At 64.7% G+C, this 266416-nt stretch overlaps 11 protein-coding genes, 1 long non-coding RNA gene and 1 pseudogene across 43 annotated transcripts; 8 read left to right on the forward strand and 5 right to left on the reverse strand.

The window, feature by feature from the left end:
• Positions 1–9667: 9667 nt before the first annotated feature.
• On the reverse strand, positions 9668–15000 carry LOC130843878 (basic proline-rich protein-like). Its single transcript, XM_057719782.1, has 3 exons — positions 14823–15000; positions 12350–12423; positions 9668–10069 (listed from the first exon to the last, which is right to left on the reverse strand). The coding sequence occupies exons 1-3, from the start codon at positions 14998–15000 to the stop codon at positions 9668–9670; spliced, it is 654 nt and encodes a 217-aa protein (XP_057575765.1).
• Positions 15001–15656: 656 nt separating this feature from the next.
• On the reverse strand, positions 15657–24636 carry LOC130846080 (uncharacterized). Its single transcript, XR_009051507.1, has 3 exons — positions 24477–24636; positions 16954–17082; positions 15657–15714 (listed from the first exon to the last, which is right to left on the reverse strand). It is a non-coding gene; the product is annotated as an uncharacterized LOC130846080 (long non-coding RNA).
• On the forward strand, positions 22487–67412 carry NOTCH1 (notch receptor 1). 3 transcript variants are annotated; one of them, XM_057724049.1, is made up of 34 exons: positions 22487–22743; positions 24499–24580; positions 41314–41576; positions 42124–42462; positions 44525–44647; positions 45171–45404; positions 45643–45798; positions 45957–46142; positions 46410–46523; positions 47301–47414; positions 47697–47930; positions 48014–48124; positions 48653–48845; positions 50176–50321; positions 50517–50630; positions 52315–52434; positions 52776–52928; positions 53511–53739; positions 54440–54641; positions 55415–55568; positions 55718–55902; positions 56375–56507; positions 56641–56898; positions 56974–57086; positions 57749–58320; positions 58465–58857; positions 59377–59525; positions 60235–60451; positions 60605–60692; positions 60780–60945; positions 61486–61781; positions 62773–62920; positions 63011–63108; positions 64325–67412. In XM_057724049.1, the coding sequence occupies exons 1-34, from the start codon at positions 22683–22685 to the stop codon at positions 65774–65776; spliced, it is 7596 nt and encodes a 2531-aa protein (XP_057580032.1). In that variant the 5' UTR covers positions 22487–22682; the 3' UTR covers positions 65777–67412. The 3 variants fall into 3 exon arrangements, with proteins under 3 accessions (XP_057580032.1, XP_057580030.1, XP_057580029.1); XM_057724047.1 differs by lacking the exon at positions 22487–22743 and adding an exon at positions 23810–24191; XM_057724046.1 differs by lacking the exon at positions 22487–22743 and adding an exon at positions 23810–24191 and having other exon boundaries at positions 60605–60945.
• Positions 67413–77869: 10457 nt separating this feature from the next.
• On the forward strand, positions 77870–111063 carry SEC16A (SEC16 homolog A, endoplasmic reticulum export factor). 10 transcript variants are annotated; one of them, XM_057724051.1, is made up of 33 exons: positions 77870–78106; positions 79111–79233; positions 81276–81392; positions 81966–85640; positions 87332–87468; positions 89495–89592; positions 90782–90908; positions 91372–91543; positions 91637–91811; positions 94528–94670; positions 95169–95230; positions 95340–95478; positions 95885–96124; positions 97477–97574; positions 98092–98173; positions 98380–98497; positions 98660–98771; positions 98921–99026; positions 99667–99807; positions 100735–100848; positions 101030–101219; positions 101644–101889; positions 102578–102657; positions 103570–103722; positions 105354–105434; positions 105617–105673; positions 105796–105907; positions 106326–106463; positions 106687–106781; positions 107136–107210; positions 107669–107728; positions 108648–108725; positions 109610–111063. In XM_057724051.1, the coding sequence occupies exons 4-33, from the start codon at positions 82035–82037 to the stop codon at positions 109676–109678; spliced, it is 7104 nt and encodes a 2367-aa protein (XP_057580034.1). In that variant the 5' UTR covers positions 77870–78106; positions 79111–79233; positions 81276–81392; positions 81966–82034; the 3' UTR covers positions 109679–111063. The 10 variants fall into 10 exon arrangements, with proteins under 10 accessions (XP_057580034.1, XP_057580038.1, XP_057580033.1 ...); XM_057724050.1 differs by lacking the exon at positions 77870–78106 and adding an exon at positions 78301–78462; XM_057724057.1 differs by lacking the exon at positions 77870–78106 and adding an exon at positions 78301–78462 and having other exon boundaries at positions 109532–109668.
• Positions 93465–93802, reverse strand: LOC130846578 (cAMP-regulated phosphoprotein 19-like; annotated as a pseudogene).
• Positions 111064–111886: 823 nt separating the features above from the next.
• Positions 111887–121781, forward strand: INPP5E (inositol polyphosphate-5-phosphatase E). Of its 4 annotated transcripts, none has more exons than XM_057724071.1 (10): positions 111887–113166; positions 116645–116768; positions 118061–118158; positions 118872–118996; positions 119101–119220; positions 119366–119473; positions 119751–119912; positions 120013–120128; positions 120272–120408; positions 120831–121781. In XM_057724071.1, the coding sequence occupies exons 1-10, from the start codon at positions 112319–112321 to the stop codon at positions 120961–120963; spliced, it is 1971 nt and encodes a 656-aa protein (XP_057580054.1). In that variant the 5' UTR covers positions 111887–112318; the 3' UTR covers positions 120964–121781. The 4 variants fall into 4 exon arrangements, with proteins under 4 accessions (XP_057580054.1, XP_057580055.1, XP_057580056.1 ...); XM_057724072.1 differs by having other exon boundaries at positions 119142–119220; positions 119996–120128; XM_057724073.1 differs by having other exon boundaries at positions 119996–120128; positions 120831–120951.
• A 2-nt stretch (positions 121782–121783) lies between these two features.
• On the reverse strand, positions 121784–132989 carry PMPCA (peptidase, mitochondrial processing subunit alpha). Of its 4 annotated transcripts, XR_009051506.1 has the most exons (15): positions 132899–132989; positions 131703–131905; positions 130885–130964; positions 130568–130650; positions 128951–129045; positions 128166–128266; positions 127524–127787; positions 127142–127234; positions 126947–127065; positions 126750–126840; positions 126599–126661; positions 125054–125198; positions 123877–124042; positions 122248–122512; positions 121784–122115 (listed from the first exon to the last, which is right to left on the reverse strand). XR_009051506.1 is itself a non-coding variant. In XM_057724077.1 (14 exons), exons 1-14 carry the CDS (start codon positions 132967–132969, stop codon positions 122473–122475), a joined length of 1614 nt encoding a protein of 537 aa, XP_057580060.1. In that variant the 5' UTR covers positions 132970–132989; the 3' UTR covers positions 121784–122472. The 4 variants fall into 4 exon arrangements, 3 of the variants coding, with proteins under 3 accessions (XP_057580060.1, XP_057580062.1, XP_057580061.1); XM_057724077.1 differs by having other exon boundaries at positions 121784–122512; XM_057724079.1 differs by having other exon boundaries at positions 121786–122512; positions 123849–124042.
• A 62-nt stretch (positions 132990–133051) lies between these two features.
• Positions 133052–139529, forward strand: ENTR1 (endosome associated trafficking regulator 1). Of its 4 annotated transcripts, none has more exons than XM_057724080.1 (10): positions 133052–133262; positions 133359–133508; positions 134168–134236; positions 134985–135097; positions 135379–135786; positions 136477–136574; positions 136843–136954; positions 137254–137316; positions 137722–137861; positions 138527–139529. In XM_057724080.1, the coding sequence occupies exons 1-10, from the start codon at positions 133193–133195 to the stop codon at positions 138624–138626; spliced, it is 1323 nt and encodes a 440-aa protein (XP_057580063.1). In that variant the 5' UTR covers positions 133052–133192; the 3' UTR covers positions 138627–139529. The 4 variants fall into 4 exon arrangements, with proteins under 4 accessions (XP_057580063.1, XP_057580064.1, XP_057580066.1 ...); XM_057724081.1 differs by lacking the exon at positions 136477–136574 and adding an exon at positions 136351–136424 and having other exon boundaries at positions 133053–133262; XM_057724083.1 differs by lacking the exons at positions 134168–134236; positions 136477–136574 and adding an exon at positions 136351–136424 and having other exon boundaries at positions 133053–133262.
• A 1299-nt stretch (positions 139530–140828) lies between these two features.
• Positions 140829–163529, forward strand: SNAPC4 (small nuclear RNA activating complex polypeptide 4). 10 transcript variants are annotated; one of them, XM_057724063.1, is made up of 23 exons: positions 140835–140909; positions 141655–141797; positions 142652–142698; positions 143602–143769; positions 143894–144019; positions 144515–144593; positions 145000–145081; positions 145879–145983; positions 146065–146137; positions 146368–146532; positions 149519–149666; positions 149858–149964; positions 150087–150181; positions 151831–151925; positions 155079–155158; positions 155425–155901; positions 156945–157197; positions 157655–157725; positions 158270–158497; positions 159116–159143; positions 159723–161371; positions 162501–162624; positions 163144–163529. In XM_057724063.1, the coding sequence occupies exons 2-22, from the start codon at positions 141668–141670 to the stop codon at positions 162615–162617; spliced, it is 4323 nt and encodes a 1440-aa protein (XP_057580046.1). In that variant the 5' UTR covers positions 140835–140909; positions 141655–141667; the 3' UTR covers positions 162618–162624; positions 163144–163529. The 10 variants fall into 10 exon arrangements, with proteins under 10 accessions (XP_057580048.1, XP_057580046.1, XP_057580044.1 ...); XM_057724061.1 differs by lacking the exon at positions 163144–163529 and having other exon boundaries at positions 162501–162663; XM_057724067.1 differs by lacking the exon at positions 163144–163529 and having other exon boundaries at positions 158270–158371; positions 162501–162663.
• Positions 163530–164139: 610 nt separating this feature from the next.
• Positions 164140–173535, forward strand: CARD9 (caspase recruitment domain family member 9). 3 transcript variants are annotated; one of them, XR_009051504.1, is made up of 13 exons: positions 164140–165204; positions 166531–166727; positions 166936–167073; positions 167690–167994; positions 168070–168249; positions 168349–168492; positions 168705–168830; positions 170302–170493; positions 170946–170987; positions 171276–171332; positions 172594–172670; positions 172949–173031; positions 173152–173207. XR_009051504.1 is itself a non-coding variant. In XM_057724076.1 (13 exons), the coding sequence occupies exons 2-13, from the start codon at positions 166544–166546 to the stop codon at positions 173249–173251; spliced, it is 1620 nt and encodes a 539-aa protein (XP_057580059.1). In that variant the 5' UTR covers positions 164140–165204; positions 166531–166543; the 3' UTR covers positions 173252–173535. The 3 variants fall into 3 exon arrangements, 1 of the variants encoding a protein (XP_057580059.1); XM_057724076.1 differs by having other exon boundaries at positions 171276–171324; positions 173152–173535; XR_009051505.1 differs by lacking the exon at positions 171276–171332.
• A 19-nt stretch (positions 173536–173554) lies between these two features.
• Positions 173555–175301, forward strand: DNLZ (DNL-type zinc finger). The gene is made up of 3 exons (XM_057724085.1): positions 173555–173832; positions 174155–174294; positions 175039–175301. Exons 1-3 carry the CDS (start codon positions 173632–173634, stop codon positions 175205–175207), a joined length of 510 nt encoding a protein of 169 aa, XP_057580068.1. The 5' UTR covers positions 173555–173631; the 3' UTR covers positions 175208–175301.
• Positions 175302–180353: 5052 nt separating this feature from the next.
• GPSM1 (G protein signaling modulator 1) lies at positions 180354–207793 on the reverse strand. The gene is made up of 14 exons (XM_057723563.1): positions 207688–207793; positions 199921–200142; positions 199254–199389; positions 198388–198530; positions 197975–198098; positions 197629–197744; positions 197107–197262; positions 196075–196183; positions 194808–194931; positions 188856–188926; positions 187827–188006; positions 182270–182426; positions 181707–181915; positions 180354–180706 (listed from the first exon to the last, which is right to left on the reverse strand). Exons 1-14 carry the CDS (start codon positions 207750–207752, stop codon positions 180500–180502), a joined length of 2019 nt encoding a protein of 672 aa, XP_057579546.1. The 5' UTR covers positions 207753–207793; the 3' UTR covers positions 180354–180499.
• A 15170-nt stretch (positions 207794–222963) lies between these two features.
• Positions 222964–263795, forward strand: CCDC187 (coiled-coil domain containing 187). Its single transcript, XM_057719814.1, has 32 exons — positions 222964–223106; positions 223512–224008; positions 224513–224611; positions 226929–227029; positions 229907–229913; positions 230434–230565; positions 231104–232263; positions 232475–232551; positions 236130–236720; positions 236913–237077; positions 237658–237757; positions 237859–237942; positions 238636–238752; positions 240114–240185; positions 240278–240369; positions 241365–241477; positions 246161–246213; positions 246551–246664; positions 247718–247839; positions 247917–248011; positions 249838–249923; positions 250511–250698; positions 251589–251676; positions 252527–252670; positions 253612–253775; positions 256094–257070; positions 257433–257495; positions 258035–258391; positions 260244–260389; positions 260683–260801; positions 261332–261408; positions 261673–263795. Exons 1-32 carry the CDS (start codon positions 222964–222966, stop codon positions 263517–263519), a joined length of 8190 nt encoding a protein of 2729 aa, XP_057575797.1. The 3' UTR covers positions 263520–263795.
• Positions 263796–266416: the final 2621 nt, after the last annotated feature.

The following is a 266416-nucleotide window of genomic DNA, read 5'->3' on the forward strand; positions in this document are numbered from 1 at the left end:
GAGGTTGGGGTGGGCTTCTGCAATCTCTGCCAGTATAAGAAGAGGAAACTAGCCCTGCCAAGTATCAAAACTGTTACAAAGTTACAATAATTAAAACAGTGTGGGACTTCCTAGGTGGCACAGTGGTTAAGAATCTGCCTACCAATGTAGGGGACACAGGTTCGAGCCCTGCTCTAGGAAGATTCCACATGCCACGGAGCAACTAAGCCCATGCACCACAACTATTGAGCCTGTGCTCTAGAGCCTGTGAGCCACAACTGTTGAGCCCATGTGCTGCAACTACTGAAGCCCATGTGCCTAGAGCCCGTGCTCCACAACAAGAGAAGCCACTACAATGAGGAGCCCACGCACCACAATGAAGAGTAGCCCCCACTCGCAGTAAGTAGAGAAAGCTCGTGTGTAGCAATGAAGACCCAACACAGCCAATAAATAAAATAAATTAATAAAAAAAAATGGTGTGATACTAGTGCAAAAATAAACAGGTAGATTAATGGAACACAATAGAACCCCAAACAGATTCAAACACAGGAGAGAGTTTAGCATGTGACAAAGATAGAATTTCAAATCAGTGAGAAAAGATGGATCATTCAAGAACCCGCCCATACCTGGGAAGCCATCTGGAAAGAATAAAGAGAGAATAAGTTTGGAGCTGTATCTCATACCATGGACCAAGATAAATTCCAGATGAGTCAGCGATGTCAAGGTGAAACATAAAACCACAAAGTCCGAGAAAGAAACAGCAGAAATTTCTTTGTAAACTTGAGGTGAGAACTTCCGAAGCATAACACAAAATACAAAAACCAAATTCACACAACAAAGTGTTTTGATCAATTCAAATATATGAAATAAAATTTCTGAATAGCAAAAATCACACAGAGCACCATGGGGAAGATATTTGCAAACTGTATTACACAAAGGGTTCGTTTCTCTCACATGTAAAGAGCTCTGACAAATCAATAAAAAGATCGCCAATGCAGTAGGGGAAAGATGAAAGTGCAAAGGAGATGAACAGAGAGTTCACATGAAAGGAAAAGCAAAGGGCTCACGAACAGATGAAAGATGCTCGGCCTCACTCTTGGTGAGAGAAATGCACATTTCAGCTGCACCCACGGCAGGTGTACCTGTCAGTTTGGCAGAGCCTCTGATTAACACTGTTGGCAGCACTGTGAGGATACAGGGACTCACTCATGTTACTGTGAACTATCAGAAATGGGTACAATCTCAGCAGGGGGCCATTTGGCAAACTCTCTCAGAATTACGAACTCACATCGTTTGACCCAGTGGTCCCACCTCTAGGAAGGCATCCTGCCCACAGTGATCTCGGCACCAGGTCATGGTTCCTGAGCTGGCCAGAAAAAACCCTAAATGCCCATCAGTGCACTGTACAAGCCACACGGCAGGACATTTGACGCATGAAGAAAAAAGTAAGGAAGGAGGCCTCCAGGTTTTAACAAGGGGTTTCTGTGTGAAAAAAGTGATGCCCGCGGTGTGTGGAATGGGCTCCCGACTGTGTCAGGGAAGAGAGCAGGCTGGCAGAGAGATGTGCGCTCTACGTGCCTGCAGATCTGGTCTGGGGAAGCACCCACAGACACGGCAGCCGTGGCCCTCAGGACAGGCTGTGAGCCTGCACGGGTGTGGGAAGGCTTCCCCCGTATACTCTCTGAATCCTTGTGGATTTCGTAACTGCGGGAATGCATTCCCACTGGAAAGACCAGGGCAGTGGGAGGGTAGGCAACAGCAGGGAGGAGGCGTGAGTGAGGGGCTGGGGTCCTGCCAAAGCCTGGCCCCCTGTCCCAGGGCCGGGGCTCTGGGCAGGTTGCTTATTCATTCACCAAACTCAGCTGCCGCCCCTCCCTCTCCAACTCAGCCCTCAGCAGGGGTGACGCAGCACCACTGCGGGTGGGCAGGCAGGGGTGCCAGACAAAAGGGAGAGAATGCCTGAGGCCAAGGCGGGGGGGGGGGGGGGGGGGCCCCCGATGACCTGCCCTCTCCTCCCGTGGAGGGGCTGGAGGTTCAGCCCACAGACGGGGAAGGGGAGGGGGGAGCCCCTCCCTCACACTGGGGTGGGGCAGCTCCCAGGACCGCTTTCTGGGGAGTCCTGGACCAGGTCCATCAGCATCTCATTTGCATGGCCATTCATCCTCTCCCACATTCCCAGCCACCTCAGAAGCCCCTTCCAGCCCTGGAGAAAGGGACCGGGCCTGAGTCCCCCTCCCAGTGCCCCCCACAAGGCCCCTTTCCAGAGGGAAGCACAATGGGGTGGGGAGGAGGTGGAGGAGGGGGTCTGGCCGGCCAGCCTGGCTGGCGGGAACCATTGTGTGTGGGGCCCTGAGTGTTTGCATAGCAAGTGCCTTGGCTGCTGAATGGGGCACAAGCATCCCAGGAATGCTGCCTGAGCCACCGAGGGGCCACAGTCCCAGCACTGAGCCGGCCAGGCACATCCTTGCCAAGCTTCTGAGTCTTCCTGTCACTCACACCTGTCAGGCAGAGGGCAGACAGGGACACACTGGCCAGGTTTAGGCACCAAGTGGGAGTGACCATGGGCTGCCAAGCACAGTGGTTCAGGTTGTGCACTGCACTACACCAGGGTACACCATTCACCTGGGCAGCCGCAACTACCAGCAACCCTGCAGCCTTAGTGATCTCAGCAGTAAAATGGGACAGGACACCCCTGCTCAGAGAGGACATCTGCTCTCAGCCCAAGGTGGGAAGGGGGGATGGGCAGAAGGGGAGGGAGGAGGGAAGGAAGTCTGCTGAGTCTGTGAGAAGGAGAGGCCCCTTGTCCCACAGTCGGTGGGCCGCACGGCAGCGAGAGGAGCTGCTGTAGGCCATTCTGGGTGGGGTCCCGGACGCTGTGGTGGAGTCCCCCCCTGCATGTCCGGAGTGAGGGCCGGCAGATGAGAAGCTGCCCTGGCCCGCCGTCTGTGAAATGGGGGAGGGGGTAAGGGAAGGTGCCTGCCTCCCAGGGAGCGGGAAGTGGGGGGTTGGTAGATATCAGAGAGGCCGACCGGAGTCAGGGCTCCAGAAATCACGGCTTGGTTGGCATTTTTCCCAGAGACAGTGCTTTCCAGAGGCTGTGCTTTCTGGAGAAGCAAGGGCGGGGGAGGGTGCACCTGGCAGAGAGGAGGGCAAAGGCCAGGAGGTGGGAAGAGGCCTGGGGTGTGACCAGGCGCGGGGAGGGCTGTCAACATCGGTGATCTGGTGATCGCCTGGGTTGGGGGGGGGGGGCGCTGAGGAGGACGAGGGAAGGGGCTGCCTTGACGGGAAATGAGGCCTGAGAGGTGGCCGGGAGGCCCAGGGTGCGGTGGTCTGTCCCCTCTCTGCCCCAGCTGAGGGACGAGCTCTCCCGGAAGTGGGTGGTCAGTGGACACCATAGAGAGCCTGGGGCCTGACCAGCCCTCTTCTGGCATCCACGGCCCTGGCAAGGGCACACGGACAGGCAGCACGCCAGCTGGGGCCAGGAGGCAGATTGGGCCGGGCTCCTGGGAGGCCCTAACTTGGGTGAGGGCAGCCCCTCCGTCCCCTGTCAGTGGGAGGTGCTGCTGCCCGCGGGCTCCCCTGGTGACTCGACAGGGAGGGACGGACATTCTCACCTGCTCCAAGGGGATGTGGCCCCACTCGGCCACACGTCCGCTGTGTCATCTTTAGCCAGCAGGTCTCTGCTCCCAGCCTCAGTTTCCCATCTGTCAAATGGGGATGGACACTGACCTCACTGGCCAGGGCTGACAGAGGCTCTGACTGGCTCCCCAGCGTTGGCCAAGCAGGTTCCTGTCGGCATCAGAACGAGCCAGGAGGACTCCCTGGTGGAGGCGGCCCTGGGAGTGGGAACGTGGCCAAAGGCAAGTGGGCCGGGGTCCCCAGTGCAGGGAGGGCCAAGTTCTCACCGTGAGAATGAGGAGAAGGCTCTGGGAGCGGCAGGGGTGCGGCAGGGACATGGGTGGCGGGAGGGAGCGATGGGCAGGGTGGGCCAGGAGCCCTCGAGGGGAGGACGGAGGACAGAGAAGAGGAGGGACAGTGAGGCCAGGAATGGAAATGGGGGCCCTGGAGGTCTGGGCAGTCTGGGGGTATCTGGGGGGCTTGCGGTGATGGTGGGCGGCCAGGAGCCTGTCCACCTGCAGACCCGAGAAGCCGCATCTTCAGAAGAGCCTCTCCGCGACCGCAGAGCGGGCGTGACGGCACTGAGCCTGCGCTCCCTCTGCTAACGCTCGGGAAGCCGGGCGTGGCCGGGGGAGAAGGGCCTCTCTCCCCTCCTTCCCAGGCCAGGGCTCACCCCCGCCGCAGACGTCAGCCCCCCGCCCCCAGCAGTGCACACACACGCACACACGCAGAGCTCGGCACGGCCGCGGCCACTGGCTGGGTGTGCGAGTGGAAGTCAGCGCCTCGCTGCTCTAGGAACCCCCGCCTCTCTGGGGGCTCCGTCTTCCCACCTGTGACGTGACGTGAGGGCCCCGAGGACACAGGGGCGGTGGGGCAGCCTGACAGGTGGGAGGCGGAAGGTTCAGCTCGCAGGGGAGGAAGGGCCGGGGGTGCGGAGGGTCCCTCGAAGAGGTGGCCCAGAGCTTGAGCAGGGGCCTTGAGGACGAGCTCTGAGATGCAGCGTTGGGGTGGGGGGGTGCACGGGAGGAGGGAAGGGAGCCCCTGCATCTCAGGGGTTGTTAGCAACTGGACTGGCTCCCAGCCTCAGATCTTCCCAGGCCTCCAGCAAGTGGCCGGGACACCCAGGGGTCAGGGCAGAGAGAGGGCACTGCGCCCTCCCGGGTGCTCAGGTGGGCCACACCCAGGGCAGTCGTGCTGGGGTCTGTCCCCCCGCTTCAGGTAGGGTCTGAGTGCCAGGCAGGCCTGCCAGGCAGCGATCCCAGCCCAGCTTTGGCTCCTGGCATGGGGCCCTGGCTCAGCCCCCGGGCTTCGGCTGAAGCAGAGGCCTGACCTGGGGCGAGGGGCCGAAGGGACGGGAAGGGCAGGGGCGGGAGCTGTTTACATGCAGGGTCAGGCCCGGGCTCCGGCCGTCCGTGGCCCCGGATGTGGGCGGGAGGGCAGCCCAGACAGAGTGGAGGGTGTGGCCCCACACGAGGGCCCCCCGCCTCCCCCCAGGGCCTGGCCCAGCCTTTTCCTGCCTCCAAGGGTGTCCTCAGGGAATACAGACCCTCGGCCCGCAGAACAGGACCTCGCCTCGCCGCACGCCCGAGGCCTGCCCTTCCAACGGGGAGACCGGGTCCGGGCGCCTCCTGTGTGCGTCCGCTTTGCAGCCTGGGACCAGGGTTCAACCCCACCCCCCACGTGTGTCCTTGACCACGTCCCCTCCCTCCTTGGGCTGGGCTTCCTCATCTGGGAGGGGCAGGGCCGGCACTCACCTCGGGGGCCGGAGTCGTGCTGGGGGGGGCGGCCACCTGGAGAGGGCAGCCCCGCCCCCATTCACGCGCTGGGTTTTTCAATTGCAGTGAAATTCATATGACATGGACGTAGCCACGCGCACATGAACCGTCCGGTGGCATTCCACACAGTCTCCGTGGTGAGCAGCCGCCACTGTCCAGGGGCAGAGCCTCCTGGGCACCCCCAGAGGAGCCCCTGCCCCGGCGGCAGCACTCCCATCCCCACCCCAGCCCTGGCGGCTCTGCTCTGCCCCCCGGGTTGAGCTCCGTGGGCACTGCGCATCGGCGGGGGCACGCGCCCTGCCTGTCCTGGTCCCTTCACTGAGCGCATCACATCGTGTGAGACGTGTCAGGGCTGCATTCTCTTCATTCCTTCCGTGCTTCATTCATTCGCACGGAGGGCAGAGCTCAGCCTGTCCCCGCGAGGTCCCCGGAAAGCCCACGTAGCCGCCCGTCCCCTCCCGGCCCACGAGGAAGGTCGCGCTGCCCCTGTTTCCAGGTGAGAGTGCTGAGGCCTGGGGAGGTCAGCGGGCGGGCATCGCTCCCGGAGACCAGGCCCTCGGCCGCGCTTTCAGGAACAGGGAGGGCCAAGGGAGGGCGCGCCTGGCAGAGGGGGCCCAGGGCAAAGGCCAGGAGGCGAGAGCAGGACAGTCTGAAGTCAGCCCGGGGCTGCCGCGCACTCCCTGGGGGTAGGTCCATCGGGGGGGTGGAGGGAAGGAGGGCGCCCCGGGCGCGCACGGGAGGCCAGCGGGGCCCCGCCCGGACCCGCGCTCCCAGCGGCAGCGGCGGGAGATCAACGCCCCCACCCAGCCTGGTCACTGCTGGCGTCGCGTGTGAGCCGCGAGATGATTAATGGTGAGAAAGCTGCCGGGCCGCGCAGGGGCGCGTCGGTCACCGTGGGTGCGTGGCCTTTCCCAGCCGGCTGGCCTCCCCGCCTGCTCCTGGGTCTCCCCTGAAGCTGGGTCTTCACCGGAAGGAATGGAAAGGGGAGCTGTGTGCGGCCCAGCGCCAGCCAGATGGCGGGAGGCGGCGGGAGGCTCCTCCCCGCTGGCCCGCTCGCTGGCTCTTCCCCTCTGCCTGGCCCGGGGGGCCTGGGGGGGCCTGGGGAAGCCTCAGACCCTCTCCCCAGGAAAACCAGAAGCTCAGAGTCATGCCGCAGACTCCGGGTTGTCCTGGGAACCGTGGAGAAATGCTGCGGCCGCTGCCAGGGTGACCAGACCCCATCCTGCCCTGCCTCCCCCTCACCACGGGACTGTCTCCCCACTTTCACATGGGCCCTCCTCACAGGATGGCCGTGGTGACACATCTGAAAGAGTGGTTCCCGATGGGACGAACGTGGGCCGTGCAAGAGCCCCCAGCCTAACGCCGGCCGGCCCCACAGCCCAGCCCCTGGGACCCCGTCTGCTGCCTGCGGGAGGAAGGCCCGGCCGCACTCGCCTGGACGCCAGAAGGTTAGGAGGAGAGCAGCCACGGAGAGGCGGCTACCCTGCCGGGCCCGGCGCCTGGCATCTCTGCCCCAGGGCCCTGTGTCCCCGCGACCCCGAGCCCTCGGGGCCCCAGGTCCTTGCTGCCCCACGCTCCCCGCCCAGGAGGCCTGCACCTCGCCCCAGGGTCAGCGTGTGTTCCCCCTTCCCCCGTCGGACACCTGACCACGCACCCACCTCCTCCATGCATGGGCGCCCTCTGTGCCCTGTGCCTGGCCGGGCTCCCTGCCCGCCAGGAGCTGCCACTGCCTGGACCTAGAATTCACGCCCCGCTAGACCTCCAGGCGGTCCCAGCCCCTTCCCCACGCCCCGAGCCCAGGCCCTTCCCAGGGCAGGGACACCGACCCCAGTCCACGTCCTCATTAAGACCCCAACAGGCTCCGGGGTCGGGGGTAAATGCAGCTGGTAGAGGGTTAAACTGTGTAGGTCCCACAGCCATTCTCGCTAGGAGACGACCCCCGACTCCATACATCCCAGAGGCTTGGGTCTCAGACACCACCCCCAGGGGCGCAGGGTCAGGTCCCTGCTGTGAGAATGGGCCCCTCCCCTGCTGCCCACTCCCCCCCCAGCCCACACCATAGCTACCCTCCGCTCCCACTCCCCTCCGGAGAACCCCTGCAGCTGCTGACCTGGAAGCAGACCCTGAAATCCCAGCCCCTGGGGGCCCGGGGGGAGGGTCTCCGAGTCCAGGGTTTTGTAAGGAGTTCCCCGCCATGGACCACAGACCAGAGCAGAACATGGCAGGAACCCAAATCACTGTTTCCTACCACCCAGAACCGGGGTGGATGGGGAGGACACGAGAAACTCGAGGGTCCGGTCCGCGTGGCCCGGGGATGCGGTCTGCCGCCTCCTCGGCCTCCCATTGCACAGGAACCATTTCCCATGTTGCTGGAACTTTCCACAGGCGTGACTTCGAACAGTTGCACGTTATTCAGCCAGACGGATGCGATGGTTTTCTTCTCGGGCCTCCCCGCACACCTGGGCTGCTTCCTGGTCCCCCCGGCTGTACATAATGCAGCCAGAGGGGTCTCTGAGCAGCCCATTTTCTGGGTTTCACATTATTTCCTAAGGTTAAATTCCCAGAAGTAGCATCCCTGGGTCAAAAACAGGAACATTTTATGCGTGTCGCTACACACGGACGTCAGGAGAAATCTGGGGCTCTGTCTGGCACCAGACAGGACGCTGTGCTGAGCTGTCCCCTGGGGCCGGGCCGCCTGTGGAACTACCCGCTCGGCTGCGCGTCCCGGAGGGTCGGGGGAGAAGCCTGGGTTTCATCCGGGGCGTCGGGTGGGCACCAAGCCGAAATTCCCGCGTGGGACCCGGTGGCCTCAGAGCTGGCTCGGCAGCTGGGGGCGGGGGATGGGGCGGGAGTGGACATTAAGAAGTCATCCCTTCCTGCCCATTTCAAACATTTTGTGAAGCCCTGTGACCCAGCCCTTCCCCTTCTCGCTGGGCCTCCTGCCCCCCTGGGTTTTCCTGTTTACGCCTCTCCTCTCTTCTGGGGCTGGTTCCCAAACGGACAGTTTGCGTCCACGGTCGGCCTCAGGCCCCCGGGTCCCCGGCGGCTGGGCTGGTCCGGGGGTCGGCACCCCACCGCTGGGCCGGCGCCAGCCCACACAGCCCCCCACCCGCACGGCCCTGCCGTGGGCTCGGGGCCCTGGAGCTGGGACGGGCTGTCTGGCTGCCCATGGCCGCGGGGCTGTGACCCCTGAGGGCCCGGACCCGGCGCCGGGGCCGTGCGGGGCTCGGCCCTGCGTGTCCGGCGAGGCTCCTCAAGTGTGACTCCAACCCGGGGCCTCAGGGCCTCAGCCCACCCCGTCCCAGCAAACACAGTTCCAAGGGGTCGGTCTGGTTGGGAGCACAGGGGTGAAGCCCACCTTCCAAACTCCAGGAAGAGCCCAGCCTGGGGGACCGGGTTGGGGGGGCACTAGTGCCCCAGAGACCAGGGTGCCGCGGGGAAGGGTTCTGTTCAGCCGTGTAGACACACTGTCCAGTGTCAGCCTTGTTTGCGGATGGTCACAGGCCCAACGTCCCTCCTAAGGTGGCCTGCGGTCCAGGGCGGGCAGGTGGCCTGGCTGCGAGAGTCTGAACGCTTCCTGCTTCCCCCGACACTTTCAACCCACGTTACCTTTTCCAATAGTCGGCCAATCCCATGGGGTGAACAGGGTAGGAAGAAACATTCCCATTTTCCAGAGGAGAAAAGTGAGGCTCAGAAAAGTGAGATGACTCGTCCGTGGTCACAAAGCTGGTGAGAATGGGCAGGATGAGGCCTTGAACCCAGGCCTTCTCCTGTCAGGGGTGGGGGGGACCGTCTCCAGGGGAACATTTCCGCCCCCGGAGGTCTGGTCTTCCTGCGGCAGGCCACGACTCTGGGGTCAGGGGCCCAAAAGACCCCATGTGGACAGCTGGCTGAAGAGCCCGGTGCCAGGCTTCTCCTGGGGCCCAGGAGCCGGGCACCCCTCCCGGTGAGGCCCAGAGGACGCCCCACTTGGTCCTGGTCCAGCATCAGCTGTGGCACCTCCTGCTGTAACCTGAGTCTGCTGCCCTTCAGGGCTGCATCGAAGCCTCTGGTGCCCCCCCCCCGGCCCCCCAACCCATGTGGCTCTCTCTCGGGGCAGGGGGTTGTTGGCCCCGCTTTACAGACAGGCAGGTCGACGCGGGAGAGCTGGACCTGCCTGAGGAGGCGTGAGGGCCCACGGAGCCCGGGGAGAGCCCAGCGCCACAGCTCCCATCTGGACGCGAGCCCCTTGTGATCCTAGGAGAAATGAGGCTCGCCCAGCGAGGGCCAGGCTGGTCCGGCTGGTTCTGGGGGGATCACGCCAAAGCCCAGCTCCTGCCGAGGTGGGTGGGAACTTCTCTGAGAGTCGACAGACAGAAACTGTGGCCGCGCTGTGGGGCCTCCGGGGGCCTCCGATTCCCGCTGCGAGGCTCCAAGGTCCCCTGAGGGTGCGGAAACACCTGCTCGCCCTGGGATGAAGGCGGCGGCGGCGGGCACCGCTCAGGGCGCGGGAAAACATCAGGCTCAGGACGCTTCCTGAGTGGAGCCAACACCCACCCCTCGACCAGCTGCCCGGCCAGGGTTGAGGAAGGAAGTGGGTACAGAGGCGGGTGAGGGGTCTGCGGCTGGAGGAAGGATGCCCACGGCTGGGCCCGGGTGGGAAGGGGGCCCTGGCACCCAGGGGGCCTGTGGTGCCACCCCTGGCTGGGCCGGGAGACCTGGGGAGGAAGCGGGTGCACTCAGCCTCTGCTGTGACAGGCGTTGCGCCAAGGGGTCTGCGCTGAGCCCTGAGGTCGCTGACCACAGGGGCTTCTCAGGCCGGCTTGGCAGCAGCACAGAGAACACAGAGGGTGCGGGGGAGGAGCTCCGGGCGGGCCACGGGAAGCTTCTGGCTGCTGTTTGGTAGCTGGGCCTCCCAGCTCTGGCCGAGCACCAGGCAGCTCAGGAAGCCCTGAGCGCTCATTCTCACAGCAGCCCGCCAGGCAGGCAGCACTTACCCAGCCAGGGGGCTTCTGGAGGGGTCTGAGCAGGGAGACAGGCTTGGACTCCCGTCCTGGCCCTGCTTCCAAGCCCTTGAGCCAACCCGAATGCTGTCCCTTTTCTCTCAGACCTCCGTGTCCCCATGGTCTTGCAAGCAGCATAGCCTTGCCCAGCATCCACCTGAGTTGCTGTAGGTAAAAGGCAAAGGCGACTATTTCGTTGCTTTGTAGACAGTAAAGCCCTGGAAGGATAAATGGGGTTGTTAAGAACAGCTTCAGATACGGAATTCCCCGGTAGCCTGGAGGTTAGGACTCTCTGCGCTTTCATTGCCGTGGGCCCAGTTTCAACCCCTCGTCTGGGGTTCTGCTCCCCACAGGGTGGCAGAGATGGCTCAGGTGCCCCCTGCTCAGCAACTCCTGTATGTGCCCACCCACGGACCCCGAAGCCCAAACACACAGGCAGACGATTAGGGGAGCAGTAGGTTTCCAAACCACAGCACTGAGGGTCCACTTAGCCCACGTCATGTCCTCACAAGCCTGGAAGTGAGCCCATCCTGCAGATGGGGAGCCTGAGGCTCAGAGCAGGAGAGCCACCTGCGTAAGCCCAGCCTGCCAGCCCATCACCAAGAGATGTGGATGAGGGGGTCCTGACCCCAAAGTCTAAGAGACAAACCCCAGGCCCTCCCTCAGGCTTTAGGAGCGATTCTGGCAACTCTTGGCAGTACCGAAGTCAGTCGTCACCCCAGTGCCAGGGCCTGCCCGCCCAGCTGGGGCTTGTGTGGGGCGCGAGAAGAGCCGAAACCCATGGGACAAAACACAGCCTGTTTATTCTGAGCTGGGTCTGTCTTAGGGGCAAATGGCGGATGTGGGGATGCTGTGAGTTCCAGACCCGACCATGGGGCAAGTATCACAGGAAAGCCGGTCACACGGACCTTTTGGTCCCAGTGCATCTAAAAGTCACGCGTACACTATAACGTAGTCTATTAAGTGTGTCATGATAGCATTACGCCTAAAAATAAACCATGCACAGAACTTAAAAAAATACTTTATTGCTAAAAAAGGCAGGAGTTGTAGTAGTCACACCAAAGATCCCTGACCACAGTCACCATAACAAATGCAAAAATGATGAAAAAGTTCGAAATATTCCAAGAATTACCCAAATGTGACACAGAGACAGGAAGTGAGCAAATACTGTCGGAAAAATGGCTCCTACGGACCCGCTCGATGCAAGGCTGCCACAAATCTTCGATGTGTAAAAAATGCTGTATCTGAGACGTGCAATAAAGCGAGGTGTGCCTGAACTCTAAAACAAATGGGAGCTCCGTTTTCAAACGTGAGCACACCCTCTCGTGCAACGGGACAGCCGCGGTGGGCTTTGGCCTGGGGGCGCCGCACCGCCCTGCCCGTGCCGCTCCAGGGCACCTCAGGGCAGGCTCTCGGGAGTCTTCCCTCCGCTCCCAAGGCCCAGGGAGGGGCTTGGGGAACGTGAGCCTTGGGGGCCCCCCCAGCCCACGCCAGCCCCCACCGAGGGCGTGGCATCTCAGAGGAGCTCCGCCGTCCAAGGGAAACAGCACTGCTGCCCAACACGTGCCCTCACTCACCCTGGCCACGGGGACTCTGACCACGGCCACCGCCAGGCCACAGGGGCCTCCCCCACAGTCGGGTCAAAGGATGTCCCCGAGAGAGTCAAGGACTTTGGGACACAGCTCATTGCGGTTTAGTCCCCTGTTCCATCCGGCCCGCCCAGAACTCAGAGCTTTCCTGACCTCAAGATGCAGAGGACCTGGTCTGCAGGGGTGGGAGGTGCCAGAGCGCAGACCACGGGAGGGGACCTGAGGGCCACCGTGTGCCGGCTCAGAAAGTCCCCAGCTTGTGCTCCCTAATCAGGCCCCTGACGGGGCGTCTGCACTGTGTCAGGCTCAGCAGACCCTCGGCAGACCGTCCCCCCCAAGCCCTATCCCCAGGAGCGAGTCCCGACTCAGCGGGCGAAGACTCACAAGAGGAACTATAGCACCTCACCCCTGGGGCGGGCCCAGAGGTCGGGGTGCCCAGAGGTCGGGGTGTGGGCTGCGGAGGTTCCCAGGCGGGGAACCCTGCAAGGAGAAGAGCCCCCACCCCTGAAACAGTCCACCCTGTGGATTCTAACAGAGGCGGAGAGAAGCCCCCAGTTGCATTTAAAACACGGCATCCAACATCGTAAATCAACGACACTTCAATAAAAGTGACACAGACAAAACAAAACAAAAACAAAAAAACCACGGCCTCTGCTAGGATTGCCCTCCCTAGGCTTGTTGGTTTTGTCTGAGTGTTTGTAATGGGGGTGAGGCATTTTCATTTGTGTGAAAAAATGTAACCAGTAAACACATACACTTTTGTTTTTCCTCAGTTGGCCTTGAAGGGAAAAGAAAATGCTTCCCCCGGAGGGAGCGGAGGGAGCGAGGCCCAGGCCTCCCCCGACCTGCCCACAGAGTGGCCCCAGCCCCCAGCTTCTCTGCCCTGGTTTCCCCTCTTGGGAAGCTCAGAGACCGCGCAGCTCGGCCGTGACCAGGAGGAGGATGCCGGGTGGGAAGGCCTGGGGCTCCCTGGGCTCCCCCCCCACACACACCCACTCTGGGTCCCCGGTCCCCGGCCTGCACGGCTCTTAGGGTCACTGCCCTCCTGCTGCTGCCGTGACTGGACGAGGGTCCCCAGTGGGTTGGGTCCATGCCATTGGGAGGGGTTAGGGGATGGGGCCCCCGCTGGTGTGGGGTGGGAAAGCTGCACCCCTCCCACCCCCCATGCCGCACCAACCTAGGTGGCCTCCCCGAGACGCACAGCGCCTCCCTTCTGCGGGGGCCTCTCGGGACACAGGCCAGGGGTGTCCGTCACCCCAGGGCCCAGCTCGGGACTGAGCAGCACGTGGCGGGTGGGGGTGTAAATCAGTGGCGTGGGGGTTGACAAGGGCCTCTGGGAGACAGGCGCTGGTCCCCCCCACCTCCCAGTGGGAAGCTGGTCCAAACCTCAGGCCTGTCCCTCTGTCTCCCGGGGTCTCCTGCATGTCCTTGGAGCTGGTGCCTTTCTGGACCATGGTTGGAGAGAAGGGCCCCCGTGGAAGGGGAGGAGGGCCCCTTCTTCCAGAGCCTCCCAGAAGGGCCAGGCCTGCCACCTGCGGGGTCTGTGAGCAGGAGCTGGGCCACTCCACGGGGGGGCTGCCTCCTTGTGGTCCAGAGTCTCCTTTGGAATCAAAATTCCACACTTTTGCACGAGAAGATGAGCCAGCTGGGAAGAGGCCAAGACGTGGTCTCAGTTCCCTCGCGCTGGTGCCCCGCGCACCTGGCTCCCTTACTGCACCGGCGACGAAACAGAGAAGGTGAGAGGAAGGACAGATGCTGGCCGTGTGCGGACCCGGGCAAGGCCCAGAAGATTCAAGAAGCAACCATTTTCCTCATTCTGCAGACACGGGAAGCGTCTCCCTCGGGAAGAAACGCCCAGAAGAAAGGACTCAGAGGAGCCCGGAAAAATGCCCCGTCCTCACTTTTTACCTGAGTCACAGGGAACTTGAACCCAGCTCGGAATGTTCATTACCCACGCTGATCTCTCCGGGTTGTTCTGTCTTTCTTCGGAAGCGCTGAGCCCTCGGGCTTGGCCGAGACGGCTGGACGTCCCCAGTGGTGCAAACAGCACACAGTTGGCCAGCTGGAGTCTGTGTTTTGGGGACGGAGCAGGTTCAAGTCTCAGCACCGTGGCTGCATTTCAGCCTAGTGTTCGCCCTGTGGAGGTGGCAGGTCATCTCCCGGCCTGAAGAGGGATCAGTCTGGCGCCATGGACCAGCGCGCAGGGCAGAGTCCCCTAGACACCAGAGAGCGGGGACCAGAGCCGCGCTCTCCCCGGCAGCGGTGACGGGCGAGTCCCACTTCACAGTCTAACAGACATCGAGGCATCTCATTATGTTGTCTCACCTCAGAGGGACCTGCTGCGGCCACGTGCCTGCCAGCGGGCGTGGACGCAGGTGCCGCAAACCTCCTTGCTCCTCCCCGAGTGAGTGGGACCCCGAGACACCCCCACGCACCCTCGCCACCCCCCTTGCCAACCCCTCACAGCCTTGTGCAAAGCTTGTGAAGTTCAAAAACCAGCTTTCTCTGCGTTAAAACCCCTTGTGTTAGTCTCCAGGCCAGAAGTCCGAGGTCAAGGGGTCGGAGGCTCTAGAAGAGGGTCTTCCCGCCTCTCCCAGCTCCTGCCGGTGGCTGGCAGACCTCGGTGTTCCTGGGCTGTGGCCGCATCACCCCGCTCTCCATGTCTGTCTTCCCACGGGGCCTGCTCCTGGGTCTCAGGACACCCGTCACCGGATGGGAGCCCACTGTGTTCCAGCCCGACCTCATTTTAACTTGATCACGTCTGCAAAAACCCTATTCCCAAATAAGGTCACATTGATGAGTTCCAGGAGGAAACTACCCGGTGCATCTTTGGGGGACGCAGTTCAGCTCACAACACCCAGGAGCGGTGAGTGACCGACGAGGGGCAGCTCCGGACCCGGCGGGGGAGGCGGCCCGCAGGCAGGGCTGAGCGCATCCGAACTTGTTCCAAGGGCCCAGCGCGGGCCGCCAGGCTGAGGCCACGAGCAAACCCTGGGCACCGTGACCACTCCCCATGGAAGCAGAGGAGGCCGTGCTAGGGCTGCTCTGCCCGGACATCGCCCGCCAGGTGCCTGCACGCCCTCCCCTCACTTCCCGGGGTCTCTGCCCCCTGTCGTCTCCTCACAGAAGCCTCTAGAGCTGACCTCACCCAAGGCCACCCAGCGCGCGGCCTTCGGCCTACCCTGTCGCACAGCTGGGAAGGAGCGATGTCCTCTGAGTCCAAGAAAGGCTCTCTCCCCTCCCCGACCAGGGAGCCCATCCTGCTCGATGCGGAGCTTGAGATCATCTCAAACCCCTGCATAATCCCCTGCCGTGGCCTCCCTGCACTCCGGGTATCCGTCCATCTCTCAGCTGGGGGTCAGCTGGGCCGGGCCGGGCCAGGCTCAGCCAATGGAAGAGGTCAGGGCTCAGGTGGCCTCCCAGCACAGATACCAGGTGTGTAACTGCTGCCTGGGGGTGGCAGCCCCAGCCAGTGAGGGGCCCAGGCCCATGGACAGACAGGTGGACGGACGGACAGATGGATGGTTGGATGGACGGTCGGATGGACGGCAGGCCGCGGTGACCCGTGACTCGGCACACCACCTCAGGTTCTCTGGGACCCGCTGGCCCCTTGCAGCCGCTGGGCTCAAGCATCAGAGGGACAAGGCCTCTCCCTGCCCCCAGCTCTGCGGAGCTCCCGGGCCGTGGAGGGCAGAGCATGGGGTCTCCACGCAGGCAGCATCTGCTTTGCTTCACGTTTCTTCCTTTGAATTAACTCCAGGCCTCGCTGTTCTAAGTGAGGAGCAGATGTCGGTACAAGCACATTCAGGACCCCCAGCTTTGGGGAAGGGAGGGCAGACACCCCCATGAGTCAGGGCCCCGCGGGAGGTGGTGAGGGGCCCACCTCCCCCAGCAGCCTGCACGGGGTTGGGGAGGGCGGTGGTGGCCGAGGGAGAACCCCCCTGATACTCCCCCAGCCCCAGCAGAACGCCGGGCCCCTGTCGCCCCTTCCTGGCCCTGCCCGCAGGCACGGGAACCAGCTTTCCTCCAGGAGATGTGTGGGAACCAGAGGGAGAAAACTCACGAGGCCCTTCACCCCTAGCCTCACGGGAGCCCACGCGGCCGCTCAGTACACAGTAGTCACCCCTGCGGGTTCCACGTGCGGCTGAGGCGACGAGGAGGGGCCCCCTGGGTTCCCAGGTCCCACCCCCCCAAGGCCGCGCCCCTGGGAACGGGCAAACTAATCCCATCACGGCCCGCTGGCTCCCACAGCACGGAAGTATTTTTATCCTCCCTCTGCCCGAGTGACCGTCGGTCTGATTTATGTTGTGTAAAGACCCTGCAGCGGCTGCAGGCCCTCGCGCGGGCCCGGACGGCGGCGGCGCTGCGCGGTCCTCTCTCCAGCTGCGGCCACATGAAAGACGGCGTTCCTTGCTGATTTTTGAGAATGATTGCACCGTCTGTTTCCCCGCGAGATGCTGATTGTGATGATAAGGAGGCTGGGAGAGGCCGAGGAGAAAGGGGGAGACAGGCGCTTGCAAAACCCCCTCTGGCTTGCAGACACCATGCGGCCCACTGGCATTTGCCACAAAAGTGCCTGTTTTTATTTAAAACGGCCCAAGAGCAAGTCTCTGACTAAACTAACATTCCCACGCCAACACTCAGCAGAGCCTCTGGTTTTTGGCAAATTTTTTCCTTAGCTGTCAAGGCAGAAATATAGAAGAATTCTGGTCTTACTTAAGGATTGTTGGGGTTTTTCCCTTCCCCCTGGAGACATGAAAATAACTCACAGATGTGCGGTACCTGCTAATGTCTCTGCTCCGTTTTACTTTGGGAACATAATTCCCTGCGCTCTCTGTAACCCAAACCCTGATTTCCAGGCCCATTTTCTTTTTAACAGGGGGCCTTGGGGGGAGTGTGGGGGAGGGCGGAAGTCCTAGACATGTTTAAATGTGTCTCGAGCAAACGGGAAGAAACCCAGGCAGCCCTGAGGAACTTGCTGAGGGGCTGAGATTCCCCGCGAAGGCCCACCTGGGGGATGGGGCCGCCGGCTGGGTGGGGGTGGGGTTGCAGAGCTGCGGGGGGTGCAACTCCTGGCTCCTCTTCAGCAATTCCTGCTGCGGCAGAACGATTTCGCTGTGAGAAGCCTATATCTTCCTTCTAAAAATGAAAATGGACTTTTTTTAGAAGGCAATTTCTAACTATTTTTAACCCCAGAAAGGAAGAAAGGGAAGGAGGGAGGGAGGGAAGGAAGGAGGGAAGGAAGGAAGGAGGGAGGGAGGGAGGGAGGAAGAAGGGGAGAGGGAGGAGATGGGGAGGAGGGAGCCTGGCCGGCTCTTCCCTGAGTGAGTGACTCAGGCCTGCAGAGGCTCCTAGCAAAGCCAGAGGGGTGGGGCCAAGCAGTTTCGTCCCCTGGGGCCCTTTCTTTTTGGAGAAAGTTCTCCGCTGCAGCCAGCAGGGCCCGGCCAGGTGGAAGCTCCCCAGAGCCGGCCCTCCTTCCGGCAGGCTCTGCAGGGGTCCCAGGATCCACGGGGGTGGGGGTCTGGGATGGGAGGACTCGCAGACCCGGGCTGGGCTCCACAGAGCATCGCTGCCCTGAAGCGGGCATGGGAACAGGGCCCCCCGCCGCAGCCCCTCTGCCGGCCCCCGCCGGGAGAGCTTAGCTCTGCGCAGCCTTCTCCGCGCCGCCCCCGCCCCCACGTCCCTCCTCCCTGATTTTAGCAGGCCTAGCCTGCTCCTCTGAGGCTGGCTGTCTCCCGGGACACCCAGAGGGCCCCTGAACCCTGAGTGACCCAACCCCAGGCCCAGCTCTGCCCAGGCTCTGTGGGCAGCGGAGGGGGTCAAGGGCCTAGAGAGGTCCAGGCAGGACCCCTCCTTCTCAGAGCTTGAGAGACTAGGTCCAGGGCCCCCTGCCACTGGGGTCTGTGCTCTGAGCAGTCCAGGGGCTCCTGGGGAGAAGCAGGTGGTCTCTGTCAGGGCCTGTGCTCCTCTGGCTGCCCCCCAGCCCATTTCTCAGATGACAAGGACCAGGGCCAGTCCTGCGGCCCTCGGAGCCCACACCAGCCAGGCCGCATCAGCTCACCCGCTCAGGGAGGCAGCCACCTGTCAGGGGACTTGCCCGGGCAGCACACGGCCCAGGCTCTGTGCCCGCCCCTGGGAGGCTGACCCTGCTTCCCGGGCTTCATGGGCAGCAGGGGGGCGCACAGCCCACAGGCTTCCCGGCCCTGAGCTGCCAAGAGGCCTTGGGGCCCCCAGGGAGTGACCACTGTGGGTGACAGGTGGACAGGACCCTCTGCAGGGCGGGGCCTGGTGCAGGGTCCGGCACCATGGCGCTGTCTGTCAGCCACAGGTCAGTCTGCACCTGTTGAGGGGGAGCTGGACCCACAGTGACGGGCCCCTGTGTCCAAAGCTGCGCCCCCAAGGAACGCCATGTGGTGGCGCAGGAGCCGGAGGCCTGGGGCTCTGGGACAGCTTCCTGGAGGAGGGGAAGGCTGATGAGGGAGGGGTCCCTTCAGCAGAAAACACGACACACAGACAGCGGAGCAGGTGTCTGGCCCACGGCAGCTGGCCTGGGGTGCAGGACTCGAGGGAGCCTCCCCCATCAGGCCTGGCGAAGCCGGCCCAGGAGAGAGGTCAGCACCTGCCGGTGGCCCCAGCCAGCCCCCTCCCAGCCCAGACAGGCGGGTGCACACCTGGGCCTGGGTGCCCGTGGATCTCTGCGCGGGGGGTGAGGGCGGGCAGAGAAGCAAACTCTAGACTCAAGGCTACCCCTCCCCTTCTCAGGATGAGGGGGAGCCCTCCGACATGGGCCCACATCCAGCCTCGGGAAAGAACATCGAGGAGCGGGCGGAGCACTCCCGCCCCCGCGCACACGCACGGGGACGCACAGCCCGGGATGTGGCGCAGGGGCCAGGGAGCCAGCACTGGCCCGTCCACCCGAAGCCACCTCCGGGAGAAACGCTCAGACCTCCGGAGATGTTCTGGGTGGGTTTCAAGTAGAAAAAGCTAGACAGGACTTTGGAAATCTCTTGATAGAGGAGGAGACTGAGCCCAGGGAGCAGTGATGGTCTCTCGGTGGACCTGCCGGTCAGAGTCCGGCGCCGGGCCTGGGCCTGGCTGTGGTGGGGTAGGAGGCTGGACACACCTCAGGTCCCTGGGTGCTCTCTTTGCACGCAGGTCAGGTATGTTTGACAATTAACTTCCAAAGGTGGCCGAGCCGCACCCGTGGTGTTCTGGAGTCGCCCCACAGCTGCCCTGCCTGGTACCCACCCAGGTCAGGCTGGTGCGCCCATCACAGCCCCTCCCCCACGCTCAGGCTGGCCTCTGAGCCCTCACCCCTGCTCCCGGCACCCTGTCTGCCTTAGGGCCCCCGTCACCCGCACCAAGCTGACCTGCTGCCTTCATGCTGTGACCAGCACACGAGGGCGGGGCGGGCAGCAGCCGGGTCGTGGTCACAGACCGCCTGGCATAGGCTTCCGGACCCCATCTGCCCCCCGAAAAGCAAGGCTGGGACCTGGCCTGACGCCGTACCAGTCCTGTCACAAGTCTCAGAAAAATCATGAGCGTCCCGCTGCCCCGTCCCCGGCCTCGGGGTCAAAGGGGCGCACCCGAAGAGCCAAAATCAAAACCACTGCAGGACGGAGAGGGGCTGCGGCCCCAGGACCAGGAGTCTCAGCCTGGCTGCACCTTAGAATCGGGGTGGGCGGGGGAGCTTTAAACATGCTCCACGTCATGCTGGACCCCCTGCAGGAGGGGGCTGGGGTGGGTTTTCTTCGGAGGGCAGGAATGGGCCAGTGTCAGCATGGCACCCCCAGCCCATCCTGAAGATGGCATCCCTGTGTCTCTGTAGGCAAGAGACAGGGAACTGACCCAGCTCAGCCTGGGGTGTGGAGAATGAGGGCCTTCTCCCCCTCGGGGCCCTGCAAGCTGGACCCTGGAGTGGAAAGTGGCCCCTGGACACTCACCCCTCCCCTCTGGGAGCCGGGCCTGCAGCCTCACCCCCACGGGTCCCAGCTTCCCCAGACAGCTTGGGGGCTCTTCTTTTAGGGGACTGTGCAGGGTACTGCCCTGCCAACCTGGCCCCGGTGCCCACCATACGCCGGGCAGGAAGACCAAAGTGGCATCCCATTGCTGTACCCCAATTCAGCTTCGGGCTGTCCCAGGTCCCATCTTCCCATTAGATTCTGAAAGCAGTCAGCACCCCAAATTCCCACCCCCCCTTCCTGCTTCTCCTTAGCTTCCCTGACATCCCCTGACCAGGGCTGCCCCTAGGCTGCCCATCCTATAAGAGAAGGTCTCCGGGGTCTAGGCCATCGGGTCCCCCAGTCCTCCCCTCCCTCAAACCCCCTGGCCTGGGAAGGTTGATAGAGACAAGAAGGAGAGGCCAGAGACCTCCGCCCTAATTTGTGAATCTGTGAATGAAAAATCTTCATACCCACTTGCCAGGGCCTGGCCCCCCCCCCCCCCCCCCAGGCCTGGAGGGGAGGAAGGCCCAGCCCAGCCCCTGTCCTTGGCCTCACACCAGCCCCTCCCCAGCCGCAGGCACTTATGGCCTTCCCGGGGTGGGGGGCCCAGTTGCCATGGGATATCCCAGGAAGCAGGTGGCATGGGAGTTAGAAGCTTGGGAGGCCTGGTTGCCCTGTCTGTACCCCAGGCTAACGAGAGCACCCAGCTCCTGGCCAGGGGCCCAGAGTACTGGGCACAGCCAGGCAGACCCAGGTAAGACGCCCCTCCTCCTGGACTCCCTCCTGCAGGGCTGCTCTTTGGCAGAGGGTGAGAACTTGCTCCCAAGCCAGGGCTGGACAGGCCTTCACTTTTGGCCTGGGGCCTATTGGCAGAGATGGAGGGCACACAGGCATCGCCCCGGAGGAGTGCCCAGCCTAAGGCCCTCAGTCCATCCCCGGGAGAAGAGGGGGCTGTGGTGTGCAGAGCTCTGAGACTGTGAGCAGGGGAGGGACCTCACAGCCCCCCTCTTCCTTCTACGGAAAATCTTTTCCTCCAAGCTGCCTGGCTGCTGTTATATAAACATCTCTGCTGCCTCCAGGCGCCTCCTCTCCCGGGCACTGACCCAGAGAGAAGTTACCCCAGGCTCTGAAAAGTGCCACCAGCTTCTGGGAGGAGGCAGGCCAGGGAGGACCCAGCAGCAGCTGCCAGGGGGCCTGGACTGGCTGTCCCTCCTGTGTTCACAGCAGCAGCCCAGCTGCCACCAGTGCCCCACGACAGGTGTGCCAAGAAGGGCAGGCTGGGGTCAGGTGTGCGATCTGCCCACCACCAGGCAGCCCCACTCTGCCCACATCTCTGGGCTTCCCTGGCAAGGGCCGCTTCTCAGCCAGCCAGTCTCTAGGATTTCTGCCTTCCCGAGGGGTCTCCCGCCCCAGACCCTTTAGCCTGCTAGGTCCCTCTCAGCCCTGAAGGCTCCCCTCCGGCATCCCCTGCTCCAGGAGGGCCCCGGATACGGGGCTTGCTCACTACCCTGTGTTGGGGTGGGGGTAGGGGGGCGCTGTCTGTCTGTACCCAGGGCGAGGCTGGAAACTGCTTTAGTAGGGACGATGGAAGGCATCTTGGAAGCCCAGCGCGCAACCCGGCCGGCACGGGATGCCCAAATCTGGCATCGTGGTAGAGACGTCAGTCATCCGGAAGGGGCACGTGGGAGGAGCCCAGGTCTGCGCGAGCGCCAGCACCAGGTCGGCTCGACCCAGGCGTGCTTTGCGGGGCATCTTGGGCTGCAGGCGCCTAAGGGGTAGGAGAGTGAGCAAGGAGCGTCTAGAGGCGGGTCCCTCCTGGCGGGGCCGGTGTGCAATTGTGTGGCCAGGCATTGGGCCCAGGCTGTTTCCTTGGGGCACCCAGAGCCCCCTCTGCAGAGGCTTTGGCCACGGTGCCACCATCCCTCCGGGTCAAGGGCCCCGGCCTTCACAGCCACGGGTGTCTGGGCTCGATCTCTCGGCGACTTAAAGTCGCGACCACGCGCTCCTGAGACTGGAGCCCCGGGCCAGGGGTGCACGCAGGGCTGCCGAGGGCGCGACTCCTCCCAGAGCCCGCGTCCAGGGTCCTCCCCACCTGCCGGGTCCCAGCGCCTCGCGGGGCACGGCCTCCCGCCGGCGCCCCGCTCCCCCCTCGGCCCGCGCCTCCTCCGCTATTGGGATGCAGATCGTTGCCAACTGTCGCCGAGCGCGGCGGCGGCCGGAGCCGGATCCTTCCGCAGCCGCGGACCAAACTTTCGGCCTCCGAAAACTTTCCGGCGAGAAGTAATCGCTAGGGCCGGGCGCCAGCCCCGCGGCGCCCCGCGGCGGCCCGCCGCCCGGAGGACCGGGCTCGGCACGCGCGCCCCAGCCCGCGGAGGCGCGGGGCCGGGCAGCGCGCGCGCAGGGGCGCGGCCAGAGAGGGGGCGCGGGGCGCGGCGGGGCCGGCGGGGCGGGGGCGGGGCCGGCGGGGCCGGGCGGGGCGGGGGCGGGGCCGGCGGGGCCGGCGGGGCGGGGCGGGGCGGGGCCGGCGGGGCGGGGCCGGCGGGGCGGGGCGGGGCGCGGGGCCGCCCGGCGCCTCACTAGCGCCTCGGCCGCGGGCGGGAGCGCAGGGGCGCGGGGCGCGGGGCGCTGGGGGCGCGAGGGCGCGGAGCCGGGCCGCGGAGGCCGCGAGAGCCCAGCGTCGCCCTCCGGCCGCGGAGGAGCGGGCAGTCCCGGGCCGCCGCCCGCGTGGGACAGGCCAGCGCGCGCGTGTGCGCCCGGTCCCCGCCGGCGGGCGCGGCGGGCAGCCGGCGGGCAGGCATGCCGCCGCTCCCGGCGCCCCTGCTCTGCCTGGCGCTGCTGCCCGCGCTCGCCGCACGAGGTAGGCGACCGCCCGCCGCGAGCCCGCAACTTTCCGCCCCTTCGGAAACTTCTAGCGGCGCCCCGGGCGGCTGGGAGCGGGAGGCCAGGGTGGCGAGGGGGGCCCCGGACGCCCCGGGGCGGGGTAGGGGCCCGAGTGCCGGACTCGGGGCGCAGGGCTGAGCCTCCCCCGCGCCTCCTGCCCCATCGCGGCGGACTCGCGCCGCCCGCCCCTGGAGGCGAGTTTGGGGCCGTGTCTGAAGCCAGGCTGGAAGCCGGGCGTGGGCCTCTGGGGGCCCGGGAGACCCTGCCCTGGGCTCGCCCTTCGCCCGCCGCGCGTGGGGCTCGTCGCCGGGGCGGGCGGACGCGCTGCCTACTGCTTTTCGATTTGAATCGAGTCGGTTTTGGTTTCCTGTTGCTTTGGGGCCATTTGTCTCTTTCTCTTCGTCTCTTGCCCGCGCCGGGGGCGGATGTTGGGGCGCGGAGCGTGGGCTCCGGGGCTCCGCGTTCGTGTTTACGGAGCCGTACGGCCGGACCCGGCCGCCGGGCGTGGTGGGCAGAGGGGCGTGGGGCGGGCCCGCCGGGCCCGGCCTCCTCCCCGGGTAGGAGGGTCCGCGCGGGGCCGGGGCGAGGGGAGCGGACCCAGGTGTCCCCGGGCCCCTGGCCGCCCCGCGCGCAGTGTCCCCTCCCCACGCCGGATCGCTGCCCCCATCCCGGCTCACGGTTCGTCGCGGGAGGGGGGAGGGGGAAGCGTGTGTGCGGAAGACTCAGCTGCTACGGGTGGGACTTTCACTTTGTGGAGTTCAAGTTTGGGAACCTTGCGGGGGGTGGGGGGGTGGGGGGGAGATCACGCCTCTCTCCGCTTCACCTCGAGAGGAACTGGGAGGAATCGGATGGTGATTAATTCTTCTCTTCCCCTGAAAGTCGGAGGGAGAATGAGGTCCGCTTCCTGAAGATAGGGTTCCGTGTCACACCCCGTCGCCGCCCCCGTGGGGACTTAATTCACACAGCCCTGGAAAGATGGCGAGGGAGGGGCTTCCCGGGGGCGGAGTCGGACCCCTTCCACTTGGAGCATCTTCATTCCTCTCGTCGGGGGGTGCGGGGAGGGGGCCGCCCCTGAAGATGCCGCCCTGGGGAGCCGGTGGCGGCGGGGCGTCCCGGGGTGCAGTCCCGGTGCCCCAGGAGGCGGCCCTGGCGCGACAATGGGCCGCTCTGATTCCAACGCCGCCCGCTTTGTTGGCGGGCGGGGCAGCGGGCCTTGCAGCTGTCGCATTTTCCCACGAGCGGGGGTGGGGGGGGGTGGGGTGGGGGTGGGAGCTGAGTGTGGCCAGCGCCGGCCCCCCCCCCCCCCCCCCCCCCCCCCCCCCCCCCCCCCCAGCGCCGTCCTCTTGAAGACCTTGTTTGAACAGCAAGACAACCCTGGTGGTTGGATAGGGGCCCCGGCCCAGCCAGGGGCCCGGCGAAGACGGGGTGGGCAGTGAGAAGTTTGGGACAGTGGCCCAGGGTCGTCCCAGCTTTTCTCCACTGCTGTCCACGGGGCACTTCGGGCCACCCCCCTGCACTCTGAGCGTGACCTATCCACCTGCCACCCAGCTGACGTGTTCCTCCTCCCCCCATTGCTGAGCCCAGAACTCCGGGCAGAATGTGGACTCCCCTTGGGGCTCGCGCTGGGTTTCCTGGGCCCCCTGCCCCCCGCGTCCCCATGACAGGAGGTGAGGGGTGGGCCGTGCCCCCCGGGGTGCTGGCTGGGCTGACCTCTGCTCGTGCCCCTCCGCAGGCCTGCGATGTTCCCAGCCCAGCGAGAGCTGCTTGAATGGCGGGAAGTGCCGCGTGTTCCTCAACGGCTCGGAGGCCTGTGTGTGAGTATGCGCCCCGCGCCCCTGCGGGGACCTGTTGCTTTCTCGGGAGCGGAGCCCCTGCCTTCTGCAGCGGGCCGGCAGGGACAGAACACTAGGCCATTGTCTTCTGGAGATGGCCTGGAAGGCTGGGCGCGGTCACGTGCTAGTTTTATTGGACAAAGTCTGGCAATTACTTAATCACCAGCAATTATGCTGCGTGTGGAGCGGGCCTGGCCGGTGGAGGTCGGAGCGCTCCTTTGCGGGCCACCTCAGGCTCCTGGGGTGCTAGGTGGGCATCTCTGGTACCCCCTTTCTTCCCGAAGTCTCTAAGAAACAATTGGACCTGCCAGAGAGGCTCTGGTGCATCTGTAGAGAGGCCCGGCCCTCGCTGCCCTGCTACCCGGGAGTACCTCTTCTGGGCAGGTGACGCCTCCTGGGCAGGCAGTGTCTCTCAGCAGGACACTGACGGCTTCAAAGCGGAACCCACCCTCCCCAGCCCTCTGCCTTCCCTGCCCGCTCCTCTCTGGCCTCAGGTGAGGCTGGGGAAGCGAAGGTGGAAGGCGTCTTGCTGGCTGTGCCCGTCTCTGTGGCGGTGGTGGTCGGGGGTACCCGCCAGAGCTTGGTTTCTGTCCTGGCGTCTGCGGCTCTGGCCTCCTAACCGGCTGGCCCTTCACCTTCCCGGCTTCGGGTCCTCCGCTGTGAGCCGCGCGGGGTGGTGTGTGTCTGTGGTCGGGGAACCCGGGGAGCGTCCGCCTGCGTGCAGGTGCCCGTCAGGCTTCGGGACGTTTTTCTGCGGTGGCCGCTGCCCTTCAACTTGAGCTCGTCCCTGACGGGAATGATGAAGAGGTGCTTGGTGGCGGGAGAGACCCCCCCCCCCCGCCCCAGGCTGCCCAAGTGGCCGCCGCGCTGGCGCGCCCTCATTCCGACTGCCGAGGGCCCATTCCCTTGACAACGCCGGCACGGCTCACCGCCTGCGCGGCCAGTGGGTGAGCCCCCCCCCCCAGACCGGAGCCAATTAAGCAGGTCTGCGAGTGGTCTCATGCACAAGGCGCGCTGTGTCTTTGTGAGATGCTAATGAATGCACACTATTTTTTTTTTTTTGCTTTTTTGGGGGCCCTTTTCTCCTCCTGCAGAAGCCTCACCGACGCTTGATGCCCTAAATCTTGTTTCTTTTCATTCAGAGACCGACAGCTGGGATTCAGTGGAAGTGCAGTGCCTATTGTTGGGGAGGCGGATTAATGCTGGGTGATTAATTATGCGTGGCTTCCCAGAATGCAGACGCCCTTCCCACCGCCCGCGCGCGCTCCTGCTCACTAGGGGGGGGGGTCCTCCGTGTTTCTGCAGAGGGCTTTGGGAGGGCGGGGGCAGTGCCGTCTGTGCTGCGGAAAGTGGAAGCAGTCTCTTGTGCCACCGGAGAGCCGGGACGGCCTGGGGTCTCCCAGGGCTGAAGCTCCAGCCCAGTGCTGCCCAGGCAGGGAGGGGGTGCCCTGGGGCTCCGGCTGCTGCAGCTTGCCACCTCAAGGGGACTGGGGAGTGTCTCCCACCCCCCAAACCTGGGCGCTTTGGGAGTCCTGCCCCTCAAGACGGCCAGGGAGCCGGGCTGGGGTGCCAGCCTTTCTCCTCCCTGGGGCCTGGCGCCCCCCCCCCACGCCGCCCCTTGGCGGGAAGCCTGCCTGTCTGGCCTGGCACCCGGCCACGCTCGGCCCACAGAGACCCCATTGTGCACGCCCCGCAGATCCACTTGGGAGACGAACGGAAGCGCCGTGCTCGGAGGCCGCACCTCTGGGCGCCCCGGGCGGGAGGCGGGGGATCAAAGTGGGCCAGGCCACAGAAAGGCACGGGTCCAGGCTCACGGGGCAGTTTGGGGGCGCTGCGGCCCCCCGGGGCCTGTGCCCTCCCGCCCTCTCCCACCACCCGCCACGGTGCGGAGGCCCGGCTCTCCCGGCTGCGGGGAGCCACTTTCTTCCCCCACGGGAGGAGGGTGCGGGCTTCCGGGGCCCTGGCCACCCGGGTGTGGATCCCACTTGGCGGCACCGCCAGGACCCCTAGAAAAAAAGCTCCTTGACTTTCGTGCTGACTTGCTGGCTGCCCCGCGGCCAGGGCGTGGGAAACGCGGGTGTCGTCGTGCCAGGCACGTTAATACCAGGTGACTCATCTGTTTCCACCCAAAGAGAAGGAACCTTCCCCAGAAGCTGCTAGTCAGGTGTCTGCAGGGCTCAGGATCGGAAAAAGAGGTTTGTGTTGGTGAGAAGGCCCTCCAGGAAGTCACAGAGAGCCGCGGCCTGGCCGGCCAGGGCCGCCGAGGGCAGGCCGTGTGCCCCCGTGGGCGGAGCGCCGTCTCTGGACCGTGGCTGTGTGCGGTGGCCCTCTGCCCATCCCCAGCCTCCCTGCCGCCCCATCAGTGCTGAGGAGATGCTGACGTGGGCGCCCCCTCTTTTCTTTAGATTCGGGTCGGGGGGAAGCCCTGTGGGGGCTGCCGTCTGTTGGGGTGACTGTGCATTTTTCGTCTGAAAGGCTTATGGGGGTGGTGCTGCCTGGTTCTAGGCTGGGAACTGAGGCCCTAGGATGACTCAGACACTCCCCCGCCTGCGAGAAAGTCAGAATTTCACTGGGGCGTCTCTTCCAGGTGATGGCAGAAGTGGGGTGCACCGTCGTGGCGCCCAGAGTACCCGGGAGGGCAGTCCTGCCGGCTGGCGCGTGGTGGGCCGCAGCTTTGGCCCATCCTGTGTCTGAGGCCCGGCTCTGCTGCTCAGTGGCTTCGTGAGCTCAGGTCCTCGGGTCACCTGGACGCAGGTCCCCCGTCTGCGATTCGGGGCTAATTCACGACTGATCTCTGGGTGGTGCGTGGGTTGCACAAGGGGCACGCAGCAGGCACAGGGCGCGTGTCTGGTTCCTCCCTGCCTTCTCCTTCTGCGCTGACGGTGCTGGTTTCAGGATCCTCATTTGCGAGGGGTGAGTTGAGTTAACTCAGAGAACCCGAAAGGTGCGGCCTGCTGGGCCCGAGCCAGGCGCCGCCTGGCAGGGGCTGGTCGATTTGGAGGATTTTGTCACCCGAGCTGGCTCCCACCAGCGCCCGCCTTGTTTCCTTCCACGGTTCTGTGCGCCTGTCATGTGCTGGGTTCTGCTCTGGGCGTGGGGACCCTGGGCTCAGGGCAGACACAGCCCCTGCCCTCATGGGGTCAACCTTCCAGTGTGGGGGCAGGAGAGGCGGCATGAGCACGTGGCGTGTCAGGTGGAGGTGAGCGCAGTGGGCGGGGCAGCCCGGCCCCACGTGGCTCAGGGCAGGCATGTAATGGAGCACAGAGAAGTCGGCGCTTGGCCCCAGCATCACACAGCGCAGCGGAGAGCTCAGCCCTGCCTCATTGTCCAGAGTGTGTGTTCCTAACCACTGCCCGCATCCTGCCTGCACCGCCCGGCCCTCGCGGGCCATTCTGTGAGGAAGCAGGGCGGGGACAGCAACTTCCCTTTAAAAGAGCAGGTTCAGAGGGTCGGGTGGGAAGTGACTCGGCCTCCCGCTGCAGAGGGATGGAACGTTTGTGTCTCTGTCACCTGGTCCGTCTCTTTCCACTGAGTCACCTGTGAGCCTTGGGCGAGGTGGGGGGAGGAACAGGTTAATTCTCATCCTCACCCCCTAGGCTGAGAGCAAGCGAGGTCTGTACAGGACTTCCTCTGTTTATGCAGGGCCCGGGCTCCAAGGACGCAGGGTTAGAAAAACACGGTAAATGCACAGCGTCAGCTAGAAAGCCTCACCTACTGCCTCTGACTGCAGAGGGAGGTCAGGCAGCACGCGATCTTCTACAGGAAGGTGCCTTCTCGGGCCCGGCCCTGCCTCTCTACAGCAGCCAACGTTTTTTCCATTGAGAAAATAACAGTGACATTTTTCAAAGAAGAGCAAAAAAGAAAGAAAACTGTGCCCTTAGCTGGAAGAGGGTGGGGCAGGGCAACCAGCTGATGGAAGAGAAGCTCCTCATCAGGACAGCTGAGCTGGGTCTGGGTGGCCAGGGGCACAGGCTGGGTGCTGGACCCCAGGAGCTGGTGTGGCGGGGTGGTGGGGAGGCAGGTCCGGAGGGCGTCACGGCTCCGTCCCCAGTGCTGGGTGGCAGCCTGAGGGTCCCTCGAGAGCTGGGCCTGGCTCTGTTCCTCACTGACTGACTGATGGGTGGGTGTGGCTGTTGCTGGCAGAGGGGGCCCTCTGGGCAGTGCTGGGTTGGGCTGAGGGGTTGCGCCCTGCTGGGGCGGGGAGGGCACCTTTCCTGTCTCATGTCTCGTCTATAAATAGTGAAAGGATGTGGCTTTGCAGAGCTGGTTGAGTGTCCTGATTCCTTTCCTCAATAATGTAGCAGCGATGACTCCACGCACAGACCGCGGCTTTCATCCAGCCTCATAAAACCCCCAGCAGACGTTGTCTTCAGCGGGTTCACACCCCCTCCAGGTGGTGCCCAGCTCTGCTTTTTTTTTTAAATCCCTAGTTTACCGGTGAGAAAACTGAGGCTGAGAGATGAAGAGGCTGGGAAGCGGGTAGGGACCTGAGGCCAGCTTGCGTCCGCTTCGGCCTTCCTGTACGGGCATATCCAGACCTTTTCAGACTCTTCCCAGAGGCTTTAACGAGCGACTGGCTTTGGGGCGTCGCCACTGTGGGTCAGGATGTGTTTGGTGGTCAGCGGGGCTGTCTCTGGTGGGCCCCACCCCGTGCCCCGCCGTGGACAATCTAGCAGATACAGAGAAGCAGGCTCTGCTTTGCTGTGTGCCCTCCAACTCACGTCTTCGTTCTGGGCCTCAGTTTCCTCCTCTGTGCCTGGGGGTGTGGGGTTAGGTGGCCCCTGGAGCTCCCTGCCAGCTGTATCCCAGCAGGACCCTGGGATGGGCCTCCAGATGCCTGGGTGCTGGCCGTGGGCAGCATTGTGGTGGGGGGGCAGTGCCCAGGAGACAGGCCTGGTCGTGCAGCAGGGCAGCTTCTGCCCATCCGGGGCCAGCTCTGGGCGCTGGCGTCCTTACTGCCTGGCCCGCTGGGCTGGGGACACACCTGCCAGTGACTGACAGGGGCTGCCGAGGAGGGGCCGACAGGCCCAGGAGAGCCCTTGGCCGGAGTGGCCTCTGTTGGCTTCTCCCCCAGCATCTCCTTTCCTGAGGCCTCAGCCCCCTCGCTCTGCTCTCTGAGATACGGGGGGCTGATGACTGGACTGGGGGGATGGATATTTGTATTTTGGTGGTAAATAGCACATATCCTAAGTCTTATTATTTTAGCCATTTAAAGTGCACACTTCAGTGGCATTCAGCACATTTGCAAGGCTATGGAGGCATCGCCTCTGTCCAGCTCCAGCACCTTTTCATCACCCCAGACAGAACCCCGTGCCCATGAACCAGGCTCTCCGCCTTCCCCTCCGCCCGCCCCTGGCAAGCACTCCTCTGCTTTCCGTCTCTGGCTTTACCTGTTCTGGACACTGCACACGAGCAGCACCGTGCCCAGCTTCTCTCGCTCAGCGTGTGTGTCCGAGCTTCGCTGCTCTGGGCGCTGGACTTGACCTGCCTGAGGCTGTCAGGGACCAGCTGGTGGTGGCACCGGCGTCTGAGCCCCGGTGTGGTCTTGGGCAGGAGTCCAGACAGGGTGGGTGTTGGGGGTGGTGCGTGTCTGGAAGGCTTCCTGGAAGAGTTGGTGCTCATTTCTGCGCCCGTGAGGCCGCCACGGAGCCCCCCTGAGGCGGGCCGGGCATTTGTTAGGTGTGCCCGGTGTGCCCGGCGTGCCTGCGGCCCCAGCCTGCTCAGGGCGCCACGTCCGCTCGCGGCCTCAGCTCCTGCCCCTGGGCTCGGCTGGCCCGGCCGAGCACCAACGGGCCCTGAGGAGGAGTGCACAGGGCGCCAGGGCCAGGGCCGCGCCTGCCCGGCGTCAGGAACACGAGGCGAAGCGGGCTTTGGTTGAGCACCTGCTAGGTGCTGGGGCTGGACCTGGGCAGGAGAGGAGGCGCGTTTCAGAGCCAGCCTTCAGGGCAGACGCCTTCACCTGGCTCAGGGTGCGCCCCCCGGGGAGACCCCGGGCAGGCGGGCAGGGACAGCTCAGCAGGCAGCGCGGCCCCGGCAGGAGCGGCCGCAGTGGGCAGTAAGGCTTCGGACGTGCGGGGGGAGCAAGGCTGAGACCCTCGGCCCGCTGCCCGGCCCTTTCCCGCGGTGGGAGCCATCTTGCCCTGGACCCTCAGCGTCCGCTCGGAGTTGCTGGGTGTATCCCGGGGGGGAGGCGCTCAGCCTCGCGCGAGAGGGGAGGGCCCGGGGCCTGGCCCCGGCTCTTCGCCGCAGACGGGTCCCCTCCGGGTGGCCCTCGGGGCTCTGGGAGGCTCCGTGTCTCCTGCAGGGCGGCAGGGGGGCCCACGGGCCGTTGACGGAGCTGCCCTCCCGCGGTGTTAGGGTCTGGACACCGGCTCGGCCCTGGTGGGGAGGGTCGAGCTGGTCCTCGCGTCCCAGGTGGGGTGGCTCTCTGTGCACCTCTGAGACGCGTGGAACTCTGGGAGCAGAACCGCTCTCGGGGGTTCCCCGCTGCTGAGGGTCTCCTCCCCACCCGCACCCTCTGCCCCTGGGGTGGAAGCATGCTGGGAAAGGGGGCCCTCGACCTCACCGTGCACGCCCCCCGGCTTGGGGGCGGGGCCCGTTGTGCCGTCATCCCCGCGCTAGAGGAATGAGGTGAAGCACTGGCTGCTGCTCTCTCCCCTCCTGGCGCCAGGCTGCTGCTCTGAGTGGGCGTCCGCCGGGTGGGGTGTGCACCCTCGGAGGCCCCGGCCTCTGCCGCCGGGCAGCCCGCCCCGCTCTGTGGCGCAGGCCTCCCGGGGCCCCTGCCGCTTGCTGCACCGTGGGTTGCGGGCTCTCCTGGGCTGGGGCTGGGCTGGGGCTGTCTCCAGGGGTCTGACCTGGAGCGGTGGAGACAGCCCTCCGGGGCTCTCACGGTTTCCTGGAAGGAGCGTCTGAGGGCCTGGTTCCCAGCGGCCCTGGTGGGGGCGGGGGGTGCCCTGGGGAGGCCGCGCCTCCAACGCCCACGCGGCACTTCCGAAACCTCGCGTCTCTCAGACAGGCCGCAGCCCCCCCAGCCTCGATCCGGGAGCCCTCGTGGCGCACGCGCCAGGCCCAGGTGCCGCTCCAGAACCCGCCCCCGCCCCCACCCAGGTGCCCGGGGCCGGGTGGGCGCCGGGCGCGAGCCGCTCTCACCAGCGGGGGGGGGGACCTCAGGCCCAGGCCCACTCAGTCGTCGGGATTTTCACCGGAGAGGCGGCCGCGCTGTGAGCCTGCCGTGCGCGGGCGCCCTGTCTGCGCGTGGCCCGCCCGCGCCGTCTGCCCCCAGGCCGGGCGTCAGCCGTGTGTCTCTGAAGGCCTGAGCCGGTCGCTCCTCTCAGCTGGGTAAACGGTCCCTTGTGCCTCTGTTGACACGGTGATCTGCCGGACAGACTCTTGCCCCACAGGAGGCGGGAAAGGCCAGCCTCTCCCGGCCCAGCCTGGGGCAGGCGGGTCCTGCACGGTCGCGGTCAGCTTAGCGTGAGGGCGGGGGGCCCGGGAGAGGGCCCGGGGGTCCTGAGACACGCCGGGTGGGCGACGTGGGGCCGGAGGCTGGGAAGAACCCCGGCTCTGGTCCTGGTGCCGAGGTGTTGCTCGGGCCCTGGGCCCGTCCCCTTCTCCGGGGACCCCTCCCGGCCTCCCGCCTCCTCCGCCCCGCGATCGTGGGCCGGCACCCGTCACGGTCGAGCCGCAGCCCCTCTGCCGGGCCCCGGGAGGCAGGCTGCCCCGTGTCCACGTCGGACAGGCGGCTGGGCCCTGGAAGCTACCGGGAGGGAGTGGCGCCAGCCTGGACCCTGGCCGCCCCGGCGGGTGGTCGTGGGCCCACGGGGGCACGTGTGTGCGAGGAGGCGGGCGGCAGCCTCGGGGAGCTGTCGGCGCCCCAGCAGCAGGGCCCGGGGCGCGGGGACCTGCCTCCCACCATTTCCTCTCGGTTTCGGTTGTTGATGAGCAGAAACTACACAGTTACTGGAAATGAGAGGTTCGGGGGAGAAGCCGGAGTCGTGTGTCTGTGTGTTTCCCTGAGAGCTTCTCAGTAAGAGGGATGCTGAGCGGAGGCCGGGCTAAGGTGAGGACAGGCGGGGCCCCGGCCACACTTCCGCCCCTTGGGGCCCCCACCTCCCCTCCAGAGGGCTGGCGGAGGTGACTACCTGTGGGTCTCCCAGGCCAGCCTGAGGGTCTCGTCCCCCTGCTCCCCAGCCTGGCGCCGGCTCCCACAGGGCGGGGCTCCCCTCACCTCCCCTCCAGGGGTGAGGATGAGCGTGGCCTTGGGCCTGTCTAGTTGAGAGCTGGATGGGGGGGGCCAGGCAGGCCTGAGTGTCCCGGCGTCCACCGTGGCAGGTGCTCAGGCTGGTGGCATCCCCCCGGGGGGTCCAGGGTCCAGGGCTGCCGCAGCGTAGGTGCTCAGCAGGTATCTGGTGTGCACACCTGGTGGGGGGCTGGAGCCAGGTGGGCACGGAGCTGGACGGGGAGGCAGGTGGGCAGGTCCAGGTTTCTGGGAGGCCCGACCTCCAGGCCATAGGGAGGCACCGTCCAACCCTGACACCGGGCTTTCCCCCGCTCCAGCCCGCTGCTCCCGCCTGGCCGGGCTGGGATGGTGCCGCCGCGGTCAAGGCGCGGGCCATGGCAGCCTGCGCGAGCTCTCTGAGCTCCTCTAGTAGCGCAGAGGGGTCCCGTGGGTGGTGCCATGGGACGGATCCCGGCGGGACGTGTAGCTTGGCTCTTCCTCACTGGAGTCTGCCTCGCGCTCCCAGGCCTCATGCAGGAAGCTCTCCCAGAGACCCACCCAGCCCAGGACTCGGGCCAGGCCACGCCAGGGCACAAGGGCGTGCCCAGCCCCAGAACCTCCCGCATTCCCCACAAGCAGGAGCCCCCCCGACAGCCCTAGACCCACGCCAACCGGCCCGGGATGGCCGGGTGGCCCCAGGGTGTGCCAGTGCAGGCCTGCGCCTCATCAGGCGCACTTGGGCCTGGGCGCAGCTGGCAGAATTCTGTCTCCTGGTGTTTGCTGTGTCGCCCGGTGCCTCGGGGACTGTGCTGGGCCCTGGGGAGAGCAAGGGCTACGCATGGACAGGCCAGGGGTGCCGTGAGCCCGTGCGCAAGCCTCGGGGGCACGGGAGCCTGGTGGTCTGCCTTGGACGGGGTGGGTGGGGGGTGGGTAGGTGGCCTGCCTGAGCTGGGAGAAGAGTCCAGAGAGAAGGGTGCTGGGGATGGCGGCTGGGATCCCACAGAAGCCTGTGTCCTGTGCTACGGCTTCGTCAGGGGCTGGCTCTCTTTGGCTGGCCCAGCGGCCGGCCGGACAGGAAGGAAGGCCAGCAGGCGCTGTGGGTGAGGGTGGTGACAGGTGTCCGGCGCTGGGGGGACCCCCCTGCTGCATGGAAGGGGTGCGGGGGAGCCGGGGCACAGAGCAGTCTCACCTGCTGTCTGGGAGCTCCCCGATTCCCAGGCTTCTCACCCAGACACCTCTCCCTCCAATCTGAGGTTTTGAGTTTCAGCTGATCTCGTGGGGTTGTAAGAACGCATTGTCTGCTCCGGGCACTCCCCCGCCCCCCTCCCCCACCGGTCTGGGGAGATTAGGCGGTCAGGCAAGAAATCCAGGCCGCGGGGGGCAGGGGCAGGGGCAGGGGCAGGTGGGGTGCAGGGGACCCACACCTGCCTCCTCTACACAGGGGGCTCCTGCTGGCCCTTTCACTGCCTCTAGGGGGCGGCTGTGCTCCCACTGCCCCGGGGGGGCTGAGGTCTGGCCACCACTGGGGGCAGGAGAGGTTAAGAGCAGCTTTCAAATCCAGGGGGTGCTGGGGGCATAGCCTGGCTGAACACTGGTTTTTTCCATCTGTAAAATGGGCCCACTGTGTCCCTGCAAGGCCGTTTCGGTACAGCTAGCTGAGTGGGGAGGGGCGTCCACAGTTTCTTCACTCTGGGACCCACGCCAGGGGGTCCTTGGTGTCCTCCCCCTGCGTTCTCAGCCAGACGCCGGACACAAGCAGGGCTGGCCCAGAGTCCGCCCCGGTGAGCGGGAGAGGACAGGAGTGCCGCCGGGCCGCCCTCCCCTCTCCCCGCACCCCCGGACGCATCTGTCCTGTGAGCAGAGGCGGGAGGTTGCAGAATCATTTCTGGCTTTGGCGGGGAGCTCGGTCTGCAGTTGCTGACTTAATCGAGGTTTGGGTTAAGCCCTCCCTGTGGCGCCGGGCTGCACGCACATCGATCCCTTCATCGCGTCCGAGTGTCTGGGGGCGTGGGTCCCGCTCCGTCCTACTTGGGAGCAGAGGCCCTGGCCGTGGGGGCCGCAGGCTCGTCCACGTGGGTCTTGGGGGGCCTTTGGGGTGAGCCCAGGGAAGGACGCCCGTTCCAACCTTTCTCCAGCTTCAGGCTCCATCTTTTGGGGGGTGGTTGGGACGTTCCCCCAGCAGGGCAGGGGCATGGGGAGGCAGCAGGCTCCTCTCACACACCCAACAGCCCCCCCGGGCTCCCTCGGGACAGCCCGTTCCTGGGAGACCCTGACCCACGGCTGCGCCTTTTGCCGTGTCTGGAGGGGCTGCCTGCTGCAGCTGGGCCATCTCCGGGAAACCACTTGACCTCTGCACTGGCCCTTCCGTCCCTTCAGACAGGCAGGCCACGTCCCACGTCGAGGGTGGGGCACTCTGAGCGCCGCGGGGGGGCGGGGGGTAGCCAGCCTCGGGCATTGTTTTGCCTGCAGTGGGAAAGGTGGTTTCCGTCCACACACAAAGGGCTTCCCGGGCTCCGGCACTTCCTCTTCCTAGCGGGCTTTAAACCGTCCAAAGATGCGGCTTGGGAGAGAGAGTCAAGACAGAGAGCGGAGACGGCTGGGAGCAGCTGCCCTTGCTCGGCCACCCCGCCCCGCCCGGGCCACCGCCGCTGCCGCGCTTCTCTGCTGAGGACCAGCTGTTGTTCGGGGCTGGGGTCTGACTGCAGCAGACCCGGCTTGTCCCTTTCCGGGGTCCCGCGTCCCTCTGCAGCCCTGACGGCTCCCTCCTCTTTCCTGAGGCCCCAGGAGCCAGGGCAGGGCCCCCCTTGCGGCTCTGAGCCGCCCAAGCCCAGCAGCTGTACGGGCTGGAGGGAGACCACAGCTCAGCCAGGTGCGGCCTGGCCCCCCTGCAGCCACTTCCTGGGGCGATGGGGCCGCAGGCGGGAGGGCAGCAGTCCCACACCGTGGCCCCCAAACCCGTGCGGGGCCGGCCAGGCTCCGGCTGCCCCAGGCACACCCCGCTGACCCTTGACACGGAAGGGGGCAAAGGTGGGGGGCGTGCAGAGGGCCGCCCTCCAGGTGCCCCTTGGGCACAGCAGTCACGGGCTGGGTGGAGCCCTTCCCTCAGACAGGTGTCTGGACAAAGGATCCTGCAGTTTCGAAAGAAACCTGGGGGCTCTGCCTGCCGTGACTCTTCGTCCCGGGGCTTCGGGAAGGGGAGGGCACCGGGCCGAGTGGGGTCACCGGGCGCCCGCTCACCCTGGCTCTCGTGTCTCCCCGGGGGCTCTGTTCCCCGGAGCTGAGCTGTCCTGGCTGTTCCCAGTGGGGAAGGACCCCAGGACCTCGGATGGGCGTGGTGGGCGGAGGCCAGCAGACGTCACAGAGCACCTGCCCCCCCCCCACCTGCCGTGAGCACATCATCCATTAGCAGCTGGTGTCTCCTGGAAGGTGTGACCCACCCCCGCCCCCCTGCGCTGGGCTGTGGGGGGGCCTTGGACTGGCCTCTGCCCAAAGGAGCTCAGGACGCCCCCCACCCCCACCCCCCAAGCCCTGGCCAGGAGCACAGTTGGGCTCCTTGACCCCGCCTCCTGGAGGAAGAGCTGGGGACCCAGAGTTGGGTGCCCACGTCCTGCTCTCCCCCGGCCTCCGTCTCCCCATCCAGCAAGGGGAGGCTTCCTCGCCCAGCCCGCAGGTGGCCCCAATCACCTGGGCTGGGACAGGGGTTTCAGAACCTCCCGGCCAGGCTGCCCTGGGGTGGGTGGGCCTGCCTGCCTGGACGTGGGCCTCAGTGGTCTTTGTTTAGCACCACGGACCCCCTCTGGGGGTTGGGGTACCACATCGAGCCCTTGTGTCTCCCACAGCTTTCCTTAAACAGGCGCACCTCCCCAGTGCAGCAGACGTGTTCCCAGGGAGGTCGGTGAATCGCGTGCAAATCAAATCCAGCATGCAGAGGCCAGGCTGCCTCTGCACGGGGCCTCCTGGGAGCCCGTGCAGTCCCCTCGACCACCCACGGGACTCACAGGAAACCGAGGCGCGGGCAGGCAGTGTCCGTCGGTACCCCAGAGGCCGTGGCGGCAGAGTGGGGGGAGGTCCCTCTCGGCCCCAAAAGTTCCTTTGATTGAACTGTGTCTCACCCGTGCGTCGTGGAGCCCGCGGGACGCCCCTCCCTGGGGCACCTCTGTCCCTCCCACGGAAGGAAGGAGGGGCTGCACGTCAGTGACCCCCGCCCCCTGGCCAGGGTGCGGAGCCTGTGCTCGCCCCTGACGGCTCCCCTCGACCGTAAACTCCTTGAGGGCAGAACTGAGTAAATCCTTCCTCAGTACTGAGTCCCTCCCTCTTGGAACTGAGAGGAGGGCCTGTCATCTGTCCCCTGGGGGTGGCAGATGGCCCGCTTAACTTAGAAAGGAAAACAGCACGATTTAGAATTAGTCCCGGGTGAAAGGGTGAAAGGTCGAGGCAACATCTGCCTCCGGATGCTTTCTGGGGTTGCATTTCTGTGGAAGGGGGGGTAGGAGCTGGCACCGTGGAAACACTGAGGCGGGAACAAAGCCGGAGGCCGGTCGGGGCTGACGGCAGGCACGGGGGGCTCCTCCTCCGGGGCTGGAGGCCCGGCCCCACCTGTCACTCACCTGCCGCCTGGGTGGGCCAGCACAGGTGTGCGTGAGAGAAGGCAAGTGGAGGAGCAGGTGCTGGGGTGACCTCCTTCAGGAGGGGAGCAAGGAAGGGGGAGCCACTGTGGGCCCTGGGTGCCGGGGGCTGGGCCGTGCGGTGGGCAGGGCGGTTCTTGTCCTGTCTGTAGGAGGCTCGCGCCTCCTGTCCTGGGGTCTCCACACAGCCCCCCGACAGCCCCTGGCCTGGAATTTTTTTTTTTTTTTTTTTTGTTTATTTACTTATTGGCTGCGTTGGGTCGTCGTTGCTGCACACGGGCTTTCTCTGGTTGTGGGGGGGGGAGGCCACTCTTCGTTGTGGTGCGCAGGCCTCTCATTGCAGTGGCCTCTCTTGTTGCAGAGCACGGGCTCTAGGCGCATGGGCTTCAGTAGCTGCGGCACACGGGCTCAATTGTTGTGGCGCACGGGCTTAGCGGCTCTGCGGCATGTGGGAATCTTCCTGGAGCAGGGATCGAACCTGCGTCCCCTGCATTGACAGGCAGATTCTTAACCACTGCGCCACCTAGGAAGTCCCCCTGGCCTGGAAGTTTGAGGCAGGTGTTGGGTGCAACTTTCCTCTCCAAGCCTAGTCACCTGTCCCCGCCGGGTACTTAAACCGACCCACCAAGACAGGTGTGGAGGACAGAATGGCCGTGAGGGGCTTGGTCATTGGTGCTGGTGGCCCTGGCCATGTCTGAGCCGCCTCTCAGGCCCGCCACCTCCTCAGGGACGTGCAGGCGCCAGCAGTGCCTCCCCAGGAAGCCCCAGCACGGTGGCCGGGGTGGCGGAGACGTGCAGACAGGTCCAGGGGGCGGGGAGCACGGCCGGAGGCTGCCCAGAGCAGGACGGAGCTCAGGGGTGGGGGGCACAGTGGCCTCCAGGACTGGCTGAAAGCCACGGCGCCCCACCCCCACCCCCACCCAGACCCTGCCCGCCTGGCGTGGGGCTTCCTCCCTCCCAGCGGAGGCTGCTGCCAGGCTCGTACCTCACACGCCCACAGAGCACCTGCCTCAGCTGTCTCCCCCCCCCCCCCCGGAGGCCGCCCCTCCCTCTCGGCCCTGCCCGTCCCCCGGCTGGGGTGCCGGTGGTGGACGGCGGCCAGGCCCGGGCCCAGCCCCGGCCCCGGAGCCAGCCGGATGGGCAGCGTGCCTTCACGGCAGCGCCCGCCAGGCCTGGGCAGACGCGGGGAGGACAATGGGCCCCCTCCGCTGCCGCCTCGCCTTCCCCCGTGAAGGGGCCTCCCAGGCCCCTGCCCCGCCCGCCGGGGTTGGCCGCCGCAGGCGCACCTGCTCCCCGGCCGCCCTTTGTCCGCGCTGCCGAGGCCTGCCTTACTGGGTGCGTTTTCCCTCTCGCTGGCCCAGCGGCATGCAGCCTCCCTGGCCAGGATGCTCCCAGTCCAGGCCGACCCTCCCACAGGGGTGGGAGGTTCAGGGCCACGGTGCCCCGTGGCTGGAGGGTTTGGGCTTGTGCATCTGGGCAGGCCCTCTGGTCCACTCGGGAGCACGGCTGAGCCTGGGACTGCTCTGGTGGTGGTGGGCCCCGGGGTGCCCCTGGGTCCAGGGACGGAGGCCTAGCCCGCACGGACGATGGTGCTGGGCGGCCTTGGGTGGCCCCCCCCCCCCCCCCCGCCGAAGCCGTGGGGCGGGCCCGCCTCATCTTTCCCACGTGGGTGGGCCTCCCTTTCCTTGGAGCTGGCAGGCAGGGCAGGGCCAGGAGGCGAGAGGGAGGCGTGGAGAGCGCGGCGTGGACAGGGCGGCGCGGACGTGGCAGGCTCCCACCCGCCGTGATGACCAGACGCCCTCTGCACAGCACCCACCGCTTCCCTGTTCCGTCAGTAGCCGCGAAAGAATAAAGGGCCTTTTCTCCAAGCGGGAGCGGCGGCCAGCTCGGGCCTGACAATGGAGGGCATTGAGGGCTGGGGGAGGTGCTGCCTCGCGGGTCCCCCCCTCCCCCCAGGGCGCTGGGCTCCCGGTGCCGCTCCGGCCGGGACCAGGCAGCCTGCAACCGGATCCACACACAGTGGGGCCGCACCGCCACCTTCCCCGGCTCCAGGGCGTGGGGTGTGGGGGGGGGTGTGGCCCTGCCGGAGCCTGGGTGCCGGGGGCGCGTCCTGGGGTCTGTGCCCTCACGGGGCGCTGCCCCTCCCCCTCCGCCTCCCCGTCCTGGAGCGGCGGCTCTGGCCTGAATTTCCTCCGCGGACCCCTCCCAGAGGGGCAGCTGGTTTTCTTTAAGCCAGTTGGTTTGGGACTTTTGGCTTCTGGCAACAGATGGTGGGCCGGAGTGGCCATTTTGTGTCCTCCCCGCCCGCCCTACCCAAGCCGCAGCCGCAGATAAAAGCCTTCAGGGAGACAGATGCCTCCCAGGCCACGGGGACAGGACAGCAGCCCCGCTGCTGGGAAACGTGCAGACCCAGGCCCCCCAAGTGGCCCCGCCCACGCTGGGGAAGGGCCTCTCCTGGGGCTGCCCCTCCCCCTCTTCTCTGCCCAGCTTTGATTTTAGCCCCGGGGGTCCTCAAGTGAAGGCCGTGACTCTGCGGGGCACCCCTTCTGGTGGGCCCTGGAAGGTGGGGCGGTGGAGGCTCAGGAGGGCCCTGTCTTCATCCAGGGGACCCGGGGCTCCTGGCAGCCCCCCGCCCCCCACTCCCCCTCCCCCGCCCCCGGCTCCCCCGCCAGGTGGTAGGAGGTCCCCCCGTGCCCCCCCCCGCCCCCGGTGCCCGGGGCTGTGAGCTGAGCGTCAGGGCCGCCTTCCCAGGCGCTGCAGGCTGGGGGCCGGGCCGGGCATGTTCCACCTCAGAGGCTTTGCCGCTGGGAAGAGGGATGCCTGGCTGGTCCCAGGCCTTTCCCGAGCCTTCCCTCGAGTGCGAGGCCGAGAGGTGACCTCGGCGGGCAGTGTACAGCTCAGCCCCTAGAAGCCGAGGCAACAGGTGGCCAAGGGGGGCCCTGGGGTGGGGGTGGCAGGTGCTGAGCCCTTCCCTGCAGGGAACACGTGGGACCAGGCCTGGGGGCGGGGGAGGTAGGACCCCCCCCCCCCCCCCCCGGCTCACCTGCAGCTGTCACGGCCTGCGCAGCGTGCACTGGGGAACGGCCCCGACCTGCCGGAGCGGTGGTCCTCCTGGACCTTGGTTTCTCCAGCTGGGCAGCAGGTGCCTGTGCTCCCGGCTGAGGTTGTGTGGACATCTGCTGTGACGCCTTGACCCCAAAAGGGAGAAGCTGTGCCTGGGCGCTGTGTGGGTGGGGACGGGGTCCCCGATGAGTCAGACCCCTATGAAGAATTCCACGTCTCAGGGAAAACGGGAAGCCAGGCCACGTGGTGTCTGCAGTCTTTTCCATATGTGCTGTCGTTTTGGTATATTGAGAGAAAAAAACCTGTGAACTCTTGTATTACCCCAATACTGGACGTTCATTACAGAAAAGCTGAAGAGGAAGAGACATGCAGGCAAGCCCCCCAACCTAAAGATTTTACAGAGGACCCGTTCCCCTCGGAGGGAAGGGCTGTGTCTGGCCCGCGTGGTCTCTTCCTGGTGGCTCGCCAGGGTGCAGACAGACGCCTCCGTGGATTCGGACACCCGCGCCGGGGCCCACCGGGCACTCCGGTCTCTCATTTCTCCAGTGAACGTAATCACTTTTTTTTATGGAGGTGAAATTCACTGAAAATAAAATGAACCACTTACACGTGTACCGTTCGGTGGCATTTGGCACATTTGTGATACGGGACAACCACCACCCCCTCTGGCCCCAGAACCTCCCCTCGCCCCTTGAGGGGCCGCGCCCGGCTGTGCCTGCTGCCCGGGCTGGGGCCCCACCGACGCCAGGGCTGGGGGTGGGCGGCTGGCTGGGGAGCGGGCACTCACCACCCTGGCACGTCTGTCACAGCTGCGGCGGGGCCTTCACGGGCCAGCGATGCCAGGCACCCAGCCCCTGCCTTAGCGCCCCCTGCAAGAACGGCGGGACGTGCCACACGGTGGAGCGCGACGGCCTGGTGGACTACACCTGCAGCTGCCGCCTGGGCTTCTCGGGGCCCCTGTGCCTGACGCCCCGCGACCACGCCTGCCTCGCAAGCCCCTGCCTCAACGGCGGCACCTGTGACCTGCTCACGCTCACCGAGTACAAGTGCCTCTGCCCTCCGGGCTGGTCAGGTGAGGATGCCGGCTGGCAGTGGGGGCTGGGCAGGCCCCAGCGCTCCCCCACGGCCACATCGCAGGTGCCAGGCGCCTGTCCGTCCGTGTGGCTGCGTGGGGTGCAGGGCTTCGCTCGGCTGCTGGGCGCTGTGACCCAGAAATCGCCCAGAGCCCCCATCGGAAGGTGCCTGTGCCCCTTTCCAGCCCTGGAGGTGTCCATTTTCTGCTCGAGGGCCCCACCCCTCCCTGCCTCTGTGAGAAACGGGGAGACTCCCGCCTCTCCCCTGCCAGGACGGCAGGCCCCCGTGCAGGAGCCGTGGTGTCACGGCGGGCGCCGGAGTTGAAGAGCTCAGGCTCTGGCGGGAGACAGCCTGGGTCAGCTCTCGAGGGCCCCCGGCCGTGCGTCCTGCAGTGGCCACGCGGCCCCTAAGGTGTGAGGAGCCAGCACCGGGGGGTCCTTGCCCGCTGGCGCCTCCTCCGTGGTGCCTGGGTGCTGCCCCCGCCTCTCGGGGAGGCCCGGCGCGGGGAGCAGGGAGGCCGGCTGACCCCTTGCCCCTTCCCCCAGGGAAGACATGCCAGCAGGCCGACCCTTGCGCCTCCAACCCCTGTGCCAACGGCGGCCAGTGCCTGCCCTTCGAGGCCTCGTACATCTGCGGCTGCCTGCCGGGCTTCCACGGCCCCACCTGCAGGCAGGACGTCAACGAGTGCAGCCAGAACCCCGGGCTGTGCCAGCACGGCGGCACCTGCCACAACGAGGTCGGCTCCTACCGCTGTGCCTGCCGCGCCACCCACACCGGCCCCCACTGCGAGCTGCCCTACGTGCCCTGCAGCCCCTCCCCCTGCCAGAACGGGGGCACCTGCCGCCCCACGGGGGACACCGCTCACGAGTGCGCCTGCCTGCCAGGTACCGCCCGCCGGCCCCGCAGGGGTGGGCTGCTCCCCTGCGCGGCGGGAGGGCCGGGGTACCCAGCGTGGAGGGGGCACGGGGCTGCTGGGAGAGTGCCGGGCGGGCCGGGCCTGGGGCGGGGGTCCCCGAGCTCGGGTGAGCGGAAGGCAGCCTTGGGCGTGGCGCAGGGACGGGTCTGGTGCGAGCGGACAGCGGACCCCTGACCCCCAGGCTCCTCCCCGGCACAAGCCTCCTTCCAGCCGCTCGAGAGGCCCTCACCTTGAGTCGCTGGGGACCACGTGCAGGTTTCGAAACCCTCCACAGCCGCGGGGAGCACGCGCTCCTGCAGCCCCCGGGGCGTCCCCTGTTTCCCCAAGGTGGGGGCCGGGGGGCTGGGGCTTGCACGTCGCTTGTCCCCAGGGGTGGCCCTTCCTCTGGGCCCTGCTGGCTGCCCACCCACAGGTGGGGCAGGAGTGACAGACAGGCACAGCTACCCCCCCCCACAAGCAGCTTCACGGTCCCCGTGGTGCATCCCAAGTTTCCGCTGTCGTTTTCATTTGAGTGAAGGTTGCTGCCGCTGAGCTAAAAATACGAATAATGACGAAGGGGACCGAAAACCTCTCGTCTGTCAGCTGCACGCCGGCCGCTAGGCAGGAACCGGGAAGGGGAGGGTGTTTCGGGGGGCGGGGGGGGACAAGGAGGGGGGGTTGGGTGCTGGAGGGGGGCCCAGGGTCCGGGTGACCCAGGGGTGACCCGAGGGTCGCCGCAGCCCCGGCCCCGCCCCGGTCCCTGCAAAGAGGAAGTGCTCTGCCGCCCGCCATCCGCGAGCCCCGGGCCTCGTCACTGCAGCGGCCACCTCTGCGTGCAGACGCCGGGCGCTTGCACTTCCTGCGTGTCACTGGCGCTCCCCTCGCCACCTGCCTGCCCCAGCGCTGCGGGCTGCCCGGCTGGGCCGCTCCGCTGTCTGCAGGGGGCTGGGCCAGGCACGGCCCCCACGTCTGGGTTCACATGCTTGCTCGGTGACTGTGGGACCCCAGGTCTGGGACCTCGTGTCGGGCCGTGTGGATCAAGAGGGGCCGCGGTGAGGGCTGGGGGAGGTGGGCGCGGGGGGGGCCCACCGGGAGATGCTGCACACGTGGAGCGGGGGGGGGAGGGGCAGCCCAGCTGGGCAGGTGAGGTGAGACCCACCCTGCTTTAGAACGGACCCTCCAAGGCCGGGGAGAAGCAGCGCTTTCGGCCCACGGCACACCGGTGGACTGGAGTGTGGGCCCCAGGCTCCCGTGGGGGGGCCTCAGAGGGAGGGGCGGGGGGGTCCAAGGGCACCCCGGGAGGGGCACTAATTAGTAACTGGCTGCAGGTTTGGCTATTGCCAGACGCACCTTTCTGGGTTGATTATTGAACCAGCGGGAGTTGAATGGATGAATAGCTAACCAGCCAGCCACAAGGGCAGTGCTCCGGAGGGGGGCCCGGGCTGGGGGAGGAGGTGGGACCCCCCCGCGCCTCGGTTCCTGGGAAGCCCAGGGCCGCACCCGCGCCCCCCTTAGCACTGTCCACCTGGTCCCACCGTCTCCTCGCACCTCGCTCCAGTTGCCTGCCTGGGGGGATCCCGGGCCCAGGGCAGCCCCTGCAAGATAGGGTATCGCGGCTGCACATGGGGGTGTCGCAGACACCGCCCAGCACAGGGCCGGGCCCGCAGGCAGTGCCCAGTTAGCGGAGCCACTACACAGAACGGCTTTTACAGCAGAATCTCTAGAACCCTGTCGTGCTAAGTCCTTGTCTGTTCAGCTGGCTCTTTACCAAATGATTCGTTGGAGAGGAATGTGGGCTCTGGGCTGTAAGGCCTGGTCACAGGAGTGGAAAAGGCAGGGCATGGGGCACGGACCCTGGGGGCTTCAAGTCAGTGGGCATCACAGGGCAGGCCACACAGGGGCAGCTCTCCTTCCAGGGCAGGGCTGTCATGGGTCCAGCCAGGCACGTGTCAGAGCCCAGCGTGAGTGTGGCAGGGCAGTTGAGGGCCGTGGCCCACGCTGCCCAGCCCCGTGGGGAGGCCTGACGGGGCTCCTGGCTCCCCCTGCCGCAGGCTTCACCGGCCAGAACTGCGAGGAAAACGTTGACGACTGTCCGGGAAACAACTGCAAGAATGGAGGCGCCTGTGTGGACGGCGTGAACACTTATAACTGCCGCTGCCCCCCGGAGTGGACAGGTGCACGCGTGGGGAGGCCTGGGTGGGCACCTCCGCCGCTGGAGTGCACGCACATGGGGGGCTGGAGGGGGGCCGAGACCCTGGGCCAGTCCAGGAAGGGTGCTGTGACCCGGGGCTGCCCCTCCGCTGAGGCCTGAGGCCTCTGCCCCAGCCGTCAGCACAGGTGTGGCATCCGCGGGTCTGTGCAGGCCGTTTGCAGCCCTGAGCCAGAATTAGGTCCCCAGTTTGAGCCCAGCTGCTGGGCAGGACGCAGAGACGCCGGCCGGCAGGACACGGGCCCTGCCCGCAGGCGCGCGTGGACCCCGGCGTACCTGTGCCTGCACAGCAGCCAGAGGAGAGGAGAGCACCCCCCCACCCCCCGTGCCGGGGGTGCAGGAGGAGTGATGCAGGCTGGCGGCCCGGGGAGGGGTCCTGAGGGAAGGCTTCCTGGTGGAGGCAGGCCCTGCACCCCGAGGGGGAGGGTCTCGGCCGCGGTCGAGGGGTCTGGAGATGCGGCCCGGCCCGACAGTCCCGGCCCCCGCAGGTCAGTACTGCACCGAGGACGTGGACGAGTGCCAACTCATGCCCAACGCCTGCCAGAACGGCGGCACCTGTCACAACACCCACGGCGGCTACAACTGCGTGTGTGTCAACGGCTGGACGGGCGAGGACTGCAGCGAGAACATCGACGACTGCGCCAGCGCCTCCTGCTTCCACGGTGCCACCTGCCACGACCGCGTGGCCTCCTTCTACTGCGAGTGTCCCCACGGCCGCACGGGTGAGCGCCGGGGCCCGGGAGGAGGTGGCGGGCCGGGGCGCGGGAACCCCGGCCTCGCGCGGACGCAGCCTCGAGGGGCCTGGAAGGCGGACCCCAGAGGGACCCTTGTCGTGGGGGGGGGCTGCCGGCTCCCCGAGTGGCTGGTGTCGGGAGACGCTCCACGGGGTCGCGAGCGGGGTTGCCGGGGGAGCGGGCGGGGGGCCGTGCCCCGCTGAGCGTCCCGCCCCGCGCCTCCCAGGTCTGCTGTGCCACCTCAACGACGCCTGCATCAGCAACCCCTGCAACGAGGGTTCCAACTGCGACACCAACCCCGTCAACGGCAAGGCCATCTGCACCTGCCCCTCGGGGTACACGGGCCCCGCCTGCAGCCAGGACGTGGACGAGTGCTCGCTGGGTACGGGGGCCGGGGCCGGGGGGCGGGGGTGTCGCGGGGGGCAGCCAGGACGCCTGGGACCGGCTGCAAATCGTCTGACGGGGGAGGCGGGCGGGCCTCGGGGCGTCCCAGAGGCCAAGGTTCCCGCAGCAGCCCCTCAGGGTGCCACGTTCCCCCAGGCGCCAACCCCTGCGAGCACGCGGGCAAGTGCATCAACACGCTGGGCTCCTTCGAGTGCCAGTGCCTGCAGGGCTACACCGGCCCGCGCTGCGAGATCGACGTCAACGAGTGTGTGTCGAACCCGTGTCAGAACGACGCCACCTGCCTGGACCAGATCGGGGAGTTCCAGTGCATCTGCATGCCCGGTACGTGGCCAGCCTCCCGCCTGCCAGTCGGGGGGACCGCCTGACGAGGGCACGGGGGACCCCAGATCAAGGCCGACGGGCCCTGGGAGCACCCCGGCTGCGTCTCCTCTGCCCCCAGCCTCCGTGCCCACCCAGGCCCGTGGGGCACAGCAGAGAGCAGGCCAGAGCTGGGCAGCTGGGTCAGCCCCGGGAGCGGGTGTGGCGGGAGCAGGGCGCTGCCTTCCGTGTCCCGCGCCCCCTGCACCCCTTGACTGCCCTCTCCGCCAGGCTACGAGGGCGTGCACTGCGAGGTGAACACGGACGAGTGCGCCAGCGGCCCCTGCCTCCAGAACGGCCGCTGCCTGGACAAGATCAACGAGTTCGTGTGCGAGTGTCCCACGGGTGAGGCCGGGCCCCCGTCGCCCGCCTGCCGAGCCCCTGCGCCCAGCCCCGGCGCGTCCCCCGGGAGCACCCGCTGTCCCTGCGGGCTGCGGGTCGGTCCCCCGGGGGCTGGGTGGGCGAGGGAGGAAGTCACCTCGGGGCGGGGGGTGTTTTCAGGCTTCCCCCCGACAGGCAAGGCTGGGTTGGGCAGGGGGTCCCGGCTGCCACCTTGCTGGGGAGCCCGGGGCCCAGAGACCCTCTCTTCTGCTGGCGTGTCCCTGGGAGCAGCAGCGTGCTGGCCAACCCCGGCGGGGCCTCGATGGGGGGAGGGCTCGCGTGCCCCACCCGCCCTTGCCAGCCCGCAGTGGACGTGATGCCCAGGAGAGCCTGGGGAGCCTGTGGGGGCCCGCGTCTGTCCCAGTGGGGGCTGGGGGACACCGAGCCCAGGGAGGTGTCGTGGGGCAGAGCCTTGGTCCTCCTGAGATGCAAATCGGCCGTCCCAGACACCACGCGGGGAGCCCCATTCTCAGCCCTGCGTGGCTGTAGCCATAGCAACCAGAGTCAGTCTGGGGCAGAGGCCCCCGTGTGAGGGCGCGGGAGGGGTGTGACCCGAAGGGCGGGGGCTGGAAGGGGCCGAGAAGAGGATGGGTCCTCTGCCCAGCCCCACCGAAGCACTCTTGGGGGGCTGAGAAGGGGGCTGTGACTCCCAGGAGCGCCCCCTGGGCGCTCCCTGCCCTTGGCCAGCTGCGGGGCCCCTGTGCCCATCGCGTCTGACCGACACCGCGTCCCCGGCCGCAGGCTTCACCGGGCACCTGTGCCAGTATGACGTGGATGAGTGTGCGAGCACGCCCTGCAAGAACGGCGCCAAGTGTCTGGACGGGCCCAACACCTACACCTGCGTGTGCACAGAAGGTGCGGGGCCGCCCGCCTGCCGGGCCGAGCAGAGGGAGGAGAAGCAGGCGTGCAGGGTCCAGGGAAGGGGGGACGGCGGGAGCTGGGGCTGGGAAGGTGACCCCTCATTCTGGGGTCTCTGGTCCGGGGGCCGAGAGCAAGGCGGTGGGGGCGTCCCCAGGTATCCCCAGTCTCCCCCGGCGGGAGCGCCGGTGGCCTTGGGTCTAGCTGGTGGTGTCCTGGGATGGGAAGGCCGTGCGCCCGAGGAGCAGCCCCCCTGAGCCCCCGGCCCCCGCCCTGCAGGCTACACGGGGCCCCACTGCGAGGTGGACATCGACGAGTGCGACCCCGACCCCTGCCACTACGGGTCCTGCAAGGACGGTGTCGCCACCTTCACCTGCCTGTGCCGGCCGGGCTACACGGGCCACCACTGCGAGACCAACATCAACGAGTGCCACAGCCAGCCCTGCCGCCACGGGGGCACCTGCCAGGATCGCGACAACGCCTACCTCTGCTTCTGCCTCAAGGGGACCACAGGTGCCTGGCCGGGGCTGGGTGGGGGGTGATGTGGGGAAGGGGGGTGGGAGCCGACCGCCTCTCGTCCCTACCTCCACCCCCAGGGCCCAACTGTGAGATCAACCTGGACGATTGTGCCAGCAATCCCTGTGACTCGGGCACGTGTCTGGACAAGATTGACGGCTACGAGTGTGCGTGTGAGCCCGGCTACACAGGTGAGCTGCCCAGGCTCGGGGACCCGCGGGGCCCTGCGCCCCCGCCCTCGTCGCCGCCTTGCCTCAGGGGCCCTGGCTGTGCCCACAGGTCCGGGTCTCCGGGGCGGGCCAGGTCTGGGGACTGTGGGGGCAGCATGATGTAGGCCACCCGGCACCCAGGGCCCAGCTATCAGGCCAGCAGCCTTGGCCGACGGCGGCAGAGACCGCGGAAGGATCGGGGCTCTGGCCAGTGCTGGACGGGCATCCTTGAGCCTCTCATTTCTGGTTGGAGCCGGCCCAGCGGGCCCAGAGCAGCGCCGGGCCCCCGGCGCGCGTGCTGCTCTCGGCGGCCCTCTGCCCTGAGCACATCCGTGGCCTCGGGGCCTCGCCAGCCGGCGCTGCCCCTGTGCCCTGGGAGGAGAGCTCGTGGGGGTGGGGGTCTGGCACGCCGGGAGACCTGGGGAGGGGGGTTGCCGGAGGGGGAGCCTGAGGCCCCGAGGGCTCGGAACCGCCCACCGAGCGCCCCCTCCTCCCGCGCCGCCCCCGCAGGGAGCATGTGTCACATCAACATCGACGAGTGCGCGGCCAGCCCCTGCCACAACGGCGGCACCTGCCAGGACGGCGTCAACGGCTTCACCTGCCGCTGCCCCGAGGGCTACCACGACCCCACCTGCCTGTCCGAGGTCAACGAGTGCAGCAGCAACCCCTGCATCCACGGGGCCTGCCGCGACAGCCTCAACGGGTATGGGGCCGCCCCACGCCCCACGGGAGGCGCCTGCCCTGGGCCGGCGGGGCCAGGGAGGGGCTGGCGCAGAGCCCCGGCCTGGCCACGCTGGGCCCCGGGCTGAGTGGGTGGAGGGAGCCGCTGCCGGGGCCCGCAGCGTGCTGCCGGGGGCTCGCTCAGCTCCTGGCCTGTGCCCAGCGCGGCCCTGGGCTCCGTGTGGTCACGGGCCACCGTGCACGCTCCGAAATATGTCTGTGCCGTGGCCGCAGCCGGGGTTTCTGTGACAGCGTGTTGTGATAGGAGATGATTATTTTGGTCTTTGTCCTGGTTGCTGAAATCACTCAGATCCAAAAAAGTGGGAGGAGTGTCTTCTGTTATTTGCCAAAGCCCCTTTCAGCTGCCCCAGAGGATGAGGCTGGGTGCCGGGTCCTGTGGGATGGGGGCGTGGATCTCTGAGTCCCACCCTGACCTCCAGGGCCGGGAGAGAGGCTGCAGGGTGAGTTAATTACCAACAGCCAGTGATTTAATGAGTCAGCCTGCGTGCGGAAGCTTGCACAAGCGCGGAGTGCGGGACTTCACAGAGCTTCCGGGTCGGTGAACAGGTGCTGGGGTGGGGGTGGGGAAGCAGCGCTGAGCCCTTCCCGGTGCCGGGCCCCAGGCGTCTCTTCCTTTGGGCTGTTTCTGAGTTTCACCTTTTATGATAAATCACCGATCTAGTAAGTAAACTTTTCCTGAGGTTTGTGAGCCATTCTAGTAAATTGCAAGGGAAGAGGTCTGATTTATAGCTGCTCGGGCAGAAGTACGGGTGATTTCGGGTCCGTGTCTGACGTGGGGCCGGTCTTGTGGGACTGAGCCCTGCCTGTGGGATCTGTGCCGACTCCAGGTAGTTAGTGCCAGAACTGAGTCTTGGGATACCCAGCTGGTGTCCCCGGAGTTGGAGGACTGCTTGATGTGGGACACCCCCACATACGTGGTGTGAGAACATTAGAGTGTAGACACGCTTCCTCTTAGTTTCCGACCCCCGTTACGTGCCCGGCACTGCTTTGTCTAGATGGGGGCGTTGACGCGGGCAGGGACCCCATGCCCTTGTTTTGCACAGAGAGGGTAAGCGCTCTGTTCAGGGCCACACAGCAAGTGAATGGTGGAGGGCTTTCTGACCACTGCCCTGGACTGGGCACTGTCCCAAATCTAGTTTAAGAAACCCTCTCTACCATCTTGGGCAAGGTGGGCTATTTAAAGGAGCCTTCCATCCAATCAGATCATAGGACGGTGGCAGAGCTGGGAGGGCCCCCAGCCTAGGCCCTCCCCCTTGCACCACACCTGAGCTGCCGTGTGGTCGCCTCCGCAGATACAAGTGTGACTGTGACCCCGGGTGGAGTGGGGCAAACTGTGACATCAACAATGACGAGTGTGAGTCGAACCCCTGCGTTAACGGGGGCACCTGCAAGGACATGACCGGCGGCTACGTGTGCGCGTGCCGGGAAGGCTTCAGTGGTGAGTGGGCGGGCCCCCCGGGGCAGCGCTGCGGAGCCGGGGTGCAGGTCCGCCCACGGCGGCTCCCTCCCTGCCGGGGGTGCGGGCCGCCGGGGTTGGCTCCAGGCCCCAGGCTCCGCACAGGGCTCTTCCTCCGCACCAGGCGGGACCCAGCCACAGCGTCAGGGCCACACTGACCTGCCCCGCTCTCTCCAGGCCCCAACTGCCAGACCAACATCAACGAGTGTGCGTCCAACCCGTGTCTGAACCAGGGCACGTGTATCGATGACGTGGCCGGGTACACGTGCAACTGCCTCCTGCCCTACACAGGTGAGGGTGGGGCCTGGAGGCGGGGGCGGGGCTCGGGCTGCCCTCCGGGAGGGTGGCTGAGGGCTGCGCGGTGGCTTTGCTGGGCCGGCCTTGTCTGCATTGCTTGATGGGCGCTCCAAAGGCCCTGCCCTGTGCTCCGAGCCTCAGGCCTGGCCCAGCAGGTGTCATTGCCAGAAGGGCCCACAAGATACCAGGCACCTGGGAGAAAGCTTTGGCATCATAGGTCCCGAGTATTTTATCTGGTGAGCTGCCTGGGGGGTGAGAAGGCGGCCCCCGCGGCGGCAGAGCTGGGAGCTGGGCCTGGGCGGTCAGCCTCCACGGCCCGACGTCCACGCTGTCCTGGGTCCTGGGGCCAGCCGCCCTCCTGTCTGCTGGCCAGGCCTGAGGGACGCCTTTGATGGCGGGCCCTCTTTGTGTGGGGAACAAGGAGCTCTCTGTCTCATCCGCGGGCGTTTCAGCCGCTGCCATCAGCCTGTCCAGGGGACTGCGGGGTGTGGTCCCCTCTTTAGGAGAGATTCACCAAGTGTTAAAACTGAACGTCCGCAGCCGCCAGAGCCACCAGGCCCCGCGGGGAGGGGGTAGAGGGTGCTGCCGCCGGGGTCGGTCGTGGGCCCTGGCGGGCAGGGCTGGGGCCCGGGGCTGTGGTTCTCATGACAGCGGGCTGCCCGTGGCCAGAGCAGTGTTTTCTTTGACCAAAGCTGGGGACCTGGACTTTCTCTCCTGCGTCGGTGGGGAAACTGCCCCCGGTGGCCGCCCAGGGGCCTCCGCGCCCAGGGCATAGCCGAGTCCCTTTTGGACACATGGACGTGGGCCGGAGGGCTGCGGGGAGGAGCCGGCCTGTGCTGACCGGCTTCCCGTCTGCCCGCTTCCTGCTTCCCTCTGCACAATTGTCGGAAGCTCCAGCAAATTTCCTGCCTGCCTGGGTCGCCGTGGAAACCGATAGAAAGAAAGGCCCTGGACAATCACACCCTCGGCCAGGGAGATAATGGACCTGGGGGAAGATAAAGCTTCCTCGCTGCCTGGCCTGCCCAGGACTCAGCCCCGCAGGCCGTAAACAGGAAGCCCCGCATCACCCAGTGTGCACGGGGGTCTCCCAGACTCCCGTCCCTCTCCCGGGGGTCCCAAGGCCGCGCCCGGGGCTCCCCAGATAAGTAGGCTGTGTTTGGGGCTAAGGCGGGCACGTCCCCAGCAGTGAGGGCGCATCCCCGGTTGTCACAGTCTTTGTTCGGGGGCCTCCCGCGATGGGCGCCTGCTGCCTGTGACACAGAGCCCCTGCAATCAGCTGCCAGGCCGCCAGTTCAGTGCAGGGTCCTTTGCTGCCAGGAGGCGAGGAGGGGCCGTGAGGCTGGGAGCGGGTCCAAGGCCCCTGTGACATTGTGGGGGGCGTCCGTCCCTGCCCAGCCCTACTGCTGGCGCTTTTGGTGGGGTGGGGCCCAGGCTGTGTCTGGCAGCCGGGGGGGCGGGGGCAGGAGATCCTCTGGTTCGTGTTGGGGTTCTGGCTCAGCCGGGCACTCACGGGGTCCCGGGGCCGCGCCGCATGCCCCCCTGCAGGGCCACCATGTGTACTTTGACGGAAGGAGCCCCGCAGGCGGTGGCCGCAGTGGCCTCTGTCGTGGGGTACCACGGGGCGTTGACCCTCCGGCCGGGGCCCCCTGGGCTCACTGCCTGTGCCTCTCCCCCTCAGGAGCCACGTGCGAGGTGGTGCTGGCCCCGTGTGCCCCCGGGCCCTGCAGAAATGGCGGCGCGTGCAAGGAGTCCGAGGACTACGAGAGCTTCTCCTGCGCCTGTCCCGCAGGCTGGCAGGGTGAGCCGGCTGCTCCCCGCAAGCCTGGCCTGGGTCACGCCCAGGAGGCCCTGGGACGGGGAGGGTGGGAGTTCCAGGGGGCTCAGGTGTCTCTAGAGCTAGAGGTCTTTGGAGATGAGCAAGAGGGCTGCAAAGCCACCTGCCGGGGGCTTCAGAAATTGGCCTTGCAGGGACCTCCCAGCCTTGACTGTCTGTGTCCTGCTGGGCCTCAAATTGGGGGACAGCAAGTCAAAGAGCCCTTCCTTCCCGGATGTGCCCCAGAGGACCGTCCTGCAGCGGCGGAGGTCCCTCTCCTGGGCGGGGGGATGCTGAGCGGATGGTCCCTCTCCCCCCCGCACCAGGGCAGACCTGCGAGATCGACATCAACGAGTGTGTGAAGAGCCCGTGCCGCGTGGGCGCCTCCTGCCAGAACACCAACGGCAGCTACCGCTGCCACTGCCAGGCCGGCTACACAGGGCGCAACTGCGAGACGGACGTCGACGACTGCCGGCCCAGTGAGTGGCCGCCCAGCTGTGTCCACCTCGGAGATGCTCGGATCTGTGTTTCCCCGGGTGGGCTTAGGGCAGGGAGCTCGTCGGGGTCGGAAGGCAGAGTGGGCAGGGCAGCGCCTGGGTGCAGGGTTGGTGCTGGCAGCCCTCTCGGTCCAGCGGGACCTGTCTGGAGGGCGCCCGGTCAGGGGCTGGAGGAAGTGCTGGGGGTGGGGGGTGGCTGCGGTTGACGGAGTGCTGTTGACCAGCGAGGTGGTCCCAGGTGGCTCCAGGGGCTCAGGAGCCGGGCTGCGGGCTCCAAGCCCTTCCTGGTGTCTCCCGGCGGCTCCCAGGGACCTCCCCCAGGGCTGGGCCTGCCCCGCGCAGCCCGGCTCGCGTCACATCTTGCCTTGAGCCCCCGAGGAGCGGGGCTGTGACCGCAGCCTTGCTCCCTCTCACTGTTAAGCCCGTGTGGGGACCAGGAGCACGTGGAGGGGTGTAGACACCAAGCCCGGACGCCGGGGGCAGTGCAGGGGGCCCCCAGCTTCCGTCGCCCTGGCCGTGGGGGTGGTGCCCGGCCCTCAGGCCTGCCCTCCTGTCCCCTCTCAGACCCGTGCCACAACGGGGGCTCCTGCACAGATGGCATCAACACAGCCTTTTGCGACTGCCTGCCCGGCTTCCAGGGCGCCTTCTGTGAGGAGGACATCAACGAGTGCGCCAGCAGCCCCTGCCGAAACGGTGCCAACTGCACCGACTGCGTGGACAGCTACACCTGCACCTGCCCCGCGGGCTTCAGTGGCATCCACTGTGAGAACAACACGCCCGACTGCACAGAAAGGTGTGTGGGGGCTGTGGCCACCGGCTCGGGCGCCGCGCTCAGGCGGACGTGGGGGGGCAGACAGGCCTCGGGGCCACGCACGGTGTCTGGCAGCCTGCGCACCGCGTAGGTGTCTGCCTGGTGGGCATGCGGTGCTAGTCAGGTTGAGTCGGACGTGGTTCCTCCTAAAAGGGCCATTGTCCGTTGACCCCTGTGACTTAGAAGCAGGAACCCTGGTGGTTTATCCTGAAGAATGTGTGTCCCTCCTTCTGTCAGCCCGCGGACTTTGTCACCCACCTCTTTTCCTTGTTTGCCTTGGCTGCCGGGAAGCTCGGCGTTGACTGTCATTCTTATCCCTGGTTTCTGACGTAAACATCTTCCATGTCGTCTGTGCAGTTCTGGTCTCTGCTTCATTCTTAGCTTAACCGCTGTACCTGTGTGTGTTATAAAGCTCCTCTCAGCGCGAGGTATAAAGAAGGCAGAGGAAGGGGGTGTGACATGGTGTGAGAGTCTGAGGTCCCTGGCCCTGCGTTGGGGACCTCCTGGGCCTCTTCTTGGCCTCCCTGAGGTCAGCCGGGCTGTTCCCGGCCCGTCCTAGCACTCAGACCCCTTTGGCCACACGGATTCAAGGGGGAGATGCCGGCATGGTGGTACCTCTTGGGCAGGGTCCTGCCCCCCTCCCCCCACTCACCACCTCCCCCTGCCACCTGCCCACCTCCAGCTCCTGCTTCAACGGTGGTACCTGCGTGGATGGCATCGACTCCTTTACCTGCCTGTGTCCGCCCGGGTTCACAGGCAGCTACTGCCAGCATGACGTCAATGAGTGCGACTCTCGACCCTGCCTGCACGGCGGCACCTGCCACGACAGCTACGGTACCTACAAGTGCACCTGCCCCCAGGGCTACACGGGCCTCAACTGCCAGGTGAGCCAGGGGGCCGCGGGGGTGCCCACCGCTCAGCCTTGCGGCCACGCCGCCGGGCCGCCCCTCCTTGACTCCAGCAGGCCTCACCACCCTGGGGTACGGGTGGCAGGGCCAGGCTCGGGGTGGGGCGGGGCGGCTCCTGGGGACCTGGGCTGCCGGCGTGGGCCCAGCCGTGGGCCAGGCTGCTGGATGAGGAGTCGGGTGGTGAATGGGGGCCTGCCAGCTCAGGTAGCGGAGGTTTATGGAGCAGAACAAGGTGACTTGGGGGAAGACAGCTAAAAGCCAGTGTTTTATAGGAAATATGTAACAGTATTGCGGGTGTATCTTCACTGAAGATTTTCATGTAAAACATCAGTTACAAAAGAGCTGTTTACTTAAGAAAAATCTTTCTTCAAGGAAAGGTAGCTGGGAGATCCCTGAAGGTCCAGTGGTTAGGACTCTGCAGGTTCACTGGCAAGGGTGCGGGTTCAGTCCCTGGTCAGGGAACTCAGATCCCGCACGCTGTGTGGTGCAGCCAAAATAAAAGGAAAGGCAGCTGGTGGTTGGGATTCACTGAGGACCCAGAGCAAGAGAGAGACCCCCGCCCCAGCCCCCAGCTGCCCCCGAGCAGGGGGACCGTGGGCCTCGGGCCCACGTCTGGAGGACGGGGTCACAGGCCACCTTGGGCGTGAGGTTCTCTGGCAGATGTGCGCTCCCCCGCCAGGTGGGACGGGCCCCTTGGGAGCCGGCGGGTGGGGGCAATGCGAGCCAGGCTGCCCCCCTGCCGTCCCCAGAACCTTGTGCGCTGGTGCGACTCCTCACCCTGCAAGAACGGTGGCAGGTGCTGGCAGACCAACGCCCTGTACCGCTGCGAGTGCCACAGCGGCTGGACCGGCCTCTACTGCGACGTGCCCAGCGTGTCCTGCGAGGTGGCCGCGTGGCAGCAAGGTACCCGGCCGTGTTCCGACCTGGCCCAGGCTTCCTCACCACCACCGGGTGTCTGTCCTCTGCGGTCAGGGGATTCGCTGCCTGAGGCCTGAGGCGGCTCCCAGGAGGGAACCCCGGGCCTCACACTCCGCCCGCCGCATCCCTTGCAGGCGTCAACGTCACCCACCTCTGCCGCAATGGAGGGCTCTGCGTGAACGCGGGCAACACGCACCATTGCCACTGCCAGGCGGGCTACACGGGCAGCTACTGCGAGGACCAGGTGGACGAGTGCTCGCCCAGCCCCTGCCAGAACGGGGCCACCTGCACCGACTACCCTGGCGGCTACTCCTGCGAGGTGGGGGCCCGTCCCTGGGGAGGGTGCGCGTCTCTGGGGTGCGTGCTGTCGAGGGCCGGGCCCTGGGCTGGGAGCCAGGGCCGCAGGGAGGACTGACCCCCGGGTGTGTGCCCCGTCCGGTCTCGTCGGGGAGGGCTGGGGCATCAGGACACGCCGGGAGGACGTGCCCTCTGGGGGCACCTGGAACAGGAGGAAGACACGGAGAAGTGGGGCAGGGTTTCCCCTCTCCCGGGTTTGCCCAGAGGCCCCTACCTCTCTCCCAGGGGACAGGGCCTAACCCCCACCTCGGGCAGTGAACGGCAGCTCACCAGGGCCCCTTCTGGGGCCTCCGTCCGGGTCTGTCCGGTGGGAGGAACCCCCAGCCTCTCTAGGCCGCAGGGCAGCTCACGGGGCCCCGCCAGCCTGCACAGGGGCGGGGCCCGCACGCCGGCTGCCCACTGAGCCGCAGGCCCGCGCCCCCCGCCCCTTGCAGTGTGTGGCTGGCTACCACGGGGTGAACTGCTCCGAGGAGGTCAACGAGTGCCTGTCGCAGCCTTGCCGGCACGGGGGCACCTGCATCGACCTCACCAACACCTACAAGTGCTCCTGCCCCCGGGGCACACAGGGTAGGCGCGGCCAGGCGCGGGGAGGGCGCCCGTGGGACCATCGCCCGCGGGGAGCCGGCCGAGGGGCGCGCCTGTGGCGGGGGGAGGCGGCCCACGGGCGGCTGCGCGGGGTCTCAGTGCGCCGGGCCTGCAGGTGTGCACTGCGAGATCAACGTGGATGACTGCAACCCCCCCGTCGACCCCGTGTCCCGGGGCCCCCGGTGCTTTAACAACGGCACGTGCGTGGACCAGGTGGGCGGCTACAGCTGCGCCTGCCCCCCCGGCTTCGTGGGCGAGCGCTGCCAGGGGGACGTCAACGAGTGCCTGTCCAACCCCTGCGACGCCCGTGGCACCCAGAACTGCGTGCAGCGCGTCAACGCCTTCCACTGCGAGTGCCGAGCTGGCCACACCGGTGGGTGCCGCCTGCCGGGGGTGGGCAGCGCTGCTGGGGTGGCGGGCAGCCCCTCACGCCCGCTCTCCCCCCCAGGGCGACGCTGCGAGTCGGTCGTCAACGGCTGCAAAGACAGGCCCTGCAAGAACGGGGGCTCCTGTGCCGTGGCCTCCAACACCGCCCGGGGGTTCATCTGCAAATGCCCAGCGGTGGGTGCAGCGGGTCAGGTGGCGGGGGGGACCCTGCGCAGCCGGGAGGGCTCCCTGGTCCGAGGGTGGCAGCAGGATGCCCCCGCTTGGCGCACCTGGCGGGCTAAGGTGGCCAGAGAGCCCCCTCCCCCCAGCCGGCACAGGTGCTGCAGGGCGGGGGGCGGCTTGAGTGTCTGCACTCCCCCTCCTCGTTCCCCTCGAGGCCGTGTATCTCGTGTCAGTAAACTTTATGTTTAGAGCAGTTGCATAGAAAACTCGGGCAGAAGCAGGGCTCCCGTGCACCCCTCCCTCTACACGCCCAGTTTCCCGGTGTTGGCACCGCACTGGAATCCCCGAGCAGCGTTTGTACACTGTGAAGGGGTCGACACGGATACACTGTTAAGTCCGCTCCCTTGTTCTGTTTGGGTCTGCTGCCGGTAGTGTCCACCGCTGCAGGGCCACGTCGGGCTGGCAGTACCCTCCAAATGCCCCGCGCTCCCCCGCGCTCCCAGCCCCTGGGAACCCCCGAGCGTTTTGTGTCGACTTTCTTCAGAGCGTCGGGCTGCCGGGAAACGGCTGCTGGCCCTTCTCCTGGGTGGGGGGTGCGGCGGCACAGCCGGGCCCGAGGTTGGAGGGCATCTGAGGAGCCGGCCCCCCGACACCCTGTGCGGCCCCTCCGGCAGGGCTTCGAGGGTGCCACGTGTGAGAACGACGCCCGCAGCTGCGGCGGCCTGCGATGCCTCAACGGCGGCACCTGCATCTCGGGCCCGCGCGGCCCCACCTGCCTGTGCCTGGGCCCCTTCACCGGCCCCGAGTGCCAGTTCCCGGTCAGCAGCCCCTGCCTGGGCGCCAGCCCCTGCTACAACCAGGGCAGCTGCGAGCCCACGTCCGAGAGCCCCTTCTACCGCTGCCTGTGCCCCGCCAAGTTCAACGGGCTCCTGTGCCACATCCTGGACTACAGCTTCGGGGGCGGCGTGGGCCTCGACATCCCCCCGCCGCAGATCGAGGAGGCCTGCGAGCTCCCCGGCTGCCACGAGGAGGCCGGCAACAAGGTGTGCAGCCTCGCTTGCAACAACCACGCCTGCGGCTGGGACGGTGGCGACTGCTCCCTCAACTTCAACGACCCCTGGCAGAACTGCACGCAGTCGCTGCAGTGCTGGAAGTACTTCAGCAACGGCCGCTGCGACAGCCAGTGCAACTCGGCCGGCTGCCTCTTCGACGGCTTCGACTGCCAGCGCGCGGAAGGCCAGTGCAAGTAAGGCCCGTGGGGACGGCCGCTCCGCAGCGCGGGCCCCCCAGGCGGGGCGTGGGGCGGGCTGCGGCCGGCTGGCGGCGGGGGGCGGGGGTGGTGTCCGGTGGACGGGGCGGAGGGAGCCCTGAGCGTGCCCTGCACCCGCAGCCCCCTGTACGACCAGTACTGCAAGGACCACTTCCGGGACGGGCACTGCGACCAGGGCTGCAACAGTGCGGAGTGCGAGTGGGACGGGCTGGACTGCGCAGAGCACGTGCCCGAGCGGCTGGCGGCCGGCACGCTGGTGCTGGTGGTGCTGATGCCGCCCGAGCAGCTGCGCAACCGCTCCCTGCACTTCCTGCGTGAGCTCAGCCGCCTGCTGCACACGAACGTGGTCTTCAAGCGCGACGCCAGCGGCCGGCAGCTCATCTTCCCCTACTATGGCCGCGAGGAGGAGCTGCGCAAGCACCCCGTCCGGCGCTCTGTGCACGGCGGGGCCTCGCTGCTGCCGGGCGGGGGCGGGCGCCGGCGCCGCGAGCTGGACCCCATGGACATCCGCGGGTGAGAGCTCCCTCGGGCCCCCTCCCACCTCCGCGGGCCGGACCCTCCCTGACCCCCAGAGGAGGCAGCGCGCTCCTCACTAGACGGAGAAAGAGACCAGGGACCTCCGGGCCCTGTGCCGGGCGAGGGGCGGAGACAGCATCCCCGCCCTGGGCTCCTGACCCCACGGCCCACGCCCTGGAGCCCCGGGGTCAGCTCCCGGGGGAGGATCAGGCTGTCGACATCTCTGTCCTTCGAGGTGAGGCACAGGGACGCTCGTGGTCCTCAAGGGGGCCGCAGGACGGGGGCGGGAGGCCCTCTGAGGCAGGTCTGTGGTGGGCACCACGCGTGCCCCCCTGCTGCTGCCGTGCTGGGCCGGCCCGGGCACTGTCCGCCTCCAGGGTTCTTCCCATCCAGACCCAGCTTGCCACCCACCGGGGTGATGCCGCGGGGGCCAGAGCCGGTCCCTGGAGGCAGCGGGCTGGGCGGGCACAGGGCGGAGGCCGGGGTCCGAGCCGCCTGACCCGGGCACGCCCCCAGGTCCATCGTCTACCTGGAGATCGACAACCGGCAGTGCGTCCAGGCGTCCTCCCAGTGCTTCCAGAGCGCCACGGACGTGGCCGCCTTCCTGGGCGCGCTGGCCTCGCTGGGCAGCCTGAACATCCCCTACAAGATCGAGGCCGTGCAGAGTGAGTCCCCGCCTGCGCCCCCCGCCGCCGTCCGCGGGCGCTTTGGCGCGTGTGGGGAGGGGCCGTCTCGCAGCCGCCCCCCTAGACGCTCCCGTTTGTCATGTCATTTGCCACCCACGGGGGTGTGTCACGCCATCCGGAGTTTGGGGGGCGCTTCTCTGGTGCCTTGCGCCCGGCAGGCTCTCTCCCCCCCGAGGTGACAGCCGTCAGCGAGGCCGGCCCCGGGGAACCGGCGCGTCTGACACGGAGGGGGAGCCTTTTCCCGCCCCACCCCTTCCTCCTGATTTTTCTTTGTTGGGTATTATTTCAAAATCATTACAGCTTTTTTTTTAAAAAAAAAGAGAGAGAGAGAAAAATTGATCGGTGTCATGTGAAGTGTTGAAGTTTGTATCTCGAAAATCCCCCTAAATCCTTTGTCTTAACAGCTCAGTGCAAGTGCAGTGATTTGAAGTTGGCTAATCCTTCTCCCTTAAAGGAGAAAAGAAGTGAAAGACGTCTCCAGATAGCCGGCTGGTGCAGGAGAGAATTTAGCGATAGTTTGCAATTCTGATTAATCGCGTAGAAAATGACCTTATTTTGGGGGGCGGGATGGAGGAGAGGGGGCGAGGAGGCGCCCGGCCGCAGAGCCCGTGCGCTGCCCCCGGCCGCCAGCCTGCCTGCTAGCGCGGCCTGATGTCCGGGCGCCCGCCCGCGGCCCCTGTGCCCGCAGGTGAGACGGTGGAGCCGCCCCCGCCCCCGCCGCTGCACTTCATGTACGTGGCCGTGGTGGCCTTCGTGCTGCTGTTCTTCGTGGGCTGCGGGGTGCTGCTGTCGCGGAAGCGCCGGCGGCAGCATGGCCAGCTCTGGTTCCCCGAGGGCTTCAAGGTGTCGGAGGCCAGCAAGAAGAAGCGGCGGGAGCCCCTCGGCGAGGACTCCGTGGGCCTCGAGTGAGTGGACGCGGCCGCCGCCTCGGGGGGCTCGCGGGAGGCGAGGCTGCCCCCCGCGGACGCACGGGCCCCCCCTCCGACGCGGGCGCGCGCGGGGCCCCGGGGGTGTCCCGGGAGCCCTGCTCAGCCCCGCCCCCCGCGCCTCCTCCGCAGGCCCCTGAAGAACGCCTCTGACGGCGCCCTCGTGGACCACCCGCAGAACGCGTGGGGCGACGAGGGCCTGGAGGCCAAGAGGTTCCGGGTGAGTCGGGGCCCCCGCCCCCGCCCCCGCCCCCCCCCGGCCCGCCCGGCCTCTCGGGACGTGGCCCCCTGCTCGCCCCTTGCTCAGGTCGAGGAGCCCGTGGTCCTTCCCGACCTGGACGACCAGACGGACCACCGGCAGTGGACCCAGCAGCACCTGGACGCGGCCGACCTGCGGGCATCCGCCATGGCCCCCACGCCGCCCCAGGGTGAGGCCGACGCCGACTGCATGGACGTCAACGTCCGGGGGCCGGGTAGGCACGGCGGGCCCCGCGCCACCCCCAGGGCACCTGGCCGGCGGGCGGCCTGCGCTCCCCAGCCCTCCTCGCACGCCGGCCCCCTCGCCTGGGCCCTTGGGGTCAGCGCCTGAAAGCTCAGTGTTGGGGGGGGATGAGGCCTCGGAGGGGGTGGGGCCCCCTGGGAGTGCCCCGGGCTCCTCGGGGTGACGGTCTCAAAGCTCACACTCCTTCCGGGGTAATTTTTCCCTCCAGAATGCCGCTTTTGAGACATCCAGGGCGTTGCTTCCTAACTGTCCATTTTCACCTGGTCTGTCGCGGGTGGGCTGTTGGTGGAGGTCTCGGGCAGGTCAGGAAGCAGAGCGGGGGCTGGGCAGTTGGCAGCTGGACTCGGCTCTGCCCTTGGGGAGCTCGGATGCACTGCGGTGGCCCCCGACCACGTGGCCCCCATCGGCCGCGTGTCCACAGGGCCGCCCGCCCACGGAGGACGGCTGTCCCAGCCCCTGCGCAGCTCCGGGGCTGGCCTTCCTGACCGGCCCCCCCCCGCCGCCCCTGCAGATGGCTTCACACCCCTCATGATCGCATCCTGCAGCGGAGGGGGCCTTGAGACAGGCAACAGCGAGGAGGAGGAGGACGCGCCCGCAGTCATCTCGGACTTCATCTACCAGGGTGCCAGCCTACACAACCAGACAGACCGCACCGGCGAGACTGCCCTGCACCTGGCGGCCCGCTACTCGCGCTCCGATGCAGCCAAGCGCCTGCTGGAGGCCAGCGCGGATGCCAACATCCAGGACAACATGGGGCGCACCCCGCTGCACGCGGCCGTGTCTGCCGACGCGCAGGGCGTCTTCCAGGTGGGCGGCCGCGCACGCGCCCCTCTGCCAGCCCGCACCCGCCTTCCCCTCCCCTGGTCAGCCCCGGAGCCCTGATTCCAAGTGTGGCCAGAGCAGGGGCAGCTGGCCTCCCCCACTCCCCACCCCCGAGCCTTTGCACCCTGAAGGGGGTGTGCGGCCGGGGAGGGCGTTGTCCTTGCGGGGAAGCCAGGCTGGGGTGGTCCAGCAGGAGGCCGCGGGGACCTGCGGGGGCAGGGCCTCCTCGCCCTCACCCGAGACAGGCTCCGTCCCTGCACCTGCCCCTCCCGCATGGCCCATCTCAACCGGCTCTGGCCAGGGGCGGGTCCCCTGGCGGTGGGGAGAAGGGCTCGTGGCTGCGGCTTGCACCCCGCAGGCCTGGGGCTCCGGCCTTGCTGGGGGTCCCAGGGTGAGGGTGGGTCAGGGGCTTGGGTGCCTGGGTCTCCAGGGGGGTCTCTGGCAGAGGCTGCTTTTGAAAGCCACCAGCCGGTCCCCCTGTCACAGGCCCCCAGGCTCTGGGCAGCGCTGCTCTGCACGGGCGGGCAGGTGAAGGGGGCACACATGGGGGAGTTGTCACAACGTTTTCATTGAATTATTTTTGACCTGCTGTTTTTCTGTGGAAATAAGAGATTGAGGGAAAGTTAAACGAGCCCCTGGAGGCAGGCCCTGGCCACGGTCTGCTCTGGCGGCCCCTCTGGTGCGTAGAGACGTAAATTCCCGCGGGTGTTTGCTTCCCAGGAGTAAGGCCAGGCCTGCACGTGGCTTGGCCCCCGACTCCTTTCACCCACCGGCAAAGAGTGACTGTCCTTCTCACGTGTGCCCTGGCCCCGGCCCTTCTAGCGGTAGCCCCCCCCCCACCCCCAAGGTGCTCCCATTCCACGGCTGTCCAGTTTCCCTGGGGCTGCTTCCACGTCAGGAATTGGATCCCAAGCGTCGGTCCGGGCAGGGCCCGGCGCTCACACTTGCCGAGCCTGAGACCGTCCCCGTCGCCTAGATCCTGATCCGGAACCGAGCCACGGACCTGGACGCCCGCATGCACGATGGCACCACCCCACTGATCCTGGCCGCCCGCCTGGCCGTCGAGGGCATGCTGGAGGACCTCATCAACTCCCATGCAGACGTCAACGCCGTGGACGACCTGGGTGAGCCAGGCTGGGCCGGCCCGCGGGGGGCCGGGTGGGTTGCCCGCGTCCAGGCTGCTCCCTCACCCGCCCCGTGCTCCCCCCACGCAGGCAAGTCTGCCCTGCACTGGGCCGCCGCAGTGAACAACGTGGAGGCCGCCGTCGTGCTCCTGAAGAACGGGGCCAACAAGGACATGCAGAACAACAAGGTGGGCCGGGCTGGCGAGTCGCGTCCCTGCGCGCCACGGCTTCCAGCCTGGGGACCCCGAGCCAGTGGCTCCCACTCCTAGGCCGCCGGTCCTTAACCTGTGATGTCCCAGGAGGACCCCGGGCGCGCAGACCTGGACCCCTCGGTGGGTGCCTGGTGTCACTGGCTCTCCCTGCCCTCCTGCTGTTTTGCAGGGCACACATCCCAGCACAGCAAGGGGGCTGCTGCAGCTGTCCTCCCCGTGTCACTGTCACCTAGACCTCACCTGTGTCCTTGGCTGTCGCTGGGCAGGGTGGGGTGACCGGGTGCTGCAGATTGAGCCCAGAGGCTTGTGGGCGTGGGGGGCTCCGCACTGTGAGGCCCCCAGATGTAACTGTGAGGGGCCGCCTTCTACACGTGGGCCACCCCCGGTCTCCCTTGGCGACTCCATGGTCTGTCCCCCGAGGCCAAGGAAGTGCTTTCCTTCCTTCCCTGCCCCAGTCTGACCCTATGGCTCCTGAACCTATCGTTGGGCGCCGCCCCCTACTCCACTGACCCCCGGTTGCATTTCAGACTGGGGTCTCCCGTCCTGGGAAGGGGCACGGGGGGTGCTGTTGGACGCAGACGCTCCTGAGTCCGAGGCGGGGCCGAGGCGTGATCCCACCTCCCGCTGGGGAGAGTCAGCCTCGGAGACGGAGGGACTGGCCGAGGGGACTGCCGTGGCGTGGCCACGGCCGTGGCCTTGTGTGTACCAGGCAGAGACCCTCAGGCCTCAGCCCGCACACAGCAGCCTCGGGGGCATAGGTGGCACACCTGCTGTACAGATGAGAAAACCAAGACCCAGGGACGGAGCTAAGACGTCAGGGTGCCCCAGGGAGCGTCTGGTGCCCACGGATGCACTTTAGGGACCCCAAGCCCCTGAAATTGCAGTAGCGTTTGCGTCTGCACCGTTGTGGAAGGAGGGAGGGGGGCCACCGTCTGTTAGATTTCCTGTGGGGTCTGTGACCCCTACAAAGGAAAAGCCCTCCTGATTGAGGGTACAAGATCCCACGAGCACCTCGGGGTGGGTCCTAGAAGACGTACTTGAGGCCTTTTTTGTTAAGACTTAGCAGGCCAGGTAAAGGGAGCACGCTGGGGAGGGTCCAGACGAGCTCCTCCCCTGCAGCGGGGAGGAGGGGGTGGACCGCCGGTTCCTCTGGTGACAGGGGACCCCCACCTGCCCCCGTCCGCTCCCCCAGGAGGAGACGCCCTTGTTTCTGGCCGCCCGGGAGGGCAGCTACGAGACCGCCAAGGTGCTGCTGGACCATTTCGCCAACCGGGACATCACCGACCACATGGACCGGCTGCCCCGCGACATCGCGCAGGAGCGCATGCACCACGACATCGTGCGGCTGCTGGACGAGTACAGCCTGGTGCGCAGCCCCCCCCTGCACGGCGCCTCCCTGGGCGGCGCGCCCACCCTGTCGCCCCCGCTCTGCTCGCCCAACGGCTACCTGGGCAACCTCAAGGCCACCGTGCAGGGCAAGAAGGCCCGCAAGCCCAGCACCAAGGGCCTGGCCTGTGGCAGCAAGGAGCCCAAGGACCTCAAGGCCCGGAGGAAGAAGTCCCAGGACGGCAAGGGCTGCCTGCTGGACAGCTCAAGCGTGCTGTCGCCCGTGGACTCCCTGGAGTCCCCCCACGGCTACCTTTCGGACGTGGCCTCCCCGCCCCTCCTGCCCTCCCCTTTCCAGCAGTCTCCCTCTCTGCCCCTCAGCCACCTGCCCGGGATGCCCGATGCCCACCTGGGCGCCGGCCACCTGAGCGTGGCGGCCAAGCCCGAGATGGCGGTGCTGAGCGGGGTCGGCCGGCTGGCCTTCGAGGCGGGGCCGCCACGCCTCTCCCACCTGCCGGTGGCCTCCAGCACCAGCACGGTCCTGGGTGCCGGCGGCGGCGGCGGTGGCGGGGCCGTGAATTTCACCGTGGGTGGGGCCGCAGGCTTGAACGGTCAGTGCGAGTGGCTGTCCCGGCTGCAGAACGGCCTGGTGCCGAACCAGTACAACCCGCTGCGAGGGAGCGTGGCGCCGGGCACCCTGAGCGCGCAGGCCCCCACCCTGCAGCACGGCCTGGTGGGCCCGCTGCACGGCGGCCTGTCTGCCACGGCCCTGTCCCAGATGATGAGCTACCAGGCCCTGCCCAACACGCGGCTGGCCGCCCAGCCTCACCTGGTGCAGCCGCAGCAGCAGCAGCAGAACTTACCGATGCAGCCGCCGGCGCCGAACATCCCGCCGCAGCCACACCTCGGCGTGAGCTCGGCCGCCGCCGGCCACATGGGCAGGAGCTTCCTGGGTGGGGAGCTGAGCCAGGCGGACGTGCAGCCCCTGGGCCCCAGCGGCCTGGCGGCACACACCGTCCTGCCGCAGGACAGCCAGGTCCTGCCGTCGCTGCCGGCCGCGCTGGCCCCGCCCATGACCGCCGCCCAGTTCCTGACGCCCCCCTCCCAGCACAGCTACTCCTCCTCCCCCGTGGACAACACCCCCAGCCACCAGCTGCAGGTGCCCGAGCACCCCTTCCTCACCCCGTCCCCCGAGTCCCCCGACCAGTGGTCCAGCTCCTCGCCGCACTCCAACATCTCCGACTGGTCCGAGGGCATCTCCAGCCCGCCCACCAGCGTGCCGTCCCAGGTCGCCCACATCCCAGAGGCCTTCAAGTAAACAGCCGGCTGCCCCCGGGACCCCGTGCTTCCTTTCCCAAGCCCTGCTGGGCGATCGTGTGCGCTCCTTGGGTGCTGGGCTGACCGAAGGAGCTTTTTTCCAAGACCTGTGTTTTTATACAAAATAAGAAGATAAGGATTTTAATTTTTTTTTTAGTATTTATTTATGTACTTTTATTTTACATGAAAACACTCTTTTTTTATTTATATGTACTGTTTTGTATGTTACCAGGTAGCAACTTCGATCTGCTCCAAGAAAAAAAACTAGTTCTCAATCATGATTTCCCTGCTTAGGATAAAAATTCCTAGGTATTTGTAAAAAATAAACAAAGATTCATGATTTACAAATGCCATTTATTTATTGATTTCCCGTTTTTTTTAAGTATCAAAAGACATGATGTCGGAGAAGGGAGGTTCGAGCCAGTGTTGTTCAAAAAGCTCCCGGGGTGCCCGGGCCTGCTGCGATTTCCGCAGACACCCCTCACCCCCTGCTCCAAACCCAGACCCCCTCCTCCCAGGCCCACCTGCATTTTATGAGAAGGTTCGTCTGCTAGAGACAGAAACACAAACCCTTCACGCCTGTGGCACAGGGGTCATTTGCATGTAAAATAGGAAAGGAGAGTGTCCAATGATGTGATTTATGCATTTTGGTGTTCTTTGAAATGACTTTTTTAAACATGCTTTTATAAATGTGTCCTTGGGGTCTGCCAAGGGTACGTTTCATGGTACCAATCATGAATCTTTGTTTCAGGTTCAGTATTACGTAGTCGTTGGTTGGTCGTGTGAGTTCTTGTTCTTTCTGGAGGCTCCCCGCCCCCGCCCCCGCTGATATATGAGCATCAAGTGGAGAGAGAAGTGGCAGGCGCGGCCACGTGGTACCCACCCCGGACCCCGCGCCAGGGAGGCCCGCCTCTTTCTGGGGAAAGACACTGCCTGGGCCACCCCCGTTGGAGGCGTCTCCGCCTGAGCTGCGTCTCCCGGGTTCAGCGGAAGATGAACTGGTGCTCCGGGGGCCCAGCGCTCATGGGCCTTGTCTTTACAGGAGACTTGGGAAAACGTGGTCGTGTCCAGCCTCAGTGCTCAGAGACCCTCGTGCCAGGGCCCGGCACGGCTCAGCGGGGCACTCGGGGCGCCGGGAGCCTGCTCGCGGGCCACCCCTCCCGGATCGGGGGGGCGCGTGCCCAGGGGAGGAGCAGATTCTTACAGTATCAAGTATAAGCCTGTGGCAGAGTAACTGTCTGTAAATAACGTTTTTAAAGGGAGATTTTAAGAAATTTGGTTGAACAGAGCTGTCAGGGGTCATGCAGATAAGGGATGTCAGACCCAGGCCCCGCGCCCTGCAGCTGCCGAACCACAGCTCCTGAGAGCAAAACCAGGGAGGGTCCTGCCGCCTGCCGAGCGCGGGCAGCTGCCCCGGACGGGCCGGGTGCCATGTTGGGCCACCCCTAGTGGCATGACCAGACACTTCCTAAGATGTTGCTTCTTATTGTGTTTTATAAAATAGAGTGTAGTTTACATGGAAAGGAAGCTTTTAAAAAAAATTATCGACATGCAAAACTGTGATGAAAATGCTGTATTTTTTTTTTCATCTTTTTTGTTAACCGATTTGCAATAAAAATGATTCTAATGGTTGTCCAGATTTTGCTAAACTCGGTTGTGGTGCTGGCTGGCTTTCTGAGAAGGAGGGAGAGCAGGCCGACCTGCTCTCAAGTATCTTCTGACGGGAGAGCAGTGGCGAGACGGCCCAGCCCTGGCCCGTGGGTGCTGTGTGTCCTATCCAGGGTCCCTATCTGTCCGGCCAGGCCCCATGCAGGAAGGCAGAGACCCCGCAGGAGTAGGGCGCACACAGCCCCGACACCAGGCTCCGGGCTCTCCCATCTGTCTGGTCCATGGAGGACAAGGCACCGCTTACCAGCCTGGGGACCACAACCCAGAGGCCACTGCAGGCAAGAGGGGCACAGGGCGGGGCCTGGAGGCCACAGAGAGGAGTCCAGACCCTAGCCTGAGGGCAGAGGGAGCCAGAGGCACATCTGAGCGGGGCACCGTGGGGGTGACCCCAAGGGGTGCAGGCTGGGCAGAACCATTCACTTGGGAATCCTGAGTTGGGCCATCAGAGCCAGGTGCCCATGTGGGTCTCCCCTCCTCCCCACCTGGCCCTGCCCCCAGGGCAGCAGCTTCAAACCAGATGAACAGAATCCGGCGGCCCCTTTCCACTGTGAAGTGCTGCTTGCCCTGGGGCCTGGCCTCTCCGGTCCCGAGGGTGAACCCAAGCCTTCCTCCCTGAGTTCAGATACTTTGTCCCTGGGACAAGAGGTTCTGGGGAGTGGGATATGGCAAATGGCTGAACGTTCGTCCTCGGCCGGGGGGTTGGGGGGGTGGCGTGTAACAGCCTGAATTCTGCCCCAAGAACTCCCAGCACCCCGAGATCACACTCCTAGGTGTGCCCCGAGAGACGCGAAGACAGCCTCACACGCGTCCATCTACACACGTGCTCGCGGCAGCCGAGAGGTGAGGACGACCCAGCGCCCGTCTGCAACGCGTGGCCGAATGAAACGTGGTGCCTACGGGTGTCGGCCTGGCTGGGGCACCCGGCCAGGCGTGAGGGTGCTTCTTGGTGACATGGGCTTGGACTCTGCGGGCTGAGTAAAACAGATGCCCCACCCACGCGGGTGGGCCTCACCCAATCAGGGGACGACGGGACGAGAACAAAAGGGCCGCGCGAGAGGGGCGTCCTCCTGCCCGACCACGTGAGCTGGGGTGTCGGTCTTTTCCCGCCTCCGGGTCTGGACTGACGCGGCGGCTCCCCCGGTCTCAGCTGCTGAGCCTGGGTCTGGGGACCCTGGGGCCCCCATAGTCGTCTGTGCCGGCTCCGCGTGTACGGACATCCTGTCGGCTCTGTTCTTCTGGAGACCCCATGCTGAGTACACACGTGACGGAATATCGCGCAGCCGCAGAGATGAATGAAGTCACCGACACCTGCTACAGCACAGTCAAACCTCAGAAACACCACACTGAGGGAAAGAAGCCAGACGCCAAAGGCCACACACGGCCTGGCTCCACGTCCATGAGACGTGCAGAGCAGGGAAACCCACGAGACAGCAAGCGGGTGAGTGGGGGCGGGGCGGGGGAAATGGAAGAGGCTGCCTCGTGGATCTGGGTGTTACTTTGGGCGGTGGAATGTTTTGGAACTTGATAGAGGCGGTGGCTGCACATTTTTAATGTATTAAAGGCCATTGAATTTGCTGTAAAATTGTTCATTTTGTGTTCTATTAATTTTACCGCAATGAATTATTTTTTTAAAGGAAAGAACCCCCAGCAGTGTTTGAACTCCCAAGAAGGTCACTGGGTTGTGGGATTCCCACAGACACTCCAGACAGGCCTCGGGACACCCATGGGTCTTGCGGAGCAACCCCTCTGCTCCCCGAATTCTTGGGGCCCCCAGCAGCAAGGAGAAGGAGGCCACCTCATGCTTAAACTGCGTGTGCCGGGAAGCTGGCTCTGCCCGTCGCCCCGCTGGCCTCCCCTGCCCGAACCTCCCCTGACCCTCAGGGCCTCGGCCCCCAGCCGCCCCCGGACTCAGAAGCGCCAGCAGATTCCGCAGACCCCGGGGTGCCCACCACAGGCTGAAAAGGGGTCAGAGACCCACCCATTTGTCCCACTGGGTCCTGACCCTGCTCCCACCGCCCCGGCTCCACTGTGGACCGGCCTCCTTCCAACGCGCCGTTCTCATCCTGGACGTACAGCCTGCGTCAGGCTGCCCGGCCAGCCCCCCGGGGAAGGACCCCTGCCCGGCCACCGTGCGTCTCCCAGGGAGGACACAGCCCCTCCCTCGGGGCTCAGCTCAGCCAAGACCCCCCTGGCTTGGGGGTCTGTTCTGGGCTGAAGGGTGTCCTCCCAAAATCCGTATGTGGGAGCCCCAGCTCCAGGGCCTCAGATGGGCTGTGTTTGGGGACAGGGTCTTTAAAGAGGTCATTCAGGTAACGTGAGGTTGTTAGGGTGGCCCTAAAGCCAATGTGACTGCTGTCCTTGCAAGAAGGGGTGATGGAGACACAGACACGCACGGAGGGAGGAGTGGGGACCCAGGGAGCGCGCAGCCACCTCCCGGCCCAGGGCACCGCGCCAGCACCTTGGTCTCGGCCCTCAGCCCCCAGAACGGTGAGAGATGCATTTGCGTTAAGCCACCCAGCCTGCGGTGCTTTTTTTTTTATCCACGCCGCGTGCCTGTGGGATCTTTGTTCCCCAGCCAGGGATCAAACGTGGGCCCCCTGCAGGGGAAGCGCAGAGTCCTAACCACTGGGCATCCAGGGAAGTCCCTGTGGTACTTGTTCTGGCAGCCCCAGCCGTCCGGCCCCGCGTCTGCCCTGCTCCCTCCCCTCCTCAGGGTGTCGCTCCCCAGGGATCTGGACCCTCGCAGATTTCAACGCGCAAAACACGTGAGCTGCCATCCCACCCTCCTGACGGCTCGCGGGCGGGGGCAGGCGTGGGGGACCTTCCTGGAGGCCTCCAGGGTGGTTTAGAGCAGCACCGTCCAACAGAAAGGTAACGCAAGCCATGCGTGCAAGTTCAACTATTCTAGCAGCCACGTTAAAAAGTAAGAAGAAACAGGGGACGTTTATTTTAATAATACATCTTAGTTAATCCAATAGATCCAAAATATTATCACCTCAGCACGTCGTCGACCTAAACAGTTAATGGATATGTGACGTGCGTCTTTTGGGGGAGGGGGGACGGCGGCTTTGAGAACCCGTGTGTATTGCAGGCTTACAGCACACCTCGGTTAGGAGCAGCCCCAGCCCAGGTGCTTGAGCGCTATGAGAGGGCACGGCCACCATGTCGGACGGCACAGATTTAGACAGTCGAGGTGGCCTCGCGGCACCTCGCAGCCCCGCAGGAAAACCCGAGGCCCATCACTGGCATTGGGTCAGCTCCACCTCGTCCCCGAGTGAGCCCCGAACGCGGCTCTGCACCCCTCTGGCCAGGGCAGAGAGGGGACCCGTGAGCCGAGAGGGACGGCAGTGGTGCCCACAGAGAAACAGGCTGGCAGACTGCCCCACACTGAGAAGCGAGCAGAGCGTCTCAGGCCTCGGCGCCGCGTGGGGGCCTCGGCAGCGCCAGCTCACCTCGCTGAGAAAGGCTCGCTAGCAGAGAACGTCCACGGTGAGACTGCTGAGCCGCGAAGCGGATCTCCACGCTGCTGCGGCTTCGTATCCCATCACGGGCCAACGACGAATCCTTTGTGGGTCAACCCGGTCCAGAAAACACACCCAGGAGCCCTGCTTCAGGGGGCAGAGCTGCCAGTAGACAGATGATGGAGAGCGTCACAGGGTCACTTCTTGTAATGGGCCCCGGGCATAACAGCAAAGGATTATTCTCTCAAAGTGTTTCAATTGGAAACCTAAACGATGTGGTCCAGCTTGACTCCAGGGCAAATGGAGACCCAGACACACTGTGTCCCGAAGGGTGTTTGACGGTTTTGGGAAGCAGCCCTGGGTCAGAGGATCCTTCCCTGCAGGACCTCTTAGGTTTTGAAATGATGGTGTGAACCGTGTGACTCCAGGGTGAGCGTGTGCACACGGGTTCCCAAACGGACGCGCCATTATCGCAGGCGGAGGCGCGCCCTCGGCTGGACACGGGTCGGGAGGCACTGCTCCGAGCGACTCCGTCTTAAAGATGATGAAGGAGCCACACCCATCGCTGCTGTGCTTCTTGATCTGTGCCTGTGGTTCCAGCTTCCAGGTTGCAGCTGTCACACCGCAGGCAGGAGACTCGGTGTCTCAGAGACTCAGTGTTTCGAGGGTAAAGTGGGATCTGCTCTGGCCCAAACTCCTGGGCTTGCGGTGCGGCCGGACCCGTCAGGTCGCTGACACAAAGCTCCTGCCACGAGGTAAGGACTCAGGAATGACACCAAGTCCTGCAACTGCGTTCTCTGTGCTGCCCCCGGGGACCCGTGTGTTCCGCTCAAGCCAGGCAGCAGCCTGTTTCGGTAGACATGCCACCATCCCCCTTCAGGATGGAGAAACCCAGCCCGGCGAGGTGACAGCTCCTGAAGCGTCACTTCTGTGTATCACAGGAGGTGCTGCGTGCAAAGGGCCTCAGAGTTACACTTTTTACTTTTTTCACACACCCTTCAACGTGTGGCCCCTTCCTGAATCCCGCAGCGCGTGACGCGTTACCAGTACTTATTATGAATAAGCTGTGTACAGAGTCACGATATCTCCTACACATCTCTGCACAGGTACAGATACTGCGGGTTCGGTTCCAGACCCCGTGGTAAAATGAACATCAGGCTAAAGGAAGTCACGTGAATATCTTGGTTTCCCAGCGCAGGTCAAAGGTCTGTTTACACCAGCCATAGTCTATTAGGTGTGCGATAGCATTACGTCTAAAAACACAATGTATCAGCGAGTCATAGTAATAACATCAAAGATAACTGGCCACAGTCGCCATAACAAATATAACAATAAAGGAAAAGTTTGAAATATTGTGAGAATTACCAAAATGTGACACAGAGACAGGAAGGGAGCAAACGCTGTTGGAAAAATGGCTCCGATAGACCCGCTCAGCAAGGGCTGCCACAGCCCTTCGATTGGTAACCGTGTAGGACCTGTGAAGTGCAACAAAATGAGGTGTGCCTGCACTGGGGCCTTTGTCCCCCTGTTTCGGCATCTCTTCGTTTTAAAAAACGAGCCTTGGGGATTCCCTGGCGGTCCGGTGGTTAGGACGCCACACGGCTGCGGGCCTGGGTTCCGTTCCTGGTTGGGGAGCTAGCGTTCTGTGCAAGCCACCCCAAGAGGAAAACAAACCAATGAAACCCCCACAATGAGCCTTAGAAAAGTGTGCGACCTTACGTAGGCGAGTCATTCTCCACCACCCATTCCCTTCCCTGTGAAAGGAGAGGAAGAGATGGACCCTGCCTGCTGTGAGGCAACACGCCTCCCCCACCCCGCCCCTGCCACACCGGGCTCCGGGCCTCCTGGCCACCAGCGGCCAAGTCGAGAGGGGTGGTGCCCGGCCGAGATCCAGCCCCCACAGCTCTGAGGACTTAATCACTGAGCAGAGAGCCTGGAAAACACACGTTCTCTGTTGTTCGGCTCAGCTCGACTCCGGGAGGATTCACGGAGCACCTCCTGTGTTCCGCGGACCCCAACCGCCCGCAGGGCATCCAGAGATTAACAGTCCCCCAGAGAGGGCTGCAGTCTGGGCATGATGCCGGGGGCAGATGCTCTCCGCCGGCTGCACTGATGCCCAGAGCCCCAGCGATCCTGGGAGTAGCCGCCCGCAGGGCAGAGGCCAGCTGGGCCCAGCCCACCTACTCGGAGGTGGCTCTCTGCCGCCTCCTGCTGGTAGCGCCCCGCCAGTGTCCCCTTTGGTAAGCGGGTGGTCCCTCCCTGGGACTTGCAGTGGGCCGGGTGAGGCCGGGTGAGGTTCTGCTGTTTACAGTTTATGTCTGCACCAAATCTAAGCTTGGGGCCATTACCTGCAACGGGGCTGTTGTCCCATTTTAAAGATGAGGGAGCTGAGGCTCAAAGAGGCAGATGACTTCCCCACTTAAGCCAGAGCCATGCAACTGCCCAGTGTCCTCACAGCCACCCTAGGGGTCACTGCCCTTGGAAGACTCGGAGGGCCTGGAGAGCTTACCTTGCTTAGCCTGTCCCTGTTCAGACAGGGAAGCCCGTGCTCAGGGAGGGACGTGCCAAGGTCACCTTGCCAGGAGTTAACGCTGCAGCCAGCCTGGCACTTGGCAACCCGCAGGGGTAGGAGTCCTTCCAGGCCCCACCCTAGGCCCTTTCCAATTCCCGGTCCATGGTCCCTGCAGGCCTCCAAGCCCACACCCGTAACTCAAGTCACCACCGATGCTCAGGACTCTTGCCCTTCTGTCCTGTTCGTTCCCTTGGCTGACGGGCATGGAACATGTGCTGTGTGGTGGCCGCGGATGCAGCTGGCAGCCAGGGAGCCCTGTCCTGTCCTCAGGGCTCCTCCAGGCTTCGACCCTCCCCCCCAGTCTGGCCCCAGCAGCCTTGCTCCTCCCCTAGGGGACCCAGGGCCACCTCCTGGGCTCTGGCTAGTGCCCTGCCAGACAGCCATTGGGAGGCTAAACCAACGATGTCATCCCTGGCTGCTGAAAAGCCCCCAAAAGCTTCCCCTGCTTCCAGAAGTCAAGTGTAAATCCCCTCTCGGGGCCCGCAGAGCCCTGTGCAATGCACACCCGCTGGCCTCATGCCATCACCTGCTTTGTGGTGTCTGCCCCTTGTGGCTCCAGAAGCTTCTCTTTGCTTCAGCTACAGATGCTCCTCCTTTCCCATCCCTGCCTCCCCCCGCCCCCAGCAGGTGGGATCCAGGCCTTGCCAGGTGCCCCCACCCACCCTGGGCACATCCACAGCTGCCCAGCCCCCAGCTCCCCCAGGGGTGGAAGCTGGGCCTGTCTGCCCCACGGCCGCAGCCTTAACTCCTCCTGGTGCCTGGCGCAGGGTGGGGGCCCAGTGAACAGCTGTGTGTGGCTCTGGGGAGGGGGGGTCCCAGGTTTTGCAGGGCCCCGCCGCAGCTCAGCAGGACACGACACAGCTTTTCCTGGGGTTCCCGTGGAATCCGTGTCTTCCTGTGTTTTCTACTTCACCCCTATGGCTTATGGCCTTATGAGCTTAGTACTTGGCTTAGTGAGTAAAAAAAGAGAGTTCTCTTAAGACCTCCTAGGTGCCAGCCATGTTTCCAGATGCGGGAGACAGGAGACAGTGCCGTGCTGAGGCTGCAGTGACACTGACGGTGGTGACGTTTACCAAGCCCGGCCAGGTCAGGGCCTGGCCTGGATGTGGACGTCCTCCCACAAGGCCCTCCAGGGGGCCGGGATGGTGCTCACACTGCTGGCCTCATGCCTCATGGAGGTGCCTCCCTCTCCCCACCCTCGGCCTGGCCACACACCAGCAGCCGAACGACGCACGTGGACAGGTGCTCCCACACGCAGGGCCCGATGCCCAGGGGCCTCAGAACAAACCCTAAGGCACAGCTATCTGCACCTCCGGACCTGCTTCCTCTCAAAGGAACTGACTTCCACCCCCCCCCCCCACCTCTTCCTTCACGCAGTCCTCCTCAGCACTATCGCCTGTTCTAGAAGTCCTCCCTGCCAGCTCTTCCCAACGCCGAGGCCCTCCCATGCTTTTTTACCTGGACCGCTCAGGCAGCCCCGTTTCACGGAGGCTGCCCCTTCTCTCCAGGCTGAGCTGGGCAGGCCGCCTTTCCACGCCCCCAGCCTCAGCGCCCGCACTGAGGGTGTGTGTCAGGGCCTGAGCACAGCACCCGGTCCGGAGCAGGCCTGCCCTGCAAACACGCACCGACCACACTTAACGCCCCGGGGGGAGAGAGGGGCACAGGCTGGTGGCCATGGGCCACCCAGCCTTCACCTACACACACAGCTGCCCCACCCCCAAGGGCCCCGGTGAGGACTGCCTGGCTAGCCGCTCATCAGGGGGTGCGGAGCCAAGGCCCCGATCCCCCCACAACGTGCTCACATCTAGACGAGCACCATCCAATGGGATACAATGCCGGCCACATATGGAATTTTAAACTTCCTGGCAGCTACATTAAAAAAAGGAAATGGATGGAAAAAAAATTAAGAGTATATTTTATTTAACCCAAACACATCCACAATATTATTTCAACAGGTAAGGCTATCACTGAGCTGTTTCAGTACCGTGGCGTGGACCCTGCACGTACAGCCCATCTTGGTTGAGACCAGCCTCCCTGGAAGGCACAGGCTAGTGGGAGAGGCCAACTGTCACAACACTGCACACAATGTGACAAAGTGCCAGAAATGACAGGACAGCCGGGTTCTGGCACCGCCTCTGCCCACTGTCCCTCTGCCTACAGCAGTTCTGTGTCCCATGTGTTCTGGGTAACGTGACTACAGCTCAGGTCGCAGAGCTTGGCGGGAGGAGCTACAGCTATTCTCCCAGGGAAGAGCGGCGGATTCTAGCCCACCTAGGGGGGCTTCAGGGAGGTGGTGACATTTGCATCCGGCCTGCGAGTATGAGCCAGGGGAGGGACTGGGAGAAAGGAGAGAGGAGTGGACATCGCAGGCAGAAGGAAGGGCACCTAATCAAGAAGAGCGATGGCTCTCGCGACAGCACACCGCCTTGGCACAGCCCCCGTGCCCCGCTTCGCCCTGATCGCCCCAGTTCACGCCTGTGGCCCCAGCACACGTGTCAACAGCACCCTCTTTCAGTCCCCAAACTGTCCAGGTGCTCACCATGCTTAAACCCCAGGTTGATGAAGTTAAAGAAAGTGGCAGAGGGCACACAGCATCTAGGCAGCAGGCTGGCTCTTAAAGCAGATGCTCTTTGACTCAGAGCCCCGTCAAAGAGGGCCCAGAGGCTCCACGGCCCAGAGGCTCCACGGCTCAGCTGTGGGCCGAGGAACCCTCTCCTGCACACCAGGCTGCAGGCAGAACCGGAGAGGGTCTCCACCCAGAGCTTAGCGGGAGGGAGGAGGGGAGGTGGAAAAAAAGCCCCAAGGCCCTTGCAGGTCACCTTTGCTGATCACGGCTTTCCTTAAAGTCACCCTGTGGGAGTCAATACCGTGCTGCCTCTTTAACACCCCACCCAGGGCCTGGAGGTTTCGAATTTGCCGTGGGCAGGTTGCTTTCTGCTGTTTCTGGGGTCTTCAGGTTAGAGCCCACTGGGGCTGACCACAGGGCTCTTCGGGCCACCAGAGGGGAAAGTCTGTGCTCCAGCTCTTGAGCTCTTTGAAGTCAACTTGACAAGCCTGGGAGCGTCAGTGCTTTCCCCTCTGGGGGTGGGGGTTTACCAGCAACATCTTTCTCTGCAGGGTGATCTGTTGGGACAAAGTGATTGCAGAACACAGTGACCACCGCGAAGAGGTGGATTGAGTGGTGGGGCCCAGGGCTGCGTTCGACCGCGTGTTCCCTAACTCTGTCGAAACAGGCTGGGAACTAGATTTCTGCAAGGCAAATGTTAGCTTAGCAGAGTGGCCACGTCAGATGGGCTGCAACTCTCCCTGCACCCGCCCGGGGCTCTGACAGCGTGGCTGCTCCCTTGCCAGCGTCACGGCAGACAAATAGAGGAACCTCACTCCTTCCTTCTTCTCAAGCTCCTGGGTCCCACCAGTGACTGGGGGGCCCTCCCACCCCTGCCAGGCCAAAGCACAGCAGCAGCTGCTGCTGGGAGCTCAGGAGCTGGGCAATGTGCAATCGGACAGACACACTTGCCACCTTCCTGCCCCCGGAAGGCGCTGGGGCAAGTGGGGCAGGCTGCTCTTCCCCCCTAGCGTTGCCAGGCAGGTGGCAGGTGAGTGGGCCAGGTCACGCCGGCTGCTCCTTCACCTGCCTCTTCTCACCGAGAGAACGAGGGTCCACACGGCAGCACTCCCTCTTCCCTAAGACCCCCTAGGAGTGGGCTCAGATGGTGCCTCCGGGTGGGCGCCAGGATGGGGGAGCCACCACGGGGAGGAACAGGAGGCTGAGGCCCGGCAGCCTAGCCCGTCACTCGGTTCCTCGGGGGTCGCCCTCATTCAACACAAATATCCACTCAACGAGGGTTAGGGAAAACCACGTAGCGGTCCCGGCTTCTGTCCCCGGGACATCCCTGGGCACACAGGGAACCGCTGCTCCCTGGGAGAAGAGTCAGGGGCTTTGCGGGGGCTTAGGGCAGACAAAAGAGGGGCCGGGGACTGCACGGCCAGCGCCGGGGGCGGGGGGCGGGGAAAGGACGGGACGGAGTGTGTGCCTGGGGAAGGCGACGGCCGACCCGGGGAGGAGGGCGGGCCGGGGCGGGGCGGCTGGGCGCTGCCGGCGGGCAGGACGACCCCCTCAGCGGGAGCCTGGGCGGCAGTGGGGCTTCGACGGGGGCCTGCGAACCGGGAGCCGGCGGCGCCCGCCCCCTCCAGGGTTCTGTGCCGAGCAGACGGGCACTGCTTCCCGAGGGCTAGACGTGGACGCCGACGAACTTCCCGGGCAGCGCTGGAACCCGCGGCCGCGAGTGGCCGTAGCTAGGCAACCCGAGGGCCGCCGCGAGGCGCGCACGCGCAGGCCGCAGGGCCGACTGGCGCATGCGCGGTCGCCTCCCGCCCGCGTCCCAGGCTCCGGAGGCCAACGGCGGGATGGGAGCGACGCGCCTGCGCCGGGGCGCCGCTTGGGCCCTCGGCTCGGCAGGGTAGCCGTCCTCGGTCGGTGCGCCTGCCGGCGTCGGTCGCTCGAGACTGATTCTTCCCTTGGGAAGAACCCCGACTCTTCTCACCCCCTAAGACCAGAACAGACTGGGACAAAGAGCCGCCACGACCCGGGCGACGTCCCAGGGCGGTCCTCGCGCGCCCGGCCGGGCAGGTGGGCGAAGGGCGGGGCCGCGGGGTGGGCGGAGGGCGGGGCCGCGGGGTGGGCGGTGGCGGACGGGAGGCGAGCGGGGCGGGGCGGGGCGGGGCCGGGCCGGGCGGGGCGGGGCGTCACAAGAGCGCTTGCGGGGGGCGTGGCGCGCGCTGACGTCGCTGTCGGACACGTCGGCGGCGCGGCGGCCGCGGCGCCCGGAGCCGGATGTGCCAAGATGGCCGCCGTGGCTGCCGTGGCTGCGCCGGGCGCGACCGCCGAGCCTTCTTCCGCCCGCGGCGCCTGAGGGGCGGGAGCCGGGGGCCGCGGAGGGGCCGGGCGGGAGCCCGCGCGGGTCTCGGCCGCCTTGCGGCGCGCGGGTGAGGGCCGGGGTCGGGCCGGAGGGAGGCGGCTGGGCCGCGCCGGGCCCGGCCCCGAGCGGACGGCGCGCGTCCGGGGAGCCGCGGGCGGGCCGGGCGCGGGGCGCGGGGCGCGGGCCGGGCGGGCCGGGGAGCCCCCGTGCCGCCTGCCCGCGGGGCTGACGTGGCCGTCGCCCGCGCGGGCCCGCTGTGTGGCCGCTGCCCGTGGTGGCCTCGCTGTGGGCTTGCTCTGGGAAGGCTGGAAGAGCAGCCGGAGCCGCACCTTCTTAGAGAGTAGGGGCCTTCGGGGGGTTCCTTAGCCGTGCGGCCTGCCCTTTGCTTCGAAGGTTCCGAAGCTTCGCGCCCGTGAGCCGTGCGGGCGGTGAGGCGGACGACGCTTGAGGCGGGGAGCAGCCTAGCTGCGCCTCTCGGGGATCTCGCGGCGAGGTGACCGCGGTGTTGCCACCGAGGCCGGGCGCTGTGCTGTGTGTCCAGGGGCAGAGGCGGGGGTACACCAGCCTGCCCATTTTGTGGTGAAAGTACTGCGGTAGAGCGTCTGGACGTGGCACAGCCGTTTAAAAGGAGTTTTTGCTGCTGTGCCTGAAAAGTTTTAAACGGTGTGCAGATGGGGTGCGAGTGGCTTACGAAGGTTTTGTTTTAAACACGTAGGGTGCAGATGTGGACTGGAGAGGAGTCCCCATCCCCGGGTATGGCAAGAAGCGAACCGGGCCACCGGCCGTTGTTCCTAGGGTGGCACTTTCGCAGGCATCAGCACAGCCAGCCTCCTTGCAGGTTGTTGTTTTTTTTTTTTTTCCATGTCCTTTTTTAGGTTCCAGGTGCTGTTATCTTACAAAGATACAGCAAGAGGCAGAAAAATCAATTCGTTCTTGTTCTGTGTGACTCATACACCCTTAATAGCAGTTACTGCAGTATGTCTCACAGTTGTACGCAAAGTTTTCTTTTGGGTAGTGCGTACATTTTACTGTGGTTCCTTCTTGGTTCCGTAAACATCTTTCCTGAGTGTCCTTTTGGTTTTTTGTCATTTTTTTGCAGTGTTTTAGACACCCCCTTCTTTTTCTTCAACATCTCAGTGGGTTTGATGCTGTACCTAGAAAAGTCGGAGTCTGTGCTGTCTTTGTGTCTGGTGTCCCCTAGTCTGATAGGTATGTCACTTAACAGTTGCCAGGACAGAGATTGTGGGCAGAACAGAGACTCCCAGGTGCTTCTTGGCGCTGCGGTTGGTTTACACACTTACGCTTGAGGTGGCGGCCCTGGGAGGAGAGCAGTGTGCTTTCAGCATCTCAGTTCAGTAGCCAGGAGTTTATATTGAGACAAGTTGGGCTTATTTCACATAAATCCAAGGCAGCTTAATTGAAGACCTAGGGCTATGAATGTTGCATCTTTAGGAAGATAGCTGGCTCCTTTGAAGCAGTCTGTCTTTTTTTAAAGTTAGATGACCTGAGACTACAGATTGGCTTACTGGGCAGAATAAAATTCTCTAGTCAAAAGATAAGTGATACACACTTGCATTGTTTTTCTTCTGGTGAATGGAAAAAAAGATCAAAAGAATAATGTTGACAGCAGAAGGTTGTTCCAAATGAAATTGGTATACTGCTGAAAAGCTCTCAGTTGTCAGGGGGAGAGAAAGTGAAGCTGCTTTGTAGGGAAGCGGTAGTGTTTGCTTATAAAATAGTTCTTAGTCCAGGAGTTGAGAAAATAATTTTAAGAACGTTTCTGCAAGGAAAACATTTAAATATAAATGTTTTGTGAAATTTGGATTCTGATACGATTTCCCTATTAAACAACTGTAGGGGTTAGGGCCTCCCAGAATCCACTGTGAATAGAATTTCATAAGATTAAACCCAGAAGGGACTTTGAAACCATCATTTCAGTTCTCTCACTTTATAGATGAAGAAATTGGGTCACAGAGGGAGCAGTGGTGGGGCTGAGCCTCTCAGCTGGCGCCCTGCCTGGCTCTCACAGTGACACCTGAGGAATATATCCTCTGGGCCTGTGCTCTGTATTTATTTATTTTTTTAATATGTGCCGCTTAGCGTGGTTGAAGGTCTCCTGCTGAAGCCTTACAAGGAGGACGTGATGTCCTGTAAGATGTCTCTGTTTCACAGATAAGAGGCTCTGCTTGTCCTCCCCTTGGTCCGTATAAAGCTGAGCTGTAAATATTCTTTATTTTAAGATGACAGCTTAGAACCAAATGAAGTCTCTGATGCTGTTCCTCATGTATGTAATCCCATTAAATTTGAGTGAGCTTCAAAGTGCTTGTCTGTCAGAAAGGGTTCCCTGTTGGTATGCAGCAAGAGTGTGTACAGGCAGTAGTGGTAATGGGTTCATAGGACTGGTTTTCAGATGGGAACAGGAACTTTCATTTGTAAATAGCTTTACTTAATTTATGCACTTTTTTTGTCTAAGTATCGGAAAGATTTCCAAGGACAGAAACGTCGTACAGCTGTGTGCGTGAAACTCTGGAGTCCTTTTATCATTTCTTCCTTTAGTGTTGACTCTTTCCTGTGATGGGCTGCACTTAATCTGTTTGTGAGGGTGGTGCTGGGGAGGAGGGCTGACACACAGAGGACGACTTCGTAAAGAGACCATACTTGGATTTTTGTCTCAGAAGTGCAGGTTAACTATTCAAGATTATACTTAGTGTGTTTTATTAAAAAACAAACCCGACAGCAAAAGGCGCTGTAAAGAGGATTTCTGCCCCTTTGTTTTCTGTAAAGGGTTTATGGGCACTTTGCCTATGACTGACAAGATCTGAATCGAGTCAGTCCTCAGTTTTAAAGCTGCTTTATGATTACTTGGGATTTTCATTGCAGGCATAGTTGTTACAACTGCAGTCGGTTGTCAGAGGCAGCTTGCTCTGCTAGCAGTGTGCCGCCAGACACGGTGCAGAAAACAAGGCATTTTTCGGGGGGGCGTGAAAGGCATTTTAGGTGAGTGTGTTTCAGGTGTTTGTATAATGCTCTTTAATTACAGAAAATGGAGGAGCAAGGTTTTGACTTTTGTTTTCCTTTGAGGTTTAGAATTAACCTGTATGAAAAGTATGATATGCAGCCTTAATAGAGGAGTTGTCCCTCTCTCTGGGTCTGGTGATAACGTATGGGAAAATGTGGAGGGACTCCGACCCTGGTGACGGGCGTCAGCTTCTGCTTGGTCCCTGCCAGCTCGCTGAGGGCATCACGGAGGCGGGGGGCATTCCGCGTGGGTCCGTAGCTGGGTTACAGAACTGAATTTCAGGGAGGGGCAGTGACTTGTCTGCAGTCACTCGGCTGGCTCAGGCACAGCCAGCCTCTGCGTCCTGGCCAGTGTCACCGCCCCAGGCCCTCTCTCCCCAGCTCCCTGGGACAGCAGTCCTCACGGGCGTGGGGGCGGGAGCGGTGTATCCCTCAGGACTACGTGGTGCAAAATCATTTGTAGTTTTTTTCTTCTTTCTTAGTTTTCCTAATGGCAGCCAGGACTTTGAGTATATGGATTTTATGCTAATTTTTTCTCTTTTTCTTTTTCAGTTCAAATTAAGGCACACCTCTCCCCTGCTCCTCTCTGTGAGCAGCGTCTCATTGTGCAGGAGTGCAGCCATGCAGCCGCCGCCCCAGGCCGTCCCCCCGGGCATGGCCGCGCCGCCTCCATCCGGGAGCCCTCAGAGCATGTTCTGGTCTAACAGCCCGTACAGAAGACAGGCCGGTAGTCACGCACACGTGGCCCCGTCAACCTGCCCGCTGCAGCCAGTGACGGACCCTTTTGCTTTTAGTAGACAGGCGCTCCAAAATACGTCGTTGGGCAGCTCCTCTAAAAGCAGCGCCCCCGTTTTGCAAGGCCCGGCCCCACCATCGTCTCTTCAGGGTGCAGGTCTGCCTGGGCCTCACACACACGCTGGAGATAGCGCCCAAGGACCCTGCGAACCTCTGCCGGGCCCTCCGTTGCAGCCCAGGGCAGATGCCAGCCTGTTTCCCGGCCTGCTGACCCCTTCGGCGCCACCCGGGCCCGCGATGACCACTCCCTGCCTGGAGCCTGACGTTCAGACCCTGCCGTATCCTCCTCAGTACGTTCCAGGAGTGGGTCCGGACGGCTCTCGTGGGGGCCACCCGCAGGGGAGCGTGCCTCGGCCTGACAGGCCCCTGAGCAGGCCGAGCCCGCACGACGGTGCCGTGGCACCGGCAGCGTCCCCTTTCCTCCCTCCGCCTCGGCGGCAGATGCCCGGGCTGTGGGCGCCGGTGCAGGGAGGCCCTCAGCCCTTGGGGCTGCATCACAGGCCCTGTCCAGAGGGACCCGTTGCGCACCCAGTGCCCCACGCCTCCAGCGTCGCCCATGTCCCCTCCCCGTCCATCCCGCATCAGGGTCCTGGCCATGAGCAGCACGGCCCCTTGGTATCCTTACCGGGACCCTCGGCCAGTGACGGGAGAAATGAGGCAGTCTACCTGCAGAGCGGAAACCACTCGGCAAATAGCTTTGATCCAGGAAACGCGTTCAGGCAGAACTCCGGAGCCGGCGACACTCGGGCTGGCCAGGAGCTGAGGTCGAGTCCGGGCGCGAATAGAGAGCAGCTGTCAGACCCAGCTCCCGTCCCCCTCCTCGCTCAGGGAAGCAGCCCAGGAAGCCACGGGCACCGCCCGCTGGGGGCCGGGAGTAGCTGGGCCCTGCCGGAGGCGGGCTCGGGGGCGCTCTCCGCGTTCTTCACAGGAGGAGAGGCCGAGAACGAGGAGACCCTGCCATCGGAAAAGGCGGGCTCTGCCGGCCAGCCTGCCTGGGACGGTTTCTCCCCCGGCCCGGGCCTTGGCCAGCCTCCTGCACACGCGGGAGCAGGCGGCATCCATCAGGCCTTTCCCAGAGCTTCCAGCGGCGAGCCCACGCAGCCGGGAGGAGACCCGCAGCCTTATTTTCCTCAGTGTGCAGGCCTCGGGCACGACCCAGCAGCCGCTGGCGCCCCCGCTGCGGACATGTGGGGGGGCGCGGGGCGGGCGGGTGCTCACGGCGCCGGCGGCTCACAGTGTGAGAACGTGGAGAACTTGGAATTCATTCAGAACCAGGAAGTTCTGCCCAGTGAGCCCCTAAGCGTGGACCCTTCCTCCCCGAGCGATCAGCTCAGGTGCGGGCCCCTCAGCGGGCCGGCCGTGCCCAGGCCCAGTGCCGCAGGCCACGCGGGAGGCGGGGGCCCGAATCTCGAGGCCCCGGATGCGATGGCGCGGCCCGCGCGGTCTGACAGCGTGTCCTCCAGTTACAGCAGCCAGAGTCACCGGGGTCCTCCCAGTGCAGCCAGGCCCCACGACTCGGGGGGCACCTTCATTCAGCAAGAAGTTGGAAAACCTGAAGACGAGGTTCCGGGGAGGTTTTTTAAGCAGATCGATTCTTCTCCTGTCGGAGGTGAGACAGACGAGACCACCGTGAGCCAGAACTACCACAGCGGCCTGTCCCAGCCCTCGGCCCCAAGCCCCCCCAAACCTACGGGAATATTTCAGACGAGCGCCAACAGTTCTTTTGAACCAGTGAAATCGCACTTCGTTGGAGTAAAGCTGGTTGAGGTAGATCGCGCCAATGTGGTGGGCGAGGTGAGGGCGCCCGGCGCCCACCTGAAGCAGCGCAGAGCAGCCGCGGCCGCGCCTGATGCCTCCCCTGGCAACTTGGAGCAGCCCCCCGACAACATGGAGACCCTCTTCTTGCCCCGGGTCTGTGCCCCGCCTCTCACCACGCCCGCGGAGGCTGGTCACGGGCTTCTGCATGCTGCGGGGCCGCCTTTGGAGACTGTGCCCCCGGCACCTGAGAGGAGGCCCTCGACCAGGGCGCAGGGGGCTGTGAAGTGTGAGAGCCCAGCAACAACTTTGTGGGCGCAGAACGAGCTGCCGGATTTTGGAGGCAATGTCCTTCTAGCCCCAGCTGCTCCCGCACTTCACGTGCCTGCGAAACCCCAGCCATCTGAAGTGATCCAGCCTCCAGATGAGGGGGTATCTGGTCCGCCGTCCCGGCAGCCGGGCCCCGGCCCCGGCCCCGCCGTGCAGAGTGGGGACAGCACTGGTGCTTCTGAGAATCTTGAAAATCCTCCCCAAATGGGCGAAGAGGAGGCCCTCCCGCCCCAAACGGGTCCCGGTTATGCCAGTCTGCTGTCCTCCCCACCCACCGAGTCTTTGCAGAATCAGCCGGTCTTGATCGCGCAGCCTGATCAGAGCTATAATTTGGCTCAGCCTGTTCATTTCCCTGCGTCCTTGTTGAGTCCTAATGAGAAGAGTCCGTCCTGGAGAGAGTCTCTGGTGGGAGAGAAGCCTGCGATAAGCAGCCGGGCTGCTGGGGGTGATCCTGGAGAAGACGCTGCCTTGTCTGGGATGCCAGCTGGTGCTCTCATCTGCTCACCTCTGCCTAACCGTCCTGCCCAGAGTAATTTTCCACAGGTTCCTGGTGCCTCTGAAGTGGTTTCTAATCCACCTGCTAATTTGCTGGTTCAGCCGCCGTCTCATCCAGTCCCGAAGAGCCTGCTTCCAGAAAGTCAGAGCAGTCGCAGCGCAGAGCGCGTCCTCCCCGAGTCTGTTTCCGGCCCTGCTGGAAGCACGGGCGTGGTCTTAGTCCCTCCTGCAGAGAGTACTTCGGTGCCTGATAGTAGTAAGGCCGATCGCTCCGGCGGTCGGGGGGAAGCGTCGGGGGCCCTGGACTTCACCTTCACTAGGATTTTGGAAAACCCAGTGGGAGTGTACAGCCCGGTCCATGCTGATGGCCCAGCGTCGTGTCAGCAGACCACCCCCAGCCACAGGCTGCCTGGGCCTGGGGCGCACACCCCAGACCGTTTCTACCAGCAGGTGACGAAAGATGCTCAGGATCAGCACGGCCCAGAGAGAGCCCAGCAGGAGCCGGCGCCACCGCCTCCCCCTCCACGGGGGCCCACAGCAGCATTCCCAGAGCCTTCAAGCCCAGGAAGTCCACCCGCGCAAGGACAGCCCCTAAACCCAGCCCATCCACCTGCAGGTCCAGCTCCAGCTGACGGTCAGCCGCTGCTGCCTCGGCCGCCTCGGTCCTCCAGCGCATCCGTCGTGTCCAGCAGCTCGAGCCAGGCGGCCGCGCGGTCTGACCAGCAGTGGCTGCAGCCGCCGCCTCCAGACGTGGCGTCCTACTACTATTACAGGTCCCTGTATGACGGCTACCAGCCCCCGTACCCCTCAGCGTACCCGCCGGATCCTGGCATGGCCCCCCACTATTACCAGGTAGGGGCCAGTGCTTGGACTCTTGAGCCCTCTGACCAGTGGTTTCTTTCTCGCGCCGTCTCCTCAGCAGGGCTCTGTTGGTCAGTTCTGAGGTAACCCGTGGTCGTGCTGCTTCACGAGACGCGTGCTCCCCGTCACAGCTTGTTCTGCTGAGCACGGCCCTTGTCTTGCAGTTCCACACTGCGCATAGCACGTGGAGTTGGGTAGAACACCTGCTTCATTTTTGTTTAACACAGCGTATCCCACCTTATGTGACAGAAAGGACCCTCGTTTCCTGTTCCTCCTGTTGGCTGTTCACAGATCCAGAGTTCTGGGTGGCACATTTGGGGAAACTGGAATAGCGTTTTGAAGCTTCTTTGTGGTTTTGACATCAAAAACCTGCCTAAAAGGCAACAGGAAAACTCTGTAGTCTTTCAGATCCCTCTTTCAGGATAAAATCATTTAAGGAAAAACGTAAGCTTTGGAATGTAATCCAAACGGAACAGCTGAGCATGGTGGGATTCCACGCACTTCCAGGTGCGTGCTGACAGCCGCAGCAGAGCAAGGGGCCCCACTGTGTGACCCAGAAGATTCCCTCTGTCTCTTTTCACAGTGATGCAGCCCCGCGAATGCTGTGTAAGTTGTGTTTAATCCTGTGTTAGTGTGGACAGGTGGCCCAGGTGTCTGCTCTCACTGTCTCTCGTCCAGGCCAGCCTCACCCGTGGGCAGTGCAGGCAGAGGGCTGTGGACCGGAAGCCTGGAGTCCGCTGCCTGACATGGGGCGGCCGCTGCGCTGGAGGCCCTGCTGTTAGAAGAGGCTGAGGGCACAGGGCTGTCTCGGGTGGGGCTGGGGGCTGCCCTGGTGATGGGCCTGCCTCGCGGGCTTTGGGCATCTTCGTGTATGTGGGAACAGTTATGCATCTAACCACCGAGACCTGGGAATCCTAGATCCAGAAGGAACCCTACAGAAGGAAATTGTGCTCTGCCCAGAGCCCAGGGAGGGCTGGCAGAGCACGGAGGGGCCGTGTACCTGCTCTGGGCCCTTGTCCAGCAGCTGTGTCTGCGTCTGGAGTCCCGGCCAGCACCCAGCATCGCTTCTGTGGGAGCCCACCTCCTTTTGCCTGTCTCTGTTGCTGCAGATTCCAGCAGTGCTTAAGAATAAGTCCATGTCACATGATTTCTCGTCCTCTGCCAGGTGGTGGCGGAGGGTCTGGCCCTGAGACAGGAGGGACTGGTTCAGGCTCCTGCCCGGGACACTGCGTCTCTGCTTCAGGTCCTGATGTGGCCTTAGAGCCGTGGGGTTCATCGGTCTCTAACGGGGCCAAAGGCCTCATAAGGGTCGAGTGTGATCCTTTTGCTGAGGCTGCCTGTAGGTACAGGACCCGTCCCAATGGAACCCTTGTTCTCCTGCTTACCTGAGATGGTGTCTGGAACGGGACCTGTGCTTGTGGGGTCATGTCACCTGCGCAGGCGAGACCTTGGGAAGCAGATAACAGAGCCCTCGCGAGTCGCCGCAGCCCCTGGGCGTGGCCGCTGACGTGCGGGCTGTTTCCTGAGCTGGGCCAGGGCCATCCGTCTTAGGACTGTGGCCGTGGACTTCACTTGTCTGTTGTTTTGCGTGAAGGAAGCCCTGCGTCCAGGGCTCCTGCACCGGGAGACCTCGTGCTGGTTGCTTGGTGAGGCGTTTATTGAAAGCATCCTTCCTTCAACAGGACGTCTACGGCCCCTGCGAGCTCAGGTACAGGCCCTACGACGGTGCAGCCGCCACCTATGCAGAGAGCTACCACTGCCCCGAGCCTGAGCGGCCCAGCTCCCGGGCGAGCCGCTGCTCGGACCGGCCAGCTGCCAGGTGAGTGACGTTTGTGTTGCCGGCTGTGGTGCTAACTTAGTGAGTTGAAAAAGACTGCATTTGTAAAGAATTATACAAACCTATTTAACGTGTTTACACTTTGTGTGGACTGATCGGTCGTAGAACATGTCTTTCAGCCCAGCACGCTGCCACATGGTCATAGGCGTGCCGTCAGATGGCCTTTAGTCAGGCCAGACCCTGTGCAGGGCCACCAGGATGCCACCCCTGCCCTCGTGCGGGCTTCCTCCTGGGGCCTCTGGTTATAGGGGGGCCCGAGTCCTGGGCCAGGCCGGCGCCAGCCCAGGCTCCCTCCCCCGCACTGCCCCCGGGCCTCGAGGCCCCCAGCCGCTCCCTCCCGCTTCTCTCTCCCCGACAGGGTTTTGCGATCGCAGACGAGGCATTTTGAAAGAGCCTTGGTGTCCTGTCTTCAGCCGAGTAAAGGTTTAAGCTGGTCACAGTACTCCCACGCAGAGGTGCCAGTGGGGTTGGAAGGAGGCGCGCAGCCTGGCTGCCCGCTGTGGCTCGCTCCCGCACCCGGGCCCTCGGCTCGCTGGGCCGGGGTCGCAGTGAGGGTGCGAGGCTCCTTCCGCTCATGACTGAGTCCGGGCGCGGGTGGAGGCCCCGTCCACCCACTGGCTTTCAGAATCGGGGCTGCTTCTGCTGCCTCGCAGGTCTTCAGTAGCTCATCTGGAGAGGAGGCCCTGCCTCTGGGAGCTGGGCCTGTCCAGTCGGCTCCCCGCTGGGAGGGATGTGTTGAGCGGCTGGGCCTGGTGCCCTGGGCGCTCTGTTCCCTGGGAGGCGAGGTTGGAGTCACAGTGGGCGTTGTGATTTGGGGTGGGCAGCACCTGGTATTTTCTAGAAGCCCTGAGAGGTGAGGGAGGGCAGAAGGAGGAGCCAGGGTGCACCTCGCCCTTCCAGTTTCCTCCTCTTCCTGCCTGGGTGACGTGGCGCCTGCAGGTCATGTGGCGGTTCATCTGCGGGGCCCAGGACTGCTCTGGGCTGTTGCAGGTGCTTGAGAGGCTGGGTCGGGTTACCTGGCAGGGTTTGTCACCTGGCCTACAGCATCTCGGTCCTCTGCGCGTCCTCACCGCTCACTCTCCTCCCCTGCCCTGTGCGTGTGCGCACACGTGTGTGCAGGCCTGAGTGGTCGTGTGGAGTGTCAGCGTGTCGTGTGCCCGGTGCGATCCCGTGCCCACAGGAGGGGAGAACGTGCCTTGGGTTTCCGTGGTGGAGCCTTTCCTGATGGGTGGCAAGGGCAGCAGGCCGCGTGTTCTCTGGCTCTGCCCTCGGTCAGATCGCTTTCCCGGAGCCCCAGTGGTGGGTGCAGGTGGTGCACCCTGAGTGCTCCCCCCAGGACCCCCGGCCAGCAGGTGCTGTCCCTGCAGCGGGCGGGGGGCTGGATGCCCTGCAGGGGCAGCCGCACCCCCAGGAGTGAGCCACTCCCCAGAGGTGTGTGGCGTCACAGTTTAAAAATGGGAAGTGTTAAGTCCGTGCAAGACTCTGCTGCAGAAGGCCTGATGCCTGCCGGTCGTGCTCAGGTCTGCTTTCCCTTGGTGAGAGTCAGCAGCATGGCTGGGCCTGTGAAGCCAGCCTTGCTCAGGCCCGGGACCTGAGGGCCCTTTCCTCCTGCTCAGAGGACACACGGGCCGCTGTCTGTGTAGAGGGTGTAACAGTCGGCGCTGGCTTGATTTTGATAGCTCAGTGCTATTTGCTTCTGCCAAGCACGGTGTCAGACACCTGAGACCCTGCATTGGCGTTGGCTTTTGTCGGACGTAGCACTGAGCGCTCGAAACAGGGTGGGTCTCTTATGCTGAACAGCGCTTAAGTAGTTATTCCGCAGGTAAACTAACTTGCCGTGTGTAGGGATCCCGTAGTCTTACTGTTTTCACCGGTTCAGATCTCCTGAGTAGAGTTTTTCACAACCAAGGTGCTGTGATGAATGCCTGTTGCTCTGGGTGTAATTTGTATTGACTGGAATCTTGCCGCACTTTAAGAAACAGGTAACAGCCCTGTGTGTTTTTTTCAGGCAAGGGTATCCTGAAGGTTACTATGATTCCAAAAGTGGGTGGAGCAGTCAGAGTGACTACTATGGAACTTATTATTCCAGCCAGTACGACTATGGAGGTATGTTCAGGAATTCTCTTTGGTCGACTGCCAGCAGATGCGTGTTCAAACAGTTCGTGCAGCCAGGTGCAGAGCGGCACTGTGTGGGAATTCTTAGGAAGCTTTCCGTTTTATTAGTCTTATGATTTTATCTAAGAGCCAAAGTAATTGAAAGTAATCTGCATTTAGAAATAATTACATTGCTATTTTTCATGAAGAAAGTATATCTTAATCATAGCATTGTGCTTTTATTCTGTGAATGGTTTTCTCAGATTTTCTAGCAGAGCGTAATGATCAGTAGTTCTAGAGTTTGTGGCTTGTCCGTATGTGGCCGTTTAAATCGATTAAAATAAATCAAAATGAGGGGTCAGCTGCTCACTGCACCAGCCACATATGATGTGCTCCGGAGCCCCCGCGTCGCGCAGGGCAGACCCGAGACGTTCTGGGTGCCATCGCTGCTGACCCGCGTGTGCGTCTTGGTGCGCGTCCCCGAGCAGCCCTGCGGGTCCCCCGCCTGGCTGTGGCCAGAGGCAGGGTCCGGCCTGTAGCCCTCGCTGTCCCCACACGGCCACCGCTTCTGCATCCCCCAGGGCTCTGCCTCCCCTTTTGTATTCTGCACGCGCTTGCCCAAATGGTGTATCTGGTTTTTTATAACGTTAATATGCTTTTTTAAAGTAATCTTTTAGTTTTGAGAGTATTTTTTAAACTTTGTTTTTTGTTGAAGTGTATTTGATTTACAGTGTTTTGCTAATCTCTGCGATACAGCAAAGTGACTCAGTTATGCATATATATACATTCTTTTTTAATATTCTTTTCCATTGTGGTTTATCCCAGAAGATTAAATGTAGTTCCCTGTGCTATACAGTAGGACCTTGTCTGTCCATTGAGAATGTTACTTAAAGCTCTTTGGACTCTTTGGACTACATTAGAGAAAAGATATGAATTAAAAACTTTTTTTCTTTTTAATCACGTGTTGAGGGAAGACCAGCCAATGACCATTAGGCATCACAGTACAGGCCGGACACGGCTGGGCCCTCTGGTGTCTCACAGTTAACGTTCCCTGGGGTCATGCTGATTTCCGGGAGGAAAGTTTGGTTCCTCTCCGGAGGCTGAAAGCATTCTTCAGTCCTGGGGTGGCCTGGTTTCTCCAGTGATGTCCAAAGGAGTGTGTTCTGCACGTTGTGCTGACCCATTCATGTCTCGCCTGCAGATCCAGGTCGCTGGGATCGGTACCACTATGGTTCTCAGTTCAGGGACCCCCGCGCCTACGACCGGAGTTACTGGTATGATGCTGAGTACGACCCGTACAGGAAGGAAAACTATGCTTTTACTGACAGGTTGGTAGAACAGCTTTTGAAAGGGAGGGGTCGTGAGCCGGCTGTGCTTCGGCGTCTCTGGCGCCCTTGGGTCTTTGTCATTCACTCAGGAGCTGCAGTTGTGACTGGCTTCCCGGGGAGTGGTCACCGGAGGAGGAGGATGAACTGACCCTCCTGGCGGTTCCTTCTTCGGGCTCTGGGAGGACTGGCCTCAGAACCAGCGCCGGGAGTCAGTTCATCCTCCTCTTCTCGGGTCCGTGCGAGGCTTAACCGCCTTGGGACAGACACCACCCACCCGCCTCTCTAAGTCTAGGGCGGGGTCTGAACCTGGCCTTGGGATGCGGCTCCACTCAAGGGTGGGCTCTGACCAACGCTGTCCTGAGGATGGAGACACAGGGCAGAGGTGGGGGGGGGGGCCCTTGTCGTGTAGCACGAGAACGTCTCCCTCCCCGAGCCCCCGCCTCCGCCCCGCTGCTTCCCCCAGGCCCGAGAAGTACGACGACCGTTGGAGGTACGACCCCCGCTTCACCGGGAGCTTTGACGACGAGCCCGAGCCGCGTAGGGACGCCTACGGGGAGGAGGTGGACAGGCGCAGCGAGCACTCGGCGCGGAGCCTGCGCAGCCGCCGCAGCAGCTTCAGCGCCCACTCCCAGCAGGTGGCGGCGGGTGGGCGGGCGCTGGCGGCCGCGGGAGGGTCCCGCTGCAGGCGTGGCGAAGTGACGTCACCTGTGTGCTTTGTGCTTTCTAAGAGTCAGGTGTACAGAGGACACCATGTGACAGCTGGGTCCTACGAGGTGCCCCCTCCCTCGGGCTCCTTCCACGGCGATTACAGCTACGGCCCCTATGGTGACGACTTCCACAGCGCCCCGGGCTTCCCGGAGTATGGCTTCCCTGCTGAGGCCGGCTGGCCCTCCGTGGAGCAAGGTGTGTGTGCAGGGCCCTGCGTGCTCGCAGGTGCAGAGGGAGGCAGAGGCATGCCTTGGGGCGGTGTCCCAAGCCCGTGATGAGGAAGAGGGACTGAGTTATAACCAGGATGGCATTGGCGACGGCCTGGCCTGGGCTTCCCTGCCGAGCATGGGCCTGCCCGTCCCGTGGGGCAGCGCTTGCCACACTGGGCTGCTGGTGTCCCTTGGGCTGCAGTATGGCTCACAGGCCTGGGAGAGTGGCCTGGCCTGTCCGTCGTGTCCATTTTTTTTTTTCATTATAAATTTCCTTTTATGTAAACAATTGTCAATTCGTAATAATACAAGATTGAGTGGTTAATTAACAACTGAGAGATTATGAGGAAAATCTCATTGTGTTAGGAAATACAGAATTCAGCAGAGCAAATTTCAAGAGTAAAGAGATAGACACCTGTGTTTCTGAATAGACTGAACAGCACAGCCCAACACAATTTGAGTCAAAGAAGCAAGAAAAAAAGAAGGGAGGGGCCGCAGGAGGCAAAGTATTGTATTCTAGTGTCCTCAGAATTGACTGTGGAAGTAAAAAGTTTCTACATTAAAAAAGTTTATATAAATTACATGAATTGTAATTTTCATAAAAGTCAAAATGAAATGTTCTGCATAGGACAGAAGATATGCCTAAGCAACATATCACATTTGCACAAGGCCACTGAATGTCATGGATATTAGTAACAAATGAAAAAGCTTAAGTCTACGGCAGACTGAGCAAGGATTTCAGTTTGGTATTCTATAACCCCAGGACTGTAGACTACTCTTACTATACAAAAGCTCTAACGACAGAGTTTTGTGTAGGAACTCCTGTGCTTCTGGTTGGCACATCATCTACTCTTTAATATGTGAAATTAATACAGACAGTTGTGAGAGGTTGTGCAAAACTATTGCATTTACAAAATGGCACAAAAGTGAATTCAACAGGCGATGCACACGCACACTTCATTCACATCTTCAACAACAAAAGAGATTCTAACACTACAGCACTGAATAAGAACACCAGCTTCAACAGCAGCAGTTAAGCAGTAGAGTCACATAAGTTACACCAGAATGGGCAAATAGTGCCCAAGTAAAATTCTGTTGTTAAAGCTGAAACAGATTTAAGGCCATTCAAGTTCAAGCACAGGATACAAATCTTTTGAAGCCCCATCTATTTGTGTTTGAAATATGTGACCTTTCTTCTAACTTGTGGTCTTAAACTTCTGTTTTTACAAAATCCAAAAGGAAAACACAGAAGAAATCAATACAACAGAGGTTATATTAAATACGAGTAACACACAAAGCTATAATTAAGATGAATTAAAGAAAGCCAAAACATTAAAACTGTAAAACTTGCTTGTTACTTGTTGGAACCAGCCCTACACTAGGAGTTAGGTAATATATACAGTTATTTTCAAGTAGATTACTTTACGTTGCTCTAACATGTTCTCTTCATCAGTGCACTGTTAAACTAATCAAAACTCTACACTTGTATGTTCCCTTACAATAGCAGCACACACTACCCGCTACCTGCAAAGCCACCGCTCTCAGATGAGGTAGTGAGTGAAAGGAAATAAAAAGTGGAGATGTGACATGTTAATGAGAAATAATGGGAATTAGAAGATTCATGCAGTTCCGCTCTTAATCAGTCAGCCAGCTTGCTAGTGACAGGAGACGGTTTCCGTTGAGGGAGGTCCTGTGGAGGGGGAATGTGGTCACCAGTGACCTCTGTCTTATCCGGGGCTGCGGTAGGAAGTTGCTTGTTCTTCATTTTTGCTTTAGCCATGTTGTAATCCCCAGAATCAAAATATTTTTGCCCTTTCTGTAATCGTTTCCTTAAAAAGCTGAACCTCCAGGCTTTTGTCCCAGATGAGGATACCTTGCTTTTAATTTTGCTTCTTCAGCTTTCTCTGGGCTAGGCACGTTGTCTTCCATTTCCTTCTGCTCCTCTGCGGAGGCTGCCTCGGGGACTTCCGCGGACATCCTGCTCCCTCTTACCCCACTTTTTCGGCTCTGCCCGTCATGTCCATTTGAGGGTGGCTCTGGCCAGGCTTCTCGCCAGGTTCTTGGGCAGGGCCTCAGTATAGCCCACGCTGGCCACACGGGGACGTGGATCTCGGAGGAAACCTGATTCCCTTCGAAAAACTCCTGTTCGTACACTTACCACGCGGGCCACATCCTCAGTTCGCCTTTGAGATTTTTGATCAAATGCTGTTCCTTGGGAAACTGTACAAGTATGTGAAGCTCTAGGGCATACCAGTGTAAAATGTGGATACAATGGACTCTCTCTTCAAGTGTTTTGTAACTGAACACCTCGCTTGCCGTCTGGCTGGAGGCGTTTCACTCGGGGTCGCTGTCCTTGCTGCTCCCGTGCCCGCACCCTGAGGCTGAGGCGTGAGGAGCGCTGGGGCCCTGAGTGGCGGCAGGAGCGGCTTTCTGTAAACAGTGCATCCTGGTGGTTCTTAAAGGACCATTTTCATTTTAGAGGAGAATATCTCACTTTTAGTGATTTGAATGTTTTTCTGACATATGATTAACTTCTGCTTTTTAATAGGATATTTAAGCATTACTAATTGCAGTTGAAAGTCAGTTTATCTTGACAGTCTGTGATTCCAGCTGCATAAGTGTCTTGAAAAGCTAAGCTGTTCATCTAGTTCAGAAGCATTAAAAACTGACAAACTGTTTATCTTTGCCTTATCTAAACGTAGCTCCATCAAGACCAACTTCTCCAGAGAAATTCTCCGTGCCTCATGTCTGTGCCAGGTTTGGTCCTGGCGGTCAGCTCATCAAAGTGATTCCAAATCTGCCTTCAGAAGGACAGCCCGCCTTAGTTGAAATTCACAGCATGGAGGTAGTTCCACGGGGAGAGTGCAGCCTCGCCGTTCAGCGCCCCCCCCCCCGCCGCAACATGCTTCGCACTTTCTCATCACCAGCTTTCAGTTTCTTTATTGGAATTTCTAGTTCTGGAGGGAGGACCCTGTTCATGCTCATTTTACTGGTGATTCTGGAGCGTGGGCAGAGGTGCCTCTTGATCTCGGGGGGCTGGTGTGGGCGCCCTGCTCCGCACCCTGGCAGGCCTCTCCCATCACATGTATCCAAGCTCTGCCTGAGTTTGGGCGGGAGGAGTGGGTCTCCCTGTGTAAATAAAGTTTTTGAAAGTCTCTGTTGTGGAGCAAGCGTCCCATGCTCTGTGTTGGAGGCTTTGCCTCCCCCGTGGAGGGACAGGCCATCCTGAGGGCGGTGTCTGTAATTCTACCCGCTGACGTAGCCAGCAGATGTGGGCCGGGCCAGGTGTGATGTGCCCGCCCTGTGAACTGCTCTCTGTGTCCCCCCTCTGTCCCCACCTCAGACCTTGCTGCAGCACACGCCAGAGCAGGAGGAGATGCGGGCCTTCCCGGGACCTCTCGGCAAGTACGTGCCCCACCGAGGCGTCCACGGCATGTGTCCCTAGCGGTGCCAAGCGAGCACGGCCTCGCACACGCAGTGGCAGCTGCTCACAGGGCGTGTGTTCTTTTTGCAGAGACGACACCCATAAAGTGGATGTTATTAATTTTGCACAGAACAGAGCTACAAAATGTTTGCAGAATGAGAATTTAATTGACAAAGAGTCCGCAAGTCTTCTGTGGAGCTTTATCGTTCTGTTGTGCAGGCAGAACGGGGTATGTGCCTCATCCGGTTGGAACCACTCTTCCTGTCGGCCTCTGGTCACGGGAGTGCTCAGCCCCGAGGACGATTAGGCAGGATTTCTGAGCCAGGCCGTACTGTCCAGGGGCTCCCCCAGGACGAGTGTCTAGGCGGGGATTTGGGGACGCGGGAGCCAAGCAGGGCGTGTGGCTTGGGGTTGTGGAGAGGTTTGAGCTCCCCGTCGTCGGCCTGTCCGGCGTGCGCGGTCTGCCCGTCTGGCTGCTGGCCGCGTGGGGAGCGCCTCTGTGCCCAAGGCGGTCTGGCGTGCTCACCTGAGGAGGGCCCTCCCCGACCAGGGCTGGGGACTGCCTTGTGGCTCCCACGGGGGGTTCTGTTTGTGGGTAACCGTGTCCTCCTTCCTGTCCCTGCTGCCCCCCGCAGACCGTGGTGGGCACAGACATCGCTGAACTCTTGCTGCGAGACCACCGAACCGTGTGGCTTCCTGGAAAGTCACCCAATGAGGCCAACCTGATTGATTTCACTAACGAGGCCGTGGAGCAAGTGGAGGAGGAGGAGTCCGGGGAGGCCCAGCTCTCGTTTCTCACGGACAGCCAGGCCGCCCCCACCCTTGAGAAAGACACAGAGAGGTTCCGAGAGCTGCTGCTCTACGGCCGGAAGAAGGTGAGCAGCAGGGCGTGCTCTCGGGGGGGCGCCCGCTGCTAGGGCGGAACGCGCTGCTGGGTCTTGTTCTGCAAAGACTGGTGCCTCGCGTGTCCTCTCTGAAGGTGCGAGTGGTGGTTCCTCCTAAGTGTTGCTGGTGTGGGAGACGCGCAGCTTCCTTTCTTAGTCCTACAGCAAACACGCTGATTGAGCTCGGGCTGGGTCCCTGCTGTGTGTCGGGGGAAACATGCTGGAGACAAAGCCCGCGTGTCCTCACACAGTTAGGGCAAGCTCACCATCGCCACCACGACCGGGCGCTGGGCAGAGCCGGTGCGGGGGCCGCACTGGTCAGGGGCACAGCGTGGGCCCTGGTGGGGAACTCCTCAGGGACACGCTCAGTGTTGGCACCGTGGGGCACCTAGTGGTGCAGGACGTGGACCCAGTGGGGCACAGGGAGGGGTGGGGGGCACAGTCTGGGTGTGTGCTGGGCTCTGGCGGACCCAGAGTTCTTGGCACTTTTATGTCATGGCAGACTCAGAAAACTCGTATTTGACTTTTTTTTTTTTTTTTTTTGGCTGTGTTGGGTTGCTGTCCGGGCTTTCTCTAGTTGCGGTGAGCAGGGGCTACTCTTAGTTGCGGTGCATGGGCTTCTCATTCTGGTGGCTTCTTGTTGTGGAGCGTGGGCTCTAGGCTCGTGGGCTTCAGTAGTCGTGGCATGTGGGCTCAGTAGTTGTGGTGCACATGGGCTTAGTTGCTCCACAGCATGTGGGATCTTCCTGGAACCCATGTTCCCTGCATTGGCAGGTGGAATCTTAACCACTGCGCCACTGGGGAGGTCCCCGTAAATGATCTTAAGGTGGACTTTTACAGCTGATTGAAATCCCATGATCTGCTACATTTAATTACCGCTTATCCCTATTGCAACATTTTGCCTCCTGGTTGGAAGTTTCTAAACTGTGGCCCAGGTTGTTTTGGGTGAAGGGAGGCTGCAGTGATCGGGGCCCTGTCAGTGCTGAGCACGTGCCAGGGGCCCGGGGCGTTAGTGTCCCCGCCTCTCTCACGGCGGAGAGGGTGGTTGGGGACGGTGCGGCTGCTCCTCGGTGGCCCTGGTTCTGACGTGTGCTCACCTCTGTGCCGGTGATGAGGGCAGGCGCCGACACAGGACCTCCTCCCGTGAGGACTCCGTGACTAGCGAAGATGGTGAGGCTCGCCTTCTCTTCCACTTCTGCACCGGGAGCGTGTGTGTCGGAGCTTGGATTCGCTTGCTTTTTCTTCTACAGTCCAGGCTTTTCTCCTTTCTTACGCGCGTGATGACACGTGTCCCGTTGCTCCTGTTGTTCTCAGAGCTGAGAGAACTTCTGAATGCTTTGCAGGATGCATTAGAGTCCGCGATGAAGAATGGGTTGTGGGGTCACGCCCTGTTACTTGCCAGTAAGATGGACAGCCGGACGCACGCCAGAGTGATGACCAGGTGAGGAGGCCTGCCGTGGGGGCTGTCCTCGGGCACCTGCAGGCCGGGCTTCGTCAGCTCTGGGAAACCCACCATCCCTGTACCCTCAGAGAAGCTGGGGCGTCTGGTCTGCCACGCACGGCCGCAAGCTTGCGGGGCCCTCCTCCTTGGGTTGTGTTGCTGAGGGATTTTAATTTTTTTGTGGACTGTAGGGTTGTTAATTCTTTAAAATTTCAGTGGGGACTTCCTTGGCGATCCAGTGGTGAGGACTCCGCGCTTCCTGTGCCAGGGGCCCGGGTTTAGTCCCTGGTTGGGGAGCTAAGATCCACAAGCCATGCGGTGTGACCAAAAAATTTAAAAAATCTCAGTGAATTCCGTAGTCTTCGTCTCTCACAGCCTTTTAAAACCGTCGCGGTGTGCGCGCCTGGCCCAGGTCCAGGCCAGGCTGGTGACCAGCGTGGCTGGATGAGCCCAGATGTGCCCTTGGTGTCCTGGGCTCTGCCCGGCTGAGCCAGGCTCTCCTGTCCTGTCTCCCCAGGTTCGCCAATAGCCTTCCCATCAATGACCCTCTGCAGACGGTCTACCAGCTGATGTCGGGGCGGATGCCGGCCGCATCCACGGTCAGTGTGGGGGTTCTTTGCAGCAGCCTCCGCGGCGCGGCCCTCTACTCAGAGCCCACTGCCGGGAAGCCTTGCCTCCCAGGAAACGGGCCTGTGTGGCAGTCCTGCACCTACTTCCTCATTCTGCTTGTGGGCGCTCGCAAGCCACAGAGTTATGATGACTGTGTTCCAAGGATACGGATCTTCTGCTTTTTTTCTGGCTTCAGTGTTGCGGAGATGAGAAGTGGGGAGACTGGAGGCCGCATCTGGCCATGGTTCTGTCCAACCTGAACAACAACGTGGATGTGGAATCCCGGGCGATGGCCACGATGGGGGACACTCTGGGTAGGTCAGGCACCAGCACGGGGGGCGGGCCTGGGCAGCTGCTGTCAGATGCTCGGGGCCCCGAGGCTGTCCCTCCGTGGGGGTGTCTCCAGGTGTCTCTGTGAATGCCGTGCTCTCCAGAGACCCCGGTGACCGAGGCCCACCTGCTGTGTGTCCCTGCAGCCTCGAGAGGCCTCCTCGACGCTGCGCACTTTTGCTACCTCATGGCCCGGGTTGGATTTGGGGTTTATACCAGGAAAACCACGAAACTTGTCTTAATTGGATCAAACCACAGGTGAGGAGTCGTAGTGTAGCGGCATCCGAAAAGAAAGAGCCCTCTGGAGGCTGACCCAGAGCGGTGCGCGGGCGCTGGGGTCACGTGGGTGCGGCACGTCCGCTTCTGGGTGACCAGCTCACAGTGACCATGACTCACTTCCTCCACAGTTTGCCATTTTTAAAGTTTGCGACCAATGAAGCTATTCAGAGGACAGAAGCCTATGAGTACGCGCAGTCCCTGGGAGCGCAGACCTGCTCTTTACCCAGCTTCCAGGTGGGGGGCCCGGGGCTCCTGCTCGAGGGCGGGGGCGAGGCCGGGGCCGGGGCGTGCTCACAAGGCTGCAGTCATTTGGAGGTTTTATTCAAGAAACATAGAAAATGATCGAGCTTTTTTAGAAATCTTGAAATGTTTGATCTGTAACACTCAAGAACTAAAGCCTGTTTAGAACTTTATTTGAAATTTGGTTCTTAATTTTTAAGTGTTAAAAACTTTTAGCGTTAGTTTTCAAGTACTTTCACATCAGCTGGGGACGGTGTTTTCAGGAGGTGGTGTGTGATCAGGGCTGTGTGTGTGGGTCTGAAACGGCGCAGAGCAGGGTGACTGCCACTGGTGGCTCCCGAGAGGCGGTCATTGCGGGACGCATGTGCTGGTGGCGCCTCGCGGTCCTTCCGTGGTCGAGAACCCTTATGGCTCTGTTAAGGGTGTTGAAGAGAAGATGTTTCTTAGAAGCTTCGTTGTTTACTCTGATCTAAACCATCTCAAGGAACGGGACTAGCTCTGCTGTGGGCAGACATGGGGGGACCCCCGGGGGAGGACAACGTCCAGGGTAGAGGCAGCCTGCGGGATGGACACAGTGCTGCTAGGGACTGGGAGGGGTGCAGCCCTGTGTGGCTCTTCCGTCTGTCTACCTTAGGTGTTCAAGTTCATCTACTGCTGCCGCCTGGCTGAGATGGGGCTCGCTACTCAGGCCTTCCTCTACTGCGAGGTGATTGCCAAGAGCATCTTGGCGCAGCCCCAGCGACACTCCCCCGTGCTGCTCAGCCAGCTGGTTCAGGTAACATCTTCTGGGCGTCACTGCCCCGCATGGCACATGGGGTCACGTGGGGCCAGTGGTCACGGGGTGCTCGTGACGAGCGGGCACTCAGGGCTGACTTCTCAGTCGCATTAAGATCCTGCATGTTCTCAAGCAGGTAGGTGATGCTTTGCACCTCAGTACAGGAGCCCTTGGGGTGTCTCCTGCAGAGACGGCACTGCGCCTCAGCGTGATAAGGGCCCACCTGCAGGAGGCTCGTGTCTTGAGGTGCCCTGGCCTCGCACTTGGCACTGTGAGCTTCCAGAGGCTGCAGCCTGGGCTGGGTTCCTGGCTGCGACCCCACGGCCCCAGGTTCTTGCTCCGTAAGATGGAGACCGCGTGGCTAGCCTCCCACCAGCGTCGGGCACCAGGGTGGCCGCGTCAGTATGTTCCTCTCTCCCTGTGGCTTCGCTTTGGAAAATGTGCTCACGTGATAGCAAAAAAGTGTTTACAATAGAACTTCTAAACGTATAAGAAAATAGGGTAATTCGTGAACCCTGGTCTCTGTCCTGCAGCTTCAGCAGGTAATGCAAGGCCAGGCTCGTTTGGTCTGTGCCCCCCACCGACCCTCAGCGTGTGAGCATCTCTAGGGCAGTTGGCATCGTGGCGAGTAAAGTCGAGGGGAGGCAGGCTCAGCTCCCCGCGGGTCCAGAGGCCGCGGGCTCCGTGCTGCTGGCTCAGCGGGCCAGGCAGCGGGTGCTCGCGTTCTGGGTCCTTCCTGAGCATCACACGGACGCGGTCAAGGACGAGTCACATGAGCACACCTCAGGAAAGCTCCTGTAGCGGGGGATGCCGTGTCTCCAGGCTGACGTTGCAGACGCACTTGCTGCAGGTCACAGCAGTGTGTGAAGACATGGTTGTCTGGCCGTCCCCTGCGGGCACAGGGCCTTTATCTGCGTGTGTTTCCAGGTCGCCTCCCAGTTGCGCCTCTTCGACCCTCAGCTGAAGGAGAAGCCGGAGGAGGAGGCCTCTGCGGAGCCGGCCTGGCTGGCCCAGCTGCAGCTCCTGGAGAAGCAGGTCAAGGTGCGCTGGGCTCTGGCAGTGGGGCTGGAGGAGACCCCGCGTTCACGCTGGAGGCGTGGGGTGTGGGCGGCTCAGCTCTAGAGGCACCTCTGCCGGGCGCCCGTTTCTGGGGGGAGGGTACTTCTGAAGCTCTGCAGGGTGGCGGGCCGGCGTGGGGATGCCTGAGGCCCTTCTCCCTCAGGAGGGCGCCGTGGCATGGAGTCAGGACGGAGCCTTCCCCCCACGCTGCCCCAGCTCGCCCAGCTCCGAGGCGGGGCTGTGTGATGTGGGACCCGCGCAGCCGGCGGGCCTGGGCACAGACAACGCGCTGCTGGCACCGCCCCTGCCCAGCACGGAGCACTTCAGCCCGGACGTGCGGCTGCTGCCCTCAGGTGAGCCCGGCGCCTGGCGGCCCCTGCTTCTGCACGCAGGGTGCTCCTGCCCGGTGCTGGGCGAGACGGGCTGTCTGTCCCGCCCCCACTCCTCTGGCTCCTCTCTCTGCCTGCTCCCTTGGTGAGCCTGTTGGGTCTCGCAGCTTGAAAGGTCTGGCTGAGTGGGTGGGCAGTCTCTCTGCCCCGGAGGTGCAGGAGGTGGGGAGGACTCAGTGAAGGACTGGGCGGCCACTCGCCGGGTCGTGTGGGGGCCAAGCTGTGGCTGAGAGCCATGCCCTGCGTTGTGCTGAGTGAGGTCCCTGTGGCGTCAGCCTTTGTGCCTGGGTGGTTGGTTCCCTGTCCTCGAATGAAGGAAGCGTGCGTGCATTAGGCACCAGAGTGAGCCCGTGACCTCAGGCTTTCTCCTCTCGCCGTCTCCCTGCAGCCTCGCTGACGCTCCCTGATGGTCAGCTGGCCGTCCCCGCCAGGGTGCCAATGTTTCTGGTGCCACCACCTCCGGGCCCTGTCGAGCTGGGGCCTGGCTGTGGACCCCCAGGGGCTGCACTTGGCTTTCCAGAGCCCTCTGGGCCTGATCCTGCGGCCCTGTACCTGGGGCCTGGCCTGCCCCCCGGTGCACCATCTCTCCAGGAGGTCGAACGCCTGCCCCCGGAGCCCAGGAGTCAGGACACAGGTGGGTCTGCCAGGTGCCGTCCTGAGAGCAGAGCTGAGGTGGGTTTGGGGTTCAGGGAGGTAACTGGGAGGAGGGCCTTACGTCACTGAGACCTGGAACAAAGTGCGTGACTCAGTGTGTACCAGGGGGCCTGGAAGTCACCTGAAGGTCAGTGACTTGGCCTTGTTGGCTCTTGAAGTGGGAGTGGGTGTCCAGGTCGTGGCCTGGGGGTGCCAGCCTGCAGCCCTTGCGAACGCACAGGGGAGGCCATAACCCTCCTTCTGGAGGGCAGTGTTGTCCCTGACTGTCTGTCTACTTCACAGTCTGGCTTTTTTTTAAATTAATTAATTAACTTGGTTGTGCCAGGTGTTAGTTGAGGGAGCCCGGCTCTTTAGTTGCAGCATGTGAACTCTTAGTTGTGGCCTGCATGTGGGATCTAGTTCCCTGACCAGGATGGAACCCGGGCCCCCTGCATTGGGAGTGCAGAGTCTTACCCACTGCCCACCAGGAAAGCCCCCTGCCTGGCTTTAAAAGAGAAACTGTTTTCACATGTTTAGGAACGTTTCGGTCTTGGTTTCTGAAGACCGAGTTGGGAGGCGTGGCGGGGAGGAGCTGTGTGTTCCTCCGTCAGGGTCTCCCGTTGTGCCCGCTCCCTCTGCTCTGGGCTCAGCGATGCTGAGGTCATAGGAGTACTCATTTCCCTTGACAGAAATGATGCTCCCAGAGGCACCCGGCAGAAACTCGCTTTCGGAGCTAGAAGAGGATTTTGGTGGAAAATTTACTAATATGGTACTTTCCCTCTTCTTTTTTGTTTTTTAAGCTACTTGTTTTCCATAAATTCCATTGAATAAGTACCCAGATTCTTTGCTCTTAAATTGTAAGTAGAAAGATAACACGTAAGATTATGAAATTACCTTTTGAATTATTTCTTAAAGAGAAAATGTGAGTCCTTAAAGTACGAAGAGCTGGGGAAACCATTAATAAGGAGAAAGATCATTTAATAGTGTGAAAGTAGGTACTTTAAGGAGAAGAAATGCTCACGTATGACAAAACTGCTTTGCCAGTTTTAACTTTTCTAAAATGGAAACCTTCCTCGATTTTTGCAACTGTTTCTACAGTAGGATCTGTGGAACTTTCACTGGTTTTCTTAAAATTGAGATTCATTTTATCAGCCGTGTTTGATGTAAACGCTACCTCTGTGTGCTCTGATCCCAGTGGGAGGTGGGGACGGGGGCGGGGGTGGATAAACCCTTCTGTGGAAACTGCATTCTGGAAGCTTCCTTGCAGATACTCCGCTCTTTGGTGGTGTCCCACGCGTCGGCAACTGCTGTTGTTTAAACTTTCCTACGTGTTCTGCCATTAAAATACCCTGTCCCTGAGAACAGGAGTAGAAATGAGAGTTTAACTGTATTGAAAACAGTATCTCAACCCAGGGACGAGTATTTTTTAAAAATGATTCTACCTTTAAACACACCCACTGCCCTGCTCTGGCCAGTCTCACCCTCGGCGCACGTGCGTGTCCTGTCTCCCCCCGCCCAGCAGCCTGTAGCGCCCCCGCGTCCACCTGTGAACACCACAGGCCACTCTCACCAGCCCTCCTCGCCTGGCTCTGCTCCCTGCGGTGACATCGCTTCTCAGGAAGGCCTTAAGGGCTCCTGGGGAGGTGCCCCCGCGAGCCTGCTCCGTGTTACCTTGGGACAGGGCTCCTCTAGGATGTCACAGGACTCCGAGTCTTCTCCGGGCTGGGAGAGCACCGGCTCCGGGGCCCTGCAGCCGCCTCCACCTCTGACGTCTGCGCCTGAAGCGAAGAGACCTGTCCACGCAGCCAAGAAAGAGACCAAGGAGCCCAAGAAGGTGACTCACCATCCCCAGCTGGGTGGGGCCGGGGCGGGGCAGGGCTTGGCTCCCCCTTCCTCACGCCAAGGCCAGGGGACGGCGTGTGTTTCTGTGTCCGTCAAGCCAGGCGTGTTCCTGAGGGGCAGTCAGCGTGCGCACAGTGCCGCGTGAATGTTCCTGTGTCTGTGTTCCCGTGTGACCCGCCTCCCAGATGCCCACGGGTCCAGGGCCCGTCCACACCCGCCCCGGAGGGTGGTCCTGCGCTGGCCTCCGTCACTACCCCGGAGGCGCGGCTGTTCCTGTAGGTCCCACGAAGCGGTGCCTTGTCGTCATCGTTGTGCAGTGGCAGTAGTGTTGTCACAGGCCACAGTCGCTTTACCGTCTCCCAGCAGTGGGCGGTGGTGTCCCTTTAGTTTGGGGCTATTAGGAGTAAAGCCACATGGGTGTCCTTATGTCTCTGGGTGGTACATGCACTTGTTTCTCTTGGGCGTATCCCAGGGTCACAGGACAGCCGGGTGTCCAGCTTAGGAACGTCCTGCCAGCCGTCCTCCTCAGTGGTTTACCAGGCGACCCTCCCAGCAGCCGCACAGGAGAGGCTGCAGCGCGCGTGTCCCGTGTCTCCCACCCCCCACCCCGGGCTGCCTTGACAGCCCTGCTCCTCTTGGCCGCTCTGCCGGGCTTCGCTGTGGTTTCGCTCACGTCTCCCTGAGCCGTGATGCGGCGGGCGCCCCCAGGGCTCACTCCCTCTCTGTGCTCGTCTGTGCGGGGCCGGCAGAGGTTGGCAGGGGTTGCTGTCGCCGTGCGGGTTTGCTGGGCGTGCGAGCAGTGAGTGTCTCCTCTAGCCTGCAGGGGCCTGGCGCCCCGGCGGGGCCCTGTGAAGAGCATGGTTTTCCTTGCGGAGTCAGCGGAGTTGGCAGACGTGTCTTTACTGGCTGCTGCCTCCAGGAGACACGTGTCTAATTCAGAACATGCACGCGTCAAAGTGAGGTAGTGCAGGACTTTCAGGTGGGGCGTGGGCGCAGGTGACTGGACCCCTGCCCCAGCCCGGGGTCGTCTGCTCTGCTGGAGACTCAGAGAAGGGTGGGGGGTGGAGGGCGGAGGCGGGGCTTGGAGTTGCTGCTGCTACTTTCCGTGGCCGACCTGAAGTGCGGTGTGAAGAATACAGTAAATTTCCCTGAAGCCTAACCTCTCCAGCCTGGGAGCGCGAGAGGCTGTCCCTGGGAGCCCACACGGACCTCCCAGCTGCCCCCACTCCTGGGGGGAGAATGTCCCAGGCTGCTCATTTGTTGGCACTTAGACATGTAAACCTCTAAGAGGCAAATTACTGTTCTGATTTTTTTAACTGTGGTACAGTAGACGTAAAACTTAGCACTTTCACTGTTTCCAAGTGCACACAGTTCTGTGGCAGCTAGCACACTGCTGTGCAGCCGCCGCCACCTTCCCCAGGACTGGCTCATCTCCCCAGACTGGAGCCCTGCCCCCGCCTGAGCCTCGCTGCCACCCCAGCCCGCCTGACATCTGCTGCCTGTCTCTGTGGCTTTGACGCCTGCAGGCCCCACGTGCAGGGCACGCACCTGGGCTCGTCTGCGCTGGGCTCACTGCACTCAGGGCCGTGAACTCAGGGTTGTCCTGGTGGGTTTTATATTTAGAGCAGTGAATCCTGGTTCTCTCGTTGGCTGCCTGTGAAGAAAAGGACAGAAGCTTACTTACCAGACGACAAGAACAAATCGGTGAGTGCCGCCGGGCGGGCCCGGGGGAGTGGTGGACCTCGCCGCGGTGCGTCGGTCTGGCTGGCTGCACGGGGTGACTCAGCTCCGGAGCGGATCTGAGCGGGCACCTCTGAAGCAACAGATTCTAACTCTGTGCGGCTTTTGCTGCTCAGTTTTCTTCTTTCTTTTCGCAATTGTGGCAGATCGTCTGGGATGAAAAGAAGAACCGGTGGGTGGATGTGAACGAGCCGGAGGAGGAGGTGAGCCCGGGTGCCAGGGGCTCGCTCTGCCGGGAGGCACGCTCCCTCCCCGTGGGCGGGGCCTCCGTCTGCCGGTGTCGGTGTCGGCGAGTGGCCTTCCCTCCTGGTCTTTCCCTCCACAGAAGAAGGCTCCGCCCCCACCTCCAACATCCCTTCCCACGGCTCTGCAGGGTGCCCACCCTGGTCCCGGAGGGCCCCCCAGGCCCGCGGTGAACATGTATTCTAGGAAAGCAGGTAACAGAGTCCAACCAGAAATTAGAGTTCGTTTGGGTCATTTGTTTGTCCTACAGGTAGGCCAGAGTGTAGCGATGGTGATGTGTTCGGTGGTGGTCTGTCTCCTACCAGGAGGAGGGCTGGTTTTCTGAGGATGAGTCAGGGCGGGGGTGGTGCCAGCTCTGTAGGGAGCTCATCGTTCCTGGGCGGAGCGGATCCCATCAGGCCAGTGAGAAAGGCAGCCCTGGTAGCGGCGTGGCGTGAAGTGGACCCCTCACCTGGGCAGAAGCCAAATAAGTGTGCCCCCAGGAGAGGCCACCTTTCAGCATCCGGCCGCCCGCGGGACAGGAAGCGTGGCCCCCGTGCTCTCCTGAGCCAAGGAGGATGGAGCCCAGGGGGCGTGGGGCAGCGGTGACCTTGCTCCCTGTCCCCGTCGCAGCCGGAACCAGAGCGCGCTACGTGGACGTCTTGAACCCGGGGGGCCCCCAGCGGAGCGAGCCGGCCCTGGCTCCCGCGGACTTCTTTGCACCGCTGGCCCCGCTCCCGATTCCCGCTCACCTGTTTGGACCAAACGCAGGTAGGCAGCACGGGAGCAGCTGTCTGTGTGCGGCTCCTGACCTGCGACCTCTTCCTGGGAGCCTCTGGCCTCAACCCCCTTGTGAGAAGAACGGCCGGGCCCGCGCGGACCCCCGAGGTGGCCCGTTTCCTTCGCCTGCGCGGGCCGGCGCAGCTGTCCTCGGGGCCTTCCTGCGGGCCCCGAGACGTGAGACGAGCGCCGGCCTGCCCCGTCTCCCTCACAGGCACAGAGGAGGCAGCGGCCGCCGAGGGGGCCGGCGGGGAAGGGCAGGTGCCGGCGGGGGGACCAGCCGAGCCAGCAGCTGCCGCGGTGCCCAAGGTAAGCGGGGCCACGGGCCGGGCGGCGCGGACCCCTGCGTGCCCAGGCTGCCGGGCCGGCCTCGCGGTGTTGCACGCCCGCACCGCCTTGCTGACAGCTAACTGAAGGCTGTGGGGGTGAGACACAGCCCTTCAGAGTTTGCTCTCTGAAGTTGAACGGATGGTATTTGAAGCTGGGGGCAGGGGTCGCCCGGCTCCCCTGTGCCGCGTCCTGCGCTGGGGACGGGTGACAAGAGCGCGCGTCGCAGGGCGGGGGCACCGCAGGCGCCCGGGAGGCTGCGCTGCGGGCACGGCTCCTGGGAAGGTGTGGGGTGGGGCGGGTGTCCGGCAGCTGCCTTCCCCACTGTCCCGGCAGGTGCTCAGTCCCATGGCGCCGCGCCCTGGACCCGAACTCCCGCCCCCCGGAGCCGACGGCGCCCAGGGAGGAGAGGTAAAGCGCCGCATGGCGCGTCTGCCGGAAACCGGGCTGAGGAAGCTCTTGTCATTGTCTTCTTCCCTTAGGGCGACGTTCAGGCATAGGAAGCAGGTGGTTTGGGAGCTTTTTAGAAGTTTGAGAGGTGCTGTATCCCTTAAGAAAGCCGGGCTCGTTCCCGCAGCATCGTCGGGCAGCTCCAGAGGGACTGAGGGCTGCTGCACGGGCCTCGGCCCGCCATCCTGCCCTCAGTCCCTCGGGTGGCGCGAGGCCAGGTCGCCTTAGGCCGGGGCTGGGCAGGCCTCCCTCCCCCCAGCCAAGGGTCATCAAAACTGTACACGAAAGAGGAGTTTCAGGCTGACCCTGGCTTTTCCCCGTGGAGCCGTGTTGACCGTGACGGCGCCATCAGCGCCAGCTGGGAGCAGGCCGTGCTGCTGACCGTGTGTCTGTCTGTCTGTGTTCTTGCTGTTTTGTAGCTTTCGCGCTGTAGTTCACTGAGCTCCTTATCACGCGAAGTGAGCCAGCATTTTAACCAGGTACCCGTGGCCGGCCGTGTGTGCTGGACGTGGACTTGGATGGGGTGTCTGTCTTTCCTTGGGGATCTCTGTGCCGGTCGGTCATTGTGCCCCCGGCCACTGACATGACCTCTCAGCCACCACACGCCTGAGGATGCAGTGTTCCTTTCTGTAGAAGTTCTTAACGGGCAGTGTCAACATCCCGACGCAGCGACAGTCGAGTTGACCCCAAGATGCTCCAAGTGCACGAACAAGTCCTGTGCTCTTTCTGAATTGGTTTCTTCGATGACTAGCTGTAGATGTAGCCTCACTCTGTGTGTGTCTGTATCTGTCTGTGTGTGTGTGTGGCTGTGTGTGAGTGTGTGTGTCTGTGTGTGAGTGTGTGTGTGTGTCGGAAGCTCACCTAGGTCAGGATGCTCTCATCTGAAAGGGAGGATTTCTGTTTTCTCATCAAGTTGGAGAAGGTTTATTTTCGGCCAGGCAGAGTGAGGCAGTGACAGCTGTCCTGGGGTCAGTCTGTGTGGGGAGTAAAGGAATACTTCATCTTCTCTGTGTTGTGGAACTAAGCTTTTCCCATGGCTTGGCAGAAAGGCTTCATGTGACATTTTTATTTGTGAGTTAAAACACTGGATTTTGTAGCTGGACACCTGAGGGCTGATGTAATCAGAAGGACCTACTAACGGCTCACGCTGACGCTGTGTGCCTCACCTGCACGCTCTGGTTCTAAAGCTTCGTGCTCTGCATGTTGCTTTGGTTTTTACCATTTGCTTTTGAACCATTAAATAGTTAAATACAGTGTTGTAATAAGTATCTTCAGCCTGCTTCTGTGGCAGATTTAAAAGTATTATGAATCCTTTCTCAGAAATAGTATCTGTGTTTGCAAATGAAACAAGCTGCCGTGCACTGTGAGTTGTGGAGATGAACTCTCTGTGCTTCGCAGGTTCCCGGTGCTCACGCCCCTGCGGGGGGCCCTCCCCGGGCAGCGGTGCCCTTCTACAACCCTGCTCAGTTTGCACAAGTAAGTGCCCACTCACCCCCTCCCAGCTCTGCCGCTGCCCTGGGCGGGGATGCCCCCGCCGCGCTCAGGGTCCTGCCGTCTCCTGCTGACAGAGCCGGAGGGTGGGTCTGTGCTGTAGGGTGACTCTCTCCCCGGTGCTGGCCTTGGCTCTCTTCACCTGGTAGCTCATGACTTTCAGGCGGGGAAGGTCAGGAACGCTTCCTTTAATTTCTCTCCCTCCCAGGCTCTGGCCTGTAGAGGATGGACTGGCTGCCCGTCTCGGGGGAGCACAGAGGGGCAGAGGTCTGTGCGGTTTCCTGGCTTTTGTCACACCTGAGCCCGGGCTGTCCCGAGGCGGCCCTGCCCTGCACCCTGCTGTCCCGGCCTCTGCTTCCTCGGGGGAGCCTCCCCAAGCCCGCACCCTCCCCTCGCCCCACCTGCGGTCTGCTCCTCACTGCATGGTTTGGTACTCGTGTTCTCTCCGGTAATCTTCCTCTTGTAGTTTACCCCTGACTCTCCTTTCGGTTAGGAGTTTCGAGGGAGCAAGAGTAGGCACCTGTGTTCTGTCCCCGGCCTGTCCCCGGGCGTCCCGGCCTCCCTCCTGGTAGCAGGCCAGGCCCGGTCATGTCCCCCCAGGCGCTTAGACACCCAGCTGTTGGAGTCGGCCTCGCTCCCACCACCCTAACCAGCTGCAGGCCCCTCTGAAGGGAAGGCCAGGGTGTGCTGCTGACTCGGTCAGTTACCGTGGGCTTGCAAACAGAAGGGAAGAGAACACACAGGACATGCCTGTTTGTTGGGATGACAGTCTGTTCTGGCTTGTTCCACAGACCCGCTGATCCTTGCCCAAGGGGGGCCCACTGCCGGGGGCGGGCGTGCAGAGCTCAGCGCTGTCCCTGTCATTTCAGACCTCTGCTGCCTCGGGAAGTTCAAGGACGGGGAGGATTGGCCAGAGGAAGTACCCAGCATTGAGCTAGAGTGGCCCCTGTCCTGGACTGGCATTTGGAAGCCTGAAACAATTATTCCACCAAGAGCTCAGACAGATTGCCTGCGATTCCCCTGTTCCCAAATGGACACGGAAGCAGTGATTCAGAAATGATGTAGGAAATGTCGCCAGCGTCATTCCACAGCTTCAGGATGCTGGACGGACGGAGGGAATCTGCGACTTACTAGAACCTTTCACCTGAAGGAGTGATTCAAGGATCCAGCATTGAAGTCCTTTGAGGATGTTACACTAAGTGGAGCTGGAAACATCTTGGCTCCAGGAGGACTTTGCTTTTCAGTAACTAAGGCATCTCTCAAAACCTAGCTGTGAATCATTGCCAGACAAATCCCAGGGGTCCTTTAAGACGCGGGAAGGAGACAGTGCCCCTCTGCTCAGAGAGGTGGTCGGCCCCGCGCCTCGCGTTGTTGCACGTGAGGAGTCCTTCATCTCAAAGGAAACGTGGCCTTGCTGAGCAGCAGTTCCCTTAGGTCTTGAGAGCGGCCCTCGCTACTGACGTGTGTTTGTCTCCTGTAGCGAAGACGTGTCCAGCTCTGCCTAATTTCCCGTGGCCTTGCTGGGACCACGCCGCTTCCACGCAGCCACAGGGACTGGCTCTGCCGTCAGGGGGCCGGCTCCGTGGCTGGGACAGAGCCGTGGACGGGGACCTCGTGCTCTGCCGTGACTGGTGGAGCCGGCCAGCCGCTGTTTTGCCCTGGGGACCAGCGGGGGCCGTGCGTCCCCGCTGCTCTCCACGCGCGGGCTGTGGCTTGCGCCCGCCGCTGCGCCGCTGAGGCAGTTGGCAACAACTGGAAGGAAGCGGCCTGAGACAGTGTCCTGCCCGGAGCCCCGGGCCTGCCCTTCCTGCCCCTGGGCTGCCCGCGCCCAGACCTTCCGGGGCCTGGGAAGACCTCCTGGGGGACTCCGCTCTGAGGCGTCACTGACTGTTCTTAAAACTGTTCACATTCTTGTTCCGTATGAAGGGACTAAAGAAAAGATTTAAATATTTATAAAAATCATTAGGGAATAATTTCCGTAGAACGCTGGCGGCACGTGGTTTGTTGGGGTTTAATCCAGATGCAGGGCTTGTGTGAGGGCGGGGTCCGCGCAGGCCCCTCTGGTCCACCTGCCGTCGAGGAAAGACCGCAGAACGGTTTCCAGGACGGTTCACCGACCCGTCGCTTTGGGAGAGGCCGGCCCTGCCGACGCGCAGGCCCTCCACCCAGGGTCCACGGGGCAGGGGTCCTCGGCCGCCTCCGCAGCCCTGCCCACTGTTCTCTGTCGGCTGCCAGCGACTTTTGATTCAGGAAGCTTCCTCTGAGGCGGGAGCTGCTATTTTTCCTAAATGCAAATTGTTAAATAAAACATTTTGCGCTCTCAGGTCCTTTCACCTTGTCTCCTTTTGTTTATGGGAAGCCCGTGGGGAGCGCCGGGGCCCCTGCTCCCCGTCTTCCGCCAGACCCGCCGTCAGGGGCCGCGGGGAAGGAGGGGGCCTCCCTGGTGGGCGGCGGGCGGGCGGGGCTGGTGGGGAAACCCGTCCTGTCCTGATGGCTGTGGCCACGAAGGACCTGGGCGCGCGCCAGGGCCGCTCCCACAGGGACGGTCCCCATTAGCCGCGGAGGGGAGGGGAGGGGAGGGGAGAGGAAGAGGGGAGGGGAGGGGAGCAGGAGCGGCGGGGCGGGGCGGGGCGGGTGGGGGGCGTCGAGGCGGAGGCGGGGAAGGCAGCCGCCGGTGCCCCGGGCGCCCGCCAGAGGGCGCCCCCCGTCCTCGCTCTGCGCCGCCGGGTCCTCCGGCCGCCAGGGGCCGCTGCGGGCGCCGGGGTCCGGGCCGTCCTGCGCGCCGGTTGCCGGGGAGCGGCCGCCGAAGCCCGCGGGGCCTGGGAGCGGGCGGCGCCTGGAGGTGGGCGCGCGGGGCGCGCGGGGCGCGGCGTGACCCCGGGGTGGGGGCGGGGCGCAGGCCCCTGCGCTCGTTGCCCCGGGCGCGGCGCCGGCGGCCGGGCCCGCAGCTCGGAGTCGGGGCGCTCGTTCCCGGGCCGCGGGGCTGCTCAGGGCCGCCGCTCTCGGGCGGGCTGCGGGCCGGGCGTGGCGGGGGGCGCGCAGGTGAGCGCGGCCGGCCGCCCGGCTCCGGGGGCCGCCTTGGGGGCGGGAGGGCTGGCGGGGTCGCGCCCCCGGCTCCCCACGCGAGCAGCAGCCCTGTGAGGGGGGCGGCTTCTCTCCGGCCCAAGATGCTGGGCTTCCACCCGCCTCCCAGGAGGAGGCCGCGGGCCGGACGCCCAGATGCTTTCTCTTGCTGGACCACTCCTGACCTGCCTGCTCCGTCACCCTGCACCGCAGCGGCCCTTCAGGACCGTTAAATGCCGTCCGGGCCCCGATGCTGGAGGGCTGATCGCACGGTTTTGCCTTAGGTACTTGCCGGGGACGCCGGACCGTCAGGGCTCCCAGCCATGCCGCAGCTGGCCCTGCTCCAGCTGGACCGCCCCAGACCCGAGGGGGAGCCGCTGCCGTTTCTGTCCTCCGTGCCCCCCCAGCGACGGCTGACCCCGCATCCCTGACACTGGACGTCTCCCGCAGCCCCAGAAGGAGCTGTGTCCTGGGTCGGCCAGGCTGCCGCTGGCCGTGAGGGCTGGCCCTGGACTATGCCGTCCAAGCTGGCCAGCCTGGGGCACTCAGAGGCCGCCGCCCAGCAGCCCACCAGCCAGGGGCGTCTGCAGCCTGAGGGCAGAATGCTGAAGGGGCAGCTTCCAAACACTGATGAAGACCTTGCCGCCCGCCCGGGTTCCCCGGCTGCCGACGACCGTCGGGGACCCGAGAAGAGTCCGGCGCTCCCTCTGGACACCCCAGCACAGGTCGGCACCGAGGATGCACAGGTCAGGGCAAGACCCTTCACCCCGAAGCCACCGCCGCAGAGGCCCAGGCTGGAGCGAGCACTGTCCCTGGATGAGAAGGGCTGGAGGAAGAGGCGTTTTCGAACCAGCCGCGAGGACCTGGCCGTGCAGAATGGGGCCAGCCCCTCCGGGGGCTCCCTGCAGGATGAGGCCCCCGGGACCCCCGCCCGCACTGGCTCCCCACCCTGCCTGAGCACCTCCCTGCAGGAGATCCCCACGACCCGCAGGGCCCCGGGCAGCGGGGGCCCCTCCTCGTGGGGTAACTGTCTTTCCGGAATGATCAGCACTTCCCTGGACCTCCTGCACCGAGATGGGGCCTCGGCCGGGAGCCCCCCCAGGCTGGCCGGCCTGCGCCCCCCGCGCCCGCTGCCCGCCGTGGACAAGAACGTGGCCTCCGACGCGCTGCGGACGGCCAGCAAGGTGGACTCGGACCACGTGGACTACAGGCTCCGCCTGCAGGCCAGGTTGTTCCGGGCCCACAGCAGCCTGGGCCCCGGCCGGCCCCCGAGCCCCCTGGCCTGCGACGACTGCTCCCTTCACTCGGCCAGGTCCACCTTCAGCCTCCTGGCGCCTATCCGCGCCAAGGACGTCCGGAGCAGGTAGGGCCTCCGGGGGGGGGGGGGGGGGGGCGGGGGAGGCGGCCTCGTGGCCTTTGTTAACCTCAGAAGCCCTGTGGGAACCACGGGAAGGTTCTCCTGAAAGGGGGTGAGGTGCGGCAGCGGGTCTCCCTCCTCGGACCCCCACCTCCCAGCTCCTCCCCAGCTTTTCCTTTGCGTCCCAGCCCCGCAGGCTCCTACGAGGCAGGTCGTTGGGTACACAGACCCCTTTGCACGCTGGGCGGGCCCGCGTTCCTTCCCGGGTCTTGCTCTGTCGGGGCCGCCTTTGTCCACATGGGCAGGTTGGCCTAGGAGTCCCGGTGGGTCCTAGAACCGCGTGCACACAGCCCCTTTGCTCAGGACCAGCGTTTAGGTGGCCGTGCCCGGCGCACGTGCTGTCACTTTCCCAGGATGGAGAGCTGGACAGTGGCGGGCCCCCAGGGACTGCAGCCCGGCTGCCCGAGGAGGGCCTCAGGGTCCGCCTCTGGCAGGGAGGGGTGCGGGCAGAGCCTGGCTTGTGCACCCCAGGACTTCTCAATGTTCGGGGCTCCGTCTGCCAAGGTCCCCAACAGCATTGGCCCTCCCAGCCCGTGGGCGAGCGGGGGGCTCTTGCATCCTGGGGGACACCGGGCTTCCAGGCCTCATGGGGCGTGAATAATTAGTCCCGTCTGGACTTCTTTACAGCTTGAAGGGGAGGCGGCCGCCGCCCTTCTGCCCAGCTCCCAGCTCCCAACTTCCCGCTCCCCGGAGCAGGGCCTCAGGGCTTCACCAGGACCCAGGACCCGGGTCCCGGGCGCTTCTGAGCCCAGCCTGTCCACACCCACCAGCTCCCTCCCGCCCTGTCGTCTCGGGAGCTTGGTCTCTGGGCCACACTGCGGCACCCCCGCTGACTCGGAACGTCATCCGGTGCTCCCCCTCCACAGTCCTGTCTGTGCTGGGCCTGGCCGCTGGCTCTCTCTCACAGCTCCTGCCTCGTCGGCCAGGGCTGGGCGGGTTGTTTGACGTGCACTTCGGGCCGCGGCCCTGACTTGGGGGCCCCACGCCGCCCACTCCCTGACCTGGTGCCCAAGGCCCCAGGGGGTTGGGGGAACTCCGTCACCCGTGCCCCCACCGCGCCGTCCAGTCCAGACCAGGCCTGTGCCAACCCCTCTGGACCTGGACCTGGGCCTGGGCCTGGGGAGGGGAGGAGTGAGGTGGTCCCTGTGCCTGTGTCCTGGGGCAGCCGCAGCCAAGTGCCACAAACTGAGAGCCTTACAACCACAGGAGTTACTCTCCCAGTTCTGAGGCCAGAATTCAGAAACCCAGGCATGGGCAGGGCCGTGCTCCCTCCAGAGGCTCCGGGGAAGGGCCTTCCCACCTCCTCCAGGTCCTGGCGGCTCCAGGCATCCCTGGCCTGTGGCCGTGTCACCCAAGTCTCTCCTCCGTCTTTACGCGGCTTCTCCTCTGTATCTGTGTCTCTCCTATAAGGACACAGGTCACTGCATTTAGGGCCACCCTCATCCAGGAGGACCTCATCTCAAGATCCTTAACTAGTTACATCTGCCTGCAAAGACCCTTTCTCTGAATAAGGTCACGTTCACAGGTTCTGGGGGTCAGAGAGCGGATGGAAGGTTATCCTTACCTCCCCTCCCCTCCTTGGGGGTGGTCCCTCTGCAGCCCTGGCCTGAGGGCTGCAGCCTCCATCAGCACTGGACATTGTTTTAGAACAAAACGGGTTCCTTTGTTGAAGTAGTTCAGCATGTTTCTTGCATAAAAAGCGAGATCTCTTAGTGCATTTCAAGTATGATTTCACAGGGGATCCCCTGGTGGTCCAGGGGTTCGGACTTGGCGCTTTCACTGCCGTGGCCCCAAAAACTAAGATTCCTCAGGCTGCGCGGCCAGAAAGGAAGAGTACAACGTCACTAAATGTTACGCAATTTGTGTAGACTTGCCTGTTGCGTAAAATGAGAAGCGCGTCTCAGCACCAGCCTCAGCTTTGCTCTCAGAGCTCCCGTGTGTCCTAGGACGGGGGGCAGCAGGCTGGCTGGTGCCTGTTTCGATTTTGTGAGCCACGTGGTCTCTGTGGCAGGTGCGCGCCTCTGCTGCGGGGGTGGGCAGCCCCAGGCCACGCACACCGACAGCGCGGCTGTGTCAGGAGCGCTTTGTTCAGGGAGGCCGAAGGGTGAATTTCAGGTCATTTTCCCATGTCACAAAATACTGGTTTTGTCCCAGCCATTGAGAAGCGTAGGAGCGCGTCTTAGCTCGTGGGCTGCACGCAGACAGTCTGGATGTGGCCGGGGTTGAGGCCGAGGGCCGAGGAAAAAGACGCAGACTGTGCCCTTGGAGGGGCTGCTCTCTGGTCGTGCTGCGGATGGGGCAGGTTTGGAAAAGACAGCCGTGCAGGGTGCGGTCAGCACAGTGGGCTGACCTCAGAGAGGTGTCTCCCTCCCGACAGGATTGAATCCGTGTCCTGCAAAGCTTGGTCAGGATTTAAGAATTTCTCATGCGAGTTTGTGAGACTGGATCCTGATTGCATCTTCTTCAAAGGAACTGGTGCCTGTTTGCAAGCTCAGGGTTAGCTTTTCTTAGCGAGTTGGAACAAAAAGAGCAAGTGAGATGTTTGAACTGGAGTGGCGCCCGTGGCTTCCCCTCCCTCCTCGGGAACTGGATCAGACACGGTCTTATCACGGGTCCGCGGGAAACGGTTTTCATGCAGTTGAAAAAAAAAACCCAAGGCAGTACCAATAGTCTTTCATGACGTGTGGAAATTACATGAAATGCAGGTTTCGGTATCCCAGAAAGAAGTCTCGTTGGCACACGGGCAGCGGCTCAGGCTGCTTCTGGGGGTTAAGTGGTGACAGACCGATGGTCAGAAAGCCAAAGTCCTGCGCGGTGCCCTCGAGAGGAAGGAGCGGGTGTCGGGCACGGCACCCTGTGCAAGGCAGGGCCAGAGCTGGGGCTTTGCTGTGCTGTGTTAGGGCCTCTGCGACGCTATTCAGCCCTTTGCACCACTTGCCTGCGTTATTCCATGAGAATCTTACTGTGGGTTGAACTGTCAGGTCCCGTGAAGACGGGTGTGTCACGGGCAGCCTTTACGAGCTCCCAGCGCTGGATGGCAAGGTGAGGCCGGAGCCCCAGACAAGGGCCAGGGCCCCCCACGTCTGCTTACCGTCCAGGAGCCCACCTCGACCTCTGCGGCCCTTCCAGGGCCTTGCCCTTAGTGGTTCCACAAAAAAGCCCGAAATGTCACCTTCACGTCCCTTCCTCTCGGGAGGCAACAGAGAAAAGCCAGACGCCTAGGGGTGTCTGTAGAGCTGTAAGCACGGCGGGCTTCCCTGGAGAGCAGGGGACCTCGGCGCTGTGCTCCGTGCCAACCACGGGGTCCCGAGGAAACCCCCGCTCCGGGAGAGAGGCTGCGACCCCCGACAGGTGTGTCCTGCTCCGGGCCCCTCCCTGGGCCCATCTGCTGCGCCCCCCCAGTTCCGTCTGTTCGTGTCCACAGGAGCTACCTGGAGGGGAGTCTCCTGGCGAGTGGGGCCCTGATGGGGGCAGACGAGCTGGCCCGCTACTTCCCTGACCGGAACCTGGGCCTCTTCGTGGCCACGTGGAACATGCAGGGCCAGAAGGTAAGCGGGCCACCCCCCCATCCCCCCAGGACGGGGCTGGGTTCCTGCCAGATCCTTCCTGGCCCCCCCCGCCCCCGGCCCCCAGAGGAGTCCTGCCTGTCACACCCTCCCTCGCCGGCCTCCCCACCACCTGACGGCACGTCAGTGCTTCTTTTTGCAGAAACACTATTTTTTAGAGCAGTTCTAGGTTCACAGCAAGTTGGGAAGAAGGGGCAGAGGGTTTCCTAGAGCCCCCCTCCCCCCACACACATCCTCCCCGCGTGACGCCCGTCCCACGGCCCGGCCGTGACGGTCGCCTGGGCCACTCCTGTGCGCTCCCTGTGGTTCCCAGCACACGTGGGGGGACACGCTGCGCACCGTGGCCTGGCGTCCACACCAGCACCCGTGTCTGTTTCCCACTGTGTGTCCCACGCCGCACCACCCGGGAGTCCCGCCTGCAAGCTGGGGTGCGCGGGGCTCAGGACGTCTGCGCCGACGGACGCGCGTCTGCCCACCGGGCAGGCTGGGGGTCCGCACGCTGATTCCTGGGGAGCCCCACTGGACGCCATCCCGGTGGCTTTCTCTCCCGCCACCCCTTGTCTCCTGAGGTCCCTTCCCACAGGAGGGGGCTCTGCCCCCACGTGCGGGGTGCTCGGATTCTGGGGCGGGCCGTGGGCTTCTAGACTGTGGGCGACCTAACGCCTGGCGGGGGAAGGAAACCACTGCTGCCGCCAGTGGGGTCTCACCCGTTTCCCAGCCTCCTCCTGTCGCCCACGTGTCCCGAGGTGGTTCCTGTCCAGAGAACCCAAGTGGCCGTGTCCTGGGCGGACAAGGGGGTGATGGGCGTGGGGAGAAACCAGGGCAGGGCTGCATCAGGACGAGCCCCCACAAAGCAGCGACCTGAGCAGAAGGGAAGGCCGGTGCCCGGGCCAGTGGCTGTGCTGTCCTCAGGGAGCTGCCCCGCCTGTCCGTGGCGTGGCCCGCACCCGGGGCTCAGGGGCCCAGGGCTGGCAGCGGTTGGGGGAGTGAAGACCACTGCCTGGGCGCCCACTTCCCTCCGCGGGGCTTCAGTGAGGGCGGAGGTGCACAGGAGGGGCGCGTGTCCCCACCACGTGCACCTCGGGGTGCACTCGGACGGCCAAGCGCGTGGGCACCCAGCGAGGGAGGGTGCCGCTCAGCGAGGTCCGGCTGTGGGGAGGAGCAGGCGGCCTGTCCAGGCCAGGGGCTCTGTGTGCGGCCTCGGGCCCCCAGGCAGCAGCGGGAGCCCCCACGCTGGGCCCCTCCGGCCCCTGCCAGGCACTGCTTTTCCACAGGAGCTGCCCCCGAACCTGGACGAGCTGCTGCTGCCGGCCGAGGCCGACCTCGCCCAGGACCTGTACGTCGTGGGGGTCCAGGAGGGCTGCTCCGACAGGTAGGGCCGCGCCTCCCCCGCCACGGCCACCGCCCTGCGGGTCCGCCGGGGCCCTGTGAACAGCAGTGCCAGGCGGGCCTTGGGGCTGCAGCTGCTGTGGCCCGAGACCCCCGTGTGGGGTAAGACGCAGGCTGGGGCCAAGCCTGGGCTGAACCGGGATCCCCTTCTTCTCACACAGGGACTCGCAGCTTTCAAAATAAATGAGATCCACCTTCTCGTAAATACGTAGCTGCTCCACGAGACCGTGTGGGGGCCACAGCGCAGTGCGGTCCTCCAGGCTCCCAGCCCAGGCCCTGACAGGCGGCGCTGCCCTGGCCCGGGTCCGGCAGCGGCCCCGGGGTGTTTACCAGTTTACCTGGGGGGGGGGGGGGGCGTCCCGGCGGCGCGCGGGCGGCAGCACCAGGCCTGGCCGGAGTGGAGGTGCCCGACGGCACCGGACCCTCGGCAGGGTCTTCTCAAGTCTTCGCACGGGTTGGGGGCCCGGCCCCGTCACCGGAGCCTTCGGGAGGCAGCGAAGAACGGGGATCTGTGGCCGTCGCTGGCGTCGCGGGTCCCCTGGGAGGCCTGGGCCCCCCTCAGGTGCTGCGCCCACCGTGCTCCCTGGGGGCGCCGCGGCTCCCTCCCGGCGGCTCTGGGGGTCGCTGGGCCCCGGGAGCGGAGGCAAAGCCGAGAGGCTCCCTTCCCCGGCCGACCACCCCCCTTCCCCCCTGCAGGCGGGAGTGGGAGACACGGCTGCAGGAGACGCTGGGCCCCCACTACGTCATGCTGTACTCCGCGGCCCACGGCGCGCTCTACATGTCCGTGCTCATCCGCAGGGACCTCATCTGGTTCTGCTCAGGTGGGCGGCCCGGGGCGGACGTGCGCGGTGCGGTGGGCAGCGCGGGCCCACGTGGGGCCCCGGGGCTGCGTCCGGCCCGGGTCAGCCCTGCTCCCTCCGCGCAGAGGTGGAGAGCTCCACGGTGACCACGCGCATCGTGTCGCAGATCAAAACCAAGGGGGCCCTGGGCGTCAGCTTCACCTTCTTCGGCACCTCCCTCCTCTTCATCACGTCCCACTTCACCTGTAAGTCCCTCGGCCCTGAGAGCCCGGAGCCCCGGCGGGGAGGGTTGGGTGCGGACGCTGCGTGATTAGAGCTTGGGGCGGGGGCGGGGCGGGGTTCTGCCCCGGACAGACCCCCAGGAGAGGCCCCCCCGCGCTGTCCTTGCAGCTGGAGATGGGAAGGTGGGCGAGCGGCTGGTGGACTACAGCAAGACTGTCCAGGGCCTGGCCCTGCCCAAGAACGTGCCGGACACCAGCCCCTACCGCTCCGACGCCGGTGAGCGGCTCTACCTTCCCCCGAAGACGTGGTAGCCTCTGCCTTGTTCTCCGGGTGGTTTAGAGCAAACAGAATGTTGAGAGCTTTTGAGAGTCAAGGTCAGAAAAGTCTGCGATGTCACTTGTCCACTGAGACGAGGCCTGCTGCCCGGCTCCGCGTCGTGACCCCAGAAAGCTGCAGACAGGCTTCCCGGGGAGTCCCAGCCCCGCGGTGGGGGTGGGGAAACGCGGCAAGGGAGGGGGGGCTGGGCTCACGCGCCTTCCCACTCGCGCCCCAGCGGATGTCACCACCCGCTTCGACGGGGTCTTCTGGTTCGGAGACTTCAACTTCCGCCTGAGCGGCGGGCGGGCAGCCGTGGAGGCCATCCTGAAGCAGGACCTGGGCGCCAGCGTGCAGGCCCTGCTGCAGCGCGACCAGCTCACCCGGGAGATGAAGAGAGGTGAGGTGGGGAGGGCACCCGCCCGGGAGGAGGGGCCCTGGGGCCGGGGTGACCCTGGGCCCCGAGCTGCAACTCTGAGGCAGGGCTGTGCCCGTCCCAGGGTCCATCTTCAAGGGCTTCCAGGAGCCGGACATCCGCTTCCTGCCGTCATACAAGTTCGATGTCGGGAAGGACTCGTATGACAGCACCTCTAAGCAGAGGACCCCGTCCTACACGGTGAGCTGCCCCGCAGGGCTGGGGGAGCGGCGCGGGCCGGGCCTGCTGGGGGCTTCGGCACAGGGACGGGCTCAAGGGCAGCCCACGGGAGAGGCAAGCCCGTCTGGCCCCACAGCCAGACAGCCCGTGCGCCCCTCTCGCAGGACCGCGTCGTGTACAGGAGCCGTCACAAGGATGACATCTGCCCCGTCAAGTACTCCTCCTGCCCGGGGATCAGGACCTCTGACCACCGCCCCGTGTATGGCCTGTTTCGGGTCAGAGTGAGGCCGGGCAGAGACAAGTCAGTATCCCCTTGGGCCCCCCACTCCCGGCCCCGGGTTGGGTGGGGGCAGCCTGGGAGCACGGCCTGGTCTCCTGTGTCCCGATGCCCCGCGTAGAGGTGGCTGGCTAGGTTGTCTGAAGCAGGTGTCGGGCGGGCCGTGTGCCAGAGCGGGGGGACCCCGCCCAGACCCCGCACCTGCCAGGCCGCCCAGACCCCCGAAACAGCCAGCGGGCAGCCGCGAGGCAGGCCTGGTCCCGGCCGGAGAGAGCGTCCCGCTGGCTCATGGCGCTGTGCTGCGGCTGTGCGGCCGGTCGGGGCACCGCGGGGGCCCGGGCTGCCGCCACCCCATCCTCCACGTGCCGCCCGCAGCAAACGCCCAAGTACAGCCACGTACAGAGGCCGGGCGGATGGCGCCCTCCTGATGGCCCTTTCCTCCCCAGCATCCCGCTAGCCGCCGGCAAGTTTGACCGAGAACTGTACCTGATAGGGATAAAGAGACGGATTTCCAGAGAGATCCAGAGACAGCAGGCGCTGAAGAGCCAGCACTCCAGCGCCATCTGTACCATCTCTTGAGGGTCTGCCCGAGGAGGACGGGCCACCTGCAGCCCGGGGCGGGGTATTGACCCGGGACCCCGGGAAGATGGAGGCGGCTGCTGGCTGGGCCGCGATGCACCGCCGCTGGGGGCGGCCCCCTCCTCCACAAGAGCCTGACGGGAGGCCCCAGGTACGGCGCCCGCTCCCGGGGACAGAACCCCACATCCCCAGCTGTCGCCACGGAGCTGTCCTCTCTCTGGGCGGACCGAGAAGGGCCGACACTGGCCTCTGCACACCGCGTTCGCTGTGGGTGGCACACCTGCGAGCAGGGCTGGCCGTGAGCAGCAAGCGCCCTGAAGCCAGCAGCAGAGCGCGCCCCCCCAAGGCCCAGCACCCTGACCTCCTTTATGGTTTGCACGTCCAGATCCACCCATCCCAGCAGCCCCTCAGACCCAAACCAAGAGCTGCCCTTCCTCTGTCTGAGCGCCGGGAGCCCAGCAGGGGGGTGGGGCCTCTGTCCCCACGGCAGGCGCGAGGACCAAGCTGAGGCTGGGACCAGGAGGGCCAGCCAGCAGTTCAGGCCCACAAAACCGCCTCCCTCTCCTTTCCCCGTCCATTTGGGTCCATTTGCTTAGGTAACACCAAACAGCATTAATGTAAGTGGTGAGTATCCTGGTCTGAGAAGCCGCTGGAAGCCTGGAATGTCACCTCCTTGCCAGCCTCAGCCGGCCCCCAGCAGCCTGGATGTCTTTTATCTTAAAGGGTTTAGAGCCCATCGTTGCTTTGTCTTAACCCATCTCTTAAAAAAAATGGTAGGACATCTAGGGGCATCCAGTCTATCTTTTAAATTATTTATTTTTCCATATTTATATTTTTTAATAAATGCATATATTGAATCTTAAACTCTTCCTGGCCAAAGACTGAGCCCTCGAAAGAACCCGCCTGCTGCCAGCCTGTCCTTACAGTGCTCTTGTAAGAAGAGGCTGTCACACCCCAAGGCAGGAGGCTCAGTCTCACCTGCTTCCCACATGGTCTGCTCACACCGCCCCCAGGTAAGTGTTCACTGGAAGGGGGCTATTAGGGAAAAGTGAATACTTCAGACTTGAGTGAAGCACAATGAAGGATGTGACAGTTCCAGCGAGTACCGTGTCCAACGTGTATCAGCCTCGGCTTCCAAACTACGCGCCCGCCCTTTGATACAAAAGGGAGAAACTCCATTAACGGGAAGGCACAGCCCATCGCATCCATTCCAGGAAACTCTTTAAGATTGTACGTATAAAATCTTGCTCAAAGAACGTGCCGTTGAGCTTTGAATCAACTCACAAAAAATCTCATTACAAAGATTTCTGTCGTGACGGGGCTCGAAATGAGTAGGGTTTTACGGATTCTTTCTAGACTTTTTTTCTGACCCAGGTCACAGAGCAGAGGGGGTTCACGTCATGCTGCAGTGCGTTCGTGTGGCTTGAGACGGAGCTTCCTGTCCTTGAAGGGGGGCCGCTGCGTGCATCTCGAAGGTCCTAAGGGAAGCCGTTGGCTTCATATGGGCCATCAGGCTTTCGATGAGCGGGATCTCACGTGGAACATTAGGCTGAAATTCAAATGAATGCACGTGAAGTGGACCAGGAGTGGAAAAGGAGCTCCGTGAGGAGTTGTGAAGTTGCCACCACGTGTGCGGGTGGTTTCTAAACCCTGGCTGCCCTCCTCTCCAGGGCGGCACCTGGCAGCTGCCAGACCCTCCCCAGTCCCCAAGGGGCGGACGACCGAGGGGATGACAAAGGCGCACACGTGTGGAGTGGGTGGGGCGTACGTGGTGGCGGGAAGGCCCCCGAGGAAAGGAGGGGTGAGGGGAGGAGAGAAGGACGGGTGGGCGTCCAGGGAGCAGCAGACCCAGGTGAGCACCAGCTCCCACAACACACCTGGGTCAGGCCGGGACGCCTTGTGCTCCCTCCCCCCGCGGGAGCCCCGGAAAGTTCCTAACTGGAGTCCACGCTGCTGGCCCTCTTGTCACATGCCTGGGGCTCCACCCAGTGGACTGGAGTGGGGCAGCAATGCAGGGCAGGGGTCCGGACGCCCCCCCACCCGCCAGGGTACGTGCGCGGCAAAGGGATGGAGATAAAGGGATGGCGGCTCCGGGGAGAGGAGGAGACGTGATGGTGGTGACAGACATTTACTGACAGCATCAGATCAGCCCTGCCTCTCCCAGCTGGACGGCGGGGGCTGCTGGAGACGACCCTTCCCCACAGAGCTGTGCTGCCGGGTCTGTGCAGCCACTGACCCCGCGGATGGCCAGGACGCCGCCCTCTGAGCCACAGCAGCGTCCCCGCTGAAGCACGGCAGCGTCGGAAGGACCTGAGACAGCCCGTGTGGGTGCCCAGGCCTGCAGCGCCCTGTCACCAAGGCCACCTGACCCTACAGGGCGCCCCACGCAGCCTCAGTCCCCCAACACCTTCACAACGCACCCCACCCGTCCAGTCTAAGGAAGCCCAGCGCCCCGCGCCGAGCGCCAAGCGTGAGGCCCCCCCCCGCAGGCGACGCTGGGTGATGTGCTGCTCCAGGACCCTCGAGGTGCTGGCGTGGGCGGCCCGGGGCCCCTGCAAGCAGGCGGGCTGCGGCCCACCAGCCTCTGAAGAGAGGTCAGGCCTCACCGCTCAACAACTGCCAGGCTCAGGGACCGCACGGCGCCCCCACCTGCCAAAGCTCCCTGAGGAGCAGGAAGACCAGCCGGGCTGGAGCCCAGTGGCTGCCCCATCCTCCCTGCGCCCCCGTCTCTGCCGCAGCGGTGCAGAGCAATCTTTATTCCACTGGCCTGCACGTCCAGTTCTGAAGGAGCTGTGCTCTGGTAACCGTCCACTCATGTCTAGAAAAGTCCCACCGTCTACACTGTCTACAAACATTTGCTCTAAAGTCACCCCAAAGAAACGCACACAGAAGGTGCTGCCGCGGCGCCTCTACCGGAAGAGCCGGTACGTCCGGGGCAGGCGCCCGTCCTTGCTGGCCAGCGCCGCCTGGATATGCTCGTAGGTGGGCAGGTCACTCAGGTCCCCCAGGGCGGCCACTGCGGGCTTCCTGCGGAGCATCCCAGAAGCCACTCTCCTGACGTCCTCTGGCTTCACGTCGCCTGGCATGGGGAGAGAGGTGTCAAGGGACTCCCGACCCTGCACAGATCCCACCTCTCTCCACGCGGGGCCGTGACCCTCGGCAGACCAAGGGGTCCCCACCTGCCACCACCCCCCACCTGCGGGGAAGGGGTGCCGAGGACCCCGGAGGGTCCGAGCACAGCCGGGCGGGGGCTGCACGGTGCATCAGGGTGAAGCTCCTGGGTAAATGGGCGAGTGTCCATTTCAAACGCACAAGGGCGTGCCCATCCCAGCAGGCGTGAGCGGAACTGACCCCTCTGCCCATCGCCCACGTGGCGCGCCTGCCGGGAGGGGAAACCAGACCCTCGGGGCTGCGGGGACAGAGGGGACAGAGGGGGAGGCTGGAACGGGGGGCCCGAGAGGCTGCACGCGCGGCCTGGCCTTCAGAGGAGGGAAACACACCCCCAGGAGCTTATTTTCCACAGGAGACGAGGCCTCAGGGAGAGCAGGTGCTGTCGTACTCGAGGGTCTGAGGGGCCCCTCCAAAGGAGGACAAGGGTCCACGAGTGGGCAGGGCAAGCGCTGTCCCAGCAGGACTCCAAACCCAGGAGACGCCCGCAGGCGGTGTCCGCTTCACGGCAGGGGACTTGCCTCCGCAGGGCAGGAGGCGGACCCTTTGGGAATCTGAGGAAGCTAAGGTTAACCTGTCCCCCAAAGAAGCACAAGCGAGTAAAGCTTGCCAGCCAACCGGAAGAAGTTCAGGACCTCCTGAAGGTCACTCGTGGGTGGTCACGGAGAACTGGGCCCACACCCCTGCCACAGAGCCCCCACGGCCCCGCCGCTGGAGCTGGTGCCTGTCCACGTGCCACACGCTCTCCACCCACTTTCCCACTGAACCTGCACTAAAACCTGGAGGGGTCGTGAGAGACCCTCTCATGAGGGGGAAAGAAGCTGGGGGCGCACGGCGGAGGCACTCAGCGGGCGCTGCAGGGCCAGACGGGGCTTGGGGTGCGGGCCCACCGTGCCCTCCCGGCCCCAGGCCCAGGACTCACGGATGAGGGCGCACAGCTCGTGGGGCAGCTTCCTGGAGCGGGTGGCCAGCACCTGCCTCCCCACATCCTCGAAGACGACGGGCCTGGCCTCCAGGTTCATCATGAGCATGGACGTGAGCTGCGTCTTGGCCCGCTCCAGCTCCACCTGCGGGGCCACACGGCTCAGCCCCAGGGCTCACGGCCCACTCCCCGGCCCCTCGCGGACGGCCCGGCCAGCAGCGGGGCTGAGGGGCGTGTGCTGGCGGAGGGCCTCCCGCTCACCCCAGGCTGCCTAAGGGAAGATGGCGCCCCGTGCAAACCCTGCCGCGCGTCGTCCTGTACGCTGCTGCGGTCCGGGCGGGAACTACCCTAACGCGGTCTCTAGCGCACTCGGAACCAGGGACAAGCACGTGCTTCCCTGGACTTCTTGTGTTCAGTCTGCCACACAGCATGAGCAGGGAAAAAAGTCAAACACCCACACTCCAGGACCCCAAAACTGGTCACACGTCAAAATCACAAGGAAAACAAATTCAACGCAGGCTCTGGGGCTCCCCCCGAACCCCGGAGCAGGGCCAGGCAGCTGTGTTCACCGCGCTCCCTGGGAAGTCGGCCGAAACCAGCTCCAGCTACCAGCTCTGCATCCACGGCCTCTCTGGCCACGTAAGAAGTTTAGGACTGTGCAGTCCAGCGGGTTCCGGCCCCGAAGCCCAGCCTGGAGCGTGAGGGCCCGGAGGAGCAGGTGCTGGAAAACCCCTCAGCTCTCAAGAGTCTGTCTTTTAAGTGAAACAACAGGTCGTGTTCACTTTTGCAACTTCAGGCAAATCGTTTCCATCTCAAATTGCCTTCACGTTAGAGAAAAAAATACTGTTCTAGCAGGATACTAATGGAACCACCAAGTATACATCTTTAAACATGTCTGTTTTTTAAGGAATGCTTCTTTTTCTAATTAAAGAGGGAACATGTGGTTATTTCAAAAAACACAGAACGTGCAGAAAAGAAGCTCTACAGGTGAAGCGCACGCACTGAGCCCAGAAGCAGATGGCTCGCACTCTGGGCTTCTCTGCTGCTGCATGTGCCTGTGTGCACGCGTGTGTGCACGTGTATGCGCTCGCTCCCGCGTGTGGGGTGGACATAAAACCTGCGGACTTGTGCCAGTTCTGGTTCAGGGAGAAAACAAGACTTCTAAAGACACATGGCATAAAAAACTAAATTAAAAAAAAGGGAAAACAAAAACTCAGCTCAAAACATAAACCAGAGCCAGGAAAGAGCTAGGAAACCACCCCGGTGGCTGGCGCTGTGCAGCGCTGCGCCGATTCAGCCGCGTACAGGACACAGGGCAGGCACGGCTCGGTCAGAGCAAGCAGAGCTGGCGCCAGGGGTTCACGGCATTGAGACCAGGGAGGATGGGCCCCCGGGGCAGGTCTGGGCCACTTGTGGGCTGCACCGTCCTGGCTAGGATGCTGGTGGGGTGGGCACAAAGCACAGCTTGCCGCCGGCCTCCCCTCCACCGCGCGCTCTACCCGCCACACCGTGGGGATGAGGGAGATGGCTCCAAGCCGTACTCACCACGTCCACACTGCCGGCCATTAACACAAACTCCCGCGTGACGATCTCCACCATCTCTCGCACCTGTAAGAGCGCAGGGCACGGGAGAGCATGACCCCGGCCCGGCCGCCCGCGGCCCCCGGTCCCGCAGAGATGCAGACCCCGCGCTCACCTGTCTGGGGTCGGCGCTGGCGTGGATGCACAGCAGGCCCGTGTCCTCGTAGCTGTGGTGGTAGGAGGTCGCGTTGTACATCCAGTGGTGCCTGCGAGGGACGCGGAGGGAGGGACAGCAGGAAGGCGTCACAGCCCCGAAGCCCACTCGGCTGGGCCGCTGGCCCCAACGCAACCGGGGGAGGGGCGCCGACGCACCTGTTGAGCACGTTGAGGTAGAGCCTGGTGAACATGCCCTTGCCGGGCCCGCCGGCCGAGAAGGAGCCGCCGCCGCCCATCATCATGTTCAGCACTGCGAAAGCGATGAAGTCCGCCTCCTGCCGGACACCAGCACAGAGCTCAGCCGGGGGGCGCCACCCGCTGCGGGAAGCCGCGCCCGGGCCCCGGACTCACCAGGAAGGAGCAGCTCTCCAGGCCGATCATGACGTGCGCGAGCTCGGGGAACGGGGCGGGGCCCAGGCTGACGCTGGACATGTCTCTCTCCAGCTGCAACCAAGAAGGGACGCGTGTGCTCCGTGAGAGACCGGCAGCCTCGCCTGCGTCTCAGGTCAGCTGGTCTACGATCGGGCCTACAGAAACCCTACACGACCGTCAGGAAACGCCCTCGAAGGCGAGAGCCGGCCGAGCCTCCGGCCCAGATTGAACTCGGTTCTGACGAGAACGTGGGCTAAGCGGAAGCCAGGTTAGGGTTCACTGACACCTTCAGGATAAACACGAGATCGATCACACCGAAAAAAGCCGTCAAAGTGCGCGCAACCCCAGGTCACGGCTGTACCTTGACGATGCCCCCGGTGTACTGTGCCACCGATCTGTCCACGTGCGCGGCCGCCCCACTGCCCCAGGCGGGCCGGGTTCCCAGGAGGTGCTTTCGGGCACATTCCACCAGCTGCTCATGCTCCACCCCCACCCCGGCCAGCACCATGCGGTCGGGGGTGTAGTAGCTTCTCAGGTAGGAATGGAGCACGTCTCGATCAATCTTTGCTATGTTCTCTGTGGGGCAGAAACGGTGGAGGCCAACTGTGTTTTCCCTGTAAGCAGCCTTGGTAAGGAAGCAAGAGAAACACGAGTGACAAAGAGAACACAGCCAGGCCCCCCCGGTGAGCTGGGCCCGCGGCCATCCGCAGCCAGACGGGAAAGCCCACCCGCTGCTCCTTTCAGCTACCATCTGGCAGGAGCAGCTTTGTGTGTTTACAAAAATAGTAAAACCTGTCTCTCCAGAACGAAGATTCATAAGAAGTGTAAATTAAAAGGCTCACTGCCCAGATCTCATCACTGTAAGAACCGGGAAGTTGAAAACCTGCACAACTAGCAAATACAGAGATCACGAACGTTCTGCAAGGTGGCACCGGGCAGGCGCGCAACCCCCCAGCGCCTGGCTCCGGGGGCGAGGCTGCGGCGTGGCCCGCGTCCGCCTCACCTCATGGATCATCTCGGTGAGAAGCGGCTCCGGGTCGGGCCGCATGCTGAGGTCCTCCAGCTCAAACCGCACAGCCATGCGCGCCATCTCCATTTCCTCAGCTGCAAAGAACCACAGACGAGGCTTGGACAGACGCCGGGCCAGGCCCAGCGGGGCGGGGCGGCGGGCGTGGGCGCAGTCTCCTCTGCACTTCTCTGGGGCAGGCCTGGGGGACGCCTGTGCGAGCGAGGGGGAGAGCGCCTCGCAGGCCAGGACCGGAGGAACTGGGCCTCCTCTGGCTCTGCCGTGAAGCAACCACCCGGACCTGCTCCGAGCCGCGGCCTCCTCCCCGTAAGAAGCACTCGGGTCCCGGGACACGCGCGCAAAGGTCGGAAGGCGGACTCGCAGCCTGGGAGCCCAAGCCAGGCTGTGTGAAACAGAGGGCAGCTGCCCCGGCCTGCCCCGCCCCTGGAGAGAGCTCCAAGTCCCGCCATCTGCAAGGCAGAGGAAAGCGACAGGGACACGGAAACTTCCGGTAGCATGTCAGTCAGGGTTTTTAAACATCGTCTGAGTGCCTTTCTGAAATGAAAGTACCCAGTTCACGACAGACGTCAAAGGGCACAGAGAGATGTGCCCAAGTTTCAGCATCGAGAACGTTTCTAACTCTGAGCGTCGCCTCCAGGGACCCCGTGCTGGGGGGTGGGCCCAAAGCTCCAGTAACAGGGCCCCGGGGGAGGGCGCGCTGTGTGTCAACATACCGCCCAGCACCCCACCCCAGGGAGCCCTCAAGCAGCCCAGATGCACACCTGTTAGCCTGGGGTGCAGGACCACGTCCGCCAGCAAGCCAACCACCGTGTCCAGGCCTTTAGCATCAGCAGACACAGCATACATGGTGGTGTCTCTGGAAAAACCAACAAAACCAACACTGGGGGCACAGAGGTCACGACAGGTGTATGTTTACGCCATCCTGCACTGCGGGTCCGCACACTCCTGGGGCTTTTCCCCTCTCCTGTCTCACGGCGTACACTCTCAGCAGGCAGGAGCCACAGCTGCGCACAGGCTAAGCGCACAGCCAAACTGGAGAGGCAGCTCGGAGCCACTTTCACCAGCACAGGCCCCTCGGGGGCTACTCGTCATCCTGTGCCGACTGTCCGCTATGCGAACTGTCCAGTGGGCGCATGCCTGCCTCAGACAGCTGGGGCACAGAGCCCGGCTGTAACAGTAGCTCACAGCACAAGATGCTGTCATCAGACAGGCGCACTAGGGCAGTCGGGGCAGGCGCAAGCGTGACAACCACAGAGCCACGAGGAGGGCACAGTCAGGCGGGAGACCCCGCAGAGCAGACACGGCTGCCACGTGGAGAGGAGCACGCCCTGGAGGGGAGACACGGCCATTCTCACCAGGGAAGTGCTGTGGGGCAGAACACAGGCCTGCCTGACCAGAAGAAGAGGCTCCCCACAGAGACGGAAGAAGTGATTTTACACAAGAACACAGGCAGTGAGTCTGGACTTCATTCACAGGCAGCCAGGGGCCACACGTTTTTGAAGAGATTCTTTTTTGAGTGTGTGAATACGTTGCCGCCATGCTAACTCTAACTCTTAGCATTTAACATATGTTTCCTCCGTAACTTTTCAGCATTCAGGTTGAAATAACCAACCGCTTAAAAAGGTGTATCCTGGGACTTCCCTGGCGGTCCAGTGGTTCGGACTCTGTGCTTCCACTGCACGGGGTGCGGGTTCGATCCCTGGTCGGGGAATTAAGATCCCGCAAGCCACCCAGCGTGGCAGAAAAAAAAAAAAAAAAAAAAAAGGAAAGAGGTGTGACCTTTGACAGCTCATCTCACACGGCCCTGAACAGAGCTTCCTGAACACGCCCCACATCGGGCAGACACCACCACCGGCCTTTGTCCACAGCACCCCTACCCATCTGTGCCCCAGCAGCCTACTGAACTTTCTCCACCCCAAACAGACCGCTGCCTCTTCCAAGCTGAGCCTTCGCACCTGCCACTCCCTGGGTCTGAGCCACGGTCTCCCCTCCTCCTATCTTGCAAACTCCTTCAAGCAGTCCCAATGTCAAGCTGCCTACCATTCCTTTCCTGACTCATCCCCCCTGCCCCCGCCACCCTTGGTCCGTGGCTCCCTGGTCCACCACCTGTGGTGCAGCCCTCTGCCTGATCTGTAAGCATCTCAGGGACAGGCCTGCTCTGTGTCCCCAGTGCCCAGCCAGCAGCCTGGCTCAAGTGACAGGGGAGGCAGCCCTCTGTGTAAGTGCTGCCACCCATCCAAGTCTCTGCCTGGACCAGGGCTCACGTCTCACCATTCACCTCCACAGCCTCTCTGATGGGAGGGCTCAAGGCGGACTCTGACCAAGGACGAGAACAACAGTTCCACGTGATGTGAGTCTGTACGTGAAAGCTGACGTACCTCGATGCCTGGCAGTCACAAATACCCCCCTGCTTCTCCAAAGTAAGCAGAATTTCATCTTTGCTGTCAAATCGGTCAGTAGACTAGGAAAAATAAATGAGAAGACCTATATCATCAATCCAAAACAACCTCCAAAAACACAGTTTTTAAGAAAAAGATTTCCTTTTGCTTTCAAAACACATTAAGTCATCTTTTAACTTAGAAAGCTTTAATTAGTATTAACTTGGCAACTTAATCATTTATTCAATAACCATTCTAAAAAAACAAAACTTGATAGATTCTTCCCTAGTCTCCAAAATTACAAACTGGACACTGACCGAAAATGCCAATTTTTCCAAAAAGTGAGCAATTCCACTGAGATATTTCGCTTCGTATCTTGATCCAGAATTAATAAGAACTAGCGATAAAAAGAAAATTGACAAATTAACTAAGATGTTCAAAGGGGAAGATTTAATCAAAACAAACCATGACTAAACAGCCAGATTTAAACATATGAGGATAACGGGTACATACATTACCTTGATTTTGAAAGTTCCACAGCTACATAGGTCAGTAATTATAGAATTATGGGCTTTACACTCATGGTAGAAAACTTTTTGGAGGTCTTCCCTGGTGGCACAAGGGTTAAGAATGCGACTGCCAATGCAGGGGACACGGGTTCAATCTCTGGGCCAGAAAGATCTCATGTGCTAAAGAGCAACTAAGCCCGTGCGCCACAACTGCTGAGCCCACATGCTGCAACGACTGAAGCCCACGCGCCTAGAGCCTGTGCTCCGCAACAAGAGAAGCCACTGCACTGAGAAGCCCTCGCACCACAACAAAGAGTAGCCCCTGCTCTCCACAGCTAGAGGAAGCCCGCGAGCAGCAACGAAGACCCAACGCAGCCAAGAACAAATAAATAAATAGATAGGTTAATAAACTTAAAAAAAAAACTTTTAGAATAACAGAAAGCTGGAAAGAAGGGGAAAAAACCCACCATCGGGAGAGCCACCATTCACACTCTGGGAGCTAAACTTTCAGACTCCACGCCACACTTTTTCACTCAGGTTACACTCCATGAACAATGCCCTAATTTCAATGAAGCGTCCCCTTAAGTGTTTGCGGGGCCACCCACCACACTACCAGCAGTACTCACTTCCTACTGTACAAAACTGTCCAAATTTATTTTGGGATGCCACACGAAGCCCATTATCCAGCGTGGTAACTTTGGTTTCAAACTTTTCTTGTCCATCAACTGTAGCAAAAACAGGCTTGGGGACTCCAGGCAAGGGTGAAGAGAGGGGAACGCTGGGGTAGGCGCTGCCACTACTGAACTGTCGGTGTGTGCGGGCTCCAAACCTGAAACACAGAAGGCGGCCCAGGTACAATACAGCTGAGACGACGTGACCTGCGGTGACCCCCCCCCACCCTGTGCAGTTGTATCTCGTGTGCATTCACACATCAGCATCTCCTCATCTAGAGGACTGATTTCCCCACGTCCCCAGAAAACAACGCAGAGGAGTGACCAAGAGCGCCACTGAGCCCACGGACCTGCGGCAAGTTGGTTCAGGTCTTTGGGCCTCCAAGGCCTCCTCTGTGAAACAGACAGGAACGACAGCCCCCCCCCCCCCCCCCCCCCGCCCCGGGGGGTTGCCGTGCGGGTTAAGCCCGAGTCTACATACGGAGCACCTGGCCAAGCCCCGCACTGCAACAGCCCGGCCGGCGGCTACAGGGAAGCCACGCCTCTTCACCTGGTCCCCACGGGGAGTCTGGCCTCCGACGCCCCCACCCCCAGGCCCGTTCCCGGGACACATCAGCCCCTGGCTGCGGTTCTCACGGCCCCCGCCTGCCCGGCCCACACTGTCCTCGGAGGCTGCCCCTCCCTCATCCTTCTACCTGAAGCTTCCTGCCGCTCAACGCAGCTCCCTCCCTTCGGAGCGTCCGCTGCCCCGGTTCGGGTCCCCGTCCGGCCCCGCTGCCCGGCTTCCGTCCCATCGCACCCGGGCCCCACGGCGCCCTGCCGCGCGGACGAGAGCGCCGGGGCGGGCGGGGCGCAGCGCGGCGGCCGCGGCTCCGGCGACCGCAGAACCCGCGCTCCGCGCCCGGTCGGCGCGGCCGCACAAGGGGGCACGCGGCCGGAAGGGGCCGGGCGGAGACGCCGCGTGGCCGCGGACCCGCCGCCGCCCGCCCGGGGGGAGAGGGCGGGAGGAGAGGCGGATGAGGCTGGGCCCCGGAGCCGCGGGGACCCGGCTGGGGTCTCGCCCTTCCAGCCCGCTCGCCGCGCGCCGCGCCGCGGAGGGCGGAAGCCAAAGGCGGAGCGTCCCGAGGGGCCCGGGCCCGCCCCCGGCTCACCTCAGCCGCGAGCAGCCCCCGGAGCCGCAGCCTCGCAGCAGGCGCGTCGCCGCCCGCACCACGGCCGCCATCTTGGGTCCCGCCCCCCGGTTCTGCCGTCACTTCCCGTTCCGCCCCCGGCGCCCCGCCCCCCCCGGCGCCGGCCCGCGGGCTGCGGGCTCGCGCTTCCGGTGCGCGCAGCGGAAGCAGCGGCCGGAGGCTTCGAGCGGCGGCCGAGCGGCGGGCGACGCGGGCGGGCGCCGCGGGGGCCATGGCGCCGTGGCTGCCGGGCTAGGGAGGGCCGGCGCCGCGGCGATGACGGGCTACGCGGGCCGCCCGGGCGTCCCCCCGCTGTCCCGGGCACGGAGCCTCGTCATTGCGGATGGTGAGCGGGCGGGGGGCGGGCGTCCGCGGCCCGGCGGCCGCGCCGAGGTCCGGGGGGGGCGGCCGCGCGGTGAAGTCGCTCGTGTCGTTATTGCAGCTCCCGCGTTCTGTGAGCGCCGGTCTTGCCTCCCCCAGCTAGACTGCGAGCGCCCGCAGGCCGGGGACCTGGAGTCCCGCTTCCTCGGCATTCGGCCGACGTTTACGTGCTGTGTGCCCAGCCCGGTGCTGGCTTCCGTGGGAGACGCAGGTGAGAGGCCGGGCGCCGGGAGTGCGGCCGAGAGTAGCTAGCAGTCCCGCCCCCCGGAGCCCACAGCCTGCTGGCGGAGAAGCCCCCGCCCCCCAGCCAGACCGCCCCGAGCCGCCGTGGTAAATGCCGGCGTCGAGGCGGGCCCGGGGCGTCGAGGCAGGCCCGGCGGGAGCGCAGGAAACCATCTCGCTCTGCGGTCGGAGGGTGAGGGCGCCTTCATCCCGTCGGCCAGGCTGGGAAATCAGGTGTGGCTATTCTCTGGTCGCCGCAGCCGGGCAGAGGCCGGCGTTGCTTCGTCCTAACTCTCCCCAAGCAGCTACCCCAACCGCCTGGGGTCCAGGGCGTTCAGGGAGCGTTTAGGTGGTACTGTCAGGGTCTCAGAGCCAGTGACAATCCCCAAGGGCGTCGGGGAGGCACCACGAGGCAGAGCAGGACGTGTGTCTGCCCCACTGGGCGTCAGACCCGTCAGGAGCTTTTTCAGAATCACAGGTGCCAGGGCCCGTGGAAGTCAGAGCATCTCCAGGGGCAGGAGCCCAGGGGCTTGTGCTTTGGAAGTTTCCTAGGCGGTGAAAACCACTGCATTAGAGACCCCACGTCAGAAAAGCAGTGGTCATAAAGGCTTCCCGTGGTCATGGTGGGGTGACGATGTTTCTTTGCAGATTTTGGCTATGGAAAGGGGAAAGGCACTAAGCAAGGTCCAACAGGAGCCCAGAACACATACTTTGGAGGTAGAGTGGTTTGGTAATCCTTTTTTTTTCTCTCCGCCCATGTTTCCACGTGCCAGGCACGTGCCCAGTGGCGGGGCTGTCAATCTGACAGCGTATAACTAGTTTACCTCGAGCCCCAAAGAGCAGGCAGGGGTGGAGCCCTACAGATTCAATCTTGACGCTCGGGGAGGGAAAGCGGGCACAGGGGCAAGAGAACCTGGGCATGAAGGATGGCAGGGGTGGGAGGTCACACCTAAGGGGTCAGAGGAGATCGTGGAGTTGGGGTGACAGGACCCAGCTTCATACAGGGTTGGCACCTGGGCTTGGGTCACTGGTGGGCCTGTGGGGCCGCGGTGTGGCTGGTTGGGTACTGGGCGAGTAGGAAAGCAAAGGGAAAGCTGGAGAGTGAGTAGGGAAAAGGCTGGAGGCAATGCAGTGATTCCCAGCACGGCTGCTGTGCCAGCCTCCAGTGTAGGCTGTGCCCCGAGCTTCTTGCATGGGAGTCTCAGAGGTCCCCAGGTGGACCCCGTGGGCAGCAGGGTGTGGGGACTGAGGGGCTGGGAACAGGAAGGAGAATTTAGAATGCCCAAGCTGGTCTGTTTTAACGGCCAGCTTTCTCATTTCCCAGTGTCACTGAGGCCTGGTGGGAGGATGAGGGCAGGGTTCCTGATCTCAGGTGGGGTCACATTCAGGAAAGAGCACCGAACACGGACGTTCCCTTTAAGGGTCTTCAGGAGATGTTTCGCATTTGTGATGTCTGTTGTTTCAGATGAGAAACTTGGAGATCTTGAAGAGGCAAATCCATTCTCCTTTAAAGAGTTTCTGAAAACCAAACACCTTGGCCTGTCGAAAGAGGACACCAGCAGCAGAATTTATCCAAAGGTAAATCCAAGGCGTTGTTCACAGCCATCTTAGGCAGAAAACCCTGCTGGAGGACGTCTCTCCTCTGACGTATAGCATTCTTCCCGAGGAGATGGTGCAGGAGTCGTGGGGCAAAGCCAAGCAACCGCTGCCCCCAGTGGAGAAGCCACGTGGGGTCCTTCCTGCCTCTCACCTTCCCGGTAGCCGAGACAGGCCTTTCTTTTTGTTCCAACGTCGGACATCTGGGAGGAACGGCCTGTGGTGGCTCCTGAGTCCGAGCGTTGCTCCCCTGTCTTGTTTAGGACGCCACGAGGCACTCACTGGGACTTGACTGCGACACCCTGCCCTCCCAAACCGTGGGCTATGGCCTGGAGTATCAGCAGCCATTTTTCGAAGACCCAACGGGGGCTGGCGACCTTCTGGACGAGGACGAGGACGAGGACGACGGGTGGAATGGGGCCTACCTGCCGTCCGCCATGGAGCAGACGCACTCCTCCCAGGTCGCCGCCAGCATGTCGCCCTGCAGCACGTACATCTCCTTTTTCTCCAACCCGTCCGAGCTGGTGGGGCCCGAGTCTCTGCCCCCCTGGACGCTGAGTGACTCCGACTCCCACGTCTCCCCGGCGGGGAGCCCCAGCACCGACTTTGCAGCCCACGGAGAGTCTCTGGGGGACAGGCACCTTCGGACCCTGCAGATAAGTTACGAAGCAGTAAGTGAGGGGGGCTGTGCGTTGGCGCCCTGGTTACAGCTCGTGTCTGAGCAGCATTTGGGGAGAAAACCTGCAGCCCTCCGGTGTCCTCGATGGCCTGGGGTTTGGGCTCCAAGGACAAGATGGTCTGTGGTGTCGCAGCTGCGCCAGAGTCGTCCGTGCTGACCAGAGTGAGCCTAACTGTCTGAGAAGTCCCGCAGAGGGCTGTGAGGGGGGCCGTCTTGGGCGTGAACTGGGGCAGAGAGAGACCCTCAAAGTGCTGCCCCTCAGGAAAGGGTCCACCCCAGCCGGTGGCTCGGGCACAGCTTGCCCAATGTCGTGAGGGCATTTGAAAAGTTATAATCACCTAAGAAAGAATTACAAGATCTGAGTAAAATGGGAGTCTGTGACTGTAGGTCTTTAAGAAAGCAGAGCGCTCTGTTCTTGGTTTGTCTCTGCACGTGGACTGTAGGGTGACTCTCTGTTAGATCTTTGTTTATCAAGAAGTTTCAGAGCCAAGCTGCAGAAGTAGATTCCTTTTGAGTGAGACACTGAGTTTCTAATAAGGATTTTCTTTTTCTACAGCTGAAAGATGAAAATTCTAAGCTAAGAAGAAAGCTGACTGAGGTTCAGAGCTTCTCTGAAACTCAAACAGAAATGTATGTAAGCTTTTAGTTAGGCTTGAAATTCACATCATTTTCTGACCCTCAGAGACCCCCGTGTGAAACCAATGATGAGGGTCGGAGCGGGACTGAGCCTGGGTCTCATTGCATCACATCCTCAGCCTCAGATACACCTCTTAGTTCTGTGTAAGAGTTTCTTTGAAACACTGGAGCAAAATCAGCCGCTCGTGATGACGGGGCAGCGCTGCCAGTCGGCCCCCAGGCGCCCGACTGCGAGCTGACTCGTGTCCAGCGCTGAGGGTGCAGCCTCACAGCTGTGCCTCCCGAGGCGCATTCTGAAACTTCGGGTTCCTGTGGGTTTTATCTGATCGCTCCCGTTACGACGCCTTGTAGTCTGACGTTATTAGAATTAGTCACAGGAGGTACTAATAACCTGGGGTTTTTCCTTAATGAGGGTGAGGACGCTTGAGCGCAAGTTAGAAGCCAAAATGATCAAGGAGGAGAGTGACTACCATGACCTGGAGTCGGTGGTGCAGCAGGTGGAGCAGAACCTGGAGCTCATGACCGTGAGCACTCGGGCTCCTGGGGGGGCGGGGCCGGCCCGGCTGGACATTGTGATGTGTCGGGGGTGTCCCTCCCTGCCGGGCACCCGCGTCCTGCCGCCTGGGCACGAGCGTCTGGGTGGGCCCAGGCAGCCCACAGCGAGCAGGGGTCCCCACAGTGGGCTGCCCAGCCATGGGATGGGCCCCCCGGCTGGGGCTGCCCGTTGAGGAAGAGGGACTGGGAGGGAGGGGAGGCGTTCTGTGTCCACGTTCGCATATCAGTGACGCTTTTTTTTTTTCCTTTCTTGGTGGGGGAATAACAGAAACGGGCAGTAAAGGCAGAAAATCACGTCCTGAAGCTGAAGCAGGAAGTCAGCTTGCTCCAGGTAACTAGAGGGTCTCCAACGGTTTGCGTGCGGGTGAGTCCCAAACGTGAGGCCAGAGCGCCTGTGCTGGCTCCCCCCGCCCCTCCCCTGACAGGTGAAGCACCCAGGTCAGGACAGTGTGAGCTTTCCTCTCGGGCCTCCAGGTTGTGCCCAGCGAGAGGGTGGAGGGCGTCACTGTATGGGGGGGTGGGGCACACATGCTGGAGGACGGGTGAGGTGCGGGGATGGCATTAGGCCTGTGTGCCGGAGGAGGCCCCGCCCCTCAGTTAGGAAAGGGGGGCGGGGCGGGGCGGGGCAGCCCCTTATTGCCTCTAGGTAGGGTGCAGTGTTTGGTTTCAGTCCGATGGCCTTTTAGCTGCCGTCCCGTTTAGCCAAGAAGGTCCTAACGTGCCTCCCCGCCCCCAGGCGCAGGTCTCTAACTTCAAGCGTGAGAACGACGCCCTGCGGTCAGGCCAGGGCGCGAGCCTGACGGTGGTGAAGCAGAACACCGACGTGGCCTTGCAGAACCTCCGCGTCGTCATGAACAACGCACACGCCTCCATCAAGTGAGGGGGGAGAGGGGGAGGATCCCGTTCACCCCACGGTCACACGGCCCGTCCTCGGCCGGCAGGCCCTCGGCCGGCAGGCCCTCGACGGTCCGCGTGGGTAACTGTTCTCACCTGGGGAGCTTGAGGGTTAACGTCAGGCAGGTCTGAACCACCTACAGGACACCAAGATTTTGAGTGAAAAAGAATGATAGTACTTTCCCTCTTGTAAAAACACAAACTTGGAGGAGGCCCAGGACGGTGCTGGGCTCAGTGAGGCTCCTGGGAGGGGTTGGTTGCCCATCGTCCTGACCTGTCTCCTGCTGGGCAGAGCCCGGCGGACAGCAGGGTCCAGCCACAGCCGAGGGTAGGGAAGCCCATCTCGTTTAAGTTGAGTACGAAGTCTCTTGAGACTACATCTGAGGTGTAAAAACTGCATGTTTCATTCTGGAACTTCTTTGCTTTAATGCTTCTGGGGTTCTTTGCAGGGGGTGGGGGGGAGCTGGCATGTTGGGTGGCTTGTGGGATCTGAGTTCCTCAGCCAGGGATGGAACCTGTGTCCTGTGCCCCCTGCAGTGGAAGTGCAGAGCCCTAGCCACTGGACCGCGGGGGGAGCCCTGTAGCTTCTGTTACTGCCCTGAAGCAGCTGTAGAAGCCATCGTAACATCTGCTCTCTTTCATTTCAGGCAGCTGGTTTCTGGAGCTGAAACGTTGAATCTCGTTGCTGAGATCCTTAAATCTATAGACAGGATTTCTGAAATTAAAGAGCAGGGGGAGGAGTCTTGAGAACCACGGAGGTGCTTACAGCTCACAGCTCTGTTTATATCTTGAAACCACTACCCAGTCGATTCCAAGATGCCCACCGTGTCTCTGAATGTGCAGTCTTCCCCCATAGTAAAGATATTTATCATGAGACACTAACTTCCTGATCTGTAACCGTGTTACTGGCTGCGTGCAGGGAGGGGCAGCCCTTCTTGGTGAGCTCCCTGCTGTTTTATGGACGCTGATCATCTATGGGAAGATGTTTCTATAAAAGCCACTGTTTTTTTTATGTTTACTAAACGAAAACCACGGTTTTGTAATAAGTGTTTTCCGTTGTCATTCCAGAACGTTAACTAAGATAAGTTCAGTTGGATGCCTTTGCTCTCACAAGGAGAGAAACACTAAATGAGCCATAATATAAGCGCTTGCCTCGGACAGGGACGTGTGCCTTACTGCCGTCGCCCAGTGGCCCCTCTGCTCCCAATCCACTCCTTGAGCTTCGGGGGGGGGGGGGGGGGCGGGGCTGGTCCCTGCAGTTGGTGACCTGAGCGTGGACGCCCCACGAGGTGGTCACTGATGTCCTCCCGCAGGGGCCAAGGTCAGCACAGGCATTCCATGGTGGGATGCCGGCTAAGTGCATCTCGTTATGGGCTTTCAGGTTTGGAAAACTGTTTTTGGCTGGAGGGTTTTGATACGCATTCTAAGTGCCATCTTGTACACCGACGTTCAGGGACTTGGAGCCTAGGCAGGGCCTTCCCGGTCAGCAGCACCGGGCCTCCCAGGTGCCTTTCCAACCCCCGCCTGTCAGAGGGGAGGTGTAACATGCACTAGAGGCCTTTCTGGCTGTTTTCCTGTGGGTTTTTTTTTAATGAATGTCCTTTTCCCCTCCTGTTCAAATTGACAGTTTTCTAATTCAATAAATTCTAAAGTTCATATGCAGTGTCCATTTTTTTGCTAATTTAGCCCGTTCTTTCTGCGCGTGAATCACACTGCTGTCCTGGTCCTGACGGGTGGTCTGTGCTGTGAACGAAGCACTGGGCCTGGCCCGCGGTGTTGTGGGCACCCACAGTGGCTGCCGCGATGGCGCACTCTGCACCCGCCCAGAGTAGCTGTGTGTCTCGGGCGGGACAGACTGGAGGCTAGCATGGGAGCATCTGAGGCCACGTGGTTGGCTTTTCCAGAGGTTTGTACTGCTAGGCCCTCTGATCTCGGCCACAGGTGAGAGCCTGGTCTTACCCCCAGCCACCACCTCGTGCTCCTGCCTGTTGCTGAAAAGTGGGTCCTGGGATCCGTTTTCAGAGCAGACTTAAGACGGGGGCGTCTAGTGGGAGAGTTGAGTGAGGTTCTCTTCCGGATGTACACGCAAAGGGCGGCAGCTGCAGGGGAGGACGCGTGCGCCCACAGCCCTGCTGTGTGTGGAGAGCCCAGCATTTCACAGGGACTCGGTCAGCAGCCGCACGTGCCCTTCACCCGCCTGCCCACAGGCGAGGCTGGACGCGAGGCAGGGTGGCTCCCAGGGCAGCCCCGGGGGGTGTCCGCACCCCGCACCTTGCAGGGCTCCCTCCCCCGTCGCTGCAAGCAGAGGGGCTGGTGGGGCGGGGCGGGCAGGGGGTTCTGCAGGCAGCAAGGAGGGGTGCGCGCGCGGCGTCGGCGGCGCTGTGCTCCGCGCCCGTGGCGTGTTCCACAGGAAGAGGCTCCGCGCGAGAGCCCACGGCGGCTGGCCTTTGTTGAGCACGCATCTCCGCCTGCGGACCTGGGCCCCGCGGGGGCGGCGGGTAGGCGCGGGAGGGCCGGCGGCCCCGGCCGCATCGCTGCGGGTCCCGCGCGGGGCGCCAACGCCCTTCCCCGCCGCCCGCTCGCCCGCTGCAGGGGCGCCCGCTCCCGTCTCCCGCGACCCTCGCTCGCCTCCCACCGGCCCGGGAGGACGCCCGCCTGCCCGCCCCGCGGGGGCGCGTCGCGGGTGGGGAGGCGGCGGGCTCGGCGCGCGGGCCCCGCACGGCCCGGCCCGGACGGTCCCGAGCGCTCGGCAGGCCTCTCCCGGGCTCAGCCGAAGCCCCGGAGAGACAGACAGACCGGCACGGCGGCGGCGGCGGCGGCGGCGGGGGCCCACCGCGGGGGAGGGGACCGCGCGCGGCAGTCCCGAGGGCGGCCGCGCGGGGGCAGCCCCGCGCCGCCCGAAAGCTCCGTCCCGGCGTGCCCCGCGCCTCCGCCGCGGCCGGGCAGGCGGGACTTCCGGTCCGCGGCGCCGCCGCAGTGCCGCTGCCGGAAGCGTGGGGAGCGGAGGCCCGGGGCCGGCTCCGCGCGCGGGTGAGGAGCGGGGGAGGCCGGGCCCGGGGGCGGGGGGCGGTGGGGGCACAGGGGTGCGCCGAGGGGCGGGCGAGCGCGGTGACGCTGCGCGAGCCGGGGCGCCGGGGTTGGCGGAGACCCCGCCGCGGGGGAGGCGCCTGAGGCGCGGTTGTCGCCGCTGGGCCGGCGCAGTGCTCCTCGCGTCGCCCCGGCCGCCCGCTGCTTCTCTCGCCGTCGGCCCCCGCCTAGGCCGCCGCGCCTTTGCTCCTGAGAGAAGGGGTCCCGGCGTCTCCGGCCAGGGTCTGCCCAGGATCGGACGGCGCCGAAGGCCAGGTGCCGCTGGAGGCCGGGGCCGCGGCCGGCCCTGCTCCCGGGGCTCCGGGCCCTGCCGCCTGGGCGCGTGTCAGGGCCCCGCCCAGAGCGTGGGCGCTCTGTGTGGGGCCGGGGGCCTCATCCTTGTACTCTAGTGGCTTTACCGCCATGTCTCCTTGTAACGCTCTGGATCACCAGCTCAGTCGTCGCTTGGTTGTGGGAAGACAGAGCAGGCAGCTGGAGTGTTTTGGCGTCCATCACTCCCCCGTCTTGGTCGCAGCAGGGTTCACAGGGCACAGGAGGGAGTCGGGTCGGCCTCAGGGCTCCCCAGGCCTGGCCTCTTGGAGCTTAGTGCCTGCTTTGCTCAGGCTGCTGCCCTCTCTTGCAGGCCCCCACGTCTGATGGCCAGGGGCATTCCTGCATGCCCTTGGTTGTAACGTGATGTGTTTTGCAGGCAGGCAGAAATCATGGATATAGATGCTGAAAGAGACAGGATATCGAAGGAGATCAAGGAGCTGGAGAGGATTTTGGATCCCGGCTCCTCAGGTATCAACACGGACGTCTCGGAGTCAAGTCTTGATTCAGGTTCTGACGCAGGTCAGTGTCCACGCTCCTCGGTCAGAGCAGCTGTGTCTGCTCTCGGGCTCCCGTCAGCCAGTGTGCAGCCGTGCTGCTGGCGGCGCCTGAGCACCTTGCCCCGTGGTGCAGCAGGCTGTCTGGAATCGGAAGGTTCCCCGGTCAGCTTGCCCCGTGCTTGAACAGTCACCACAGCCAAGACCCCGCAGATCTCGTCCTGAGCTCAGGCAGCTGCCCTCTGGCCGAGGCCCCTGCTGCCAGGGCTCCCGTTCTGCCCAGCCCAGGTGCTCCCTGGGCCCTGAGGGTCCCTCCCTGCAGCTCTGGCCAGAGGCCTGCCTGCAGTGGCCGAGCTGTCCAGGGCCCCGGCCTGCTCACCCCATTCAGGCCCAGGTGCAGCTCTGAGGCCAAGCCTCTCACACTTCCCAGCTACGCCAGGGCCTCTCCTCTCCTGGTGTCGGGTCTTTGTGCCTGTCCTGTCTGCCCCTCTGGCTGGCGCCAGTCCCCCCGGGACAGAGTTGTCTCCTGTGCAGTCTGCTTGGTTGTCCCCGCAGCCGTTGCTTCTGTGTGCCTGTGGCGCCCTGTGCTAGGCTGGCACCTTCTCTTTCTGGCTGAGGCTGCCCTCGGCCCCATGCCTATGCCACACTGTCAGTGGGCAGTGCTCAGCCGCTGGGCACGGGCAGGGAGGGAGAGGCCCACGCAGCACACGTCCCACCCTGTCCCCCACGGATCCCCTGGCCTCGGCCCTTCTCTCACCTGCCGGGAGATGGGCCGTGTGCTGCAGTGGCCAGCCGGTGCCCTTGGCAAGCCCGTGGAGTCCCACCAGCAGCCGCGTCTCCACCGCTGGTTACTGACTCGGTGCGCTTGCGTCCCTGCAGGTTCGCTGCCCGATGAGGACTCGGATGCTGCTGGTCCACCGCTCTCGGTAACTGTGGCCTGAGGCGGCCGTGCCCGCTGAGGCAGACACCACCCTTCCAGTGGGTCCGGGAAGGGGGTGCTTTGAATTCACCGTGGTTTTCTTGCATTATTAAAGGAGCGCGTATTCGTTAGTAAAGAGAAAACATTCTGAAGTGTTGTCAGAAGTGAGGTTGTCGCTGGAAACACTGCTGTGAACAGCTTGGTGTTCACACTGAGCTCCTGCTGGCCGCCCTGACCTCCCGGGACATGACACGTGGGAGGCTGAGCGGGCTGCCTGGGTCCTGCCCCGTATTCACTCCTCTGTGCCTTAGTTTCCCAGTCTGTGCCGGGGGCGGGCAGTTATAGCATCGGTCAGTGCACATGGACCAGGGCCTGGAACAGCGCCTGGCAAGTGACCGCTAGGTGGTGCTGCTTATTGAGTATTTTTGTTTACGTCGTAATTTTAAGTTAGCTTGAAGATATCTACTGTTGGCTTTTCGTTTTTTCTGTCGAGTTGCTAAACACAGAATCGCCCCCTGTTTTCACTAGCTGAGTGGTGTCTCTGGTGTGGATTTACTGTCGCTCTTGGTCTTAGGCTCCTCGCCTTGAGCTGGACGTTTGGGTCAGCTCTGCTCTCGGTCTCGCCGTTGCTGCAGGGACCACGTCCCACTTACGCGTTTGCAAGCGAACCTGTTGCAGACTTCAGGTTTTGCAGGAGTCTTTGTTGTGGGAAGCGGGAGTTGCTTTTCGTTACATGTCTCCACCTGAAACATACTCTCAGAAGTCTTGTTTAAGTTGACTCTTCCTGACCTAAGGAATGTGTCTGTGCACCATGGGGTCCCGTGTCAGCCCAGCGGCCAGAATGGAGCCCCACCTGGGGCCCCTAGGGTGCGGAGTGTCCTCTTGCCTGCAGCTGTCCACTTCTCACCAGGAAGAAGAAAGGTGGGGGGAGGCCAGCAGTGATGAGGACGAGCCCAAGGAGAAGGCGCTCCCTGAAGACCCGGAGACCTGTCTGCAGCTGAACATGGTGTACCAGGAGGTCATCCGGGAGAAGCTGGCAGACGTGAGCCTGCTGCTGGCCCAGAACCGCGAGCAGCAGGTAGGACGGGGTCGGGCCCCGAGAAGCCCCACAGCCAGGCCTCCCGGGACCAGGGCTCTGGGTCCCTCCTCCAAGGGGAGGCGCTACTGCCTGGCTCACAGGTGCCCCCTTACGTGTGCCGCAGGAGGAAGTCATGTGGGACTTGGCAGGGTCCAAGAGCTCCAAGGTGAAGGATGGCAGGAACCTGCCCTCGAATCTGTACATAGGGCACTTCATGAAGCCCTACTTCAAGGACAGGGTCACCGGAGTGGTGAGTGGCCGGGCCTTGCTCTCATCAGCGAGGGGTGGGCCATGCTCTGTGACCCCACACCCTTCTGTGGGTGTTGTGAGCTCCCTTGGATTCTTCAGGAGCACGTTCCCCAAGCTCCCTAAGTTAAAACTCTGCTGGGTTCAGGGCTGAGAGTCAAGGTCTCCTCCCCTGGAAGGTGGCAGCTGCCCTCGCTGCACAGATAAGCCGCGGGGCGTTTGCTGGAGAGGTGGCACCGGGCAGGGCTGTGAAGCCCTGTCCCCAGAGGTGTCCCCATGGCTGTCGTCGGCCCTTGAGCATCGCTGAGCTCGCCCTGTGCCGGGTGGTGTCCAGAGCCACTCTTGAGGCAGAACTCTAGGCCCAGGCATCCAGGGTCCGGCCCCACACACGGCTGTGCTCTGCGAGAAGCTGGTGACGGGGTCCCGAGGCCTGGTGGGGAGCACGCTCGGCTCCCATCACGTCGTGACACGACACTCTCCACTCTCCACCCTCCACCAGGGGCCTCCTGCCAATGAAGACACACGAGAGAAGGCTGCCCAGGGCATCAAAGCTTTCGAGGAGCTCCTGGTGACCAAGTGTGAGAGCCTGGGCCCAGCCCTCACCTGCCCTGCCCGTCCCCAGGCCACCCCCAGGCGTCGGCTGCGGGGTTCCTTGGGGCCTTGACTGCTGGGCCCGGTCACTCGAAGCCCTGCTCTTCCTGCACCTGGTGGGGTCCTTGTGGGGACCCCATCGTGAGGGGCAGACCAAGCCCCCCCCACCCCAGGGCACGCTCTCCAGTCTCTCCTTCCTGTTCCTGAGCGCACGGCCCCGGGGAGCCCTGCCCGGGGGAGGGTGCGCTGCGTGGAGAGTCCCAGGGTGCCCGCCAGCACGTTTGCGTTCTCTCCACGGGCCTGGACAGGGCGCAAGGGAGTTTGAGCGAGGCACGGGCATCCTGGAGCAGGCGTGGTGGGCGCCGTGTCCACACGCTCCTCGTTCTTTCGCAGGGAAAAGCTGGGAAAAGGCTTTGCTCAGGAGGTCGGTGGTGAGCGACCGTCTGCAGCGACTGCTTCAGCCCAAGTTACTCAAGTGAGTCTGTGCAGGGCAGAAAGCCCTGCCCCGTGGGTCCCCCTGCCGCAGCGGGAGCGACCCTGCTCCTGACCTCCCACGCAGGCAGCGAGACATCTGGGTGGAGCGCGTGAGGCCCGGGGGCCTGTGCGTCTTGTGGCCCGGGCCTGTCTCCACCCCTGAAAGCAGGGACCACTCAGAACCGTGTGTCCCACGTGTGCCAGTAGAATGGTGTCTCGTGACCGTGTCACGGCACCTGGGGTCAGGCCAGGGGTCCCGGGGGCCGTCCGCTGCCGCACCCCTTGGCGTGTGGGTGGGAATTTACTGTGGGGGCAGTCGGGTCGTGCTGCAGACTGGGACAGTTGGGCTGCTCGGCTCATTGTGGGAAGTCGCCATTTCCTGTAGCGGCAGCTGCAGCCCTGGCCACGCTGCTGGGCGTGAGGTCCAGGATGTCTGGAAGGCCTCACTGTGTGCGGGGCACGGGGCTGGGAGCTGGTACACGAGCTCTGGGGTGTGGTCACCAGCTTCAGCATTGCCACAGTGGCTGCCAGTGTGACCGTTGTGAGACCCGGAGGAGGGACGGCTGCTTTCTGTGCAGGCGTGGGGGCCAGGGCAGCTCAGAGAGAGAGGCTTGTCTGCGGGAGGCCAGGGTCAGCCCTCGGACCCTGCTCCGAGTCTGTACTCCCCGCCACCTTGGTGTGGGGTGTCCGGCCCGCAGGGTGCGTGCCCGGGTCTGTAGACAGTCCGAGCCAGCCCCAGAGACCCCACAGGACATGGCACCGCTGGTGGTGACCTCGGCGCCTCTTCCTGCCTTTCAGGCTTGAGTACTTGCAGCAGAAGCAGAGCAGGGCCACGAGCGAGGTGGAGAAGCAGGTCCTGGAGAAGCAGGCCAGGGAGGCCGAGAAGGAGGTGCAGGACATCAAGTGAGTGGGGCCTGCAGGGAGGGGTCGTCAGGGGAGCCGAGGGCGGCCCGGCGTGACCCCGTGCCCTGTCCCTCTCTCCAGTCAGCTCCCCGAGGATGCCCTGCTGGGGGGCAGGTTAGACAGCCACGACTGGGAGAAGATTGCCAACGTCAACGTGAGTCCGGGCAGCTCTGTCCCGATGGCCGGGGGTGGGGGTTAGCACTGGGCGGCGAGGCCGAGACCTGCGTGGTCACCAGACCTGCTGTGACCCTCTCCGGTCAAGTGCACATCCAGCACCGCGGGGTGGCGTTCAGGGCCCTCCCCACTGGCACGTCCCAGCAGCCCAGACAGAGCCCCCACTTCCCACGACCTGGCTGCTGCCCCTAGACGGGTCTCCCTCTGCAGTTCGAGGGCGGCCGCAGTGCAGAGGAGCTCTGCAAGTTTTGGCAGAACTGCGAGCACCCGAGCATCAACAAGCAGGAGTGGAGCGGGCAGGAGCTGGAGCAGCTGAAGGCCGTCGCGGCCAAGCACGCCCACCTGGACTGGCAGAAGATCGCCGAGGAGCTGGGGGTGAGGGGGGCAGGGTCGGGGTCTCCAGGCGTGCGTCCTGCCGCCGCCAGGGTGTGCCTGGGAGCCGGCGGAGGTTTTTCTCTCCACCCCCCCCCCCCCCCGCCGCTTTTGAGGGTGTGGCCCTCGGGAAGGGTACCCCCTCCATGCCTCTCCGTCAGAGTTCAAAGGCCTCGGGCTCCATGGACCCCGCTGCCTCTCTGAGCTCACGTGCCTTCCTCACACACCCCGAAGCAGCCTTTGAGTTCCATCTGAGTCCCTTCCCTTCCCTTCCCGAGGCTCCCCCTCTCTGTTCCTCTTATTCTGGAGGGGAGTGTGTTTCCGTGGTTTGAGGAGAGCTGTGTCTTGGTTTCTTTGGGGTCTCGTCTTTCTCTTCCAAGGTGAGGACTGGGTCCTCACTCTCACCTGTCTTTAGCGATGAAGGCATTTAAGGCCCACTTTTCTGAGAACAGCTTGGTAGGAAATGTCTCCTTTTAATTGGTTTTGGAGTGGCTATAATTTATTTTTATTGCTGTTTTGAATTTCAGCTTGTGTGGGAATATGTTTTTTCATTTTTAAATAGCGAGGTTTGTTGGAATTCCTTTTGTTATTCTTTAGTTTGAATTTTATGACCTGAGAATGCAATCTGTAAAAATCTCCATGTTTCAGTTTGTCATTTTTGTGTCCAAGCACGTGGTTGCAGCAAAGCAAGCTAAACTTACCGAAGGCGCTCAAAAGAGGAGTGTCTTCTGCCCCGGGAGTCTTTGGTTCTGTGTAAGCCTGTTAAATAGGATTTGATATGTTATTGGATTTTGCTCTCCGAAAGAACTGTATTGATGTAACTTGGATGAAACCTGACATAACACTGTCAAAGAGTTGTTTTGTCCTTGTGTCTCATAGTTTTGTTGTATACGTTGAGCTGCTGTGTAATTTGGTACGCTTGTTTTTATTTACTTCGTAAATGATGCTTTAGAAAATAATTTCACACGCTGAGTCCTAACCACTGGACTGCCAGGGAATTCTTATGTCTTAATTTTCTTAGTGTTTTTTTTTTTTAAGATTGTTATTTTGGTTTTTTTGCCACACCGTGAGGCTTGTGGGATCTTAGTTCCCCCACCGGGAATGGAACCCGTGCCCCTTGCAATGGAAGTGCGGAGTCTTAACCACTGGATCACCAGGGAACTCCCAAGACTTTTTCTAGAGCTGTTTTAGGTTTACAGCAAAATCGAGAGGAAGGTGCAGAGATTTCTTACACAGCCTTCACCGCCACACGTGCACAGCCTCCCCCGTTATCAGCATCGCTCACCAGATGGTACTGTGTTTTTTTTTAATCAAGGACGGATCCATGTTGCTGTGTCTTGCTCCCCCATAGTTTACCTTGGGGTTCACTCTCCGTGGTGCACAGTCTGTGGGATTCCACAGAAGCATAATGACAGGCACCTGCCGTCATCGGCTCGCACAGGATGGTTTCCCTGCCCTAGACGTCCTCTGTGCCCCGCCTGCACCCTTCCCCCCCCACCCCATGGCGACCACTGATCGTTCTGCTGTGTCAGTGGTTTTCCCTTTTCCAGAACGTCACGTGTGGCCTTTTCAGAGTGGCTTCTTTCACTTATCGATACGCGTGTGAGGTTCCTGCGCGTCTTTAAAGGGCGGATAGCTCATTTCTTGCTCACACTGAATAATGTTCCATTGTCTGGAGGATGGACCAGAGTTTTTCACTCACCTACTGAAGGGCATCTTGGGCGCTTCCAGGGCTTGTCAGTTATGAATAAAACTGCTGTAAACATCCACGTGCAGGTTTTTGGGTGGACAGAGGTGTTCAGCTCCTTTGGGGAAACACCAAGGAGCACAGTTGCTGGGGTGTGCATTGAGCTTTGTAAGAAACCACCACGCTGTCTTCCAAAGTGGCCGCACCACTTTGCTTTCCTGCCCGCACGAAGGAGGGCTCCCGCTGGGCCACGTCCCTGCCAGCACCTGGTGTCGTCAGGGCTCTGCGTCTAGGCCATTCTCGTGGGGATGTAGTGGGACCTCACCTCCGTGTGTGTTTCCCTGATGACTTCTGCTGTGGTGCTTCTCCTCACAGGCTCATTTGCCATCCACGTATTGTCTTCGGTGAGGTGTCTGTTGGTCCATGTTTCAGTCAGATTGTTGAGTTTTCAGAGTTCTTGGTGCATTTTGGGTGACAGTCCTTGTCAGATATGCCTTTTGCAAGCATTTTCTCCCAGCCTGTGGCTTCTCATTGAGTTTCCTTGACAATGTCTTTCATCAAGCAGAACCTTTAACTGTAACCGAATCCAGCTTACGAATTCCTTCTTTCATAGGTTGTGCTATTGGTATCGTGTCTCAAAAGGCCCCCACCCCCACACATCCACTAAGTGGCCTGCAGGAGGCCACCCCTGTTCTCTGTGACCAGAAGGCTTGCTCTGGAAAAGAAGACAGTTCACATCACCTCAGTCGGCTCTTGGAAAACCCCTTCTCCTTAGGCGATGAACGAAGGAGTAGATTTGGGCAGAAGTGTGTGTGGTGGGGACTGGGGGGCCGTCACCTTCAGGCTCTCCCTGCGAGGGCGTCCCAGGATGCAGCTGCCACACCAGGGACTGTCCAGCACGCCCACCTCTACCCCTGCTCATGCACCTCTCAGCTGCCCCGATGGGGGCTTCGGAGAGACCACTCAGGGCTCCAGGGGCAGAGCCCCGGGGCCGGCACGTACCGCACGGGGTGCCTTCGGCATGGGCTTGGCTGCGCTGAGGCCTTGTTGGGAATTTGAGTTTCAGTGTGGTTTTGGCTTCAGGTGAATGAGGTGCCGTGATGGTTGGTGGATGTTGTCTCTTCCACAAGCTGGTGTCAGGACCCCCTTTAGTGGCGTGTGCCTTCCATCTGGGTGCTCGCCGCCATCCCGGGCCTGGGAGGAGTGTGGCCCTGGGTTCACAGTCCGGCGTCAGCGGCGCGGCACTGGGGCCCGTGCGCGGCGACCGCCGGTGACCCCCCTGCTGTGCTTTGGCCCCGGCAGACACACCGCAGCGCCTTCCAATGCCTGCAGAAGTACCAGCAGCACAACCCGGCCCTGAAACGCAGGGAGTGGACGGAGGAGGAGGACCGTGTGCTCACCCAGCTCGTGCAGGAGATGCGCGTGGGCAGCCACATCCCCTACCGCAGGAGTGAGTCCCGCGCTGGGAAGCCAGGCTGGCCGCCACCCCAGTCACAGCCGCGCGGCGGTCGGGGGCGGGGGGGGTCATCCCAGGTGGTCCACAGTCCCTTCTGTGGGGCCAGTTCGCCATGGTCGCGTGGCTCCTTTTTGGGAGGCCTGGGAAGCGCCCACGAAGTGCCCACGAGGCCTCCATGTCCCCAGTTGTCTACTACATGGAGGGGCGGGACTCCATGCAGCTCATCTACCGCTGGACCAAGAGCCTGGACCCCAACCTGAAGAAGGGGCTCTGGGCCCCCGAGGAAGACGCGGTACATTTGCGGGACCGAGGGGCACGGGAGCCTGGAGTTCCGGCTGACCTGGGGGTGGGGAGGCGGTGGTGGTGGCAGCAGAGGGGCCGTCTGTCCGCTCATCAGAGTTCGTCTTCCTGCAGAAGCTGCTGCAGGCGGTTGCCAAGTACGGGGAGCAGGATTGGTTTAAAATCCGGGAAGAGGTGCCAGGTAGGAGCGATGCCCAGTGCCGAGATCGGTGAGTTGCACAGCTCTGGGCAAGGGGAGGCCTTGCTGGGGTTGCTGCCACGTGGGCCGCGGCTGTGCCTGGGGGCTCTGCGGGTGTGGGAGGAGGGTGTGGCCTTGGGGGCTTGGAATGCCTAGGCCGACCTGCTCAGGAAGCAGGATAGCTTCTTTTTGAAACCAGTTTTGGGTAGAGGTTCATCTGGACATCCTTTGAGATCCCTTGGTTGGCAGTTTCCCTGAGCCTGTGATCTAAATTCTTCTGCCAGGTCTCTGGCAGGCAGCGTCAGCTTCCTCCTTTTCTTGGCTTGCCTTTTTTTTTTTTTTTTTAACAGCTTTGGTCTATAATTCGTGTATAATTCATCCCCTGAAACTGTACAGGTCTGTGGGTTTTGGTGTGTTTGTTGAGCTTTGTAGCCGTCATCATAGCCAATTCTAGAACATTCTGATCACCCAAGAAAGAAACACTATTCCCTACTAGAAAAACAATTCAAGAATGAGCAAAGACCTTGAATAGATGTTTCTCCAAAGAAGACATACAAACAGCTGTTAAGTATATGAAAAAAGGTTAACATGACGAGTCGTAGAAACACAAGGTAGAACCACAGCAAGAGAGCACTTCACACACTTCAGGACCGTTAATGTTTTTAAAACGTAGGAAATAACAAGTGTTGGAGAGGATGTGGGGCAATTAGAGCTCTTGTACACTGTTGGTGGGGTTGCAAAACGGTGCCGCCACTGTGGAGAGCAGTACGGAGAGTCCTCAGAAAGATAGGCAGAGAATTAGCGTGTTCTCTAGCAGCTCCACCCATACCCGAAAGAATGGAAATCGGGGACTCGAGGAAATGTGCAGGCCCGTGCTCATAGCAGCAGTGTTCACAGCCACCGAAAGGCGGCAACGGACCAGGCGTCCGTCAGCAGGTGAGCGGATGAGAGTGCGGTTCTGACGTTGTGTGGACACTAGAATGTGTCCAGCCTTAGAGACAGGTGAAATCCTGATACGTGTCACATCATGGGTGAGCCCTGGAAACACGGCCGTGTGTGGACAGGTGTGTGGGCCTGCGTACTCGTTTCCCTCAGCTGTACCTATGCGTGGAACTGTCGGGTCACGTGGTGACTGTTTAACCTTTTGAGGAATGGCTGTTTCTCAGAGTGGCTGCACCGCTTCACGTTCCCACCAGCAGCGCGGGAGGGTCTCAGTCTTCCACATCCTCGCCAACACTGGCTATCTTCTTGATTCGAGCCGTCCTTGCGGGTGTGCAGTGGTACCTCCTTGCGATTTTGGTTTGCGTTCCTGGTGTCGAGCACCTTTCCTCTGTTGTTTGGCCGTTTGTGTGTCTTCTCTAAAGAAACAGCTACTTCTGTCCTCTGCCCGTGTTTAAAATAGAGCTATAAGGGTTCTTCATGTATTCCAGATACACGTCTCTTAGCAGATGCGTGGTTTGCTAATTTGTCTCCCAGTCTGGGGGTTGTCTTTGCGCTTTCTTGACGGTGACCTTCGAGGCATAGAAGCTTCTCACTTTGCCGCAGTCCAGGCTGCCTGTGTTTCTCCTCTGGTGCCTGGGCTCTGGGTGTCATAGTGTGGAGACCACTGCCGACACCAGGACAGCAGCAGGAGGCCGTCATAGCACCTAAAATCTCTCTTTGTTTTTGTGTCACTTTCAGATATCTCAGAAGATTACATTTTAGCTTGAAAAAGGGACGATGGAATTCCAAAGAAGAGGAAAAGTTCATTGAATTAATAGAAAAATATGGAGTAGGTAAGTTCTTATTTAGTTTTTTCACTTTCATGTGTACTACATAGTGAGTTTTTAAAGGTTTTTTAAGATTTCTTTTTTAACTTGTTTGATTGATGTATTTCTTGGCTGTGCTGGGTCTTTGTTGCTGTGCACGGGCTTTCTCAGTGCGGTGGCTTCTCTCGTGGAGCGTGGGCTCTAGGCACACAGGCTTCAGCAGTTGTGGCACGCAGGCTCAATAGTTGTGGCTCACGGGCTCTAGAGCACAGGCCCACTAGCTGTGGCACACGGGCTTAGTTGCTCCGCGGCATGTGGAATCTTCCCAGACCAGGGATCGAACCCGTGTCCCCTGCATTGGCAGGCGGATTCTCAACCACTGCGCCGCCAGGGAAGTCTGAGTGTGCTTTTCTAGGCATTTATCCATTTCTTCTAGATTGTCTAGTTTTTTTGTGTATAATTTTTTGTAACAACTTTATAGGATCATTTTTACTTCTGGGGTGTTGGTTGTAACTTCTCCTTGTCATTTCTGACTTTATTGATTTGGGTCCTCTCTTTTTCTTGATGAGTCTGGCTAAAGGTTTGTCAATTTTGTTTATCTTTTCAAAGAGCCGGCACTTATTTTCACTGATTGTTTTCTGTTACTTTTTTAACCTCTGTTTCATTTATTTCCACTCTAATCTTTATTATTTTCTTCCTTCTACTAATTTTGAGCTTTGTTCTTCGTTTTCTGGTTCCTTTAGGTGTAAAGTTAAATTTTTTACTTGAGGTTTTTCTTGTTTTGTGACACAGGCTTGTGTTGCTATAAACTTCCCTCATAGAGCTGCTGTTGCCGCATCCCATAGATCTTTGTGTTTCCATCTTCATTTGTCTCCAGCTATTTATTTCCTCTTTGATTCCTTCAGTGACCCGTTGGTTGTTTAGTGGCAGATTGACTACTGTGGTGCTGGTACGTGGGGCTGGGCCCTGGTGCAGTTGGCTGCAAAGCCGCACCTGGTGCAGTGGCTGTGGGCCTGCGTGGTTGGCTGCACGTTTAGCGGCAGGAGGTGTGGAACAGGGCTGCTGCCAGCTGCTGGTGGGCAGGGCAGTGTCCCCGGAGCTGACAGGCTGGAGGGAGGGTTCCAGAACGGTGCCCGCCAGCACCAGTATTACTGCGGTGGACCCGGCCCCCACAAATGGCTGCCACCAGCATCTCTATCCCCAGGGGGAGCCCCGGCTGCCTCCTGCCTCTCTGGGAGGCTCTCCGTGACCAGCAAGTGCGTCTGACCCAGGCTCCTTCCAAACTGCTGTCTCGTGTTGAGTCTGCCTTCACCCTTTGAGAGCGGAGTCTCTGTTTCCCACGGCCCTCTGGGTCTCCCAAGGGTTTCCAGAGTCGGATGTTCTTGGGGCTCGTCTTCTGGTGCGGGACCCCCAGGATTGGGAGCCTGATGTGGGGCTCAGACCCCTCACTCCTAGAGATGTTCCTCCTGCCTATGGGCTGCCGACCCGGAGGCGGGGGTCCTGACTGCTGCGTCTCCACTCCTCCTGCCCATCTTTTCGTGGTTTCTTCTTTACATCTCCAGTTGTGGAAAGTATCTTCTGTTAGTCTGCAGGCCGTCCTCATGTGTAGTTACTCTGTGAGTCGCTGTAGTCCTGGTGTGCCCAGGGAGGAGGTGAGCTCCGGGGCTTCCTGCTGCACAGTCTTGGCACCTCTGGCGAGTGGTTGACAGGCCTGCCCTCCGCGGGTCTCCCGCAGCCTTGCGTTCGCGGTGGAGTTGTGCGGACACTGTTGGAGGCTTGTGTTTGTGCTCCTCCCTGGCTGCCTCCCTGCTCATCTGTCTTCTGCCCTGTTTTTGTGTTTGTCTTTTGTTTGTTTTTGGCCATGCCACGCGGCTTGTGGGACATTAGTTTCCCAGCCAAGGATTGCACCTGGGCAGTGAGAGCACAGAGTCCTAACCACTGGACTGCCAGGGAGTTCCCATTCTGCCCCATTGGTCATCGTCTCAGCAGGTGGTGGTGGTTTTTTCATTTGCAAACTAATTCACGTTCATCATAGGATATTTCAAAGCAAAGGTGTATGAAAAGAAGGAGAGTAACGTATTTCACCTCCCGTCACTGGAGGTGGACGGGTCCTTCCCTGTGCAGGGGCTTTCCTAGCGAAAGCCAGCTTGTTTAATGTGCATCATTCCACTTCATTTAATGAACTTTTTTTTTTAATTTTTAAATTTTTCTGCTGCATTGGGTCTTTGTTGCTCTGCACGGGCTTTCTCTCTAGTTGCAGTGCACAGGCTTCTCATTGCACTGCCTTCTCTTGTTGCAGAGCACAGGCTCTAGGGTGCAGGGGCTTCAGTAATTGCAACACACGGGCTCAGTAGTTGTGGCGCACGGGCTTCATTGCTCCACGGCATGTGGAATCTTCCCAGACCAGGGATCGAACCCACATCGCTTGCGTTGACAGGCAGATTCCTAACCACTGCGCCACCAGGGAAGTCCTTGCACTTAATTTAATTGAGCGGCTATTTTTTACTTTACAACCTATCATTGTGTTATCTGTTATTAAGATTTTTTTGTCTTCACACACTTTGCATCCTAGCGTTATTTTCAATGATTGTGGTATATTTCCTCGGATAATAGTACGTGGGTTATTCAGCCCGTCTCCTGTTAGCAGACATTTAGGTTGTTTCTCATTTTTCGTTATGGGGTGGAACAAACTGAGGGTTCAGTAGCTCAATCTTTGCTTATATTTGTAACATTTCCTCAGAGGAAACCCTTAGACGTGGCGTTGCCAGGTTTGAGGGTTCTGCTGCGTGCGTTCAGACTGCCCTGTAGAAGCAGTGCCCCTCTCGCCACCCCACCAGCACTGTCTGGAAGGAGACACCAAGTGACTTAAACCCCTGGTTTAGAGCCTGGACACAGCAGATATTCAAGGGCCATTTCACTAAGCGTGGATGACTTTTCCTCGTGGTTGTGCGTTTACTAGAGCGTCCCTCGGGCTGGTCATCCGTTGAGAGTCAGGTGCCCAGCTTCTCGTCGAGCTGCTCGGGTGTGGGGGCAGCGCGGGCGTTCTGACGGCATATCGTGCCAGTCCGCTAGGGGAGCCACCAGCGCGTGGTGCAGAGGAGCCCTTTTCCCAGGCTGATAAACTGGGGTTGTCAAAACCTATTTGTAAGAAGTAACGTCCATGTTGTTTTGCTCTTATAGGTCACTGGGCAAAAATAGCCTCTGAACTACCCCATCGGACGGGCTCGCAGTGCCTGAGCAAGTGGAAAATCATGGTCAGGGTGCGGCTTTGCTACACGTCAGCTGGGAGGCCCCCCCCCGGGGGCTGCTTAACAGCACCTGGGCGGGATGGGGGGGGGGGGCGGCTGGGGGGCAAGAGGGGGGCGCGGGCGTCCGGCCGCGGCCTCTCTTCTTCCAGGCGGCGGAGGGCAGGGCGCGGCCCGGCCTGTTCGGGGCCTCCCTGCAGAGGCCTGGCCCGCCGGCCCGGCCCTGTGCTCCGTCGCCGAGCTCTGGGTGGCCAGGACTTCTAAGGGCCCTCCCCCCACAGAAGCGGCAGCGGCGGAGGCGGCGGCGACAGCCCCCTGCGCACAGAGCGCGCTGGAGCTCCAGCAGCGGGGACAGCGGCAGCGAGGACAGCAGCGGCTGGGACAGCAGCGGCGGCGGCGGGGACAGCGAGGACTCGGAGCCGGAGGCGGCCCCGGCGGACGGCCAGGCGCTCCCGCCAGCACAGCACGCGGTGCCGGACGTGGACCTGTGGGTTCCCGCCCGCTGGGGCACCGAGGAGCTGTGGGGAGCGCGGGCTGGGGGCCGGCCAGGACCCTGTGACGCCGGCCCCCGCCCTCCCGAAGGTGCCGACGCAGCCCGGGGCGGCCGCTGGGCAGCTCGCACCGCGGCCTCGGCCCCAGCAGAGCAGGCGGGTCGGGCGCGGGCCCCTTCCGGGACCCGGAGTGCCGGCCTGGGAGGCAGCGCGTGCCCACGCCCCGTGACGGCTCGCCCCTCCGGCTCCGAGGGGCCGGCGGGTGAGGTAGGCCGTGGGCGGGGGGCGCTGTCCTGCTCGGGGGCCACTGGGGCTGCGGTCAGGGATGGTGGGCGACCGGGGCTCGCGCAGCTGTGACCTGGGTGTGGGAGCGGACGCTGCCTCCGTGTGCGGTACGACGTGCGCGGGGCCGCAGCTCGCTGCCCCGCGATGGAGGCTGGCCCCTCCGTCTCCCCCAGCTTGTCTGCCTTCTTTTGTCTTTTCTTTTTTTTTTGGTCGGGGCCACTCTGCACAGCTGTAGGTTCTTAGTTCCCCAACCAGAGATTGAGCCTGGCGTCGGCAGTGAAAGCACTGAGTTCTAACCACTGGGCCACCAGGGAATTCCCCGGCTTGTTTGCCTCCAGAGCCCCGTGGGAGAGCTGCGGGGCGGGAGGTGGGGGCAGCGCGTCCATGGAGGGTCCCGCTGTCCACCTGCTCAGCTCCCATTAGGCCGATTGGACGGGCTGTCCTGTCCCGGGCGAGGCTGAGAGTCCACTCTGACTCCCGGTCGACAGTGGATGCCACAACCCCTGTGCCACGTGGACTGTCCATCCTCAAGGCCGTGGCTGCAGGGCCTTAGGCCCCCAGGCGGGGTTTATCTCAGGCGTGGTGCTGTCCTCCTGCGGGCAGGACTCGGTCGGTTAGGTCTGCGTGTGGCCGAGTCGGGCAGCCTCTCAGAGCCAGGCCCTAGGGACCCACTGCCCTCCTCCGAGGCCGCCACGCCTGGAGCGTCTCCCAGCAGCCGGGGGCGCAGGCGCGGCGGCTCTGGGTCTGTGTGCACCCGCAGGCAGCAGCCTCCCTCCCGTGGTCTGTCAGGGCAGGGGCGTCTGCTCAGGGGCCCCTGGAGACAGTGCTGTGGGTGCTCAGGACCCACGTAGCCACCTGGTGCCGGACGCAACGCCCCAGGCCACCAGGGCCTCCCCGATCCCTGCCACCGGCCTCGTCGCCCCTGCCCCCCAACTCCCAGCAGGAGTGCAGGACAGCACTGGTGGGCGTGCAGCAGCCTGAAGCTGAGCCTGGCCACCAGCCCCAGGGGCCCTTCTCTCCCACAGAAGGAGAAGCGGAGGCAGTCGCGCCTACTTGGCCCAGCCCTGGGGCCCGGCGGCGGTGGTGACGGTGGTGACAGTGGTGGCGGCCGGGCCAGGCCCTGTGTGCAGCCACTGTGGCGCAGGACCAGGCAGCGGCGCCAGGGACGTGCCCTGCAGAGGAGGCTCCTGGAGCGCCAGCTTCTGATGGCCGTCAGCCCATGGGTGGGCGAGGTCCTGCCCTGCTCTCCCCGGAGGCCCGCCGCGGTGCACAGTCGAGGTACTGCCCAGGGCCCCTTCCCTTTGGGAGCCCCCATGGGGCCCGGGGGTAGAGTAGGGGAAGGGGACTCGGGGGACCTGCAGGCCCACGGGGGTCACACCTGCCCTACACGGACGGTGGGAGGGGAAGGGGACTGTCCATCCAGTGTCAACCTGGGGGGTGTTTGGTTTTGGCTCTCCTGTCCCGCTTAGCACCTGGTGGCCAGTTCGGGAAGTGACCAGATGCGCAGACCTCAGTGGGAGCATCTCAGGATTCTGAGCGCATGGGTGCCCGCGTGTGGGCCGTACTCTCCAGGGATAGGAGTGGGGGTGGGCCTCTCAGGGCTCAGGAGCGCCTGTCCCTGTACTGGTGCCAGCCTGTGGCGGGGCCCTGGCCCTTCTTTCTGGTTGGGCGTGACGGCAGCTGGCAGTGGGTTCTCTGGGCCCTCTGCACACATGCCCGTGTCGTCTCCCCACAGCTGACGGCATCAGGAGGCGGCTACAGGGCGCCCGCCTGGCCAGCACCCCAGTGTTCGCCCTCCTGATTCAGGTGAGATGCCGCCGGTGCACAGTGCTTTCTTGTGCTCTGCTTTCTTGGTGAGGTTTTGAAGTTTGTGGTGGATTTACTTCTTAAAGTCCAACTTTTTTAAGCAGATCCTTAAAAATGGCCTTTCTGTGGCCTACGACTCTGAGCATTCAGGTCAGCGTGGAAGGGACGGCTGTGGGCCAGTGTCCCCGCCACCATGGGCTTAGCCCTGTGTGGGAGGGGCTGGGCGCTGAGGGGAAGAGGGGCCCGGCCATCCCGAGGGCCTGGGTTGGGGCAGGGAAGGCGGCGGCACTGAGGCAGCTTGGGGGACCTGAGTCCAGGCCTGAGCCAACGCGGCCACTGCCTGAGGGGGCAAGCGGGCCCGGCCCAGGCTTCTTGGGGCGCTGGGTCTGCTCCACGAGAGCAGCTGTGGTCGGCGCTGACCTGAGTCTCTCCACAGACAATCTCGTGGTCTCTTGGCCCTGGAGGCTGGGGGTGAGGGGGGAGCCTCAGGATGGGCAGGAAGGGCCTGCTGTCACGTGGCATCAGGCGCGTCCACGTTCTTCAGCTGTTGCAGATCGACACAGGCGGCTGCCTGGAGGTTGTTCGAGAGAGGAAGGCCCGGCTGCCCGCCCTGCACCAGGTGGGTGCGCAGGACCCGCTCCTGCAGGTGAGGAGTGAGCGTGCGTCCCGGGCACAGGCGTCCCTGGCTCCCGTCTCCCTTCCCTCCCATCCCAGCGGCACAGCAGCGCCGAGCAGATGGTGCCTGTCCAGCCAAGGAGAGGGGCGTACGCAGGTCAGCCCCTGGAGCAGCCCATGCCCACTCCTGGGAGGCGTCTGCCCATCCCCGAGGGAGGGCTTGCGGCCCTGAGGGGCTCTGAGGAGAGTCCAGGGGGTGCAGGGCCTGCGCTGGCGCCCAGGCCTACCTGGCTCCACAACGTGTATCCCTGCCACCACGCCATACCATACCTGGGTGGAGGGTGGGGGTCCCTGGGCACCTGCTGCCCTGGGCACTGCCCCTGCTGGGGTGGCAGCCTCGTGCCCGTGGCCAAGTCCCTGGGTCAGTCAGTGGGGGGCTGCGTCCCTGAGCCCCGCCACCTTTGGAGGAAATGATAAAATAGTGTTGCTGGTCAGAGGACCGCGTGCAGCCGTGTGTACCCCGTCCAGGCTGCGGAGCCCCGTGTCCTCCTGCCTCACAGCCGGGCCCCCGCCTCTCCCTGCAGAGCCCACAGCGCCCTGACCCCACTGAGATGAGCTCTCCCGAGGGCGCCTTTGGGTAGAGTCACGTCAGGAAGGGGGTCAGGCCGGCCCTGCAGGCGAGAGGCGAGCGGCCGTCCTGGTGGCAGTGGAGAAGGGGCCCTCGGCCCCGGGGGACTTCCCTGAGGTGCTGACTCTGCTTTGTTTTCTTTCCCAGGTGCCCTCGAGTGCCCGGCGCGCCCCAGGTACTGCCCGCACGCGTCTCCCTTTATCTGGGTGGTTTGTGTCTCATGGGGAAAAGGCCAAACCTGTCGCCGACTTTGGATTTCGGCCCCTCGTGGCGGGTCTGCTTGAATCCCGCCTCAGGGAGGAGGCGTGGCTGGTAGGGCGCTGCTGGCAGGGCGGGTCAGCCTCCCCGGCGCCGGCCCCGGGGGCGGGGGTGCCTTCTGGCCCCTGGTGTCCGGCACGGGCCTCTCCTGGTGGCGGCCGCCAGTCTCCCCACACCAGCAGAATCGGGCGAGGGTCGGGGTCCTGAGAGGCGACGGGCGGAGGGGAGGGCAGTGGTGCCCGCAGTCCTCGTCTGCGAGACGTTCGCGCGTAGGGCTGAAGCGCAGGGCCGCCACGGGCTGGCCTGCCGCCCGGGTTGGAGCAGGAGTGCAGGGGCTCGGGGTGCTGCGCGAGGGGCGGTCTGGGGACGCGCCGCCACGCTGACGCGCGCTCTCGGCCCAGATGCCAGCCCCAGCAGCCACCCGTTCCCAGGGCCCTTCTGCGGGGACGCGTCCTGTCTCTGGAGCTCATCAGCGTGTGTTCTGTCCTGCCTGCAGGCTGCCTCCCCCAGAACGTGCCGGCCCAAGGAGCTGCGAAGCAGGGCACCCGCCACAAGGCGAGCGGAGTGCCGCAGGCCTGCAACACGGAGTCCACGCCGCAGGCCTCCCCGCCGGCCCCATGCAGACCGCGGCCGAAACCCAAAACCGTGTCTGAGCTGCTTCGGGAGAAGCGGCTGCGGGAAGCCCGAGCCAGGAAGGCTGCCCAGGGCCCTGTGGTCCTCCCGCCCCAGGTGCTGGTCTCCTCGCCTGTGATCCTCCAGCCGCTGGCCCCTCGGGGCCCCCCTGTCTCCAGTGCGGTTCTCTCTGGGCCTGGGGGTCCTGTGGCGGCCTGTTCAAACGCTTCAGGCTCCTGGGGCTCAGCCAAGGAGGAGAGACCCCCGACTCTGCAAGCCTTTGCCCTCTCTCCCGCCTCCATGGGAGCCGTGGAGACCCCAGCTGCCCCTGCTGCCTCCAGGGCCCCAGGTCTGGGCCCCGGCCGGGTCCCTGTGAGCTGCCAGCCGAGCAGCCTCGGACAGTCTCAGGCCCCTGCCACGTCCCGGAAGCAGGGCCTGCCCGAGGCGCCACCCTTTCTCCCTGCAGCCCCCAGCCCCATCCAGCTGCCTGTCCAGCCCCTCAGCCTGACACCAGCTCTGGGCACACACGTGGCAGCCGGCACCCCTCTGCCCGTCACCTGGGTGCTCACAGCCCAAGGGCTACTCCCTGTGCAGGCCGTGGTGGGCCTTCCGAGGCCAACAGGGACTCCTGACCCCAAAGGGCTGTCGGTGACTCGGCCACCCTCCCCGACTGAGACTCAGGCAGGCCGGGGCCCCAGGATCCCTGGGCACAGCCACGTGTGGCAGCCCCCAACCAACATGGACACAGAATCGGACTCTCTCTCCAGGACAGACCCCTTGACCCTTCCGACGCCCCCCACATACCATAGCCCTGCAGAAGTGGATGTGGCCCACGGGCCTGGGGGCGTCTCCTCACCTGGAGAGGCCCAAGTGGCTGGGGAGACTTCTGTACCCAGGACACCCTCCCAGGCTACACCCCTGGTCGACCACCCTGAAGCGAAGCCCCCCTGCCGCAGCCAGCTGCCTCTGCAGGGGACACCAGGGACCACCTCAGGGCCAGAGGAGCCCAGGAAGGGGCCGCCGCCGCCCTGGCCTGGGCCTGAGAAGGGTGCCCTGGACTTGGGCCTCCTCTCCCAGGAGAGTGAGGCAGCCGTGCGGGAGTGGCTGAGGGGGCCGTGGGGGGTGCGCGTGCCGCCCCTGGGGAGCAGGCTGGCCTACCAGCCCCCCACGCTGTGCAGCTTGCGGGCGCTGTCTGGCCTCCTCCTCCGCAAGAAGACCTTGGAGCACGCAGCTGCGTCCCTGGTGCCTGGCGGGGCAGCCGGAGCCCTGCAGGCCTCGCTGGGGCGGGTGCGCGCGCGGCTCTGGGACAGTCCGGCCTACCTGCTGCTGAAGGCGCGCTTCCTGGCCGCCTTCGCCCTGCCTGCGCTCCTGGCTACCCTGCCCCCCCGCGGCGTCCCCACCACCCTGTCGGTGGCCACGAGGTCCGACCCAGAGAGTGACAGTGGGGACAGCGACCTGGGGGACCTGGAGCTTGTTGGCGGGCAGCCCGGGAGCTCAGCCGCGGGGCCCCAGGTGGCCGCCACGCCCACTCAGGTAGGCGGTTTGGGTGCAGAGTCCTCGTCCCCTTCCTCGTGGCCGTCCACAGTCCCCGCGGCGCTCTCACCCGCCTGTGGGAGTCGGCCCGGCCAGGGCACCGGGGGTGGGAGCCTGGGGAGGCTGCCGTCCAGGCAGGAGGAGGCTGCTCTGTGCTGCCCCGTCGCATGCAGACTCTGGGCAGCAGGAGCCGTGCTGCCCGCACGGGGGTCCCCCCACCCCGGCCTTATCCGCGGGAGCCATGGCCTCGGTTTCCATGCCCCCCCCCCCTTCGTGCACACGTGCGCACGCTTGCACGCACACCACACACACCCCTGCGGGGCCGCCTGAGCACCTGCACTTTGTGGAGGTCTGTGTGGGTGCCGGCTCCAGTGCCTCCGCGTCCACAGTCCTCTCAGCTGTGGAAGCAAAACCATTTTTCCTGTTTTTTGGCAAGAAACTTGGTATAAACATGTGGGAAGGTGTCTCCCTACTCCCGTGCGCCCAGGGAGCCCCTGGTCCCTGTTGGCTGTGCCAAGCAGGAGAGCCAGGTCACCTCAGGACAGGAGGCCCCTTGCAGGTGATGTCCAAGGAGATGTGGTGATGCTCCCAGAAGCAGGCCCTCCCCTTCACGTGGTGTGGCCTCGCGGCTAGTCTGGCTGAGTCTGGGGCCCACCTTTGTGCGCTGCCAAGACAGGGGAGGTGGGGTTGTGTCTGGAGCTGTGCTACTGCCCCCCCAACCCCCGTACCAGCTCAGCCCAGCCCACCTCTCTTACCAGGAGCATGGCCTTAAGAGTCCTGGGGGTCTCCTCATCTGCTGGGCCCCAGACATCGAGGGCAAGCGGCTCGCTGTCGCCCGTGGTGTGTGCAGCCTCCCACGGTCCTCAGGCCCGGCCCGGCTGGAAGGAACCATGGTGCAGGAGTCTGGCTCCTGGGGGGCTGCTCAGAGGCAACTGCAGCCCCTGAGTGAGGGAGGGGTCGGCAGAAAGCCAAAGCCCGCGTGTTGCCCTAGGAAGCCCACCTCCTGTTTGGTCCCAGCGGGGACACGTCTGAGGAGCTGCCCGCTTCTCCCTGCGCCCTACTGCCACCCTGTCCCCTGCCCGTCCTGGCTGGAGGGTCACTCTTGTTCTCTACTTGGACTTTGTTTCAGGGAACCCCAGACCCCGGGCAGGGCTCTGCCCCCTCCTGCCCAGATGGCCCCGACGACCTTGATGTGCTGTGGACGCGGCACTCCCGGCACGCCCGGAAGCGGAGGCGGCTGGAGTGACCGGCAGGCGAGTGTCCCGGGCCTGCCCTCAGCGCTGTGCTGGGAGTGCCCGTCTGCCGCCGTGGCACTTGCCCCATTCTGACACCTGACATGGTCCATCCATCTATTTCTCCATCATCTCCCCAGAACGTGAGCCCGTGGGGCAGGCGTAGGGTCCCCAGTGCCCAGAGGGCAGGCTCCAGATAGGCCCAACACGGTCGGCTTCCGCTCCCTGAGACCCGAGTCGGGAGGGTGTCCACAGAGGCAGGAGCTGGGTCCTCTGAGCACCGTGCAGACTGCGCGGTGAGAGGTTCTGGGTGCTGGGCTGGGTGGCCGGGGGGTGGAGGGAGTGCCTGGACGGGCCTGCCGAGAGCCCACGCAGGCCCCTGGCCCGGTCCTCCGCACGGCCCCTCCCTGGGCCACGGGGCAGCCAGGCCCCCTCCACCCCGCCCTGCCCCGTGAGGCGCAGTGCTCTCCCTCTGCGTTGCCATCTGTGGGGTCCGGCTGGGCTCAGGGCCCCCTGCCATCCGGTGGTCTTGTGTCACAGGGCTGCCCGGGGCCCGTGCCAGACCCGCCGCCCAGCCCGCAGGAAGAGGGCTTTGACAGTGACAGTGTTGTGACGGGCTCAGCTGGTTCCCGAGCGCAAAGCAGAATATGGGAAGGAATAAAGCACCGTCCTGGATTTTAATGAAAAGCAAGCCTCAGGCTCTTGGTGGTCTGGTCCTGAGGTGGCGGCGTGTGCGGAGGGCCTGGGCCGCCCCAGGCCCCTGCGCACGTGGTCTCCGGGGGCCTGCGGAGGTGGGGGAGCCCTGGGGCTCCTCCCTTCAGGCCGGGGGGCTGCTCCGGGCGCCCACCCAGGTGCTGACGGCTCCTGATGCCGCCTCGGCCGGGCCGGGCCGGGCCGGGCCCCCTTCCTCCACCGCCCAGACCACACGGCCCCACCCAGGCGGGTCCCCGAGGCCCGTGGCAGCCTGGCGGCCCCCAGTCCCCACAGCGGCTGCACGGCGGCCCCGGGCAGGAGACCGGGGCTCCACAGCCCCTCCGCCCCTCCGTCTGAAGGAGCTCGGCTTCGGGTCTGGAGGTCTGGTTACACCCTCCGAGGCACCGGGTTCTCCTGGGAGCCTTGTCCTCGCGTGCTGCGTCAGCTTGCTTTCACCTTGTTATGGAAAACTTCCAACACAGAGAAACGGGACAGGTGTGCTCAGCGCGGGTCCTGCCCCCGCCCCCCAACGGCTGCCACCGGGGCCACCTGTCTCCCGTCCCCCACACCCAGACACCACGCCTTGCACAGCCGCAGGCGGTGTGCCCCCTGGGTGGGTGTGCTTCACTCTGCCTGGTACCCGGTTCACTGGCTCCCGTTCTCGTGGCTTCCTCGGAGCTGTGGGTCACGTGAGGCGTTTGTCGTTTAACTCCCGGACACGGAGGGGTTTTCCTGACGTCCTGCTGCCGCTGATTCCAGGCTTGGCTCTGATGTGGTCGAAGAACCGTGTGGTTGTTATTGAGTTTGTAAACACACCACGAGGAAGACCCCTTTCTTAGCCTCATTTCACAAAGCAGGAAACTCTGGCTCACGGGGGGCCTGGCCCCGGCCCTTCGGCCCCCAGGTGCGTGGAGCCAGAGTCCCAGCTCCCGCAGCTTCTGTACCGGGACCCCGCCCCCCCCTCCAGCTCAGCAGGAGCCCCCAGGAAGCGGCCCCTCCAGGGGGCCAGGAGTCAGCCCACCCCTGGAGGGTCATGCCTGGAAGGTGACACCAGGCCTTCTGGAGGACTGCGGGGAGGCCTGGCCGCCACGCTGCCACCACAACTCAGCCGTGCCTGGGGGTGCCAGCATGCCCAGGGTTTAGGCGACTGAGCGCAGTGGGTCAGGAGGTAGAGAAAAACCCCGGGGCTGAGGCTCGGGACCCCGCAGGAAGGGAGCTGGCGGCACCGCCCGGATGCCCACCCAGCCACAGCCCCTTCCCGGAGCTGTTGCTCAACGTGGCAGGTGGCCGCCCTCGCGGTTCAACCAGTAAGGCCACCCGGTGGGGCAGCGGCCCGGGGGTCGTGCAGCCCTCAGCCAGCCCTGGGGCCCCGGAGGCACTGTCCTCTGACGGCCTGCGCTCTGCCCTGCGGCCTGCAGCCCTTCCGAACTGGCTGTCGGGGGCTCAGAGCCCCGGGGGCATGCGTGTCCTGGGGGAGAGGCTGCTTCCAGGAAGGGAGAGGCCGAGGCAGCTGGGGCGTGGGGTTGGGGGCGGCAGTGCCTCCCCAGCCCACGCGGCAGTCCTCTTGAGGCCGAAGTGGACTGGCTGGTGGCTTGGCCTCCTCCAGCCCTGGAGAGCCTTGGTGCACACTCCCACTGCCTACGGGCGGGGCCAGGCCCGCAGGGCTGGGCAGCAGGGCTCCGAGCAGCTTTCCTTGGGAGCGGGCAGCTTCCACTTCCCTGTCCCCGCCTCCCGGGGCTGCCCTGCTTGGGCAAATCGGAAGGCAGCGCGGGGATGGTCCCTGTGGGAGGACAGCTGGGCCTCTGTGGGGTTAACCAGACTGTCAGGAAGTGCAGGGCTCTCTTCCCGGCTCCGCCCTCCCTCCTCTCATTGAATCTGGCGGCCCAGACTGTGCAGGAGCACTCCGAGGTAGGCTGGCCTGGTGCCCTTTCTTCAGGTGGCTGGGAAGGCGCTGTGGCCCAGCTCGGGCTTCGGGCAGGGAGAGGGATCTGGAGCAAGTACCCAAGGAGGGTCCCAGGTGGCCTTGTCCCCCTTCACAGCCACCCGGGACCTGCTGCTCGTTCAGTGGAGTTAGCAGCAGGGTGTCGTCAGGTGTGGGATACTAGACTTCAGGTTAGGAAGGTGGGGACTAGGCCAGATGCTCCAAAGACCCTGAGTTGCTGGTGCTTTCATTCAGCGCCTCGTCTCCCACGGGGCGGGTGGGCCGGCTGAGCGCAGCATGAGGCGTGGGACCCAGCCCCTTTGGGCTGGAACCCGGTGTTTCCCGCGCAGGTCGAAGGCTCAGCCGGACACGGCCGGGTCAGGGTCTCCATCCCCACCACCGGGAGGAGGCAACCACATGGCGGCTCCTGGCTCAGCTTGCCCTGGAGAGAGTGGGTCCCCCACTGATACTGTAGAAGGGAACAGTGGGGCGTGGTCCCAGCATAGATGGGCCCCCGTCCGAGAGCTGGCCCGACCGCCCCTGATACAGTGGCCAAGAGCAGGCCTCATCTGGGAAGTGGAGAGCGGCCTGGACGGCTGGTGCCCGAGAGCCCAGAGGAGGCGTGAAGCCACATTCCAGGGCAGCCAGGGCAACACAACCACCCTTCCCAGTGTGCCCAGGCCTTGGCTCTCCCTCTCCTGTGGGCCGTCCGCCGTCACCCGTCCGCCGTGTCACTGAGCCTGACCCGGAGCAGGCCGGCAGCTGCTGGGCGGCTGTTGCATCACCAGCCGCCGGAAGGAGGGGAGGGGGTGGGACTGGATGTGAGCGGGCACTGCTCTGCAGAGGAGGAGGAAGTCCCATTCAGCACCGCCTGGCACCTCTGTGCCTGAGCACTGGCCAGTGGGCGGCCGGGGCTGCGATGCCTCCCGCGTGTGCCAGGGAGGCTGTGCCGGCAGGCAGCACAAACGGCTCCGCGGGTGGGAGGCAGCCCCACGCCAGCCCCGTGGCACTTTGCAGGTGTCCTGGCTGGGGGCCGGGCCGGAAGAGGGCCGAGGTGCAGGGGAGCGTGCTCTCCGAGACGCCACCTGACCCTGGAGCATCTCCGCACCACCCCCACGCTGATGGGGTGACGCGGGGAGAGCGCCCCGGGCGGCCGGAGGGGCAGGAGCAGAGCGGGCGATGGGAGCGGGGGCGCCTCGCCCTCCGCGGGTGCCTGGGCTGGTTCCTGGTCCAGCTCTGCCCTGAGCCCTGGCGGGCGGGGCAGCAGCCTGGGTCTCCGCGTGGCCCCTGCTCAGCGGCGGCGTCCCTCCCAGCCGCCCGCCCGCCATGTCCGACTACGAGAACGAGGACGAGTGCTGGAGCGCCCTGGAGGGCTTCCGGGTGAAGCTTATCTCTGTCATCGACCCCGCCCGCATCACGCCCTACCTGCGCCAGTGCAAGGTCCTGAACCCCGACGACGAGGAGCAGGTGCTCAGCGACCCCAACCTGGTCACCCGCAAGCGGAAAGTGGGTCAGTGTCCGTCCCCACCCTCGTTCCCAGGAAGCCCGGCGCCCCCGTCCCTGCCCTGCGTGCCTGCAGCGGTGGCGCTTCACGGCAGCGGAGGCCCCTGGGAGAGCCCCGAGGTGGGACCAGGCCTGCGGCAGCCATCCAGCCGCACCGCTGCAGGCTCGAGGGGCTGTGCAGCCTCGTGCGTCCAGCGCGCGCTCTCTGGCCACAGGTGTGCTCCTGGACATCCTGCAGCGGACCGGCCACAAAGGCTACGTGGCCTTCCTCGAGAGCCTGGAGCTCTACTACCCGCAGCTCTACAGGAAGGTCACGGGCAAGGAGCCCACCCGCGTCTTCTCCATGATCATTGGTGAGGAATGCGACCCAGGCCTAGAGGCAGGGCGCTGGTGTGCGCTGGGGCTGGCGGGCCCTTCCCCGCTTGGTCCCTTGATGAGTACAGTGCGGATGGAAGGAACGGAGCGAGCCAGGTGTGGGAAGGGTGCCAGCTTCGGGCCCTGTCTGGGTGTCCCTCCCATCCCGCTGTCCTCCTGACGCTTGTGGAGGGAGCAGAGGCTGGAGGAGAGGGGGACCCGAACTCCAGCGTGGGGAGCAGGTGGGAGGTGGGGCGCACAGGCTGATTCTTGACCGTTGTGACCCCGCTAAAGCCCTGCTCCTGAGAGGTCAGGCTTGCTGGCCCCCACTGTGGTGGGGCGGCCCCGAGCCATGTCCCCTGCCTGTCAGTCAAGATGAGAACACACCTAGACAAGGCGAGGAGGACGCCCAGGTCCCGGGTGGCCCCGCCCTGGAAGGGGGTGGGGACGGGGCTGGAAGCTGAGTGAGGGCCCCGGGTCACCTCCCGGGTGGGGAGCGGCCACAACCGGACCCCGAGCCCTCGGCCAGGCTCCCCTGGAGCCGCTGGTCCTCACGCAGAGGCCCGGGACGGGCCAGGGGCACCGAGCTGCGTGTGACGCCCGCGCGGTCCGCAGACGCGTCCGGGGAGTCGGGCCTGACGCAGCTGCTGATGAGCGAGGTGACGAAGCTGCAGAAGAAGGTGCAGGACCTGACGGCGCTGCTGGGCTCCAAGGACGACCTCATCAAGGAGCTGCGGGTGAAGGACAGCCTGCTGCGCAAGCACCAGGAACGTGTGCAGCGCCTCAAGGAGGCCTGCGCGGCGGGCGGCCGCGAGCTCCAGCGCTGCAAGGACGAGAACTACGACCTGGCCCTGCGCCTGGCCCGCCAGAGCGAGGAGCGGGGCGCCGCGCTCATGCGCAACCGAGACCTGCAGCTGGAGGTGCGTGCGCGGGCCATGGGGCCCCGGGGCGGGCGTGGGGGTGGGCCCGGGCTGACGCGGGTGGCCGCCCCGCAGGTCGACCGGCTCCAGCACAGCCTCATGAAGGCGGAGGACGACTGCTCCGTGGAGCGCAAGCACACGCTGAAGCTGCGGCACGCCATGGAGCAGCGGCCCAGCCAGGAGCTGCTGTGGGAGCTGCAGCAGGAGAAGGCGCTGCTGCAGGCGCGGCTGCAGGGGCTGGAGGCCTGTGTCCAGGTGGGGCCCCCGCGGCCTGCCGGCGGGGCCCGCGCGGGGGAGCCGGACCCGGGCCTCCCAGCCCCGCGGTCCTGCCGCCCTCTCCCTTCGCGCCCACAGGAGGGGAAGCCGGACCAGAGCAGCCCCTACATCCAGGTGCTGGAGGAGGACTGGCGGCAGGCGCAGCGGGACCTCCAGGAGCAGACCGCCACCATCTTCTCCCTGCGCAAGGACCTGCGCCAGGCTGAGGCTCTGCGCGCCCGGGTACGCGGCGGGTGGGCGGCGGGGGACGCCCTGGGCCGACCGAGTGGGGCTGCCTCTCGGCTCCACGTCCTTCCTTCCACCACCTGGAGGCGAGGGCCGGCCTTCCGCCCCACCCAGTGCCCTCACTCCCGGGCGTGTCGGGGCCCGGCTCTGGTCTTGAGCTCCGGGCCGGCGGGGCCGCGGGCAGTTTGGCTAACTGCCGTCTCCCTCAGTGCACGGAGGAGAAGGAGATGTTCGAGCTGCAGTGCCTGGCCCTGCGGAAGGACTCCAAGATGTACAAGGACCGCATCGAGGCCATCCTGCAGCAGATGGAGGAGGTCGCCGTCGAGAGGGACCAGGTAGGGCCGCACAGCCTGCCCGGGTGCCGTGGCCTTTCAGGGGAGGCAGGCGCAAGGTGGCTTTCCGGGGAGCACTGACAGAAGCAGTTCGTGCTCATTTAAGGCCGTAAACACAGACGAAGTTAACCTGCCCCTGCCCCGCCTGCTGCCAGGAAGCCCACACTCCACCTCGTGCTGTACCTGCCAGGCTCTTTTCAGTGTACGTGTAGTTTTTTCGTTTTACAAAAATGGAAGCTTTCTGACTTGTTTTGCAAATGCTTATTTTACCTAAGAAGCCATGGGTGCCCTAGCCGGCCGCATTCTCCCAGAGGGAAGGCAGTGCCCCTGCGCAGGGCTGCGTCCGCATCTCCATCCCATCACTTTCCCGTCACGGCCCAGGGGTCGTTTCTAATCAGTCACAGCTGGTGCTTCAGTCATTTTCTGGAGGGTGATGGGCAATCCGTATCAGGAGCCGGAAGAAGTAGGGTCCTTTTACCCTGGGAATTCCACTTCTAGAAAGCTCTCTCATGGGAATAACAGAAATGCAGAGAAAGCCGGCAGGGGGCTGCTGCTTTCAAGGCCGCGTGCGCACGTGAGGTGTGAAATGGGCGCAGCTCACCCGACGGGACGGCTCCTCCGTGGACTGCCCGAGCAGGTCCCCCTGCAGCGCACATTGCAGGCCCCCGGGGCAGGCCGTCCGCCCCGGGGACGCTGGCCTGGCCGCCGAGGTGCGTGGCAGGGTTTTCTCCGGTGGGTCCCAAGCTGGAAGCAGGCACAGGAGCTCGGGAAGTCCTGTTATGAATGCAGCCCTGGCTGTCGCGGGGACTGATGCAGGGCTGTGGGCTTAGCTTCCTGGATCGTTGCTGGAGACAGAGGCTGGCTTCCTGCAAGGCTGCCTCGCAGCCGTTGCCTCCCAGGCCAGTCACGGTCGTGGGCTGGCCTCCTGTGCTGACCTCAGGGTCCCCGCTGTGGGGGATGGGCACGATAAAGTGTGGGGTGTTTGTTTTAAAGACTCACACGGCGGTCAGCAAGATGTTCTTGATATGAAGCCACCCCCAGGAAGTACGAAACACACGTGTGGGCAGGTGAACACGGCTGAATGCGCCCGGGGAGCAGGAGTTGGAGACCCGCAGGCTCAGCAGGGGCTATTCTCAGGGGTATCCTGTATATTTCCGGAACTTTCCATCATGAGCCTGTGTTACCTTTACAACCCCCCAAACCCAAATGACATCCTTGGATGAGTAAGGGGAAGGGGCCAGCGCTGGCCCCACCTGTCTCTGGCCTCGTTGCTGGAAGTTCTCCCAGGAGCATTGCTAGAAATCAGGTGGGCTGTGCTGAGAAGTGAGAGCCCGGAGGGGAAATGAAAGCCCATTGAGGGTGGGTGCTGGGGCGCAGGGTGGCCGGCCGCGCTCTGCGGGGAGGCCCAGCAGGGGTCCTGCGCCGCCTCAGCCCCGCCCGGCCCTGCCCTGCCCTGCGCTGCGCTGCCCCACAGGCCATTGTGGCGCGGGAGGAGCTGCACGCACAGCACGCCCGCAGCCTGCAGGACAAGGACGCACTGAGGAAGCAGGTCCGCGAGCTGAGCGAGAAGGCAGATGAGCTGCAGCTACAGCTGTTCCAGCGCGAGGGTCAGCTGCTGGCCGTGGAGAGCAGGCTGCGGCGGCAGCAGCTGGAGACCTCCGTCCTGGTGGGCCTCCCCCGGGGCCTCGGCAGTGTCCCTCGGTCAGAGCTGTGGCGCTGCCACGGTGGGGCTGGGGGTGTGTGGCCACGTGGGAGCAGGTGTGTCCCTAAAGACTGCAGAGCCCAGAAGAGGAGCTGCCAGAGGGCCAGGTCCCGGCCTGGCTAGGGCTACTGCTCTGCCGGTGGCCCTGGCAGGTCCCGGGAGCTTCCTGAGCCCCCTCCCTCCTCTGTAAGGCTGACTCCTCACCCAGCCCTCCTGGAGGCGGGCGGCAGGGCCCGCGTAGCTCACGGCCTGGCAGGGTGCAGTGGGTGGGGGTGTTCTGGCCAGGGGCCAGGCCCAGCCGTGGGGCCTGGAGAGGGGCCTCCCCAGATGGCAGGCTGGCCTGGGACCCTACCCCATGCCTGGAGTGGCTCGGTTCCCCCGCAGCCTGCTGACCAACCCCTCTTCTGTGACTGCAGAGCTCCGACCTGGAGGACAGCTCACCCAGAAACTCCCAGGAGGTGAGTGTGACTCTGGTGGTCCACCCAGGGCCGGCCTCACCTGAGGCTCCCAGCCACCACCTCTGCCAGACCACAGTCCCATATGCGTCCCTCAGAAGCTCCGGGGGCTTGGCCGCCCACTGCCGGCCATCCTCCCCATGTCCAGTCAAGCAGCGTAGGTCCCTCTCTGAGAAGCCGGCACAGGGGTTGACGGTGGTGGGGAGGGCAGCACGGGGCAGGCAGTGCTGAGGTCAGGTCCAGTCCCAGCAGGGTGGTGGTCTGACGGGTCGCCCCATCTCTCTCGGGAAGCTCTTGCTCCCCCAGGACCTGGAGGAGGATGCCCAGCTCGCAGACAAAGGTGAGGAGGTGAGCGACCTGTCCCGGAGGAATCTGGCCAAGGCCTCCTTATCGCTGCCAGTTGGCACGTGTCCTGACCTGCAGCACACACACCGACTGCATGACTGATGCCTGGGGACGCGTGCCCCAGCCCTGGCCCATTGATCTGCACAATGCCACTTCACAGATGGGCACACTGAGGCTCAGAGGGATAAGCAACCCCCAAGGTTGCCCAGAGAGCAACCAAGAGCCCCATTTGAACCCAGGGCCCAGGCTTTCAGGTCCACATCCCAGCTCCCACCTTGAGAACACGCCTGGCCATCAGAGCCCACTCGGGCCCCAGGAATGCAGAGTGGAGGCACCCCGCCCTCCAGAGGAGGGAACTGGGGAGGTAGCCGCTGCCCAGGTGTGCCCTGCCAGGAAGTGGGTACAGAACAGGCAAGGAGGGACAGCTCAGGGGGATGGTGGCAGGGGCGGGATCCCTCTGCCTGCCTGGACACAGGACGCAGAGTGGCTGGGAGGTGGCCCCGAGGGGATGACGAGGGGCTGGCTCTGGAGGTGGGTGTCACGGGAGTTTGGGAGGACGAGGCGGGGGCGGGGGGGGGGCGCCACCGCAGAGGTAGCGTGTGAAGGCAGACAGACTTCCTCAGCGTCAGGCCTGACCTCAGCTTCTAGAGGGGGGACAAAAGAGGAAGAAGAGGCAGCAAATGGAGAAGTAAGTGGTTGGCCCCTCTGCTGCTGCCCAAAGACACAAGCTTGAGGCCAGCGCTCCCCCAGGACAGGCAGGCAGGCCCTGCAGGCAGCCAGCAGGAGGAGAAGGCTGCTGGCCCAGCCGGCCTGGCAGCCCCAACCCGGGGCTGGCGTGGCCCCTGGCAGGAGGCGGGGCAGGCTTCAGGGTCAGAGGCCACGAAGAAGGGAAAGACCTGGGCCTGGGCCTTGCCCCCCGAGATGTCCCCGAGACCTGGAATCCACAGTTCCCCATCATGGACAGTTGAGGGGAGCCAGCCCATCGGAGCGCTTTTTCTGAGGGTCCTGAGCCCTGGGCCCATCGGGCTGGCAGATGTGGAGGGAGGCAGCAGCCTGAGCCCCTGCCATCTGCTCCAGGCGCAGGGAGTGGGCAGTGAGGTCTCTGCGCCCAGTCCCCGTGTCTGTACAGTGGGAATTCTTGCGGGGTCCAAGGAAGGACCCAGGAGGTGGCACAGGACTGGCCCGGGCGTGGGGAGGAGGTAGAGGTACCAGCGAGCGCCATCCCAGCGGCTGGGCAGGACCGACAGGCACCTCTCCTTTCCAGGCGGCCCGGCCATCGGGGAGAGTCCGGAGCAGCCCTTTGTGGCTCTGCAGAAGGAGCGGCTTTCACTGACCCCCGACGTAAGGCTGCCGGGGGTCCCTGGAGCCCTGGGAGGCCCCTGGGGTGGGTCTCAGTGTGACTGGTCCCGGAGAGAGTGAGCCCTCCACCGGGACGCCTGGGGGTGATCACAGGGCCTCTGCCCTGGGGTGCGGTGTTTGGAACGTGAGGCTGAGTCCCCTCCCTTCTCGGACAAAGCAGCGGGTGGGCGAGGGGGCAGAGGGTGGGCCCGGCGTGTCCCCTGGAAGGCGGGGCGGGGCCCACGCGGCGCGGGCCGGACCTGAGCCGCGCGCTCCTCCAGGACGCCGCCCCGAGGCGCGGGGAGCCCCCCGAGAAGGAGAAGGGGCGGAGGCGCCTCAAGGAGAGCTTCGAGAACTACCGCAGGTGGGCCGGCGGGGGCGGGGCGGGGGCGCTGGGGGCGGGGCCGGGCGCTGGCGGCGGGGCCGGGGCCGGGGCCCGCGCGCACCTGCGCGCACCTGAGCCGCCGCGTCGGGTCTCCCGCAGGAAGCGGGCGCTCAGGAAGATGGCCCACGGCGCGCGGCAGGGGGAGGCGGGCTGCGAGAACACCACGGGCAGCGACAACACCGACACCGAGGGCTCCTAGCTGGCGCCTCCGGGCGGCCGCCGCCTGGCCGGCGAGCGCGGGCGGGTCCTTGCTCTGTGTGGCGCGCGCGTGCTGTGTTAAAAGGGCAGCCCCGTCAATAAACGACCGCGGTGCGGACGCCGCCGCCTCCGACGCTCTCGCTCCCGCGCGCGCCTTCCGGCCCCGCGCCGGCCAGCGCGCACCTCCGGCCGCGAGGGGGCGGCAGAGCCCCGCCCGCCCGCCGGCGACGGCAGCCGAGGAGGCCGCTTCCGCCGCGTGCCCGCTTCCAAGATGGCGGCGGCGCGGCCTCGGCGGCGCCGGGCGGGGCGGGGCGGGGCGGGGCGGGGCGGGGCGGGCGGTCTTGGCTGTGCTGGGCGGGGCGGCTGCGGCCGGCGGGCGGGATGCTGCGGGCGGCGCTGGGCCTTGCGCCGATACTCTCGAGCCACGTGCGGCCCCGGGGACTCGGCCTGAGGTGGCTGTGGGGGCGCGGGGCCTGCCTGGAGGCCGCGGGGAGAAGGCGGGCCTGGGGTTGGGGCTGGCGGCGCTGGAGCTCCGAGCCGGGACCCGGGCCGGCGCACTACCAGCTCGTCTACACCTGCAAGGTGGGCACGTGGCGGGCGCGGGGCCGGGGCCGGGCCCGCACCTGCCTCTGGAGCCAGGCAACGCTGCGGGACTGCGAGGAGGGGTGGGGCTATCCTCAGGGGCGGGGCCTTCCAGGAGAGGGGCGGGGCTGTCGCTCGGGGCGGATCCCTTGGGAGGGCGGGGCTAAGCCGGGGCGGTGCTCTCCGGGAGAAGGGTGGGGCTGTCGTTAGGGGCGGATCTTTTCGGGGGCGAGGTCGCGCGCGGGGGTGGGGCTAAACCAGGGGCGGGCCCACCTGGCAGAGGCGGGAGCGCGAGCAGGGTCTCACCTCGAGTCTCCGCTAGGTCTGTGGCACCAGGTCCTCCAAGCGCATCTCCAAGCTCGCCTATCACCAGGGTGTGGTCATCGTGACCTGCCCCGGCTGCCAGAACCACCACATCATCGCCGACAACCTGGGCTGGTTCTCGGACCTGGATGGGAAGAGGTGCGGCCACCAGGGCAGGGCTGGGGACAGCGGTCTGTATCCCAGAACTGGCCTGGTCCATCCCGAGTCTGGAGCCCCACCCAGCCTCCCCGGGGCACCGCCCTTCTAATGAGGCTCGCAGAGCCCACTTCTCCAGCCCAGCTTCCTTGCCAATACAAGAGGTGCAGTTCAATTTGAAATCCAGATAAACCTTAAGTAACTTATTAGTAAAAACATGCCCAAGATTGGCGTATGTCTTTATTTGGAAGTCTTCTGCCCTAGATCAGCCCCCTTCGGCCTGCTTCACTGCCTGACGTCTGCCCTCACTGACAGCCTCCAGGCGCATGTAGGACCTGGTTACGTGTCAGGGCCGTGGGCCTCCCCGAAAACGAGGGGGTCAGATGAGGTTGACTGAAAAGCAGCAGCTTGGCTTTCACTCAGTGGTTCCTTTCCTGAGTGCGTGCTATAGGGCAGGGACCCTAGCTTGCAGCTTCCTTGTTCTCTGCCGGCATTGGTTGGTTGACTGGACCAGACTTGGAGGGGGGGTGAGGCAGAGTGGTCAGGGCCCTAGGCCTGCAGGGCCAGCCTCGCCCCCTTGTGGAAAGCAGTGGGCGGCAGTGGTCAGGAGCCTGCTGGCTAGGTGGCCCTGATGCCACACCAGCGCAGGAACCCAAGTGCTCGAGCCTGGCCTGGGGTGCCCTCGAGGTGCCCAGATGCAGCACAGCTTCGAGGCCTGGAGTGTCACGACACCTCCCTCTTTCTCAGGAATATTGAAGAAATCCTGGCGGCCAGAGGGGAGAAGGTACACCGAGTGGCTGGCGAGGGGGCCCTGGAGCTCGTTTTAGAGGCTGCGGGGCCCCGCAAACCCACGACGGCTGTGGAAGGGGCTGAGGACCAGGATCCCACCCACCCTGGCAAGACGGAGGCCAGCTGACCCACCGTTGCCTTCAAGCAGGGTGCTCTGGCTCTGGGCCCCTCGGAACTCGCCTGTTTTCTGTCAATAAACAGACATCCCTTGCAGGTGCTGGGACCTGGGGCTCTCTTGTCATCTCTGGTTCTGGAGTCAGAATGACTCACGGGAATGCCCTCCAGTTGCTGGCCGGGCTTTCTGCAGCTGCCGGCCACGTCTGAGTGGGAAGGGTCTGGACGTGGAGTCTGAGCCCCTCCTGGCTGTGGCTATGTGGCCTTGGGCAGGTCCCTTTGCCCCTCTAAGCCTCTGTCTTCCTGCCTGCAGATGGAGATGCTCACGGTGCCACCTTGTCTGGAGTACAGGGGGGAAGACGGGACTCAGGCTCAGGGTGGCTCAGCCCTGACCCAAATGTCAGGGCCCTGATCTTTTTTTTTTTTTGTCATGCCATACAGCATGTGGGATCTTAGTTCCCCGACCAGGGATCAAACTCGTGCCCTCTGCAGTGGAAGCGGGGAGTATTAACCACTGGGCCATCAGGGAGGCCCCAGGGCCCTGATCTCGATGGACAGTTAGCTGCTCTTCTTCCTGGGGGCGGGATCAGCACCCCCAAGCCCCACCGTGGGTCCCGTCCCTCTGGGCAGAGGAAAGGAGGCCCCGCAGAGACTTCTATGCCACCTGCCATGCCCTTGACACCCCTTGGACGGCACTGGTGAGCCAGTGCCCACCTCAGCCCTGACCCTTGGCCGCCGGCCAAACAAAGTCAGCAAACTCGGCTGCTCACCGTGGCCGCAGACAGGCTAGGCGGCCGTGGTGTCGGAGTGGGAGCAGCGCTGCTGTGTGCCTGGCGGTGGGCTGCCTGTCCCTCGCAGTGCACCCCTCCGCCAGGCTGTGCAATTTGTCTCCCAGCCTCGTTGGACTGCCTTCTCAGGATGTTCCAGTGTTTACGGAAGCGTGTTTATTTCCAGACGTGTTCTGGGCTGTGTGACCTTCAGCACTTGTCACCAGGCACGGCCTCGCAAGGTCCCCGCAGGATCTGAGCCCCTGCTTGTGCTCCGACTCGATTACCCCCCATCCTTCCTGTGGCGAACAACCCCCTGTTATCCCGCCCGGAGCCGCCCGTGACATTTTCCGAGTCAGTGCTGGAGGCTGCGCCAGCCCCGGGCCCGCTCCCCCACAGAGGCCCCCGGGGACCTGCTGGCCTGGAAACACCAGAGCAGCAGGCTCTCGCTCCCCCCAGAGGGTTGGGGCCAGATGTGGCGAGGCCCAGGGAGCTGGCCAGACTCTGAGCGTGCAGAGCGGACTCAAGAGGGCCACCCGTGTCCCTCCAAGGGTGGTTTGGACACGTGTGCTCACCGTGTCTTTTACTGTCTCCTTCTGATGCGTGGATGTCTGCGCCCTCTGGTGCTGGAGGGCTGGTCAGTTCCTGGACGCCAAGCCGGCCTGCTGGCCCTACCTTACTGTCACTTCGCGCGGTCATCATGGGAACAGCTCCTGCCTGCTTTTCCTCCCCTGCGTCCTGGCCAACCCCGGCGCCTCCCCGTGTGGCCCCCGTGGCACAGCACGGCTCTTCTCGTGGGCTCTGTGAGCATCACCACCTCCGTGTGGCAGCGTCTCCTGGTCGCTGGCCTCACCGCACCGGGATCAGGACAGCGTGGGTGTTGCCGCTCTCCAGTGCCTTCCCAAGGCGCCCCTGGCTCTCCCCACTGCCCCTCAACTATCTTTCCTCCCTCACCTCAGGCTAGGACCCTCTCCAAAGGGTCACATTAGAGTGTCGTGCGTCCTGTGACCACACATCCCCAAGTGTGGTCTTCCAGAGGTAAAAAGGGTCTGAGAACAGCTAGCTGGGAACGATGGGTTCGAGGACATCTAACAGCTGTCTTCTTGCGGGACTTCTCAGAGCCTTTAGCATCCCGATCTGGCTGTGAGAGGCTTCCTGGAGCTCTGAGAACTCTCTGGGGTCGGGGGAGGGCTCTCTCCTTCCCTGGGTGGGCCTTGTCCTCACCCACCTTCCCTTTTCTTCGCTCTCGGGTGCCCTGACCGCATCCCACCGCCCTTAACCTACACTTTCCCCTCCGGACCAGCTCCTCCCAGCCACCCTCCCTCTCCCCGCCCCTCGGGGGCTCCCTGCTCTCCGGCCTCCTGCAGTCAGTGTGGGGCGGAGGGGAGCAGCAGGGTCTCACGCGGCGGGTCACTGGGTGTGAGCTGAGGGGAGCTCTCCTGCCGCCACTGCTGTCCCCAGGCTGGTGCCCCCCCGGCTCTGTGCTGCCCGGTGTCCGTGGCTGGCTTGCTCTGGGGAGTGGGAGGCCTGCCCGGGCCCACCTGCCCCTCTGCCCACAGTGCGGGTACTGGGGTGTCTGTGCCAGGCCAATCTCTCCTGGGGTGGGGCTTTCTGCTGGGCGTTAACCAGTGCCCCCACGCGCCTCCTCCCAGACCCCTAGCGCTCTCCCCAGGCTCCTGGCGGCTGGCCTGGCTCCTGCATCTGTGTGAGCTCTGACTCAGCTGCTCTCCACGTGCAGAGCAGGTGACCGGGCAGGTGTGCTGCTGCGACCATGCGGTGGGGGCTCCCACCTGCTGTCCCACAGGCCCCCCATCCAAGAGGCCAGAGCGCAGGACTGCCCTGTCCCAGCTCCGGCGTCCTGCGGTCCGAGCACCCACAGCCCGGGTGCAGTTGGAGGGATGCATGCTGCTCCAGGGTCCTGCTGCTGCCCCTCCGAGTGCTGTGCTCCAGTGCCTGGGGGTCCGGGCAAGCCCACCTCGTGCGAGGCCTCCTACGGGGGCCCAGGACCCCTCAGGGGCTCCCTTGCCTCCTAGGTTTTGGCGGGCAATTCCTGGTGGTCCTGTCGTTCGAGGTGCTGTCAGCAGCCCCATGTGGGGTGCCCCCTGGGTTCCAGGGTTGGTCTGCGTGTCCCACCCGGCACCTCCCAGCAGAAGCCTCCTGTTCACGCCTCGGCCCACTGGCCAGCCTCCTGCTCAAGCCCTCGGCCTCTGCCTAGTAGACCCCCGCCCCGGCCACCTGTCCTCTGCTGAACACTGGAGGCACCCGAGCTGTATCTCCCGGGTCTGGGTCCCTGAGAGGACCGAGGTGGGGGTCTCCACCTGTGACGTGACCTCCAGCTGGCCTGGCCCGAGGCCCGGGGGCTGAGGGAGCCCAGACACCATGTATGCGGCCCAGACTTTAGGACCCAGCGATGCAGGCAGGGAGCCAGGCTGGCCCCCAGTTCCCATCTGCCTTTGGTCAGAACCCCCTTCTGCAAGGAGGGGTGGGGTGGGGTTCCCCACAGGGCACTGTGTCAAGGCCAGGGGTGCACACCCTGACCGCCTGCCCTGTGAGTCCCCAAGACGTGCGCCCCACCCCAGGTGGAGCAGGAGTCCCAGGGCTCCAAGCGTCTTCACTGTGTAGACCCGCCGGACCATCCCCGTGCAAATGGCCTCCTGGAACGAAGCCTTCTGGGTGGGGCCGGGGCCAGCTCAACCCAACAGAGGCTGCAGGATGGCTGGCCCGGGGGGTGGGGGCGGGGGGAGGCCTGGGTTCCCTGCGCGCCGCCCCAGCGAGCCGGCCCCACACTGCACTCCACGCGTTCCAGCAGCCTTGTCGCAGCCTCAGAGCGTCTCTGGGAGGGGAGTGTGGGGCCTGGGGGACACCTGGGCTCCAACACCAGCCTCCTCACTGGCTGTGTGTCCCTGGGGCTGTGTGTCCGTGGGGCTGTGTGTCCCTGGGGCTGTGTGTCCCTGGGGCGGCCGCTTCGCCCCTCGGAGCCCCAGCCCCCTCTCTGATACACGCAGCAGGGACCGAGCCCATGCGCGGGGGCGCGCAGGAGGGCGCTGTCCCCCAGCCCCCGGCCCTTGGCACAGGGCAGGCTTGCTCACCCGGGGGAGGCCGTCCCTGGACCTCCGAAAGGACCAACAGCCCCGCCAGCCCTCATCCCGACACAGGCAGCACTCACTTGGCAGACTTTATTTTTCTCGGGAAAAACAGAGAAACAAATGTACCTCTTGGGTGTGAAAGGACCCACGGACAACATGGCAAACACGTGTGACCAATAAATACATCCAGGCGCGCAGGAGGCTGGGCGGGTCCTGTGCGCTGGTCTCAACCCCACACCGCTGCCCTGCCCGCCCCCTCGTGGGGGAAGCCCCTCCACCCAGAGCTCCGCAGGCGGCACCGAGGGCCGGGGTCCGGCCATCTGTCCACCCTCAGAGACTGTGGGGCTGGGGGAGGTGCTGCCCAGGAGGAGGGCCGCCCTGCGACCTGGGGGTGGAGGGGCTGCGTCTCGACCCAGGGACGCCCCAGAAGAGCTGGAGGAGGGCCCTGCAAGAGGCGGGCTGAGACGGGGGTCTGGGTGAGGGTGATGGCCACGGCCTCCCGGGGGGCCTGTCTCCTGCCCCGTCCCGAGGGCTGACACCCCGCGGAAGTAGGCGGCGGTGTCATCTCCCCCCGGGGCGGGGGTGAGGGCTGGGGGCTCACACAGCCACAGGGCTGGAGCCCGTGCACCCGCTGCCCGCCCCGCATGGTCGGGGGGCCGACCCCCGCCCGCTGGTATTCCCAGAACCAGGCCGGCTCAGTTCCTGGGCTAGGCGTTGAGGAGCGTGGCAGCTCACCCCCTTCCTTCCCGATGCTGCTGGATCAGGACCATGTGCCTGGTGGGCCCGGGGACCCCTCGTGGGGGCACGGCCTCCACTGCCTCCTCAGGCTCTGGGCTTCCTAGGACTGGATTCCTCCTCCTCCTCCTCCTCCTCCTCCAGCCCGGGGAGGGGGAGGGAGGGGGGAGGGGTTGGGAAGGGGCCCTCCCCAGGGGCGAGGCTGGACCGGGGTGAGCACGTCTGTGCCCACCACCCCTGGGACCCGCTTCAGGAGGACAGAAACGCCCGAGTCGCAGGTGGCCCCAGAGAAGAGGCTTCAGAGACACCTTTGGGGGCGGGGGGCAGCGGCGTTTTCACATTTGGCTGGGTGGGGGCAGGACGAGAGCAAGGAGGTCTGGACAGCACCGGGCTCCGGGGCCCACATGCTGAAGGCCCGGCCTGGGGCAGGGGCGGGGCAGGGGCGGGGCGGGGCTGGCCTGCGGGAAGCTGCGTACCGTGGGGGTGGGGCTGGGTGGACAGGCGCGGGCCCTGGGGAGGGGGCGCCGTGGGGGCCGTGTGCCCAGCGTCCGGCTCAGCAGGAAGGGCCGGGTGGCTCGGAGCCTGCCCTCAGCCGTGGCCTCGGGAGGGTCTGGCTTCTCGGGGGGTCGTGGGCATCCTGGACCTCTGTGATCCGCCACCCCTCCCCGCCCCGTCCGGGAGTGGGGGTGGGGCGGGCCCGGCTGTGGGCGCGAGGCCCTAGCTGGCGCCCGGCTGACACTGCTGCTGGGGCGCGGGGGGCCCGCCCACCTCCTGCTCCGGGCTCCCGGCGAGGTCCACCCGCTGCTCATCCATCCGCTTGGCCTGGACCCTCTGGATGAGGCTGAAGAAGTCCTCGTCGGGCATGGTGGGGCCGCGGGGCAGCACGTCGGGTGGCGGGCAGCGCTGGTCGTCGATCCTGGAGGACTGGACAGACACGGACACACGGTGGGTGGCCTCGCTCGCCCTGGCCTTGCAGGGCCTGGACCGGTGCTCGGTGGCCCCGGGGCAATGCGGGGGTGGGGGGCCGCTGTCCAGGGCGGGGCAGCTCAGGGGCGCCTCCCTGACAATCAGCTCCGTGGGCAGAGCCGGGACCCTTGCCCCCAGGAACAGCCCAGCCAGCGAGCTGCCTCCCAGGCTCGCTCCCGAGGCCACCGGACGCGGTGTGTTCACCAGCCCCGGCGCCGGACGGGGCCGCAGCTCTGGCGCTGCAGAGCCCGCCGGGCCCCACCGGGTCAGGGGGCCGAGGGGGCTGCGGGCTTCTCTGCAGGGTCTGGAGCAGAAGGGCTGGGAGCCGGTGCAGCCTCCGGAGCGCGCGTGCGTGCGTGCGGGGGGCTTGGGGGCGCTCGGCAGGGGCTGGTTCTGAGGCTCCGCGGACGCGCCCAGAGCTGCGCTTTCCTCTCCTCTGTGGGAATGAACGTCTCATCTGGAAACCGTCCAGCTTGCTGCCCGGGGCGCTGGGAGGCTGCCCCCGCCCCAGCCATCTCACTGAGGGTTTCCTGACCCTGAAACCCCAGCGGCAGCTCTGCCCCGCCCAGACTGTGGGCGGCTAGACCGCGTGGTGACAGCCAGATCCCTCCTGCCCTCCGCACTCTGGGGGTGCCGCCTGGCCCTGGTTTTCTCCATCCAGATGCGGAAGATGGAGGAATTCCTGAGGCCACGACCTTGGGGTCCTGCTGACCACTGGCTCCAGGCTCCCACAAGGCAGGGAGGGGCCGGTCTGACATCCTGGGGCGACCTCCTGGGGGCCCAGGAGGACCCCCACAGCTCTGGGTACCCGTGGGCGCCCGGTGACACTGGCTGAGCCAGCCTGGGGTCCCGCTGCCCCCAGACGCGCCCTGTGTGGTGGGGCCCTGAGCTGACCGGGGCCAGGGGCCTGAGGGCGCAGGCAGGACGGGGGTGGGGGGGCCCCGGGCTGCAGGCCCACCTGGCACTTGATGAGCATGTTGAAGAACTCATCGCCCGGCGCCTGCGGGTCCCCGTCGCCGCACAGGTGGCCCAGGTTGTTGTGGGTGACGCGAAGTCCGGGCAGGCTGTCCACGCGGGCCCGCTGCTCATCCAGCCGGCGGCTCTGGGAGCTCGCGATGAGGTCGAAGAACTCCTCCGTCTGGGGGGAGGCTGTCAGCGAGGGCGGGGCTGCGGGCGCAGGGGTCTGGGCTCAGGCCGGGGAGGCGGGGACCCAGCCCGCCGCGCCCCCGGAGCCCCCAGACCCCCCAGACCCCAGCTGCTCTCGGCCACGCCTGCCGCGGGCCCCACACCCGCCTCCGGGGCCTCGGGGGGTGACGGGGAGAGAGCTGGCCTCCCACGCCTGCTGCGAGACGGCGGTGCCCTGACATGGTGCGTTCCAGAGGGCGGCATGATTACACGTTTCCCGGGAGGCAGCTCTGGGCAAGGCGGGCACCCAGGGCTCACGGTGACAGGGGGCACTTTGCAGCTGGTCCGCCCCGCCCTCGGAGCACTGCAGCGGAGGCAGGGCCCCGCTGGGCTCACCGATCCTCTCCTCCAGGGTGGGGGCGGCCGTGGCTTCGGCGGCCGCGGGCTGGCCCTCGTCCAGGGGGCAGCGCTGGTCGTCCATGCGGCTGCTCTGGAACTTGCTCAGCAGGTCAAAGAAACACTCCTCGTCGGAGGATGGGGCCCGCGGGATGCTCTGGGGGTGAGCGGGCAGTCAGCGCTGGCTCTGGACCAGTCGCCCTGCTGCGGTCACCTGCCCCTCACAGACCCCCGGACACAACTGGGCGGCTGCTCGGCTCCGGCCAAGGTCAGGACCCTCACCCCCCACCTGCCCCTCTGCCTGCTCCCAGCACCACCACCGCCCCCCACTTCTCTCCTCCCTAGGCCGCCACCCCAGTCCAGGCCTCTGTCATCCTCCCCAGACATGACGCTGACCCAGCCTGGTATGCCTCCCCTCACTGGGGGTCACCACCACCTCCCCGTGCCCCGTGCCCCCCAGGGGCCCCTACTGGGCAATCATGTCAGCCCCCTGCAATGAGTGCCACCCGTGCCTGTGCACCTCTGGAGCCCTGATACCCTGGTACCTGGCACAACACTCACAGTTCATCTGCTGAACAAATAAACGAGCGAGTGAGTGACTAGGCCCCTGGCATGTTGTTAAACACACTGGAAGTGGTTGGTGCCAGCAATGTCAGGTCATATCACCAAAGGCAGAGAGCCTGAACTGGGGGAGGTGAGGGTCTGGGTTCCACCCCCAACCCCACTCCTTGTGGAGTCTGGACACGTTTATAAGGTCCTGGATGCATGGGCATAGCCAGAGGACAGCAGAGGTGTGGGGGCCCGGACCCTGGGGGCGGGGGTCAGGCTAGAGAGATGGTGCTCCCATGGCCCCGCCCCTCCCTCTGCGTGCTGGCCGAGGGAGGAGTGTGGTGGCCCAGGGTCTGCTGGTGGGGAGGGCGGTGGCAGAGCCAGGACGGCCAGGCTGGGAGTCCCTGGGCCCAGAGACTTGGGGAGATGCCCTCAGCGAGCATCTGTGTGCAGCCGGAGCAGCAGGGAGGGCTGGCCTTGGGGTGAGCCAGCTGGGCCCCGGCAAGTCCCACTGTGGGTCAGGACGGGAGGGGAGGACCACAGCTCCAGGGCAGGGCGCGGTCCGGGGAGACCAGCTCACTGGGTCAGGCTGAGTCCCAGCTGACAGGGTGGCCTTGGCCAAGCCTACTCCCACCAGCCTCAGTTCACAGCTCCACGGAGGGGGTGGTCTCTCAGGGCCTCCCTGAAAGGCAGGGCCAGAGCAGGCCCGCCCCCGCCCCAGCCTCACCAGGCCTGGTCCAGGGCCCTGGGGCTGCTGGGTGGACGGGGCAGCTTCCAGCGGGCACTCTGGGTGCTAACGGGGCAGGACCCTCCTCCTGCCTTGGACGCCGGTGCCCCCTGCCCAGCCCTGGCCTGCCCACCTCTCGGCTGGCTGGCTAGCGGCCTCTTCATCTGCGCAGAGCCCTGCCTGAAACACGTGACCCCCACAGCTCCCGACAGCCCAACACCGCCCCGTTTCACAGAGGAGGAGGCTGGGCGCTGGGGCACAGCTTAGAGCTGGGCTCAGGCCATGGGGCAGCGAGGCCTCCAGAGGCAGGGGGACCTGCTGGCTGACACGGGCAGGGCGGGGCAGCCGACGGGGTGGTCCCGGCGACCTGTGCTGGCAGCTGACAGCTCGGAAGAGACCCCACCCACCTCAGGCTCTCGGGTCGCCCCTCCCCATCCCCTGCCTGACCAGGGCAGGCCCAGAGCCGAGGCCGGGGCTGGGGGGTTTCAAAATCCTCCCCCCTCAGGGCTCTGCTCTCCTGCAGCACCCGTGGAGCTTAGAGGAGAGGGAGAGCTGGAGCAGAGGGGCCCAGAGGGGCCCTGGCCAGGGGGCCGCACCTAGTCAGGGCCTCCTGGGACCTGCAAGCCCGGCAGAGAGCGGCCAGGGGCCCGTATCAACCCATGCTACGCAGAGGTGCCCCCGCGGCGGTCGTGGGCTCTGCTTGCGGGCTGCGGGGCCCGGGCTCAGCCAGGGTTGGGGCTGAGCACAGGGGGCAGGCAGCTGCTCCCGGCCGGGGTCTCCCAGATGAACGGACCCAGGAAAGGTGTGACCCGCTTCACGGGGCACATGTGCCCGCAGCACTCCTCCGGCCTCCCCTGGGCTGCAACCTGGGCTCAAGAGAGGCACCTGGAGGAGAGGGGCGCTCGCTGCAGGCCTCCCGTGGCCCGTCAGCACTGCGGCCAGGGCTGGGCTGAGCGCGCCTCCCCAGCTGTCCAGACAGGCTCTCCAGGCACCGCGCCAGAGCCCTTCCGGCCCGAAACCTGGCAGCTCTCACCCTCCCCGAGCCCGGGGCCACCTGTGGAGGGCGGGTGCCCCTCTCACACGGGGCACTGCTGGCCTGAGACCACAGGCACGGGGTGAGGCCTATGCCCCGGCTCAGGACACGGCCCTGTGTCCCAGCAGCGCACGTTCAGGGACCCTGGGGCCCACCCCACACTCCCACCACCTTCTCCTCTGCCCGCCTCGGGCTCCTCCTGTCCGTCCGGAGGCAAAACTCCTGGAGGCTCATCCAGCCCCTCCCACGGAAGTTTCAGCCCATCTTCTCCCCGGGAAGAAGGGGCCGGCCCTGGTCGTGCAGACTCTCCCCTCCCCCAAGCCCAGGCTGCCCCCCACCCCGCCGGCCAGCCTGGCCCGCTGCTCTAGGCCCGCGGCTGCCCCAGCTCCCGAGCCGCCCAGGATGGAGGGGGACGAAGGCAGGCGGGGGCACAGCAACGCACGGGACTCTCACCCCCACGGCCCTGGCCTGGGCGGGGCTGCCGGGAGCTGACCGCTCACCCACCGGCTGACCTCCCACCCGCCCCGGCCCCCCGGGAAGAGCGCTCGGCCGCCTGCGTCCAGCTCCCACAGGCCACGCGCCCCCAGCCGTTCAGGGACCCCCACTCACGCGGATCCGCAGCCCCTCCGGCAGCAGCCAGGCGGGTTTGGGTGCTGGGCCACGTGGAGCCCGGGCAGGACGCCAAGGCCCCAGTGCACGGCCCTGCACGCGGCGCCCGGCGCTGCCTCCGTCGAGACCCACAGGGCCCTGTCGGCTTGATGCTTAAGGAGGACCCAGGGCGAGGGCGCCTCCCCTCCCCGCCCACCCGTGCTGCACACACGCGCTCTCCACAAACACTCGGCGATGGATCTCCCTGAGCACGGGGCCTGCGCGCAGGCACAGCAGCGGGGCGAGGGGGGTGGGACCTGTCCGGGGAGCACTCTCTCGCTGACAGCCGCCCCGCCCGCCGGCCCAAGCCGGCCCAGCCCGGAGAGGAGCCAGGCCCACGTCCTTTCCCATCCTGGGCCTCGGTGGCCACGTGACCGGCACCCCCACGCCCTGCACAGCGGCTTCCCCACGCAGCAGCCCCCTCGGCCTCTGCCCAGCCCCGGCCTCCTGCGGCCCGCCTGGGTGCCCCTCCCTGCTCCGGGAGGTCACGGAGTCACGGCCTCTGGGGAGCCCTGGCAGGCGAGGGGAGGACGCCGGAGCCCCCTCCTCTCTGTTCTGCTCCTTCCACGGCGGGCTCAGGGCTGCCGTCTCCCTCCCTAGGGAAGGAGGGCCCCCACCAGCAGCCCAGGACTGGCCCTCCGAGGCTGCCTCCTGTTGGGGGCCCGGTGGGCACGGGGGCTCAGCCCGCCATCGGGGTCCAGGTCTCCTGCTGGGGCCAGGAGCGGAACCCCCCAAAGTCGCAGGAATTTTCCCCAAAGGCACAGCCACAGCCCAAAGGTTTGCCGTGTACTCTACGGGGGCTGGGCTGGGGGTGCTGAGATCCGAGCCCGGCCTCAGAGCCCCAGCCACGCCATGCCTGCCTGGATGTCCTTGGGCCATTTCCTTGACGGCCCTGGGCCTCGGTTTCCCTCTTAGGGCTACTGTAAACAGGGCCACGTGACAAGCCTGAGCCTGGGCTGCCGTCTGTTTGGTAGAAGAGGTCCCGGAACCGCAGCCACCAGGACGCAGCTGGGCCAGAACTCACAGGTGGGACGGGCGCGGCGTCTCGCTGTGCCCGTCTCCGCACGTGGCCGCCGCAGCGCGTCACCTCCCCGGGGCCCGCCTCTGGGGCCCGAGGCTCTGAGGCCCCCAAATGGGAGGGTGGGGGTGCGGGGCTTTGCCCTGGTTGCCCCTCTGGGAGGACTTCCAAAACAGCCTCCGTGCGGGGAGGCGGGTGCGGTTTAGGGCTGCGAGGGCCTCAGAAAGACAAGTCTCTCTTTGCGCTCCCTGCTGCGCGGGGGCCTGGGCAGCTGGGGTGCAGGCTCTGGCCCCTGGCTCGGCCCCCACGTCACAGCGTGAACGGCAGCCAGCGGGGGTGGGGCTATGGACAGCGCTGTCACCTGGTGAGCGCGGTCCTGGGGGAAGCCAGGCAGTGGGGGCCCGGCCTCACCCACCCTCTGCCCGGCGCTGGGCGGGCCCCTCCGGCTCCAGAGCCAGCCGCGGCTCCCCAGCGCCCTGGAGGGGGTCCTTCCCTGCCCAGGCCCTTTCTGGCCGCCCCCGCTCTGACTCCCCCGACCTGCGCGGCCAGCCCAGCCCTGCTCTCCATGCCCGGCCCCAGGACAAGTTCTCAGGCCCTCCGTCCACCCCCAGCCACACCTCCTCAGACGCCCAAGCCCCCGTTGTGCCCTTGGTGGCAATGCCCTTGCACTGCCTGGGCTCGGGGTGCCAGGGGCCCGACGGGGCCCCTGCCCTGAGCAGGGATCCCAGCCCCTTCCCCAGGCACATCCTGGCCCCCGCGCCCTCCCCTCCTCATCCCACTGCACAGCACAGACGCTGGCCGTCGGCCGGCCCATCCAGTGGGGCTGGGGTCGCGTGGGGTCAGCGGAGGCTGTCCCAGGCTCGTGGGAAGATGGGCGCGAAGCAGCCATCTGGGGCTAAGAATACCCTGAACAGCACCCACGCCCCTGACGGCTGCAAAGGTGCTGATTAAACCCTTGGAGGAAACTATTTTCAGACTAATTTTTGGAGGTTTGGACCCAGGCGTTCTGTGCACGGGGGGCTCCAGGCTGACCTCTGCACCTGGGCTTGGCATGTGCCCCTCTGCGCCCCCCATACCCTGACCAGCTCCCGAGAGCCCGGAGAGGCCAGCCAGGCTCCTGGGCACAGGGGGACACCGGCCAGGCAGCAAGAGGCCAGGCCCCATCCCTCCGTCTCCCATCTGTCCGTCCACCCGGTCATCAGTCCACCCACCCCTCGGCTATCTGTCCCCATCCATCTGTCCACCCAGCCCGTCTGCCTGTCCATCTCTGTGTGCTGTGTCCCCAGGATGGGGCTGCCAGCTGGGCCCAAGGACCCAAGCTGTCCTGCAGACCTTTCCTGGGCCTCCTGTTGCCCCCCCCCCCCAAACCACGCGGCCTCCCGTCCAGCTGAAGAGTGAACGCTGTCCCTGCACTGAGTGCCCTGGGCTTCCCGCAGGCCCTGTGCCCACCAGGTCCTGGGGACAGGGCAGGGCCACGATCTCAGCCCCCTGCAGAGGCCCGGCCCCCAGGTGGGCTGTGCCGGGTGGGCGGTGGAGCCCCTCCCCGTGGCTCCCTGTCGACACCCGAGGAGACGTCGCCTACCGTGCGCGGCACCTGCACCCGGACGTCCGCGCTGTCCAGTGGGGAGTGGCCACCCTCCCGGGGCCTCCTTTCAGCAGCGTCCGGCCCTTCCTGGTACTTCCTGCTCCTCACGGGGAGGGGGAGCAAGTCCCTGCCTGGCCCCCGCCAGTCCCCCGCGTGGTGGCTGTCTCCATTCTGCTCCTGGGGAGGGGGAGGAAGGCCCGGCATGGGGGGGCCGCCAGCAATTCCGAACCAATGCTCCTCAACCCAAGACCCTGAGGAGGGAGCAGAGGCAGGCACCCCCAGCTCACGGACCCACATGGAGGTGCTCAGGGGCCCGAGGAAGGAGGAAGAGGGTCTCGGGCAGCCTGGGGGCAGGAAGAGGCGGGGTGGGGGCTGGAAGGGCTCTGACCACCCAAACACCCACCGTCCAAGCGATGGTGACCGTGGGCGGCCCTGAGCCTTGTCCCCCAGTGGGTCCCTGTGGGTGTCCGCAACTGGACCCGGCGTACGCTGGAGGACCCAGAGGCTCCGAGAGGTTAGGCCGCGGCTCCAGAGCCACACAGCACCCACCCTGGCAGACGCAGAGTGGCCCCAGGGCCCCCAGATCTGTTTGGGGTTTGCCAAGCCCTCGCTGCTCCACCTGGGAGAGCTTTGCTTCCCCCGGAGCAGAGGCCGAGGGGGCAGGGAGCAGACAGGAGTGGGGGCGGCCGGGACCCTGGGGTCTGCAGCCGAGTGCAGATCGAGGCGTGTCCCGGGGGGACCGGCTGGCAGGACCTAGGTGGGGGGAGGGGAGCAGCCGCTGGTGCCTCGGGGCCTCCTGGGGGCCTCTCTGGGCGGGTGGTCCGTCCAGCGTCCTGGGCCGCAGAGGGCACATCTGCCTCCCCTGGCAGGGACGTGACGCAGACGGGAGCCCAGGCGGGCGCTGGCAGGTCCGCAGGCCAGCCTCGTGCCCCCGCTGCCCACGCTCCGCTCCTGACTGCAGGTGGCTGTCACTCGGCTGCCACCCGCCTGCACGCGCCCCCGGCCCCCCCCACGCGCCCCACTCACCCGCTCCAGGGGGAGCCTCAGCAGGTCCCAGGTCTCTGCACTCAGCCTCTGCGTCCTCTTGGGCCTGGCCCCTGCAAGACAGCAGGCCCGGTCCGCCGGCGCCGACCCCGGGCCTACAGGCCGGCCGGCCCGGGAGCCGCACGGGGGCCACCGCAGCACCTGCGTGACCGCCCCGCCCCCGACTGGACAGGCACTCTGGCGTCCGGACGGGGCTGACCACGTGGGGGCCTCCTGCTTTGTGTCCCCCCCATGAGCTCCAGTCCCCGAGTTCTGGGCCTGGCTCTTCCCCGCCGGCCTTCACTTCCGCTGCTTCCTCTCCCGGGACGCCCTTCCCGTGTCCACGGGGCCGTGGGCCTCGGCCCCGGCTCAGCGGCTGCCCCCGCCCTGTGCCTGCAGCCCCCGCCCGCCCGCCCGCACACGCGGGGCAGCCCGGGTCCTCCCAGGGCCCAGCGAGCTCTCCTCCGAGGGCGGGGCCCGGCGAGGCCAGGCGGCACAGTGGGCAGGGCAGGCGAGGCCCCCGGACACCCCGGGGGTCGTGTCTCAGCAGCACCGGCCTCGCCCCCGTTACCCACCCTGCAGAGCTCAGCCCCCGCCCCCGTCAGACCATGTGTCGCCTGCCGCGCAGGGGGCGTGGAGAGCACCTCACCGGCCCTGGAGCGTCCTGGGCGCCCGGTGAGCCGCAGCCGCAGCCGCGATGGTTTGGCCTCCGTCCTCACCCCCCACCCGCCAGCGCCGCCGCACGCACACGGCTCTGCTCGCGAGGCTAAGCCGCTGGGTGGACGCCCGCGGCGCCGCGTGGCCGCTGAGCCAGAGGCCGCCCCGTCCAGCCCCGTGCTGCGGCCAGGCACACAGGCCACAGCAGGCGGCCGCGAGGAGCCCTCCGCCCGGCGCCCCGACAGGCCGGGCCTGGCTTCTGGGCCCACACCCGCTGCCTGGGACACAGTCCCCAGAGGGGAGCTGGCGCTGTGGTCAGTCTCTCAGACCAGCCCAAGCCGAACACCCGGGGCTTCATGAGAACCGGGCCGACGGCCTGAGGCGGCTGCAGGAGCCGGCGTGGGCAGCCCTGCCCGTCTCCCTGTCCCGGCCTCCAGGCCCCGAGGGAGCCACGCCCCGTCCCCCTGCTCTCCTAAGGCCGCCGGGGGTGGGGACCCGGTGATCCTCGGAGGAGCGTCTGAGGCCGCTGTCCCGGGAGCCCGGGGAGGCAGTGGCCGCAGCGGCCCGACCAGGAGGCAGGAGGCAGCTCCCGGAAGCGCAAAGGGGTCCGCGGGCCGAGGACTAGGCCCGCTGCCAGCCCGCTGCCCGCCGCCTGGCCGTGGTGGCCGAGCCGGGCCCGCCGGTGCCCCCACCCCCGCCCCAGAAGACAGCCCCGGCGGGCAGGCCTCGGCCAGGCCCTGAGCCAGAGGGCCGCAGCCTCGGGGCACGAGCCCACCCAGGGCTGACGGCTAGGAGCAGAGAGGGGCTCGGGGTCCCCGCCGCCCACCCCCCGCCCACCCCCCGCCCACGCGAGGAAGGCAGCTCCGAGGAGGAGACGAAGGCATCGGCCCGAACCGAAGGGCTGGGGCTCCCCCGGCCCTCGGCCCTACTCACCCCGGCCCGCGAGAGCCCTGCTCCGCCTCCTGCCACGCCGGCTGGGGGCCGCCTCCCGGCCGCCCCCCGACACCCTGGGGGCCCCGCCCAGCCCTCCCCCATGAGCCGTCCCTCTGAGACGCGGCCCGCGTCCGGCTCCAGGGCAGGTCCCTCATGGCCTGTGTGGACGGCGGGCGGAAGGCCCTCCGGCCCGGCTAAATGCACCCTCTGTCTGGAGAGCGTCCGAACCCAGCACTTCCAACGGCCCCCAGGCTGAGCCCGCCCTGACTGGGGGCATTCAGGCCCCGCTGGCAGGCGTCCTGCCCCGCCCGTCCGCCGGTCAGGCTGGAAGCTGCCCGAGGACTGCCCACGGCCGGCACCCTCGTCATCTCTGTCCCCACCAGGCGCCTCGACCCGCCCTGTCCCAACCCACTGGTTTCCAGTTGCCCGGCCCGGTGCCCCCGCTCCTTCCTCGCGTGCACTCCCCACTCCTGGAGGCTCCACCCTCAGAGCGGGCCTAGAATCCGCCCGCCCCCTCCACCTCCCTGCCTCCCTGCCCGACTTTAGCCCCGTCCTGTGGACCCTTCTCCATGCAGGGGCCAGAGAGGTGCCCCAAGGCCCCCACTGGGCTCCACACAGCCTCCCACAGCTCCTTCCTGGCAGGAGCCCTCCTGCCTCAGGGCCTTTGCGCGGCTGTTCCCGCCACCTGGACTTGCTACTCCTCCTCAAGCCCAGGGCTCCCTCCCTCCGTCCCTTCAGGCCTTTGCTCAAATGTCGCTTACAGGTTGAACGTTCGTATCCCCCCAGGTTCTGTATGGTGAAGCCCCAAACTCCAACGTGAGGGTACAGGAGGTGGGGTCTGGGGAGATGATTAGGGTTGGCTGAGGTCATGAGGGTGGGACCCTCACGATGGGAATCAGTGCCCCCACTGGGAGACCAGACAGCTCCCTCGCTCTCCTCCCCCCGCACCCCACCCGTAAGAAAGGAAGACGCCCTCGCGGAACCCTCCACCCTGGCACCCCACTCTTGGACGTCCAGCCCCCAGACCCATGAGAAGTAAATGTCCGTTGTTTAAGCCGCCCAGTCTGCGGGGTTTTGTTACGCAGCTCAAGCTGCCACCCGCTGCTGTGTTCACAGCGACACCCTGACCCCCCCCCACCGCCGACTTTCCCAACCAGCCCCCACCGAGCTGCTTTCTTCCAAAGCACCTATAACACGTGGTTCTCTTCCTGCACGTTTATCGTTTGCTGCTGCTGTGGCCCCAGAGCTCAGACAGGGCCTGGCACGTAGTAGGTGCTTTAAGAGCATCGCAGTGAGTAGCCAATGTTTACTGAGCGCGTCCACGTGAGGCCCCGTGTGCGGTTCCACGTGCTGTCCCCTCCGGGCCGTCCCCAGCAGAAGAGGTCCTGGCCAGCCTCCCAGGACTGTGCACACAGGGGCCCCGGAGAGGGCGACCACCTGGCCAAGGCCACTGAGCCCAGAGGGGCAGAGCCAGGCTCAGGACACCTGAGCAGGGATTACCGCAGGTCAGGCTCCCCTGCAGAGCCCCAGAGGGTCAAGCTGCGAGTGGCCGGAAAGGAGACAGACACGAGGACAGGTGAGGGTCCCTACGGTCCCGGGGCCCCGATCTGTCCGTCACAGGTGCTGGGCGCGTGGGTGGGCAGGAGGCCACTGTCTGCTGCACAGCCGGACGGTGACGCGTCTGCACCTCCAGCCCTCCAGGGGCACAAGCTGTACCCTTGTCCCTGCCAAGCGCTCTTCCCAGACGGGGACACTGAGGCACAGCGAGGCTGTCGCTTGGTCAGCTGGCCAGGACACGCAGAGCCAGGGCCAGAGCCCGCAGCTTAAGCGGCTGCTCAGACATCACAGCACGTGCATCCCAACCTCCCGAGGTGGCTGGACGTGGTGTCCAGGGGCTCCTGCTGCTCTGGGCCCAGGACACCCCAAGGGTCAGCACACGCCAGGGCGGCAGGGCAGCCCACACCCTGTGGGTCGGGGGACAGGCAGAGGGGCTGGGCGGGCAGTCCCCAGCGCTCAGGGCTCACCCCCCGTCTTATGCGCCAACCGCGTCGCCACGGCCGCGGGTGCAGCGGGGCCTCCACCCGGCACGCCCCAGCCCCCAGTGCCCTCCTGGGACGGGCGGGGTGGGCACCGCAGGCAACCCCGGGGGGCTGACCCTGACCCTGGCCCTGACCCAGGCAGCAATGGCAGGGAGGTGATCCCCCCACCCAGACTCAAGCTGGGACCTCTTTGCTGGGTCGAGAGGGTAACACACCCAGCCGGGCTCTGGGTCCCCCGGCTGCATGAAGTGCCCACGTTTTCATCAAGGCAGGAAAGAAAAGCCCCTGAGCCTGGCCTCCAGCCACCACCGGGCCCCCGCCACCACCACAGGCCACGCCCACTGCACAGGCCACACCCACAGGCTCCGTCCTGTCCACCCAGCGAAGGGCCTCCTTCTTCCCCTGGAGATGCTCCTCCACCAGAGCTGGTTAAGGCCCCTCGGGGGGCTCACCTGACCCCCCTCTCCCTGCCAGACTCTGGATATACGACTGCCCCCCCCCGCCCCGGGCCCAGGGACAGGGTCCAGAAGACAGGCACCCGGCTCTACGGAAACCAGGCCGGCCAGCCCGCTGACCGTGCTCAGCCTTCCCCTGAACGAAGGAGGCACGAACGGACGCGTGAACGGTGTGCCCCTGCAGAGAGCCCTGCCGGAGCCCCCGCCACAGGCCCTGCCCCTCCAGGCTCACCCAAGCGGGGGTCTCCTCTGAGCACTGGTCTCCTCCAGGGCCACCGAGACTCGGGGCGCGGGCCTGCCTCCAGCAGCTGCATCCCAGGGCCGGGGCGCCCAGCGCTGCCTCCACGGCCCGGCCACTGTCCTCCCAGGGGGGCCGGCCCCCTTCCCAGCGTCTCCTGGCAGCCTGGCGCTGCCAGCCTGGTGGGAGGAGGCTTCCGGGCGCCCTGGCTGGGAAGGGTCTGGGCCCAGGGCAGGGCAGAGGAGCCAGCGTGGGGAGGACAGAAGCTGCCTTGTTCCCGCGTCCACCCTGAGCCCCCCTTTCCTCAGCTCAGAGAAGAAGGAAAACACCCACAGGACCCGGGGCGGGGCGGCGCCTCCCCGGGAGCCCTTCCAGGCGCTGGGCCCAGCCCTGCCCCCACCTGCCGCTGGGGTTCCCAGTGGGGTGGCTTCACAGGGCCAGCCGTGCCAGGGGCTCTGGGCAGAGCCGCCTACCCTCGGAAAACCCTGGCCTGGAGGGCAGACCTCGGCCTGCACGTGCGGGGGGGCGGGGCGCAAAGGGGGCCACGCTCCACTCATCCCATCCCCCCCCGCCACGGCACCCCCAGAACAAGCGTGGCGGAGGGTCTGTCTCCTCCCGGTTCAGCCTCCGAGCGGCGGTGACGTGTGCCTCCCTCTTTCAGGACAGGCCACCATCACAAACCCGCAAGCTCACAGCTCGGAACCCTGAGACCGGACCCCACGGCCGACAGCCTGGGGGCTTCGGAGGCCGGGGCAGGTGGGCGTCCCAGGAACACAGCCGTGAGGGGCCTGGGGCTGGGCTCTCCGAAAACTTGAGAACCACGTGTTGGGGACAGTGTGGGCTGGGAGGGCGCCTGCCCCACACCCACCTGCCGCGGGAGGCCCGCTCAGGGCGGCGCCTCCCCCAGCCCCTGCCCTTACTACCTTATTTGCTTGGCAGGGAACGCTCTGTCCGCGTGTGGGTGGCACCGCTGCCCTGTACGGGGCGCCCAGCGGCCCGTGGGTGAGGGCATTACTGCAGCCGAGGCGGATCCGCACCGGCCCACGGCGCCCTCGGCCTCCGGCCGCCGCCGCCCCTCTCTCCTGCCAGCAGCCCCCTCCCCTCCATCCCTGCAGGAAGCCCTCCCCCAGCCCAGGCCCCAGCCTGGGGGGGTGCTCCTTAGCCCCAGAGGGGTGGGGCGGCCCCCTCCTCGTGCCTGCGATAAGACCTGGGGGGCTCGGGGTGACCCCAGACCCTCGCTGCCCCAGAGACATGAAGGACTGGCCTCGACGTCCACCTCCGTCCCGCACCTTCCAAGCTCCGGATCCCCACGTGCCCCGAGCACCCTGCCACTGGCCCACCCCAACTGCGAGCTCCAGAGTGTGCTGGCGATGGGACTCAGGTGGTGACCCTGCCATGACGGGGAGCTCAGCACCTTCTGAGGGACCCCCGCCCTTACCCGGCAGCTCTGGTAAATACTCTCCCGTTTGGGGGCAGCGCCCACCGGGCCCCCGCAGGAGCCAGTGAGCCAGTGCCACCCCCCACCCTGGGCAGCCCTCCCGCCACTCTGCTGCCCTCTGAGGCCCCTGCATCCCAGGCTGAGGTCTGAGCCCGTGGGGGAGCGGGGACCTGCCCCCCGAGCCCAGGAACTCACCTTGGGCCTCGTAGCCGGCCAGGTCTGGCTTCTCCACGGCCGCCGGGCTGGACAGCCGGCCGAGCGCCAGCTGCAGCTGCGCCACGTTCATACGGGCCGTGAGCTCCCCGCTGCGGTCGCCAATCTGCCGCCGGGCAGGGCCAGGTCAGTGGGCTGGGAGGTCCCCGTGGACCCCCACGGGACGGTCATGGCCCCGGGTCTCCAAGGGCACCAGGCCCCACTGCGCCCCAGAGTCTTGGGGGAGGTCCCTGGGTGCGTGTGACCTCACGTGCCCCAATAGCCCCCGTCACACCCCAGCCCGGCTGTGTCGCGTGGGGCCCTCCCGCAGGCGGTCAGCCTGCACCTTTCTCAGCCCTGCGCCCGCCAGGCTCCCGGCGAGGACCCTCGTTGCAGGGAGACCACGTGCTGACCCAGGAGCAAAGCAAAAGAAGGGCGGGGGGGGGGACCCGCGTGGAGCTCCAGGGCCCCTGCCTGGGCTCAGAGGGACGCAGCGGCCGGCCCCGCTGCCGGCCCAGGTGGAGGGGCTCTCCAAGCCAGGGCCTCTCCTGACCCGAGCTTTCCTCCCCACCTGCATCTGGGCACCTGGGGCCCTGCCTGCCCATGGACTTGGGGCTGAGGTGGGTCTGGGTGGCGCTGGGGAGGAAGGTGACTGGGGCTGCTTCCCAGAGGTGGTGGGGGGGGGCGGGGCTGAGGAGCAGGGTGGGACGAGGTGAGGAGGGGACTGGCCAGAAGCCAGGGAGCCAGGGACCCCCCGGGCTGACCCTGCAGTGCCCGGCCCTGGGCTGCCCTGACCACAGCAGGAGGGTCCTGGGCGGACAAGCCCACTTTCCCAGGAAGGTGTCTGGCTGAGGGGTCCCCGGGGCAGATCCCCGGGGCAGACCCCCGGGGGCGGCCGTGCCTGCGTGCCCCTGGGCTGCCCCAGCAGGTGTCCCCACCTTGGGTGCTGGGCACAGGCACCCCACGGCCCAGCCTGGCCCAGCAGCACCGGTGGTGGCCGCCCAAAGGTGACACTAACACCCTAGGGGCAGAAAACGGGCCCCCCGCGCCCCCTCCCGACCCCCGGCTACAGCAGACAAGCGGCCCCCAGGCCGCTGCAGTCCTGGGGCAGCTGGACGCCTTCGCGGCACGTGGCGACAGCCAGGACGGAGCCCAGAGCACAGAGGCACCCGCCCACCCGAAGGGGGCTGGGCAGCACCGGGTGGGGGGAGGCGCCAACGCGGGTGAAGGCCAGGGTGGGGGCGCTGAGGGGAGGGCAGGCCAGGCTCACCTCCTGGGAGATCTCCAGGTGCTTCTTGGCGAAGGTCAGGGCCTGGGCTGGGCTCCCCATGGACACGTAGGCGTTCCCCAGGCTCCAGCAGGCCCGGCCCTCGCCCACTCTGCCGGGGAGGGAAACTGAGTCCACATCTGCACCCCAGGCCTGCCAGCCTGCCCACAAGTCCAGCGTCCAGGCCCCAGCCTCCAGGTGGTCGGCCCACCGGGATGGGAGGTGGGAAGGGTGGGGGGTGGGCGGGTGCGCCGTGGGTGGTCCAGGGTCCCCGGCGAGGCCTTGGCCGCCCCCGAGCAGCCGGTGAGGCTCTCACCCCTGCGGCTCCCTGGGCAGCAGGGACCTCACTCCCTTGCACCATTAGTTTTCAAACTGAGGTAAAAATAACATAACGTAAACTTAGCCACGGCAAAGCGCACAGTTCAGCGGCTCTGCGTACAGGTACTACCTTACAGCCATCGCTCCTAGCGCCAGAGCACCGCCGTCCAGGAGAAACATCAGTCAGTCTAAGCCTCCCGGCAGAGACCCCTGCTCTCCATCACCCAGCCGGTGGCTCTGAGCCCTCCCGCTGCCACGGCCCCCCAGACCTGCGTGCGTGGCTGTGTGTTTAGGGGTCTTCCGTCCGTCTGTCTGTCTCTCCGTAGACCGATATTTACGTAGACGTGGAGACGGGGGACAGGGGGTCTCCAAGGGGACAATGGACCACGGACTAGGGCACAGCCCCCAACCAGCCTGTGCCAGGGGCCCCCGCGAGCAGCCGACCCAGCGTCCACCGGGTCCCACCCAGTCCCACGCCGTGGGTGGCGTGGCCGGCTGATGGAGGGAGGCTGAGCCCACCAGGCCGAGCCCTGATGGAGGGGGTCACTGGCGGTCGGAGGTAGAGCGGGGCCTCGGACCCAGGCCAGCGAGTCTAGGCCACTGTACTCAGCGTGCAGTTCGGCCCAGGGGCCCGAACGGGCTGTTGCGAACGCCCCCCCACCCCACCCCCCCACCCTCGCGTGGGCCTGCCCAGCCTCGCGTCCCCGCCACGCACACCTGTCGGCCAGCTCCTGGGCGATGAGCAGGTGCCGCAGGTGGTACTCAGCGGCGCGCTCGTAGTCCTGCAGCAGCGTGTACGTGTTGCCCAGACTGTAGCAGGCCTGCGCCTCCACCGCCTGGTCCTTGAGCTGCCGGGACAGCTGCAGTGTCTTCCTGCCGGGTGGGGGCGGGGGGCAGTCAGCCCCCAGGAAGGAGGATTCCAGTATTCCCCTCCGCCAGGGGCCAGAGCACCGCTCACGCGCCCCCATCACCCCCTTCCAAGCGGCAGACGGGGGGTGGGGCAGTGAAGGAAGCAGCCCTTCGGCCCCAGGGCCTCCAGCCCCAGGATCTCAACGGGGTCTCCGTGGGCTCTGTCAGTCGCCCTTCCAAGGCGGCACAGAACCCCTCACGTGGCCCCTGGGGAGGCTGGGAGGGCAGAGCTTGGGGTGGGTGCCTCCTTGGCCTGGCGTCCAGGTGTCCTGGCCTGTACCCTCCTAGGGCCCACGCTCTCCCGGCTGGGCAGCGGGCGATGCTGCCTACTTGTAGTACTCGGCGGCCACGTCGAAGCGCCCCAGGAAGATGTGGGCGTTCCCCAGGTTGCTGTAGGCCCTCCTCTCTGCCGCCTTGTCTCCAAACTCCTTAGCGATGGCCAGGCGCTGAGGACAAGACACAAGGCCCGGGCGGTCACGGAGCAGCCCGGGGCGGGACCTGACGTGACGGCAGGTGCTGCTCTGGGCCCCGCCCCCGGCACGGCCAGCCTGATGTCCACGTGCCCAGAGGGGCGGCCCCGGCACCAAGCCCAGCGACGCGAGGGGCTGGTGCGGCACCCCGGCCCTGGCCCAACGTGGGGACCACCCCACCGCTGCCTGCCTTGCCACCCGCTCACCTCCTTGTGGAAGGTCGTGGCCTCCGTGAAGCTGCCCAGCAGGTAGTGGGTGTTGCCCAAGTTGCCGTAGGCCCTGCCCTGGGCCGCCCGGTCGCCCAGCTCCTTCACCAGGGACAGGTTCCTCCTGGGGGCCGAGTGCTGTCAGAGCCGTGCCCCCGTCAGCGACCCACCCACCCAGGCTAGAGGGTGCTGGGCAGGTGGCCTCCACGCAGTCCCTCCTAGGGTCGTGCCCCCAAGTGAGAGCGCCTCTGCGCTGCCTGAGCTCCAAGGCTCGGGTCAGGGCTCCCCGCTCCCCGACTCTGGTTTGTAGGTGCAGCCTCGCCGGCCAGGCCGCGGACGGGGCGGGTGGGGGGGGGGGAGAGGCCACCCAGGTCGCCGTGTGTGCGGAGCTTGGGGCACACCCGCCCGCTCACTCGTAGAACTCGGAGGCGCGGCGCAGCGTGTCGCGGACAGCGGGCGGCAGGTGGCCGGGGTCCTGCGCTGCGTTCCAGGACAGCTGCTTGCCCTTGGCGTGGTACACGTTGCCCATGTTGTACAGCGCCCTCGCCTCCCCGACCTGGGGGGACACACCGGGGTCGGAAGGGGCATCTCCAAAGCCACAGCCCCCGAGGAGCCGGCCGCCCGGGCCCTGCGTGCACAGAGCGGGTGCTCCCACGGCCCGGCCCACCGTCCCCGCGGCTCCTGGGGTCCCGAGGGCGAGGGCCCGGGAGGTGGCGGCCACGTCCAGACCCTAAGGCAGGGGCCACGAGGAGGGGGGGACTGGACCCCACCCCTCACGGACACCCCTCTCTGACCCCCAAGGGTAAGGGCTCTGGCTCGGCTCCACCGCCTCCGACGGAGGCCTGGGGCGAGCCAGTCACCCCTCAGCCGCCGTTTCCGCGCCCACACGGGGGCAGGGATGCGTATCCCACAGGGTCCCGGGGCAGGACACAGAGCCGGGCTGTCACGCGTCCCGTTGCCTCTCCAGCCAGGCCTCCTCCAGAGCCATCCTACCCCCGTCTCCCTCTGGCGCCAGAGGGACTGGGGGTGTTGGCAGATTTCGGGGGGAGGTCGGGGAGCAGGCAGCTGACACGGGAGACGGGTGGCTGGGGACTCCAGCTTGGGGAGCGGGACCTCCGCCTCACGGCATCGGCGTGCGTTGGAAGCGCCCTCGTTTCCGAAGGGGACCGTCATCCATCCTCCTCCCATGGGGGGGGGGGCGCGTGGGGCGGTGAGGGGCGTCATCTGCGGCCCCAATCCCAGAGCCGGACACGGCCACAGCTCAGGGCTGCCTGCCGACCTTGTCCCCCTGCTCCTGGGCGATGTCCAGGTGCCGCTGGCAGCAGACGACGGCCTCGTCAAAGCGGCCCAGCACCTTGAGCGTGTTGCCCAGGTTGCCGCTGGCCTTGGCCTCCCCCATGCGGTCACCGATGGTCCTGGAGGGCAGGAAGGAGTGAGCGGCCGGACGGAGGACGGGTGGGACCCTGAGCCCAGCAGGGAGCCCAGGTGAGGGTGGCGAGGCCCGCGAGCCCACGGCGACCGAGACGGCTCCGGGCAGAGGTCCCAGGGCGGGTGGGCCCAGCTCAGGGTCTCTCCTCCGCGAGGCCGGTCTGGGGGAGGCGCTTGGAGGTGGGGAGAGCTGGGCGCCTTGCAGAGGGAGCTAACTATATGCTGACGGGGTCCCGAGAGCAGGGCTCCCCGGCTGGAGGGGAAGGGCCTGTGCACAGGGTGGTCGGGGGACCAAGAAGCCCGCCCCCACCTGACGGGGGCTCCTGCAGGCCTGAAGGAGCAGGAGAGGGCAGGGAACACGCAAGGGGAGGGTGTTCTGCGGAGAAACGGGGCTGGGGGGGGGTTCTGGAGGCCCTGGGAGGTGGGGGCGTGGGGGGGGAGGGTGTCAGGTGGGGCTGAGTGGGCAGGGCCCCCGGGGGCAGGACGACCGCGCGGGGCGGGTGGGGGCGCCGGCTCACCGGGCCAGCAGCAGGTCGTGCCTGTGGTACTGCAGCGCCCGGGCGTACTCCTTCAGGTAGAAGTAGGCGTTGCCCAGCTGGCTGTAGATGGCACTCAGCGTCTTCAGGTCCTCCGTGCCCACCTGCACGGCGGCCTCAAAGAAGGCCACGCCCGCCTTGAAGTCGCCCGCCTTGCACAGCCGCTCGCCCTCCAGGGCCAGCTCCAGGCACGAGGCCTCCATCCTGGGCAGAGAGGAGGGGTCGGGGTCCCAGCCTGCCCCTCGTGCCATCAAGCCTGGGGCCCGCGCTCCTGAATGTCACCACGCGGGCCTCGGGGCCCCTCGGACGGCTGCGGCCAGCGCGGTGCCCGTGGGTGTGGGCCTCAGTCTCTCTGTGGATGAGCTCCCAGAGGCGGTGCTGGGTCCGGCAGGGAGACCACCCCCAGGTTGGCACACTCTGCAGCTGTGCCGGAGCCTCCCTGCTCTCCCCTCCCCACTCCCGGGGCCCCGGAGCACCCTGATGGGCGAAGGCACGAGTCTGACCCTCAGCCCACGGCCCGCAAATACTGCCTCCCTCCCTCGAGTCCCAGATGCAGGGGCCAGGGGTCGCCCCTGGGCCGGGCGCCACCCGCCACCCTCCAGAGAGGCCAGGGCGGCCTGGGGCAGGCCCTCATCCCCACCGAGGACACGGAGGCTCACAGGGTCAGGGAGACAGTCAGGGCCACACAGGCAGGACCCGATCCCAGCCCCTCCCCCGTCCCGCATCCTAGAGCGGGACCCACCCTCCGAGCTCTCAGAGCAGGGCCGGGGACTCTGCCGCACCTGTCCTCACCTCCCGTTCTCTGGCGGACATGGCTGCATCTGAGTCGATGCCCTGCCCTGAGGTGGGGAGGGTCGGGGGCAGGTGAAGGAGGAGGCCGGGGGCCCCTGTGGAGGGCAGGTGCCCCCCCACCCCCACCCCGCCGCGACCACGCAGCAAGAGCGCGCCCTGGAAAGGCGGGAGGCAGCTCTGGGCCGTCACTGGCCACCCCGTCCTCCTCCTCTCACTCCCACTGCTTTCTCACCTCATCGGAGGTCGTGGAAAACCTACAGAGTAATTTATTTTTTAATATTTTATTTATTTTGTTTTATTTATTTGGTTGCACCAGGTCTTAGTTGTGGCACGAGGGCTCCTTCGTTGCGGCATGTGAACTCAGTTCCGCATGCATATGGGATCTAGTTCCCCGACGAGGGATCGAACTCAGGTCCCCTGCCTTGGGATAGCAGGGTCTTAAACCACTGGGCCACCAGGGAAGTCCCCAAGCAGAGAAATTTAAAACGTGCGCACCAAACGGCCCCACTGCACCCCTAGGTGCGTGCCCCACTCTGTCGTTAGAACTGTGTAAGGATCAGGAGTTACCGGGGGAAACCAGAGTAGCTCCTTAAGAAAGAAGCAAGGTTGTCTAGGGCAGTGCTTCTCAGCCATTGCATCCAAACGCTCCTTTGACAGAAACCACAATACCCCATTCACTCCACTCCTGTGTTACCGAGAAAATGAGGCATTTTACAGTGATAACCACACCCCAAGGACAGACTGGGGCGGGGCAGTGAACCCCTGGAGAAGCGGAGCCCAGCGCCCCGAGCCCCTCGTCCAGCCGCGAATTCCCCACATCGATTGGGGCCTCCCCTCCTGGAGGATGTAGGGCCCGCGCCAGGGGACCCTGCCATCTCCCGACCTCCCCCAGATTCAGGCAGAGCCCCGTGGCCTCTCAGAGAGCCGAAGTCAGGGGCAGGGCCTTGAGACCAGGATGCCAGACCCTCGCACCTCCCGCCCACGACACGCCCGTCCCCCTGGCCGTCGCCTCGCCAAGAGCTCTGGGAAGGGCCCTCCGGGTGCCACGTCGCAGGAGCCCACGGGCGGCCCCACTCCCACCACCAGCGCCATGCACGGGGCTCCTTAATTAAGGCCTGCTTGTCCCTGCCCAGCTGCTCACTACACGGCCAGCTGCCCTCTCCTCCCAGGGGACTCGGGGTCTCAGACGCGGGCGTTTGCGGAGACCCGCTGGCTCTGGCAGGTCTGATCACAGGCGCGGCCTCCCGCCACCCACCTCCCTGCCTAGAAAAGTGGCATCAGTGGCTCAGAGCAGAGGCGGTTTCTGGCTTGGGAAGGGCCCTGGGCCTAGAAGTCGAGAGCCGGCAGGGGCGCAGCGGTGGGGTGCCTGACGCAGTCTCCTGGAACCACAGGTTCGGGAAAGCTCACGGGGCCCCGCCCCGGGGAGGCCCCCCGGGGAGGCCCCAGCAGGGTGTCCCAGGCCAGAAGCCCCGCCCCCGCCCCGCCCCCAGAGCCTCCGCGGTGCCCAGCCCCCGCCGCACCTCCTCCTCCGCAGGCCGCGCAGCCTCTGCACGTGCAGCCACAGCTCCAGGCCCACGGGCAGCAGCAGCGGGCGGGGCCGGGGGGCGCCGCACACCACTCTGCACACGGCCTTCGCGGCCGCGCTCAGGGCCGCCGGCGGGCCCTCCACGGCGGCGGCCGGCTCCAGGCCTCCCGCCCGGCCCGCCCGCCCCCACGCCGCCTCGGCTGCCGGGCCTGGGGGCGCACGGGCCTCAGGGTCCCCGCCTCCCCCCACCCAGAGCGGCGGGCGGAAGGCTCTGGCGGCCGCGGCTCCGGGGGAGACCCCCAGCCCTCTGGCAGGCGGTCCGGGGCCTCCCAGGGCCCGCGGTGGGTCAGGGGATCAGGGCGGCTCAGAGCCCGGGATCAGCACCGTCAGCAGGCGGGCGGGAGCCCGGGGGAGCCCGTCCACCACGGGGCAGGCGCGCAGCCCGGCGGCGCCTCCCTCCCGCTCCCCCTGCCCCGGGCGGAGCACCGGGCACCCAGCAGGCGCCGGGTCATCGTTTCTGAGGGAAGAGGAGGAGGCACACGAGTGTGGCCCCCACCTCTAGAGCTGGGGTTCGGCAGCGGGCAGCGTCTGCCCTGCGCCCCGCCCCGGCCTCCCGGAGGCCTGTTCCAGCCCTCCCCACACCGGATCCTCCCCCTCGCCCAGCCTGGCCTGCAGCAGCACTGGCACCCAGCGCCCGGCACGCAGCAGGGTCGACAGGTGGGCACAGTCCGGGTCACCCTGTGAGTCCCCTGAGCCCCTGGGGCCCTGCTGGGGTGCCAGTGCCTGGCCGTGGAGGGAGCTCCAGGCCCCAGGACTAACCCAGGTGCGGGGCCTAGAGGGGCCTGGGGCTGGCGGGCTTGAGAGGAATACACCCCCCCACACCCCCAGCTCCCTTCCTAAAACCTCCCAGCCCCCGGCCACCACGGCTGATGAGGAGGCCAGACTGAGCATCCCTGGGCAAAGGGAGGAGCCTCTGGAGTACCAGGGGTTGGTGCCAACGTCTAGCTACAGAGAGAGGGCCACAGGGCTCCGTCAGGGCAGAGCACTGGTGAGAAGCCCAAGGCCCTTCTGGGGCCCCCAGCAGCCCACCCCCAGGTGCTACTCCACCCCAGGAGCTCCTGGGTCCCACAGGCCTCACGCAGGCGCTCTCTGCCCCCCCCCCCCCCCACTCCTGGGCAGTCCCTCCTGCCAGGCCCCTTGGCCTTCTCAGCAACGGGCCTTGTGTGGGAGGGGGCTCAGCGAGGCTGAGCAGCTGGGACCCCAGGACAGGGAGGGAGGCGCGGCTCTGGGGTCAGAGGGAACCAGAGACCCAGGGTGGACCAGCTCCCTACGACCCCCCTGGGGTCTGAGCAGAGGCGGAAACCCGAGGATGAGTGGGAGAGTGTGGACCCCCGGGGCAAAGGCCGCCCAGGATACAGGACCCGCGGACCAGCATCAGTCCATGAGGTCCAGCAGGCAGTGCTGCTCTGGCGGGGGGTCTGGGAGAGCTGAGGCCTGGAAGGGGCTGGGTGGCTGGACGCAGAGGTGGGAGGATGAGGACCCAGGCTGCCCGCCCACACCAGGCCCTGGTCCCCAGGGTGTCCAGGCCCGGGCGCTCTCCTCCCTGCCCGGAGGCCTCTGTCCGCCCTCTGGGGTAGCTCAGCTGCGGAGGGCAGGGCGGGGCCTGGACCCCCTGCTCCTTGCCCAGCTCCTGTCGACAAGCTCAACCCCCAAACTCTGCACCCTCACGTCAACCCCAGGCCCCTCCCTCCGCCTCCCGGGGTGGCCCCCAACACCTGCACTACAGACCATCTTCTCCCTCCTCCATGAGACCTGCCCGCCCTGGCCAGGCCCGCTTCCTTGCTCAGTGAAGAAGCTTCTAGAGCCTGTCTCTCCACCACCTCTGCGGGCCTGTGACGCCCGCGTCCACGGGGGATGCAGCCATCCCAGGACACGTGATTCAGTATTCGGCTGCCGAGCCAGCCTTCCTGCCGACTGCCCGGCCCCAACCCTGCAGGACACGGGGGCCTCCGGCACAGCTATCCACCCAAGGGCCGCCGCGAGCCCTATTGTCAGGGCATCGGGGGGTGCTCCATGGGGCTTCCAGGGCCCCAGGGCTGCGGTCTTAGCGCCCCTTTCGCCAGCCTCACCACTCAAACCCTGGGGGGAGGGGCAGCCTTCCCACCTGGGATTTGCCACCTGGGCTAAATAGATGCTTGTTAATCTAGAGTCTTCCACCTCTGGGGGAGAGACGTGGCCCACCACCTCAGGGGCCAGCCTGCCCACCCGAGTCCAGCCACGTCCACCCGCAAGATCCGCTCTCCAACAGCACGACGGCCCAGCCCATCTCGCCTTGAAAGTGGCTAACCAGGGTCGGCCTTGCCAGCAGCCAGACCGCAGTGGCCAGGAGGCAGGGCACTGGCTGCCAAGCTCCCGCCACCTGCCCACTGGCTTCCCAGTTAATGAAGTGGTTATTGACTGCCCAGTGGCCGGATTTACTGCTCCGGCCACTGTGTCACCTCCCACCTGTCTGAGGCACCCGAGAAAGCACCCCGGGCCGTCCCTCGGGGCTCCTGCCCCACCTGCCTGCCGCCCCAGACGGCACGACGTCCCCTGGTGCCCACCAGACCACCGAGGCTGGTCTCCAAGCCAGGGCCCTGGCTCCCACCGCCGAGGCTCCCTGGGCGGGGGCCGCAGCCCCACCCTCCACTGAACACAGTCGTCCCTGCCCAGGGCTGTCGCCCACGCGCTGGGCCCCCGGGCAGACGCTCCAGGGCCCCTGCTCACCCCCTGTACCACCGTCCCCAGTGAAGCCACACTGACTCCCCTTCCGTCGGTGGGGGGGCGGATCTAGGGGCAGCGTGGGACAGGCAGCCTGGCGGGGGCAGGACTGGCTGGCGAGGAGGGGCACGACGGTCACCCACCTTTAGAAAGTGCCTGAGGGTCTCACTTCTGGGGAGCCCCGGGGCGAGCCGATGGCATGGCCATCTCTGTCTGGCTGCCCGCTGCTGGGGCCCACCTCTAAGAAGCCACCCACTCTCCCCTCCCAGCCCCAGGCAGGAACACTCAGCTGCTGGCCTTAGGGAGCCAGGAGGCCAGGAGAGGATGGCCCACGGCTTCCCCACTTTCGGGGCTTCTTGGCCACCTGCCCATCCCCCCTGGGCCCCTTCCTCCCAAACCCCTGCTCTGGGAAGCAGGCCCAGGCACAGGGGACCAGGGCTCTGAGTGTTCACTGCCTCCCACCCCACGAGCCCCACCCACTTCTGCCTCCCTGGCCCGGTCCCCTCCCCAGGGCCCCATCTGGGGACACGGAGGACGTGTGGGCACTGTCGCGCTCAGACCTTTCTCAGCACGCCTTCTGAGCCCAGTTCTGCCAGGCCCCACTTTATAAGCACTGACCACATCTCGCCAGGCAGGAATGTCAGTGTGGGAAGGAGAGTCACCAGGTGGGCGGAGCAGGCAGGGCAGAGGAGACCTGGCCTGGCCCCCGGAGCCTACACACCTCGGGGCTCTCCCGGAACAGCCACCGTGGAGCGCTCAGACCAGGTGGGTGCTGTCCACAGGGTGTCCACGTGTCGGGCTGCCCGCACCCCTGGGCTCCCAGGCCCCCGGTGGGCTTCCCTGCACACAGGCTCCGAGGGGGCAGCCTCTGAAAGCCAGCTCTGACCAGGAACAGCCCCGCATACACCCAGCCATGGCTCAGGCTTGGGTTCAAACCCCTCAAGGGCCTCCTCGTGGCCCTGAAGGTAGGCTCGTGGCCGTGTGCCCCAGATCTCTGCCGGCCTCACCCCTTCGAGCTCCACTCAGGGCTCAGCTCGCAAGGAACCCCGGCTGGGCTCGGGGCCCCTCCCAGCGTCCACTCTGAGCTCTGCCCCTGCCCAGGGACGGCTCCCCCAGGCCAGGGTCCTGTCTGGCGTGTCCCGCCACTCGGCTCAGCACCAGCCCACACCCCAGGCTCCCCGGTCAAGCCTGTGGGGAGACCAGAACGACGTGGACCCCATGCTCGGCTGTGCAGGGTCTCCTAGGGCTACAGCCCTCCCGGGCCCCTCCACCCACAGCTCCCCTACACACACACACACACACACACACACACACACACAGCCGGTGGACGCCTGTCATTCTTCCAGAATACCTCCTCCCCATCGGAGAGACAACCCTGGGGCAGATGCAGCCCCACACAGCCCTCCATTCCCATGGTGGGGGGGGGGGGCCGTGGAGGGGGTCCCTAGGACGGCCTCCAGTGGCAGCTGCCCACAAACCCACTCACACGCCCCTCCCCTCGCGTGAGGCCCAGGAGCCAGGCTGGGGGCTCTGAGCTCCATCCCAAGACCACACAATGGGGGCTGTGTTTCTGGCCGGCAGCACAGACCAGACCAAGGTGGGAGGGGCCACCGGGGCCTCATTCTGCGCGTTGAGGGGGGAGTCACCCAGCAGAGGTTTGTGGCTGCTGGACTGCTGGCTGGGCTGGAGAATGCCCGCAGGCCAGGCTAGGCCCCTCGAAGGCTCAGCGCCCCCGGGTCTTAAGGATGGCGGGGGAAGACAGCGGCGGTGTCCCTCCAAGTCAGGGGCCTGTCCCCACTGTGGGGAGCCAGGCCTGCCCCCCGGAGCTGCGACCAGTAAGCGTCCCCGGCCCAGCACTCACACCTGCCCCACGCGGCTGGACACCTGCGCGCGAAGCCAGGCCCTCGGAGAGCCTGTGCCCGCCTGGGCTGGGCCCAGGGCACCACCTCGTGGCACACCCTCGACCAGCCTGGAGTCACCAGGCAGGCACGCAGCCCTGGGGCAGGGCCACCCTGTCACCCCTGATGGGCCTGGGGCTCAGAGCCCAGAACGCTGGCATCACCCTTGAACCTGCCCGAGGCAGGTGCTTTTTCAGGCAGGCACACACCCACCTCGCTGGCTGGCTGTGCAGCCCCCACCCAGCCGTGATCGGCTGGACCAGAGGCACCTGGTGGGCTGCTGAGGGCAGGGCCTCACCCGTGACACAGCCTGGTCTCTTCAGCCACACCGTGTCCCCCGGCCCAGTACCCGGGCCATGGCCGTAGGGAGGTGGTGCCAGGCTTGGGAGGGAAGCTCCTGGAGCCCCCACCACGCGGCTGCTGTGCCAGAGGGCCCCGCTGCCAGGGGAGCAGGGCCAGAGAAGCTGCCGGCCTCCCACCCCCCCGGGCACCCGGGTGGGGGTGGGTCCCCGCAGGCAGCATCCCAGCCCGGCGGCGCATCCCGCCCACCCGCTAGCCCGCCGGTCCTCGCCCCCCCGGTTCTGCCGGGCATGGGCGCCGGGAGGCCCCGTGCCCCCACCCTCCGACCCCCTCCCCCCGCACCCCGCTGGGAGGGGCGTCCCCGCCACGTTGCGCGCCCGCCGCCGCCTTTGTTCCGGGCCGGCCGCTCCGCCTCCCGCCTCCCGCGGCCCCGCCGCCTGGTCCCCGCGCGTCCGCGCCGCCCGCCCTGCCCACCTGGAGTGGAGGCGCCGCGCCGGGCCGGGCAGCTCGTCGGCGGCGGGCGGGGCCGGGCCCGCCATGGGGCCGGGGGCGCCGGGGGCCGCGCACACCCCGCTCGCGCCGCCCCGCGCCCGTCCGCGCTCCGCGGCCCGCTGTCCAGCGCCGCCCGCCGTCCGCCCGTCCGTCCGTCCGTCCGTCCGCGCGGGCAGGAGACGCCGAGGAAGTGATGTGCGCGGCGCCGCCCCTCCCGCCGTGGCCGTGATGTCACCGCCGCCCGAGCGGGAGGGGGCGCGGCCGAGCCGCCGGTCCCTCCTCCGTCCGCGCGCGGGGGGGAGGGGAGAAAGCTGGGGGTGCGCGCGGGGGGGAGGGGCGCAGCCTTTGATTGTTTGGCTGGCGCCGGGCCGGGGGCGCCCCCTGCCCCCCAGGGTGAGCTCAGGGCCCGGGGGGCTTTGGGGGCCGGCGAGGCCCCCGGGGGGCGGTGCAGCCCCGCTGGCCTCCCCAGCCGTTGGCGGCCTCCCCGCCTTTGTTTGGCAAGCGGCCCCTCCCCCCTCGGTGGCCCTCTGCCTCTCCTCCGGTCCCGCCCCAACGGGCCTCAGCCCCTTCTCCAGACTGGCAGTGGGGGCCGGCGCCCGGGGTGTCGGCTACCTGCTCCAGCGAGCCCGCCTCCCCCCCCACCCGTGTGAATTCGCGCGTGTGGGCGCACGGAGGAGCGTTTTCCAGGGCGTGTGTGTGTGCGCGGAGGGGAGGGGCAGGGCGGCCCAGAGGCCACGGATCCTGCAAGCGCGGCCCTCCTGCTTCCCACTTCCCAGACCTGGGGTCGCAGGGTCCCCCCTCCCGAGCCCTGCCTTCTCAGACAGTCTGTGAAGTGGGGATGGCTGAAAACTTGGAGCAATGCAGGTAGAGCAGCCGGGTGGTGCGCACCCACCCGAGTCCAGTATCCCAGCGTCGGGCCACCTCCTCCCCTGTGAATTCCGGGGAGCCCTGGGGGCCCTGACCGGTGACACGGCCTCATCTCCACCCCCTCAGCTCTGGCTGCTCTAGGGTCTCAGCTGGTTCTGTCCTGCTCCCCTTCTCAACCTCCACCCCCTCCAAGTCCTGGAAAAGTTGCTGTGACCGAATGGGACAGGGACAAGTCTGGGGGCAGGAAATGGGCTGCTCTCACCCTGGCCCCTTCCCGGAGAGCTGCCTTCAGGTCAGGAGAATGTCACGGCCACCCCAGCCAGACCCTCGCAGAGTGCAGCCCACGGGACGCTGGCTTCAGGCAAAGGCAAGGAAAATAAACACGGGATAAAAAAGGGTTGTTGGCCCCGAGCTAGTTTGTTTTTCCTGCGGAAGAGGCAGCGGGGATGGAACCATCTGTGCCCAGAGCGCGGCGGCGGCAGCTCGGCCCGCGCACCCTCCTCCAGTGACCACAGGAGCCGGGCAGGGCCTTGCTCTCGGCCGTGGCCACGGCTGCCGGCCGGCCCCGCTCGGTGGGCGGTGCAGCAGGCAGGGGCGACACCCTCGTTTACGGCAGCCCCGGGCCTGCCTCCTTGGGGCACCCCGGAGCTGGCACCAGGGTCAGGGCAGGGGCCGCTGTGGGCCCTTCCTGTGCCAGGCTTGTGTTCAGTGTCCCCACAAGGCCACTGCTGTGAGCCCCCTGCGGGTCTCCTGGGTCTGTGACCAGGTGTCTCGTGCCAGGAAGTCCACCCTCATAGTGACGTGATGTAAATCGCAGAGTAAGGGAGGGAAGGCATCTTCTTTCTTCCTCGGAGCCAGGAGATGGGGGCGCTGGGGTCCCTGGGCTTCCTTTGTTGTTGAGCATGGACTCTAGGCGCATGGCTTCAGTATTTGCGGCATGTGGGCTCAGTCGTTGTGGCGCATGGGCTCAGTCGTTGTGGTGCATGGGCTCAGTCGTTGTGGTGCACGGGCTTGGTTGCTCCACGGCATGTGGGATCTTCCCAGAGCAGGGGTTGAACCCACGTCGCCTGCTCTGGCAGGCGGATTCTTAACCATTGCACCACGAGGGAAGTCCTGAGTCTCAGCTTTGTATCAGAGCCTCCGGGGGAGCTAGAACCGTGTTGGAGGTGCTGGCAGTGAGCTGGCCCACGCCCACCCCCGCCCCGCTGTGTGCCTGGCACACGTGGCTCTCCCTGTCTGAGCCTCGGTTCTGCCACCTGTAAACAGGGTTCAGCAGCCCCATTCTGCAGGGGTTGGGAAGGATCATGGGGTTTGGACAGTGATGGTCCCTGTGCCTGGCACACAGTAAGCGCGCAGGGAATGCCAACTGCCAGGACCATGCTGCCTTGGCTGTGGCGCCTGCCCCCGCAGGGCCCCTGCAGGCAGTCCTCGCCACACGGCACAGAGGTGTGTGTTCTCCCGCCCAGAGACCCGACTGTCCATCGAGACAGGAAGGAGGATGGAATGTGGACAGGCACCCGGGGAGAGGCCCAACATGCGCTGCCCATGGGGCCACCCAGCTGTGAGACTAAGTGTGGCTCGACTCCACGAGAGCGGGGGGCTGCTGGGTGACAGGTCTGGGGGAGGAGGAACTCCTGGGGGACCAGCCCTCCATCTCCGCCTGTCCCTGGCGGCACTGGACCCGTCTCGCCCTGCCATTCACCCTGCACAGCCTCCCGCGTGCTCGGCCCTCCCGCCAACCTCCGGGGGGGGAGACCTGCTGCGCGCACCCCTGGGCTCTGCACGTTCTGTCGTGTGAACTCCCCCATGACGCTTGGTGCAGCAGCCCAGGCGGTGTCCCCACGGGAGGCCGAGAGCACGTTCCACGGCTCCCCACCCCCCACGGATAATGGGCCTTATTCCCGAAGGAGCATCCGAGGGAAGAAAAACAATTTCCTGTCGGGATCCTCCTTCTACCCCGGTCGACAGGGAGCAGGGAGGGGACGCGCTGTGCGGGCGCAGGCAGTGATGCCGGACCTGGTCCCGAGAGGCGGCGCCACTCACCAGCCGGCCCGCCACACGCAGCGTGCCACGGGTGTCGTGTCAGCACGCGCAGGGCCCTGCCCCCGGCGGCCGGCGGCAGTGCCTCCTCCACCTGCAGGCACCTGCCGCGTGCCTGCCCGCCATCGCTCAGCCTCGCTGGCATCCCGCCTCGTCGGCACACCCCGCCCGTTGGTGAGCAGACAGGGCAGTGATGCTCCAGGTGATTTCCCACCTCACCCCTTCCTGGTCCTGTCCCCAGGGCGGTGGGCAGTGGGAGGGTTCTGGCTGAGCCCTTGGGAGTGGAGAGGCGCTTCTGGAGAGCCTGCTCACGCTAGGCCGACATGGGCCCCAGGTGAGGACCAGTCTGGGGGGAGGTGACTGGGCTGCCCGGAGCCATCCCAGGGACAAAGAACTGGCACCCAGGCTCGACAGGACGTGCGGCCTCTGAGATCCACTGGGGCCAGGGCTGGGGGAAGGTGGGGATGTCCCGGTGGCCGGCGTGCCGGCTCCCAGACCATGGCCTCCCAGACCCTACCTCCTCCTACCCCCCCTCCCAGGGCCCCTCCCCCGCGAGGCTGCTCGTGCGGAGCCCAGTGGGGGCTGGGATCACCAGCAGGTGCCACCAGCAGGAGGGCCAGACCCGGGAGCTAGGGAGGAGGGGGCGGGAGGAGAGAGCTGAGCACAGACGCGTGCGCGCAGTTCCACGCTGAAGTAAAGGCTCTCGTCTTTACCACCATTCCTAATAATCTCATTAGCCTGAGGAAGAATTCGTTCTTCTGCACAGTGTTGGGGTGTGTGCTCCCCACTGCCCCGAGGCCCCCAAGACCCACAGCCATTTCCTCTCCCTGGGGCCTCGATGTCTCTGGAGAGTGGGGCCTGCAGGGTGGGCCGTGGGTGTTGCAGGAAGCCCAGAAGGAAACGGTCTGTCCACCCACGGGGTCCTGAGCGCCTCGCTGGGGCATGACACACACCCCGGAAATGGCTGGAGGTGTGTGTGATGCTGTACGCCACCACGTCACTGAGTGACACCCGGCCACGCGGCATTCCTGGGCCACTGGCTGGCCGCTATTCGCTTTGTCACCCAGTTTGTGCCCCCGGGGTCTGTGGGGAGGAGGCAGGAGCCCACGAAGTAGGCCCGTGCTCACGTGTCTATGGCAGGATTTATCTTTGGCCTGTGTGACCGAAACCCCTGCCCCCTGCCCATCTGTGCCCCCAAGCCTGGCACTGTGAGTGCGGCAGAGAGAAAAAGAGAGACAGAGAGAGAGAGAGACAGAGAGAGAGAGAGAGAGGAAACCGTATTTGGGCTCCAAGCTCCCGGGGTGGCTCCAGGCCCCCGAGACCTTGGGTGTGGGGTGGGAGGGGAAATCTTTGAACATCAGCCTAAACCAAACAGAATTAGGAAGGCAAAGTTGCCACTCCAAATAAATCCTAGGGAGCCCCCACGGCAAGCAGAACATGCGGTGGGTTTCTCCCTTCTGGGGGTTCTCTGCCCACCGGCCGCTCCGCGTTCCAGGAGCGTGATGACGGGTGGCCGACCCGGACCCTCTGAGGAGAGAAGCCAAGCCGTGCTGGGTTTAAGAGCCAGGTGCCAGGGTGCGCATTTTGACCCAGGCAAGCTCTGTCTCTCTGATACCCACCACCCAGGCTCGCTGCAAGGCTGGGCACGTTCAGACCGTGGCAGGAGGCGCAGTAAGCACAGGTCACCGACCACCGGGTGGGGCGTGGGCCTCTGTGCTGGTCTCCTAGGGCTGCCGTAACCCATGACCACTACCCGTGACTTAACGTGACAGAAAGGTGTTCTCTCTCAGCTCTGTAGGCCAGAAAAATCTAGGTGCTGGTGGGGTCCCGCTCTGTCCGGAGGGTCCAGCAGGCGTCCTTCCTGCCTCGTCCAGCTTCTGGGACTCCAGGGGTCCCGCGGCGTGTGGCCAAATCACTCCCATCTCTGCTTCTGTCTCCGTGTGGCCTCCCCTCTTCTCCTCGTGTCTCTCCTCTCTGTCTATGTTTTCTCCTCTCCTGAAAGGACTCATGTTGGATTTAGGACCCATCCTAATCAGGGATGATCTCATCTCAAAATCCTTAACTTAATTTCATCTGCAAAGACCCTTTTTTCCAAATGAGGTCACATTTACCATTGTAGGGGATGTCTCTTTCGGGACCACCGTTCACCCCACTACACCCACTTCTCCGTGTGTACTTACAAGGGCTGCTACGTCACTTGGATCATGTAGCACATGTAGTTTTGTAGCCTTCTGCTCCCAATTAATTTTTAAAAATTTTTTGGCTGCAGCCGTGCAGGGTGCGGGATCTTAGTTCCCCGACCAGGGATCAAACCTGTGCCCCCTGCAGTGGAAGCGCAGAGTCTTAACCACTGGAGCACCAGGGAAGTCCCTCCCAATGAACATTATATTGTGGGCGTTCCTTGGACGTCACAGATGCAACTGAGGGTGGGGGCTGTGTGACATTCACCTTATAGATGTGTTACTGCTGTGTAACCAGGTCCTTACTGGTGGACAGAGGCTGGGCAGAGCACCTGTGTGCTCCAGGTGGGCAGGGACCAGCTGGGATCGCTGAAGCTCCTGGCATGGGGCTGACACACAGATGCTCGTGGGTGGATGAGAAATCCTCTCTGTGTTTGGACCCCGCCCGTCTAGAGCATAAGGCAAGTGTGGGGCTTGGGACACAGCAGGGCTGTTCACGAACTGGGGCCCCAGCCCTTCTCTGGGCCTCTCTCTTCTGTCTGAGATGGGAGCCCGGTGAATGCGGTCTTTCCTGCAAAGCCCTTGGCATGGCCCTGGAGCTCAGCAGACACCAGTCTGACCTGGGGCCAGCGGGCCGGGAGTTCGCCTGCCCTCTGGGATCCATTTGGCCCCAAGGCCAGAGGGAGCCCAGGTGCCTCTGGCACCACCAGGTTGAGGGACAGGAGCAGGCCTGCTGGCCGGGAACCTGGAGAAGCAGCTGGAGCTGGAGGAAGGTCCCTGAGCCCTGGGCCCTTCAGCAGGGGCCTCCTCCCTTCAGTACCCTCCCCTCTTCATTCTCCTTTCCCCAGGGTACCTGGTGCTCCTCACCTGTGTGCCACCTGCCACACTGGAGGTGTGGTCACGGAGGCTGGAGGATGCCTGGTCCCCAGGACATCCACTCCCCCCTGTGGGAGCCCCCCCCCACCTGCCTAAAGGCCCCGCCCACCGCCAGGTGTGGAGGAGGTGAGGCCCCGGCCCCCACCCTCGCCCCCACCCTCAGACACCGTGACCCCCAGGCAGCCTGGAGGGGGAGTGTGTCCCCCCCAGTCTGGGCTGGGGCTGCGAGAGTACAGAGCCGTGTGGAGGGAGGACGGAGGACGCTCAGCGGCCACTGCCCGGGGAGGAGGGGAGGGCGGGGAGGCTGGCAGGCAGGGTGCCTAGCGGCTGGAAGCCCTGGGGGTGCGGGGCTCTGGGCAGAGCGGGGAGGCGGCACCATGGGCCCTGGACGCCGGACCACAGGTGTTCTCAAGAGGTGCCAATCAGCCTTTGCCCCTCCCTCCCTGCTGGCCCACACCTGGACTTGCTACCCAGGGGGGATGAGGCCCCAGGCAGGCGTGCAGGGGTCGGAGGAGCTGCCGGCTTCGGTGGGGTCCCCAAGCAATGTCCATCTGTCCGTCCAGCAGGAGTGAAGCGGAAGGAGAGCAGGAGAGTGGGGCCACACCCCTGCCGGCCCCCACCCCGTCCTTGTCCAGGCACCCACAGGGGTCACTTCCCTGAGCCTCTCTGCCCGGTGGTTCCCGGCCTAGGCAGCTTGTGGTTGCCATGGAAACCCCGCATCCTCCTGGGCGCCCTCTCCTGGCCCTTTCTGCTCTGCCAGCAGCCTCCTCTCCCAGCCCTGTGCAGCCGCCGCCCGGGGTTAAGAGGGGCAGGTCGGTAGGGGCCCTTTTCATGGGTCAATCGTTCACAGTTGCCCTGGGACAAGGACAGTGGGTCCTTTTCCTAACTGCTGAGTCAACTGGTCCCTCCCTTGGGGAGAGGGAAGAGCCCTGGGAACCCCGAGCCCTGAGGCGGTGCATGGTTTTCCGGTTGCTGTGGGTGTGGGGCCTCTGTGTCCGTGGCCCTAACTAACCCAGGGGCAATGGTCGGCTGTTCAGGGACAGCAGCCTTGTGGAGCAAAGCACGTGAGGCCCTAGGGAGCCCCCAGTCGGAAGAGCATCTGACCCTACTGCCCCTCCCTGTGGTTGGCACTGCCCTCCCTCCTTCAGACTACAAGTCTCCCAGGATGAGAGCACAGACATTTCCGAAAAGAGCCACGTCTGGCCCTGGGCAGCTGAGCGGGGAAGCAGCAGGAAGGAGAGGAGAGGTGGGGGCTGGGGCCTCCCTCTCCGGGCACAGGACCCCAGGGTCCAGGGTTCCTCCCCCTCCCTGCAGGGCTGGCCACAGCTCAGAATCAGGGCAAGGAGCTGCCGTGAACCATCAGAAAGCCCCCTTGTGACTGGGTGGTCCGCCCGGGCCCAGCTCGTGGTGGGCAGTCCCCGCCATGCTGTGCCTGCAGCCTGGCCGGGCATCTGTCTCAGGGCCCAGGAGCATGACTCTTAGTCAGCTAGAGCCGCGTAACAAAACACTGCTGACTCGGCGGCTGAAAAACCAGACATTTATTTCTCACAAACCTGGAGGCTGCACGTCCAAGATCAAGGCACCAGCAGATGTGGTTCCTGGTGAGGACCTTCGGGCTTGCAGACGGCCAGCTTCATGCTGTGACCTGTGTGGCCTTTCCTCTGTGCATGCACGTGGGGGCTGGGGGGCAGAGCGTGAGCTCTCTCGTGTCTCCTCTTGTAAGGACGCTGGCCCTGTCGGATCAGTCCTCCTTCCCCATGACCTCCTTTAACCTTAATTACTTCCTCACTCCAAATACAGCCGCGTGGGGCTTCAGGCTCAACAAATGGATTTGGGATGCGAACACTCGGGCCACAACAGGGTGAAACTCTTCCCGTAAAGGCGATGGTGAGGCCTCCACGCAGAGCCGGGCTTGGGCCGTGACTCTCCCTCCCCCCGGGCTTCCCCAGCCCCACAAGCCTTGCCCATCGCGGATGCAGGCAACCCCAGCCTGACGGCTGGGGGCCCTTTCCTGCTCGGAGTCGCCCTCCTCACCGGCCGCCTTCTTGCATCACTGGAGAAACGGCCAGACCACCTGCCTAGGCGCGGGCTGCACGGCCGCCAGAACCCCAGAGGCTCGCCAGGCATGTGCTTCCCTGTTCCCAGCTGGAGGTGCAACATGCAACCACCTGGCCTTTGCTTGGAGGGCACGCCCGGGGGCGCCCCCCGCCCCAGACCGCTAGAACGTCCATGGTGTGGTAGGCCTTGCAGTCTTTCCGAGTCCTGGCTGCTGTATCTGCTGCCCACGAGGCCGCCCTCGGGGGAGCACGCGTCGCCCCGCGTCTCGTCCGGCAGCCCAGCCGCCTCGTGCGCCTGATGAGATGGAGCGGTGAGATGCCTGCGGCTTGGGGCAGGGGTGTCACACCTCCCCGGGCAGGCCTGCAGTAGGCGCGTGTGCCTCCCTGGGCCACGTCACCCTGCCCTGGAGGCTGTGGTAAGGCTCCAGGATCTACTCGTTTTCGGCAGGGACTGGACTGGAGAATGAAATGGACGTTTGCTGGGGACCGGCCCGCCTGCACACTTCGGACCCTCCAGGAGGGCACCTGTCGCCCCCTCCCCCACCCCCTCCCCTGGAGGCGATGCTGTTTTTGCTTTACTTTCTGGGCCACGGAGGGGAGATGTTTCATACCCTTAACCTTCCCACCGTGGTCACAGCACTAGCTCTCAGCTCACAGACCAGGGATCAACGTGGGGCGGTGCCAGCTCCACATGCGCAGACCAGAGAGGACCGCTGGGCGGGTCTGTGACCCAGTGGACCTGCTGTAAGCCGGACCTGGGGCAGAACTCTGTTAACTGCCTCTCTGGCGGGGGTCTCTGGGCCTCAGTGTCAACCCCGGCCCTGTGTCCTGACGGCCACACCACATCTGCCATTCCCTTTCCCTGTGCCGTTACCGCAGGTGCCTCTGGGGAAGGCCTCTCACATTTGTCAGAATAAATTAAGGACGGATGACCGAGAGGCGGAGGGTGGTGGCCCTGATAAAAAGCCACAGTCCCTGGGGTGGGTTTTGGCCCTGAGCCGGTTTCCCGACCTGGAGCCTGTGGACGGAAGAGGCAGCCCGGTGGCCAGGAGAGTTGTTTCGTGTTTGCACTGGCACGTTTCCTTGTCACGAAGGAAAAAATGGCTGTGTTTTCAGCGGTGGTGCCTTTGGATCTGAAGTCTGCACCTCAGAATCCCAGCGCCAGGTGCTCTGCACAGGCCGGTGCGGCCACTTGGGCAGCGGCCGGACGGCAGGACCCGGCGCCCCCAGGGGCTGCCTGGCACCTGGGGGCCGAGTCCAGACAGCGGACGCACTGCTGCTGCCCCAGGAGCGTTGGGGTCTTTGTTGACCGACGTGGGGTGAGGGGGACGTTCCAGAAACCGAGGGAGGAACTCTGGCTCTTGGCAGGCTCCTGCCTCCACGTCCGGCCCTCGGGCCGGGTGGATCCTCCCTGTCTCTCCGACATCGATGGACAAAGCCAACTGTGCACACACCTGAGCCCACGCACCTTCAGGTGCCAGATGCCTCCCGGCTGTGGCCGCCGAGGCAGGCCGGGCAGGGGTGCAGACGTCCAGCACCACGCCCCGACCGCAGGCGTCGGCCCCCTCTGGACCCTCTGGCCCAGGGTCCCGGCCGCCTCCAGTGTGGTCTTTCCCGGAGGGTCCAGCCCGGGTCCGAGGTGCCCTTCCCGGGTGCCTGGCTCTCCTGGGAGAGAGTCCGGCGATTCCCCAAAGACCGAGGAGGCGCCGCCCCCGTACCGCCTGCAGGGGGGCACGCACACCCTAAGAAGCAGGCTGCTCCGAGTCTCTGTTCCAAATCCAGGTTTCCTGAACACCAAGAGGAGTTTCTTGGCAAGAGACTTTTTCTAGAGCTTTTTGGGGGAGCGTGTGGTGGTGGCAGGACCAGCAAAGGCCTGAGGGACACCCCCAGCCCCCCGTAGGCGGCCGGGTCCCCCAGCATGATGGGGAGAGGGCGCCACCTGCCGGCGTGACCCCACAGCCGGCTACGCTGGCGGCCGGGAAGGCTGGGTGTTTATCTACCCGGCAGCCCCCAGGGCCCCCGGGCACCCGCCCTGTGGCCTGTGGCTGGAGCCGGACGGGGCGGGGGTGGGCAGCACGCCCTCCCGTCCCCTCCCCGGCACCCTTCGAAGGAAAACCAGCGTAAGGGCCACGGGAACGCGTGCGGATCCCAGGCCCGGCGACCCGGACCCCAGGGTCCGCACGCGGGTCCCGCCGGGACAGGCGCCCAGCACCCCCAGGGCGCTCCCGCGAGGCTGCTGAGCCGACCCCGGGGGCGCGAGCGGCTTTGCGGGCTGTGAGTTCGGGGTGACTGGACCCCGCCCGCTGTGTGCTGCCCCCCAGCGCCACCCGCGGTCTCCAGGCCTGGAGGGCTGCCCCGAGGCCGGAGCTGTCCCGGGGCCCCACCCCACGTGCTCCTCCAGGCCCCCTGCTCCAGCAGGGGAGGAGGGAGAGGGCGGGGTCTGGGCAGCGCGCCCGCGGTGGGGAGGCTGCCCCACGTGGGTACCGCCGCCCAGGCGGGGCGCTGGCCAGGTGAGGCCCCTGGCGCCCGGCTCGGGTCCCCCAGGCTCCCAGCGGCCTGGAGGAGGAGACGCCCGGGGTTTCTGTGGCAACGGCAGGGCAGGCCCAGCCTCCCGCCTGACGCCCTCCCGCGAGCCTGGAGGCCTGGGTGCCCGGGAGCCACGGCTGCTGCTGGACACCCGCCCACGGACCCGGAGGCCTGGAGCCTTCCGGCAGGTGAGTCCTCGGGGGGCTCTGCCCAGGCACCCCCTTCCCCGGGGGCTCGGCTGAGTGCAGACGGGCCACCCTTCCTCCACTCTGCCACCTTGGGAGGGGTCTTCCTCTATGGGGCTCTCTCTGAGGACTTGGGACCTCCGGGGGCAAAGCCAGGCTGGGTGTGGTGCCCCCAGACTCCTTTCCCAGGGCCGCCGGGGGCTCCCAGTTTGGGGGAAGTGCCGAGGGCAGGTCTCTGCTCTGCGTTGTGTGACGGTGGGCAGGGTGCCAGCACAGGTCGCCCGGGGGATGTGCTGGGCCTGCGTGTGTGTGTATGTCTGTGTGTGTGGTATGTTTTTTGTCTGTGTGTGTGTGTGCGTGGTGTGTTATCTGTGTGTGTCCGTGTGCACGGCAGGGGTCGCAGAGGAAGCGTGTGCCTCTGGGCAGCAGGGTGCAGGCGCCCAGACACTTGCTGTCTGCATGCCACTTCCCGAATGTGCTGGGAGCCTGGGTCCGCCTCGGCACAGCTTCCTCTGGCCTCTCAGCCCCTGTGCCCCTCGGGCCCAGCTGCCTGGTGGCTTCTGGGCACGGCCTGCTCGGCTGGAGACTGTTGTTGGGGGTGGGGCCGGTGTGGGCGTGTCCCGGCTGCGTCTGGTGCCATGCCAACGTCCAGGCTGTTGTCACTGCCGCCTCCTCTGTGGTCTCTGACCCTGCGGCCCTGGAGGCTGTGGGCGTGGTGGTCCAAATGTCCCCAGGCTGCTCAGGCCTGCTCAGGGCTGGCTGTCCTAGGGACACAGCGGGGAGAGGTAAGCAGCGTGGCTGATGAGAGCCGAGCGAGGGCCGCGTCCACAGGCAGCCCTCCCCACCCGCGGCCCCCACCTGACCTGCCAGCCCGCCGGGCTGCTTCTCACCGGGCAGCGGGCTGCGGGTGCGGTGGGTGGCATGCCGGGCCCCAGGCCAGGGGCAGGCCCTGGTGGCAGTGAGGGACAGAAACAGCTGCCCCAGTGGGTCACCGCTCTCTGGCCTCGCGTTGCAGGTGTGACGTGGAACCAGGCACAGCTGGGGGCCTGGGCTGGGCTGGGTGGGCACAGAGGTGCCCGGCTCTCGTTTCTCAGTCTGTGCCCAACCCGGGGGGCCCTGAGTACCAGGTGTCTCCTGACCCTCTCGAGAACCCCGCCAAGTGGGGGCTACGGTTGCGCCACTTTCCTGAGGAGCAAACGGAACGACCTGCCCGAGGTCACCAGCGGGCACCTGGCGTGTCTGGAGCCGGGGCGCCACCCGTGTCCGCCGCGTGCCGGGCGGGGCGGGCGCGGGGAGGGCACAGGCTGCTCGGTTTGCTCTTGGCACCGGCCCCTTCCGGCCGAGAAGCCTGACCCTGCGACCCCTCCCAGGCCTGGCCCAGCTGGGCGTGGTCCCAGACCCGTGGGCGCTGGCTCTCCGGCCCTGGGGGTGTGGCCAGCGGTGAAGACGGCCCCTGCCCGGGCTTCTGACCCTTGGGGCCCAGGACAGGAGACAGGGCTGAGCGGAGGGATGGAGCTGGACGCCTCCACAGGACCTTCGGCCAGACGGACAGCCGGGTTGGGACCCCCACACCTCCCCCCAGGGTGCGGCTGGCGGTGCTGGGGGGTCCCGCAGCCACGTGCATCCGCACACGGGCCCCCCTGCCGCCCCCGCAGTCCCCGACCCCCGGGGGGCAGGCAGACAGGGCCCCATCGCAGGGAGGGGAGGGAACCTTCTCAGAGAGCGACTCCAGGCAGGCCCAAGGGGGGCGGGGGTCCGAGGCGGGAGCTGCGTGCGTGCGGGGCCTGCAGCTCCAGGCTCAGCAGAGATGCTGCCTGGGCTGGGGAGCCTGCGTGGGGGCTGCTCCTCGCCCCCGTGCCCCCCATCCCCCCCGTCCCCCCCGGCTGTGGCCTCTGCCCAGCAGCCTTCTCGGAGCCGTGGGGAATGCGGCCCAGGCGGAGCTGAGTCTGCAGCCCAGCACCAGCGCCTGTGGCTGCCCCCGCGGGAGCGAGCTCTGCGGCCCGGCAGGGGTGCCGGGAGCAGGGTCCTGGGGCTGCCGTCCTGGCTAGGAGCTGCGTCTGGAAGGGGTGGAGCAGCCAGGCGGGCGGGGGGACAGGGAAGGCCGTTCCGGGCTTGTCACAGCTCACGGGGGCGACAGAGGCCGTTGGCTTTGTTTTCACGTTCACCACGCACTTGTTTTCATGACGTTGCTTTTATCACCAGTAGAGGGTTTAAACGGACGGCCCTGTCATGTGTATGACGTGGCTTCTTCCTGGAGAAGTCGGTCTCCTTGGCCACCGGGGGCAGCTCAGTCCCTGCTGACGGGAGGAGAGAGCCCCCGGGCCTATCCGTTAGGGGAAGCCTCTTGTGTCTAGGCCCCTGCTGCTTCCGCGCAGGACGATCCTCTCCCTCTGCCCTTAGGGGAGGAGAGCTGGAGAGGCCGGAGGACCCTGGGAGGACGCCTCCTGGGGACCCCAACTGATGGGGGAGCCTGAGGGCGTGGGGGGGAGGCCTTCAGTAAAGGGGCCAGGCCCCTGCACGGGTGCGCGACCCTGCGGCCGCAGCCAAGGCAGGCTCCTTCTGCAGGGCGGTGGGGATGGGCCACAGAGGGAGTCGCCCAGGTGTCGGGGCTCTTTGAGAGCAGTCTTTGGGCTTCCCCTCGGCTGTCCAGGCTCTAGGGGCCGTGTGGGGGACACCATGGTCGTTCCTCATGATGCCCCCCACCCCCGAGCCTGCTGCCACGTCCCCAGACCTACCACCTCCCCAGGGGAGCAGAAGCCGTCCACAGCCCGCGAGTGTGCCCTGCACAGCACAGGAGCACGCTGCCGCCTGCAGCTCTCCTGGTAGGCCCGCCTTCCTGTGCAGCTCCAGGTCAGCTCCCAGGGAGGCCAGCCACTTGCAAACGTTCTAAAGAAACACACGGGTAGGACCTGCTCCGTTTCAGCCTCGCCGGGCGGTGTCCCCAGTGGAGCGGGTGAGCCCAGGCGGTGGGGGGCGGGACTCCGGGCCAGGAAGACGGGGCAGAGCCAGATGGCGGCCGCCGTGCTGCTGGCGGGGGGGACCTGGCCACAGAGGTGTGTCATCTGTCTGGGTCACCAGGTGTGGTTGAGGGCCCCGGGGCTGGAGGCTGACTCCGGGGTCCAGCTAGCTCTGTGCCTGCCGCACCCCGGTCCTGATTACAGAAGAGGCTTGTGGGGTGCAGGGGGCACCTCACGTTCCAGGCAGGGTCTGTCTGGGGCGACTCCCCCTCCTGCTGGCGGCTAAATGTGGGGCTGTGTCCCAGTGACCAGAGCCCCGCCCCGCGCCCTGCCCTGACGGCAGCATCTCCAGGCGTCCCCGGTTCCCCACAGGATGGGTCCTTCAGAAGGAAGCACAGGGTCGGCTCTCCATTCTCCATGCCCGCCTGGAACTGGGGGGTCCTTTGCTGCAGACCCCCCTTTCTCTGGGGCCGCTCTGGCAGGAGGGCCTTTCTAATTCCCCAAATTCATGAGTATTCCTAACTGTCTCAGCCACTCCCTGACCGGCCGCTGGTGAACGCCGGCCACTCTGCAGGGCCCGCCTGTGGGAGTGAACTCACCAGAGCTCACAATACCCAGAGGCAGGGTGGGGTGGGGTCTCTGGTCGCCCAAGGTTACCCTGACAGCCAGGGCGGAGCTGGATTTGAACCAGCCCTCCTCCTCGGGGACCATGCTGAGCCCGGGGCCAGCGGACGGCAGAGCCCGCGTCCTCCCCACCGCACTGCTCCGCCAGGGCCGCCGAGCAGGTGATGGGAAGCCCGCTGGAGGTGGACGGGTTGGGACGCTCTCCTGGCACGCAGGCCTCTCCAGCTGCCATTTCTGCGGTCCAGGGGGTGCACCGAGCACATGCCAGGGGGAGCAGGAAGCCAACGTCTGCTTCCCCCAACCCGTCCCCAGAAGCCACAGCCCTCAGCCCCTCGTCCAGCTGCTGCGGATATAGCCCGGGCTGGCTCCTCTCTCCTGCGCCTGGACTCCCAGGCTAAGCTCACCCCTGCCCCTGCTCAACCCCACCCCCAGCCCCTCATGTCATCCCCACTCTGGCCCAGGCCGAGCTGGACCCCCAGCCCTGGCCGCAGCCAGCTTACCCAGCATGCATGGCAGCCTCTGGCCCCGGCACCCTGGGAGGACTGGGGTGGGGGTGCTGCCCGGAGCCCCAGCGGGACCTGAAGTTTCCGGCTCTCTGTTGCTGAGTGACACGGGCGTATTGTGCTGTCACGGGGCCACCCGGAACGCTCACACCCCCCTGCTGGGGGGCGGCCCATTGGGCAGGAGGCCCCCAGGCTCTTGCCGGTCCAGGACCCTGCAGCCCGCTGTGCTCACCCAGTTTCCATGACCATCCCGAGGGTTTCCATCATGGGCCAGGGGACCAAGACAGGCCGGCCTCCGGAGCTGGGCAGCCGTCAGCTCGTCTTGAGCAGGGCTGGCCGCCGGGCTGCAGGCCACAGGGCTGCCCTGTGAAAGCAGCCTCTGACCCCGGGGCAGGTGGTGACGGGGGCTCCCCAGCTCTGTCCTCACTCCCAGCCCTGCTGCCATGTCAACCTTGGTCATGGGGAGGTCGCGGGGCTGCCTGGGGGAAATGACCCCGCCCCACCCCAAAGACAGCCAGGGGCAGTGCCCCCTCTCTCTCGGGGCCCCAGGGAGACCAGCTCTCGGGAAGGCCAGTGCCAAGTCCAGGCAGTGTCTGTGCCGATTAAGGTGCGTGCCTCAGCACGCAGGGGTCCAGGCACCGCCGGGGGGGAGGCCGTGCCTTCCTGGAGTGCCGCTGAGTGGGTGTGAGAAGCGAGGCCTCGGGCCAGAGTGCCTCTGCTGGGCGCCTGCCCCCGAGCCTGTGCATCGGGCTGATGTAGCGCCCACCTCAGAGAGGCGGTCGGGATCCGAGAGAGAACGCCACAGCGCTGCCATCCATGGCGGGGGGGGGGGGGTACTTTTTATCGGCCCCTCCCTTCTTAGTCTGAGGCAGGAAAACGGGGAGCGGGAGGCTGCTGGAGACAGTGAGGGTGCATGGGAGACATTTTGCTCAGCACCACCACGTCTCCGCACCTGACAGGCTGTGTCTGCCTCTCTCCCAAGGGAAGACAGGCTCCGTCCACCTGCGGCCGAGGATGAAGTCATGGCTGCCGTGAGGTGGCCTGAGGCCTCCCAGCAGGCAGGCGCCCCACGGGGATCTCCCCACATGGCCTGGTCTGACAACACCAAGGAACCTGGCCCCTGGGTGAAGGCCCGCAGCCTCTCGGTGTGGTCGGCAGACGAGGACGCCGAGGAAGGGGACAGCTCGGTGTCATCGGGCCGCCTCTCTGGCTCCTCGGGGGGCCACGGGTCATGCACACCTCCCCACGGGACCTGGAAGGAGAGGACCCCCCAGGTGCCGGGGCCCCCGCGGCAGCCCAGGGAGAGCAATCCCAGGCTGGAGCAGCTCAGGAACAAGATCCGGGCTCAGGCTCAGTGGCAGGCGAGCTGCGCCTCCCTGGGCACCTCCGCACCCTCCAGCGCCTCGCACCTCTACAGAGCCGCCACTCCAGCCCCCCAGAGGAAGGCCCGAAAGCCGACAAACCCCCCTCTGGCCCCGGCCTACCCAGGTCAGTGGCAGCTTTCCCCGGCTGTGAGGAACGGGTGGGGGGCCGGGGGGAGAGTGCTGAGGTCGGGCTGCTGCCAGCCAGACCGTGCTGGGCACATGGGTGGTCCCACCTGGGCTGTTGGCCAACTGGGGAGGCCCATGCAGCATGCCCCATGGCCCCAGGAAAGTCTTGGAGCCTGGGAAGCCGAGTGGAGGTAGAGTCCTCCCGGGGGTGCATCCGAGCTGGGTTTAAGCACAAGGAAGCACTGACTCATCCAGGAGATGGAGACGGGCTGGTGGAAGCAAGAGGGATGGTGGATGGAAGGGCAGGTACAGGGAGGCTGGAGGGCATGCGGGAGGCATGGAAGGGACTGGTCCCCGGGGGGACTGCCCCCTCAGGCCCGGGGCCTCGGTCAAAGGCCATGTTTAAAGGCTTTTGAGCGGCTGCCAAATGTGGACCTTTCCCTGGACGTTTCTTCATGGACTCGCTGTCCTCATGAAGCTCCTTCTTCTCACTCTGCTCCAGGCTCAGGCGTCCTGAGTGGGGCTAAAAGTGGAGTTGAAGACAAGGCAACCCCTGGGCAGGGACGTGAGGCCTCCAGGGTCTCCCAGCACCAGGCCTCCGGTGAGTGGCTGTGGGCCAGCCGTCCCGGCACCCCCCACCCCGCTGGAAACTCAGGCCAGGGTGTGGGCGGCGCGGTCTGGACCTGACACTCCCCAGGCAGCTTCTCTCTCATGCTCTGCAGTTGACTCTATTATCTTCCCACTCACAGAGGAGGACACTGAGGGTCAGAGAGGACCCCAGCCTTGAAGGGAGGGGCCAAGCAGGGATTTGGACACAGCCTGTGCCATTCTCTGGAGCCCGATTTCTAACCATCAGGGAAGGAATCCAGGCAGGCCCTGCAGGGCAGGCTGGGGCTCAAAGGGCAGGGAAGCTGGGCATGGGCGTCCCCTTGCTGAACTCTCCTGCATAGAATAGGTGAGGTCTTCCCTGCATGGTCACAGGCTGAGCCTGAGGCCCTTCAGGCCCCGTCAACTCCTGGGCTTGCTGTTCTGTCTTGCAGGCAGGAGGCACTGCCTGCCTGCCCTGCTCAGGAGATGCTGAAGGCCTGGCAGTGGGTTGGCAGACTTCCACATGGGGGAGGGAGGGTCCCAGGGCCCAGGGAACCACTGGGCTTTGGCTCACTCATTCTCTCAACAGACAGGAGGGCGAGGATGGAGAGGCAGGCCCGAGCCGCTCCCGGTGGCTGGCGGCAGCAGCGTTCAGGAAGCTCGGTGTCCCTGGCAGTGGGGCGGTTGGAGGGTTTTAGGCAGGGGGGCCATGGCAGGTGAGGGAGTTGGTGGGCTCACTCAGTGTGCAGGGTGGGCACAGGTGGAGGGGCTGTCTCTACAGCACAGCAGGATTCTGGAGACCCCGGGGTGGGGGAGGGAGAGGGCTCTGGAGCCGGGGCCCGAGGCTTTGGGGGTCTCGGGCCAGGGCTGCCCACAGGGCTGTTGGGGGAGAGTGAGGTGAGAGTCGGGTCCTCAGGGGACCATCGCCTATTCCAGGGGCGCCATGGTGACCAGGGTGGGATGAACGTTGGTCGGCACTCGAGGTGGACCCTCCGGGTGGCAGCCACAGGCTCGTTTCTGGCCTGTCCCAGCCAGATGTGCAAGCCATGTGTGGCCCCTGGTGGGGTGCAAGGGGCTGGCCCGAGAGGAGCCAAGTGGCAGGACCCTGTCCCTGAGCCCAGCTCTGGCCTAACTGTGGGCACCAGCAGCTCCCCCAGAGGTGCTGTGGCACGGGGATCTACCCTGTCCCTCTCCTTGGGGACAGAGGAGCCCGGTGGCCTCAGCTCGTCCAGCAGGTCGTTCTCCCCACCCCCCACACCCCCCCCACGGAGGACGCGGCCCAGCAGGCAAATTCAGGACCGGGCCCTTGGTCACTTGGGGACCTCAGTGCCCAGTGTCGTCGGTCACCAGCTCCTCCCAGTTCTAGAACCCTCTGGAAGCAGGCTATGGGTCAGCGCCTGGGGTTTTTTTGGTTTTTTCTTTCTTTACTTGTGGTAAAATACACGCAGCGTAAAGTTTACCGTTTTCATCATGTTTAAGTAAAAAGTTACTCTTTCTAAGGGTTTGACTCCTCGAGGACTTCACAGCAGTGAAATCCTACAGAGTTTGTCCTTTCCTGTGGGCCTGGGTTTTGAGTTTCCTAGTGCCAGCAGGGTCGGGTGCTGAGGATGGAGGGACCGCCTGAGGCCGGGACCCCGCTGCACTGCGGAGGCCGGAGGATCCCTCGGGCCAGCCTTTCCTCGAGCTCCCCGGGCCCCTGGGATGCAGAAGGCCAGGCCCGGATCTCACGCGCTCACTGGCTGTTTGGCTTTTTGGTGCAGCCTCCACCCAGCAGTGGACAGAGGCAAATGAGGACAAACAAAGCAGAGCCAGGCACCCACACTGGCCCTCGGGCAGCAGGTCTACTCCAGTAGGCCTCGGCGCCTGCTGTGGGGGGATCTCCTGTCCGCACCCATGCAGCCGGGGGAGGATAAGCCACGCGAAGGCCCCTGTGGGTCTAGGGCTCACTCCTCCGCGCCCCGAGGAGCAGAAGTCTGATGTGGGCAGCGGACCTGCCATAGCTGTGCTTCGGGCCTATTCAGTCACTTCTTCATTCAACAAACATGAGTGCCAAGGGCCGGCCGAGCCTAAACCTAACCCTAACACTAACCCTAACCCTAACCCAGCCCTAACCCTAACCCAGCCCTAACCCTAGGGAGGCTGTTGCTGTGCTCGGGGTTTGTGCCCAGTCGAGGCTGTGAGCGAGCCCAGCCCTGCAGGGGGCTCCCCGGGGATGGCCCCATGCAGAGGGCCGCGAGGGGACCGTCAGGGGTCTGGCGTGCCGCGGATCCCGGGTGTCATGTTGCAGCTCACCCTTCTCTCCCTTCCTCCCCTGTCTCCTCTCGCTGAAGTTCCACGGGAGAAAACCAAAAGGATGAAGAGTAGTTCTTGCAAAAGAGAGAAGGCCCCTAAGCCACCCACTGCTAGAAGAGCTGCCAAAGACACAGGTAGGGTTGGCCCATTCGGGGCCCGGCAGGGCTTGGGGACTGGAGGCTACGGTCCAGGCTCAGGAGGTGGGCACACGGCTGTTTGCGGAGTCGGGACGGCTGGTGCAGCACTGGCTGCGCCTCGGGAAGGCGGGCGTGAGGCGGGGGCTCGCGAGGTGCTGGTGGACAGAGGTGCCCACTTTCTCACGTCCGGGCGTCCTGGCCGAGCTGTGGCCCTTCTACTGCCGTCAGCGGCGGGAAGTGCGGCAGAGGGATGGGCGTGGCTGTCACGGGTTCGCGCTTTAGACTCCAGGCAGCGAGGCTGGGACACCTGCTTCCCCCGGGGCACGCGGTGGTGGGAAGGGGGGGCCGCATCCACCCCCCATGACCCCTTGGGGCCGTGTCGGCTGTCCGTGACCCGGGAGAGGTCTGTTCAGGGGTCTTGGTGGTCCTGGGCCGCAGTCACAGAGGAATTCCTAATTCAGGCGTCTCTTCCCTGAGGGCGGGCAGGGTGTTGGCGTCCAGCAAAGACCCAGCTGCCCAGCCTGGTAGGTTCGTGGAGCTCATGGGGTGAATGGGCTGGACATGGGCGCGTGGGGAACCGAGGGGGGTGGCCTTCCTCCGGGGCCTCCTTCAGAACATTCTGGGCCAGGGAAGAGTGGCCTGGCTCAGAGCCGGGCTCCGTCCATGTGCACCATGCACTCGGGCGGCAGTAGCTTGCCTGACCCTCGCAGCTCTCCTCAGAGGCAGGAGGAGGAAACTGAGGCTCAGAGAGGTCCAACAGCCTGCCCAGGGCCACACAGGTGCGCAGGGCTGGGCCTTGACGCGTCCGGCTCCAGGCCTGTGTTCCCCACCTGAGACAGCCTGGCTGTGCATAGGCCCACGCCTGGGTGGCTTCTCCAGGCCCGCCCTTGGGGCCTGGGCTCTGGACCACTGGACCGCGGGCTTTGGGGACACCAGCGAGAGCCCCCCAGGTGGGGAGAGCCCTACCTGGTCTCGGAGTCGGCAGCACTGGGGTTCAAGCTGTTTCTGAGCATCTCTGTGCCTCAGTTTCCCCAGGGCATGAGATCACAGTCCTGGACGGGAGTGGGCCGTGCGTGGTCTGCCCACGCCATCAGACTCCTGCCTCCTCTGCCCTCGGGCAGGCCCGCCGTTCCAGCAGGAGGAGTAACTGTCCTTCTCTGTGCCTCACTGGAGGTGAGCCCTGAACGAGGTGGGGACGTGTCGGGAAAACCTCCACCAGAAAGACAGTGAGAGGTGCTGGGAGACATGGAGAAGGTTCCGGAAGGCCTTGGAAAAAGCACACAACACAACAGTTTTCTGCATCATGTTTCCCTCCTGCTCCTCAGCTTTTTGGTTTGTTTTATTTTAATGGCTCCCTTGAAAAATGACCTGCCTTCTGCCTGACACTGGGTCAGGAGGGCGTGCCACGGGCCGCATTCATCACTGTAACCGCCGTGTCACCCTGACCGCGCTGACCATTAGTTTCTGTCAGTGATGGAGGCACAGCTGCGCTCGGGAGGGATGAGTGTGAGTTCAGAGGTCAGAGCCACAGGACTTGGGAATTGGATGAATTAGAAATTTGCTGTAGTTAACAAAAAATTAAATCACAATAGTTATAAAATATTCATCCATCCGGGCCACAGGAAAATGAAGCCCGATATTTAATTTCAGATTATAGCACCTCACTTTGCATTTTTTATCATAGATTAGGTCGGCCCCGGAACTTTGACAGGGCACTCGGGGACTTCATCCATTTCCACAGATTAAAAATCCTCTCGTAAAAAAATTAATTGCCATTAAACTGCTCCGCGGAAGAAAAAAATGTGCCCATCAGGACCCATTTATTGACCCGGGCCCCTCTGGCGGGCTGATGGGGAAGCCAGTAATGGAGGGGCCTGTGGTGGGGGCGCGGGGCGGGGGGGGGGGGGCCTGGCCAGCGGGCGCCCCCTCCCCGCGCAGAGTGGCCCCTGCCCGGGGCCCCGGCCCAGGCAGAGTGGCCGTTTTTGTGCAGGGCAGCAGCTACGGGACCAGGACGCGGGGCCCTCGCTGGGGAGCCCAACCCCCCAGGTCCCACTCCAAGGCCCCACGTGGCAGGTGGGCAGTCCCGGATCCAGCCCTGACCCGCAGAAGCCTGAGCTTCCTGGGCAGTTCCTGTACTGGGGGTGACCGCTTCGCCTTTTCATCCTCGTGGCCTTATGGGGAGGTGCTTACAGATGGGGAAACCGAGGCACGGGGAAGCCGTCCCTTGCCCAAGGCCCGTGGCTAGTGACCCAGAGAGCCCGGATTTAAACCCAGCTCTGGGACTCCTGAGACCCGGCTCTTACCCTCCAGGGTCCCCCGAGGCCTGCGGAGGAGGGCGTGCTGGGTGGGGGGGATGAGTCCAGGAGGGCTGTTCCAGGGCGTGGCTTTCAGGGGGCGTGGGCAGGCCTCGGGGGTCATTCGGGGGCGTGGTCTCGGGGGGCGTGGTGCCTGGTGGGTGCGGTCCTGCATCGCCCCTCGCCTTCCTGGAGCCGCCTCATCAGGCCCGCGGCTGAAGTCCGGGCCTGGGCCGGGGAGGTGGCCGCGTCTAGGGGCAGGGTGTGGTAGGTGGGTGGTCTCTGCTGTAAGGCACCCCCGCTGGGCAGAAATGGCCCCAGGACGAGTCTTGGCCCGGGTTGTTTCTCCCCAGGGTGCTGCCTGGGCCGGCCCCCCCACCCCCCGCCGCGGAGGTGCAGGCTGCGGGCGCGTGGGCGCGTGCGCGTGCGCGCTCCAGGCCGCCGCTGCTTCCGGCCTCTGCCAGGCTCTTGTGGGTGGGTTTGTGATGATGGTCGCGCTGCCGTCGGCGTTTGCTGAGTGGACCTTGGCGTTAGGAAGGGCAAGCGTGGTCAATGCTGTTTATGATGTGGCAGCATCTGTTGAAGGACGCTGGTCTGTGCTTGGGCTGCCCTCGCTCTGCAGTCTGGACATCCTCCTGGATTCCCCCCAGCGCCCCCATCCCCGCTGAGTCGCACCAGTGTAAAAACAAATTCATTTCCTCTGGCTCAGGGCAAATGATCAGCTGTGATGTCACCTTCCCCTCGCCCTGGGTGAGCCCTGCCTGTGCTGGTGCCTGTCTTGTTGTCCGCGGCCAGCCTCTGCTGAGCGTGTGCTGTGTTCCCGGGCCTGTGTCGATTGTTTTACACACAAATCCGTAGGGAGCACCTTTTATTACCCCCCAGGGTCGGAGAGATCAGGTCACATTTCAAGGTCATCCTGGGACTCAGCCTGGCCAGGATGCTGGCTAGTGGCTGGGGTGTGGTCCAGCCCCAGAGTGGCCTGGACACGAGGGTTTTCACCCCCCGCCGGGAGCGTGTGAATCGGACTCCTGGGTCTGTGTGCAGCCGCCAGCTCCCGTCTGGGCCAGGTCCGGAGGGCCCCGGGCACCTGCTGTGTGTGTTTTCTCTTTAAGATTCTGAGCTGGTTGGTGTCTCCGCCTGGAGAAAAGGACAGGCTCTGGTGAGGGTCTGCTTGGGCCCCCTCCTGCGCCCCCAGGCTCCCCAGCAAGGCACCCTCAAGAGGCCGGGCCCCCCTGCGGAATTAGGTACCTCGTGCCTCTGCCTCAGCCCTGCTCCGCTCGGTGTGGCCTCCGGGGGGTGGGCACGGAGGCAGAGACACCCAGGAAGCAGTGGCGTTGGGGTGCCGGCCCAGCACCTCTCTCCCAGCGATGTGTCAGATGCCCTCGATGCCCACCGCCGACGGGGGCTTTGGGGAGTCGCTACGTTTAAAAGCCCAGGAAAGGGATTTCTGTCCCAGAGAGGCACGCTTTCGGCTCCCGAAAGGCAGGGCATGGCCACCAGGCTTCCCTGCCTTGAGGAATGCAGGACGGGCCACAGCGACTCCCAGGAGACGTCTGTCACCCCCCCTGCCCCCCCACTCAGTTTTCACCACATTCAGAGAGGGTGGCTCTGTGCCAGGTGCCCAGGTGCAGCCTCCAGTCACCCCGGTGTGGCGCTGGCCCCCCGAGGGCTTCTGTGAGTGGGGGATGGGTGCAGAACCAAAACGGGGCCTCTGGTGGGGGGGTTCTGCTCCTCCCGCAGCCCCGCGGCTCCTGCCACCCCTGTCATTGCCTGTCTTTGCAGGACACAGCGCGAAGGTTGGAGTTGGGGAGAGCTCCCCTGTTCGCCCCCGGCCACCTAGTCCAGTCTCTGTCCGCGGTGACCCGCAGGTGTCAGCCAACACGCCTCACCTGGCCTCTGGCAATCAGCCCATGAACATCCAGGCCGCTATGGCCATCCTTCGAGACCTCCGCCAGCAAATCCAGGCTGGGCTGGAGCTGGCCCGGGACCGCCACCCAAGGCGAGGGCTGGAGCTGCGGGACCTGGTGGGGCGGAGGCGGCAGGGCCCCTGGAAACCCCCAGATGTGCATGGCTCCTTCTGGAAGAGCTCTCAGGCCACGACGGAGGGGATGCCCACCTCCGAGAGGGCTGGAAGCCTCCCCACAGCACAGCGCTGGAGCACCTTGGCCAGGTGGGAGTCCTATCCGCAGAGGACCTGGGCTGCCCATGGACGGGACCCCTCCTTCCAGAGACCCGGGAGCTGCACCGAAAAGCTAAACTCCTTCCCTCAACGGCCCTGGAGCGCCTCGGCCAGGCAGACCTTCTATCCACAGAAGACCAGGGAGGTCCAGGGACAGGACCCCTCCTTCCAGAGGCCTGGGAGCCCCTCTGAAAGATGGGGCCCCTCACTGCAGCGGCCCTGGAGCGCCTCGGCTGGGCAGGCCTGGGGTCCGCAAAGGGCCTGGACCGCTTGTGAAGACCGGGAGGCCCCTGCCTGGAGGCCATGGAGCCCTCTGGAAAGGCCGCGCCCTCCCACGTGGCGGCCCTGGAGCGCCTCCTTCACGCAGGGGGCCGGCCCCCTGTGCCACGACAGGGGTCCCCTGCTGACCCCCTCGGGGGCGAAGCTTGCCTGGCTGAGGCCCAGCCGGGGTGCCCTTCAGAACACGTCTGGGAAGGAGGACGAGGTGCGGCCCCCGCCGCCGTGCCCGAAGCCCCGGGGGGCCCTGGGCCCCCTCCACGGCTCCGAGTCCCTGCGGGAGTTCATGCGTCAGAAGACGGCGGGCTGGCGGCGGCAGGCCCTGGAGGAGAAGGCCTCGGCCACGCGCGCCCTGGGGCTCAGAAACCAGAGGCTGCAGGGCGTGCACAGGAAGCAGAAGGAGGCCGGTCTGTGCAGAGCCGGCCCCGTGGTCTCCCAGACGACCCCCGGCATCGTGACCTTCGTCCCGCACTCTGCACAGTCCAGGGTATGGGCCGCCGAGCGTCCTGGGCCCTCAGACGCCTGCCTCCTGGGCTCTGCAGGGACCCCGTTGCCTCTGTCCCTGCCCCCAAAGAGGGGGCCCCCGAGGGGTCCAGCCTGAGACCCTCGTGGAGGCCGGGGCCAGCTCTGAGGCTGAGGCGGGGTCTGGGGTCTTCCGGTCTGGGGTGGGGCTCTGACGGCGTCCCCCTCTGCTTTAGGGCCTGGAGGCGCCTGCGCTGCAGTGGAGCAAGGTGACTTCCGGCATGGTGCTGGGGGACCAGGAGGCCCCGGGCAGGTGGGTGTGCAGGGGCCAGGGCTGCGCTTCCTGGGGGGCTCTCCCGGCCAGGGGGTCAGCTCCCTCCATCCAGAGCTGCACGGAGCCTGTGGTCAGGGCTGTGTTAGTTTTCACTGAGATGAGATTCCCATCACGTAAAGTTAACCTTTATTATTTATTTATTTTTTATTCAGGTATAGTTGTTTTACAATGTTGTGTTAGTTTCTACTGTACAGCGAAGGGGAGTTCTCTGTGCTATACAGCAGGTTCTTTTTTTTTAATATAAATTTATTTATTTAGTTATTTGGCTGCGTTGGGTCTTCGCTGCTGTGCGGGGTTTCTCTAGTTGCAGTGCGTGGGGGCTACTCTTCATTGCGGTGCGTGGGCTTCTCATTGCGGTGGCTTCTCTTGTTGTGGAGCACAGACTCTAGGCACACGGGCTTCAGTAGTTGTGGCACTTGGCCTCAGTAGTTGTGGCTCACGGGCTTAGTTGCTCCGTGGCATGGGGGATCTTCTTGGACCAGAGATGGAACCCAAGTCCCTGCATTGGAAGGCAGATTCTTAGCCACTGCGCCCCAGGGAAGGCCCTCTACAGCAGGTTCTTATTAGTTACTTATTAGTACATGTTAGTGTATATATGTCAATCCCAGCCTCCCAATTCATCCCGCCCGGGAAGTTAACCTTTATAAAGTTCAGTGGCATTTAGCATATTCACAATGTCGTGCAACCGCCACCTCCATCTAGTCCCCAAACATTTCATCACCCTGAAAGGAAGCCCCGTCCCTGTTAGCATCACTCCCCATCCCTCCCCTGAGCCCCAAGCCATCCCCAGTCTGCTGTCCGTCTCTGTGGACTCACCTGTTCTGATGTCTCGTGTCAGTAGAATCCTACAGCATGGGGCCTCTGTGCCTGGCTTCTTCCCCTGAGCTAGTTCTCTAGGTTCATCCACATTGCAGCCCGTGTCAGGACTTCCCTCCTTTTTACGGCCAAGTAATATTCCATTGTACCATCTCCCACGTTATACTTACCCATGGGTCAGCTCACGGACTTGTGGGCTACTTCCCCCTTTTGGTCACTGTGAGTGAAGCGTCTGAGCACCTGTTTTCAGCTCTCTGCACGCACCTAGGAGTGGAATTGCCGGGTCATGTGGCAGGAGCTGCAAGGCTGTTTTCGGCAGTGGCCGCACGGTTTTGCATTCCCAGCAGCAGTGCACGAGAAATCCAGTTTCTCCCTGTCCTGGCCAACACTTATTTTCTGTTTTTTTTTTTTTTTTTCCCCTTGCTCTCATTTTTGCTTTGTTTTCACTGCCGTGTGTTTTCGTCTGGCTGGGGCAGCTGTCCAGGAGGCCCCTCCCTCGGGCAGCATCTTGAAGGGCAGCGTGGGAGGCCGTCCCCCACTTTGCTGGGCGCGTTGAGCATCCAGACTCCCTAGAGGCTGCCTTCCCAGTGCTTGCCCTCTCGGGAGGGGGCTCCAGGGAGTGCCCCGTGGGCTTCAGGCCGGTGCCAGCCTCTTCCTGGCCACCTGCCCAGTGAAGGAGTGGGGACCGTGTGACAAGGAACTCACAGCCAAGCTCCTAAAGCATCATCCTCTCATGGCCGGAGGCAGGAGCTGGCCCAGAGGCTGAGGACGGGGGTCGCCACCAGAGGCGGCCCGCCAGGAGCTTCCTGCCCCGGGCTCGCTCTGAACCTGGCTCCTGGATGCACCTTTGGCAACCAGTGTCCTGGGAGGGGGCCTTGGGCTGAACCCTTGGTGCTCCGCACCCACCCCTCTTTGCAGACCCTCAACCCCCTGCCCACCCACCTCGGTGGGGTGGACGATCTCCCCTGACCGCTGGCTCCTGGAGGTTTCTTTCTCTGGATCCCTTTTGTTTCACTTGTCTTTAAATATTTAGTTAGTTAGTTGCACCGGGTCTTAGTTGCGGCTCATGGGCTCCTTCGTTGCTGCAGGCAGACTCCTTCGTTGTGGCATGTGAACTCTTAGTTGTGGCATGCACGCGAGATCTAGTTCCCTGACCAGGGATCGAACCCGGGCCCCCTGCACTGGGAGTGCTCATTCCTCCCTAAGATTTGGGGTCCACAGGGCAGCCCAGGGGTCTACATTTTTTTTTAACTTTCTAGAGTAGACATCTGCTCACATCCAGATGAGGACACAGGTCCTAGGTGTGCAGCTCAGTGAATGTTCGCTGAGCACGTGTGTAACCTACATGGGGGTGAGAAATGGACCACACCCCCAAAGGCAGCCCCTCCCACTGGAAAGGCCGGCAGGGGCTCCTGGCTGTGCAGCTCCTTCTGCCGGACACGATGCTGGGAGGTTCGTCTCCATGGGTGGAGAGTCTGCAGATCCTTCATCTTGCTTCAGTGTGTCCTTTTTTTTTCCTACTTAAAAGAAAACTGTGGTAAAATACACGTGACATAAAATTTACAATCTTAACCCTTTTTAAGTGCGCAGTTCCGCACATCGCTGTGCAGCCATCACCACCGTCCGTCTCGGGACTTTCTCATCCTCCCAAACCCAAACTCCCCATTAAACACTCACTGCCTGTCCCGTCCCCCAGCCCCTGGCACCCCCCACTCTACTTTCTGTCTCTATCAGTCTTCTTCCTCTAGGGACCCTCTTGTGACTGGTCCGTTTCACGCAGCATAATGACCTCAAGCTTCACCCGTGTTGTAGACTGGGTGAGCACGTCCTTCATTTTTAAGGCTGGATGATATTCCATGGTGTGGATAGACCACATCCTGTCTACCCATTCCTCTATCGACGGACACTTGGGTGGCCTTTACCTTTTGGTTTTGAATGATGCTGCTGTGAACATGGGGTGCAAATATCTCATCAAGCCCCTGCTTTCAGTTCTTTGCGGTATGCACCCAGGAGTGGAATCGCTGGCTCATGCGGGAATTCTACGTTTACTTTTGGAGACACCTCCGTACCGGTTTCCGCAGCAGCCGCACCATTTCACATCCCACCCGCTGTGGGTGAGGCGCCAGTGTCTCCACGTGCTTCTCAGACTCTTGTTCTTTTCTTTGTCTTTAATAGTAGCCAACCTAAAGGATGGAAGGTGGTAGCTTTGATTTGCATTTCCCTGGTGATCAGTGAGGTTTAGTATCTCTTCGTGTGTGTGTGTAGGCCACTTGTATGTCACCTTTGGAGAAATGTCTGTTCAAGTCCTTTGTCTTTTAATCAAGTTATTGAGCTTTTTTGTCGCTGCTGTTGAGTCGTGGGAGATACATTCAGGAGAGTAATATAATCAGGTCTGGGCTTGTAAATGTTTTTTCCTTCTGTCAGTTGTCTTTGCATCCTGTTGATTGGGTCTTTTGATGCATATATGTTTTTAATTGTGAAGTAGCCCAGTTTACTTTTTCTTTTGTTACCAGTGCTTTTGGTGTCATATCCAAGATACCACTGCCCGCCATCCTCCTTTCTAACAGCCACGTGTGGTCTGTTGTACAGAGGCCCCGTCATCGCCCCCGGTGGTAAACGGACGCTGTGAATACACACTGGGCCCAGAAGCTGCCGCTGTGCACATCCGTGCACGCGCATGTTTCACACATGCCTGGAGACTGTCGTCCTAGGGCTGACCCTCTTCCCCTCTCTCCCTGCAGCTTCTGCCTGTGTTTGAACAGAGCCTTGAACCCGGCAGAGACTCTAGAGGCGGGAGGCCCCCAGGATGGCTGGGAGGGCGCCGCCCTGCCGATGTCGGCCAGTTCCTCCCTGGGACCCCTGCAGCTCCAGGACCTGACCACCCACTACCCAAGCCCGGGGCTGTGCATCTACCTGGACCCCGAGGAGTCCGAGCGCCTGGGCATGCCGGGCCCCCTGCACTTCCGGTACAAGCAGGCCCGGCTGCAGGCCCTGGAGGCCATGGCCACCATCCTGAAGCAGCGGATCGACACCCTGACCGACAAGCTGCGCAGGTCGGAGGCAGCGGATGCGCCGGGCCCGCCGCCTTTCAGCTCCAGCGCGCCGGCCTGCCCTGGAGCCCTGCTGCCCAACCTGGGCCGAGGGGAGCCCTGGCACTGGGCAGGCGTGGGGGCCAGGCCGCTTCTCTCCACCACCTGCTTCCGGGACGCTGAGACGCTGCCCTGGAGCCCTGGCTGGGAGCGGCCGCGGAGCGTGAGCCCGATGGGCCACCATGCCAGCAAGCCCCGAGGTACGGCCGGCCCCGCGGCTGCCAGTGACCACCTGCCCCGTCGGTGGGTGGCCAGGGGACCCCACTTTCTCCCCGCCCCTGGGTTTCTTCTCTTGAAAGGGAGGGGGTACAATGACAAGACCACAGTAGTCGTCCCTCCGCAGCTGTCGTCACCATCTGGCCTCTGGCTGGGGGCGGGGTGGGGCCTGGTCCCGAGGCTGATGTGCCCACCACCTCCCTGCCCTGCTGCCCACAGAGGGGCAAAAAAGCAGGACCAGGGTCCCTCCTGCCATGGGGGTGGGGGGGCGGAAGTGAATGCCCGTCTCTCCAAAGGCTTCATGGAGGATGGACGCTTGGAGCTGGACAAGAGGCTGGCGAGAAACGTGGCTTCCTTCCAGGCCCTCAGCCCCTTCGCAGGGAGGTAAGCCTGGGCGCCGCCCTCAGCGGCCTCGTGACCCCAGGACGGGTGCAGCCGGGCCGGCAGGGCAGTGACCCGTCCAGGGAGAGGTGCTGCCCTCGGACGCCTCTGGCGGGGCTGTGTGCCGTGGGCCACGTGGGGACACGGTCAGCCCGGCGTCCCCGTGTGGTTGGCAGGCTGGTCATGTCCGGGGAACATGGAGGCAGGCAGCCCTCCATCCAGGTCGCTCGCCGGTGTCGGGTTCTCAGGACCACCCATCCACGACCCTCGCACCTTCTCATGACCTCCGTCTCCAGCACTGGCCTCCTCTGGGGCCACTGCACACAGGTCCCTTTGCACGGGTCCAGTTACAGACAGATGACCGTCCATCCGGCCGGCCCAGCCTGGGCCTGTGATGCAGCCTCAGTGGCCGTCACCCAGGGCCAGCTGCTTTCCTGGGGACCTTCTGCTGTTCCCTCGTCACCCCGGGCCCCCAGAGTCTCGGCCGGCCTCCCCCTGGGGTCCAGCTGTTGTCACTCCCTCTCCCCTCCGTCCTCCAGCTCATTCCCCCCCAGCAGCCCGTGTCCCTGCTCTGTGCCCCCAGCCCCTGTCAGGAGTGGGGCGACCTTCCTGCCCTAGTGCAGCCCCCGGGGCCGCTGCAGTCCCTGGCAGCTCTGGTCCACGCGGGCTCTGAAAGTTGGGCTGTGCGGGGGAGCTGCTTCCTCGTGGACATCTGGCCTCCACTGAGCCGTGGTGGCCTCCGGTCTTCCTGGGATCTGGGGACGTGCTTCGTCCCCTCCTGAAGGACGCCCTCTCCTGCCCCAAGAACTGCGTCTTCAGCCCCACTGCCCACCCCCCGCCCCGGCCCGTCTGCCCGGGGCTCCTGCAGGTGTGGGTTCCTGTCCATCCTCCTCACCGGCCAGCAGCGCCCTCCTGGTCCCCAGCGCCACCCGCCTCCTTCCCTGTTACCGCCAGGAGGTTTGCAGACTCCCCTGCGTGTCCCCCCACCCCAAGCGCCCTGTGGCCGCCGTCCCCGCCTGGCCCCCCCCCCCAGACACCCTCTCACCTTGTGCAGCCGCACGTCCTCCTCTGGGACTCCAGGCTTGACAGCTCAGAGCCGGAGTGGGGGAGGTGTATGGGGGGGGTGTTCCGGGGGGGACAGGCCAGTGGGTGGTCTCCGGGGTCTGGCCTTGCTCGTTTTCAGTACCAGCCAGAGCCCACTGCGGGGGCTGCCAGGGCACCCCCCCACCCCCGTCATGGGCTCTGTCCTGGGCTTGCTGCCCTCCCGTGTGGGGCCGCCCCAGGGCCTCCTGGGTCCGTGCAGATCCCAGGTCTGTGCCTAAAGCTGGTGACCGCGAGCAGTCACACGCTCCCCGCCCCCCAGCCTCAGAGTCCTCCCTAGGAGATGGGGGGGTGGCCGTGTCCACCTGGCTGCCCCCAGCACTGCCTCCCCGCCCCTCCCCCCTGCCCCGCCCAGCCTCACTGCGGTTGCTGGAGCTGAATCGTGGCCACCAGCAGGGGTCAGCAGTGGGCTGGACTTCGTGTCCTCTGCACCACCCGCTCCCTCCGGCTCCCCATCTAGACCTTGAGAAGGGGAGGCGCGTGGGAGAAGTCTCCAGAGGTTAATTTTGGTGCCCCAGGCTCTGCGGTGGACAGCCTGCCTCGGTGCGTCCTGCTGCTGGGCGGCCAGCAAGGTCCGGTGGGCTCAGGCCCAGAGGGGCATCAGGGCTCTCCCCCCTGTGGCTCCCCTCCCCCCATGCAGCCTTCCCACCGGGGGCACCGCGTCCCCCTCCCCACCGCAGCCTGACCAGGCGTGGCGAGACAGACAGAGGGGGGCATCGTTCAGAGCCGTGTCCTGGACGGGCCCGGCGCCCTTGGAGCCCAGGGGTCAGGAAGTCTCTCAGGCCTCCAGGAAGGTGCCCGGCCTCGCCTGGGCTCTAAACTGGCAGGCTCCACTCCCTGCTTCACGGGGCTGCTCTGCAGCTGTGCCTCTGGTCACCTCCCTTGCTGCCCGAGCGAGTCCAGGACACAGGTCACAGCTCCCCTCTCCGGGGCCTGGTCCGTCCTGCCGCCTCTCGGGCCGGTTCCTGAGTCTGGGAGGGTCTCCTCCACAGGGGCCCTTCCCTGCGGGGGCCACAGCACTCTGTGGCCGGGGGGGCGGGGCCGAGCTTGTTACCAGCATCCGGTGCTCAGGACACCAGGGCTTCCTGCCCCCCGGAGGCCCCGTCCACCCCGGCATTTCTGGAAGGAAGGGCGGAGGAGTGTGTGCCCCAGCCGTGTGCCCTCGGTCACCCGCAGGCCCCCCTGCACCTCACGCAGGACTTGCAGCACCCCTGAGGGATGTGCGCACGCCCCCGTTTTACAGATGGGGAAACTGAGGCTCGGAGAGGCGACGTGACCTTGCCCAAGGTCACATAGCCTGGGGGAGGACAAGCCAAGGTTCAGACCCAGGGCTTGGACTTCAGAGCCCCCAGTTTTTCTGCTATGCCCAGTCCCTGACCAGTGCTTCTCAAACTGTTCCCTAAGAGCTCGTTAGAAATGCAGAGTCCCCAGCCCACCCCAGCCCTTCTGAGTTTGATGTGCTGGGGGTGGGCCCAGGGATCAGGGGAGTCTGTGCTCACTGAAGTTTGAGAACCACTGCCCTAGGGACTCTAGACCAGTGGCCAGCAAGCCACAGCCCCCGAGACCCACCACCGGTCTTTGTAAATAAAGCTTTATCGGCATATAGCCACGCGCATCATTTACGCAACGCATGGCTGCTTTCCTGCTGCAAACGCAGAGCTGAGTGGTTTCCACAGAGACAGAGACTGTGTGGCCTGCAAAGCCTCAGCACTGCTGTCTGTCCTCTGTGGGACGTGCTTGAGACCCCTGCTCTCGGCAGTTGAGGGAGCCTGGCTTGTGGACTGAAGGGGTTCCCTTTAAGTAGCCTCGGAGGACGTGGCTCCTTCCTGCCCTGTGTTGGTTCCAGGTGGGGGTTAGAGCACCCTACGTTCTGTGTTGGGAAGGAGGGAGCTGGAGTCCGGAGAAGACCCTGCAGCGACCTCGCCCCCCTCCCTCCAGGACCATGCATTCCTGGAGCAGCCCTGCCCCCACTGCCTCTGGGAGCCCTCCCCCGACCACCACCGAGCCGTGGTCAGTGCTCCCGCCCCAGCATCCCCGGGGCATCCCGGGATCAGCCGCTGGGCTGGCCCTCGCCTCCTCTGCGTCTCTCATCTCGGCCCCAGGGCTGCTCCCTCTTCCTGAGACAGGCTCTTCACGCCCCCTCCCCTGCAGGACCGTCAGCTGTGGGTCGGGGGCCCGGTGGGGGGGTCACCTGGTAGGCACGGCAGGTGCTCCGCAAACACCTGTGGGGCTGGAGGACGGCCCGTCTCCGTAGCCCACAGGTGTGGCCGGTGTCTTTAGTCACTCAAGGGCGTCCTAGGTCACGGGGTGCAGGAGGGACAGCCGTGTGCGCCGATGAGGCGTGGAGTGAGGCGGGCTGGTGGCACGGCTCCTCGCAGCCCGGCACGCGCACCTGGGCGGCCTGCTTGCCTGTGCCCCGAGCCCCTGGTCCAGGGAGCTGCTGCCCACCTGCGCTCGGCGGCTCTCCCGCCCCACCTGGGCTGCTGCCCTCTCGGGAGGGGCCCAGGGCCACCCCTTCCTCCTCCTCCTGTGGGCACACGTGCTGGGCAGCCCCGGGTGGAGCTGGGCTCACCCTGACGGAGGGCAGGTCTCTGAGTCCAACCGGACCAGTCTGACCCCGGCCTCCTTGGTCACCCGGCCAGCTCAGGCCCCTCTGTGGACAGAAGGGCAGTGCCGGCCACAAGAAGATGGCAGTGAGGCTTAGAGCTAGGGTCTGGGCCCCGCTCCATGCCGGGCCTGGTGGACAGTCCTCTTAGCAGATGGCTGAGGGGACAGAGGCAAAGGACGTGCCCCGTGCCCATCACGGCCAGAGCAGCTGTTTCGCAGGAGCAGACCCAGGGCAGGCGGGTGCTTTTGGGCAAAGGGCACTAGGATGCAGGCCCCAGCACCCGCCGGTGACCGTGGACGCCGAGCGCTCCTGCCGGGAGCTGGTCCACCTGGGTCCGAGTGTAGAGCCATGAGTCACTGCTCACAGACCAGGCCCGACGGAGCCGGGACATCCTGTGGGGGCCGGTATCTCGGGGACCCGCCTGATCAACGCTGCCCTCCTGGCCCTCTGGTCACAGGGCCCTTGGGTCTCCCAGGACGCTGGGCCTGCAGGAGCCCAGATTCCCGCCCGTCCCCCAGCCCCGCCGCTGTCTCCCGCCTCGCGGATGCTCGCAGCTCACACAGGTGTTCGTGTGTCCCCAGCTCACTCGGGGCGGCTGCCACGCCGGACCCCCGCTGCGGCTCCCTGCGGCTGGAAGAGATGCCGTCGGCCAGAGGGGTGGGCTCGGTCGCGCCCTGGACCCTCCGGAGCTGTGGTAAGGGCGAGCCCGTGGACAGGCCCTGGGCTGGCTGGTCGGGTGGCCAGGGAGGCCCGCGGGGGACCCCCTCCACTGCCTGACGCCCGGCGAGGCTCTGCGGGCGTAGAGGCCCTTTTCTACGTGGAGAGCATCCGCGCGTTGGTATTAAAGGTTTTTAGAGGCTTTCGGGGCTCAGCCGCTTGCTCTGTGCTGCTGCCATGCTTCTGTCGTGACTGTGTGCTCCCGTGAGGGCCCGTGGCCTGTTTCCCGGACAGCTCTGCGCCCAGGCCCAGCCTTCTGCCTTCTCTCTTGCTGACGAAGGGCTTTTGTTCCCATTACAGTTGAGGAGATTTGCCCAGGACCCGAGAGCCGGGGCACAGGTGGGGCCGTGGGGGCGGTGCCTCCTGGGCTCAGGCCTCTGTCCCGGCAGCAGGCCGGGCCTGAGCCCTGGGGCGTGGGCAGGGCGGGGGAGGCTCGGGGGGGGGGGCAGCCGGAGGGCCCTGGCGCCGCGCTGGGCACTGAGCACTGCTCTGAAAGGGGTGGAACGCACATCTGTCGTTTAAGCCTCGTTTCTCAGCTGCTTTTCTTCAAAAGTTTTAAGAATGGGAATAAAATGTACTCGCGTCTGTCTGTAGGAGAATCAGGTATTGTGGGCGCACTCAGAGCGAGCCCCCGACCCCTGCCCCGCCAGGAGCAGCCCCAGATAAAACCTGCGCCTCCTCACGGGGCCGGGTGGAGCCACCCATCTCACAAGGGGGGCGGCGAGGCCTGTGGGTCCAGTGGCCTGTGGTTAGAAGCCCTTGGCATCCCCCTGACACCTGGGGGAGAGAGGGAGGGAGGGATGTCAGCCCTGGGCGCTGGTGTCCCGGCTGCTCCCCGCGCACCGGCAGCAGGGCGTGTGTGGACCCCTGGTGCACGAGCCGCTTCCCTGGGGCCTTCCTGGCAGCGGCCGCGCTGACAGACACCTGCCCGGCCCTGGGAGGCAGAGGCCCCGGAGGCCAGGCAGGGAGAGGGGCTGCGGCCAAAGCCCTCAAGGGGCTGCCAGACCCCTCCCAGACCAGGCTCCTCAAGCCCGCGGGGTGGGGCGTGTGTGTGCTGTTGGACACATGTGCCCGTGTGCGTGTGCATGCGTGTAGAAGGGGGCCCGGGCCTTCTGCAGCGGGAGGGCTCTGTGCCACCCCGCCCCCGGCCCCCCGCTCTGGGAGGCGCTCCTGGCTGGGGAGGGGCTGGGGGAGCCGCCTGTCTCTGAGTGCCCTCCAGGTGCCTGCCTTTTGTGGAGGGCAGGTGGTCAGAAGACACACGTGTGACAACATGACACATGTGTGACAACATGCAGCACATCAGGTCCTGGGTAATAAGTGTCTGGGGGAGAATCTACCTGGAAGGGGTAGACATTTCCAGCTCCTGTTCACCCAGGAAGTGCGGCCCAGTGAGGGGCCATGAGCTGCCCGGGGCGCCCAGGGACGGGCTGGGACCAGGCCTCGGGCTCAGATGCCAGCTCTCTGTCCACTCTCCTCCATCCTCCTGGCTGAGTGTGGACCAGGAACCCGGGCGCCCCGTCTGTTCCAGAAGGCTGGGGGAGCTTGGGCAGCCCCGCCCCTCTGGACCAGCGGCTGCGCCCTGTCTGTCAAATGGGGTAACGCGGGGACTCAGGGAGTTAAGACAGAAAGCAGGTGGGCGGAGCACCGCAGTGCCCTTAGCTTCCACTCCCGCTGGTCCCCAAGGCCAGCTCACCCGTCCTCCCGGGACGCAGAGCCCACGTGCGCCCTGTACTGTGTCCGCCTATGCAGGGTGGGCAGGCGAGGCCCGGGTGGTGGCAGGGAGGCGGTACAGCGCCTCGGGGGACAGGTAGACCTGTCTGGATCCCACGGTGAGGGCAGAGAAGGGCATCCTCTGAGCATCCCAAAGGGGAAAACCGTCAGTTGCCGGTCGAAAGGACAGAATCCCTGGATGGTGGACCCCACGTCAGGGGAGGGGAAGGGGTGAGCTTTCCCACGATTCACCCCCTCGAGTGGTAGCCTGGGTGCCAGGGCAGACAAGAACTGAGGTCAGCAGCGCCTTTGCACAGAGCTGCCCCTTCCCCCGGGGTACCTCTCGGCCGGGCCAGGGGCTGGGCGTAGACGTCCTGAGAAACGAGGGGCCTGGTGGGAGGGTGCCCAGCTGGCCACCAGGCGCCCACCCAGCCCTGCCGTGCTCTCCAGGGAAAAAGATGGGACAGAGGGCTCCCTCCCACCCCTTCCCCGATAACACTTGGGCTGGGTCGGTTACTGCCGCTCCCCCGGATCAGCGTGCTTGGTGGAGGGAAACGCGTCGGTGCCTCTGTCTCTCTGGCCCACGGGAACTTGAGGGTCTGGCTGTCGCTGTCGCCCCGGCTCCTGGAATAGCACCTGCCGGGCCGGGAGTGCTTGGGGCATAGTTGCTGAAAGCACGGAGGACCTCCTGAGGGCCCGAGGGCCCCGGGCCCGGCTGCGTGTCACACGCAGCGCCTCCCTGGTCTCGCCCTCCCTCGGGGCAGGTCTGATCCTCAGGCCTGAGGGCAGGGAGGAGGAGCCCAGCACTCAGAGAGGCGCCCATCACCTCCCGCCAGCGAACAGCACGGCAGGGACTCGAGCCCAGCTGGGTCGGCCGGGCCCCAGCTTTCAGCGCTGGCGGCGGGGTGTCCGATAGAACCTTCTCCCGCGAGAGAAGTGTTGTAAACTCTGGGGTCCCCAGTACAGTGCCACCAGCCACCTGTGGCTGAAGAGTGCGACTGAAGAGTGGGATGTTACATTTTTGTTTCCTTTGAGTTTAAACGTAAGCCGCAGGGGCGGCTGCCAGCTGCGGTCGGGCAGTGAGGCTCGGCCTCGGACACGGCGGCCTCGCACCCAGGCAGCGCCCCGGCGGCTTCCTTCTGCTTTGAGGCCGCGGGTCCCCGACCGCAGCCCTGTCACCGAGAACACACCTGTCCTCATGGACCGCGTCATCCTTGGCAACGATACCCGCTGCCCCGTGTCGCGTGTGTGTTAAACCAGGGGTCCCCGCCCCCCAGGCTGCACAGCAGGAGGTGAGCGGCGGGCGGGCGAGTGACGCTTCCTCCGCCACGCCCCGTCGCCCCCCATTGCTCCATCACCGCCTGAATCATCACCCCCCACAACCCGTGGAAAAATTGTCTCCCACGAAACCAGCGCCTGATGCCAAGGAGGTTGGGACCGTGGTGTGAAATCATCCCATGGGACCCTCACAGCTCCCCGGCGCTCTGCGGGGCAGGTCGTGCTGGATGCTCGGGGCTCCTCCCCAGCTGTTGTCGGGAGTTGGGGAGCGAGGCGGGTGCCAGCTTCCGCTCAGCAGGGTGACTGCCCGCTGGCCAGCCAGGGCCACACCCGCCTCGGGGACGGCTTGCTTCCTCCTGGGTCACGGCTCAGAGCTCAGGGACACACAGCCCGTGTCTCCCTGGTGACCCGTCCGGGTGCTGGCCTGGCCAGAGATGACTACGAGCTCACCACTCTGGGCTGCACCCCTGGGGCCCTCGGGTCTCTGAAGCGCCCAGGCCCCTGGAGGACGGTCAGTGGGAACTCGGTGGGGGACCGGGCACCTTCTCTTTAGGACCACAAACAAAAGCAAGGGAGGATTTTTCCCTTCTTGAGGGAATTGCAGCTCAGAACAGACACTGAAAGGAATTCTGCAAAGTGCCTTCATTTCCCGAGGTGGCCAGTCAGCTGGGAGCAGGAGGGAGCACGCCAAGCTCAGCCCGTTAGGTGGCCAGGGCCCCTGCCCTCCCCTGGGCTCAGTGCTTCAGGGCATCCTCCGCGGCCGTGGAAACGCCCAGGAGCGGGTTTATCCGTTGTTCACAGCTCTTTGGCCGCTCTAGTGTGGAAAGCCGAGCCGCTCTGTTCTAGGAAGGAGAGTGCCTTTGGGAGGAAGTTATCCTCTCTACACACGCGCCAGTGACACCCCAGGAGCTCGTCCAAAAGCCCCCAGGAGGGCCCACTATCCACAGACCTGGGGCCTGTGCCCGGGAGGGAGTGGCCGTCCTGCCTGCCCTCCTCTGCCGGCTCTCGTGGGTATCTGGCCAAGACGATGGGGGCGGGGGCGAGAAGGGAGCACGCTGGCCGCCCCTCCCGCTGACTGTGGGGTCGACCCCCCACCCCACCCCAGGCAGCCTCCGCAGGGCCAGGCGGGGTCCTCAGGGTCCCCCTCGGGGGGCCTGAGGTTTCCGTGCCCGCACTCGGGACAGTCCCAGAGATCCCACGGAGGCCTCGGGGCCGTGCCCTCTGCCCGTGTCTCTGTGCACCGACCGGGCCGTGATGGCTATTAGGGCATCCATGACGCCCACCCCCTGCTGAGCAGGTGGTAGGCCCCTCACTACGGGGACGTCCCCGTGGAGGCTCTGACGGGCTAGCGCTTTGTCCAGGTCACCTGGCGCGTGTGTGATGAGCCGGGGCCCGTCTGGCAGCAAAGCCGATGTCCCTGGCCCCGGTCGTGTGTCTGCAGGCTGGGGTCACGGCTCTGGGGGAGCGTGGCTGCAGGTCAGGTGGGGTGAGCCCCACGGCGGGGGAGGGCGGGTGACGCAGCAGCCTCCATCTCCTTCCTCACTGGCTGTGGCCCTCCCCGCCCTGCCTGGAGGTGCAGGGAAGAGACCCCCCCAGCGTGTTTCCCTGCAGGCCCCGCGCTGGGGCTGAGCAAGGGCAGGCCGCTTAGCACCCTTTCCCGTGGCTTCTGCAGGTCCACTGTCTGACATCCAGCAGAAGTCCCGGAGCTTCCTGGAGTCCCTGAAGGTGTGTCACCTTTAGGCCGCCTCTGCATGGGGGGCAGCTGCGTGGCAGAGGCCCCAGGCAGGGCATTGTAGACTTTAGAGGGTGGGTGGGGAGCCTGGAGGGGAGAAAGCCCTGGGATTGGCCCAGCCGAGGGGGTAGGCTGCAGGCAAGGTAGCAAGGTGGTGGGCTGGACGGAGGGGTCCTTCAGGGGGACCTTCCAAAAAGGGTCCTGTCCTTGGAGGTGGCACCGCCTGCCCTCTGAGGCCGAGGGCTTGCCAGGGAGCCTCGGAGGGCAGCAGGCGGGAGGCCCTGGGGCGTCCTGACGCTGGGAAGTCCTGAGGCTGGGCCCTCCCTGCAGCTGGACCAGCGGAAGCAAGAGCGGGCCCTGGCCCTTCTGCAGCAGCAGGCAGAGCTGGAGGTCTGGGAGACGCAGAAGGCCCTGGGGGAGCTGCTCTTCAGACATCGGCTGCAGGTCAGCTGGCTGACCCTCCCGGGGCTGCCCCAGGCAGGTCCCACGCCCTCCCAAGGGGCAGCGCCACCCCTGCTGCCCGGCGAAGGGGACGCACGGGTCAGGCGGCGGAGAGCAGCCGCTGCTCCGGGAACCACGGCCCGGCCTGTGCCGAGGACAGAGCACCGCCGCCTGTAGAGGCCAGCGGACAGGCCGACGGGGACGCCCATCTTACAGCAGAAACAGGACGTTTCTTCCATTAGCATCCTGGGGACCCCTGGCTGGGGTGACAGAGGACAGCCTGGGCCTCACCCCTGACCGTGTCCCGGGCTTGTGGGCACCTGAGCTTCGGGCTCTCCGTAGAGCCCAGGAGCTGAGGTGTGAGGGCCCCAGCGGGGCTGCCCGGGAAGGGAAGGGGTCGCATCTCTGAGCCTGCCTCTGCCCAGCCCCCCAGCCCAGCAGCGCCCCATGGAAGGGAAGTTGGTCCCCAGCCCCGGTGGCGAGGACAGGGGCTCTGTGATCCGGCTGCATGTGACGACCCTTCTGGGAAGTGACTCTTTCTTCCCTGGGTCATCGGTCCCGGGACTGTTCACGGGCTGTGCTCACAGTACGCTTGGGGAGGCGTCCCAGGACAGCAGTGAACCCAGGCAGCATGCACGTGTGTGTGTCTGTGTGCGCGCACCTGGCCCCGCCTCCCGTTCTCCCCTCCCCTCCCCTGCTGCCTGTTTCCAGCATCGCACCTGCTGAGTCGCGGCTGCCGCGGAATGCAGAGCTGTGGTTTCCTTCCCAGGTGTCCTGCTGCCACCCCCTCCCCCCCCCCCCCGCATCCCATCCCCCACGTGATGCCGCAGCCCTGGCTGTGCTCCCTCTGCTGCCACCCAAGCCCCCCCCCGCCACGTCCAGCCCTCTCTGGGGGCCAGGGAGGGGCTGTCCACCCCCCGTGGAGGATGGACAAATGAGGCCCCTGAGGTTGGAGACCTGCCCGGCCTTGGCTCCTCCCTGGGACCCTGCCTGGCCCACGGGTGAGGCTGCCTGGTCCCCCCCGCCACAACGCACACCACCTTCCCGTCCTCCCAGCGGCTGATGGAGAAACACTCGACCCGGGCCAGGCCAGGCACGGCCTTGGAGCTGGAGCGGCCGCAGGTGTGTGTGGACCGGGAGCGGAAGACCTCGGGGAGCACCGTGACAGCCAGCCCCAGGTGCGGCCCCTCCCAGCGTGGGCGGGGGCTGGGTGGGGTCCCTGCAGCCGCGTCTGCAGCGCTTTCTCACCTGGCAGCTCACGCCCGCTCCCTGGTGGAGCGGCGGCCGCGCGCTCCCCGAGGCCTGAGGGAGGAAAGAAGGGGCCGGCGGAGGACGAGACAGCTCAGGCAGGTGAGTGTCCGCAGAACCAGACACGCCGCAGCTGGCATAGCACGCTCCCCGCGGGGGCCCCACGCAGGCGGCCAGGTCAGGCGCCAGCAGAGAGGCCCGGCGATGGAGGACCTGCCCAGGCCACGTGGGGCGGGTGGAAGCGGGATCTGAAACTGTGTCTGATGCCAGAACCACGTGGTTGACCATCGGGCAATACTGCCTCCTGCCCGTGAGGGCAGACGGGGACCCAGCGGGCCAGTAAGCGGACACACAGGCCGCCACCCCACCCCCCAAACCTGGGGGCAGTGAGCCTGGATTACGGCAAGAAAGCTCTCGGTCAGACGCGCCGTGAAACAGCCCGACAGTGGGGACCGTGGCCGAGTACGGAAGAGCGTGGGTGGGTCGTCCAGCCCGGTCTGCCCTGCTCTGGGCAGACCTGAAGGGTGGCCGTCGCCATCCCCCCCGAAGTCCTGGTTACAGCCTGCCCCTGCCCCTCGGGGAACAGGGACCCCACTCTCTTGGCAGGTTTGCCAACACGCCCACCTCCGTGCCTCTGAGCAGTTTCCCCGAGGCCTCTCAGGGGCTGGCCCCGTGAACATCCGGCTCGGGTCCTCTCGCTGTGTCGTGTGGTGGCAAATAGGGGTCCGTTCTGTGCAGGCGGTAGGGCCAGCACAGCAACACCTCTGGGAGCCTGGGCCCTGGCTGCGCCGCTGGCGGCAGACGGTGTGGGCGCGCCCCGCAACTCCCCCTGCTGATCAGGGGGCGAGAGCTTTTAAAGGGGAGTTTCGGGGGTGCACAGGCGGGGTGGGCTCCGTGCAGAGCAGCACAGCCAGCTCTAGTCATCTTGAAATTGGTCGTGGTGGTCTGACCAGCGTCGTCCTGATTGTTTTAGGTACGTTGTTTAGGTACAATTAATCCTCAGATCCAGGGTCAGTCTGTTCCCATTTCCTTGAGGTCAGTTCTCAGAACGGTGTCAGCTTATGTCACAGCTGCAGCCTGGTCCTCGTGTAGTTAACTTCTTCCACCTGGTGGAGTTTCAGTATCTATGAGACAGAGACAGGCCCCAGAACGTGGCTCAGAATATTATCTATAGTCCTTGAGGAGGAACTAAAGCTCCTTGGCTTTGTTTATTTAATTAATTTATTTAAAAGGATTCCTTTTTTTTTCTTAAACAACAGATACTATTTATTTATTTATGTATTTATTGGCTGCACTGGGTTTTTGTTGCTGCGTGCAGGCTTTCTCTAGTTGCGGCGATTGGGGGCTACTCTTCATTGCAGTGCACAGGCTTCTCGTTGCAGTGGCTTCTCTTGCTGTGGAGCATGGGCTCTAGGCATGCAGGCTTCAGTAGTTGCAGCATGCAGGCTCAGTAGTTGTGGCTCGTAGGCTCTAGAGCGCGGGCTCAGCAGTTGTGGTGCACGGGCTTAGCTGCTCCTTGGTACCTGGGGTCCTCCCAGACCAGGGCTCGAACCCGTGCCACCTGCACTGGCAGGCGGATTCTTAACCACTGCGTCACCAGGAAAGTCCCCCTTGGCTTTGTTTAATGACTAAACTATTATTATTTTGTCCTTTTTAATTGCTTTCCTTTGCCTCTGCATTTTCTCACTTCTCTGATTAAATTTACTCTTTGACTAAAGTTTTTCTACAGACAAAAGACAGGCCAAGGACATGGCGGGGAAGGACCATGGGGTCCTGCTCCGCTTCACGGCCTCTTGAAGATTTGTGTGACGCTATGTGCTTGGGGGTGGGGGTGGGGTAATTAAGCCGCTCAGACATCCTAGCTCTGTGAGGTCCTCCTGCAAATAAGACCCCTACGTGACCCAACCACGCCTGCTTTCTGTCCTCAGAGCCGGTGCAGGAAGGGAAACCAGACCAGACACCCTCCCAGCTGCCCCGGGACAGGCTCTACCCTCGGGACAAACCCATTCTCCAGGTACTGGAGAGGTCCCTGGGGGAGGGGCGCGCACGTGGGCCAGCGCAGGCACTGGCAGCGGGTATCAAACCCAATCCTCCCTCAGCTGCTGAGGCCCACCTCTCCTAGAGCCTGCACCCAGGGGCCTCCGCGGCAGGTCCTAGGCTGAGGGAGGCGCTCCCTGCCGTGGGTACCACCCACCCTTCCAACTGACATCTGCTCAAGCCCCTCCCTCACGCCCGGGGTGGCTGGTGATGGCAGGCCCGGGCGATGCCGGCTGCACATTTCAGGGAGGGCTGGGGCCCAGGCTTCCCTGACCCCTCTGGAGCATAACCTAGCGCCCAGCTTGGGCGTGGGGCCAACACCATGAGGACCCCGGCCGGCCTTCGGCAGCCAACAGTCCGGGGGCGGGGGGGGGTGGGGGTGGTACCCTGCCCCGGGAAGTGCGGCCCGACTGGGGAAGAACGGGGCGGCCAGTCCGGGAAGGCTCCCTGGAGGGGGCGGCTCCTCCCTGGGCTGCGTGCAGCTCCCACTCGGCGAGGCTGGTCTCCAGGCGGCCTGGAAGCCCACCGGCGGTGACGCGGCCCGGTCGGTCTGCCCCACCGCAGCACAGCCGGACGCGGCCCCGGAGCGCGGCGCCCGGCTCCTTCAGCCGCTTCGCGCTGCGGAGGCTGGAGCAGAGCCTGCGCGAGGAGGAGCTGCGCGCGCAGCACCAGGCCGCGCTGCTACGCCTGCGCGAGAAGGCGCTGCGGGAGAAGACGCGCGCGGAGCTGGGCTGGCTGGAGCATCAGCGAAGGTGAGCGCATGCGCGCCGCGCCGGCCCCGCCCCGCCCCGCCCCGCGGCACCGGAGGCCACGTGCTGCGCCCCGTGGTGATGGCGGTTCCGAGAGAGTTCGGACGACGGCAAATACCGGAAAGTGAGCACAGAGACGTTAAAACCGCCGGTAGCCCCCCCACCCCACCCCCGGGAAGCTCTGCCCGCTTCCGGGTCCGCCCTGACTCGCCTGTTGCTGGACACGCGCGGCCGTGTGACCAGCCCCGGGACGGACCTCGCGTACCGTTTGCACGTGGAGGTTTCGTGTGAAAGTTAAGAGAGCCTTCCCGTGTCCCCGCGTACGCGCTGTGACGCCCGGGCGCCCGGCGCAGAGGCCACATGATGCCCGAAGTCAGCCCCTAGTGCTGGACCGGCGGGGTCTCTGCTCTTTGTGTCCTGAGGCGTGAGCATCCCAGGGGCGGTTTCCTTAAAGTAGCTTCCTGGGAGCGGAATGGCTGTCAGTGAGAACGCGTTCTTTAAAGCTTCTTGATATTCCCATATTGGTCTCCAAATGGGTCGTCCCAGCTAAGATCGTGGGCAGTGTACCATCATGCCAGGCCGGGGGTCTTCTATTCCGTGATGACGCCCCCTCCCCAAAGGGCCCTCTGGCGGGGCCGGGGCGCCAGGGTGGGAGGCGCGGCCCTCCCTTGCTCTCTCAGGCCCAGAGGTGGTCGTGAGGGGGTGGGAAGAGTGACAGCCTGGGCTGGGGCCCTTGGACCGCCTGGGGCTGCCTGCCTGCCCACACACGGCCACCTCCTCACCATGCCCTCCTGTGGGAAGAGGGCGTGGACGTCCAGGGCTGGCCAGGCCTGGGGTTTTTCACACCCACTTGCTGGACCCAAGGTCTGCAGTCAGTCCATCTCCTCTCCCAGGTACCTGAGCAGCACCGGTAGCTTTTTGGCGCTGGTGGCCTTGACGGAGAAGCAGCACCAGGCTCTCAGCAACCTGGAGCGGGAGCTGGTAAGGGCTGGCTCCACGTGGGCGGACGCCGAGGGGGTCCTGCTGCCCTCCTGGGGCTGGGAACGTGAGCACCCGCAGCACAGCTGCAGAATTCCCATGTGCTCGCCCCCCTCTGCGGCTGGCCCTGCCCGGGGACCCTCAGCTGCAAAGTGAGGGGTGGCAGTGGACTCGACCTCTGTCCTAGATGACCTGTGTGGACTGGGGAGGTGGGGTGGCGGGCGTGGGGCATTCCAGGCAGAGGGGCAACAGGAGAAGGCCAGGGAACCGTGAAGAGGGCTTAGAAGGGGTCCAGTTATCACATGGTATGAGGTGGGGACCCTGGGGTCCTGTGTTGTGGGTGGAGACACTGGTGGACTCGGGTCTGGGCCCATGACCCCTGGGGCAAGGGACCCAGCTCTGCTGAGCCTCAGTTTCCTCCTCTGACCTTCCATGGGGGGGGTGTGCTCCCGGAAAGGTGGCTGTGCCGAGGGGTGTGCTGTCAGAGACAACAGGGAGCAGGGATGGTCGGGGACAGCTTAACAAAGGGACAGAGCGTGGTGAGAGGGAGACTGAGGGGGAGGGCAGGGGTGCAGCCAGCCTGTGCCAGCCTTGCTTGGGGGCGCCCGGGGAGCGAGCACCCCACCTTCCTTCCTGCCTCCTGCTGGAGCCTCCTGTTGGCAAAACGCGAGGGAGGGCGGAAGTGCGTGGGGGCCTCCTGGCCCAGCCGGGTGAGGAGGGCGGGGGCATCTCGAGGGGTCGAGGGAGGGTCCCCGCACAGTGCCAGAGCCAGGCTTTCCCCCCGACACCCCTCCCTGTCCAGCGTGTGCCGGGCTGGGGCTCGTGCTGACGTTTTCTGCTCTGGCCGGTTCAGAGGGAGATTCGGTGCCTGCGGAACAGTCATCTGTGCTCTCACCGGGAGAGGAAGCTGCTGCTGCAGCTCCAGAAGGACATCCTCTCCGTGCAGAGGTCCGCGGCCCGGCTGCGGCAGGAGCGTCAGGCCCCCAGGCTGCCTCAGGTGGGCACTCTCACCTGGGCTGGGGGCTTGGCCTGTGGCCAGGAAACTCTTCTAACCCAGCTGCTTCCTGGGAATGTGCAAGTCCCTTGTGAAAACACCTGGGACTTGCCGGGGAAAGGGACTCTGGAGGGCCAGGTGGGGGGTGGGAGAGGTGGCAGCCGCTGGAGGGCAAAGGGGGTTGCCTGGACTAGGCAGCCCTGGCTGGGCCCTGGAGGAGGAACCGGAGCCCCCAGTGGTTGGAAGGTGCTCCGGGCCTGGAGGTGGGGGGGCCGGCGGGAAGGGGAGGTGAGGCTGGAGCGGAGGTGAGGCCAGGGCTTTACTCAGCACCTGGGAGCAGTAGTGGAGGAGGGGGTCTGTGCAGACTGGTGGGGGGTCGAGGCGGGAGGGAGTACGTGGCCTGTGCTCCTGCGAGAGGCCAGCCCTTTGGGAGCCCTGAGCGGCAAGGCTGTCCTGGCCCCCGTTCGTCGGTCCCCGGGCTGAGCATCTCTCCTGTAAGCTGGGGATGCCGACAGTCTCGCCTGGCCGGGGAGGGTGGAGTGCACTGGGTTCTAGGAGGCGACCGGGGTAGGTTAGCCGTCACGCTGTTAACCTGCACGGATGACCACCCAGCAGGGTGCTGCTCGCCCCAGGCCAGCCTGCAGGAGGGGGACCCAGGGCTGCCAGCTTCCACAGTCCTGACTCTGGTTCCAGCCCTGCGGCCCGGGCGGCCTCAGGCAAGGACACCCCAGCTCTGGGCCTTGTCTGCACCTGTCGGGGACTGTTAGTAATAGGCCGTAGGGCTCCTGTGAGTCGAGGACCCCTTGTTTCAGCCTGGTGCCTGCTCGCAGGAGCGCACTGTCCACTGTGCCGCCAGCTGCCCGCCGCGGCTGCTGCCCGTGAAGCCCACCTCCCGCTCTTCCTAAGAGGAGTTGGGCCAGCTTGCTCTGCACTGTTTCCCATAGAGTTCCAGCCCCAACGTCAAGGCCACTCGGGAGGAGGGTCCCGGGACAGGCCGGCAGCCGGAGGGGCCCGCCTCGCGCCCCCCACGCTCCCCGACATCACACAGCCCTGGCAGCCCCGTCGGCCACCGCCCCCGGAGGAGCCCCGAGGACCCACAAGTCCCGCAGTGAGTGGTCGTGGGCAGCGCTGGCCCTGGTGCTCACTATTGAAAGCCTTTCCTGCGCTGGGTGGCCACGGTGTCGCAGCCGCTGGGCCCTGTGCACCTGGTCTTGCCAAGGGGAGGAGGGGCAGGGGCACTGGGGGGCCCCCGCTCCGCTGGCCGGCCCACAGGGCTGTGGGCAGAGGCCAGAGCGGCCCTGGCCCGCTGGGAGGGACACAGGCGGATTCTGCACGTTCCCAGCTGTGCCGCTGGCCAGGGTGTGTCCTCCCTCCTCTGAGCCTGTTTCCTCATCTGCTAAACGGGGACAGGCTGCACCATCCCCGGGCTGCCGCAGGGCGCAGTGACACAGAGCAGATAGACCAGCCCGGCTCGAGGACAGTGGGTGGTGCGTGTGTGGCCGCCCCGTTCGAGACTGGCACGGGCTGTTCTCCCGGCCGGGGCGGCTTGGCCTTCTCCGCAGGCCTGGCTGCGGGGCCGCTGGCCTGCATTTGCAGCAGAAGAGCCTCTCCTGGCGGATGAGCGGGGCCCCGCCCAGGCTGAGTCATCTGGGGCTGGGGGTGGGGTCCTGGCTGCGGGTGGGGGCGGAGCTGCTGTTCCCATCAAGAGTTTCCTGAGGACCCCGCTCTGCGACCATCTCCTTCCGTCTTAATTAAAATGGCCCGTGAGAGCCCCGGGAGGCCCTTCTTCCTCCTGGTGAGCCTCCAGCTTCGTCCCCCAGGGCTGGCTGCCCGCCAGCCTCTAATCTGAGCCCCGTCCACCCTGAAGCGGCAGTCGGGGGGTGAGGACGCAGAAAGCGGCCCCCACCCCGGGAAGGGGCTCGTCCCCCAAGAGCGGCGTTCGCAGGGCCCCTGCCTCCCCTTGCAGGCACACTGCCATCCAGCCGCCCCCTTCCAGCACAGGGGTCCATTTTCATGCCTCCCCCGGGAAAGGGGGTCATCGCCACACAGCCCCCGGCCCGAGCGCCGCTCTGTGCCCTCTCAGGGCGCGTTCCACAAGCTCATCTCTAATTCACGTTGCCATTGATTGCCCATCCCAGGAATCTCTGAAAGGCTTCCCTGCTGACTGGACCCTCTTGGTACCTGGGAGTTTGTGGCGCTGGGTGGGCGGGGCTGCGTACCGCGAGGCTGGCGGGGCTGGCCCCGTGGTCAAGGTGCTGGGGGTACCTGGCTCCTCTGCTTCTCTCATCACGCCAGTGATGTAAGTCAGAAAATAGAGAAAAGCGGTGTGTTTACGAGAGGCTTCTGCGAGAGGGTGACTTTAACGTTCCCGGGAGGTCCTGCCACTTGGAGCAACGGGTGTACTTCCTTCTGTTGTTCCTTCTAGAGGAGCTCAGTGGAGCTCTGAGCCGGTCGGGGCCAGGGCACATCCGGGCACCGGGGCCTGTGGGCCCCTCCCTTGCTCAGCCCCCGAGGGTGCCCTGGGCTCCCGGCCTGAGACCCCAAGTGCGTGCGGGGAGGGTTGGGGGAGGGATGAGAAGCCTTTAAGAAGGCAGGGGCAGGGCCTCCCTTTCTGGTTCTGTTCGGGCTGGTTCTGGGCAGGCAGGGCCCTGCATCCGGACGCACTGGTGCGGACAGGTGCTCACCAGGTCCTGCCCCAGCGAGGTCGGAACTCCAGCCCCTGAGCCGTCTCCTCCTTCAAAGCCCCGAGACACGGCTTCTCGGCCCTGAGGTGGTCCTTTGCCTCCACAGCCCTGTCCTTACCCGGACGTGGGTGTGCATCCCCGGGGGGACACTCAGGACCACCGGGGGGAGCAGCCAGCTGTGCCCAGTGCAGCAAGTGCCCGGGGAGAAGGGGTCAGGAGGAACACCCGGCTGCGCCTGGGAGAGTGGCAGAGTGTTCTGGAACAGGCCTCCCTGCGGGCACTGACTCTAAACCCAGGAGGCATCAGGAGACCTGGCGGCACTGCTTGCCAGCCCACCCTCGAGGCTGTGACGGGTCTGTGTGCCCGGAGCTCGAGGGGACCAGCAGGTGCACGTGGGGCCGGCGGTCGGGCTCCACGCGGACGTCCTGAGGGGGCAGGCAGCCACCTGCCCTGTGTGGGGCACGGACGCAATCTGCCCGCCACCACGCCCTGCGCTGTGCCCGCGCCTCCCACCTAGCGGTGGCCCCACTGGGGTGCAGGTCCTGCTTGGGAAGCAACGGGGCAAGGAGGAGCCAGGGCCCATCTCTCTGCCCCTGTGCTGACCCACCGGCCACAGCTGTGCCCTGGGTGTGGCGTGCTGTTCCGCTTGTGGAACGTTCTGGCCGGGGCTGGTCGCCCGGGGCGGGGAGGGCGCAGCCGCCACCCCGCGTGGGCAGTCACCACCGCCTGCCCTGCCTTGCAGCGCACTCACCGGGCAGCAGGACAGGACACCCCCCCGGGCAGCTTCGGCTGCGGACAGTCACCTGCAGCCTCCGAGGCTGGCGTGGGGAGAGGACACACCCGCAGCCAGCGGCCGGCCTGGCGCCGGGGACCAGCTGGAGGAGAGTCACGGCCACGCGGGCAGAGGTAACCAGGCAGGGCAGCAGCAGTGGCGGCGAGGATGGACGTCACCCCTTCGGAGGGACCCGGCAGCCCGCGGCAGCATCTGGCCCGGGTCAGACAGAGCTGCGTCCCGGTGGGCCTGTGTGACGGCGGCGACCCCGGCCTCCCTGTCCCGGTGGCTGAGTGCGCAAGGCCCTGCAGGAGGCCACCCGAGCACACCTCGGCCCACGTTTCCAGACAGTGGGGGCGCGTCAGGGTGGGGCGGCCACTGGGACCGGGCGCCCCCGCTCCTGGCGGGTGTGACTGCTCGGAGCAGCCGATCGGGCTGCGGAGTGTTCAGGCCGGTCCCCAGGCCCACAGAGCAGCCCAGGGCCACACAGAACATGCTGTCTGACCCACGTCCAGCCCCTCGCGACGGTGCCTCCGCCAGGGGGGACGGGGGAGTCGGCCAGGCCCGCCCTGCTCTTGACTTCAGAGCTGCATGCCCCAGGCCCGGGGCTGAGCTGGCCCTCGGGTCACTCGGGCCTCCAGGAAGGGGACGTGTCCAGACACGGAGCCCGACATGCCCCTGGGCCGTCCCCGCCTCGCTTGCTCGAGGTCGGCTTGCTTTCAGTCTGTCCCCCGGGGAAGAGTCTGTCCCCCACCACTCCCCGCGCACCGAAGCCCCCGCTGGCCACAGACACCCCAAGGGAGCCCCGACAGCAGCTGCTGTGGCCGCCCCGCCCGGCCGGGCTCCCCGTCCTGCCCGCCGCCTCCCTGCCCCCCTGTACGGCGAGGAGCCGTCGACACGGTGTGCCTTAAAGTGCCAGGCACGGGGCAGCTTGAAGGGACAGAAACGTACCCTCTCCCAGTTCTGGAGGCCACACATCTGAAGTCCAGCTGTAGGCAGAGTGGCCCTCCCTCCGGGGGCCCCGGGAGAGGGCCCTTCCTTGTCCGTCTTGGCTCTGGGGGCTGCAGGTGTCCTCGGCAGCTGGTGGCATCACTCCAACCTCTGCTTCCGTCTTCATGGCGCCTCTCTCTGTCTCAGGTCTTGCTCCTTGCTGCTTCCGAAAGGCACCAGGCATTGGACGTAGGGCCCATCCTACCCAGGGTGATCACATCTTGAGATCCGAAAGTGATTGCATCTGCAAAGACCCCATTTTCAAATAAGGTCACGTTTGCAGGCGCTGAGGGTTAAGATGTGGATGTACCTTTAAAAGGGACAGCTTTCCCTCCACCCCGTCCCCTACCAAGCCCCGTTCCTGGAAGCCCTGCCCTGGCAGGTGGGTTTAGCAGATCCCACACCCCTCCTGGCTGACACAGGTTTTCTGATTTCTTGGCACTCCCCCAGCTAAGGCAGCGACGCACATGTAGAGAAGGCTTCTGTGAGCAGATGAGAGTGGGTGCGTCGGGGGTGAATCACAGGGGCTTCGACCTGTGCTCGCGGAGCTCCTCCAGACCCCCAGGGTCACCCCAGGAAACGGTTCAGAATGCCAGGGTGTCCTGGAACACAGTCTGGGAAGCACTGGGTGCTTGAGTGTTGGGGGCCTATGGAAACACAGACCCTCTGGGCAGCTGGAAGGAGAGGAAGGTGTAGAAGAGGGGTTAGGAGTGCAGCATTGGGGTCCCAGGGAGATGGTGGGGTCTGGGGTGCATGGAGGACTGGGCTCTGAGGAAGGAGGGGCCGGAGCGTCTGTGAGACCCCTTCTCGGAGACCAGCGCTGCTTCCTCTGCAGGTCTGGGGGCTCCCCTGGGCTCGCTCTAGAGGGCTCTCCCTGAGGGTCGGTGGAAGCTGCAGCGAGTGGGTTTGTGTGTCTTTCAGAGCCGCGGGGGCCGTCTGGTGTCTCTCTGCCGGGCCTGCAGCGGGCGACCTCCCTGGATGTGGGACAGCCACCGGGCCCAGCCTTTCCTGTACGCAAACATGAGAAAGTCCTTCACCTGTTTGCGCATTTGGGGGACCCTCCCCTGTTCCACCACCCCGCGCCTGATCACGGTGGGGGCCCAGGCATCAGCGTGCCCTTAGGTCCCGTGCTGGTGGGGGTCCTTAGTGCCCTTCCCCCGGGTGGCTCCTTGGGACGGCTGTCTCTCTCCACCCCCTCGCAGACGCAGGCGGGCGACGTGGAGGGGAGCCTCTCTGCAGGTCAGCTCCGGTTCCAGCCGACGAAGGAGCTGCCCCCGGGTACGTCCCCCGGGAACGGCCTGCAGGGCCTCCCCTGTGTGGGCCTTGCTAGGAGCTCCCCCAACCTGGTGGGTCCCCTCCGAGGCTGTGCCAGCCCCCCAACAAGGACAGAGAGGCCCAGGAGGAGACCCCCCGAAGCCTGGTCGCAGACCCCGGCGCAGGTGGGAGACGCCCCTGCTCTGTGCCTCGTGGGGCAGTGTAGCGCCTTTCCTGGTGATAGGAAAAATCGTAGCTCGCTCCAGTGGTTTCAGTCCCGACTTTGTTTACCTGGAGCAGATTGAAAAAAAAAAAAAACATTTATTTGTTTACTTGGTTGTGTTGGGTCTTAGTTGCGGCACGCAGGATCTTCATTGTGGCATGTGGAATCTTTTGTTGCAGCACATGGGGCTCTGGTTGTGGTGCTTGGGCGCTAGCGAGTGCAGGCTCTGTAGTTGTGGCACGAGGGCTCTCTGGTTGTGGTGTGTGGGCTCCAGAGCGCACAGGCTCTGTAGTTGTGGCACGAGGGCTCTCTGGTTGTGGCACACGGGCTCCTTGGTTGCGGTGTGTGGGTTTAGTCGCCCTGCGACATGTGGGATCCTAGTTCCCCGCCCAGGGATGGAAGCTGCGTCCCCTGCACTGGAAGGCGGATTCTTACCCGCTGCACCAGCAGGGGAGTCCCTGGGGCAGATCTTTAAGTGACGTGGGAACCGCCGTGCTGGAAGTGTCTCCGCCAGCTAACAGGAGCTTTTTGCACGTACTGGTTCCCAGGGAGGGAGGAGACTCATTCACGGCTCTGGGGAGCCCTGGTGGCGTGCTGGGGACAGCGGGCTGGACAGCCGGGGGCATCCCGTCATCCTGCCTTGTCTCAGTGCCGGGTGCCACCTGGGAGCTCGCTCTCCAGCCCTGCGTCCAAGCCCTGTGCCCAAAAGCCCCTCTCAACATCCACCCTCGGGAGCAAGACGGAGTTGCTCAGACCGGCCAGGGTGCGGGTCTGGGGGCTCCCTGCGGTCGGGCCTGGGGGAGCAGACCTCGGGACAGATCAGGGAGGGGAAGGGGTTGGAACCTCTCCGGGGCATCGGGCTGCCTGGAGAGCTTGTGGGGGGGGGGGGTCCAGGACCAGCACTGGCTCTTTCTGAGCGGACGCCGAGCCTGCTTCCTGGGTGATGCCGCATCCTAGTCCTTCTGCTTGACCCATAGCACCTTGGCCTTCACTGGGGGCCACAGACAAAAGGGAGGCGTTCCCGTTGGTGGAGCTGCCACAAATCTGGGCTTAAACCAAAGAGCTCTGGTCCCCTCAGGCCAGTGGCCTTAGGACCGACGTGGACCCTTGGGCCTTGCTGTCTCTGCCAGGTCCTGGGGTGGAATGAAGGTGTCGGACGATAAGGCAGACATGCCAGTCCCTGGGACTTGCTGGCAAAGACCCCACTGCAGCCCCTGTCCCCACTTTGCTGACTTTCCAGCTGTGTGGTGGTAACCCTGACATGTCCAAGGCCAGCCCCTGTCCCGCCTCCCTCGCCCCCTCTCCACCACGATCCAAGCGAGGGGAAAGAACAGCTGTGCAAAGGGTTTGCACCTCGTGTGAGAATTTTACCTAAAAATCTAGCATAAAGAGGGCTCTACATTTTAAACGATGTTTCTAAAGTCTTTGCTGGGTCCTCGCATCCGTAACTATCCAACGAGAGGGTAATTTTAGGAGCAGGTAACCACGTATTTTTCTGTCCTCACTCTAACCCAGTACAAGTAGGTGTATTTGTATTTGCGGCTGTTTTGAACGTTAAGGCTGTTTTCACGTGGCTTCAGAATTCCGGGATCCCATGCCCTCTGCGTCCTGCCTTCCGTGCCCGTCGGCACTGACGGTCTCTGTGCCTCCTAGGAGACCCCCAGACCAAGCCCAGCCCCCGGCCAGCAGAGGAGAGGACCCAAGGAGAGGCTCGGACGGGAAGCCGCGCACCAAGCTTCTGGGGCTGGAGCCGACACCCCCCACGCGCAGGGGATCCCCCCGGCCCCCGGGAAGCCAGCGTGAGTCTGGACTTGGCCCTGTGCTCTACCCAGGCCGAATGGGGACCTGACCTTGCTCTGTTGGGCCCTCCCGTGTGGCTCTGGGTTGGGGGGGGGGTGTAGCCTCGTGCATCGGATGAAGGTGACGGATGGGGCCTCTGACCCTTTGCGGGTGGATTTGTCCGTTGACAGGCCTTTGGAGCCCACTGTGAGGAGGGGTGTCTGGTGAGTGGGGGGGCTCTGTCCACGGCTAAGGGACACGGACGGATGCCCAGCAGAGGCGGCCACGCCCTGACCATGGCATTTCTCCACAGTGTTCCCAGCAGGCGCTGGAAGGCAGCTGGAGCCGGGCGGGGTCGGGAGCGGGGCTGGATGTTGCTGACCGCCCCGTGGAGGAGCCCGTCGCCGTGGAAAGCGCGTCAGGGGTGCAGAGGTGTGGGACCTGGCGGGCTGCTTGGGCCAGTGGGGTCCTGGGGCACTGGCTGAGGCTCGGGGGCTTAGAGACGGTTTGGCCAGAACATCCTGCCCTCTTGCCGAGAGACCCTTACTCTCCCTGCTGGTGCCCCTCGAGCTGGGCTGCACCCCAGCCCACCCCCACGCCCTCTGGAGTCCGAGCCCGCTTTGGAAACAAAGATGCCACCTGGTGAATCGCATGAGATCCTGGATGGGGGCAGCATGCGGGGTCCCTCCTGGGAGTACTGCCTCTGAGTCTCGGATGGTGACACCCCAGCTCCCTGACCCAGTGGGGACTGAGGCCAGAACCCCCTGAAGACAGGTCCCACTAGGGGAGCCCTGGCCTCGGACGGTTACCTCCCTTTGGGGGCAGATGGCTGGCAGGCAGGTTTTTCAAGCATCTGTGGTGGTTGAAGACCCCCTGCGGAGACTCTGGGCCCTGGGGAGGAGGCTGGAAGATGGGGCTCTCTCCTCCCTTGGGGGCCCCAGGATGTCATGATGTGTTTGCAGGATAGAGACCTGTTGGCAGGAGGACCCCCGTGCCCCATTCTCCTGCCAGGAAGCTGCCCAGCTGACCGCCTTTCCTGGTGACGCCCCTGCGCCCTCGAGGGCCCCCCTGTTGCATGAGGACCAGCACCCCCTTAAGGGGACCAGCTTCTCAGTCACAGCCAGCCTGCCCTTCAGCCCCTGCCACCCCGCTGCTTGGACCCTCTGCCTCTGCCTGGGGTTTTCTGGTTTTGATCCACTGGCTTAGGGGCCATGGGGTGGGGGCCCTGCTCTTCGCAGTGTTGGGGGGACGTCCTCAGCGTAAAAGGTGTTGGCCTCCTCCCTAAACTCTCCTCTCTCTGCAGCAGCTGCGACAGCCGAGGTGGCGGCGCCCCCCGCCCGGCACGAGGGCAGGCCCCCGGCCCAGCGCACGGCCTCCTGGGACCTGGGCTCCGCGTGTGCGTCTGCTCCTGGCACCTGCTCGGGGTCTTCGGCGTGGTCCCTGGCCTCCTCCTCCGGGAGCAGCCCATCCTGTCCCTCACTCCAGGAGTTTCAGAAGGCATCCGCCATCCTGGTCCAGCTTTCTGAGAGCTCCGTCTCCCTGTCAGATGGGGACACCCTAGATGCGGACCTCAGCTGGTCCGGGGGGCTCCACCAGGGCGGAGGGCCGGAGGCCTGGGAGGGGCTGGAGGGCAGTGGGGCCCTTTCCCTGCGTGGCTCCTGCACTGGGGCTGGTGGCCCGGAGCCAACAGGAGGCCTCCCTGACACCCCGTCTCCGCGGTCGGGGTTGGAGCTGTCAGAGGCGCCCGGCGAGGTCTGGGACCAGGAGAGCCTGAGAGAGCCTGGCGCTGGTGCTGTACCTACCCCCGGGCACCGCTCGCCTGCAGGGGATGTGTCCCACCCGGAACACACAGGAGGGCCCCCTGCCCTGCCTCCCTTACTGGGCCCAGGGGAGGGGCAGGACGATTCTGGAAGCAATGGGAGCCTAACCTGTGGATCAAACACAGGAAAAGCCAAAGGGCGGTCCCCGGAGGCCGCTAGCACGACATTCCCCTCCCAGACCTCTTCCCGCGGTGACCTACCCTTGTCCCTTTCCTTTCCCTCGAGGACCTCGGCCTCCGAAGGGGCAGAGGTCAGCAAAAGAGGAGAGATGGGGGGGCCCGCACAGGCCTCAGCTGGCTGCCCGGGGGGGCCCTGCAGTCCTTGCCCAAGTCTATCCACCAACGGGGAACCCCTCCAGGCCTCACCCGAGCCTGAGGTCCCTGGGAGCCCACAGGCTCCTCCTAGGGACCTCGGCGGGCCGGCAGCCCCGACATCTGAGAGCCGGGCGCCTGGCTGTGGGGGGAGCAGAGCCCCCGCCGTGCTGGAAGAAGCCTGCCCTCCCCTGGCCGGCGGCGTCTTACCTGAGATCCTGGCCCCCGTCGACAAGGTGCTGTCCTGCGGCGGTGCTGACCTCCCGTCCTCCACCCGCTGGGACACCTGCCTCCCGCCTCCGCCTCCCACCCCCCCGGCGGAAGGTGAGGCTGTCCCAGCCGGCCCCCACTCAGAAGACTTCCCTTCCCCGCCCGAAGAGGTCGAGTGTCCTGGCGGCTCGCTGGGCGCCCCAGGGGAAGACTCCGCCATCACCCTGGGAGAGCTGCCCTCCTGGTCTGGGGAGGGCCTGCCTGAGCCACTGTCCCTGGGGTCCCGGGAGTTGGGGCTCTGCCCGGGGGTGGCCGGACAGGGCAGAAGCCTTGCGGGTGAATTGGGTGGAACGAGTTCTGTGGAGAGGGACCAGGCCACAGGCGGCCAGTGGTCTGAACCACAACCACGTGGCTGGCCAGGGTCCTCCTTGTGTGGGGGAGCAGGTGATGTCCCGGTGGGGGGGCTCCCAAGGCTGTCAGCGCAGCCCCCGAGCCTGTCCAGAGTGGCCTGTGTGGCTGGGGACAGTCCAGCCGCTGGGGACCCAGGGCTGCCTGGCTCTGGGCGGGGGGACCCAGCTATGGGTTTGGGCGCAGACCCCCGCACTGACCTCCCGGGCATGGACAGAGCCGAGGTGGTGGATCTGGTCTCCACGCAGCTCACCAGAAGGATCCTCTGCGACACACTGGCTGCACTCTCAGAGGCCGCCCCGCCCGGCAGCCTGGCGACGGAGGGACCCGCGGGTGCCAGCCGTGTCATCCGGGCTTACACGGCGGCCACTGGGCAGTCGTGGGGAGGACAGGACTTCTGAGAAGATGGGGGGCCTGTGGTGACACAGACGTCTGTGATTGTGCATGAGTGTGTGTGCACGTGTGAGCATGCGGGGGCTTCAGGAAGCCTGGACTTTCCTTGGGCAGGGCCACCATGCAGAGCAGTCACCGGTGGATGGCCACCTGATACAGGGCCATCGATTGGACACCAACTGCAAATTGGCTGTGACCCAGAGAGGTTAAGGTGAAAGGATGTGCGGGTGTGCCCAGAGCTGGCTGGCCAAGAAAGGCACAGAGGTCATGGACTTGAGGGAGATGGTCCCAAGGAGCCGGGCAGGGAGCAGCTCCCACAGACGAACTCGGAGACCACCTGCTGGGACAGGGCACTGTGGGTCTCAGCAGAGGTCGAGAGAGCGGCTTTGGGGGCTCGGGGAGGCCAGGCGCTGAGGCTGGCGGTCACGCCTGCACTGACACGCCCCTCAGCTTTGCCTCATTAGGAAGCCATCTGTGGGGATGCTTGCCTGTTTGTGATTTCTGAAGCCAAGGGCCTGGGGCCTCCACGGTGTCCAGCCGATTACTCGGGGCTGGGTGATGGGTGTGTGCGTCCCCCGTGTGCCCGAGCTGTGCGGATTAGAGGAGGTGGCAGCTCGGGGCCAGGAGGGCACTTTGCCTGCGGCTGGCCAGCCTCCTGGGCCCAGCCTCCCCGAGGGTGCTCAGGATGCCTCCTGGAGGAAACGAAAAGCCGTTGCCTGGCTGGCTGTCGCGTGAGCCCTGTGTGACACAGCAAGGCCCCAGCGGGTTCCAAAGGCACCGGCGTGTGGGCGCCTGTGTGAGGCACTCCCGCAGGAATGTCCCTCAGGCCACACAGGCCTCCAGGTGTCCCTTACAAGAGCGCCTGCCTCTCTCAGCACCAGACTCAGGCAGGCGTTCAGGCAGTGAACGCTGCTTCAAGCGTAAGGAGGACTTCCTGTGGGGAGAGGCTGAGCTGGGTGCAGCCCATGGGGATGGGGGCCTCAGTAGGCTGGGCAGGGTGGCCCTGGGGCCGGCTCGGTATAGGGACCAGGGCAGCTGACCTTCACGGGCTGAGGGACAGGCCACTGCAGCACTGACCTCTACCCAGAGCAGCCACCCCACAAGCCACTGATGGGCTCTGAGGGGTCCCTGCAGCCCACCCCTCACCCAGAGCAGCTCTGCAGAAGCACAGGCACCAGGGCACAGGCGCGGACAGTGGCCAGCCCTTGTGTCCTGTCTGCCAGGTCCCTGAGCATTGTCTGCAGCCACAGCGGGGGCCTGTGCCCTGCCTTCCCCAGGACGAGCAGAAAGCCAGATAGTGTGTGCTGGCTGCAACGTGAGAACACATCTGAGTTTGTGCTCCAGGGAATTCACTAGAAAACAGTGCAGTATCTTCTCAACATACATGTCCTGATGGGAGCATCTCATTTTCAATATTTTCAATATTTTTGTCCTGAATTGTATTGTCTGTGTACTTGGGGAAGTGGCTTTTCAGTGAGCCCCCAAATCAGCTCTTTTCTAAAGGGAAGCAGCTTTCAGATTGGCTTCTAACTCCTCACATGTGAGGACTTCCTGAGACGGGGCTCACTTATACTGTGCTTGGATCTCTTCGAAGTTACTTTCCATGTCCTACAGCAATCTCTGCCCATCTGTCATCTCTATCAACTACCACTTACCTACCATGTATCACCTACCTACCTATCATCTATTTAGTTATCATCTACCTGCCATCTATCATATCATCTGTCAATTGTCTATATCAACTATATCATCCATCCATCATCCATCCACCCATCCAACCATCTCCAATTCTCTTCTCAAATTGGAAAATACCTGCTTGGTGGGGAATCAAGCAAACGGTGTGTTGGCCTAAAATGTCCTGGTGCTGACCCAGCTTTAGGAGAGGAACTCATTCACTTAACTACATTTATGGACCCCTGGGGAGACCCAGACTTTCATATGCTTGTAGTTTAGAGTGGGCGGCGTCTCCAAAGCTGGGCTGGCAAAGCCCCCAGGGGCTGTCTCTCAGCACCCCCCCCCCCGGCCCCGTAGGACACTGCAGGGTCCCCGCCTGGAGGCAGGAGCCCCTTACAGCCCTTCACCAGGCTTAGCCTCTGGGGCAGCGGCTCAGGTCCGGGTGGACCAGCTCACCAGCCCAGCCTCCGTCATACCCCAACTCACCACGAATGGGGTCACGGTTCTGAGAAGCAGCAGCTACAACTCATGTTGGTTTCCCCCCGATGTTCCCAAGCCCACCTTAGCGCACAGACGAGGTTTGGGTCCACGGGGGACAAGTGTGTTCATTCTCCGAGTACACAATTTCAAAACAAATTTTGAGCTACAGCTTTCTTATTGATTTCCTATTAGTTTTCTGAACAAATTAGTCTGTAATTTTTTATTTCTTTCTATTTATCGCTGACCCTTTTGGATTTACAAGCCTGTGTGAGAGGAATTATGTATTTTACACACACGTCTGGCATGGTCATAAATCTCCCACGTTGAAACCCTGCAGATTTGCCTCAAATACGATAGTCTCAGGTCTGGTTGCTGTGGGCGGGTGCTGACAGCTCTGCGTGACGTGTGGCCATGTCCACAGCTGGACCGAGGGCTTCCTGGGTGCCCAGCAGGCTGCCGTGTCCCTGGAGTCATTTTTCGGCCCGTGGCCCCTCGCCCTGGAAGGGAGTCTGGCCGAGGGGGACTTGTGAACACCCTGGCCTGACCTTCCCGTGACAGCTGGATCCAGGGGGCCTGAGGGTATAAAATGATCGGCTGGAGGAGGAAGTATGTCCACCGAAGGTGTTGGACGTACTTAATCTCAGCTGGCATTACGTGTGCGGAGCCGAGGGCTGTGGCATTCAGATATATTGACCTGGGGCAAGACTTCAATTTCAAGATTACTCCCTCCAAGGTCTCACCGTGCTGGCCT

Source organism: Hippopotamus amphibius, chromosome 2 (assembly GCF_030028045.1).
Source record: "Hippopotamus amphibius kiboko isolate mHipAmp2 chromosome 2, mHipAmp2.hap2, whole genome shotgun sequence".
Classification (NCBI taxonomy): domain Eukaryota; kingdom Metazoa; phylum Chordata; class Mammalia; order Artiodactyla; family Hippopotamidae; genus Hippopotamus; species Hippopotamus amphibius.

What these genes read in the sequence shown, in the direction of transcription:
- LOC130843878 (XM_057719782.1), bottom strand. Translation starts at nt 15,000, where the DNA reads ATGTCCGGGCAGAGCAGCCCTAGCACGGCCTCCTCTGCTTCCATGGGG. An exon ending in CGGGTCCGGAGCTGCCCCTC is followed by an intron (nt 12,424 to 14,822) that starts GTCGGTCACTCA and finishes TTCTCCTTGCAG; the next exon opens with GGTTCCCCGCCTGGGAACCT. An exon ending in CCTCTGGGCCCGCCCCAGGG is followed by an intron (nt 10,070 to 12,349) that starts GTGAGGTGCTAT and finishes CTTCCTCCCCAG; the next exon opens with GTCTCCCGGCCCAGCCAGGG.
- NOTCH1 (XM_057724046.1), top strand. Translation starts at nt 23,924, where the DNA reads ATGGGCCGCTCTGATTCCAACGCCGCCCGCTTTGTTGGCGGGCGGGGC. An exon ending in CGTCGACGACTGCCGGCCCA is followed by an intron (nt 52,929 to 53,510) that starts GTGAGTGGCCGC and finishes GTCCCCTCTCAG; the next exon opens with ACCCGTGCCACAACGGGGGC. An exon ending in ACGCCCGACTGCACAGAAAG is followed by an intron (nt 53,740 to 54,439) that starts GTGTGTGGGGGC and finishes GCCCACCTCCAG; the next exon opens with CTCCTGCTTCAACGGTGGTA.
- SEC16A (XM_057724051.1), top strand. Translation starts at nt 82,035, where the DNA reads ATGCAGCCGCCGCCCCAGGCCGTCCCCCCGGGCATGGCCGCGCCGCCT. An exon ending in TTCCCGGGACCTCTCGGCAA is followed by an intron (nt 95,231 to 95,339) that starts GTACGTGCCCCA and finishes TTCTTTTTGCAG; the next exon opens with AGACGACACCCATAAAGTGG. An exon ending in CACGCCAGAGTGATGACCAG is followed by an intron (nt 97,575 to 98,091) that starts GTGAGGAGGCCT and finishes CTGTCTCCCCAG; the next exon opens with GTTCGCCAATAGCCTTCCCA.
- INPP5E (XM_057724071.1), top strand. Translation starts at nt 112,319, where the DNA reads ATGCCGTCCAAGCTGGCCAGCCTGGGGCACTCAGAGGCCGCCGCCCAG. An exon ending in CCCCTACCGCTCCGACGCCG is followed by an intron (nt 119,474 to 119,750) that starts GTGAGCGGCTCT and finishes CTCGCGCCCCAG; the next exon opens with CGGATGTCACCACCCGCTTC. An exon ending in GTGAGGCCGGGCAGAGACAA is followed by an intron (nt 120,409 to 120,830) that starts GTCAGTATCCCC and finishes TTTCCTCCCCAG; the next exon opens with CATCCCGCTAGCCGCCGGCA.
- PMPCA (XM_057724077.1), bottom strand. Translation starts at nt 132,969, where the DNA reads ATGGCGGCCGTGGTGCGGGCGGCGACGCGCCTGCTGCGAGGCTGCGGC. An exon ending in TCACCGAGATGATCCATGAG is followed by an intron (nt 127,788 to 128,165) that starts GTGAGGCGGACG and finishes TTCCTTACCAAG; the next exon opens with GCTGCTTACAGGGAAAACAC. An exon ending in TGGAGAGCTGCTCCTTCCTG is followed by an intron (nt 127,066 to 127,141) that starts GTGAGTCCGGGG and finishes GGTGTCCGGCAG; the next exon opens with GAGGCGGACTTCATCGCTTT.
- ENTR1 (XM_057724080.1), top strand. Translation starts at nt 133,193, where the DNA reads ATGACGGGCTACGCGGGCCGCCCGGGCGTCCCCCCGCTGTCCCGGGCA. An exon ending in TGCAGATAAGTTACGAAGCA is followed by an intron (nt 135,787 to 136,476) that starts GTAAGTGAGGGG and finishes TCTGACCCTCAG; the next exon opens with AGACCCCCGTGTGAAACCAA. An exon ending in AACGCACACGCCTCCATCAA is followed by an intron (nt 137,862 to 138,526) that starts GTGAGGGGGGAG and finishes CTTTCATTTCAG; the next exon opens with GCAGCTGGTTTCTGGAGCTG.
- SNAPC4 (XM_057724063.1), top strand. Translation starts at nt 141,668, where the DNA reads ATGGATATAGATGCTGAAAGAGACAGGATATCGAAGGAGATCAAGGAG. An exon ending in AGATCGCCGAGGAGCTGGGG is followed by an intron (nt 146,533 to 149,518) that starts GTGAGGGGGGCA and finishes TGGCCCCGGCAG; the next exon opens with ACACACCGCAGCGCCTTCCA. An exon ending in AAGGAGAGGGGCGTACGCAG is followed by an intron (nt 158,498 to 159,115) that starts GTCAGCCCCTGG and finishes TTTCTTTCCCAG; the next exon opens with GTGCCCTCGAGTGCCCGGCG.
- CARD9 (XM_057724076.1), top strand. Translation starts at nt 166,544, where the DNA reads ATGTCCGACTACGAGAACGAGGACGAGTGCTGGAGCGCCCTGGAGGGC. An exon ending in ACCGAGACCTGCAGCTGGAG is followed by an intron (nt 167,995 to 168,069) that starts GTGCGTGCGCGG and finishes GCCGCCCCGCAG; the next exon opens with GTCGACCGGCTCCAGCACAG. An exon ending in CACCCAGAAACTCCCAGGAG is followed by an intron (nt 170,988 to 171,275) that starts GTGAGTGTGACT and finishes TCTCTCGGGAAG; the next exon opens with CTCTTGCTCCCCCAGGACCT.
- DNLZ (XM_057724085.1), top strand. Translation starts at nt 173,632, where the DNA reads ATGCTGCGGGCGGCGCTGGGCCTTGCGCCGATACTCTCGAGCCACGTG. An exon ending in AGCTCGTCTACACCTGCAAG is followed by an intron (nt 173,833 to 174,154) that starts GTGGGCACGTGG and finishes AGTCTCCGCTAG; the next exon opens with GTCTGTGGCACCAGGTCCTC. An exon ending in TCGGACCTGGATGGGAAGAG is followed by an intron (nt 174,295 to 175,038) that starts GTGCGGCCACCA and finishes CCTCTTTCTCAG; the next exon opens with GAATATTGAAGAAATCCTGG.
- GPSM1 (XM_057723563.1), bottom strand. Translation starts at nt 207,752, where the DNA reads ATGGCGGGCCCGGCCCCGCCCGCCGCCGACGAGCTGCCCGGCCCGGCG. An exon ending in GCCCAGGAGCTGGCCGACAG is followed by an intron (nt 196,184 to 197,106) that starts GTGTGCGTGGCG and finishes CCTCCCCGGCAG; the next exon opens with AGTGGGCGAGGGCCGGGCCT. An exon ending in ACATGCTCATCAAGTGCCAG is followed by an intron (nt 180,707 to 181,706) that starts GTGGGCCTGCAG and finishes GTGTCTGTCCAG; the next exon opens with TCCTCCAGGATCGACGACCA.
- CCDC187 (XM_057719814.1), top strand. Translation starts at nt 222,964, where the DNA reads ATGTCAACCTTGGTCATGGGGAGGTCGCGGGGCTGCCTGGGGGAAATG. An exon ending in CGGGCTCTGAAAGTTGGGCT is followed by an intron (nt 237,758 to 237,858) that starts GTGCGGGGGAGC and finishes CCCCTCCTGAAG; the next exon opens with GACGCCCTCTCCTGCCCCAA. An exon ending in TGGCTGGAGCATCAGCGAAG is followed by an intron (nt 250,699 to 251,588) that starts GTGAGCGCATGC and finishes CTCCTCTCCCAG; the next exon opens with GTACCTGAGCAGCACCGGTA.